This window comes from Gavia stellata, chromosome 5, assembly GCF_030936135.1.
Source record: "Gavia stellata isolate bGavSte3 chromosome 5, bGavSte3.hap2, whole genome shotgun sequence".
NCBI classification, from domain to species: Eukaryota; Metazoa; Chordata; class Aves; order Gaviiformes; family Gaviidae; genus Gavia; species Gavia stellata.
Window position 1 is genome coordinate 12,285,539 of NC_082598.1, and position 265,289 is coordinate 12,550,827.

General features: G+C 40.1%; 2 protein-coding genes across 2 annotated transcripts; one reads left to right on the plus strand and one right to left on the minus strand.

The window, feature by feature from the left end:
- Nucleotides 1-17,142: 17,142 nt before the first annotated feature.
- On the minus strand, nt 17,143-44,352 carry SH3TC1 (SH3 domain and tetratricopeptide repeats 1). The gene is made up of 17 exons (XM_009815381.2): nt 44,145-44,352; nt 41,993-42,067; nt 39,634-39,761; nt 36,650-36,755; nt 34,812-34,955; nt 33,983-34,160; nt 33,102-33,175; nt 32,039-32,234; nt 31,030-31,157; nt 28,798-28,839; nt 25,479-27,167; nt 24,593-24,773; nt 21,647-21,797; nt 19,400-19,522; nt 18,957-19,107; nt 17,898-18,094; nt 17,143-17,665 (listed from the first exon to the last, which is right to left on the minus strand). Exons 1-17 carry the CDS (start codon nt 44,350-44,352, stop codon nt 17,435-17,437), a joined length of 4,002 nt encoding a protein of 1,333 aa, XP_009813683.2. The 3' UTR covers nt 17,143-17,434.
- Nucleotides 44,353-94,625: 50,273 nt separating this feature from the next.
- ABLIM2 (actin binding LIM protein family member 2) lies at nt 94,626-212,276 on the plus strand. Its single transcript, XM_059817401.1, has 22 exons — nt 94,626-94,641; nt 103,289-103,432; nt 119,009-119,192; nt 129,203-129,318; nt 134,193-134,319; nt 136,765-136,858; nt 154,277-154,364; nt 157,649-157,707; nt 163,351-163,428; nt 168,083-168,229; nt 171,568-171,600; nt 174,284-174,404; nt 176,127-176,225; nt 181,729-181,830; nt 183,101-183,154; nt 188,267-188,319; nt 188,939-189,086; nt 194,797-194,855; nt 197,432-197,486; nt 198,848-198,912; nt 199,085-199,165; nt 211,883-212,276. The coding sequence occupies exons 1-22, from the start codon at nt 94,626-94,628 to the stop codon at nt 211,994-211,996; spliced, it is 2,037 nt and encodes a 678-aa protein (XP_059673384.1). The 3' UTR covers nt 211,997-212,276.
- Nucleotides 212,277-265,289: the final 53,013 nt, after the last annotated feature.

Genomic DNA, 265,289 nt, shown 5'->3' on the forward strand with positions numbered 1-265,289 from the left:
CCACTGTGAGCTTAAAGAAGCATTAGTCATTTTATTTGCATTCAAAGAGTTGTGTTTTTTTGAATGTAAGGAATATCTCTTCCCTTAAGAAAGGAACGTATTCTGCATAGCAAGGATTACCAGAGAGGCAGGAAAATCTGTGTTAGCTAAAAAATTGATTACATAGACTCATTTGGGTTGGGCAAGCATCCTCCTGTGTCATCAATTCCATTCCACTGCACCAGTACCAAACTGATGATACCAATCGTATTGTGGGATGGAAGAAAGTGTAATTTCAGATAGAAAGAACCTAAAATTATTTCAATGTGTGTGTATGAAATTAAGGACCTTGAACTGTTCTGATATCTCTCCTGTAGAAAACGCTAGCAAGATTTGAATTCTTTTTGCCAACTTTCTCATCAATATTCTAGTTAGTGTTCAAGTGATATATTTTAATTCTAAATATTTGTTGTCTGTCTTCTCACTTTTTCTTTCAAGAATGCTACTAAAAGCCATTCAGCAAGTAGTTGTGAGTAGATTACTTGAGATGTAGCAACCATACTTTAGCCACAGAGCAAAGAAGGTAATGTAGGACCTTCAGTTTGCTTCATTAAGGCCTACAGCAGCTAATGTACCTCGTTTATGAAAATAGTTTTAGCTGTGGAAATATGCACGCGTTCAAGCAAAGCCATATTGTAAGGAAGGAACTTTATTCACAACAGGCTTCCTCCTCCAAGGACTGTTTCAACTCTCACTCAAGTCTGTCCTAGTTTTTCCATTGCTTCCATTTGGCATTGGATCAGGCTTCTTCACTGATGAGTTTGAAATTGTGATAGATAGAAGAATATTTATTCTATGCAATAATAATTCCAAAAATTACCATGTTACGGTGGAGCATAATGAAGAATTTTGCTGTAGTAGGAATTCTGGTCTTTCATTTTGGTTTTGACCTAGAAATTATATGACATGCTATAGACAGATAAATTGTTACTATTTTTTTATTGTATACATAGTTTTAAATAAGCTCAGGCAGCTGTTTTTCAGTATGCTCTCTATTTTTTCATATTAGGCTCATTATCCTTTAGTCCAGTGCTATCATTATAGATTTCGTAGGAAGTCAGAGATTATCTTAAAAAAAATTTAAATGACACTGTCCTAAACTTACCACGAATGTGTTCTTCATTTAAAAAAATGTCTTCTCAGAGGCTGATAAAGCAGCACTTAGCTAGGCTTGGGAGTGTGTTACCTTTTATTCAATACATATCTAAGTCAAAATGTATCTTGTGTTCTTGTAGATAAAAAACCAATCAGATATGTATACATGGCAATACATCCTTTTGTTTCCCAGACCCTTACACTGTAAGACATTTCATTTCCCAAGGAACCATAGGAGGTAACAGCTTTGTTCACAGTAAGGATTTTTAGGACATCCTTGTGTAAGGTCTCAGGGAAAGAGACTGCATGTGTCTGCCTTCTCAAAGAGCTCATGAAAAAGCTGCCTTATCTATAAATTATGTCAAAGATGACCAGACAGTTGACTGGAAGGACAGGGCAAAGCTCTGAATTTCTGTAGCCATAAATTCTGTGAAATAGTGATTTCTCCAGTCCATGCTATGGTACTTATGATGGTCATTTGGGGTTTTTTGAAGTTTTTGGTTTTGTTTTGAGGGGTTTTTTTAATGGTATGTTCATTACTTATTCTGCATTCACTGGTGGTTCTGTCACTTGCTTAGAAGCTTCAGTATGGTGGCGACTTTTTCTGTGGCCCACATCTATCATTAGCTGTTGTTTCTAATTCTTAGTAGTTGTGTCACCTTTGCTATTACATTGTAGCTATTTAGGGAAGGGGGTTATGGTCTCCATTCTACAGAAATAATTTTGTGGGCATACCTGGAGTACATAGACATCTGTGTCAAGGAATTTCTTTTCAGAGCTCCTAGGGGCAATTTTTGGTTCTCTTTGCAGGCTTCAGTATCTCTGTTCTGTGTGCTGTCTACTCTGCTACAGTCTGGGTAATACTGGTAGGGATCCCAGAAGCTGTTTATATGAGGGGTTAGAAACTCATTTACATAAGCTGTTATTCTCACAGCCAGTTTCATAGTTCTCTCCTGCAGAAAATGGGTTTTGTTTTGCTTTCCTTTAGGCCTCATGACATAGGTCAAGATTTTCCATCGACAAATATAATCAGCACTGGTATCATTTCATAACTCAAAATGGCTCATAGGTCCACAGGTATTTTCCATTGGAGAGAGATCAAATTGTCCCCAGAAATCCATTTTTATGAAACCTACAGACAAAATATTCTTGAAGCCATCTACTTTTATATACATGGTAATAGACATTTTGCCTGAGGATGCATTTGGAATTGTTGGATTTTTGGGTTACAACTCAATGAAAAAGAGCAAATATTCAGTGAAAATAGAAGAGGGAAGAAAGGAATTTCTTGACTCCTCTGTCCTCACTAAGTCACCAGTTCGATAGAAAGGCAAAAAATTGTGCACATTTCTAAAATTGAAAATTATACTAAATACTGTATTTTCCCAATATTATATACACATTCCTTTTTCACCAAAAGGAATGTAATTTTTAATTCAAAAATTATTTCCAAGTCATTTCAGATCAAACATACTGCTTACAGTAATAGACCATCTATTCTTACTAACAGAACCAGGACCACATTCTCCCTTGTGCCACATAAGGGCAAACATAATGGTTGCAGACCATAGCCTCAGTGTTGTCTTTCCAGTCCACTAGTCTCAGGCACAAATACAGATATCCATTAAAATTTAAAGAGCTCAGTAAGAGTAATTAGAAGATAGTAATTAGGATCAAAGGCTTCTGACAGGCATATTCTAGAAATAACAGCAAACAGAAATAAAAACTGAATGCAGTAATTAAAAAAATTCTATTGCTAATTTATGTCTAGCACCTGTGGAAGACAGCAGTCAGCCACCCAGCCTGTAAATTTAATAATTTTTTGTTCACATAAGCAAGTCTCAGTTCTTGCAGACTTGCTTCTGAGCTTTGCCATTACCTCACTGAGGATTTGTGCTCACGGGTGTGTTTGTGTTTGTGTAGCAGTGGAAATTTTTTTTCAACAAGTATGAAAATAAAGCCTGCGTGTTTTTCAATTTTGAAAATATTTTCCTTGGCAATGAAAGTGATAAACTCAGTGGCTAAAAATGGTGTACTTTCTAGGGTATATTTCTTAGTTTAGACCTGAAATAGGACACCAAACTCAATGACAACAAATCTCTCAGCTGGCAAAATTAGTACAGTAGCGTGAACTCTGCCAATTAAACACAAGAACACTCTCATTAGTCTAGATTTTGGAGGTACATAGCTATATAGATAATTTATTGCACATATTATTGATTTGATATTATGGAATGGTTGATTATATCTTTGTAAACTTCACAGTGTTACTGGAGTGATACTGAAGTCACTGAAAAAGCAGTTGTCTTTTATTCTTTAGGGTGTTTGCCTGAGTTTTCATCAACTTCAAACCACAGTGCCCAAAGCTGAAAGGCCAATGTAGGTCAATCAACAAAACTAATTGGATGTGTAATGGAAGTTTACAACACTAGGATCATTGTACTTTTCATACAACTGTGACCCAGCAAAGGTAGGCATATGGTAATTGCCCCACTGTTTTACTGGTGTGACTTCCTCTTCCAAAAGAAAACTTTTCTTCCAGTAAGAACCTGCTTTTGGAACTGCAGAGCCCACATAGGATTATCTGGGACCTTAGGAAAAGTACTAAGATATTCAGTGATGGTGCCCATCAGTTTATGGTAAACCACAAAGCCAGAGAGACTCCATGTGATTTCACAGTCTTATTGGCCTATTAGGAACATAATGATAGAACTTCCTCCATTTTCTATTACCTCTTCCCCAAAATTAACAGTGCCTGATGGTTAGGGAGACCAGTTATTCTTTTTAAAAGACTGATTTATTAAACAAGTTTGAAACTGCTTTCTGGATTCAGGTGTCAACCAAAATAAGCAAAGGAATGTCTTGTTAGCAGACCCTGGTGGGACTTAGATAAGAGGTTTGAGATATTCATGATGTGGGAACTAGGGTTATACCACAGGAAGAACATCTAGTCAAGAGAATCCAGTGCCCAAAATTATAAGTGGCTACAGACTTGAGACTGCTTTAAGCAGCTGATAAGCATGAGTTTGGAGGACTGGAGCTTTGGTGTCAGGTGCCTAATATCTGACCTATTCATTCATCTGTCTAGCCCACACAATAGTACTTTGAAGTATTTTCATTGAGAATGATGGATGGAAAAGAGATGTAAGCCAGCAGAATCACATAACAAGAAAAATTACTGGAAAAGATTGTGTCATGCTTGACCCACTGTTGAATTTGATTCTTCCTGATAAATACTGTAAAATTTTGGAAGTAGCTGCATTTTTCAGTTAAAATTAGGGAGTCTTACGTTCAGCTGAAATAAAACTGTGTGTATAAAACAATTCTGCTTATAAAAAATCTTTTAGTAGTGGAAATGGATTGCTGAACAGACCAGTAACATGCAATGGATGTTACATTTCTATTCTAAATTATAGGTTTAAAGTCCAAGATGTTAGTGACAGCTGTTCACTAGCCTACACTCCTCTCTCAATCTCATTTCCTAGTGAATAGGCACCCATATCAGAATTGTCAGTCTTGGTAAGTAATTCTTTCTGCATCAGCCTGAAGACTAAACTATCCTCCCATAAACTGAGAAAGCCTTTTAGCATCAGCATTGCCACTGTATTTCATCCTGTGCCTGTGCAGATAAAGAAATTATGTCTGTCTCTTTTGCTGTCATATCTGCTTTCATTCACAAGCACTAAGCTTGTCTGAGCACAAGAATAATACAATGAAAAAGCTAAATCTTCCAAAAAGATTTTTTTATTGTTTAGCTTGGGTAGACCAAAGTCCATTCAGTCACTGTAGGATATGGGATTCCTTACTAAGCAGCTATCCAGTGTTTTGGTATAACCACCATTCAAAATCTCTTCTGAACTCTTCAGCCTGATTAAATCCCATGTACGCTTACAGCTTTGGCAGTGGTCACATACACATCAGCACTGACAGTGCCAAAGAAATGGCTATACCCTTACAAAATTGAAAGAAAACAGGTTTCCCCTATCTCTCACTCTAGTGATGTAAGCATGGTTTGTCCCTACAGAACACAACCAAATGAAATAATGCCTTTTTAGTTAGCGGTTGGACAGCTAGACATGAAAGAGTTTGAACACCATCTCCTTTGGCTTATATCCACTAGGCTGTGGGCATTTACAGATGGAGGTCTTTTGATCCCTCCATAGCTTAAGCTGTTCTATTTTGTCAAAATAAATCCTGAAAACATGCAAATGCAGGGGATCAGAAGGATCTCTAGGGATCCAGTGCAACCCTGGTGACCTGAGGCAGAAATAACTACAACCAGGATACCAAATAAAAAAAATATATTTATCTAACTTCTTTTTAAAAAGCTGCAATGAAGGAGACTCTCCTTACGTAACAGATCCCGGTACTTCATTACTCTACTATTATGAAAATACACAATGTAAATCTTGCTTTCCTTTCCCCTGCAGATGAGAAGAGCTATCTTCTTCATAAGAGGCTTTTACATTGTGAAGACTGTTGTATCTGCCCTCAGTCTGTTCTAGACTAAACAAACATTGTTCCTTCAACCCTTCCTCAAAGTTCATATTTTCTAAACTTATCAGTCTTACTGTTCCTCTTTGTACTCTAATTTGTCAACATATTTCTTGTGTTGTGTTGTGCCTAAACTGGATACAGTTCTTCATCCAAGGTCTCACTGGACAGAGAATAATTTTCTCTGTATGTTGTCCATGACACTTCTACTGATTTGAAGCTTGCCATTTTTGCACTACACCCAAAATGTTTATTCATGTCTGACTTGTCACCTATTACAGTCCTTCGTCCTCTTCTGTCACCCAGTCAGCTATTCCCCATTCCACATTTATTTTCCATAACACAGGTCTTTAACACAAGTTTCCTTTCTCAAAGAGATTTGAATTCTGATCCTACCTTCAGTAGTGCATTTAGCCCCTTTCAATTTGCCATCATCAGCAAATTATAGACATCCAGATTTCTTCAAAACGTGTAAACAGGCCCAAAAATATCTCTGTGAAGGTTGCTGTTTGAAATCCTTTCCATTTTGATAGTATGAAGTCCCAACAACTTATTTTCAAATATTTAGTAAATCACATGTTTACATCATGTATTCTTGTACAAGAGGATGTATGATGTGACACTATTTTGTATAGTTTGGCATTTATTACTTCACCTTCATCCACTGTCCCTTATCTTGCAAACTCTGACATATGAGCTCTAAGACAGTTTACCATCATCTTGATGTTATTTCCTACTGCCAGTCTCACGCCAGTGGCATATATTATGCCTTGGTTTTATTAAATCCCACTTCTGACGTCCTTGGCGTTCCAGAAGAAAGGTGGCTGCCTAAATGACCGCTACATGTTTCACAAAGTATAAGGACAATGGTAATCTAGGAATTGCAATGTTGTTGTCAAATCCAAACCACAGAGACTTTGCACTTTTTTAGTAGACTCTTTATAATAATAAAAAAGTCCATCCAAGAGTAGGCTCTTGGGACTGAACCAAATTTGTATGTTCTTTGGAAAAGTGTGTGTGAAATAAATCTGTAACAAGATCTTTTATTTTAATAAGTTCAATTATAAGTACATAAAACTATTTCTAAGTGATGATATAAGCCTCTATAATAATGAAACGGTTTGTTTGCATGGTGAGTTCTTCCACAGACTTTTACTAGTTTGGTTTTATCCATGAAAGTTAAAGAAAGAATGAACAAGATTTTAACATACAGTAGAGTATGAAAAGTGATATTTGACTCCACCCAGCAAAGAAGAGCCACCTCCCCTTAATGGATTGAGCATTTGAAAGGAAGAAAAATAGCTTCAGGTTATTTTCAGATGTTTTCTGAAGTTGGATGAACTTAATCCGTTCTGTTTCCCACCATTTATTCAGATGTATTGCCTCAGGATATGGATGATTTTAAACATTGATATTCCACCACACCCCATACTATGGGATACAGCAACTAGGCATGATAGTAAAAATTCAGACATTGGCCAAGATTGCGTGCCTATCTGAGACATACATACTTGGCTGACTGAACCTGTAGGCCCGGGGTACTCAAGCGTTGTAACTGTGGTACTTTATTCCATGAGGTGTAACAATTATCTTTGTTTTCACATATCTTCTATAGTGTCCCAATCCTCCTTCTACTGTATGAAAATAAGTTTTGCACTAGCTTTAAGCAAAATAAAAATAGGGCTAAAATCTTAACTTGAATTGTATGTTTGCAAAAATACAAACATGAAGAATATCTGAGCTGGAATAAAAGGAATAAAAGTACCTAAGATCTTGAAAATAGACATATTATCCCAAATCTTGGTTCTGCAATCTTCCATCTTTTTGTATTATTTTTGTACATTTTTGTACTTTTTATTATACATTTTGTACTTTTTTTGATACATGTAGTCATGTAGTTTTTACCAAGAACTTCATATGGGAATGTAGCTAATAAATGCTTGAATCTTATTGGCATACACATTCTTCAGTTACGAACTTGAGCCTCTTCACTTAAACTGTGTTACTGGTAGTACAGGAGTGGGTTTAAAGGCTTTATTCTTTAGTTGCTATGTCATAACTAATCAATGAGAAAAGAATTATACTACTTTTGAAGATGCAATGAATGTATTAAAGATTCATTGCTCTCCTGTACTTGTCCAATGCACAGTTTTAATTTTTTTCTGTAGTCTGTTTGCATAATATATTCTAGAGATTATGCTTGATTTTTTGTGGAGTAGAAATAGAGTCATTAAAAGCAGTATAGTAACACTGTATTCGATAAAAATGAAAAAAAAAGAGCATCTCCAAGTGTCATGAGACTGTTTTCATTATGTTTGAATTCTCCAAACTACTTTGACCACAATGGAAAAACATTGCTGAATATCCCACACGCATTTTTACTTTAATAAAACACCAGATGCATATTCTGTTAGATGCTCACAAGACTATTTTAAACTAGCTGAGTGACATCATTGAAAATATATGTGCTTGCTTAATCTGAACCTTTATATTAAGCTGCTTCAGCTTTAAGTTAAAATTTCTGAAATTACAAAAGAATATGTGAAAATATGCCTTGATACCACTTTTGAGAAATAAAAATCATTAACAATTTCCCTTATATTTTCCCTTAATTCAGGGGAACTGAGGGCTCAGTTTTACAATTTCCTGTCTTCCTAATATTCAAAACTAAATGCAGGATAAAATGATCCTCTCATTGATAGTCTCTCTTATAGTCTAACTGATAGACTAACTGTGCAAGGTTTCTGCATAAGATGACAAAAGAAGTAAGGAAGAAACCAAGCAGAAATTGTCAAAGTCACACTCCAGTAAAATCAGCCAAGTATTCACTTCATGAAAATGTGAACAAAGCAGACAGTGTCTTGGCTTATGAATTGTGGAATGGGAGAAGACTCTAATTACAGAAATATGAATCAACCAATGAAGGATTATAGATTTTTTTCAGAAGATAAAAAGTTCCGTAAGATCTTGAACTATAAGGGAAGTGAGAGACTGGTTTTAGAGCATGCACTTATGACCTTCTTTCAGAACCAGACCTCTTCTTTCAGAATCGGACCTCTCTAATGAGTCTTATAAACCAAATCCTGTAAAATGTGTTCTACTCTGCAGCCCTCTTTCCAGTAGAACCTCTAATATTTTGTAGAACAGTAAAGGGGAGGGGAAGGTCACTGAGAGGACAACCAAGAAGGATGTGTAGGAATATGCCAAAACTTCTACATCCTGTGGAGAAGTGCTCCTCACGGTTTAACACAAACACAATGCTGAGGAAGTCTCTCCAGTTTGTCCATGCCTGCATAACCCGTTCTTCCATACTCTCACACGGGAAAACACAGCCACACGCCAGAGCAGTTCTGCAGCTATCAGATGGGAGGAAGATTCAGTCTCTTAGCCCACATACACTCTCTGTTTCCAGGAGTCCATTCAACTTGGACCTTTATGAAGGACCTCAGCACTTAGCTTTAATCTCCTATGGCAAGGGAATGTCATGTTAGATACAGACCTTTAGCCAAATCTCAAATTCTTAATGTGACCCAGATCTGGGGGTTTATTTTAATGGAGCTTAGGTGATTTATGTGAGCCGAGAATGTGGCATATTGTCCAAATCAGAATTCCATGTCTCAGCAACTGAGTAAAATAAAACCTTAACTTGTGACCACGGAGGTCCAAAGGCAGCAATCTAAATATTTCTAAATGCTCAATCTAAGTTTATATTAGATTTAACTTGTTATAAACCATATCCAGCATATTTAATACAGGACTAGTTTATCAAGTGTCATTTGAAAATAGAAGAGAGTTCAGAAAAGATCAACAAATAAATACATTTGGGTAATCCAGGTATAGGTTTTAAAGTAAAGTTCAGAAGCAGTGAACAAGCAGTTTGCAAAATTGCAGGTATTTGCACATTACAAAGACCAAAACCATAGAGAAACATATTCAGTCCACTGCTTTTAAGTTTCACCTCTTGCCAATTAAAAAGGATGTGTTTTGGGCTGTTCAACAAAAAGCAACAAAGAATTCTGAAGCTTCTAATATATGATTGCTGTGAGTATGGGAGACTGGATGTGATGCAGCAGCATCTTCAAAAGTATCTCCCTTCCCATTCTTCCTCATTTTGAGCCGAGGATAAGCTTTGTTCATACTTCTTAAAGCAATTATCTTCTTTTCTGTTGGAAGTCTCATAGGTTTATTTGCTTCACCCTTGTAACAGCATGAAGCATACACATGACAGAGCCTACTCACTCCCACAAGACGCAAGTACCTCAAGCTTACTCAGTAGGCATACAATTTTGGTAGCATGTGTCAAAACACCTTTCCTACACAAGTTGCAATTTTTTAAAAGCTTGTGACAGGATTACTTTTTGATAGGAGAAAGTCAATTCCTAAAGCAACCCCACTTTGCTGGTAAATCAGTGCTCCTAGTCACTAAAGCTTTATAGAGAACAGGTAACCAGACTTCATTTGGTTTAAAATAAACATTGACCAATTAGTGCACTTTTCTCCAGACTCATTCTTAGAAATAGGATTGATTTTTTTCCAACATTAACTGGTATGTGGCAGACACCCAGGATTCAGCAAGGGTGATGAAAAGCCTGGCAGACCTAAACTCAAGTAAAAATGGTGTCTAAAAAAGGAAAGCAGTAGAGCAAATGTAATTGGCAAAAGGTGCAATAAGGACGATGTTTCTCTGGTTTAATAAGAAAGTGTCATCATCTGTTCAGTGACCCAGAAAATCACAGAAGCAAGTTTATACACATTGATCAGCTGGTAGGCAGAAAAAGGAAATAGATAACCTAAAAAAGTGATTCTACCCCAAAATTCCCATTACCTGTGAAAGAAAAAAAATGTGTCAGAAACATAGATATTACTTAAAATTTGTTAGTAAAGGACAGATTTTTAAGCTAAGATACTTGCTGACACACACCTCGATTTTCTTGAAACTTCATGTAGTTACAAGTTTTTCAAGATTTTGAGAAACCTATAGTTATCAATAAGTAGAATAAAGTGAGAAACTTGGAGAATGACTGCTATCTCGGATAATAAAGAAAGAATAATATTATAGTCATATAATTATCATTACTTCATAGTGAACAATATATTTACTCAGCTGTATGTTTGTATGTAAGAAAGACTATTGTTATCTCTGGTATGCAGGAAGAACAGAAAAAAGAACTTTTATACAGTGCATAATTGAAAGACCTACAGCAGAGCATAAAAGAAAAACACTTTCCGGATTACTTAGTAAGCAATTTGCAAGTGTTTTCTCTTGAGTTCAATTCATCAGTACTAGAGTGCATGAATTTTAACTGTCTTTATACCATGTAAGTCTTGACCAATACAAGACAAAATTTCAGGATTTAAAGAAAACTGCAGTGCATATCACTTTAATCTGCCAGAGAAATAAGTACAGAATTATGCCAAGAGTTGAAAAATTCAAAAAGTAATAGCTTCTAGGGAATAGTTTCATAGATAGAGTGGATGTATTTATTTTAGTATCTATCCTGTTTCTTTATAATTTGGATGCTTCTGCACAGTTAGTACTAACATCAACTTTGAAAATAGGAGACAAAACATCCTGACCACATTTTACAACGATGCTCAGTAATTCAATTCTGAATTGAGAATAAAATTACCTCAATAAACAATAGGTTGTTCAAGGCTGAAGATACTCTTTAAAAGGGAAGTAGACTAAAAATAAATACATTTGAATTTCAAGCAAATATGGATATTTTGCTGCATTGCCACTGAACAACAGTGTAGCTGTATTTGGAAATTTTTGTATGTTATTAAATGGATATGAATTGCTAAAGAGAAACTATGGAAAAATGCAGGAATTAACATGGGAGTTCAGTGTATCACTAGACCTAAGCCCCCAACCCTCCTAAAAACATACATACACACACACCATTTATTCATGACCAAAGATCAAAATGTATAAGAACTCCAGAAAAGGAGGCAGTATTTTGGTTCAAGGTTACTTTCGGTCACTTCTTAGGTGCTTCCTTGTATGTCCTAATACCCATATGCTGTTGCTTTCTGATATTACAAAAAATGCCCAGTTACACTGGTACTGTGTTAAATCTCCTTCTCAAGGGAGAGAAAGAAACAGGTGTGTTGCATCTCAAACATGTAACTATGGCATATATTAGAAAAGGCAGGCACACAGAAATGTGTCTTCACTTTAAGCAAAATATGAACAGGTGGATAATGGTCCATAATTCTTGATAAAGTATTTCCCCAGTTTGGGAATGGATTGGCTCCTGAGAAGTGTCTCTCTCCCCCAGTTTATAACCTGACTGATAGAACACAAGTATCTAACACCAGCCAGTGGTGTTAGATATACTTCAGGAAACATTCAGAAAGAATCCATGTTATTTTTAGAAAATCAGAAATGCTCCATTTATCATACTTATTCCAACTTCCAAAAAATTAAATATTTTCCATGCAATGGTGGAATTCCCTTCTGTTGACTTGGCAAAGAATGGGTACTTTGAGCACATTTTGTACATCTGCTACATCAGGAAAAACATCTGCTGAAAATTTTCAAGAGTTTCCCAGCACATAACTCTCTAAAGTAATTCACCATCTAAACGGCATATAAGTTTTACGATATTGTAAGTCAGAGTAATCTTGTTTAGTTTGCCTTTCATGCAAAGATACAATCCATTTAGTATGTCAGTGTACTGCAAAGGCAGCTTAACCTGCCACTCAGTGACTAAAGTGCCAGATAGAGATAAATATCCTGGGAAATTAAACATTATTTTTCTTCCCTTCATTATCTGAAATGGCAAAATGAAGGGAGAAAAACATTAGAGGAACATCTTCTTAGCACATCAGCAGACAATAGCACCAGGCAGGCAATTTATATTAAGTGGGAAAATGGCTACTAACTCTGCTAATATCTTTGGTACATTTCCAGGAAAAGTGGTTTGCTCTGTAGGTTAAGTATTTTGAATGTCACTGCCTAGAATACTATAGCACCAGGCTCATACAAAGCAATTCATACAGCATTTCTCTTGACAAAACAAGTAGCTGTCAAAAGTTGACCACTTTAAACTAACACCAACAGTTTTCATCATGCGTGTGCCCCTAACTTCATTTACTAGGTTTCTTCTCTACCACAGTATTCTGTATTTGCACTTTAGTTTTCCTGTTAGCAAATAAACCTGTGTACTACTTCAGAGCAGCCAGCTTTCTCTAGGTTGTCTGTGGACAAATCAGTTATCGGCACTTTAAGCATTTCAAAGTAGCTTAGAATTATCATTTTCAACTCTTTTTGCTCACTGCAAGTGCTCTGTTGCTTTCTTGGAGCATAGTTCCTTTGCGACAGAGCATACAAAATGCTTGTGTGGGGAAGATGGGTGTTTCTCTTGTCCTGGTAAAGGGGCTTGAAGCCCTAGTTAGCATCTAGGTCATCATCTTTGAAGGCATCATTTTTGAAGGTTTTTTTGAGTGGCTTTTTGTTTTGTTTTTTAAGAGGTATTATATTTTAGTTGGAAAGGAAGGGTAATGGAGGAACAGTGTGCTACTCTTTCAGGTTTCTGAATTCTTTTCTTAACCTTCTGGACTGGAGGGCACTGATGCAAAGCTAGAGAGTGCCACCGCGTGGCTAAAGCCTGTCTTGGCTGGCAAACTCTATAGCTTGGTGCTGCAAAAAATGAAGTGTTAAGATTGAATGGATTACACCCTGAAAAAAACAACAAAAAGCAGGTTTAAATTCTCTGAAGATGCCAAAGTTGACAAAATGGGGATATGAGAAAGCAGTGGAGCTCTTACTCTAGTAAAAAAAAAAAGAGAGACTGGCAGATACCCAACAACCAGGAACCCTGTGTGCCATTTTCCACTCCAGAGACTGTATTTTATGCAGGGGTGCTTAATGCAAGCCTTTCAGAGCATGGATGATGGAACCCAGCCTTCCTTTACTCCAGAGCAAATTCTTTAGCCATGAGGACAGGGCTGCATTCCCTTTTACACACACCCAGAGAGCATGCAGAGTTCGGCATGTCTTTTCATCTAACCAGGAGGGATGGAGAGAAGGACAGGCCCCTAGTCTACTGAGTAGGATACTCTGTATTTTCCTCTTTGGAAACGTGAGCTTCTAGAGGCTGAGGAAAGCACGGGGGTTGAGGTCACCGCTTTACAGTAATAAAGTATTCTCTACAATGATAGCATCACTACCATTCCCTTCTCCGTAATCCCATTTTAAAAAAGAAGGGGTGACACTTGGCAACATATGTCATTCCTGGGTGAGAAACCACCACAAGTATCTGGCTCTATATCTGACAGGGTTCTAGATATGTAGCTGCTCACAGGCACCAGTTCATGCCTTCGTGGAAGCAGAGCCTTGTTATTTCAAATCGAGCAGAAATACTTACCACGTGTCAGTGCCTGCAGATCTTTTAACAGCTCAGCAGGGCTTTTTTGGCTCATTAAGAGTGTCAAACTTTTGCTACTGACTAGCTATATAACTAGTTCTGGTTAGAAGCCCTCCGAATCTACAGCTGCTTCCTCTGTCATTTTTTCATTTATCATTCAAACATCCCATCCCTCACTGTCTTTTCTAACAAACAGACTCTGCAGAGGTACGGTTTTTATACCCTATCTAGGAGGCATTTAGACTCCATGCTGTTCTGCCTTTTTGCTTCATTAAACTAGAAGAATGTTCTACCAGTTATCTAGCCAAAATTGATCATTTCCATAACAGCTATGGGAAAACAGAGTTTTATAATATCTCAAATAATCAGACTTCCATTTATAAAGCCTTGCACCAGGAAGCACACCAGGTAAGATTCATCTTACTCATCTAGAGAATTCTACATTGTAGACAATTGACCATTCTCTAATGCTGAATAGAGTAGGAGCCATCTGACAGGTGTCTCCTGAAGGGAAGATGAATCCTACCACTCCTGATCAAGGGGAACAGAACTTAACAGTAAAATCCTTTAGCCCAGATTCAGTTCCTCCCAAAATTTGTGAATTCCAAATTTGCTGTCCAAGTGCATTGTCATTTTATGATTCTGTGGTAACAAATGCATTGTGCTTCCTGGAGAAAAAGATACATTTAAAGGGCTAATAGGTTTTGAAGCAGTTTTTAAAAACCTAAAATGCCATTTATCTATCTAATAGGAATGCAATTTTTTGAAATCCTATGCCTATGACTCACTTTAACCACACCAAGTAGGAAAACACGGAACTCCTGTGTCAGAGCAGGGAGAGAAGTCAGTTACTGCCTTTTCAAAAGGCAGATACATTTTTGTATGCTGTTGAACTGGCTTGAAGGGAATGCCCAAGAAGTTCAGTGTGCTGTGCACTGCCCAAGCACAATTTAACATTAAATGGTGAAATAATAATAAAGGACTAGATTGCTATGAAAGCAAAAATTCTGTGGAATCAGGGCAACAAGATGAAGTAGCAAAACAAAAAAGATAGGTCTTATCAGCAGAATTGAATTCTAGATTAGGAAGTGCATCTTCCTTTCTGAGGACACAGAGACTGCCTGTGATTACAGCAATCAGAATCAGAGAGAGATTATAAATTTATCTAGTCTGAAAGCCAAATGAAGTGGAAAATAGACTGCCAAGCACTGAAAAGCAAGTTAATGAACAGAGAGCAACAGCCACAATTTTCCCAGCTCTGCAGAGATCATGCAGGACTTCTGTTGAGTTTTCAGGTCAAGACGAGGAAGAGAATACGGGATAGTTAATTTCCCATGCTTAGTGGGACAGTATGACACCAGTCTGAATCTGAGTCTTCAAGGCAATGTCCTAAGACACCCAAACAGTAAAACTTTCAACTTTAATGCTTAGTTCAAGTCTGATTGTGAGTGTCCAAAAAAAATTGTGTGCAGAATTGCTTTGAGCAGTACACACATTTCTACAATCAAGACATTAGCGGTGTGATTCACTACCCAATGTAAAGCTTTTTTATTTTTTTAAAAGCAAACTGCTGAGATATATTTAATGATGCTGCATATTTACAAGCAAAGCAGTATTGTCTTCATTATTTTTAACCATCTAATCCTCAGTATGAAACTGAAAACACAGGAGCACTTAAGTTCTCTTTACAGTGTCAAAAGAGAAAACAACAAAAAAGGTAAATGTGCAAGGAGCCTTCTAGAAATAGCAAATACAAAGTGTTTAAGCTCAAAAGTATAGAGCTGAAGTCCAACTTCAATTTCCTGGACCTTTGAGCCAAGCGCAGGGTTGCAGAGTGTTAACTTGTCTACCTAAGAAGTCAAATCTTCTCTTCAAGGTAATTGACAGGTCACAATTACCATGATAGTAGCAACTATCTGTTTTATAGTCTAGTGCTTACAGTACTCACCAAGGAAGATGATGCACTTCTCCCTGGAGAGTATCCTAAGTGTCAGTCTATCTATCTAGATTATATATGTAAGTATCCTCTCCCCCTCTAGGAAGGAAGTCAAAAAACTAATGAAGAATTCATAAGGTCAAAAAGATTACAAAAATCAGATACCTGAATGTGTATATGGGAAGTGTTCAGAGTGCGCTGTGAATAACAGATTTTAGGAAAAGAAAGATTCTTAGGCAAAGAACCAAAGCAATGAGAGTACATAGCTACACAGACCAGAAAAAAAAAAAAGTTGGTTTTTTGCACCTTTCCCCAGGTTTGACAGTATAACTAAATAAAATATCATATGTAGCCAACAACCCCTAGGTTGTTTCTGAGACTGTGTGTACATCTTCCAAAGACACTTCCATACTTCCATTCTTTGTCATGTCTCTTAAAAATAAAATAGCAGTTTCTGTATAAAGTTGTTACAGAGAGTGAAAAGGCATCATTTCAAAATGTACCTGAATATTTAATTGCAAGATGATCAGATTTTAAGACGTTCCTTCTCAAAATATACAGCATGATCGAATATGTCATTTCTACCATAGCTTTGGCATGAAAATGTTTTGAGGCACAAGGATTTAGAACTATCAAAATTAACAATCTAGAATTTTTGCAACTAAAGTGAAGTAGCACATATTTCTGAACATAATGTACTCATATGTAAGATGGTAGAAAATATGCTGTAATAAATCATTGCAGACAATACTGACAGTTCTGAAAAGAGTCCGTTAAAAAAACTGATAATTTGTCTTTGAAAAGAGGGAAAGAGTGCCTTCACATGACCACTGAAATCCACAAAACTACAACTTATATATTACTAGAGACTTCAGTTCTGGAAACCAGTTAGTTATTACAACATGTATTTAAGTGTTTTCAGGAATTAGAAGATAAATCTTAACTAGTGCCTGTAAAGCACTGCTGTAGATGAATTTGATAGGAAATGAGGGGTGATGTCTGGGGAACTGGATCAAACCAGTTCTCAAATACCCCATCTAACATGCTTGTGCACATATTTTTATGACATCAAGTAAATACAATAGAGCTAGGTCATGCAAGAGCTAGGTCATGCAAAGAAAGCCACAATTTGTATGGAGTGGTTTTTCTCTATAACACTTTATTAAATATTCTTCATTGCATCTATACATTCATAATTCTCCAACATCCAGCTAGGCAGAAACAGATAGCAAAGAAAAATTTAGTTAAAAAAGATTGCTGGGTTTTGGTTTTAGTTCACAGGCTGATCCTTAAACAACAAGTACAAGACTGTATATCTTGGAGACAATGAGATGTAGTTCACTGTCATATAAACTGGTAATTTAGTCTAGGATGCTGAACTCCGGCTTACAGCACATGCATAATGAGACACTGAATGCATTCCGCATCCTCCTACAAAGCCAGTGCAATATTTCTCTAGGTACTTCTGTAGTTGTTAGACTGCATTTTCCAAAGGTGCTTATGAACTCTTATAACACTGATCAGGAGCTAGGTTTATCCTCCTAACATTCAGCTCTGTCGCAAAGGTTCTTGCCTTTTGGTAGAAGAAGAGAGACATTTCCCGATCCACAAGGAAGTTATGGTAGATGATTGCAAGTCTTGTGTAAATCTTTAGTTGAGCTTTTTTATTTCCCAGGTCCATGGCAGCAGCAAGTGCCAAATGATAATAGCCCGCTGCATCAAAGGGATCCTGAAATAACAGACACAAAGATAGTACCCTCTATAATACAATCTGTGGAAGACGACATCCAAGCTCAGTTATTAGGTATCAAATGAGAATAATACAGATTCTGAACTTCAGTAGGTTTTCCTACTTTATTATTTACATTCTAAATGCATAAAACCAGAATGTGGTAAAACCTGATGTTATGAAACATTACTCAGTGTAACGATTTTCTGCAGCAGTTTTTGGTATTTCTTACCTTAAGGTCATAGAATATAATGTCTCCTAAGATCAAGTACACTTTGACGTAATACAGCGTTTCCTCCTCAAACTCCAGAGGAGAGGAACAGAGGGACAAGGCCTTTAAATAAAAGTGTTCAGCTAGTTCACAATGACCCAGATGATGATGGATGGCGGCCAGCCGATGGTAAGCTATTCGTTCATTTAGCTGATTTCCTAATGAGATAATGTATGAGTCAAGATAAAACCAAAAGAGGCAAAGTAGTCAAATTGTCTCAAACCAGAATCTATGCTATTTTTTGTTTTACCTTTATATGGTATTTGCTGATCTCTTATTGAATAAAATTAATTATGCTCAAGAGATACATGGCCAAAACTGACCTTTAAGAAAGATCCCACAGAATTCCTCTATTTCCCAGTGTATGATTTGACAGTCTCTGGGATTTTCTTAAATAACTACATTCATATCTCTCATGTATAGATACACACACCCTGCGCATACTTACAAAGAATACAAATAGATTATTTTGAAAATATAGCAGCTAATGGGATTAAAGACTCCCTTGCCCCTCCCGGTACATACTTTACATCAAAAGTTATGACAAAAAGATGATTTTCAGACTGATCAAAACGACCTGTCTGTGTGTGTATGGCAGGGTGAGAGGGTTCTTAATCAGTTGAACAGCTCTCAGATTTGAAGAATAGCCCTATCGTTTCTGACTACTTTCTCCTAGGTCAGTTCACCAGCAAGGCTATGATCAAATCTGAAAGAAGTATATGACACTCAAAAGCCTCTTGGGGCAGTATTATTCATTAGTATTGGAGCTTAGCTGTGAGAAGAACACTCAGTTTGGACTTGGAATCCCAGATTTAATTCTGTGCTCTACCAAAGGTTTTCCCTATGAGCTTGGAGTTAGATGAGACAGCAATCAAGTTGTTCATTCTTGAATAGAAGCAAAAATAGCAATGATAGTATCATTATGAAATCTAACTGAATTCAAAGTAAGAAAGCTTTTTAGAATTCTGCCTTGTTTTGGAGATATCAGTAATATTCAGCTGTAATTGAAATTGGTCTTACCTAAACTTACACTGAGTGTAAGAGATGCTTTTGCATATTCCAGACTTTCCTCATAAGCCTTCAGATTCACCAGCAATTCCACCAGTTTATTGCATAATCTGAGTTCAGTGTTTTTGTTGCCGGTCTTAACAGCAAGTGGAAGAGCCCTGTCCTGAAATGCATAAAAACAGCTTAGGTACTGCTGAACCCCAAGATGTGCACTGACAGGCTTCCATTTATGTCATGTCAAGCAATTTCTGGTTTTATTTTGCTCTTTGCATAAGGCATATCTTACACCCAGGAGTTACAACAGGTGAAATCTATTAACACCACAACAAAGTACTCAGCTGCAATAGGCTATAAACTGTTTGCTGAGAGGATCAGCTTTTGCTACAGCATTTGTAAAACACCTGCTCTGATGGGTGGGTACATAACTATCAATGTAGTAGAAAAGCTGCACAAACCCTGTAGAAAGTCACTGCTTTCTCCTTTTCCCAAGTACCATTGAAAAATATGTCTCCAGCAGCTTCAAACAATTCCATTCCTAAATTTGGATCTCCTGTGTAAAGAGCAGCATCCTGAGCAACCTGAAAAGAAAACAAGGAATGGCGAAAGAAAGAAAATCTTGGTTACTCCTTGGTAAAAAAAAAAATCATAAATATTAGCAACTGAAGAAAGACCTTGCTAAGGCCTCTTATTATAAGATAGGAAAGGCTATATTTTATCAGACCATGCGACCATCTTTTTGGTACCCTGGTTTTGAGCAGGCCAGTGGCAGATGCTGAAGAAGGAACAGGAAGACCTAGGCACATAGTGTTATGGTCTCCCTTTTTCTGGCAACAGTACCCTGCTACCTTTGTCAGCACATGGCACTCTAAAAACCAGTAGTGCCTTTGATAGCTGCAACATATTAAATCTGAATTAAATTGCACTTATCATAGAAATAAATTCTAATTGCAAGTTAGATATTGCTAACAGTGCAGATTTAAAAGCCTGTGAAGTGAATTCTGTAAATAAATGCAGCTCCACTATCTTGTTGTTCTGAAATAAATATATGCCATGCCAGCAACAAGGACTTCATGAAAGGCAGCATGCATCCTCCCCAAAGCAAGGATACCAGGATACTCAATTACTGATAGGATAAGTAGTAATGAGAAAGGGGACTTGTATATGAAGTTGAAAAGTCTTGCTTTGGTTTTGGAATCTTTAGTTTTTAAGTTGCATTCAATTAATACAAGTCCAGCTCTTGTACTTAAGCACAAAGGCAGCAATCCTTTTCAGCCTATTTTGGCTTCAGGCACCACATGCATCATATTTTTGGAAGTTGTTTCACACGCAAGTTAAAATGTGATGACTTGCACAAAATTACTGGCCCAGTGGTCAACCTTTTAGTTGCCACATTTGTGCTTTGAGGCTTTCCTCATGGAGAGGCACCGACTCTGCTTAAGTACCAGGTTTCATACATGCACAGTATGGAATACACATGCATATCCCTGGCCCATTCCTCCTCTTAGAGGAAATAAAGCAGATGGAGAAAATCATCCCACATGCTGATTTGGCTTTTGTACCACCAGGTGACTAACTTGGGGGCTATCTACTAAAATCATATAGAAAAAGAAATAACAGGCCTATAACACAGTCCTCCTGTAAGCACATTTATTCAGTTTTCCAGTAAGTATTCAAAAATCTAACTTAATTGAGAGAAAAAAATCGTTAAAGTAGCCCCACATATTGTGTCTGAGTACATTTTAAACATAAATGCATTTCCTATGTTTTCCTGATGCTTTGTAGAATTTTCTCAAAACATCTTAACAACAGATGTGTGATTATTTTATTTAGAGATCATGTTTTGGTACCACTCACACACCAGCCAAGACTCAGATCTTACTATATCAGGTTCTGTATACATCCTGCACTACAAGGTGTCACTGTCCCTTAAAATGAGAGAGAAGTATTTTTAACCCCTTTACAGAAGCAAGAAGCTAATTCCCCAAATACTTCAGTGAGTGGCTAGAAGCCATATAGATGACAGAGTCAGATCTGGGCTGCAGTGCAGCTCTGAGAAAGACTCCAGATAATCCAGTTTCAGCAGCCAGAAGGGCTAGATCCCCATTTCTGGCCATCTTTCAGTCTGTGTTAGCACAGCAGTAGAAGCAGCAGGAGGTCCCAGTTGGTTGTGGGGGGGTCTGAGGTGTGCGAGCCGCATGCCTCCTGTCCCACTGTTGTAAAGGCAGCAGCAGTTCCAGCTGGCTCCGTGCCATGCTATGCACAGCTACAGAAGGAAAGCTTTAGGTGCTTTGGAAATGCTTCCTGAAAAAGCTACTCTCCATTTTCCTAGGCATTTGGCCCACAAGGCAGCATGCTAAGATGATTATTATCTGTTATCCACCAGCATATGTAGCATCCATGCATGCATACTTTGATTGCTGTGGTGCTGTAGAACTGGTAGACAATGAAGAAATACACAGAATTTACAACAGAGCAGGCACTAAGAAAGGTCACTGCCCAAAATCCTTCCAGAGTCAAGCAACAGTTTAAAATGGAGCACCACTGGAAAATGCTGTTAAGCATTACATAAATGGTGTTACTGTATGTTCAGAACATCAGTTAGCAAAATCTCTGGAATCATTATATTGAATTACTTACTCTCTTACTATGCCACATGCACCATGTTGACAACATGTGCATGCCTGTAAGTGTTGACAACATACCTGAATATAAAGATCCACGAGCTCATTCTGCTTCAGAATGTAATATATCTTTCCTGCCCGTAGCCAAGCATACGCCTCTTTCTCTTTTTTCTGGAGGTCTATAAATATTCCAAGACTTCTTTTGGTATATTCCAGAGCTGACCTGTAAGCCCTGAAACAGGGGGAAAAGGCTAATCACTGAGGGGTTCTTCAGAATTGGGAATGTTTTTTTATTCATAATGAAAAAAGCTTTATGTTAATGTAAAAACAACCTGTTTCCGCTGTTCAATGCGCAATTATAATTTCGCAGCTATATTCCATTAGTAACAAGCAAATTTGGTCTTTTTTACTCTTCCTTTTTTAATTCAATATATGTTTCCTTTTAGATTGTTATCCTGTTATATTATTTCATAGAATCCTAGAACGGTTTAGGTTGGAAGGGACCTTAGAGATCATCTAGTTCAAACTACCCTGCCACAGGCAGGGACACCTTCCACTAGACCAGGTTGCTCAAAGCCCCGTCCAACCTGGCCTTGAACACTTCCAGGGATGGGGCATCCACAACTTCTCTGGGCAACCTGTTCCAGTGCCTCACCACCCTCACAATGAAGCATTTCTTCCTAATATCTAATCTAAATCTACCCTCTTTCAGTTTAAAGCCATTATCCCTTGTCCTATCACTACATGCCCTTGTAAAAAGTTCAGAACAGTTTATTTTAGATGTGTCCTTCCCCTACACCTCAGGCTACTGACAGGTGGAAAAATCTTTCCTCATCTTTAGCTGTTTATCATTCTCTTTAATGATTATAATTTATGGCTTTTTCCAACAAACCTCAGAAAGAAATTGTGTCTGTAACTTTTTTTTTTTCTAAATATCACCTAGGCCTCAGATCTAAGCACAATTCAAACTAATCAGCATTTGTAGAAAATCTTGGAGGGGGACGGACAAGACATGATCAGTTCAAGAAGCACCTAAATTATCAGATCACTGGGCAGTGCAAGTTTCTTTAAGTGTAAGAGCACTGTGCTCTTAGAAGAGTGGTCATACTTTTCATTAGAAAGACTGGTCAGATTGATTGAGCTTACAGTGCTTTACACCAGACATAGAAGCTCCAGACTTCCTTATTAAATCCTTCTCTATTTGTCTTGTGATAGACTCCCATCACCTTCACCTGGTACATTTTCCTCCAAGCACAAGACATGAACATATTAAAATATAACATGAACTGTACAGTTACAGTGAATCTTTACACAGTGCATCTTTAGAACAGCCTACACAGACCTCCAGAAAGATCCCAAACAAGCCTGGAAGTAATATGCTCCCTAGCATTTCACAGTGTCAAGACTTCCGTTCTGTCTCAACAAGGTATCTCATCGGAGTTGGGGCGGGGGAAAATATGTTTTTACCACTTCCTGATTCTTACAGAAATTGAAGAGACCTGTCACTCCTTTTATATTCATGAGAGGAAGTAAGGATCCACTGAACAATCCTGACATGTCAGTCTTCTCTTCTTTGCTAATTGGCTGCTAACATGAGGAGAGGCAAGGCAGTTAAAGTAGTCCAACTCAGCCCAATTACTGAATACCACTTCTATCCCTTTTTCAGAGTTTTTGCTTTTACAGCAGATGGAAGCAGTAAGAATCCATAAGCCAGTACAGCATCTGGAATGGGTCAGGCTGTGTCCCCTGGTGTGGTCACAGTAATTTACAGTGGAGGTGGTGACACCAAGGACATCGCTGTTTTCGTTGCTTCATCATAGACATATCCTTGTTACTTGGGACTGTTAACTCAAAGAATACTGTGATACTATGGTCTAATACCATATTGAGTAGGTGCTATTATCCAGTAGTCTGCTAAGGTTACACAGCCAACATTATTTGTGAGCCAGGCTTCTAGGCAAGGAGCAGGGAGTTGGACTTTATGATCCTTACGGCTCCCTTCCAACTTGAGATATTCTATGATTCTATGATAAATTCTGTGCACTAATGCACAAAAGGCAGCAGCTTCTCCAGCTAGTGAAATCCTTCTGCAAATTCCAGGTAGTTTGAAATCTTAACCAACTCCTTTGTCTTCAGCCTCTCCAAGGGATTTTCACCAGCTATCTCATTAAACATCAGTGAACAAAGCAAAATAAATGAGGTGACATATTAGGAAAGTTAGATGCTTGGACTGCAGCCACTTAAAGCTAAAATAAGCATCTACTCTCTTTCCACAACTGAGGATATTTTTTCCATCCTTACTGAGGCATGCTTGAAAATACCTTTTTTTTTAAAAAAAAAAAGAAATCAGACAGAGCTGCCTTAAAAACATTTTTAAAATTGTCTAGAGAAACCTGTAAATTTCCCCAGCACCTCTTGGTTACTATAAATTGACTTGTGCAGTGGTTTTTTTTTTTTTCAATAAAGCAAAGCAAAAAAAATAGTGTTCTGAAAATAAAAGCAGTGCAGAAATTGCTGGAGATTGACACTATGCAGTTTTGCACATAGGCTTTCTGTTTAAATAAGTTTTGAAAAAAGCATTTCCTCAAAAAGAAACACTTACATAGAGACAATTTAATGTCTGACCTGTTTGGAATATGTCATTTGGTTTCTAATGGATTGTCTTGTAAAAATCTATCATCGCAAACAAGTCACCTGCCAGCAATAATCCTAGAGCTATAGCAGTCATCAAGAGTTGCATAACATATAATACTTTTTAAACATATTTACATAGATTCTAAAAATAATTTGGCTCTTGAAGTGGTGCTAATCCCTGCTGAACATCTTGTCTCCCTTGAGCGATTATAGTTACTTAAAAAAAAAACCAACAAGAGAAGTCTCCACTGGCACTGGACCCTTCAATAAAGTGTATTGGAAAAGCAAAGTAAAAAAAATACGTCATATTCAGCTGTTGCAAAAATTGAGATCCTTTAGCATGACGGAAAAGTTACAATCAAAATCAAAGCAAAGTCATTCAGCATGTCTTACCTTTCTGTTCCTAAAGACAAATAGAGCTGACTAATGGTTTCCAAAATTTGTCCCTCCAGAACTTTGTTGGACATCTTTCTAGCTAAAGATAGTTGGTATTCATTGTAGATGACACACTGAGCCTCATTGGGAACTACTGTACTATAGAACTGACACAGCAGTTTAATTGCTTGTAGTTGACCTAGGAGAATAGATTGGAAATACTAACATGAATCTCTATTTTAAAGTGAAAGTTAAATTAGTTTTAAAGTAATTCATTCTTACCGTTTCATAAACTCAGCACAGTCAATGAATAACAATATAAAAGTCATAACAAGAAGATTCCGCTGCCAGTTTCCTCACCCCCAAAGTTAACAAAGAGGTTACTTCAAACTTGATCTTCAAAATAATAAAACAGTCACCTTATATGTATAAGCTCTCTTAATCATGGTAGCAAGAATAAATGAAGCATGGGTCTTCTAAATACAACTATTTTATGCAAAAGTAATCCAGATTACTGATTCTTTTCATACCTTTAACTTGAGTCTGGTGCTGTTTGTACTACCAATGATATCATAACTATTTTAAATATTGTTGAACATAGAAATCTCTAGACTTTTTGCCAATTAAGTTATTTAGTTTTTTCTTAACATTTTATTTTCTCTATCATTTCCGACAAACCTAAGTACCACCAGAAGTGCAAGCCAATATATATTTATTTCTCCACCATTACGGGACAGAGCAAAGATTTCAATCACTTCGATAGCTATCACATAACTGGACATAAAATGTTGTTTAAGGAACAACTATAACATACCTAGGAACAACTATAACATACCTATATAACAAACATTCCTAAACAGGGTACCTTTCGTAACTTTGAGAGGAAAAAAAAAAATGTACTTACTTTCCAGATGACTTGTCTCTATTGCAACTAAAAAAGCCCATTCATAATAAAACCTTCCTTTTTCTCTTTGAGTTCCACCAACATAGTAACATCCCAACTGAAGGAGGACTTGGATAAAGTCTTGGCCACAGTCCATACTTGGAAGTTTGGAAAATAGCTTCACTGCCCTGATATAATAATGTTCTGCCAGCTTGCTGGCTGCTGCATGCAGGCAGAGTGCCCCAAAATTAGCCAGGGCTATAGCTTGGTTATGGGTCGTACTGGTTTCTTCTGAAAGACGCAGTGCTTTGTAGTAGCTCTCAGCAGCTTCTTTTGTATTGTTTGTTCTTTTCAAAGCAATAGCAAGCATATTATAAGCAATGCCTAGTTGTTGAGGATTGCTCCATGAAGAGTCTACAACAGCATTTAAAATGGATAAAGCCACATCATATTGCCTGTAAAGAATGTATAACCAAGCAAGTGAAACCAAATAGTTAATAGTTTCCTCTGGCTTAGCAGAAACATCAGAGTCCAGTGCTTTCATCATGTAAACAATGGCTTTCCCATACCGTTTGTGGTTGCTGTACAGTTTTGCTAAGCTAAGATAGAAAGTGCTGCATAGTCCTTGTTGCTTATTAGTAAATACAGAGGAGAGTGCTTGTATGAGGTAAGGTGCAATTTGGGATGGGAGTATTTGTTTAAGTTTTCTCAGGCCATAGAGCTTGGGAGCATTTCTGATGACTAAATCAATCCTTTTCAAGGAATCCATTAAAGTACTGGAGCTCTGGGAAGAGGCGACCTTTATGCAACTTAATACAATGTGCGGCAAACACTTTTCATTGTAGGACTCTGCTAGTTTGAAATAACAGTTTTTTGATAAGTTGTTTTGTAAACCCAAGTCATTAAGCAACAGTTGAAACCTTTCCAGGAATGGTAGTGCCTCTTCATGCTGTTTGCGTGCACTGTAATGTTTTGCCAGTAGAAAGCATGCCCTTGCCTCTGCATGTTTGTTCTGGCTCAAAATTGTCCTCTTCAGAGCATACTTTAGAATATCTGACTCCAGGTCAGCACTACAAATGTAGTTGGGAACTCCCATGAGAAGAGATGTAGCCTTGTCAAAAATATGAGCACATTTTTCTTTGTTCTTCTGTGTCAAGTAGATGACTGTCAGATTTGTATAAAGAGCAATTACAAAGTACAAATCACTAAACCCTCCAGCTACTGCTCCCAATGCTTCCTCAAAATACACCCGAGCTTGGGAAAACTTCAGCTTTTTAACACTGAGCCTGCCTAAGAGAAAGCATAGCCTTGCTAGTGCCCAGAACATACCTGCTTTCTTTGCTGCTTCCCTTGCTAATCTAAAAAAGCTAACCAGTTCTTCTTCTTCTGAAAACCCATAAAACATGCTACCGATAAATGGATAAGAGATATCATACAGGTTTTTGAAGTTTCTCTCATACTCTTTCCTATTTAAGAAGAGTAACAATGACTCAAAGGTGTCAGATGCTTGAACATCATCTTGACATATGTGGAAGCAAGGTCCTTCAGGTGGAGGAAAGATTTCCGTATTTGGCGAGCTAGCAGAATCCTTTCCTTCAGTAGTTGGCTCTTCTGCCTGAGTGGCCTCCAAATTCTTGAAGTTCTTCAGGAATTCTTCTATCTTGCCATTCTTACTAGTGGATCCTGTGCTGGAATGTGAGCATGGAATTTCTGAAATTCAAAAATAAATTACAGGTCACAACCTCATGTGTGCAGGCACACAAAGTTCTTTGACAGACCAACAAAAACATTTATCAGTAGAAGATGCTGTTAGGAAAATGTTATGTAAACATACTGCACTTTCTTAACAGTATGTCTAGGAGACAAGCCAAAGGTGGGGAAACAGAGAGATCAAGAAGGATCAGGGAGGAACAAGTGTGGGAGACTAGAGGAGTGGGGATAAATGGGACTTGCTACATGTAAGCAGGTTGCTGATCAGTACGCTTGCCTAGCCAGGCCCTATGCCTGATCCAATGCTAACCCAACTGAAGTCCAATGTTAATTCAAGCCAGTTTGTGTCTGAGTGTATACTCAAGAAGTATACTCTGAGTGTATATTCTCTGTTCTGTCTGGTGTATATGAACAAGAGAGATCTGCCAATGAACTACAATTCAGACTAGCTGGTAAGCAGGAGAGGACCAGAATCTGGAAAGACCCAAGGTCTGAACTGGAGGCTGGATAAAAGACCCAAGGTCAGGGCATGGACACTGGATGGACTTAAGTTCTAAGGGAACTGTGAATTTGAGCATGCATGTAAGTTGAGTAAGGGTATGCCTATGTCCTGATAGAAAGCTAAGGCAGGTTAGCCAGGGGGGGTAAGACTGAGCTATTTGAGTTGTTGAAGTCTCACATGGGTGCTGTGAGGGTGCCTGCAAAGGTCCTGTTTCTCCTGTCCACGTTATCTCTGTGTGGCCAGCCATGCCTGTGTAATGTGTAACAAGGTTTCTTTAAATCAAATACCAACCCTGATTCTCTGCTGGCACAGATTAACTTTCTCAAAACTACCAAGTTTGTGGTAATTGATGTGGTCATTGATCTAAACTCTTCTAGTACTGACATTGTTGAGTATCTTACAAATATAAAAGAGACAGACATGCCATCATTTCTTTAGTCCTCCCACTGTTATCCAGCCAAGGTAATGGGGCAGGGACTAGGGATGTAGTTTGCAGTCATAGTCAGTGTAAAGCTTACAGCTGCATATCAACAGGAGCTTATTGAAGTTGCAGATTTAGAGCTCAGTTTCCTTAAAATCTCATTTCTGAAACTGTTCAGCAGAATCATAAATACAAAAATTGGTATTTTGAAAAATGTAGTACAATACAAGTAATGATAGTGACAGCTTAGCAACTAAATGCCAAAGGGAAATAATTCTGCATCCTCATCAAAATACCTCCTTTAGGAAGTATAATTATGGGGTGAAGTTTTCTAGCAGATGGAAAATCTGCTGGAATTCAAAGTCAGCACTTGCCAGGTGCACTATAAACAGTATTTTGCCCTGTTAAACAAGGGCGGGGGTGCAGGGGTGGTGCATGTGTGTGTCATAGCAGTAAAAAGAAGTCATACAGTTCACAATTGGATAGCAAGATCCAAGAAAGACATCTGATATCAGCGAAAACCCACAATTTCTTACAGCAAAACCTAATGAGAACAGGGGCTACAGCAAAACCTTGGAAAGCAAACAATGAGAGAAGAAAGTTAGAATTTGAAGAGACATTAAGAAAGAGAAAAGCTGGCAAAGATACCAAAAATATCGGAAGTCACATTAATTTTTTGTAAAAATTGTATGCATATGAAGTATTACCACATTCATGAGCTTTCTGAAATTCTGGTTCTTCTAATTGGTCTGTAAGAAAGAAAAAAGTCATGTTAGTTATGGTATCTTAGCTCTTTTTCAGTTTTAAATATCCTAAAATGAGACTATTTTTTAGTTTGGAATTCTTTATGTCAGAAGAATTGGATGCATCCTGGAAATTTAGAATAGAAGAAATTTCTAAGTCTGACTCAAAGCTGACGGATACTAGGGACTTACCCTCCTGTTGATACAATTCACTGCTTTCTGCATGGTTATCATCATGCACCTACCACTGCTCAGTAAGGTGGGGAGACATCTGCATATCGCAGTTAGAATTAAAGCCAACCTGTTCTGCATGAGGGATGCATCACTAATGCATTAAAATACAAGTGGGCAGCATAGATACAACCATTCCACACAACCTGCCCCTAAAATGAGATAACAAAAAGCCCTTAGTATTACTGAAATAAGTTTTAACGTCACTCCCCCGGGGAGGGGATGATAATTATTTAGGGTAGTTTGTGTAGGTAAGAGATTTTTGTGGCTATTCCAATAGCATGCAGATGAAAAAAATCCCTGTATCTATCTTTTAAAAGGTGTATCTTTAAATTCTGTAGACATTACTACTATAGATCTAGTTTTAAATGTTTAACATAGCACATTCGTAAAACATTTAAGAATTACTATTTTGTGTAGAAGATATTTCTCAAGGTATTTCAGTTGTCATGCTGCATTTCAGGATTAGATTCACTGTCTTTCATACACAAGACGCAACATAAGTGGTACTGAGTGTATGAAGGTTATATCTAAAAGCAGAGGCTCACAGAACTACATCTATTTAAGCTGATGGAAAGCTAGTTTACTAGCCTTTAAGAATGACGTCTCACTGACTGTTTACTTCCGGATCTCCTTTCTTTAAATGCTTTCCTGACTTTGGCGGGCAAATGTCACAGACGTTTACGATAGTCATAACTTAATGTTCTGAATCTCTAATTGGGGAAGTGCTCATAAGTAAATACTTCTCATTAGATTGATGTAGATGGAAGGAATCAAAACCCCATTTACTCAGATCACACAACAAAACATCAAGTGAATATTGAAAATGCTTGCCCTGGGTTAGTCAAGATATGTTGATCAACTGTGCAGTTTGAGAGAAAAAAGTGGTAAAGATGGTACTATTAGCTGCGGAAGATGTGAAAAAAAGTTGACGCTTGTAAAGACTAGGGAGGAGATGAGATGTGAAAAATGTGCAACAGGCCAAAATAGCAGTATGTCCATTAAGCCCTTGAGATCGTTTTAGTAACTAATAGAGGTCTGAGCTTTTGTTCCCAGGCTGTTCACCTGAGCAAGGAAGGTGAGATGTGGAGTCATTTTGCACATTGACATGAGTTGCAGTTTGCAACTCAGGTCTGACATGCCTTAGTTATTGTTCACATGCACACTGACTTGCAGAATTAAACCAGTGTACATGAGTCAAACCTACACACTGGCTCCTTTCAAATTGGAGCCTACAGGCCTGTCTCTTAGGATGCCACTAATGGAGATAAAATTTTGTTAGATATTTGACAAGCATACACATCGCCACAGAACAATCTGTGGTGGGATAAGAAATTGCTGCTCCTGTTCGGTTCAGCGAGACAATTATATTACACTACATTACACTAAGTCTGTGAAGGTGAAACCCCCATTATCTCAATTAGTTTATGTGAAGCATGAGCACTTAGAGAAATAACAGCTGTATCAGATGATGTAGCTAAAAGTATATTTTTTTGTATGAATAGGTTTTGCTATTTTTCTGTACCATTGAAAGTTAAATCAAGCACGAAGACGTATATGTTTGTATTAGCTGTCAATAATTATTATGCCACCTTTCCTAAGATGAATGAAAAGCCAGCAGTATTTGGGTGAACATACTGCCTTTTATAATGCAGCACTCTGACATTTGAAAGCTTGAAGATCTGTTCAGCTCAATACGAGTTTTTAAAACCCTGCTGTTTAATTCACTCAGAAAAAGGACAAAAGAAGATTTGTAAATGCTCTGCTGGGAAAAGTCTTGCATCAGCAGGGAAGTAGCAAAGATGATATAAAGGATTTTTACATGCCATATCTATGATCAAACTGAATACCAAGATATTTCAAAGTAGGTACTCATTGAAATAGAAAAAAAAAATCAGTTATAATAAGGATATAGGAACTGCACATGTATCTTGTGCAGTGAAAAGGAGTAAAACTCATACTTACCTATTCGATACACAGAGCAAACATCTGTGATGGAGGTTTGTTTCAGCAAATGTATCACTTCTTCCAAATTTTTTTCTTTTGAAAAAAAAGATAGCTCTTCTGCTTCAAGAAAATCCAGGTCTTGTGGTCTAACAAAGAAAGGAGCAACTTTGAAGGTGTCTGAAAGCAGATTTGGCTTGAGGAGCTCACTGCATCAGTCAAATTGGAGCTTGTTAGAGAAACTAATACAATCTTTACATTATAGGTCCTGTTGTGGTGAAAATTAGTATCAGTCATGTTTATAAACATGCAAACTGATAGTAGCTATGATTGCAGCTAACAGTTTCTGCCATATCAGAGTAAGTTTTATCTCTGTGTCATGGTATAGCATTTTATGAGAGAATTTATTAAAAGCACAAATCTTTAAGGACATTATGGTATTGGTTTTCTAATATAAGCTTAAAGCTACACATCAACCAGACCTGCAAACAACATTTAAGAATGCCTTCTTTCAGCATGCAAACAGTCCAGACATCATAATAGGAGCAGCCTATTTACATGGTGCCAATGCATGCTGAAATACACACTTTTTACAGGCTTCTTTCTGCATTATGAGCAATTATTTTTAAGAGGAGACACATATGAAATAAGTTAATGCCTGTAATTGAGGGTACTAGTAAAAACAGAACTTGGATGCTTTAACATAGGTCTTGAAAGACCAGTAAAAATGGAATCTTCTGCAATAGTAAAACTTCTTGGATCTTGTGATCCAAAGAGAGACTGAACCAGGTATAACAACTACAGCAACTCCTTTTCCCAGTAAGAAACTTGGGTTGTACCCATGGCTGATAACATTTTCCAACATTTAAGCAGACTTCATATTCCAATTTCTTTGCATTTGTTTTGACTGATACACACTATGACAATTCTTATTAAAAAAAAAATCCCAAACCTGAGTTTAACATTAAGCATTTTAAAGTCCAAGAGACTAAGTCTCTTTTTGTTTATGAGTTAAATACATATCACTTACTTATTTTTAGATAAGTCCAGCTTAACATGACTTGTCCTTACAAAACCTATTTGGCCAGTAAACACATGTCTTCCAAGAAACCATTCCATGCATTCAATGAAGTAGCCAAGGATCTCAATTTTGTCCCCTTCCTGGAAACTCATCTCTTCCAACATAATACTTTCATAATTCATCACAGCTAGACAGGATCCCATTGCTGAGTAATAAGGAGATAAATAATATTTGCAGATAAAGTCATTTAATAATACAAACACACTTAATAGAATAGCAACTCAGCAGAAGAACATATTTAACAAAAGACATTCCCGGAACTCAAGAGTAGCACATCCAGTGTGGCAAGATTAAAAGCATCCAAACCTAATTGGTTTGGTTTGAGCAATTAGAATTGTAAATATAAGCATAAAAATCCTTATTTCCCAGCCATTAGAAAGCAAAGTCTAAAACGTTTGCAAAATTCTAGCAAATTCCATCATGAAGCAACAAGAAGAAATGTTTTAAGTCTCTACTTTCCCTCTTATAAAGAGCTCTGAACTTGGGCCACAGTAAAAACATTTGAGGCAACTAATAAAATCCCTATTGGATAAATATGCAGTTATATACCATTCAATACAGTATTGGAAAATGGACACATATTGTAGAAAATAAGCCATATTTACTCTCTAACCTCAGACCATCAGTGTAAGTTTTATTTCTCTGGCAGTATTAGATAAAGCAATACATATGTGAAAGATCTACAATAACTACATTGGTGCATTTCCTTATTTTAAAGTTTGTCATCAAATCTACAGAGGCATCCTCAACTTAATTACTCATTACTACTTTGTGCATCTACTTAATACAGTATTTAGGAGGAAAAAGGGGACAGAGAAGCCTTTAGAGTTTAACTCAACTTAGGCAGAGATTTATGCTCTCACTAATTTTACTGCAGTGCAATTTTGAAAGCTGTTTTCCCATCCTAATACAATGGAAAAAAGTTATTGAACCCTTTAGAGTCTGTCCTAACAAAAGCATAGAATAAGTTTGGGGGTTTTTTTAATGCTGATGTGTGAAAGGAGTTTCTTACCAACTTTCCTGATGGATTTACATTCAGTTTTGTATGTAAAATCAATAGAATTAGAATACTGTTTAAGAAACCATCTGAAAACAGAAAAGGAAATTGAAGTTAGTGTATAAAACACTTCACTAAATGTTGTGACAATAACAGTGATATTTTAAATCCATTTGAAAACAGATGCACCTCTCCCACAATTATCTTTCAATTTCAGCACTGTCCGTACACTTCAGACAGAGCTATGTTGTGAGTAATAGTAGTAGGAAAGAAAGTGTTACTTCAGTCAAACAAACCTAAGAAAGTCATGCTATTTCTCCCTGCCCAAGGTCAACAGAAAAATCCCAGCTTTTTAACTACTAAGAGCACCAAGAATGAATGATTTTCTGGTGATTCCTGAAGTGAGTCCATTGATAAGTGCATTCATGTAATTTTGGCTTTATAGCAATTATGAGCTTGGACATGAACTTGAAACAAACTGCATTAAGGAGGTGGATGACTCCTGTCAATAGTGTTGAGTAAAAACACTGCTAGCCTGTTATCATCCACATTTCCAAGCATCCCACCTGTTACTATCCGTATTTCCAAGCATCCTGAAAAATGAAAATTCTCACTTTATGTTATTCTAGAAACATAAATAGATTTTATTTCAGACTCAGGGAAAAAAAGCAATATCTAACTCACAAGATGGTAAACCATCTGTAAATGCTGCTCTGCAGGCTTCTGCGTTAGTTTCAGTTGTGTGGTATGGAAGGAAATAGAGCATTTGTTCTCAGTGTTAATGGAAGATGGATGTTCTATAAGAAGCTACCATTTAGAGACACCTATGTCTAAGGGGACGTGTATACATATGAAACAGATGCATATGAAATACATAGCTAGAGTCAGGTACCTACTGATGAAAAGGGATCAATGGCTCCGGAGAAGCATTAGACAGCACGATCATATCACCATCCACAGATCCACCTGTTACACCTTCAGTAAAAGCCCCAGTCTCAAAATAAGTATTTATTTCATTGTCTGTAGCCATTATCTTTCTTATCAGATTGTCAGGACATAAAACAAAAAATGTCCCTAGAAAGAAAGCATTTGAACAGATGTCATTCTATGTAATGTTTTAGTGTCATACAAGCTTTAAAACTGGCTTCAAGAGCATCAGTAATATTCAGTTAGAGATTGAAAATCTGAGATTTCACGAAAATTTTCTGATTGTCAGTTATTAATACTTTTCCATCTATTTTCTCTTTCAGTAAAAAAAAATATGCAAAGCTGAGGTGTTCAATGAAGTGTAGAACCTTCTGCTGCAACATTTTGCATGTTCCTATTGCAGTAATCAACAATCCATGTAGCCCATCATTCTCTCTGACCATGGCAGCAGGTGATGCTATTTAGGAGAAGCACATGAGCATGGCAACTATCTGTAATCTCTCTCCTATACATCTCCAGGATCTTCAATAATATTAAGCAAGTTGGAATGTACATCCCTCCCTAATCCTTTTGGTATCCATTTATTGACCAGTTGTCTATAAATTTCTCTAATCACCCTGTGATCCTACTGAACCCAGTCTGTGTTTGTTCCTTTCTTCTCTCTTTCTGGTGCATTTCAGTGAATAGATTTAAATTTCAACTTCATTAAGTGTCTGAATAGGTCTTAATATTTGACTTCAGGATTTTAAAGAAAGGTGCTTCTTTAAATTTAGCCTTAGCATATACAGTCTTCCTTACCTTCCTGTAATAGCAGGCTTCTGTACATCAAATTTAAAGATTTTTCATTTATACAGACTTCAATGCCTGTTTCTTCCTCCTCTTGAGAATAGAGCCAGAAAGATTGATCTAGGAATAAATTCTCCATGCAATGATTTATAAAACCTAGAAAAAAAAAATCCAATTTGTTTTCTTTGCGGTTTTACAGCATTATACAAGAAAATAACCTTTCAGAAAGTCAGAGACTGGGGTAGGCATTCAGAGAACTCCATTATTGCTTAACCCACAATGTGTAACTAATTTTACTATATAGTACTGGAAAAATTACATCCATTAAGTCACATGCATTACAGCTACTTTTAATGCTTAGCTCTCACAAACTACATCTAAAAGGCACACAACTTTTCTGCGCCTAATCCTGCTGAAAAAGCAGACCATGTCCTCCCCTTACGAGGGTTCCCTGTAGTTTAGCTGTATTTGAAAATTTTGGAGTCTGAAAGTGGTAATCACTAGCAAGCTTTGAGCAACAGGTGCTTAGCACGACTTAATAACAGATGACTGGAAATAATCTCAAAAAATAATCTCCTTATAAATTTCTGTTGCCTGATTCAGCTGTGCCAATTTATGCAGATACTGTGCCTGGGTATCAGATTCCTGGAATTTCTTTGGGACAGAGATGATGCTGCATACCAGAGTCATGTAAATCACAAGAAGGCAGTGCTTGATCTTGGAAACTGGGACTCCTTACATTAGGATTTACGGCTTTCATAGCTGTATGATAAATACAGGGAGATCTGGATTGGTGTATCATAATCAGCATGGTATAGACAGTAGATTATTACTTAAAGGGACAACAAGAAGAAACTTCATCTTCTTGTGCTTTCTCTGCAAGACTGGATTGAAACAGTGTTTTTTTCTAGTTCTCTAAGAAGCATTTTAAAATACAAAATAGCAAGTAAATAGCAAACATGAAATTAAAATTAAAATTCATCATTTTAAATTGGCCTGATGGAAACAGGCAAATTCAATAGTAATGCACACAAGCTCTCCATACACAGAAGAAAAAACCCAAGGTGAACAAAATGGAAACAAAGACCTGATTCAAATACTCTTCTTCAGAAAAGACCTGTGAAGTTATAGGATATTAAAAATGGAACTCAAATCAATGGCATCATATTGTTACAAAAGGCATACTCAGTTTTAGAAACAGAACTGAAGCATGCAAAGCATATGAAGCAATCTTTGTTTTACTTGGTATTTCCTCTGAAGCCTTACCAACTGTTCAGTTTGCTCACTACTATTCAGGAAAGATGTGGAACAACTAGAAGAGTCCAGTGGGAAGCATGATGAGAGGTCTAGAAAATACATTCTGTGAAGAAGGTTTATAGGAATTAGGGTTGATTTTCCTTCCTGAGTGGAAGTGTGGGTTAGAATTCTCCAAATAGGTATTAGCATAGTGCGAAGAAAGAGGAGTAACCTCAACATGTCTACAGTGAGCAGAAAAAGCTGTAAAAGCATTTAAGTTGCAGCACAGGTTAGACTTTAGGACAAAACACCTGAATTGGAATAAGCTGCTTAGACAGAAGATATGATCTGATTCTGGAGTGTCTAACTTAGACAAGACATCTGCCAGGAACGATAGCTGTTATCTGTTTTGGGACAAAGGCAGATTCTCCTGGAGGTTGGAGGGTCTCTCCAGCACTATCACTAGCACCCAGTTCAGGAACATTACTCAGTGCTATTAGGAGTTAATACAAAGAATCTCAAAATCCTGTTCAACAGGTTCCCAAGTCAATCAGAAACTGTGTGCAGAGGAATAAAAAAGCATATTGAACTATTGTATGGTGAAACAGCTTTACCCAGCGAGTGGTAGGTTAGAAACTTCCATATTTCTTCAAAAGTTTTAAACGTCACCACTATTAGATCTTGATCACTATGAATAGACAGCAGTCTGGCAGAGAGCTCCTAAAAAAATCAAAACCAATATTTTAATTACAATTATACTAGACTTGAGCATAATTTCTCACTAGGTAACATTTATGCTAAAATGCTATGTATGAAGAAGGATAAAAAAATCATCCACAGTTTTACCTATATAAGATATATGACCACACTGAGTGAGACTAAAGGCCTGTCTGGTTCAGACACATCTATGTATAGTGGCCAGTATTCTCTATTTAGAGTGTGAAAGCCAGGCAAGCATCTAGCAGTACTTTCCGAGAATACTCTCCTAGCACAGAGAAATTAACAGCTGGGGAACTGCCTTTGCCAGACATGTGGGCATTAATATTAAACAGCGGAAAGGGTTTCTTTTTGTTTGTTGGTTTGGTTTTTTTTACTTAAAATTTCTCTAGGTCACTTGAACCACTGTAAATTTTTAGGGTCCACAACATCCTGCTGTAGGTTAGCCTCAGAGCTTTGTACACATATGAAAACACACCTCCTTTGATGCATCTTTGAACCTGCTACCTGGTAGCTTCAGTCTTATTCCAGAGGAGACATTGAATAGTCATCCCCTAGTTCACTCTTTCCATGGTTAAGACAATGAAATATACTGGAGTATTATTTTTTTAAAAAATACGGAGTAAGATCCTTTTCTCATTTGTACTGGTTCGTGTTGCTACAGTAGCATTACATTGTGCATTTAACAAAGATGAGCAATGATCGTTGTAAATTATAACGATGGATTTTATAAGGAATTTTAGAAATGCTGAAAGGGAGAACTACATAAAACTTCAAATAAGTGAAGGAAATATAAATTTTGAGGGATTCTAGCCAAAGAGTGGTAATATACCGCTAGTTGCACTTCAGTTAGTAGCTTAAAAACAGGGCTCTCCAATGATGCTGGCTACTCTCTTTCAGGGAAACACAAAGAACTGTGGCAATTTATGAGACAAGTATCTGCACCAGTATCTCAGAAAATAAATCAGATGCAAAGCTAACAGGTATAATGCTACTGTATCATTTCTCAGTACTGTACCCTTGCTCCCATTACATCAAAATTGAAATGCATTGTAAAACAATTTAAGCACTGATCAAGAAACTGATACTAACTCGGGGGGGAGGGCAGGCAGGGAGGGGGGAATTGTCACAGAATCACAGGGGTTGGAACGAACCTCTGGAGATCATCTAATCCAACCCCCCCACCAGAGAAGGAGACTCCACAACCTCTCTGGGCAGCCTGTTCCAGTGCTCTGCCACCCTCAAAGTAAAGAAGTTCCTCCTCATGTTTAGATGGAACTTCCTATGACCAAGTTTGTGCCCATTACCTCTTGTCCTGTCACTGGGCACCACTGAACAAAGACTGGCCCCATCCTCCTGGCACCCACCCCTGAAGTATTTATAAGCATTAATAAGATTCCCCTCAGTCTTCTCTTCTCCAGACTAAAAAGACCCAAGTCCCTCAGCCTTTCCTCATAAGAGAGATGTTCCAGTCCCCTAATCCTCTTTGTAGCCCTTTACTGTACCCTCTCCAGCAGTTCCCTGTCCTTCTTGAACCGGCGAGCCCAGAACTGGACACAGTACTTCAGATGTCCCTCAAAAATTTTCTGTAATCTGAGCAAGATGGAGCTGATCCACTGTTTTTATGAGTGTTATGTCATGATTTTAAAAGGTCTCTGAATTAATTCTGTTAAACTTCCATATCTTCAATTCACACAAGATGAACAGATTAAAATAGTAATTCCTTTTTGAAAACAAATGTCCAACTTAAGCCTCTTCAACACGCATGCCTCATCACTGCTTTTATTTTCTGCATGCCCCTTTCTACACTAGATTAAATATTAATGAGAGCCTGAAGTCTATTAATAAATTGCCAACACATGCTAAAATATCTCAGCCTCAAGGGCTTTATGCACTGCTGAATATCAAAACAACATTCTAAGGAAACTTACTATAAATCTTGCTTCCTTCAAAGTCCTTTTCCCAGTCTGTTTCTAATAAGGCCACAAATCTAGTCTATTTGTATGCTGTTTTCCTTCTCCTTCTGATCCCTTTTCCCTTTCTCCATCTCCCCCTGAACAAAAGCCAGAGCAGAGCAGCAGGAGTACAGACTGTTTTCACAGCCACAAAATCAGCAGGCTGGTGAGGGAGAGTTCACAACACATGAAAGGAAAATCATGTAGAAACACATGCATCCGAGATGGTCATAAAGCCATAACTAATTAAGATTTCAGTGTTTGGCTTGCTAGTGAAGGAGGCTGGAATTCACGGCTCAAACAAAAAAAAAGGACACCAGAGGTCAAATGGCATCATCCTCCTTTTTCATCAAGAGGAAAGAGAAGACTTTAAATTGTATTTGTAGCAAACCTCATTGGTTGTAGAGGACAGGTTTCCTATATACAAACAAATTAAAGACAGTAATAAAAATATGCCGACCATCTTGTGTGCTATTTAAAGCTATGGCCATCTAGCCCTAGGAAGTCTAATAGTTACGCTGTTCTCCTTCAGACTTCCTCTTTGGCTTAGCAGTGGACTTCCTGCATGCCAAACAACTCCAAGTGACTGGAAACTGAAAGAGTCAATATTCGGCCAAATTAAAAAAATAAAAAATCAGAAAACCATGATTTCCTTTGATGTAAATGAAAGCAGAACGTATTTAAAATAAAACCTTGCAATGCCTTATTTAGCTGGGTTTATTTATTTTACACCAATTTGGTGTTCCAGTCTTTTTCAATGGTTCAATATTTATGTCTCTAGATGGTTTTGGGCCATGGGAAACTCTGGTCACTCAAATTCAAGCATACAGCTTGTAGATGGAAATGGGACCCAAATATCTCACAGATTATTTCAGTAGCACAGAGTGTGTTCTCTGAATAACTAAATTCCCAAGCAATTGACTTACACTGAAAACTGCCATCACCTCCCTGCTGTCATTTTCCAGAAGACGGAGCTGCCCTCTGAGCTGTCTTTGGAGTCTGGGATCAGGACATCCACTCTTTCGTCTTACCATCGTTAACTTCAAGGAGATATCTGGAGAAGGATATCCATTTACAGTGCTACAAGTTTTGTGAACCAGCTTTGGAGAAACGGAAAATCCCTCAAAATCATAGAATCCACATTAAGAACTATTTTTTCAGCTTCAGAGACAGACACACAAAAAATTGACAAACTGTGTGTTTCTTTTTCATTTTTATTATCCAGTAGAGATAGTAGCCTAGCATGAAACACAAGATTTTTTTCAGTTGCATAAAGGCTACAGCTATGCAAAGGAGAGTGATGTGAAAGTCTGTAGAAATTTTGGGAGGCAACTGACACGTTTGGGGATGAAGAAGAAAGAACAGGAAAAAAGCAAGCAGATTGGTAATTTGTCAAATTAGACAGCTCTACAGACATTGAGAACATGCCCAGATTTCCAAATATCCCATGCATATTTTAAAAATTGAGGCAAACAGATATTGGAATTGCAAAAAACCCATAGATAGTTCAGCATGTTACAACAACTCTTTAGGCTAATCTTAAATTCATGGTTATCTGACATGTCACCCTCACTACTTCAGAAGACTTCTATAAATTGAATATTGAAGAAGCTGTTTCTCAGCTAAGCTGGTTGAGCAGTACCAACCAAGATAAACAGTCCAACTAAAAGCTCATTTACATGATTTCCCCAGCACACCTGAAAGAAGCTAGATACCTGTTCTCAGAACTTGACATCTGTTTATGAGAAGGTTTTACTACAGCTAAGGATATAGTTTCAGCTAGCTTCTCTTAGATGAAAAGGACCTTCGATAAAGCTGCTTTCATTTTGCATGTCTGTTAATTTAACTCAGTAACAGTAAATCATATTAATAAGTTTTCAGATACTCAGATGGGCACATATAAGCTAATCATACCCACTCAGGAAGAATTCCAGTTGCAAGTGTGTAAATAGGTTGCACTTTCAGCAATAAATAGGATTGTTGTACATCCTAAAATATTCCAGCTCCTCCAAGTTTCACCTTTTAATCAGGTAAAATAGATATTTTTTACATTCTAGTCTAGCAGGTTACCTCTTAATCTGTTTTCAGAGGGCTTTCTATGTATGTCTCCAGGCATTTTATGATGACCTTAAAGTAATGAGTAATTCAGGTGCAAGTCAAGAAGGGTGGCTCAGAAATACAAAGCAGCGTTACTAAATTACAAGACCTCTCTGTTTAAGCCGTGGTCATATAGGCAATTGTTAGTACAAAACCCACAAACTAGAGTCTTTGAATGTTACTCAGATCACTGTTGGGTAACAGTATTGTTGACCTTTTCATTTTACCTGAAGCCATAAAAGATGCTGGCACAAGAGAAGACTATTACTTAAAAATTTAAATTTTTATTTTACATAATGAAATTGACTCCAAGTTAAACTGTGCTTCCACAGTTACATATTTAAATCTTATATAAAGTTAATATTACTGAAATAATATTAATTAAAACAACAAAAATACAGCTGCTTCTGCCAAGAGAACTATTAATAATGCCTAATGGAAATGAAACATGGTCCAAACACCCATTGCACCTATGGTAATCTTCCTGTCTGCCTCTGTGAGCTCTGATCCATGCCCCCAGTTAAGAACCACCCAAATCCTGTATGGAGTGAGACAAACATAAGCACAAATAATTTAACTAGAAATAACCATATGCCTAGGGGAGACTGTCTACCACTGATGTGATTTGTCACGTCAAGCCAGAAAGCAGAGTGCATCCCAGTGGGTTTTTTTGGTGGTTATTTCTCTTCCTCTACAAGCAAGAGAAGGGAAATGTGACTAGACCTCAACACAGAGCAGGCCACGAGCCCTCCAGAAGGGAAGCCTGCTGTGCCTACTTACTGAAGAACTTCACTCAATTGCAACTTCATTGAAAAAGCGGCATTAAAAAAAATTAAGACTTGGAAAGGCCACAAACTTAAAATAATAAGACATTTGAAGACTTGAAACCCATATATAAAATAAGCAACAAACTTTTTATTTGCTTTTCTTTTTTTATTAGCCATTACAATATAGTTCATAAATTGTTTCTGGCTTTTATAGCAGTTAGTAAGTTACTTCTCTCTTTTTATGAGAAATTCTCAACAAATCTTATACATAAGTTGGACACTTCACAGGTGCCATGAAGCATGTTATAAAGTTACAGGAGTGACTACTGCAAGTGTTGTTGATGTAGTTGTCTCAATCAAAAAAAGTAAGCAATGAGAAAAGCATTATATTTATAAGATATGGTGGAAGAAAATGTCTTACCAGTTGGAAAATTCTCTGCTTGACTGGGAAGGGTCCTTGAACTGACATTTGTGCATTTTTCACTTTGGGAATATTCTATTATGATAAATGAAAGGAATGGTTAAGTGCATTTTCTAAGTCCATATAAATCACACTGTACAAAACCAAACAACCCACACTTTCAAAGTACTTGATGCATTGGATAATTACCAAAAGAAAATAACTATATTTTTTCCCCTTCCTGCTATATAATTCCCACAACCCCACAAAAAGTATCTGAAGATCATTTCTCTCCTATTGGGGAGGAAGTTAAATGTTTATTTCATCATCATGCATTTTTATACTGAAGAAACACCCACTCCAACCAATTTCATTTTCTCAGGGTTCCCTTGGCAAAAATCAGTGAAGACAAGGCTTGATATTTCTAAGAATAAAAGTGGGAGAAATAGATCTTTCATTTTTAAAAGAGAACTTCTGAGGCAATTGTCATGCTTCCTGAGACATTTTCCTCTGCAACTCTGCTTTTAAGAAAAAACTTGTAATGTAGTAGGACATGGTAATTTCTAAGTCTTCTGCATCTTCCCTCGAGTACATCTGTTGTTATTACGTGAACAAAGTCATGCAAATAAATAAGGATACATAAACACAGAATTTTCCTACTTCAGAAAAGAGGCAGTAAGTAGTAAAAACATTATCAAAGCCAATTATTAGTGTATACTAGAATTAGATATTTCAGTTCCCAAGCATTTTGGGTTTTGTTGGGTTTTAGTTGGGTGTTTGACAGGTGTGTTGGGGTTTTTTGTTTGATTTTTTTTTAATCTGGATTCAACAATATTTGTTTTTAATAGAAATTTGACAGTAAGCTCACTGCAGTGTAGGCTAACTATATTTAAGGAACATTATAAATTTAAGTTCCCCACAACTTCTGGGACCATACTTAGTGGTAGTTCTGCCTTTTCTAGTTTTAGTCAGAAGTACAAAGAGAGCGATTGTCAAAACTGGGACAACATGTTATCAATCGCTTTGATCATCATTTAACAGTTGATAAGGACAAGTAATTAGCGTATGGTTTTGGTATGTGAACTTGCAGTTACTATTATTTCGATATTACCAGATATGGCCTTTCCTTGAAAGGTATTTATGGAGACATATCCAGCAGTTAATATTTTATTTAAAAACTAAACCTAATTTCTATGAGTTTTAGGAGAAATCAAGAACTATGAGCAAGCATTTTATTACTCATGGGAGTTTAATTACAAATAATAGTTTGCTATTAAATTTGAGCAAAAGCGTAAGAGTTACTATAAATACATTTTAAACATTGAGACTGTTTAAAGTTCTATAATTAGATTCAAAGACTTAACATGAACTCCATGCCCCATTCCTAATTAATGGGATGACTTGCATACTTCTTGACAAGCTAAAGAGAAACTTTATACTGCCCTGGGATGCTTGTAGCCGGTATTCTTTGATGTCATCAGAGTTGCAGTTGTGAACAGAAAGACATTGTCTAAGCCATAGGACATACAATTTAAAACGAAATAGTTTTTCCATGATTGCTTGAAGTGTTTTCACATTCAGAAAGCTCTCAGGCCTACTATAAAGAAAGAGTCTGGCCATTGGTTTTGAGAGACACCTACCTATACCACTCCACCCTTCCACCCAAAAAGTGTTTCTGACTTGCATGTTTTTACTGCATGAAGTATGCTTTCATTTGCAGAAAAATAAAGATAGCATTACATCTTTTGATGAGAAACAGAAGTCTAGGAATTTTACTAACACAGAAACATGCAGTATAACTCACCTTTGCTGCCGAGTCTTAGAGATTATAGCAAGAAGTGCTAGACAAGGAACTTACATTTCACTATTCTGGCTCCTGGATTCTGATAATTTTCATTTCAGCTTATATTAAATAATAGATAATCCATTTGTCTGCCCAAAGTGAATTTCAATATAGATAGTTTAATAGTCCAATCTATGCAGCATTGCCATGGAGGAAATATAGCTGTTTTGTTGCATTTAACAGTTGTAGATGTATTTCAAAAAAAGCTCAGCTGAAAAAGACGTGACAATTCTCTGCTTGTGCACAGCAAGCAATGTTTAAAGAACAGTCACTTAAATGCAAAGAAAAGTCAAGAGCAGAGTGACCAGAATATATTAATCAAGGTCTTACCCATTTGTTCTTGCAACGTGTCCATCGTGACTCCATCCCTGACAGTGCTGATGGCAGCATTGGCTTCCGCACGTTTCCAGCCAGACCTGCACCTTCCCTGCTCCATTTCCGTGCTCTCCAAGTTCCTGTCTTTCTTCCCCTCTAGACTAGGGATGGTGGCATTAGCGCTGAGCACGGATGTGCTTCCTGCCGCTGCCAAACTCTCCATAACTTCTAATTCCTCACAGTGATGCAATTAACGTTATCAACAATCTAAGGGGAAATAAAATCAATAATATATTTTTATTAAAATCTCAGAATACATGCACATATTCAAGCGCTGTCCTTCTCCTGCAGGAGTTTTTTTTAATGGTAATACACATTAAAGTATTTACTCTAAACTTCCTTCAGAGGAATTGTTGTGTAACACCCGAGTTTATCCCAGAAAAAGCTTCTGCTATCAGGTGGCATCACTTCTTTAGCAACAAAGCAACAATCTAAAAGCAACAATCCAAGGCCTGAAGTGAAATGTACTTGTGCCCACTGCTTATGATTATTCATTCTTGGCCAGCTTTAATGCAGAGCCTCCAGGGATAGACAGCATCATTCACATTAACAGAGGCAATGCAGGGGAAAAACATCATTTTCTAAAGGTGACGAGAATAGAATGGGCACTGCATGCTTACTTCAAACAAGCAGGAAGGTTTTTATAAATCTGGCTAAAGAATGAATCGTCTGCAGGAACCCACAGTGCAGAAAGACTGGCATGCAAGGATCCAAAGATTTCTTTGCAGTAAAGCAGAAGAGTGACCTACTGAAGCCAGAGGCTGAGTCTGGCAGCAAGACTGTTATTGGCATGAACATCAGGAAAAAGGAAAAGAAATGGAAGTAGAGCACAAGTAGCTGCAAGCTTCACTGCTCCTTCTACAGTCACTGACTTGAGACGTCCTGTGATCCCATTTCCTGGGCACAAACTACTTGAGCGTCAGAAAAGTGCAGTCAGACTATCAGCCAATGCATCTGCAAAGGACATGACTCATGTAGCCAGCACATGCCCCACTGATATTTAGACCCTTTTCCTCACTGGGGTCTCACATGCCTGTTTAATTGATTTCATAAAGCCACGGGATAGATTTTACTTTAGTCCTGTCACTTGGACTTAATCCAAATTCCTCTGTGCCTACTCCAGGCATGTTCATTAACAAGCTACATTCATTATGAGTATACAAACTTGTAATCTTTGTGAAATTTCCTCTCTCATTTGTTTTCCAGCAGAAATTGGTTAAAACTGAAGCTGTTGATGGAAGATTGCTTTCATTCTGCCAAAACCTCAGACCAGTGCCTGGTCATCTAGTATCTCCTTATGGTCTGCATTCAGACTGGTCTAGAAATTCTCCATTCTCGGTTCACCATGCAATGGGGTATCCCAAAGCACATTGTTCTGGCATGTTCCTTCACATACATGCCTTCCAACACTTCTCACCCTCCAAGCTTCATGTCATAGATCCCTAAACCTGAGAAAACTGAGCACCAACATGAACAGCAGCAACAGCTCCCAGCCATCTGCCATGGTAGACAGGTACACAGGACAAGGCAGTGATCTGTTTGCACAACTTTCACGCTCTGTTTTGCAGTCATTGAGACCTTTAACCCATGGAGCACTAGGATAAGCAGTAAACTATGTATAGACAGAAGCATATTATGCAATTATAAAAAATGAATGAGGTATACATACAGGTGGTATGACTAGCTCAGAGAATTAAACCATGACCATATCTACCACAAGCACATAAGTTAATTAAGTATGAAGAAATCTAGGCTGGATGTTGTTTTAATGTTTTCATTGTCCCATTTTGCCATTTATTCAAAAGTGCCTATCAGAGTGGTGAGGGTGATTTTCAAAAGATGCTTTGTGGTGTAGCATCACAGTTCTCCATATAAAGTTATGTGTATAAATTCATGTATACCTATGAAACACAGATAGTAACTCAAACACAAGTGATTTTGATGCCTTTTCTCAGAAAAGAGTATTTCCACTAATGTATTTAGTTAACATTGTAGTTCTGACTTCAGATCTCAGTTTCTCTTGCTAACTTCCCTGAAAAACTGCCTCTCAGACTTGATGACCTACTTATAAATGATAAAAATAGGCCTGCCAGAGACCAAACTCACTTTGCTGGGGATAAGCTTTTCCATTTATATAGCTGATCTTTTCCTTAAAGTAATGACAGTAGCTAACACCATTCTTTTCAGTACTGTACCAGGATTACATGTAACACATTGTAATTTTCACACTTAAGAATTAAACACTCTTCTGTTGTATATACTCTGTAAATACTGGTATCTCCTGTTGATGAAGATGTAAATATTGTGATATTAAGAATAATTAAACTCCAAAGGTGGTTGTTTAAATGACATTATTCTATGAATTCCAAAGCCAGTTGTTATTTTTAAATCAGTATTATCCTTAATCCCAGAAATGAAATTCTGTCTTCAGAATATTAATATTTTCCATCAGCTCCTATCTACAAGCAGAAATATAATTCTCAAAATTTAGGAAAACAAATAGACTGTGACTTGAATTCTTAGAATTCAGTAGAGTTGGAGAAGAGATACTAACTTTTCATGTCTCCTGCATCAGTGCATGTTGGTAAGGGTAACATATAAACAGGGTTGTGAATGAACCTGTAAATCATGATGCTGCAAGAGCAAGTAGGACAACTGAATGAATGAAAGTGGATATAATTTGTTTAAGAAGATTGAGCTGTAGTATCTCAGAGCCTAAGCCAAGGGAAAAAAATGAGTATGAGTGAAAGAAAAGCAAAAATGGTATGTTCTTATCAGTATTTTCTCTTGGCTTTCCCAAGATACACAGAATGAAAATTAAAATTTCAAAAACATTTTTAACAGTCATGCTCTTCTCTACAGATTCCTTTCCCATCTTTAATGTTTGCCGTAACTATCAAATGTCAACCCATGTGGCACTGTATAAGTACTGAGAACAAGATAGTAAATAACTTTCCTGTAGCTAGACACCTAGTCTACCTAGGCCCTTTTGAATGTTTATTTGGCATCTGAATGTATCCTAAGTGATACAAATTTGGTCCCAAGTGACAAAGATTTCATAGAACTTTGCATCACATCTCTGTCCTTTTACTATTCAACTTGACTATTGTGTAAGTACCCCAAGGAGCAAAACTGTAACACACAAGCAATGCTATAGTATAATCACCATATTTATTATGTTCATGCTTTCTCATCAATTATTAAACATTTCCAGTACAATTTAGAACAGATTCAGAGGCACCGAACCAGATAAAAATATTCATCCACTATAAAACTGAGTGAGAGAATGTTAAGCTTCAGTGCTTGAGTGAATCACTCTCATCATTGTAGATTTTGTATAAACATATAATGCTAACTTCTACCATTATCTTTACTAGCAACTAGCTATTTGTTGAAAGCAACAAATATAAGATGAAGAAATAGATTAAAGATTTGTTCTAACAACTTTTTTACCTTCTGTAACTAGTTCTTACAATTTACACTTATGGGCACTGACAAAGCATTTTATTCACAATTTAGACAGAATTATTTTCTCATGCTCTTTCAGGCCTGACCAAGAAATTCATATTTGATGCAGGATGTTGGCCAAAAAAACTTAATGATCTTCCCATTTTTCCAAACCAGGAGCCAGCCTCAAAAGCCATGCAGGCAAGATGTGTCACTCCCTGCTGATCTGGGGGACCCTCACTCTCTAAGGCAGGCACTGGCAGTGCAGATGAGCAGTGAGAGAGCAGGCAGATGCTGGACAGCTCAACTCCTACAGGACTGCTACAGGGTTCACTGGTGTCATCCCTCCCCATGCCCTGAGCTGCCTGGACACGCTGCCCCGCACAGAGCCATTGGTAGCACCTGTCCAGGCTTACGAGGCTCAGAAGGTCACTCCACCTTCTCCTTGCCTTCTCACAGGGCACAGCAGGCTGGAAAGGTCTGTATTCAACAGCTGTTGAACATGAGGTGGAAATAAGACATTTTTCCTACTGGAAGTTAAATAGAACAATTCCGTTATCATGCTTTTCCCTCTGTTGCTGTTTCCTTTTCATTGAGTGCTTGTATCTCTGTTTTCAAAACACAGCTAACCAGAATGAAAAACATATAGCTTGACATTTTCCACTTCCCTAACTATGCAGGTTGAGGTGGGTTTTTTTTCTCCCCCACCTTTTGTTGTTGTTTTAAGAGGAGTTGTGGATGACAGGAACACTTTCTTTCCCACCAACTCCTTCCCATTAAAGGCAGTTGAAGACAACTGATAACATCCACTGCACAGGTTCTGTCTGTCTTTAAAGGTGTATTTCTAAGTATGAGAATAAGACCCAGTATATAAAATGGATTATATTTGAACTAGGTGCCTAAAACCTGTGTGCAATACAGTACTTCTCTTTCATTCATCATCTTCCCTCTAGGAGGCTCAGGACAATTTATTAACCCCTAGCTTCAAGTTATCAGTGGCAACTATAATTGTTCTAGTTTTACAGAGATGGAAATAGAGATAAAGATTATTTGCAGTCATACAGGAATGCTATAGAAGTGCTAGAGAAATAGCCGAAGAGTCCAGAGGTGAATGTAAAGTTGAATTAATTTACCCAAGAGGATTATTTATACATATTGGAAACCTCCTGGATGGTACAGGTTACTGCCATTGCTCCTCTGTGCATCAATTCCTGTCTCATCCAAAGAAAATGAGCAGCAGCTACTGTTTGTGTCTCTCCTCATCACATCTCACCTAAGCCCCTGGTGAATCAGGGGCAACTTCTAAATTTAAAGTGTCCAGAGTCTTCCAACCACTGCTGCTGTACCTGAGACAACAGAACTCTGGTAGCCCCCAAATTTTTACTCACCTCATGTGGTGTGTTGTGTTCAGGGCTCCAAACCAGGCAAGACAGCTAGTGAAGCCTACATTGCCTTCATTTAAAGGACATTTGACTGTGCACACTCTTGATCTTCTGCTCTGCTTCATCTCCTGTACATTCCACATCATACATATCTCAGTCTTGCAACAGTACTGCCAGAAGTTAGTCTAGGTCATTTTCCCAAACTGATGCTAGAGTAGTTATTTTATTATTCCTTCTCCCCAGTTTCAACTCACGTTTGTTTCACATCATCTCTATTAGTCTACAAACATCTTACAGCCAAGATCATTACAAACTTTGTCCTCAGAGAGGGTAAATCACAGTCTTGATCTCTATGAAATTCAGTCACAGGCATGAATTAAAAAAATCCATACTATGTACTGTATAGGCAACATTTAACACTTTCTCCTCCACTGCTGCTATGTGTTACACAGAAAAGTAAAGCAAATCTTTGATGAGGGTAAACAGACTTAGGAATTTAAGTACTCTCCAAAAATGGAAGCTTGACTCCTTTATCACTGAAGTGACTTTAGGTTAGTTAGCAATTCTTAGTAAACCATGTTGCAAGCAGTATCATTGTTCACAGCTGGTCTACAAACAAAAAAGCCCCTAGCAAGCTTCAAAGATGCAATAGATTCCTGTATAAGTTTTAACCCTCTCTTATGATTAACTTTCTTCATACCTCAATAGCACTGAAATATACTTTCCACCCTAAATCCAGTTCTGAAAGCACCGTAAGTCCAAAAATTTCCAAGTTTAGATACTGAAAATTGTAGACTAAAATCCACAACTTCATAGCTGATTAAAAAGAAGCATACTCTTTAGGGGTGCTTTAAAAAAAAATCAGATCACTGTTACAAAACGGTAAAAGGTGTCTGTGAATCTCAATACTTCATTTTGAGTGCTAGATTTGACCGAGTTCGGCCTGTGGCAGCTAATGCAGAGGAATAAAGTAGGAGGAATGCTTTTGTTACTGAACAGCAGCTCAGCTCACACAACACTACCTAGAAGAGGGAACAAAGAGCAGCACAGGAACTCCCAGCATGTTCTCATAGCCACGACAGATCACATTTACGCATGTTTTTCAGTCATTTCATTATTGGCACACCACTACTGAAATTATGCCCCTTCGGCTGCAATTCTAACGCTCTGACAATAAACCTACAGTCAAATACCGCAAGTACCTAAAACACAGCAAAAGATGGACACGCAAATATAGAGCACAGGAGTTCTCCTACCTTTTCCAAGTCTCATTTGCTATAACATGCCAGTAAAGAGCAGACAAATCCGTGCCTTCCTCAGCTCTGCGCAAAAATGACTCCAGCACAGCTCTTCCTGTTTGACCTTCTTATCTTTCCTGTTGATTACACAGTCTGGCTTGGATGTGGCAAGTACAAAAAGTTGTCTATTAACCAATACTGTTAATTTAAAAACTTACTTTTTTAAAAAAAACACCACACATTCATGAGCATGGAGTTGAGCTAGTAAAGCTCATTAGGCAAAGCAGAAATGTATCAAGTGTGCTGGAAGGTTGATTCACACACTCCTGCTTTTCAAAGCAATAATTCATGTTGGCATTTTGCATTACTGCCTAAAAGACTCCATGGGACACATCCAGGCCATTGTGCTAAGCAAGCATTGTTTAGACAAAGTAACAAGTAGTCCTTCAGATGGAGTACCAGGCTTTGTTTCCCCTTTGCTTTTGATCACAGAATTAGATTTCTTGCTGTCATTCCAGCTACAAAAAGCCTGATGAAGAATTGTTTGACAGTGAATTAACTCTGATACACTTGGTTTTAGATTGCAGAAGTGTAGAGTTTTGCAAATCTATCCTACATTACACAGCCATGCAGCATTAAATATCAGTTTGGGAAGTTAAGCAAGTCTGTTGTAGAGTACATGCAGAGCATATCTTCTGTGTCACAAGACTTTATCACTGATCCAGATGCCATATCCTAAATTACTCACAAAGGCAAGGATGAGAGAAACTGAAAATAATCCATCCTATTTCAAATCTGCTTGCTTTTTGTCCTCCACACCTTGAGATGTTTTTATTTTCTCTTCCTCCCTAACATACTGAAAGTTTTACATACAGTTAGTCACAGTTACGCTACTCTTCTTATGGGTAAGCACTGAGTACCCCGCACGCCATTGGTGTGGGCTGCATTGCAGCAGGCACTGCAAGAGAACAGACAGTGTTCACCCCAAAGACTGTGCATCTGTTATCTCAGACATCTCTAGTTGGCAAAATCCCAACATTTGAGATATCAGGACATCAACCAGTTGCATCATCTACATCTTTTCATCACATTTATTTTATTTTTATATTTAAGGATAATCTTTGGTCACATTTTATAACCTCAGTTCTTCACTGGTATTCCTATCACCTCTTTTACGTGGACTTAAGGTAGTTTTGCAAAAAACCAGAAAATCATCTAACCCTATAATTTTCCCAGTGAATACCAATCTTCCATCCTCTATTTCTATGGCCCAATCATTGTAGAATCTACCACTAATAGTGTATCCCTAATATCTCAAAAAGTGAAATGAAATTAGGAGAGATGCAACTTGCTTTAAGGAAACAAGTAACAGAATAGAAACAACTAAACTCCAGGCTCCTCAGCTGCTTTTTCAATACCTGCTTCTTCAGCCATCCTCTATGATTTTACTCCAAAGTGTATTTCATCACACATGCATGGTACTTCGATTCTTGGGGGTGTCTATTGACATGTAGTTTAAGTGGAAACAAGGAAAAGGAAGTTTTCACCTTCAGGATAATGACATCAAAAGTTGGCCCTGGACTTCCTGTTGTCTTATTAAAAGAGTACCCATCTGCATTACAGAGATGTAAGTGAATAACCTTATTGAAAATGTGAACAGCTGCTCTCATGAAATAACTCCAGAGACCAATATATTGTAGCAAACAGGAAAAACACAAAAGCAGCACAGAGTGGCTTCCGTATTAGTAACTGTATCCCTTATACTACATTTTAATCACCAGAAATTGTGCTACCTGTTCAGATTTCCTTATGCAAAAAAATAGGCTTGGGAATACCTCTTCTTTAACTATTAAAATTACCTGAAGACTTGATGGCCCTGTTTATACTGGGTTGTCCCTGATCTTTTCAGGATTATTAAAAGAAGCTGCCAGGAGGCCGAAGAGGACATTGTGTGTTGAAACAAGACACTTCCTCTAATTGTCTCTCTCTGGCATTGCTTTTCATCATCCTGTTTATCTGCCCTTCTGCAGCTGCATGTTTGCCTGACCACTTTTCACTACAGCAGCTTGTTTTAGGAAAACCAACACATTTTAATATTAAGGCCAAGTTATTCCTTCCAATATAACTATTATTCCATCACAGTTGGGGCCATACCTATGCAGGAACAGTCCACTGCCAAAGGGGCTAACTTTAACATGTAATCACATTGAAGTGTAACTCATTTGACTAATTATTGATAACTGTTAGCAAACACCAGATTTACACAAGAAGGGGTCTTCCTACCCACTTTACTAAATTCCTGTCTGATCTCTTCCATCTCAAGTAGACTAAATGTTACAAAGCTTATTTCCCCTTACTGAACCCTATCAGAAAAAGATCCCTCTTCTGCTTAATGTTTTGCTCAAATTAGCATTCTTCGCTATTTACAGCTGGCATGACAAGCTTGAAATCACACAAGATACTGCTTTCTTGGCTAAATTAGTCTCTATCAGTTCCTATTTCATCCAGTGATTGAGGTATACTCATTTTAAAAAAGGTAATGTAATACAATCTGAACATCAAAGTTCAGAGAAATACAGTTGAGCCCCTAGATTTGAAATCTATTCAGTTTGAATTGTGAAGTTACAGTAGCAACCTTTTACTCAGCAAACTTACCCAAATAATTATATTAATCTTAGCAGAATTAGCAGCATGGATGGATATTAGTTGTATTATGACATTCACGCTAGGGTTGCACAAAACTTAAGACAGAAATAGGTTTAGCCATATGTTTCCTTTTGATTAGCGTGTTATCTCTCCACAGTAAATGCATATAGAGTTATCTAAAGAGTTAAAGTGTTTTCTCAAGGAGTCCTGTCATCTTTTCGTCTGCCCGGTTGGAACCCAGATAGCTTTACTTCCCCCAGGTCTTGAAAAAACATCACCCCAGCTCCACAGCCCGGTTCAGAAAGGAAAAACAGAAAACATGAAAAGAAAAATATACTGCCATCCATCTGTACGGAAACGCTGTCGCCTTGTAGTCTGCAGGAAAATGCTGAGTCAAAACATCCAGCTGTTACACCACTTAAACAGTTCCTAAGCTATTTACCCAGCTCACTAAATAATAGCTAAGTTTACTTACAATTACCAAATGTTAAGAATAGATGTTACTGAGCTTGTTATTCCTCAGCACAAGCTGTAACATGGTGCACACCTGACAAAGCTTCCTCTTAAGTTTAGCAGCTCCCAAGAGGCACTGTTACTCACTTGAAGACATTTTTGGCCACGGACCAAAAACCCAACACGCTGCTACCAAGGAAATGGTTTGGGCTCATATCCAAATCCCAGCAGGCAAGAAGGCTGTGACAGGATTCCCTGTTCTGTCTCAGCCATGACATGGACGATAGGCCTCCATGTATTAGAGAAAGAGAAACCTTCTAAAACAGTTTCATCAGCTCAGAAAAAAAATTGATAATTAGCACTTACCACTTAGAAGATTAATTATCTCCTTCCTTTACCCCCTGGGTCACCAGGATTTATTTTCTGCCCTACAAGGATAACAACCTCCCCTAATTAGGTGCAAACTTCTGAGTCGCGCATAGATCAGAAAGCTTTTACTTCTCCATGACCCCAAACCAAAAACATTCAGAGAGCTTCTATTCACAAACTCCAGTATAGAGAATGAGCTTTCTCTAATTTTTTAATTGTTTTTTTTTTAAATTTTGACAGTGAAATTTATTTCCTTATATCTTGTCTCACCTACTAGGATTAACAAACCACCTGGTAAACAAGGCCTCTAAAACAGCTGACAAAGCCTTAAAAATTTAGCTAACACATGTTGATATAGAAGCAACGATACTGTTCTTCTACAGTATCTTCCTCCAGCTATTAAAAGGGGAAAAAAAAGTCTACATGCAATTCAATTTATACTTAAACTCACTTAAAAAAACCAACAAAACAACTTTTTACCCTCCTCAGGCTTTTATAGCATTGCAGGTGATTTAAAGGAAAATGGGTACTTCCTTTTATAATCAGGTGAATTGATTTTTCATTAAAAGTTAACTTTTTCCAGCTGCTTGAAGTCTGCAGGTAGAAATAAGGGTTTATTCTTAAGGAAAGGTTTGTACCTTCTTACAGCTAGCCAGGAAATACTTACGTAATGATATATTGATTTGAGATTATTTATTTTGTTGTTTGAATGAATTTGGTATCTTTTTTCCTTCTGAGAAATCTTTTGTTTTCCTTCTTAGGCATTGACAAAAGGGCACTAATCAAGGTTTTTTTTCCTGAGTGAGATTTCTGTCACAGTTTTCCTGCTAGTTTTTAAAACAGGGGAACTATGTTGGTATCTCTGAAACTGTTTATTGTGAGGACTAGAGTAGAAAGCCATGGCTCCATGATTTTAAAAAACAAGGGCGAGGAGCTGCAGCAATGAATATTTAGCTCTGCTTCAATTCTTTCTCCCTTCTAAGGATTTGCATAAATGTATACTATTTGAAATATATTTTGGTATTTCTGTATACATATTCATGCTTTTTTTTTTTTTTTTACTAGGGTGTTGAAGCACTTCTGGGATGGATAAAAAAACTTTCAACAGAAAAGAACTTATAATCCTTAGCTGTACACTGCAACACTTAATTTGCAGTACTGAAATTTTACCCATCTGCTTGGTGATTCTGCTTAGTGCTAGAAAATGCAGGGTGAGGGAAACTTATTTATGGGAGCTTGAATATACATGGAATACAGATATCTCCTGAGCTAGTTTCAGTACTGAGAAAGTAGATTTTGACTTACTTAGGCATCCGAAGTGGAAGAAAGATATTTCAATATGGATTCAGTGGAAATGAAGGCTCACTTTTGCCTTTGCTGATGCTCTGTGGAAGAACATGCCTGAAGGAATACCTGGAGGACCCAAAATGATAGACAGCCATCAGGCCAGAAATGATCGTAGAATTGTGATTTATCATCCTGTAATCTCTGTGCCATTCATGAGGTGCAACACAGTTAAGTGTCAATAGCTTCTGTGTACAATGGAATGAATAGTGGTGGTAGGCATGCCATGTGAGGGTTTTCACTTTGATCAAGGTAGCCCAAAATACTATCTTCTTATAGTTTGGGATTAACATCTCCAGCCACCAAAATGTCTACAGTATAGAAAATCCTGTATTGGTAATTTTGACTTCAACAAGTAACTGTAAAAGTCTGCATCCGTGTAGAACTAGCAAAGTAAATGGGGTTTTTCCAAATTACTGCTGCCCTCTAGTTGAGACCTGAAGAAGTACGCAAAATGGTGTCCATTTTTTGCAGCTTTATCTGTAGATCAAAGTTACAACTCCTGTAACATCTCTCCTTTCATATGTATCTTTTTAGACCGCTTGGCCACAGACACCACAACTAAGTATATGAAAAGACGGTAATAAACATAACAAGCACAAGACTTTCTGCTTCTTAAGTATCCAGCCTTGGCAAGCCTGATACAGTATTTCTTAAAAGAATAATAAAGTCTTTAAAAGGTATAGTGCCATCAACAGTCTTGAGAAATACAAGGAAAGATTTTCTATTTAATAGAGAAGATCTGAAGCACAGTGGAGCTTTTGTCAATATGGATCTGAAGACTGTCAAAACTCTAGATACTTCCAGTTTAAATTTTGGACTTTGAGCTGTCTTACAATTCCATTTATGGACTTTTGATTAAGTGAAATATACTTTCACTTGCCATCACAGGCAATAATGATGTTAAGGTGTGAATGTGTAGGGGCATGCTATAAAAAGATTCTTAATACGTTTAAGAGTATGCAACTAAAAAGAAAAATTATAATAAGCATTAATACATTCTGGGCTCACTCCATTAAAGGCACAGTATGTGTCATATCCGTTCATTATATCAGTAATATTTTTTCCATTTTTTCCCATGTTTGGAAAAAAATATTACGTTTCCATGCCTCCTTGTTTTCTAGTTGACATCTGTGCATATGTTATCCACAAACCTCACATAAAACCTTTAAGTTATCTTTTAGGTAGGCTTGGCCCAGGCCATTACATACAGACTGGGACCTTCAGCTTGTATCATTAAGCCTGGAAAGCAATACTGATAGAACAAGCCAGCTTTAATGCAGCTGGGGACACAGACAGGAGCATTCGGTCACCGCTGCATTTTTCTAGGGACTGATGTCTTCAAGCTGAGGTATGTTCCCTGGTAGAACATGCCAAAAGCTTCTGTAAACTATTGTGCATCTTACCAGGCAAAGCCTCGCTTACAGATGGTGCTATGTGAGAATTTTATCACCCAGGAAGAGTCTAAATTCTGCTAGCATGATACTGTGGTTTTTTTTTTACATAAGAACAGTGTTAGAAGTGCAATGTAGGACAAACGACAGGAAATCAGCATACATCAGCCTGTACTGCAAAACAGAGTTAAATTGACTCAGGGCCAATGGATTGTAATATCATCTACTTGAAGTGAGAAGATGCAGCTTCTCGTAAAGAGCAACTTTACAAGGAGTCACATTTGCAAGAGGTTACAATATGCTTAATAAGCGTTAACCTCCCTGCAACAGGCACAAAAAGGACAGTATCACAGTTCTCGCTTGTTTACTACAGAAAGCACAACATTATTTACGTTTACAGTCAGGAGCACAGATATCACTGGTTACACAGACTGTGTAACATTGCACTGAAATTCTTGCAAGCTTCATCTGCTGTTCTCAGAATTAAATTTTTGCCAATGTTTTTGCAAGTGTAGTGACTTTTATATTATTCATGCTTTGTCTTGGCTCTTCCCCAAACCGTCCTTTGCATTTCTATTTCTGCACATTTCATTGCTGTAACCTGGGTGCTTGTCATTCTTGTGTACAAATTATATATCTATACTAATCATTACCTGCTAGCCTTCCTGTTGTACGCAGCAGTCTGCAATATTAAATTTTATTTGTTCTGACCAACTTTCCAAAAGCTGACTGCTGACATGAGAGAACAGCCCTTGATTGTCTCACTGTAACAAAGACTTCTTTCATCCTCAGCCATTGTTCCCTTTGATGTTATTTCATTCTTTCTGTTTTCAAAGTTTGCCTGGGAGTTCTACTTGACCTACTGATCATAATGCATTTAGGTTTGTAATGGGTAAGTGATGTCTAAGTTATAACTGCTGATGCAGTATTTATATTCTGCCTACGGTGCGAGAGAAGCCTTGCATAGAAGTTGTTACAGACATCTTGATATTGCAATGCAGTCAACTCAATATAGTGCTACGTTATTATTTCATTACAGCTGCTTCACGCTGATTCATTATTTATAAACATGTGTACTTCTGGCTCAGTGAATAGTTGGCAATTCTTTTCCATACTCAGAATCTCATTTTAAGATCCCAGACTGTTATTCTTCTGAAACTTCAGATTTGACTTATATTTTATTTACTATCAATGTCATATCAATACAACAAACACTAAGGTGGTAGGGAGGTAACTACCATTACAGGCACAAACAGGGTACAAACACAAGCGTGGCTTATTTAGGCAACTGTCCTAGAACCAGTAATTCCGTGATATAGTAGCTTTAATGCTAAAAACATCATAATTTAGATTTGGGATTAGACATAAAATTAGACTAGTCCAGGTCTAGTTACAGGACTGTAAGCCAGGCAAAGTAGTCCAGCCCTGAATTCCTGAGAGACATATGATTCATAAAAAAAAAAAGTAGAAATGTTTTTAACATACAGCTTTTTAGGGTGGTTTCTTCACACAGAGGAGAATCAGTAAAAAGCAAAAGAGGGGTCCTGACAGCCATGTCATGCCAGGTTCTTAGTCTTCTGTGATACAAAAGAATTACTATTTTTGAAGTAATGGGAAAATGACACATTTCTGGAAATTTATGGAACACATTTGAGGGATAATTTGTCATTTAAAACATAACCACTTCAAAATAAATTACTGTAAGTTGTAAGATTACTTTTTGTCTTCCAGAAGATGTAGTAGTTGTCAATAGACAGCAGCTTGGAGTGAATATGAGCCTAATAATTAGATTTCAGGTTAAAAAGTAAAGAAATATCCCAGTTTCTTAGGAGCTTAAGCTCAGTTTTCAGGACTACCTAATAGAATTTAAAGGCATGAAATACAGATATGCTCAGTAGGATTTATAAGAGGAAATCTAATTTATGTGGGGTTTTTCTGATTTTTTTTTTTTTACATGAGATATCCATTTAGGACATTTTTAGAAGGATTTGAACAAGTAATAGTACAGCTGGCACAAACTGACTAATTGTTCTTTTAAGTTTCACTCCAAGTTGCTGTTTGACCTAAATATCTTGTGATACTATGTCAGCTTTGAACATGAAGCCAAGGGCCAACTTCTTTTCCTTCATCAGGTTAAACAGCTACTTGAATTTGTGGTCTTCTATATTCTGGATTAGCATGTAAATCACTTCTGGCAACTGGCTAGATGATGGTTTTTTCACAAGTATTTTTTTTTCTGAAGAGACAAAAGTTCTGCTTCATTTCCAGTGCAGAAGTTCTAGTTCCTCTCCCTCTTGCTGGACCCTCTATCATTGAGATACTTTTAAAATATGACCCCTTTCATACTCAGTTGACAGTGACCTAAAAAGCTTTGCAGACAAACAGTCAAATAAAAGTAATAATTTTATTGTGCTGGAAGCTTATGGCCTCCCCATTGTTGAAAAGTTCAGAAATATTAGAAACAATCCTTTTTGCTTGCTTTAGCTGGACTTTTTCATGAAAACACTAAATAAAAATATTGTATGACAACTTTGCTGTGAAACTGAATTATAAAATACCAGTATTAATAAATGAATATAGCCCAACTGAATTATTTGAATTTTAAAGGTAATAAATAAATAAAAAAGTTAAGAAAGAGAAATACTTTTTAATGTGATTAACTTCACTTAGATAAACAGGGGGAAAAAACCCCAAACTTTCTGGCTGCTTGAGCTACACCAGCTTCTGCAAGAATACATATTTTGTCAGTTCGCAAATCTGCAGTATACTTAACATCTAGAAGCACACTGTCAAGTGTAATTCTAATATCTATTCATAAATATATGCTATATTCATTGTTCCATTTTACATTTAAAGTACTCACTCCTTTTACCTTTACATGAAGCTGTACATAATTCCAAGTTCATCATACCAGGAAACCACAGAATCTAGGCACAACTTGCCTCAAAGCAAGAACCTGTCTATACCCATCTGTTTCCTGGATGTAGAGAAAAGGAAATATGAGATATATTCCCTTACTTGTGAAGGATGCATTTCTGATAACTGGGATGGTTAGCAATTCAACAGATGATAGTGAAGATTTTTTTCCCAATAGAGGTCATGTGATAGAGCGAGATGCATGAGCATACTTTAGAAACACCTAGAGTTTAATTACACAAGGACAGTAAAATGCAATGTAAGTTCTTCCATAGCAGTGTCCAAATAACATTAGTGAAGAAATGTTAGAAAACATTTCTATACTAAAAAGTAAACTATTTTGCCTTGCATAGAGTTTTCCAAGCTCTTCCAGAAAATAATGATGGTCTTAAAAGAATTCAGGACAACACTGAGGATGCGGAGGAAGAAGCAGGATCATCAGGATTGCCAAGGGCCGATTCAATTTCCAGTAATGACAGAAGTGGCACAAAGTGCTGACGGTTTTGAGGCTGACTTCTCAGCCTTCTTTGCAGTGGTTGGACAAGCTGATTGCTTCTAAAAATGAAAATCAAGAGATGACTGCCTACTAGCCTGAGATCTGGATTGGTAACATGAGACTGAATCTTACAGTGCCCCGATGAGTGTGTCTGCCCATTCTCAGGATGGATCATTGTCCTGAAAGGTCTCAGCTCTTCCGTCTGTGAGACTGGATGCTCAGTGTAAACCATTTAGTGTAAACCATTTAGTGTAAACCTTCTTGCCGGCTCTTTCTGGATGGTTTCATTTTGACTGTGAAGCCAACAACTCCACCACGTTTTTCCCATCAATGTCATCAAAGCCAACTTCCTTAGCAAAAGAGATGATGTCTTTCTGGAGAGCAAGGATAACGTCAAACCCAACAGAGTTCAGAATAAACTCTGGCAACTATTTTTACGATAGACCATTTATACACTGAATTGTGACCTCTTCCCAAGTAATGCTAATGTTATCTATGCCATCCATGACATTCAACTACCTCCAAAACTCATTCAGGCAGGGCTTTTTCTTACCTGTTGTGTCCTGGATAAGTTTGGAGAAGGTCTCTTCTACACAGTAGGCCTCAAAAGTGGTGATTACTCCCTCGTTCATTGGTTGGAGTAATGGGGTCTTACCAGTGGCAGAATATGACTTTTCCATTGGGTCACGGAGTCTCCTAATTAAGCTTCTGGCAGGTGGCATTGTCCTAAATAAAGAGAATATTGAAGTCCATGACCTGTTTCTTACAGTGTTCCCTAAAGTCTGGCATCATGTAGGCACTTTGAGGATGTGTGTAGTAACTTGGGCCTTTCAGTTGTTTCCATGACTGGTAGAGGGAACTTCCAAAATCCTCTTGTAGCTCTGGGGTTCTCAATACAATGAAAAGGCAAAGGCTTTAGTGTGCAGTCTCCTTCTGCACTGCTGCCCAGCAGAAGGGTCAAACTATCTTTTAGCGTCTTTAAAGCCCCCAGCAGTTTTCTCTTCAATACATCCAATATGGATTGCATGCCCATGACCTTCAATACAAAAAGTTACATCTAATTTAGCTTTTAAAGGAAGACTTCTGCATAGCCACAGGCTTACTAGCATCACTCAAAGATTGCCTTGAACTCATGATGGTTACTATATGCAAAGATAGTTCATGATTAAAAACACAAATTGCAGTGATGCTGGAAGCCAGATGTCATTGGCACGAATGCAGAACAGACAAGATGGATGCTGCTGCATAGCCACAACTGAGACGCTCTACACATTTCTACTAGTGTGATACATAACATACGTACATACATGGATATTCATGCATCATTCTGTGATCTGCATCTTAATGAAGTTCTTCAAGGCCAAGTGCAACTCAGCTGGCATGCTTCCGTACAGCTGGGCAGCTCAGGAGAGCTTTCAATGGAAAATGGGTGGTAGAAGATTGCAGGATGGAAAACAGGTAATAAAAGCGCTTAGCGAAAGATGGTGTTAAACAATCAATGATGCAACTTCAAAACAAATGACAGAAGGCGACAGATAGCAGCGTGGTACTGAAGTTACAAGTCGCCAGTTTTAAGGAATGACTAAGTAGAGTAGGAGTGAAGGATGGAATCTGATAGAGCAGTATAAATTCATGAGTGACACAAAGAAAGTGAATAGCGAATGGTATGTTTGCTACCTCTTCTACTACAAGAATGAGCGGGCATCAAATAAAGATAGCAAATAGCATGTTCAAAACAAAAGCAGGTGGTTCTTCACACCACACATGATGCTGTAGTTACTTGAAGAGTGCATGGGTTCAAACAACCGGACAAGATAATAGAAGAAACTCCACGGAAGGTTCTTCAATACAAAGAACCACATCTTGCTCAGGAAGTCCCTTCACCAGGTATCCGCTGCTGGTGACTGTCAGAAACGGGAAACTGGGTTGGATTGTCTGATCCTGTATGGCTGCTCTGACTGCGGGTCCGCATTCTTCCCAATGGCAGCGATTATCTCCAGGGGCTCTCAGTTCGCATCAGCCGAATGCCATGAGAGCCATACTGTACTGCTATACTTACACGGAGCTGAGGATCATGATTGCCTATCAAATCATGACACATAAGCACTGCCCCAGAGCTCATCTCACTTCAGTTACTGGTGTAGGATGGGAAAGTTGTGTAGTTTAATTAAGTTTTAACTTTCAGGTAACTGTTGGTGGAAAAGAGCACAATAAGCATGCTGCTATAAATGCAAAGCAAGTCTTCACACCCCTATTTCCTCATGCTGTTACTGCAACTCCAAGCTGCCCAGAACCCAGTCTGAACGCGGCATCAGAGGAGCTGTGCAATACAACACGCTTATGTAACCACAGCTGGCTCCTTCTGGTTTTGTTAAAACGGATGTTTTGGGTTTTTTTAAACATTCTTTCTTCCAGAACTATAGTAGATTTTCAGATTGATGAAATACTGAATAAGCTGGCTTTAATAAAACATTGTGTCCTTGTGCTTTCAAATATGACGGATCAGTGAGAGTTCACCCGCTCCAGAAAGCACTACCTTCCTTCCCCTCCTGAACAACCAGACGTGCTGCCAAACATCTGCGCGGCGCAGCGCTGCCTGGAGCATAGGCTGAGCCGAGGAACAGCGCGAACACCCCCGTCGTCATTCCCTGGGCGTTGTGGGGACATGCTGAAGCACCTGTGCACCAGTTTGCTTTGCTCGGGCATCACAAAACCGAGCAGAAGCAGGGCAGGAAAATGCAGACCTCACCCCCAGAGCACAGCGGGGCTGGATGGAGAGCTGACGGGCCGGCAGGTGAGAGCAGGCGGCGGGGAAGTTGCCGCTGGTGGAGGGGGGTTGCAGCAGCTCTGCCCGCACAAGCGGCGGGGCCGGAGCCTCCCCCGCGGCCGCAGCAAGGCACGGAGGGGGATGTAGTCCGCGGGCGGCGGCGCGGGGCGGCGCGGAGCTGCCTACACTTCCCAAGGTGCCCGCCGCGCCGCGCCGGGGCTGTGGGTGCGCGGCACCTGCCGGCGGGGGCGGAGCGCGGCGCCGCCTGCCCCACTGCGGGCTGCGCGGCGGCGGGGATGGTGCCGCCCGCGGGGGCGCGGTGACGGGCGGCGGCGGCGGGCGCGGCGGGGAGCGGCGGCGGGCGCGGCCCCTCCTGCGCGCCATGAGCACCGGCACAGGTAGGCGGGCGCGGGGGCAGCCGAGCCCCCCCTCTCTTGTATTTTGGCAGGGGACGTTGCCGCTGCCCCGCTGGGGTCCGTCACGGTGCGGTGCGGCCGCTCTCCGGGGTGCGGGCAGGGGGAGCCGGCTGAAAACTGCTCATCTCAGAAGAACCCCAGAAGATACGTGTGTATGAACGTGCGCGTATCTCGGAGGGGAGCTGCCGCAGCTGCGGGCGCTGCCGGGCGGGAGGAGCTGCGGCTGCCGTCGCGGTGCCGGGGCGACGGGACCCCGCGCGGGGGCTCCGGCGGTGCCGGCCCCGCCCCGGGCGTCGCCCGCACCCCCGGCGGGGAGCCCCGCGGGACGGGCTCCGCCGGCGCCCCGCGTCTGTGTGCCCCCAGCACCGTACCGGGGGCTCGGGGGGGTGTCTCGCCTCGGCCTCGCCGCCGGTATGCGGGTGAGGGCGGCTGGCGGGCTGCTGCCCCCTCCCCGCCCGGCATCCCGGGAGTGGGGGCACGGGGCTCCTCGGGCGGGGATATTTGGGTTAAAAGCTCGGCCTTTTCTGCTGGCCGAGGTACCGTGGTGACAGAGAAGGTGAAAATCACGGAGGTTTCATGGAGCCCTAGCTCGGATTGGCACCCGGAGGGATCCAGTTGCCCAGGGCAATACAAAAGTAATTTATCCTGCGATACATGCAGGATTTGAGAACTGACTTGGAATTGTGTTTTCCAGCGGTTCAGCATTCATCTGCGTAGTGCGGCAGCGGGGGGTGGTTACTTCAGAGCGCAGCTGATCGCAAATTACTACAGTCTTTAAGGCAAATACAGGGTTGTGCATAGGAGAAAGGGGGAGGCTTTGAGAGTTGATTGTGTATATCACTTCTGAGGGTAACTGTAGCTGCTAAATATACCCTCTGCCACAACAACAGGGAGACGTTGAATAGCTACAATTACGTGGTGACTCTGTATGTCAACATGCTTAATCATATCACATCCTCACAGCGAGCCAAATGAGAGCCTAGCGCAAACAGAGAGGAAAACGAGCTCCCTGTTAGAACAGCACGAGACCTGGGGTCAGGCACCTGCCAGAGACTTCAGCTAAAACGTAGTTTGGCATTTCCTCATGGCTGTTGAAAATGTAGGTATTTCCATGTGTGCTGACCGTCCATGTTCCCACATGGTCTGTGGATGAAACGTGCACTGCCAGCGTGCCGGTCCTCTCCGGGGAAGTGCCCAAGCCAAGGCAGGTGTCCAGCAGTGCAGGTGAGAGCAGACTTTCAGGGTGGATTGAATCACGTGCTAGAAATCCTGAGTCTGTCTTTAAAGGGCATCGAGATGGTTAACGCAGATGGTGACATCTGCATCAGAGATTATTAAACTCCAGCACAGAATCCTATCCTCAGTTACCTGTCTGTGAATTCGAACAGAAGAGTATGAAATACTGTGAAACATTTAAATTCTTTAGCAGTAGAATTGAGGCTGGTAGAGGGAATATTAAAGTCCAAAGTTGTATCTTTGTAATATTTAAAACACCAATTAAATAGATTGTAAAGTTATAAACGCAGTAGAAAAGTTAGTGTAAAACAGTCTAGTGCAGAGGAGACTTGACACAATTCTACCTCAGTAATTGCACCAAATGTGGTGTAAATGAAATAGCAAAAATGAACGGTGCCGAGATAAAAATAACATCCTGGGAAAAAAGAGAGTGGAAAAAACCCCTGAGAGTTCTTAGCTCTCATTTGAAAGTCTAACTGGCAGTTTTAGGAGTATTGGTTTTAAGTATAGGTTTAGCTTTGATGTTTCCAAATTTTGATTTTGCACGTCTGTGTGGACTATGTAAACAATTTACAATCAATTTTTATGATAAATTAAATGTGAGGAGCCCACACCTACTCTGCAAAATCAATGGAAATTTTCCAGTAACATCAATGGGACAAGTATTGTACAGCAAATTTAATGCCACAGATTGACTAAAATTACTGTTTCCAAAAGATTTCCACCAAAATTACTGCGGAAAAGCTGTAATTCAAAGTTTGGTGTTTATTGTAACAGAACGATGTTTCCGGTTCTGCAAAGAAAATAAGGGTGCAATGTGGTATTAAAATTAGCCTCGCATAAGGTTTGAGGAGTTGCTGCGCTGTTTGGTAATCCAGGAGAAATCCCCAGTCTTCCTGTTACTTTTGAGATGGAGTAAACTGTTGTGGATTTGTGCTTGTTACTCCAGAAACCTTCGCTCAGTCTGTTTCCCCTCTTGCCAATGCAGCACATCATCAGCTATCTGTATCAAGAGGGATTCATGCAACCCCCCTCCCCTGCCTTGCCATTTAGACATAAGATTTGGCTTTAGATACAGAAATGCGTTGTGTATTTGGTAAACATCATTTAGTTTGTAATATATATACACACACAGATAATATCATTTAAAGTGGCCCGATAGTATATACTTTGAAACATTATTCTATATTAATGGACTGCCGACTCAAGTTGTAATTTTAAATCTAGAAAGCATACAATCATGTGGCATAGTAAAACACAGCTGAAATGCATCATTGCATGTGTTGTAAGTAGATATTTCTACATGTGATTTTCCTCAGCTGACTTCCATATACTTACCATTGAGTTTGGCTGAAACTATTGCTGAGAAAGAGCTCAGTCACTGCCCTTTACGCCTGTATGTACATGGCATGGATGTCTAATATTGTCAGACTAATATTTCAGTTCTTTGCCATCTTGAAATCATAGAAAGAAGAAGAGAGTAGGTTAAAAATTTGAGATTGAGAAAATTAGTTTCCCATCAATTCCCAGAAATGGCGTAACATGGTCTCTATTATTTAAGTGCAAAAAGGGAATTGCAGGGCTAATTACATACTAGGTGAATTATTTTAGATTAGATTAAATTAAATGTCATGACACAAATTCACATGGCTATTTAGTCTTTAAACTATTATATTAGAGGGAAAATTTGATTGCCTGGATCAGAGAACAGCTAATGGAGTGTCACAGCCCAAATGGAGGACGAACAGAGTGATTCTGGTTACAAAAGAGGTTACGCAGGTCAGTCACACAGGGTCCTGCTCTGCTTGGGAGATTCTTAGTTCCTTTTCAAAGTTCACGTGCGAATATGCTGATAGGAATCCTCTCTGGAGACAATAGTACAACTGATTCAGACTGTAGTATATCTTATAGTTAGACACAGTGTTTTACTTTCAGCCCTTCATTTTGAGCAGTAGTAGAAGAGAGTATTAAATTACTGGATAAGACCAGCAAGAGGTCGACTTGCTTTGGAGTTCTCCAACTAATGAATGTGTGCAGATTGTAACATGCAATCCTCCAAGTTTTGTAATTAAACAGAAGTGCTTTATTTCATTGCCATTTTAGCCATGTTTCCCTGAAAAAATAAGTAATGACATGTATTTCCTGATGGTATTTTCTTCCTCTGAAGAGGAACTGCATAGAATGTATATAATTTCTCAGACTGTAAAAAATAGGAAGCCATATCTTAGGATTCTTTAGGTTTTTGTTGAAGATACTTCTTTCCAGCTCTTTAGAAAAGGATTTCAGCTCAGTGTATGACATCTGTTAAATGGCATCATGTTCTTGGATTGTAAGAACAAACAGTGCAGTTATGAGAGGTTGAAATAGGTCAGAAGAGATTATCAGGTGATGGTACATCAGGTGGTAACTCCTGGCTGCAGGACATTCTGGCTGCCACGGGCCTTCACGTGCTGCCCCAGCGCTGCAGCAGATCTTTGGAAATGTGGCTAGTTCTGCTTTAAAAAATCCAGATGCTTGGCTTTGGGCGAGGTCTGTTTCTTGCCAACTTGCCTGTTTGCAGCGCCGCATCTGTACAGTGACGAGCATCCTTCGTGGCTGGTATCGGTACACATCTTACTGCCATTTCAGTACGATGTTAAAGTCAGTATACTTTCAGTTTTGCTTCTCAGGACATTAATGGCTTATGTACTTAATGCCCAATAATCAGCTTTGTCATAAAAACATAGAGGGCTAAGAAATGTAAAGAAAATTGAAAAATTAATTGAAGCATGGCTCTTGAGGTAACCTATTCCCTCTCTTACCTTCTTCTATGCGATGGGCTGGCCAACATTCAAGGAGAAGTGAGGAAACCCTGATTTTAGTTTTGCCTAATTTGACAAATCATTCCCCCTCTACACTACACAAATTCAGGCTTTTAGCAGTGGAAACGCAGCTCTCTTGGCTAACTTTAAGCTCACCGCCGCGTTTTCCAGCCCTGCTAGGGGATTGCTGGTGCCGTTAACGCACCCTCGGACCTTGAGCTCTCAAACCAAGCGTCCAGCACTCACAGTAATGAATTGGACATATTTGTGTGGAAATGGGTTGTGCTCCTTGGGGCTTTTTGAAGCAGGGCTCCGTAAGTGCCGGGTGAGAGGGGGCACAGGCGGCAGAGCTGTGTCTCTGCACAAGCCCAGCGTCAGGCGCAGGGCAGCGGATGGGCCTCTGAGATTATTGGACAACTTGCTGGCTGGCTGCATCCTTAAATGTAACCTTAAGGCAAATATTTCTGAATTTAGATTATTTCCCATGTCAAGATCCATTAGCAGTGTGTCAAGGTCCTTAACTGTTATCGTCTGAAATGTTGGAATGTTTTTTTCACAGCTTATTAGTCAATGTTCGTGCTCCGAAATCTGGATGGAGTATTGTTTTGCACGCAGCACGGTTATTTGTTTTTCCATTTCAGAAAAGGAATGTGAGAGGAATATAAACTCCATTCAGTGATTATTTCTGTCTGCTTTAGGAGCCGTTTTTCTCCCTTTCTCTGTAAAAGCAAATCATTCTGCTGGCATTAGTCAGCTTGATCAATAACTATTTTGGAGATTCTCCTGATCCTATAGGACAAGTTGCTTGATCTGTAGTTGAAGGAAAACAAAGTCTAAATGCAGTTGGCCATGAAAAATAAACATTCCTGAATTAGAAGGTATCGCTAGTGATATTTTAAAGACTTTAATGTTCTTGTAATATAGTATATTTTTTTGCTCTTTAGAAACTCCTATTTTTAGATTTAAGTAATACTGTCATTGTAAAACTAACAGACTGCAGTTGCTCCTCATGGTGGATATGAGGAACAAGTGTGGTATCTCAGTTGTTACTGTAGAGTAGCTGCTCAGAAATACAGCATCCAGTTCCTTGGAAGTTTTCAAGTACGTCTTCTGTCGTTTCATTTCTAGCATGGGGCACTCCCTGATACTTCAGAAGAGGATGAAATGTGATTATCCCATGTTCTTCCTCTTTCCTCTTGCCAAGTTCATCTGAGCTTCAGGGGGGAAAAAAAATAAAATTCCTCACCCGTACTGGTTTATGAAGTGAAATGGCTGGATGTAGTATAAATGTGGAGCACTAAGCATACAGCAGTTGTGTTCCTTCAGGTCTGTTTCAGAGGATGACGAAGTAAAATCAGATTCCTGTGACATTGGTCGTATGGTGAAATCCTTGGTGAACTAGGAGTTAAAGTTTGATGCATATCATACGAAGAAGCAGCCACAGAACCTGTTCTGCTCGAGAGTGTCATGCAAGAGCTTTTGTCACTTTAGAAAATAGGTCATATACTTCTTTCCCCTCGCAGGTATGTCACCTGAGGATTCATGGATAACAGGGAATTTCAGAAGTAACACATAAGGCAGTTTGTGAGTTGCTGTCTCAATGTACACTGTGATCTGCTCTGCTGAGCAGCGCTAAGTAGGACTAAATGAATAGGCAGCCTTATATGCAGTGATTAATTTGGAGAGTTCTTGATCACAGACCACTTCAGTTTTTTCTTGACTCATTTTTACTTCTGTCAAGAGAGTTTATTGAGGTACATTTATAAATCCCGGATTGCTACAAATATTGCAGTTTAAAATGATGTGAATGCTCTAGAAGGCATGAAAAACATTGTTACAGTTTCCTCTTTATTTTCATCTCACTTACTTTCATTTACTTTGCTCTGTTTACAAATTCTTTACCTCTCTCTTCCTGTTGATGTTCTCAGTATTGCAAACTTAGCTGGGACCTGCAAGTCAAACAGATATTTCTGTTCTTTACCTTTTAACAGACCGCTGAGGAGTTTTGATAGAGTTCAGCTGGCAAGCTTGGCTGTACGGAGTCTTGTAGGGTTTGCCTTGCTCTGATGTTTCTTTTGGCTTTGCAATACCAGCAGCATTAAAGCAATCACTCGGTTGCAATTTTAGATGCAACACAGATACAGAGGATCTAATTTTAAGGTTGCATATATAATTGTGTAGGGCACAGAGACCAAAGGAAACCATAGGAATGGGCCGTGTTGCCACTATTACCCTTGATGTCAGGAAGATGGGAATGGAAAAGGGTTTGCAGCCAAATCCTGTAACTGGGATACCAGGCAATTGGGAACAGCTGGGGCTGCGTATGTCTGCACCGCGAGTTGTAGCGAGTGTCTGGCAGTGACTCCAACACCTCACCCCTGTGACTCGCACATATGCTCTCCGTTCTGCTGTCTGTTAACCTGGCTATAAGTCAGGCTCCGAAAGTGCCAATTGCAGGGTTTCTGCTTGTGGTCTGAGCCTCGGTGTGCTCGGTGGTTCCTGCCCTGCTCAGGCTAAATAAAACCCTGTGCTCTGCCCTTGGCTTTGGAGCAGTGACAGAAGTGTGCCTGAGCGCAGGCGGTAGGTAAATACTGGTGATAAGAGAGCAGCGTTGGTTTGCGTGCCGTCTTCAACCTCTCCATGACTAATAGTGTACGCTTTGGTACAGCGTTCCCACCCGCTTGGTCAACAGGATCCAGCCCCTAATCCTGCCGGGGTTCGTGCAGCGAGCGCGATGAGGGGAGCTGCTGTGAGCATCCCTCGAGTGTGTGGCCTCTAAGGAGGGGTCCACTTTTGTTCACCTGGAGAAGAGAAGGCCATGGGGCATTGAATCACGGTCTTCAACCCCCTGATGGGTGGGTAGAGGGAAGACAGAGCCAAGCTCCCCTCACAGGTGCAGGGAAAAAGGGCAAGAGGCAAGTCAGGAGGTGTAGCAAGGGAAATTCCCACTGGTTGTAAGGAAAAGAAAAATCGCAGTGAGAGTGCCTGCACCCTGGAGGAGGGTGCCCAGAGAGGCTGTGAAATCTCCAGCCTCAGAGGGTTTAAAAATTTAATTGGCAAAGGCCTGAGCAACCTGACTTAATTTTGAAGATTGCCCTGAAGAGGTCCTGAGTTGGACCTCTGGGCACGTGGTCCAAAATTCTCTGTGGGTATCTGAAACCATCATAAAGCGTGGCTGCAGAGCTCCTGTTGAGATCTACGGACAGTTTCATCTCAAATGTTTTGCATGGCCATTTACCAGCCAGTCGTCTTGGCCATGTTTTGATGGCTCATTCCTGCCTCAGAAAATAGGAGAAAAACTAGTGTCAGCTTCATTTATGAACATTTGTAAGCTCTCCTGCACCAGGCCCTGTGGAGAAACAGAGTTTATGTACCACAGATCTGTTCAACAGTTGTCTAAAAGATGCAGACCTCTCCCGTGGGTTATGTAGGTGCAGCTGCAGAGCCCGTCCTCAACTGGGATGGAGAGTTTGGTGTGAACGTCTGGCTTCTCCATCACTGCTGGGACTTTCAGAAATGCTAAACATCCATCACCCATGCGTGAAATCACTGTGAACTGCAGAGTGTTTTGTCACTCTGAAACCAGGGCATTTATTTATGTGCCTTAGTACAGAATTACATGTAAACATTTTAACATCTTTATTCTAATAGCCATGGCTTTTCATGGCACAAAACTAGCAACATCTCAGAGACTGTCTTAATGTGTCGTCGACTGTGAGAACAACAAACCTTACAAACCTTACAAACCATAAGACCTTTAGTAATAAGCATTTGTGTTTCAATTTGCTGTACAAGCTCAGATTAAACATCTGTGTGGCCCAGTAGCCTGTGTCCAGCTGTGCCCATTGTCCTGACTTGGGAACCACCGATAACAGTGGCTAGTTGTGTCCATCTTGGTCTTAAATGTTTTTCAGGATGGTACTAAGTGATGCGTCACCTCAGATGATGAATTTTAGCTCATTTTTGGTAGCGTGGCCTAAATTTCATTGTCTGCAGAAAACCAGCATAACAATAAACTTCTATTTCTATCTTAATAGAGCTATCCAGTTACATTGATGTAGATTTGATTGTGTCTATATTACTAATTGGGTTTGACCTAAGACTGAAACTTAGGTTGTGCTGAGGACCCTTAACTCCCATTATTTCTAAACTTTGGGGTTAAATAATCTTTCTGGACTGAAGTGATATGCTACATTTTCAGAAAAACTGCTGAAGCGATAGGCACCCATTTCACATTTCTTTCCATGAATCTGTAATTTGAACTTGTGATATGCCTGAGCTTTTTTCCAAGGTCAAGGTTCCGTGGGAACAACACAGCCTGTGTCCTGTAAAGAGTATGAGACTGATGTTAGGGTGGTGCCGCCAGCTCTGAAGAAATGCTCGGCTGGGCTTTCTGCATCTTGTCTCTGAAGCATATGAGGTCTATGTAGATCTAGAAGTGTGCCATAATCATGCCTATTTTAGAAAGCAGCAAACAGCACGAGCTGCAAATTTAAGTTGGCAGAAGAAGCCTGCCTGTTCAGCTAAAGTTGTCAGAAACTGCTATAACGTTGGTTGGATACTTGCTTGATTTACCTGTCCTCTTATGAATTAGAAAAAGGCAGCTTCTCAGAGCCTTTATAAATACAAAGAAACTTAATATTTTTGGAAATATATAGGAATGCTATATATTGGAGGCGGTCCCAGCTTTAGTCCTGGTAATATTGATCTCATACATGTGTTTCCTAAGGTCTGTAATGATGTGTTTAATAGAGTGATAGATGCTTTCAGTATAGCTGTTTGCACTGTGGACAGCAAGAAGCTCACCAATTTCAGTTCGGAAATTAATCTTTAATTCCAGTTATTTGATTAAACTTTTTTTATGACATTGTCTAGGTCATAGGTCAAATTCAATTGCTAAACCATCTAATCTTCTCTGTATAACGACTTGTTTTCACTCACATGTCCCAATACTGAGTTGTTTGCAAAAGCAGAGCTGTCTTCCCTCAAGACAATAAAAGATAATGAACCTATTGCTTCTCCTGGTAGTCCGTTTCTGTAGTAATCACTCTGCTTGCTTAGAAAATGCTGTACTGGTTTATTTTTTTTTATAAAAAAAAAAAAAAAAAAATTCTGTTTTCTCTAATAGAACCTATTTTCCATAGGTGAACCTGTGAATGTATTTTAAGGAGTTGTGCATCTGGTGTTGCTAACAGACACCTTAGCAGAGGGTAGATAGCAAACCTGGACGTGTTAAAGCAAGCTCTTAGCCTGCCCTGTGGCTCTGTGCTGTGGATCCAGGAGGCAGGTGGTAACTCTTGTGCTGGAAGGCAAAGGGCTGTAGTTTAACAGGTAGCCTCTATGAATTTTCTAGGGAAATTATGGTAAATATGCTATGGGAAAAAAATTATGATATGGAAAGTATTTCCACTGCATTGGTATTATTGGACTAGGAATAATTAACGGTTACCAAAGAACCTATATTGGTCACAGGCTATTTGGCCTTTCAACTTGACAGCTATGTATAGCCCTTGAGCAGTAGGGAGGGAGGACTTCGGATGGACGGTAAGAGCTACGCACCCAGGAGAGCTGTTGTACTGACCCGTAAACAAGACACCCTACATGTTTCACTCCTTTTTGTCTCTTCTGCTGCTTCTGAGATGACCATTGCATCTCGCTGTCATTGTTAAAGTCTCTTTTCATCAATTTATTTAGACTTTTTGTTGCATACTTCTGTGTAAGCATCCTAAAATGTTATGCCTTAAAGAAATTTATTAATGCGATAAAAAATTGGAAAACTCTTAAATACAAGTAGTGTAATTTAATAAGGTAATTGCTGTTATATTAATATTCCCTGTATTTCGTCTGACTGCAGTTTATGTTGTTTGTAAACTTTTGGGAGGAGATGCTGTCTCTGGCTTTGTGTACTAGATAAACAGCCGTACTATTTTTAGTCTCAAGCTGAAAGATAACATCATCTCTTCAGGAAAATTCTGCCATATTTTGCAGAAACTCCTTCCTTTTTTGGTAGGATGTATCACTCTTTACATTTATGTTCTCTGATGTCAGGGTTTCCTTTTAGTAGAATTTCATTATGGTACTGTTGGTGCTGCGTATTTTTAGAAATAAATTTAGCTGTTTAATAGTACTTTTCATCAATTGACTGCAGAGCTCTCAGAAGAGAAGTCAATTCATTGTGCACATATGGGAACTGAGAACAGATTTGTGACTTGTGTTTGGTAGGATTAGTCAAGAGGAAAAGAATTTGAAAAACCAAAGTCTGAATTAACTGTTGCATCCATTAGGTCACTCTGACTTCACATGTATAAGGCTTAATACATTTTGGGTTGGTTTTGGCATTGGCATGAGCGGCTGGCATTTGTCTGCAAAGTAAGAAAGGGAAACGAATGCTTAATTTGTTTGCCATCTTCCACTAAGTTTTGAAAAATAAAATCTGGTCATTACCTTGTCCAGCAGCTCAAGGAGGGAAAGAGGGAGGGAAGAGTTGGCGTTGTAAAACCCAACTGCAACAAAGCCAGTTTCCTGATGTTAACTCCATGCCCCAGGCAGCCTAAATATTCCGCCCCTTGCTTTTTGTTTCTCTCTGGATCATATCCATGAGGAGATTTCATTCCAAAAAGAAATCAAGATTGCAATTGATGTCAGCCATCAGATAAGACTGCGTGTGTAAAATACTTAAAAAAAAAAAAAAAAAAAAAAAAAAAAAATCCCATAAGAACCTAATGCTGAAAAATGTGTCTTTTTACTTTTACGTGGTAGGAAAAGGCTGCATGTACTGGCACCCGAGCTGCAAGCGTGCGGCCCCACCAAGGAATCTGTGCAGCCCACAGTGGCGCCTGTCCCTGCAGACCCCTGCCAGCAGCTGCCACTGTCACTTGCCGGTTGTTTAAAGCTCTTTAAAGGTGGCGTAACACGGCAAAGAGGTAACGTGCAGCTCCTTTCTCTAGAGGCAGGCTTAAGTTAATATTTTCCCAAAGGCCAGTGTTATAGATACGTGCAGAAAAGTGGAAAAGCCCCTGCTCTTCTCTCTGCTCGCCCATCTCCCTTCCCCAGCCGGGTAGGGAAGCTGGGGATGGAGGCACCTTTCCAATTCTTCAATTTCTGCAACTTTCATCAGTCACGATCACATGAATACAACAGGTAATTTGGAAAATATTTGTGATCTATCCCAGATCAGACCAATAACACCTCTCAGCTTTTGTATCCCCCAGTGACCTGAAGCCTTCGTTACTAGGGTGAAGATTATTTCAGTCCTGAGGGCTTGTACTGGCTCAAGATTGTTTACTGGGTCAATTTGTCTAGGTAAAGTGGACCAACTCCAAGCCACACATAGCACTTCTGTCTGAAATACATCGAAACAACCGAGTTCATGTTAAGAAAAATCTGACGGAAGTGCACTGCGCTGATTGTCCGCTAGCGCTCTCTAAATAACTATGGCAGCATCAAGTTCCTGCATTCATGTGTTTGTCATCAGGTTTTGATCATTGCATTGTTCCAGAAAAGTGTAACCACTGCTATAATTCAATACTGGGGGAAGGAGCATCTGCGTAATGAGAGCCGTTCAAGTGAGACATGGAGCAGACAGGTCCCACCAGGGAGTGGCCACTGGGGACCTGCGCGGCACCAGCACCGGCTGGTTATGAAGAACTGCATTGCTGAGCAAACTCATTCCAGCTTTTGTGTTGTTTGAAGCATTTTCTGATGTTTGGCCTTTGTAGGAAATCCTCAATATCGTACAATAATGGGCTTTAACTGGGCTTCAAACTGCAGAGGCGTATGTTTCAGAAGCTGTCTTTTGAAAAGTGTACTCAAGAATTTGCTCAAATTTATAATTTATTTTAAGAAATTCATGAGGTTTATTTTCCAAGCTGTTCGCATGAAGCCACCGATGAAACAGCAGCCAGCCCCGAAGCCTACAGCCCCCATAGGGAATGGCTGTCAAAATGCGCCGTGGCAGAGCATCAGGGTAAGGAGCTGCCAAGTTAAATTTCTTACGTGTGCCCAGAGAGTCTCAACGAACCAGAAGTGCTAATGCTGGGGATGCTGACTTATCAAAGGAGTACAGCCACATGCAAGAGGATTAATTTTACTAATACGTGTGTAGTTCGTCAAGCTGATAAGGCTCTGCAACATCTGATGCAAATCCACAGAAGAGTTAAATTTAGTAGGCATTATATTGTGTCTGTATTTTGAAATGGACGTTATTCATGTTTACAGCTTGGCATTTCTCATTTGTAGTGCTCATCATAACGTTTTAAAAGTTATTCTGAAATTGATTCCTTAAATGTTTTTGAGATGAATAATTCTGAAATTCAAGACTAGGTACCCTCTTTGTCATGTATAGTCCCATTGAAGCACAAGGAACAACGTACTAACACAAGAAATAAAACTGTCATGTTGCAGTTATTAAAAGCTGCCCCTTACCTTAGACTGGAAAATTTGAAGAACCGTTTTTTGAAAAAGTTTGATTCAAATAAGAATGTTTTAGACTTCAGAGATTTTTATTGATAATATTGCTCACAGACCAATTCTGAATATAGCTTTGGTCAGCTTTCTTGTGTAGATACAGATACTGAAATGTTAGTCCTTAAAGTTGAACCCCCAGAACCCTCTCATCTATGAACTACTGTGCTGCAAATTATTAACTGAATACTCTATTTTGCAAGTTTGCAGCTGTTTTATGTCATTTAATGCAAATGAATTGTAGATAAAATATGCAAGGACATTAAGTGTTTATTTGAGATAATAGTTCTATTTGTTCAGCTTGAGGAAACTAAAGGTGAAGTTAAGAGTACGTTTAAAAAAACATAGGTAGGAAGCAAGAAAACAGGTTTTAATTATTATTGAGAATAAATTCAATAAGCAAGTAGCTCTAGAATAAAATTATAAAAGATTGCTGTAGGTTGCTGCAGTGGTACATTAACATACTAAACTGTTTGGAGTGTGACACATTTTCCACATCAGAATTAAACAAATAGCAGCTTAATGCAGTAAGTGATTTCAGTGACATCTGCTCTGTCAGTTGCCTACGGGCTGGAAAATGAAGTAGTATGGCAAAAGATACACGGGTGGATCCAGCAGCTCACTTGCTGTGGGAGGATTTTTTTTCTCTTTTCCCCTAATATTTTTCCCTATTATTGGGGCTGTATGAGTGAGTGGAACTGCCCGCTATCTTTGTCTGCTCTGGGAAGGCAACTTCACAACAAAACTCGTGTGATTGCAGTTCTTACACTAGAATACCTTGTTTTGGAGCATCTCTAGGACTTTGAATGACCTTATACTAATTTTTTTTTAATTACAATAGTTTCATCAGTTTACCAGCTAGTATACAAGCAGAAGCAAATACCTTATGCTTACCCTTGAGGTCTAACTATCAATTAGGTCACGTATACATGCAAGAAAATTAAGGGAGAAATCACAAGCAATAGCATCTTCAGTTGTAAAACAGAATACAAGTTGGAGCCTCTTCTTTACCATTTGGAATTTGTTTATGTTGTTCATACAGGAAAGGGATGAGGGGACTTAAAAGCCTTTAACCTTTTTCTGCAACTATGACAACTAGAACTAAATTAAAATAATAATAATAAAAAAGAGAACAGATTGCTGCATAATCACTTATCTCCCAGCGGTGGTACTTAATTTAAAACGTCAAGTATTTCAAGGCTGTGATAGAATTGTGAGACTTAACAATGCTTCTTATATTGCAGTCAAAACTCCCAGAGCTCCCATGTCAGAGTCAGCCAAAATTCAAATTGCAGCCAGATTAGCAGTGTTAATCACATTGCCTGTTATTTAAATTGCAGGGGGGCTGTGCAGGGTGTAGAGGCTGGAAACTGGATACCTGTGCAGTAATGCCTGTGCCTAAGGATGTGACCCATAGGATATGTGGTTAAGTGGGATTGGTATTGACTGCCACAGAAAAATCACTACTTCTAACACAAATTGCAATGTTAAATGTGTAAGTCTGTAAACCAGGTTGGCTTCTTTGTCTGTTTGGTGTGTGCATAGGTTTAAAAAGACAGCTTTGCTTCTCCGCTTCACTGTGACTTCTTGGCGGTGGGATCACCAAGGTCATTGTATGTCTAATATTGGGGTTGTAGGATTGTAATGAAATTCCTTCTGAATCCTCAGGGTCAGTCCTGGGGCCAGACTGCTGCAAAGCTGAAGGCAGGCACTGTAAATGGAAATAGGCATATTTGTTGTGATTGATACTCTATGGGACAAGAAATTTATTCTGACATTTATATCTGGGGAAAAAAAAAGTCATTCATTTAGCCATTTATATGCAAGCATGCCTAAAATTAGCTTCTATACTGTTAGAATCCAGTGGTCGAAAGCTATAAGTTCAGATCAGAAATGTTGACCCCCTGGGACATCCCAAGTTCCTGATGGCAGATCCAGGGAGAAAAGTTTTGCTTTATTACTTACGGTATATAGTACAATATTATGATGCAAGGTGGCCTTATAAAAAACAAACAAACAAAAAAAAACAAAAAAAACCCCACCTGCATGGGCAGAGACGCTGCGAGTTAGAGGTGTTCAGCAGCACCGAACGCCAGGTCACTTTTCATAGATGCTAAATAAGAGTTTGGAAGGCTAATTTTAATCACCCCGCTTTAAAGTGTGTGTACTTGCTCACTTGTGACGATGTTCATGTTGGAGAGGGATTTTGGACAGACGGTCTGTTTTGCTGTCATGCCAGGGTCCTGCCCCGGGGATGAAGCGGAGCAGGTCTGTGGATGGGCTGCCTGGACGTAGGCACCCAGAGGCTGGGTGTATGAGGGGGGGCTGCGGGAGCCAGGCTTCTTCGGGAGGTTGAGGGAGAAAATTGATCACTGTCTTCGTGTCCCTACTGGTGGGCTGTGGAGAAGATGGAGCCAGACTCTCCTCAGATGTGCATGGCAAAAGGACAAGGGTCAGCACCATGATGGCTTGCGACACGGCAAGTTCTGACTAGGTATAAGGGGAAAAAAAATTCTGAAGGAAGGTGGTGAAGCACTGGAGCAGATTGTCCAGGGAAGTCCATCCTTCACAGAATGACAGAATGATAGGGATTGGAAGGGACCTCTGGAGATCATCTAATCCAACCCCCCCAGCAGAGCAGGTTCACCCGGAGCAGGGTGCACAGGAATGTGTCCAGGCGAGTTTTGAATATCTCCAGAGAAGGAGACTCCACAACCTCTCTGGGCAGCCTGTTCCAGTGCTCTGCCACCCTCAAGGTAAAGAATTTCCTCCTCATGTTTAGATGGAGCTTCCTATGACCAGGTTTGTGCCCGTTACCTCTTGTCCTGTCACTGGGCACCATTGAAAAAAGACTGGCCCCATCCTCCTGGCACCCACCCCTGAAGTATTTGTAAGCATTAATAAGATCCCCCCTCAGTCTTCTTTTCTCCAGACTAAAAAGGCCCAAGTCCCTCAGCCTTTCCTCATAAGAGAGATGTTCCAGTCCCCTAATCCTCTTCGTAGCCCTTTGCTGTACCCCCTCCAGCAGTTCCCTGTCCTTCTTGAACCGGGGAGCCCAGAACTGGACGCAGTACTCCACGTGGGGCCTCACCAGGGCAGAGTAGAGGGGGAGGATAACCTCCCTCGACCCACTTGCCACACTCGTCTCGGTGCACCCCAGGATGCCACTGGCCCTCTTGGCCCCAAGGGCACATTGCTGGTTGGTTTGGAGGTTTTCAGATCTGGATGGGACAAGGCCCTGAGCAACCTTATCTAGTGGGATCCGTGCTAAGCGGGAGGCTGGACTAGATGACCTCCAGAGGTGCCTTCCAACCTAAATTATTCTGTAGTTCTAAATATAGCGTGTGGGAGTGCTAAACTTGACTTCGGAATGATTAAAATTATATTTAAAGCTGGAGCAGGACAGCAAGGCAGCGCTTCTGGGACTCTCATGCAGCACTCACAAAAAATAGAGACACACGTACATTTTCAATGGAAATTCAGTTATTCTGTAGGATAATGATATCCCAGCTGAGAGTTACATGACAGTTTTAAAACCATAGCTATGTCTCAGGGTGTGCGTGATGCTTAGATGTACTTTGTAAGGGGTGAGATTTGATTCTCCAGGTCATAAACTGAACAGCTGAATGGATTCAAGGCTTCTATTTCCCATTCTGTGACAGATCATTAAAAGATCTAATCTCTTATACAGCTGACCTGAGAATAAAGACAATACATTTCCAATATTATGTAGATTTTCTATATAGTAGAGTACCCAGCTTCTAATTTTTAATTTAGTATGTCATTACTACAGCTAGGCCAATTTTAAGATAGTGTCTTGATTTAAAGTTGAATCTTGGGACCGTTATTTTCTGTGGAGTGAAGGCAAAATATATAGTGAATTCCTAGATGGGAGAGGTAGAATCTCATTAGTATAAGACTATCTGTAAAATGATTGTAAAAGATATTGAAGAAAAGGAGCTTTTTTAAAGATTAGAGCAATTTCAAGTTTAAAAAAGCAAAATTTATTTTATTACCTTTTCTAATTATGTCCATAATAAATGGATTGATACATACCAGAGTTTAGGATTAGCATATAAGCATTACAGCCTTTGAGTAGTTTTTGGAAGATTTTGGATCAGTGCTTTAAGTAAAATAATTGCATCTTACTGTGTGAGTAGAAGAATACACTTTAAAGTGATTGTTATAATTCTACCTTTGTACAAATGTAATCTCACTGGTTGAAAAGGGAATATACAGAATGAATGAAAAACTGTCTCAGTAGCTTTCAGATTTATTATAATTAGTTTATTTTCCATCTTTTCTCAGTTTCTAATAATTATTAACAGACCAAATATGGAAGTGGGAAATCTGTCAGTCTGCTGGAGGATCCTTGGGGACTGCTGTTACAGTGCTATAGCATCAGGCACATAGGCTGCCTATCTGGAGGATGAAGAGATGATTTACAGCAATTTTCCTTTGCCCTTCCCTGCTCCTAAGTGAAACTCACCACTGGAACTGGCCTAATCAATTTGTAAATAAGTGTTGATTACATCTATATAAATATAACAGTGCTAGCAGTCTGTCAGTAATTGGACTGATGGTGTGAATTAGGTGACGGATTTGACCTGCAATTGGAAAGAAAGTCAGACAGAGGCTTAAAAGCAGCAAATTGTAAAGCAAAGTAGAAAATGCTCTTGAACTAGAGGTGCAGGGATTCTACTCCTTTCTCAGGTGCCATACTGAATGGCACTGCATTAGTAGTGTATTTATTAATAAAGATAATATTATTACTATGTGTATCGAAAACTTCCATGACACCATCTTGACCAAAGAATATTTTCTCAAAAAATCTTAGATTTTTAGATAATAGATAGTAATCATGACACGGTATTGCTCCTTTTTTCACAAATGGTTAGCTAGCATTTTGGGCACTTTTTATTATTTTCATTAGAAGGAAGTATTGACAACAAATGCAGGTATTCATTGCAAAATTAGATTTTTCTTAAGAAAGAACGTGAAGAAAGGCCGTTTTTGTTGTGACTAGCCGGGCCAAAGAACAGGAGGCAATCTCCTGACTCAGAAACACCCGTTTCAGCTGTTTCTCCAGAGAACCTGTTGCTTTTCTTTTCCCATTGGGATTAGTAATTGGTTGATTGTGCCTTTCCCCTGGTCCTTCTTCTCTGTCCTCAGGGCAATACCTGTGTTTGCCAGTGGTTCCCAGGTGTTTATATGCAGAAGTTTTCTATTGTTTCACAGACCTTCCTCTAAAAGAGGTGTCTTTCTTTTTCTTTCTTTCTTTCTCACTAAATCTGAGTCTTTTTCACTTGATACGAGTCTCTATTAAAGACACGGTTTGCATGTGTATTTAGTATTTGGTTATATCCTGAATTTGTGTAATCAGAATCTGGAAATCAGACTTTGTAACATTGTAGGAATACTTATTCAGAAAGAGACTTTCTTCTTCCATTGCCTAATTTTAAAGCTTAGAGATTAAAGATGCTTCGTTTGTGTTATACAGTGCCGCAGGTTGTTAGTTCCTGCTTGAGTGCAGTGCTTAAACTCTTATAAATACCTTTGCTTTGAATAAAATATATTTGCGTGTAGTTTCATACACAATGTTCTGGCTAAGAGATTTTGTTTGGGAATTACTGACTTTCTTTTGATTAAACTTGCACAGCTATTGGCAGTAGCATTTTAGCAAACAAAAGCTGGCATCGTAGAGACATACAAAGTAATTACGATCCTTCCTCCAAAGAGCTAGCAATGTGACCTGCCAAGCCCATCAAGATAAATATCAATGAAGGTCTTTGACTTTATATGTAGGAATATTTCAGTTGACCTCAATACAGCTGAAATACTGTGCTAATATTTTTCATTCTTTGTTGATGTTCATATTAGTATACGCTCTACTAGTATGAACATCCAAAAATGTGAAAGACTGTTAATGAATTCACGTCTGCAGAGGAAAATCAAAGAAAGAGGCTAGAAAAAGACTAAACAGCCATTAATTGGGATAATTCACAATTAAAAGTTCATAATTATGTAGAGGGGGGAAAATAGCACAAAAAGGAAGAAAATGGTACAGTGCATTGCTGAAGTAATTGATTGAAAACTCGATACTGAAATGTTATCAGCCTCACCAAATTGTTGAAAAATCTAACTTCAAAAAAAACATTATATTTGTTTAAAATTATTATACACAATTTTCAAATAATTGGGGGGGCGTTAGAAACCTATATTTTTCTTTTCCTAAAGAAGTAGAAAGATTTTCACATGTTTACAGGGCTCCCATGCTGGAATCACAAGAAGCATTGATGAGGAGGATCAGGAGAGCTGGCAGCTGAGTGACAAGTGAGATCTAGGAAATTCAGACATGGTTTGCCTAGGAAATAAAGAAACTCCCAATCCCAACAAAAATTTTAAATGAGCACAGCAAACAGAGTCGGCAGTTATGTGCTCAGGTTTGGATTTATCTCATCTGACTTTAGATATGTCCACGTTAGGTGTCTAGCCTAAGCAAGTCCAATGTTGAGTGGAAAGGAGGCACTTCCAGAGGATGTTTTGTGCCAGCCTACAGTGGCGGTGGACTTCATGGTGGGAAGTTTCTGTCTCTTTTATGATAGTGGGAACCTACTTCAACTACTTTCCTAATTTTTGGATGCCTGGAGTTAGGTGAGGTGACTCCCGCCCTAGCAAACAAGGGAAGACTGCAGTTTTACCCAATCTTTGTATTTGATGAAGCTCATGTTTTCATAGAGTGAAGAACTGAAAACAATTGCCATTGGAAAAGATGCCATGTTAGTCTTCCTCATAGTGCTTTGGAAATATAAAGCTGTCTAAAAGCATTGTCATTACAAAATCAGTGATACAATGCATAGTGTTAAAACCTGTCTGCCTTGAGTTGTCAGCATGGTGTATGACGGTGAAACTGTGACATGATGGGGGTCATCAAGCTGTATGGCTTGGGGCAGAAGTGCATGTCATTCCCATCTTCCAGGCTGAAATTCATACCAGACTTTTCCACTCTATTTCAGCTCAGGGTTAGAAGAGGCACTAAAATTGAGATAGCGCTGGAATTTCCAATGCTTAGTGATACAGCAAAGTATTACTAGTGGAGTAGCTTAAAGAGATGGGATTGATTTATGATTGACGGTGTGAAAAATGTTGTTAGAATGACTGAGTCTGGAAGCTGGGTCAAATAAAGGGTTTCTGCAAGTCATGGTGGCTAATTTAGAGATTTATGCTTTTGGCACCTAACTTCTCACTGGCTTGTGTAAGCAAGTTGGTTAATCAGCAGAGAGAAGCACTTCCAGAAGATGTCTCATTTTGCACAGCCCCAATGACAGTTGTAGCTAAAATTATTACAAATGTAAGGATTGGATTGCATTAAGGAACTGCTCCTAGTTCTCTCCTTATTAAATGTGTTAGCCCTTACTGTGTCCTTTTTCTAGCTCTTATGTAAGAAACTGTATTGCTGAGATAATTCAATTGCATCCTATCATTTTTCATACCCTGAGGACCTCATTGGTCTTTTCACGGAGTTGGATATCATGCTTTGAATATGAAATTGATATTCACTTCTTCCAGCTTGATCAGATTAACTTTATTAGACTATGTTTTTCTTCGGTAGCTTAGTGCTGCATTCACGTCCATGTTTTAGGAGAGTACTCAGAAAAGCAAAATAATTTTTTGAAATTCAGGCCTGTTACTAGAGAAACACTATTTAAAAAAAAAAGGTTTTGAAGTACTGATAGTAAAAGTGATTAGCAGTGCAGAAAGAACAGTCGTACTAGAGTGAATGCTGATTTCATTCGTTACAATGCAGAATTGTCCTTTTTTAATTCAGTGAGAGCAGGGCTGTCACTCTAAATGATAGAGAGAAATGGGATGCTGTAGAAAGGATATTTGCCATCTGAGTCATCATTTACTTTATGAGTATTTGGAATGGGAGGAGAATTATCTTTGCTTATATTCTGTTCTAGAAATAAATACTGGAAATGTGCTGTGGTAGCATGGATCACTTGCTCTTTCTGTGTGTCACATTAAACTAAAGTTGGGCTCTTCTCTCATTAAAGCCAGTATTTTTTTGTGTTATACTTTTGGAGTAGAGTAGAGCGGATTGTGCCCTGATGCTTCTTTGATACATGGTCTGCAGTGGGGAGGAGTAAAAAGAGCTCCCATGTTTTGCAGTCCTGCAGAACAGTAAGGGCGACTCACCTCCTCCAGCTCCACGGGGAGCCCCAGGGCTGGTGGAAGGACAGTGGGATGAAACTGCTCACAGGAGAAGGGTGTTGTCTGGGAGAAGGATCAAAGGTGGGGAAAGGAGGCATCAAGGTGAGTCAGGGAGGAGCATTTGTGGGAAAATGGAAAGAAATTAGGGATAAACGGGGCTGGTTGCAACTAACTCGGCTGCTGGGCAGTGCCCTTGCCTGGCTGAGCCCAGCACCTGATGGCCACAGTCTTTCCTGTCATCTTAAACTATGTGTGGGTTTGGTGGGGGTGTGTGTGCTTATTGGGGACTGGCACCCAGCATCCCTGCTGGCTGCGTGCAGGAGGCATCCCTGCATGCCATGGTCCACCTGATTCGGCTATGCATACTTTATCCTGCTGCTGCATAATGCCAACTGGCTGAACAGCAGTCATCAACGCGTAGATCAAAACCATATATAAGCAGTCATCCCTTGTGGGGAGGTGGAAGAGAGCTTGAAGTGGTTAAGGAGAATGACTGAATACGAACAGCCTCAGAGCCATGCGTACAGCAAGAAAGGGGTGCAGTAGAACATGTAGGTGGTGTCACCAGCTGAGTCCATGAACCAGGACGGCTGTGTCAGTGATGGCCCGACAGACTGAGCCTCGCTTCCGTGGGATATAGGTCAAGGAATAGCATCCTACGTAATTGTCGTCTTAGTAGGTTGTTATTAAAGACTTGAATCGGTAGGATTATTGGCAGTTGGAGCAGCTTGCAGCCAGATGAAAATCCCTGTTTCCTTCCCTCGCGTGGAGGAGGAGTGACCCATATCTGCCCGGTGGGGTGTGCGGTGGGGCTGCCAACCTCTGCGTCACAGCGACTCGCTAGGCTTTTCTGTGTTAGGGACAGAGATAAAGGCTTCTCTTGGGACAGAGGAAAATAAAGGTTTTTCTAAAGCTTTTGGAAAGGTGGCTGGTGTTCACCAGGCCTTGGCTACAATTTTAGATTAATTGTATTTTTGGCATGGAATGTGAGGACTTACCAGGTTCAGTCCCAGTGAAACTGAAAGCCAATTTAGGTTAAGAAGGTGCCTCAAAATGGTTTCTTTTGCTTTCTTTTGTTTTGACGTGACAAGCATTCTTTGGTGCTTTCTTCCAACTATATGTTACAGTTTCCCTCCTTGGTGAACAGAAACGAATTTCTGAATGACAGTTTTCATCATGCAGGGCTGCATTTATTCACAGAATCATAGAATAACTGAGGTTGGAAGGGACCTTGAAAGATCACCTGGTCCAACCTTTTGTGGGACTGGGAGCCTGGATGAGATTATCTAGCACCCTTTCCAATTGCATCTTGAAAAACTCCAGTGATGGGGACTCCACCACGTCCACAGGGAGGTTATTCCAGGGAATGGTTGTTTTCACCATGAGAAATGTCTTTCTTATATCAAGATGAAACCTCTCCTGGTGCAACCTGTACCCATTGTCCTTTGTCTTCTCCATGTGCCTCCTTGTGAAGAGAAGCCTCCATCCTCTTTGTAGCCGCTCTTTAAATACTGGAATACTGTGATGAGGTCCCCCCTGAGCCTGCTCTTCTTCCTTCTTTTCCAATGAGTTGGACTAAGTAAATCCAGGCAATGTGAAGACTGTGGCAGCTCCTGTTTGTGCTCACGGCAGCCTCACCCTGACGTAGCACTGGGACCAGACCTTGGCCACCAGTTTACCTCACCTCCTCTAAACTAAGGTCTCCATGCAAAAGCAGCCTGGGTACAGAGGCTGGATGGGGACTAGCAGGCTCCAGCATCTCCTGCCACCACAGCACCCATACTCCATTATTGTTCCCTTGGCACAATGAACGCAGCTCATCTGTGTTTCAATCCTGTTGAAATCGGGGAGTGAGGCTAATGTGGGATTTGGCATTGCGTTTTCAAGCGTCCTTCACTGCATGGCATTTCTGTATCTTACCTGGGAAAAAAGGTGTGCGATATCTTTCTTTTATAAATAAGACACAGTTTTATCAGATGATACTGCTTCTTCCCCTTCTATCTGCAAAAGGCGAATGTAAAGCTTCAAACCAAAATATTCAGTTTGACATAAAACTCATTCGCTGTCTGAATAAGGAGTCAGGTTGCAAATTAAGCAACCCAAAACTCAATCAAAAAGCGTGTTGTATAGATAGCTCAAAAACGTATCTGTTGACAGTAGAACTGTTAGTTGCAGAACTGTGCAAGAAGTAGCACCGTGGCTCGAGGCTCCAGGGTTGTGTTTGTGTGAATATAACACATTTCTCCTATGAATGCAGCGTTGAAAGATAATCGCAGAAATTGTGTAGCCTGCATGTGAAAAGGGAGGCGACGTGCTGGTGTATGTGATGGGGATGAAGCACAATTAGATTTGTACCTAAGAAGAAATTCTTATGCTGTGACAACTGCACAGAAGTTAAATAATTTGCACCTGTCTCAAGTACCGTGACTTTAGCACCAGCACTTCAATAATGTCAATACCTATATATATTTGAAGTAACTGTATTATTGCTATAAAACAGCAGCTTATCCCTTCTTAATGCCAAATTAAGCAGAGCAAATAATAACAGGAGTTCAGTTTTATATTTCATAGAAATTAAGACATTTTTATATGCTGTAGAATACAACATAAAAAAGAAAGAGCCTTTGCAAAGGTCCTTAAATTATTGTTTGTAATCCTTTTAAAACAGAATTTCATATAGCATTAGGGGAAAGTTAGTAAATTAGAATTTAATTAATGATTGGGGGTGATTCATTGTGGCTTGGCTAGCAAAATGAACTATTGTTTTCTACATTATTTTATCTTGCTTTTGCTTTTTGGTGTTGCTATAACAAGCAGGCATTGTTATTATTATTCTGTTTGTACCAGGGAATGGAAAGAGAAATGAGCCATGGAAATTCCTTCTAAACTGTTTTTCCCCAGTTCCAAACATTTGCTCATTTCCGAGCCAGGGAATGTGCTTGTTCCCCTCCTCCGTTCGATGTCACGGACGGAGCAAATATCAGCGTGAAGAGTGGTGCTGAGCAGGGGTGCCGCCCGGCTGGTGCTATAGACCTGCGGGGCGAACTAGCACTGACATGCTGGTTTCTGATCTAGGGTCATGGCTCTCTATAGCTTAATGCCCTAAAGATGAGGGGACTGGCAGGTATATGGCTTGAGTAACTGGTGGAGGTGCTAGAAGTGATTATTGGGTAGCCAGGGAGATGGAGAGCAATAATAGACATAGGGTCCAGTGGTTTTTTTAATTGATTCTTAAAATTTCAGAGCTACTTATGCTGGAACTGAGCAATTAAGAGTATCAATTAATTTAGACATACTCAAAGAAAAAGATCTTTCTGCTTTGTTTCTTGGTATTAAAGTGAGCTCAGAGACATAATTTCGTTTCAGATGTTACTGATCAGAAATTGTAACCTTAGGCAGACAGGGGAAAGGCTGAACTTTCTGGTAGTGATGAGTAAATTGCTAAGATCAAACCTTGGCTGAACTGAGAACAGAAATTAATGCCGTTTAAGGTCTTCTACTCAGATCAGTAATAGTTTTACTGGTGGGCTTCACTGGGAACAGGGTGAAGTCCAACAGCATCAAATTTCCAGTGATGACTTCTTTTTTATCTTTTTCTACTTTCAAAACACCACACGACGTTATTGACAAATTCCTCAGGGATCATCAACCAAAATGAATGTGTTTAAGGAGGCTTTGGATCTGACCTGCTGCTTTGCAGCTATATCCCTTTGTAGAGAATGGGATTTGGTAAGCAGGCAGAAGAATGTTTTCTGGCATGGTCACTGTGGGCTAAATGCAAGGATTAAAGCGCTGGGAGCCGGGTGCGTGCTCACGGGACGTGGAGAGCTGAAGATGAGGATGTGTCTGAAATCCCGTCTGCCCTCTGGGGCCAGTTTCTTGTTCAGGGCTTTACGCCCGAGATTCACAGTCTGGATCCTGACCCTGATTTCAGTGTCTCACCTTTGAAGGCTGGGGTTAGACTCACAGCCGCTCGAGCCCCTGAGTAAGTGGAATTTTGCAGCTGTGGTTCCCTCTTGGACCTATTGGGGTTAAAGTCACCTTGCCAGTTTTTCAGATTGCCCTCATCAGGAGACTATAGCCAATTTTTTGCGAAGAGTGGTTTCTGCATGTGTGTTTGGCCATGCATGTGCTGGTAGTGCCACACATCAGAGATGGGCTGAGCTGCATGGCCTTGAAGCAGGGCAGCCCAGGCTCAGGGGGGGAAGTGTCTCTCCGTGTTTCCTCCAACAAGTATGCCGAAGACCCAAAAAGGTCTCTATAGTCATGTTTTCTTGGAAAGCAAGAAAGGTAGCTCTGCAAATGGAAGATCTTCAGATCTTCTGGGTGACACCACGTAAAAGCACTCAGTACCCCACATTTGCACAAAGGATTTAAGCTCCAAACAAGCACATACAGCTGCTTTACCGTCCACTACATATGGAAAAGGGGGGGAAGCCGAAGGCACTTTCTTGCAGTTCTCCGTGGACAGCTGGGAAATGAGAAGCGAAAAATGAGCTCGCTTTGCCTTTGGATGTGCCAAGGAGCAGGCGTGAGAAGGCTGCTAAGAAGGGGGTTTTCAGCCTTACAGCTTTGGACTTGTATGACATTTCAGGCACATGAGTCTTTCCTTAGACCTGGTCCCAGGCCTCTTAACTCTCAAGATCTCCCATTTTTTCAGGGTTTTTGTGTGCATTCATTCTCATGCACACACGAGAATGCTTTTTCTTTCTCTTTGTAAGATGTCTCTGAAGTTAAACTTCTAGATTCTAATTAAAACGCATGAGAGAGCAGGTTGAATCTTTTTTTTCTACATAGCACCCAACCCACATTATCACTTGATAATCTTGAACAATAGGTAGCTTGTGATTGCAGAATTATGGCAGTGTCTGCATAACTTTCCAGAAGAGCAAAGCAATGAAGATCCTTTAAGTCTATCTAATTACTTAGTTAATATTTCAGTTTATTCTCCATTTAAGCACTCTACATTTCCATTATTAAAAATCCAGACAATTTAAATGGTAATTTTGTATGTAAAACAATGATAAATTAACATTTAGTGATCCCTTTCTCTCTTTGTGTGCATGTAGCGTCAGCCCACACAGAAAAATCCATCTTTAAAAACATGCTCCATGCATTAATTTACTCCCGGAAGAAATACCCAAAATGATCTTGGCGTCTTTGCAATGACTGTCATCTCTCTTGCACCATTCACGATCCCCTAAATGTCAAATTCATATTGTAGTTTAATTCCTCCTGTATTAAAGCATATAAATTAGTTTTTCTAAGTTGCATGCCTACTACGTGCAATTTTTGGCCACACCAACTGACATTTATTGCCTCATTCTGCTTCTTCGATTTCCCTCCCATAAAATGGGAGGCTCAGATTCTGAGTTTTATCTCGGCGGTTCTTGTTACAGTACCATTTCTATTGTAGCTGGGATGCCTTCCCTGTATATTATCCATCCCATTATCCTGCTTGCTTTCCCAGCTTACTGCCAGGTATTCAGCAGATGGTTTAAGTTTCCCTCTTGCACTCGCAAGTCCTTTCTCTGATTAGTCCTTTGTAGTGCCTGTTAGTTTTGGAAACTAACACCTTTTGTTAATTGCTTGCCTTATCCTTATTACATGGCAGTTTTCCTGCGCTAAATGGCACATGTCAGCCTATAACCTCTACTTGAGCAGGTCTTTTCTTATCTGACGTTTACTCCATTAGTTGCTGGCCATCCGTATCAGTTTTGTAGGGTCAGCAAATTCCCTGTGCGGCAGGTCCGTTTCTGAAGGTGTGTGACCTGTGGTACCTGTGGTACCATCGCTGTGGCTCTCTCCCTTCGCTGCTAACCAGACCATACCCCTTTACCCTCTGACCTGTGTCACTTTGCGAACCGCTTTCTGGACGTGATGGTACTCTGTCACCTCATTATGAGACAGGGGTGGGATTTTTTTCAGTCCTCTAAGGATTTTCTTGCACCCTATCTATGGGTTTCATATACCACTTTTTCCCATTATAAAACCTCTGCTAAAGGCTTTGCAGGCTTTGTGTTTGATTTCTGCTCACTTTCATGTGTACATTTTTCTGAAGAAAACTAGACGGTGCTTTTATTCTAGTTGGGGGAGTAAAGGGGGATAACGCATCTTCCACTCTGGATCTAGGTCTGCTGTAGAGAGGTCCTCCCTGGGAGAAAGGAGCTAGGAGTGGGACGAGTTCTGGTTTCATTCACCCGACTTGGTGGCCAGCAGGCAAGGGCCATCATCACAAATTTCAGGGCTGAAGGAAGCTCTTTATTCCCAAGAGATAGCAGGGAGCAGAGAAGGACTCATGACTCAGTTACTTCTGAGCAAGCCCAGCTGCCTGCTCTCCATTGTGCAGAGCTTGGAGCGGACACTCAGCCTGACCTCACACTTTAAGTTTTCCTGCTTCGTAAATATGCAGTGTTGTCGGTGTCTTATACTTCAGTGCCTTGTACTAGAAGAGCCCACAAATGGTTATTGTTCTCTGACATGCGCGTGTGTGTATTTCAGTTAAAGATGCCCACGTATATGGTTCATTGCTGTGCAGGTGATGAGAAGTGTTTTCTCATGCGTGGACTTGAGGATGGAGGTGTTTGAGAGCCAGAAGCTTAAATTCAGGCTGTTTCTAAGTGGGACAGATTTTGGTAGGGTGCGACTGGTCAATGAAGGCATGATTAGGGGACTCTGCAAGTCCATTCCCAGCAGGGATGGGATTGACACAAGAGAGGCTGGGCAGAAAGTTGGAAGACATGTGTTTAGTTGTAGAGACACCATTTATTCAACTCTACCTCATTTACCCTTTTACTGTTCGTTTTCACTTTTACCATGGGTTCGTCCTCTTTATTTGGATCACAAGTGCTTCAGGGCAAGGACTGTTCAGCAGTAGTGCCAACTTTGAACCCAACCGCTAAGGAATACATCAGTTCAATTAGTAAATGATGATAGTTAAAAAGAAACATCTATTTCTTAATTTTATTTTTGTCCTAGTGATCAATCATTGCCAAAATCTGTATCGTTGCATACAGAGAGAGATATGCTTAATTTTATTGCGTTTTGTTTGTTTGTTTGTTTGGGATCATATTATCCTCAATAGAAAATCCAAATAAACACTAACCTGGATCAAAACCACTGTAAGGCAAAAAGAATATGAAGCAGCCCTACAGCCACTTTTTGCGACTTAGAAGGAGAGATACCTTAAAGCATACTGAGAAAAATCTGTGAAATATGATGATTTCTTGTGTTTTCCAGCATTTTCAAAGTAAAATTCCTTGATTACAGATTGTTTATGAAAAGCAAATTTCTTAATCTGTGTTGAGACTGGACTCTGTAGTCTCCATTTGCTATTAAACAGTCATATATATGGTTGGTTAGAAATTTAGCAAGTTGAAGTCCAAGGACATAGATTCGTAGAGTCTGTGAAGATTCTAGAATCTTAGAAGATCCTGAACTGGAAGGGACCCACAAGGGTCAGAGAGTCCAACTCCTGACTCCACACAGGGCAACCTGAAAGTCAAACCAACATGCAGTCCCCAAGCAGCATGAGAACTGCTGTATGCAAGCAGGTACATACATGTATTGCAAAGTCCCTGAATCTCAGGTGGTGTTTTAGCTCTGATTTTTAAAGAATTCTTGATTAGAAAGTACTTCGTATTTTATAGGGAAGAAAAACATCTACATTATTCCATATTTAATAGAATAAATAATTGTTTCTAAACATTTTCAAAGACAGGCTATGGAAAAAGCTCAAAATGGGTCTAGTGAGGTGCCGTGAGCATGGGAGAAGAGGAGCAGGGTTAGGCTGTATACCATGGCCTTCAGTTACTATTGACATTCACTTTTACTGGGAAGAGGGAAGCGAGTATGGGAAAAAAAAAGAGTTAATTAGGAACGCATCTGAAATCTTTTAAAAATGCCATTTACAACCAATGGTACCATAGGTTAGAAAGAATTTGCAAACAACTCATCTCATCCATTTCAGCGTGGCCTAAATTTGTTGCTAAGCTGTCTGGCTGCTGTTTGCAAAGACATCAGTGAAGGCGTTGACCTCTGTAATACCACCTTGGTGAAAGGGAACATGACACAGAGGATGGGTGAGGGCATTCTGTGGCTACCAGAACTTCACTTGAAGTTGTAAGAGGAGCCAAATGCCTCACCCTTTTCTGTAGCAAGGGCAGTGTACTGTTATTGCTTATAAAACAGGGGAGTTATGGGTGTTTGGCTTGTGTTGATTTGAGAAATCAGGTTAAAGCTATTCTGCTTTCTGGATCATTTGCAGCAGGAGTGTCAGCAGGCGATGTCTGAGCTGTCTCGCCTGTGCTGCTGTCACTGCTGTCTCTTGTCACGCTTCCCGAGTTAGTCCATCACACTAATGAAGTGCAATAGTCTTGTACTTTGTGCCCATGAAGGCCATGGCTGGTGCTGGAGTTTCACAGCAACACCATCAAAACCCTCTGAGCTCTTTGAGTGTGATTTTTCCTTTGCTGTAGCCAAGTGGTGAGACCGCAGGGGAGACTCAGGAATTACGCCTAGAATTGTAAATACAAATGAGTACATTATGTGACTGCATTATGATCATATAACGTCAAAATGTGGGTTATATAGCATTTAGCCTTGAAAAGGAGAAAGCCTGGCGAGTGGAGGGAAAGGCTGTGTTAGAGTGAAATCGCTTTCACTTTTCCTGCCTATTAATTTATATTCCTTTGGAGTGTTGCTATTTAGCAAAGTGCCTTCTGCATTTCTGCCAAGCTGAAGTAGCTGCTGGGAAAAACGTAAGTAGGCCAAATCCTGCAGATATCTGGAGAGCTCAGCCAGGGTGGCTGATGATGGTCCAAAAGAGTGCGGGGATGGATTTGACCTCACGCAGACAGCACAACAGTATTGCTGTAAGGTTGGAATGCCCAAAGTCAGTTGCCGCAAGATAGCGGATATGTAAGAATTTTTAAAAATGGAATAATTCATCATTTTGATTCAATGTGCAGAACCTGGGATCTTCAGATCCGCTCTCTGGGTCTCAGGCCATGTCAGCCGGGGGCTATTTAAAGTTACGGACCACATCTGGCATGGCCCAGGACAGTGGTGTACTCGCCAAATGGATTTCTGCAGTCAGAGCTCTTCAGCTGTCCTTACAGAAATGCTTGTTCTGTTCTCTATAGTCAATACTGGACAAACAAAGCAATGTTTTGTTTCGTATCCATTACAAAATGTAATGATATTTTCTGTAAGTAAGAAACCAAAGGGAAACATTCTGAAAGTCGGGGGAATTCTTGATTTCTGCTTTAGCTGGTGGGCATTTCTGCAAGGTCTACGAACTATCAGCTGTTTCTGGCTTCTCATCATGAAATATTTTCAAGCTTGATCATAGATGCATATAGATGCTTTTGAAGCATTGATGCTTTTTGTTTTCAAAAAAAAGAATAAAGAGCCTCCACCCCCTTTTTATACATTCTTTAGAAGAATTCATCCATAGTCAGCTGGTAAGAGCTTAAAAAAATTCGTAAGAGTTTCACTAAGCCATAAAATTTGCACTTTACACAAATAAGCCCTTTTTTTCTTTTTCAAACAAAGAAAAAAAGCAGTATTTCAAGTTTTAAAAAATTGGTTTTTGACGGAGATTGGAAGGTATTGAACTTTTTGTGAAATGATTCAGCATCAACTGTTGAAGTCAGTGGAGACTCAGCTTTCAACACGTATGCAGATTGGATCAGTTCAATAGATTTTAGTATGATTCAGTGCAAAATAGTCTTCAGCCCGCGTAGCAGAGTGAACTTACTGTGCTTTTTGTACATGGGTGCTACACAAGCTGTGTGGCTTTCACAGCCCTCCCCAGCAGCGTCAGAAGCTGCGGAGACCTGTTTTCACATTTACCCCCCTGACTAGTTTCTGTTTGCTGAACGAGAGAAAAAGCTGTTTCTTTGCTGCTTTGTAACCAAGTAGGCAATGACTGGATAAAAGATGGTGAGCAACGGAGGGGGAGAGTGTTCTGGCTTCTGTGAAACCTGCAGGGAAAAAAAATGATCTGCATTGTGAAAAAGGGAGGTGCAAACCTGTTCCTATCCCAGCACTTTACTCTGGGTTTAGCCAGTTTGTTCTCCAAGCCATCAGTCCCCTTGCCAATGCACAAGCCACGTTACTAACTTCATACAAATTTAGTCCAAAGCAAGTAAGAGCTACAGATTTTAATCCTCGTGGAGTATTCACATGATAACTGGGCAAGCAAGTATTGCTTTAAATAGCTCAACACATCGCTGTTATTCCAGTGATACGCAGTCTAACTCCATATGAGCAATCAGGGGAGAGATTTTTGGCTGCTAGGTACCTCACTGACTGCCTTTGGGAGAGAGATGTGCTTACAGCATCTCGTTCCGAAATCAGTGCTGTGCCCTCCTGCCCCAGGGGGACAGGGACCGCCTAGACTGGGGGGAGGGCTAGAGGGGTTTCCCAGCTACCTCAGCCCGTATTTTTAATTTTGCGGCCAGGCAGCTTGCAGGTTTTCCTTCTTTAAGCCTTTTTCCCCAGGTGCCCAGCACCACCCTGCAGTGCCTGATGCAAAGACAGCCATCGCTGGCACGTCCTACGCCCAGTCCCTCCGGGACCCTGCCCCATGGACGTGACAATATTTAGGCTTGTGCAGGACGCTATTTTTACACGGTGGCGGCGGCGAGGTGTTGGCTCGCCTCCCGCCTGTGCGTGGGTGCTGCAGGAGTCATCTGACCCCTGGGCACGTTGGTGTCGGAGCGCTCCGTGACGGCACGCTGCCGCAGCTCCCGCGCTCCCACCCTCCGGCTGAGCCCCTCGCCACCGGCCGGCCACGCAGCAGCGGCGCTTCTGGTGGCGTTTGCCCTCTCGAAGGCGATTCATGCGGGAATGCCGGAAGATACAGGTACAGTGGGATGACTCCACATTTTGGAAAGCCTAGACATGAAATGACTTGTTTTTCATCCAGAGCTGCAGTAACGAAATCACTGATACTGTCATGAGAATAATTATTCTGTGTTTGTGTGGAAACGCAGCAGAGTGGAGGAAGGTGGTTAAACATTTATTTTAAATTATGCTTCATATTCTTTTAATTATATGAATGATGATTTGAAAATTGTAATGATACTGACACTTAGCTGACAGCTCAGTTTGAAAACTTCCCTCATTTTATTTAATTTAAATTGACTTTAGAGTTTATATTAGCTTGTAATGAAAAAAATAAACCTATTGCTTTATGCAGCTATATTGGAGTGCTGTTCCTGTATACTTTCTCATTGTAATCTTGCTAAACACATGCAAAAATAGCCTTTAATTGCTGCAATAACGGTTCCTAAAACTCAGCAGAGATTTTTACTAACTGCCTTTGGATTTGGTAACTATTTTATTATAATAACGAGGGCAGGAGGTTAGCTCGTGCTAGGCTTGTTTATGTGATGTGAATTTTGCACTGAGCAGATGGTGAGATCTGGCGCGCTTGTGTGCTGGGTACTTGTGCTGTGTTGCATCTCTTATGCATGGTTGTATTCACATTCTGCTGGATGACACCTCTCCTTTGTCTCTGATCCCACAAACTCTGTAATTAGCAGTAAAAGCACAGGTTGCTTCAGTTGTGCTGTCTGCCTGCTGTCCTGTATCAGCCGTAGGTTTCTGGTTTAATTATGATCCATAGGAAGTGCTGGGAAAGGCATGCAATCCTTTTCTCAGTGCCAATTAAAAGCTGTTGTTTCTAAGTAGTAGAAGCAGGTATATATTTCAAAAAGGAACGTGCGTCTTGAACCGTGTTATTTTGTATTTTGGACTACATGAAGGAATTCAATTAAATAGACACCTGTTGACATAAAGATTTACTGAATTTGCTGAATTACCTGTCTTATGGTATAGGAACTAAAGAGAGAAGCAGTAATAGCACTTTGCTTGCAGGAGCTACGGCAGAGGTCTTGGAAAGAGCCGTGAGCGATTCGGGGGGGTGCGGCTGGACCTGCTTGGTGCAGAAAAGCCCTGTTGGGGAAGTGAGTGAGCTCCTGTGCGCCAGCGTGGGGACAGTTCAGCCCTCTGTATGGCCAGCCGGAGGGCTCGAGGGACTGTGGAATGTGCACATTCAAGGCAAAACTTCCTTAGCTTTCCATTTATCCTTGAGATCTTCTGCTTTGTTGAGAGATGTGTGGAAGAAAAAGGTGTTGCGTTGTAATGACAAGGCACTGTCTGAAACGCGTTTGAAACAGCTTTTAACACAAGCTGCTAATTGAGAAATAGGGTAAAACAGGTTACCGCTAGATATTTAACGAGCATTTGCAGAGCATCCGTTTCTAACATAACTGCTCCTCAGGCAGGTTTGGTGCCTGTCCATTTGGTCACACTGTTCTCCCTCCTGCCCCGGTGCCTGGACCACCGGGGTGTAGAGCTGGGCAGGGCTGGGGCTGGGGAATTGCTCTTCCCTGCTGCCAAGTGCAGTTGGAAGGATGGATGAGGAAAGCTTGTGGAGTCTCCATTTCACAATCGCCCTTTCTCTCATCTTTTCTGTGGAAAGGACCACTGGGGAGGTCTCAGGCCCCCACAAGGCTCCATAATGAATCACCAGTTCTTAGGAAAAAAAACCCAACAAACCCCTTATCTAAAGTAGATTTACAGCTCACACCGATGTAGTTCTCTGAAGACTGCATGTATTACCTATTACTGTGTTATATTAGGCTTACCCCCACGCCAGCACTCAAGTACTCCTCGTTGCTGTATTTTACACACAGACACAAGGCAGGGAGGGAGCAGGGGCCAGCTTTAGGCACTTAAAAAGCAGGAATAATGCTTTACGGGATATTTAGGGGCACTTAAATGCTTGTTTCCTTTGCTTTCATCTGGGCGTTCTTAAATCCAACCCCGAGTGTTTTGACTGAGGTGACACAAGAAGGGTTTGGCAAAAAAACAACTTGAACTCCAATCTCTAATTCCGGTCGGGTGCTGCTGCACTCATCTGCTTCTCCTTTAATCCTGCTCAGAGAAGATTGCAAATTTAATTCCCCTCGGCTGCTGTGAACCACACCCTCCCCAAATCAGTTGATACAGCATTTCAGCAATCAGTACTTTGTCCTGTTTCTCAAATACTTAGTGAGTAAATGGCCTTTGGGTCTCATATTTGTTTATTTTGATTTTCAGTCACCACCTCTAGCTATAGAAATGAAAGGTTTCAGTGTCAACACAGAGATAATTTTCTGCTAATTCCTTCATGCAGAATAATATCCGTTAGCAGAGCTGTGCATTTTTGGTTTGGAGTTGGAATGTGGCCTTTGTTGAAAAAACTGAACAGTTTTATGAACTAAACAGCTGATATTGGTTATTTTAGATACTAATGTCTTTTTGCTCAAACAAAATATTTCCATTTCATGGAGTGAATGTAATGTGTAAAGAAGGGATGTTCCTGGTGAATTTATAGAGGAGCCAGTAGTGCTGATAGTTGCTAAAGAAAATTGATGTAGCTTTTCTGCTGATGGAGGGTTGCTGTTGAAGGTGAGTGATACGATATTTGTATGAGCCTGAACTGAAAGGCTTGCCACTTTTTTAACCCAACCTCAAGAATAGGATTAAAAACACCAAAACAAAACACAAAAAGAGCAGGGGAGGGGACACCCTCCAACCCCTTTGGTTTTCCTTTTATCTTTAGGCTCTGGTTCTGCACTATCCCTCCAGGAACCTTGGTGAGGAATTAACACTTTCCCTGGATTGACAGGTAATTTTGGAGATTACAAAAGCTTGTTATTTAGGAATAAAATATTTATTCACATAAATGTTGTTTATCCATTCAAATTACAACTTAGGTTAGTTCCCAGTACTCTTTAAAATGGCCCCATGAAATATCACAGAACAGAAAGCACCTGTCAGACCTAGTGTTCAGCTCTGGGGCCCCCAGCATAAGACAGACATGGACCTGCTTGAGTGGGTCCAGAGAGGGCCACAAAGATGATCAGAGGGCTGGAGCACCTCCCGTACGAGGACAGGCTGAGAGAGTTGGGGTTGTTCATCCTAGAGAAGAGAAGGCTCTGGGGACACCTTATAGCAGCCTTCCAGTGCTTAAGGGGGACCTACAGGAAAGATGGGGAGGGACTCTTGGTCAGGGAGTGTAGTGATAGGACGAGGGGCAATGGTTTTCAACTGAAAGAGGGTAGGTTTAGATTAGACATTAGGAAGAAATGCTTCACCGTGAGGGTGGTGAGGCACTGGAACAGGTTGCCCAGAGAAGTTTTGGGTGCCCCATCCCTGGAAGTGTTCAAGGCCAGGTTGGACGGGGCTTTGAGCAACCTGGTCTAGTGGAAGGTGTACCTGCCCATGGCAGTGGGGTTGGAACTAGATGGTCTGGAAGGTCCCTTCCAACCCAAACCTAGGTTTCTAGGATTCTATGATTCTAATATTAAATTGTGTCATTTGGCCCTTTGTCATTTCAGGCTTCTGTAATCACCAAGAGCAGTATGTCTAACAAACTGTTTTTTCAGAATAGGGTTAAATAATGTGAAATAAATGGGATATGTGGCCTTTTTTGTGTCCATATATTGAACAAAGCAGGTGAAAATCTTTAAGCTTCATTTTTGAGGTTTGATCAAAGATTGAATGTATATTCTTAAGCATGAGACTTCTTAAATTTTCAGTACTTGATTTCTAAGCTCAGTAACTGCTTCTATGGGTCTTTATACTAAGTTAAACCAAAAGGCACCAAACTGGAAAAAGCATAAGGACTGTGTTGAATTCTGCAGTTCCTGGACATATGTTTCTTTATCAGGTCTGTAATCTACCATAAAGATTTTTCTCATTTGTCTACTCAAAGCCTGATGGCAAAGGGGTTCGTCATCCTCTGCGTGGACTGGTCCTAGACAAGGTCATTTGCCAAGGGTTTGATTTCCCTCAGCAGTTTGCTCACAGCAGAGAGATGATGATGGGAGAGCGGTGACATTTTCCATCCCAGGCTCCAGAGTGAAGCATGACCAGGGACTCACGCATCTTCTCCCTTCTGCCACCATCATCAGCTTGTCTTGCACTGTTTCCAAAACACTCTTGTCTCAGCCAAATCTCATCCTCAACCCTGGCACCTCATCCTGGTCCCCACTGCTATTAAATCCTACTTAGTCTAGCAATGCCGAAGGAGCTGTGTTTATTCAGAGGGGGATTCTTTTGACCACGTATTGTGGATTTTTGTGGATCCAGTGTACCTGTCACAAAGTCCACCTCTGTCAGGCTTCAGCCTTTGCTCCAAAGTACTTCCAAAAACAAGGTGCTGTGCTTTCTTTTTAACATTTATACCCAATGTATTTTATCCTGTCCTTTTTTCCACCTTTATAAAAAGCTTAAACAGTTTGTCTGAAATTTTTCTAAAGAAATGAGCTCAAGAACACCAAACATGAAGAATGTCTGTATAAATGGTTGAAGTCTGGTAATGTTATAAGCACACTGAAAACATCATTTTACAGTTGCCATAAGGTTAATAATGAGTGATACCGCTGTTGTCTCTTCCCCGTGATACTTACAGCAAGTGCGTATGTCTTGAGCAAGCAGTATAGAAGTGAATCTGAGGAATGTATCTTATTTGGCAATTTGTTTAACAAACCATTGCTAATTCAATAAGCCCTACTTTATCCAGAACTACAGAATTATGTACTGCGTAGCCTGTTGGAGAGAGCTTGAGTCTTGACATCAGAAATACGTGAGCACTGGACATTTGGCAAGATTATTGGCAGTGATGTCCCCGGCAGACAGGTCTTGTACACTAGTGAAGTGCTGGGGAAAGCGTTTGCTGGTTCCTTTCTTGCCAGTTTTTGTCCTTGTCAAAAAGTATGTGCAGTCAGATCTTTTTAGGGTTTAAGGATTGGTAGAGGTACCTCTGGTAGAGCAAAATGCAGTCTGGGAGAAAGGGAAGTTGGCGAATCAGGCATTCCTTGGTATTTTTGTTCAGACAAAGTCATTTAAAGTTAAGAAGGAAATCTCTCATTTCATTAAATTCTGCAGATCAGAGTATAATGTAAGCATTTAATTTTTAATGAGCTCTTTAGTCAGTTATGATCCCATGAGTAGTCTCAGATCATTACATTCTATCAGTAATTCACTATTTCACTCATTAAATATGTTGATTGTATCTTCTGCTGCTTCAAAGACTGATTTTGATACATAAAGACATAAAAGTAGACTGCTGAAAATTGCCATGTAAACCTATTTCCTTAAAAATTATTTGAAACAGAAGTTAAAATTTTAAGTTGACTAATATTTGCCAAAGTTGTCTCAGTAGTTGAAATTGCAACATAAAGCACAATATATTTTAAAATATTCAAACTTAAACTAATATATCATTAATAACATCATTATGTTGGGCTAGATGAATGAATAAGTATTTAAAAATGTCTTCAGAAGCACAGTTTTAAAATGAACCCAAAGGCACCGTATTCCCACTGGGGCTTTGTATGAAATATTGATTAGCTTAGTTCTGAACTGAGAGGAAAGCAAAATAATTGTTCGTCTGTCTACCATGCATGTTTTAAATATGATTCGTGTTACTTCAAGTTTAATGGAAGAATTCCAACAGAAATAATATCTTTTTTAATTTATTTTATAGCTGAGGTGTTGGTTTTTTTAAAGTTCTAAATCTTGATCCAGAGACCTGAAGAGAAGCAAATGCGGTAAATAGTCCTGCCCTGTAGCTCTGGACGCTGAGCACCACATGCAATGTGGAAAGCATAACTTTCTGTTTTCTGTCACTTTGCAACAACTTTCAGTTTGCAACGATTTTCACAATTGTTTCACAATTCACAAAACAAATTTGCAACAATTTTCAATTTTCTACTGCTTTGCAACAAGTGCGGCATTGAACTCCCAGGTGCAAGAAAACAAACAGAAAAATGACAGTTTCTCTGGAAATGTGACAATAATTTCACTTTAGGGAAAGGGGGTATGTTTGGCATGGAGGGCTGCCCTCGGGGCTCTCCGGCCGTGCGTCTGGGTGCCTTCAGCACATGCTCTGCACTACAGCTGGGACTCCTTGGCCAGATTACTGCCCTGCCCATGGGACACACCATGGCACGAGATCGCAGCCGTCTCTGTGCCTCCGCACCGGCCAGGTGCTGATGCCTCTAGAGAGACGCTACTCAGAATGGGAAGAGTCAAGCATGTTTTCAAGGTCAAATGTTTAATCATTCCAATCAGAATTTTATATTTCAAACGTAACTTTTTAGGCCAAAATGTTCTGGGTGCGGTCAGCTCTTTTTAAGTCAAGTCTTCCATGAATTAAATGCTACAAATTTGATGTTTGTCAGTAATTCTGGAGGGAGCAAACCTTCTTTATCCATAGCTATAAACTTTTAGCAGCTACTCTACTAAGTAACTCAGGAAAATATTCTGTTTCGGTTTCTTACAGGATTGATTCTTTTTCAGGGTGGGAAGTTTGTTTTGGGCAGGTTACAGTAAAGAGAAATTCTTATGTCAAAAGTTAAGTATTGCAGAATTCAGAGTTTTCTCTGTTTTCTTTTGAGGAATAAGGCAGATGTTCATATTAGCTTGAACCATGTGCGCCATTTGCCCTGTGTAAATTTGAGCATCTGCCTTTCTATAAGCTTCTAATTGCCTGTCATGCTGTGTTGTTTTTATTGGAGATGTACTTAATTATAGCCAGGGCTTCAGTAATAGCTCCAGAGTTCACATTGCCTTGAGCAGGACTTTTTTGAAAATCCCAGAATGCATAATTTCAGCAGACGAGGCAGAATACTAATGGGTGGTGAATAATGCTATGAACAGCTCAATCCCATATATCTCCTTGGGAAAAAAAACCCAAACCACTTTACTTACAGGAGTAGAAAGTGCCGGTTTGGGCAAAACTTGCAGAAAATCCCCTGGAAGACTGGGTGGGAGGCTCAGCATCTCATTGAAATACTGACTCCTTAAAGTTGGTGGATGTGGAACGAGCTTTTAGGTATCACCACTGTGTTCTGGTGGTACAGATGAGGGTGAGGATAGAGGAGGAAGAGCAGCAAGGTCAGATATTAGAGAACAAGAGCTGGATGACGCTCATTTACTGATTTTGGTATCATCTGCTATCATATCTGTTCATAGTGACAGTACCATCACTGCCTCTCTATATCATCCCTGCCTATGGTGAAGCTATAGACATTACTGTTGTTCTGTTGTTGTTGGGTGGGTTTTTTTAAATTAAAATCAATTTTGTGGGGTTTTTTCCCTTTTTTCTTTTTTTTGTCTCAGAAGTCTTTTTTTCTGAAATAGCAACTCTGATATTGCAATAGGAATAGAAACTAAAGATTTTGGCCAATTGAGTTTAACCTAGACTCTTATAAATTTATTCATTGTGTCGCAGCAGTCTCATACAAAAAGTTACTTCCCAATTATTTTTTTTTTTAATGTTGATGAAAGACAAGGGTTACACAGCCATGGCATTATCCCTCAACTAAACTCTGAAGGGAAACACGTCTGATTCCCATCCATACTTAGTGTATTGGCCTATGAGAGGTTGCTCCATCTTGACTGGTTGGTTGCTAAGTTTGTTTTGAAGCTAAAATTTAAAAAAATTCAATCACTTTGAAATAAACAATCCAACCTTAGAATAAGCATGCCGCATTACAGAAGAAGAATGTCATTAAGTGTGTAATTTACTTAAAATGCTTGATATATTTTTCTGTTATTAGGTCTTCTTCACAAATGAAAAAAGCTAAGGCTATTGAGTTATAGTACAGCCCCTTTATAATTAGCTGCCTTAATGTTTGCTCTCTAGACCCCTAAGTACACTGCGATAAAAAAATTGATGCAAGTACTGCAGCAGAATTGCAAGAATAAGGTCATATCTCACCTGTTCCACTTAACACATTGGGGTGCCAGTTTATATTGTTATTATCAACAGCCCAATAAATGCAATTTCTAATTTACATCACAAGATGGCAGCAAATTTTTAATTCACTTAATATTTTACTAACCTAGGTAAACCTAATCTGTTGAAATCATGGTTTACTTACAAAATGACAGCAACCTTTGTTTAATGATAGGGTGTATGTGGTATTTACAGAGATGTCAATGTTTCAGAAGTATGAAGTCAAAACATCTACAGAAGTGTATTTCTATCTTAAAATCAATTAAGAAGGCAATTACCTTGAACTTTAAGGGTCAGTAGCTCACAGTGTAATAGTTACTGAATACCATTAAAGGTATTTTGGATAAAAACACTAGCTTTTATTTGTAGTCTTTGATTTATTGAAGAGGAAGTGCAACAAAGCATTTTTTGAAATTCAGGCAGAGGCTCTCAAGACTTGATCATGTGGATTCTTTACTCTATAAGCAGTTCTGATTTATGTTTGCAGGCGTGAGCTTTGACAGTTATGAAATGAGAAGTTTGGCTCAGCTCCTTTAGCAGATCTTTTGTCCTGTGTTGGCCAATACCAGAAGTTAAAACTGTTTCATCCTCTTGACCTGTTTTTGTCCCAGGTGTTAATTGTCATTATTTGTAGGTCATACAGAAGATGGTTTTATTGCAGTGATGTATCTGATGGCCTTTAAAATGCTCTACCTTTTGTTTTCCCTTGCAGTTTCACAACCACAGGCTGTACATAGCCAACTGGAGAAGCCATCAAGTACTGCAATTCTCTGCAATAACTGTGGAAACCCATGCAAGGGAGAAGTTTTGAGAGTTCAGAACAAGTATTTCCATATTAAGTGCTTTGTTTGCAAAGGTAAGTGTTTGTGACAGCTATTCCTGAGTTAGGGCATTAGCATTTCATGGTCCCGGAAACTTCACAAACATATTTTACAATGCAATCCATGCCCGAAATGATTTACTGTAAACTCTGTGACTGCTTACTGTAAGACTGTAAACATCCTAAATCCTAAACATGGAGTATGTTTTGAATGGATATAAACCTGTGGAGTTTACTATAGAGCTGGGACCTGACAAAGAACAGGTTGGGAGAACTGGTAGCGAAACATGGTGCGGGGTTAGGAGAGAACTAACATTTACGAAGAAATTTGGAGGGTATCCCTCTCCCAGCTTTCTAATGCATGCCATGGGGTGGGCCATAGCCATGTCTGTTCAGACTCTCTTGTGTTGGACTGTGATGTTTGAATCCCAGTGTGACCCTATGTGCTTTTCCATTTTTTGGGGGGGAGCTACTTGGTTTGCTCCAGGTTGGTGCCGGGCTGTGATCTAATACTGACACATTGTGAATGGCAGAAGGATGATCAAGGAAACAGGGAATTAACTGATACAACACCCCTTCTGTAGATACTTGGTTGTTTGAAAGGTTGTCTGGAAGTTGCAAAGATCTAATTTGTTTTGAGTGTACAAATGCGTAAATGTTAACTGAAGTTTACTGGACAACCTCCTTTCTTCATTATTAAGGAGTACTTCAAATGACACTTATTAATTCTTGTAGCACAGCCTAGAAACATGATCATGGCTCTGGTCCAGGCTGTGTTAATGTGACTATTTCTATTTAGAGGAAACTATCAGAAAGAAAACTGTCATTATGTCAGCTACACTGATATTTTTATAAATCCCATAGGATTAAGTATATAGTATTCAATACCTGAGTCTATCTTTAATGAGTTCAGCTCAATAACTGTGTTCTTTGCAAAATTACACAGCAAAAAACATAAGCATAGTGCACTATCCTAAATAGCAAAAATATTTTGGTCACCTATTCAGAACCAGAATGGTACTTAAAGCAGAACACAGCCTTCTGTAAACTCTTGTAAAGCCACCTGTTCTCATGGCAAATTTTATTATCAAATTAGTTTTTCAGACCTAACTCAGGAACAGAGCAGCTAATTTGTTATTCAGGAGTCTCGTCTCCTGCATGAAGTATCAGTAACACCCTGGGATGAGCTCCATATAATTATCTTGGTGAAATTCAAGCCCCCTTTTATACAGATCTGCTATGACAAAACATTGACAAGTCCTGTGGAAGAAATGAGACACAATTATACATCCACAGTTTCATTTCATAGGGCATCTCCTTTTAGAGGTTGCCAGGTCACCCGCAAATGCAGCAAATGGATTCGGAAGCTATTCACTGATCCCAAATTTAGGCAGTGTGGAGGCTTTTTTTCCCACCCCCATGCAGAAGATGATGATGAATGTACTGCAGAAGCTGTATTACCCCTACCTGTCTGTAAGAGATAAGGAGTTCGTTCGCTTCAGGCAAATCTTGGATATAATGAGGAAAAAACCCCACTATGTTAACAAGGAAGAAGCAGAGTAGCGTCTGTCAGCCTCCCATCAGACTCAGCTGGCACAGAAGGTAGTGTCAGAGACACGTGGTTAAACTGCTTCTTGGTGTCAGGGCTCTTGGAGTACTTATATTCCTCCTTACTAATCATTTTGCTAAGTTTGCACACATGGTTGGGGTTTTTTCCCCCCTCATTATTTAAATGCCATAATTCCTTTTATCACTTTTCAAGGGTTTCCATCAATTTGCTGGCATCCTTCTGGTATCTGTTTTTGTTTTGATTCTGGGTTTTATTTGTTACTTAAGAACCATAAGTTGCTTTCTGGTGTGGATTTACCACATTGTTATGTGAGAAGAGCTTAGGAACAGAACAGAGCACTGAACGTACATTTCAGTAGCTAACATGAAGGGGAAAAAAATCAGGTTAGGCAAATGTGATTTGGGTTTGTAATTATGTGCTCAAATCAATGGATGAAAAATTATAGTTAATGTGTTAGGATTTAGCAAAGGAAAAAAAAGTACTCCGTCCTCCTGGTCAGCTGACCACTTACCTCCTTTCAGCCTCGGAGGAGAGGTTCGTGCCGCATCCCTTTTCCTGAACACCTTTTCTTGTCACACTGCTGGACTGTTGTGCATGGGCAGGGTGATGATCCTGGGAATATATTTACCTTACAGTTGACTCCTCCCTGTGGTGCATTTATTTTGATGGTACTCAGTGGTGCAGTTTGCCCCCTCTCACCTCATCCGCCAAAGATAGCACTTTGAAAGAGGCTGCGCGTCCAGCACAGGTGCAGGACAGTCCCGGGACAGATAATCCCACGTGTGGGCTTGCCGCGTTGCCCTGCTAAGCTGCCTGCCTGCAACTGTAGGCCTCTGTATTAAACCATCTCACAGCCTTCACCAGGAAACTTAGATATTTGTAAAACTGCAGAAAATTATGTTCCTTCTCACAGTATTTACAGATGTACAATGATGGAGACCACAAACTAATAAAGAGCCCATGAAGAAGAATCACAAATGACCATGTCTTGAGAGGATGTCTAGAGGTATTTGAGGTCTGTTTGAATGACTTGATCAGTGACAGATATTACACTGGAAGAAGTCACACTTACCTTTTTAAATATGTGCAAAATGTGAAACCATTTCTTTGATAGTGTTGGATAAATTATGATGTTTCGGGGGGCAGAGGCATTTAATTTGGGGGTTTTTGGGGTAGAAAGGTAGTTTTGTATATTGCCATACTGCCATCTGATTATTCCTATGGGGACTGTGAGTTTCAGAGTGGTGACAGCAAGTATGTAGGTGCCTTTTGTATTTAAATTAAATTATATAACTAAGGAAGGTGAGTAGAAAGTTACTTATTCCCATCCAGTTCTTCTTACATTCCCCAGATAACGATTCTAAAGAATTTTAAGTTTTAAAAATCAGATGATTCTTCTTGTTATGCAAGATTGAGATACACGTCCAGATTAAAAATTTTAATAGCAATACTGTGAATATCTGCTAGTTTTGCTCAGTATCAAAGTTTAATATGACTTATGGAGGTAAATAGGCATTATAAATAAGGTTTATACTCGTATCTATTAGTATATATTGTTTCTTGTTAAAGTGCACGTCTAATCTGCTAGTAAAAGGCTGTAGGGAACATGCCATCTAGTTTCACTTCAAATTTTTACTCAGTCTTTACTTTAAATATCTCCCATTTTAGTCGGGTTTAATAAAAATGCAGTTTTAATAGAAGTAGATGCCTTTGAAATAGAACATTTTATTGGTTAGACTTCAAGGGCTTTGGTTCCCATGTTTGTGAATTCTCTTATTATTTCATACTGGTGTAATGAAAGCACCAAGGAGAATAATAAAAGGTGATTAAATACTGATAACTCAGACTATCAAATTAAAACAAATTGTGTTGTCTAATTCATTCTGAGGGTGTCTGTCAGGTCAGGACTGCTTCTCATATGGGGTATAGTATTAGGCAAATAACTCACTTGGAGCTTGATTACAACAGCATAATTTAGTGAGCCAGTAGAGACACAGACTAATGTAGATTTGTAGATAGGAGTCATGTAGGTGCTGCAATTATATTATCCTGGATAGCCTCTTTGATCTTTCATAAAGGTAGAAATTACCTTGTTTTAGGAGTGTTTGTCAAGTGTTTCTTTTTCTGTGATGTGATTGCATCTGGGCATTTCCAAAATAGCAGTAACCTATGTCAAATACAGTAGTTAGGAAATATTGGAAGTGTGAATCAAAGCCCAATGTTTCTAGGGGGTCTGGAAAACGCGATTACTATAGCTTTATATAAAAGCAGAGAGTACACTTTACAGTATTTTATATAGTCACTCTAGCAGACCAAATAATGGACAATCCATAGTATGTTTGCAAATCTATTTGCGTGCAAAAACTCCTGCAGCCTCCACCCTGGTTAAATGGGAAAAATCCGTGCAATCCTGCAAAAAGCTGTTCTTTGTACAAGATTACTCATGTGTGAGAAAAAACATGACTCGTAATTTTTGTCCTTTACTCGTTTGGTCTTGATCACAGAATCATTAAGGTTGGAAAAGACCTGTAAGATCATCCATCAACCAACACCACCATGCCCACTAAACCATGTCCCACAATGCCACGTCCACGCGTTCCTTGAACACCTCCAGTGATGGTGACTCCACCACCACCCTGGGCAGTCTATTCCAGTGTGTTACCACTCTCTCAGTGAAGAAATTTTTCCTAATATCCAGTCTGAATCTCCCCTGGCGCAACTTGAGGCCATTTCCTCTTGTCCTGTCACTTGTCACTTGGGAGAAGAGACCAACACCCACCTCTCTACAACCCCCTTTCAGGTAGTTGTAGAGAGCGATGAGGTCTCCCCTCAGCCTCCTCTTCTCCAGGCTGAACAACCCCAGTTCCCTCAGCCGCTCCTCATAAGACTTGTGCTCCAGACCCCTCACCAGCTTCGTCGCCCTTCTCTGGACACGCTCCAGCACCTCAATGTCCTTCTTGGAGTGAGGGGCCCAAAACTGAACACAGTATTCGAGGTGCGGCCTCACCAGTGCTGAGTACAGGGGCACGATCACCTCCCTGCTCCTGCTGGCCACACTGTTTCTGATACAGGCCAGGATGCCGTTGGCCTTCTTGGCCACCTGGGCACACTGCTGGCTCATATCTAGCCAGCTGTCAACGTCATGAAATGAAGTAAGCTTGCAATCCAAGCCACAGATGTAAAAACACAGCCATTGTGCTGTAGCAGCTTCGCTGTGTACGTGACTGTCTTGTTTTACCCCTAATCAAAATTCCTTGGATTGCTGTCTTGCTATGAATGCAGCATGTGCAGTCTTCCATGCTGGCACAGCTAGCAGTTTCAAGTATACTTTTTATCCCATGAATTTTCATCTATTTGTTTAATTAACCTGTTAGAACATACCACATTTTCAGCTGGAGTTGGGTATGTGTTTCTGTCGGTCAACATTTCTGATTCTTGTGGCACTACAGTTTCCTGGGAATTGTGAAAATGCCCTGGGCTGGATATATCACTTTTATACCATTTTTTCGGTAGAACATACAACACAACCCAGAGTTGTATCATTTATTGTGAAGCCATGTTAAGAGGAAGAGCTAACACTAAAAGCTATTTAGTGAAAAGGTTAAAAACATTAAGTAACTTGGTAATAGGAGTGATTTGTTTGTTAGATCAAATGCATCTGCTAGGTTATAAATATGTTAAAAGCTATGCTGTGTAATCTGAGGGACTCACATTTGAACATAGCTACGGGGTTTCACATTTCGGAATGGGAGTCATTTACGGGAAGCTCGCTAGTAAGATTTCTGAGTCCCAACTTTTGGCCATGCAGTAGCAGTCGATGGCATGTGTGGTATCTTAGGAACTGGGGATGCAGCGTAGGGGCTCTTGTTCATCAGGCACTCTCAGCAACATGCTCATTGCTCCCGAAGTCCTTTAGGAGTTTGCAGTCCCAGATCACACTAACTCAGTATAGTAGGAAAAACTATGCTTTCAATGCAATACTCTCAAGAGTCTGGCTGGACACTGTGGTGGGTTTGGGACTGACTTACCAATGTCATGTCAACGTAATATTTTATTTCACTGAAATAACGGTAATAATAATGACAATTATAATCAGTTTTGCCTGTGCAAAAGGGATTTAATGCAGTGGCCAATGGTTCTGTGTTGTGATTTTGAGATTTTTAAACTTAAACTTTAAAAATCATTAATAACAAACTTTCTAAAAGGAACTCAATAATTGAAGGTGAAAAAATTTTCATCAGTGAACTCTCACAATCATGAAGTAATTGTTAATTTTTCTGTTGTTTTGATCACATCCTTGTTAGCTGCAACCTTCCTTTGGGTTCGTGAAGAACTTTCTGCAACCCCTCATGTCTTGGTTGTATACCAGTCACATCAGCATTTTAGCGAAAGCCTTATTTCATGGCATATAGTTCATACAGAGTCTGATGAATTTTAAGAGTATCTTTCATGAATTTACATAATATAAGTGAAGTGTGGAAAGGGACAGGGGAGGAATCACGGTTAAGAGCATTGGTAAAGGAATATCTTCCTAACATTTCAATAAAGGTTATCTCTCTATCCACCACAGGAAGCCAAGTTTCTGTTATTTCTGGTTTCCAACTTGATTTATCTCATTGAAAGACACAAAGTTTCTGGGGTTTTAGGTTTTCAGGGCATAATAAAGCTATACAGGCTTACTCTAGTCTTTATGCCCAGGCTATTACATAATACACCTGCTTTACTTTCTTACTAATAGAAATATATTCATTGTCTTGCTTTTCTCTTTATTTATATCCTTCTAGTCCAAAGATAGAAGTTATGTTAGAAAGTTAAGTGTTCGTTAAACATATGGATAGGATTTTCAAAGAAGTAATTGCTGAAATTTCGGGGAGATGATCAAACTACAGATACAGCCATGTGCAGAAGATGTTTCCATTGCGGAGGGCTGGTTCCTCACTGGGAAGAGCTACCTGGAAGAGGTGCTTAACTGTGCTGGGAATGCTGAGGTAGATTTAGACGAAGACACCAAATAAATGGAGAGTAGTAAAACTCACTCTGGTTGAAGTCAAGGTAGAACCGGGACAAAACTGAATGCATTTAAAAATTACGCCTGATGTTCGTTAGATAAAGTTTTGGATGGAAATATAAGCTTTGCAGACAGTAAAGTTGTTATTCAGATAAGGCAGTTTTGAGCATACATAATTTCTGCCCACATTAGATAGTGTCACCCCTTGAAGAGCCAGCATGCTGGAGTAGTTACTGGGCATTTTGATGCACTAAGGTGATGTGAAGCCTGCATGGAGACCTGGAGAGAGTTGTTGAATAAAATTCATCACTGCCATGGTGGTGTTATTCCACCTCCCGCTTTCTGCGACTCATTAACACGAAACCATCTGCCATATCTCATAGTCAGAGCAAGCACTTAATTTGCAAACCTGTAACTGGCACCCAAAGCATCATTATGAAAAATCAGAAAATATTTAATGTTGTTGCTTTACGTGTGTGTTTTTTTTTTTTTTTTAAAAAAGCAAACTGTTTTAATTAGTCTGGCAAATGACAGCAGTATTTTATCATGAACACTTAAGATGTTATTAGGTTGAAAATGGATTAAAGCGCATTACTCTGCTTCTTAAATTTCTATAGAATGCTTGTAAATTTTGAATGACCACATAGGTTCCTTAAAATAATAAATCAATATAAACCAGACAACTTTTCCAGTTTTCCTGGGGGTTGTTTCAGTAGCTTGGAGCAGCCACGTACATAGTGCTGTGAGGATCTCTCTCACCCTTAACACTACAGGAGAGCTTTTATAGGGCAGTAACACTGTCTTTAAGCTACTGGGAAATTCTGCTTTCCAGAAGGGAAACGGAAAATGGAAATGCACTTTCTAATGCAAAAATTACTAGATGTGTAGTTCCCACAAATTACAGGAGTCAAGTTACATAGTGCACAGGAATCTCCCCAAACCCGCCTTCATCTTAATTAGTACACCTGAGTCGTTAATGTTTTGTTAGTCTCATAAGAGCATTCTGAATCTCTAAGGGTTTTCCTGCACTGAAATGTGTACTCCACAAATTGATTTATGGGTATCATGGCCAGTCTAGCTTGTGCAGATATGCTGTACACTGTATCCTTTATAGCTTTATCAGTGCTACACATGCGTGGTGAAGAGTTGTAAGATGAATAAGATGTAGCCCACAGTTCTCTGTATCTTACCTGCTCCAGAAAGTTGGTCTGGTTTTCGTCTGGCAGAACTGCCTGCCTTCCTGTGGTTCCTGGCTGGGAGCTGGGGAAGGGGCCAGCAGGTCTGCCCCAGACTTTCCTGGTGCTGCATACTCCTATTTTTGTTTACGCTGGACTGTAACAAAATAAGGTGAGAGTCCAGTCCTTGATATTATAGCTGGTATTTCAGATATTATAGCTAAAATGCTGCCAGTGACTGACAGGCTTGAGTATTCTTGATTTCATGGACATCTGCTTGGAAAGACATAGATATAATCACTCCTGCCTCAGAAGAGTGATTGGATTATATGGATTATATACCATCGCAATGTTCTTCTGTCTTGCTGCTGCCTCACCTATAGACTGAAGTTTCAGGTGTGAATTGTCCAAGAGGGCGAGTGAGATGATATTCCCATATGGACTTTGCATGCTCAGCAAACTTCCATCTGGGGAAGACTAACCCAAACCTTTGTGAAAAGCTTACCTGGACTCATACGCACCAGACCACGCAACGGAAGGAGTATCACAGAGGCAGTTATCTTCAGGAAACGGGCTTAGACTGCTTCAAATTAATTGCAGGTCAGTTTGAAGTTAAGTCAGAGCTGTAGCGGTGGAAGTTTGCCAGGTGATTGCTATTGCTTCTGACGGGCATAGTGTCCGAGAGAAATGTTCCAGATAAAATCATGGGCTTTTGGAGAATGGGCTCCCAGACTGCATCAACGGTGTATGAAGACATGCCGTTTAGATGCCAAAGGAGAATTATGTCAACAACATGCTACGTGTGATTCTTGGGAGCTTAGTCAGCCACCAGTGTCCATCTCAGAGATGGAGAAAAATACTAGAAACGGACATAAAGCCACAGTGCTGAGGAAGATGACTTTTATTTAGCTCTGAGCAAGCAGAGACCTTTTTCTTGTTTTCTCCGTAACAATGTTATGAATGGGTCTTTGTTCCTTCTTTTATTTTCAGGGTCTCTGCCTCTCTCTCCTGTGTTGGATTCATGCCTGGTTGCTTACGTCAGGCAATGAATGGGAGAAAAAAAAATAGCCTTCATACATGCAGTTGCAGGTTGGTAAGCAAAACGCCTGATTGTCTGGCAGACTGAAAGCAAAATGGCACTGTTTGGATGACGAGAAGACCAGTGCATTTTACTGTTACAACCTGCTGTAGTGTACAGCAGCACAGCGAGCGTAGCATCCTCTGAGCCTTTCAGTACACAGCCGATTTTCAGGCCCAGCACACAGCCAAAACATTAATCTACTTTCAGTAGGCTCATTTGCCAGCAAGGAAAACAGAGATGCATTTTGTATTCGTACAGTGCAAATGGAATACTGATGACATACAATAGCAGGCTAGCAACGCGCTTAAAGTGCATTAATTAATTGCTATTGCTGCTATTTATTTTTGTGGGCTGTAGGCAATAAAGAATTATAGAGTTTGATTGATTGTAAAATCACACAGCATAAATGACCATGCTCCAGGTGCTGTTACAGACACCAGGCTGGGGAAAAAAGTAGCCTGTTTCTAAGCAAGTAGAGGAACCCCTCAGATCTGTATGAGGTATTTTGGTGTCAGCTAACTGCAAGCCATCTTAATGAGTGGAGTTACTGAGTTGTCAGAGAAGCCATCCTGAGGTACCCTCCTCAGAAATGGTGTGGATATCTTCCATCTCAAGTCCCACAGCATGTCCCGATACTGGCTTGCTGCCAAATACTGTAAGAGGAGACAAACCATTATTTATTCACTACTTAAAAGTTACTCCTACAGCTCGTAACTGGTCAGGATAGGGCATTGCCTTGGTATGCAGGGTAACACCAAGACAAGCAGCCGAGTTACTCAGTATTAGGCTCTTCATTATCATAAGTGCTATGTTTGCAGTGCTTGTCTTGTTTCGCTAAGATGAATGTCAGTAATGGTTGGAAACTGTTTCTAGGTTTTAAATAACCCTACCTCCACATACTCATTTTGGATGACAAGTGTTGGGTAGGAGTGGATCTGTGACATAACACTGATTTCCTATCCTAGGAGAGTAAGATCTGGTAGTTGCCATCAGACATGCTCCCTAGACTTCCTCCAGCCTTCCTTTCCCTGATTTCTTGTCTCTGCAGGTGTGCAGGATCATCTCAGCTGGGCAGTGTCTCTGCCCACGTAAGGAGCAAGCAAGGGACACAGCATCTCACCCAAGGGGTGGCTCATGGGTCTGTTTTCAGAGCTACTCTTCTCAGCTTTAAATTGGGACTATTTTAATATCCAAGCCAGTATTTAACTGGAATCCCTGTGTTCTCCTCTGGTCAGCTGGGTGTTGAGTTAAATCGTGTCAGATAGTTCAAAGAGTGCAGCAGCACACGAGGGTTCGTGACTCGAGTTGTAGCTGGTGGTGGAGTGATGTGTGAAGAGCAGGGGAGGAGTATTTGGCTTGTGGAAAAGCTGTGACTTCCCCCATCCTGCAGAGTCAGTGGGTAAGAGGGAGAGTATAACCATGAAGACTCCCTCCTGTGCTCCAGAATCATTTATCCGCTAGATTTTTCTTCATTCATGAATAGATATAAAGACTTTGCAGAGGGTGGCACCTCTGTCAACTGTCATGCATGTGATCTCTGTTATGGGCATGTGCCAAAACAAGATGGAAAGAAAGGGCCAAAAGCCCACCCTGCTCGGTTTTCTGTGCCAAAAAATACATTAATGGACTCTCTTTCTTAGGAGTTTTGCTTATAGCTAATCGTTTTGGAGGGAACTCTAGAAGAACTAATGACCATTGACAAGAATTGAGATTAAGGGGCCAAATGTGGCATCAAGGTTTGATACAAGGTTTCGGAACCTCTTAGACTGCTAAAACACTGAGAACCTGTATGGAAAGTGGCATCGCTGATACAGATAAAAACTTGCATAATGGCTATGCCTGTTTGAAATCTTTTCATCCCAGTTTTTTTTCTGAAGAATTGTTTTACAATGTACCTAACGTTTTTGCATGAAGTGCCTGTTTTTATTTAAAAGCTGTAATGGAAAAAATACTTTTCTTTAATATGGCATGTGTGAGATCACTTCAGCTAAAGTCTTCACAACTTACATTTTTAGTGACATAAAAGTGGCTGTCTTTATAAAAGAAATATTCAAGAAAATGATAAACCTCTGCTATAAACATGTTCTTGCACTAAACTGAATCAGTAGTCATGCTGACGTACATCAGGAGATTTAATAGCCTTGCTGAGCGGAAGAGGGTATCAGATCTCTGAAAAAGAATAAGCATGTCGACCACTAGTCTCAATTCAATTTGTTACCAATCTAATTGGTTCCAAATGAATTTATACTATAACCTGTTTATATGTCAGTTTATTTCTACTACTGTATTACACAGAAAGTAGTACTGTCAGTGAAAAAGAAAGAGCTTCTTTCCTTATTTCCCATGCATTTTGTGCTGTAACCAGAGAATTCAAGGACTTGAAATTTCATGCAGTATCAGTGAACAGCTGAATAAAACTGTTCAGGTATTAGTTATATTGTAATGTTTGCTAAGTACTGATGTTATGGAGGATGACAGATGCATCTGCTTAATTAAGCAGAAGCATTAAACAGAAGAACTGTGTTTCTGAATGTTGATATTGATATTTTATGGATTGTATTGGGTTTAAGGTACCCAAATCCTAAGAAATTTAAAAAGAAAAACTTTTTTTTCCTAATTTCGTCCAAGCTTGTCTCACATTTGATGCTTTTTATGGTTCTGTTAATCTATGATCCTTTAAAGGATAGTCTTTTTAAGGCTACTATTTTAACCGTATCTCATAATCCCTTTTTAATATTGCTCAGACTTCATTCCAAAGCTATAGAGATCTGAGGCCTTTTTTTCCATCTTTTTTCATTCTTACTGGGATGCTTTTCCACAACATCTTTCCCGTGATTATTAGAAACATTTCTATTAATTTGCAGCCTCCATTTATTCATGGCCAGGGTTTCCTCACTTGTGACAGCATTCTCATTGTATTTAAATAGCTCTTCATCTTTTCTTTAACTCGCTCTGTTTAAACCTCAGATGTATGTTGAGATATTAGTTGTTTCCTAAGGTTGGGGTTTTGTCTTAGGCTAAACAAGCCAAGTTCTACTTGTCTCTTAAAAGAGGCTTTCATTCCGTAGGTCATCCTGATAGCCCTGCTCTCCTGTGAATCAGTCTTTTGTGGAAATAACTGAGCAAGTTATACCCTGTGCGCTAGATGAGGGCTCTCAGGTTTTACCATCTTTAGTACTATCTAGCTCTGTGACACCTGCTTGGCCCGGTGCACCCTTTCTTATTACTTCAAAACATTAATGACTTGTAGTTGTCCTGTGATTGCCAACATTTGCAAGGCTTTCTTTCCTTCTGCCACTCAGAAGGGAATTTTTTTGTTGCTCCTGTTTGAATGGAAGGCATTTCACCTTGTGCGTTTAAAGGTAATCCCTTCACGTCTCAAGGTATCCAGCTCCCCTTCTATCCAGCTCCCCCTCTGCACCGGTAGTGCCTATGGGCTTTGGGTCATTGGCGCACTTCATTGCCATGGGTCTGCTTTCCTGTAGCAAGAGCATTATTCCTATTGGCATTTCCTTTAGTCATTAATCAGTTGTACTAATAACCTTCCTTGGGGCTGTGCTTCCCCATTCTTCACAAACTACTGTCATCTCCTCCTTGGCCAATTACCTAATTACAGTCTTATCTTGTTAATTTTTTTCTATCCTGTCTGTTGCTCTAGAGCTACAGGTAGAGATTTACAGCACTTTGTTTATCTGGAAAGTCGTGTATCTTGAAATAGCTCTTTGCAGGAATGGAATCATTGACTGTATTGTGAAGCAAGTATGTTGGTAAGTTTTTTTCTTCCTTCTCATGGTCCACTTCATTTCTTGCATTTCTTGTATGAATGTCACCATCGTGTGGTATGTAGAGAAAGCCACTAGAAGAATCCATTATTTTGGCATGCAGTTCACTTGCAGTGTACCTGTTATGACTGTCAGGCTGTTAATATTTATTGGAAAGTACAGTAACAGGTATTAGAACAAGTTAGGTAGAAAACAATTCTTAATCTTCATTGTGCCGTTCAAATGAACACGGAGCAATTTGTGTTCCTCACTGAATTCAGCCGCTCTTTGCATACAGGGAGGCTGAAGTGATGGCCACGCAGAAAGGGGCCTGATTAGAGGATGCCAAGCTGAGCTTTTATTTTGAAGTCCAAATATCTTGGTTTTCTGTCTCTCTTTGGGTGAACAGTTTCCCTGCAGGGTTTCCTGAGAAGCCAGGATTAAGTGCATTAGTGCAAACTGCTTTGGAGTAACACACACCAAGCCATAGTAAGTGTAGCCTCGGTGACAGCAGAGAGAAAGGCAGATGCCTTCAGGGTGAGACAGAGTGTTGCCAAACGCCAGCGGCAGGGCTGTCGCCCTCCCCGCCTGCCCTGAACCTCACACCGGGGCCCTGTTAGCAGCAGTGAGACAGGGCCTGCCTGGCCTCCCTTAAGGAACCACGTCAGCATTAAAAACATACAGATTTGCTTGTGCTTGCTGCTCGGTTTAGCAGGTGAGTAGTGGCAAGAGTGCACGACAGCGCAGTGGAAGATAATTTGTGGGTACGCTGTCAAGTCCTCATCTTCCTCTCGTTATGGAAGCCCAGCTCCAGGTTCCTCTTGGATGGCACAGACCAAAATGTGTGGGTCAGTGCCTGCCCTGTAGCTCAAAGCAGTTCTTGGTGGCTTTGTTCAGGTGCACTGCAGTAAGATGTGCCACTACTGGCGTAAAGAAATATTCTATAAGGACATAACCCCTCCCTGCTCACTTCAGAAACCCAATGATGTCCTTTAACTTTTTTCTCCTATGAGCCACTCCGCAAGTTTAAACTTGCATCATTAGTATCAGCTCAGCATGCTGTTCAGCATCATCTTAAATCCATAGTTGATTTGTGCTTCTGTCACACCAGTACGTACCTCGGTGAAATATATAGACTGAAAGAAACTCCTAAGATTCAGCAAGTCATGCCATATTTTTGAAAAGTCTGTTCAAAAAGCATGTCCTTAGTAAAAATTAGAGCAAGGGTGAGAAAGAAAAATGTTGAAGTGAATGTGTTAAGCCTGTGAGATAAAGGACATGAACAATGTATTGCAAGATAAATCATCTAATCCGTAGTTGTTGTCCATGACATGCAATATAATTGGAACTATTTTGACTAATAAGAAAGATTAATTTAACCCATGGTTCTTCAGTTCTTGGTCATATACTAATATAGTTTCAGCATGATTGTCATCTTCTGTCATTTAGTGGTTGGGGCCAGCTCCAGGGAGAAGATCAGGATTTAAATGCCCACTCAGGTTTTAAAGAGGGCCTTGAGCCCAGGCTTCTTGTGCTGTGGTCTGTAGCTACTAAGAGAGATCTTAAAAAATTGCAGGTGATTGGATGTGGTTTTGAGTGAACGTGACAGGATCTTATGCATTCTAAGGGTTTCTGTGCTGTGAGTGTGTTTTATTTTGTGCCTTGAGCATGCCTACTGGAGCCTCGTTTCTCCTAGTTTAGATGCAAGATGACTGATTCTGGCATTGCAAGCAGGCTTTGGTGTGAATTGGGAGGCTTTACATTTAAAAACCAAAGTGCTTGTGGACTCTCAGGTACCTAAGCAGAAGTCTCAGTCTTGAACTTTAAACGTTTAGGTACCTCTGCTCTTTTGGGACCAAGGCACTGAGCAGCTCTGCAGTGTTTTGTACATGCAACCCAAATCTGATACACAACATTCCCACTCCTTCTGTGTGCTGCATGCGAGTAGTGACACTGCGACAGTCGTCTGTTCAGCCTCATTTGACTGTAAGCACTGTTTGCTGCTGGAAGCGCTTCCCTACATGCGCATCCCCAGGAGCAGAAGTATGTAGTAACAAGTGTGATGCTGTGCCTTAGAGTAAAGTAGTAGTCAGCACAGCAGCAGAATCACCATTTTGAATTCCAGTTCTCCTTATAAATCAATTCAAGTCTGTTTTCAAAGATCCTGGTCAATATGGATGAGGATGATCTTCTCCATTTCTGTCTACTTCTGTATGACTTCAGCCAGACTGTTGTATCTCTCCTTTCCCATCTTACATGTTCTCAAAATGCCAGCCTAGCTCCATCCCTGGTGCAGTGGAGAAAGTCCCTGAAAAGTCTCACAAGCCTTTGGTTAATCAACTTTAACCCTTTCCTACAGATTTAGCTTAAAAAATATAAATTGACAGATAGGATTAAAAACTCTGCTTTTGCCAGGAGCAGATAGTTCTGGAGATCCCTCCAATTCATGCTTGGTGAGTGATGTTTATCAGGTAAATGTAAGATCTGATCTAAAAGAAAGGATCTTGTAAACTTGTGGAAGTTTAAGACAGTTGCCATGTGCATCAGACCCCGTGTTTAGAGGGAGCAGTGTTTTAACCACTTTTGTGTCCAGGAGGAATATCAGACAGTTGTAATCTGTCAGAGACGTTTTTTCATAACATTGGTGCTTTAGATTTTGAAGGTTTGTATCCTTTATGCATTTCCTTTAACCTATTAAATATGACTGGTGTTGTGTACACTAGCCCTGAACTCAACTCCTAAAGGCTTAATTCTGTAGTAGCAGCCTCTGACTGAGGTTAATATTTTTACATGGAATAAATGCAAACTAGTAGTGTACAAAATACATCACTGATGTAATTTACTATGAAAGTAGTGTTGTTCAGATGCACAACTGTTCTCTTATCATAAGCCTATATATTGAAGTGCTTAAATACACCACTAGGAACCATACTGATCATAGGTGAAAAATCAGCATCGTCTTAGAGAACGAGTTTTCCTTTTCCAGCCTTCTGAGTCTGCCTTTTCTCTTCCTGCAGCTTGTGGATGTGACCTGGCTCAAGGAGGATTTTTTGTGAGACAGGGAGACTACATCTGTACTTTGGACTACCAGAGACTCTATGGCACACGGTGCTTCAGTTGTGATGAATTCATTGAGGGAGAAGTGGTCTCAGCACTGGGCAAAACCTATCACCCAGACTGTTTTGTGTGTGCTGTCTGCAGGTATGTTTTCTACATGAAGTTGTGTTTCATTTAAAAACGAGATTTTTGAAAGATGAATGCCAGACATTCAAACTTACAGCCTATAGATGGAAAAAAAAAAATAGTTCTGGTTTCTATTATCCACTCCTTAAAAAGTAACAGAATTAAAAAAAAATTATGCAAATTCTGAGTGCCTCTTTTTATTTCAAATGCTTTTTCTGTTTTATGGTATCTTATGTGTGAGGTTTTCAAAGTACTTGAGAAACTGCCACTGCCTCTACTGACAGACCTGTAGCCCCAAATGTTGCTTTATTTCTCTGGTGTCTGCTATTTTGTCTTTTGGTGACTGAAGTTACAGAGGATTCCAATGCCAGTGGCTGAGTCTTCGGCAAGCTGAGTGGATACCGTATTAGTAGATTTAAACCAAAGTTTCACAGTGCTGCTTCCCAGAAACTCCAATAGTCATTTAAAGTAGGACAGAAAGGTCCTGGACTCGCAAACACTTACGTATATGTTGGATTTCACCGAGGGTCTCCAGCAGCCGTGGATGTGACAAGTGACACAGCACACAAGGTTTCCTCCCACCCCCAGCAACCCGCTGGAGTTCAGTGGGATCATTTCCCACGTGGGTATGTGCAATGGTGCGACCCAGTGTTGGTGGGGATGGTTGCAGACTCCGCAGTACGAGCGATTGACATCCCTTTGACCTGCATCTTAATCTTCTGTGGAAATAGCACAAACAAATCTGTTGAAGACTTCGGGAAGAAGTGGACTTTTAAGTCCACCAAACCCTCAGGAAATGCACTGTTACAGCAGTTTAGAGTAAATGGAAATGCTGTAATCATTTCTCTGGCTAAACTTGGGCCTTTAGCAGTACAAGAAAAGTAACCCCACGTCCAAAGGGAAAGCACAACGGGGCACTGATGCACCATGTTGTAGATGCTATATGTGCTGGTGCCACATTCAGGTGACTGTGCAGTCCAAAACCAGCGTGTCCGTGTCTCTGTGGCCATCTGCCAGCCAAATCTGCCCAGCTCGTAGGGCTGCCAAGCTCACATGTCCTTCTGCGCTGATGCAGAAGCAGGACTTCAAATTCCAGAACAGCCGTGGCTCATGGCAGGATCTTGATTTAATATATCAATTGCAGCAATAATTAAATAGCCATGTTAAGGGGAAGACTCTGAGACTGACAAGCCTTTATCATATTAAATTCCGTCTGCGATGTTGTTTTTTTAAATAGGAAGAAAAAATCGTTAATTGGCTAGTTGTGGATCTCATGAGTTAACTGCTGGCTGCAGTGCTCTTGGCCTGCAGCCTGTCAGTATTACAGCTCTTCTGCAGATGAGCACAGCTAATTCTTGATACCTTTCTTCTTAGCACTAGTACCTTCTGTAAAGTGAGATACATCTTCAGTTAAGAGAAGAAATAAAAGCTGGCTGATTCTGTTTTCCTGCTAAATGTGCTTACATCCTCAGCCACACCATTAGGGTTTAGCATTGAGACATAAATTATTTACCTGTGTGTTTCTATACTTAGCAGCTTGGTACCTAACTTAGGTTTCAGTCAGGCTGTTGGATATACTAACCTCCTGCTGTATTTAGTCAGTCCTTCAGACTAGATATGAGGAAGAAATTTTTTACAATGAGGGTGGTGAAACACTGGACCAGGTTGCCCACAGAGGTGGTAGATGCCCCATCCCTTGAAACATTCCAGGTCAGGTTGGACGGGGCTCTGAGCAACCTGATCTAGTTGAAGATGTCCCTGCTCAATGCAGGAGGGTTGGACTAGATGACCTCTAAAGGTCCCTTCCAACCCAAACTATTCTATGATTCTACAATAGTTTGGAGCTTGGTGGTACAATTTGTCTTGTCGCCCTGGAAATTTGGAATATTTTTCTGTATCACTAAACTATTTATTCTTAAGTGCTTAACAGTTCAGGTGAGCTGAATTGCAATACAATGAAAATACTCACTAGAACATGCTACAAATACCATGTGTACTGAAGACATGCTAAAGCTTTTAAAAGTGAAGTTCCTGATACAACAGTATTTCATATTAAAAAAAATAAATTCAGAGATGTTCCCTCACCTTCTGTATAACTCAATAGTTGGATTAAAAGCTGTTTCGCTGATACGAAGTTTCTAATTGCTGCTATCTAAAACTTCAGTAGAAAGACCCAGATTTGCTTCCGTTGCTTTTCTTAGAAGGACACACAAATTCATTTTGTCTTCATCAGAGCCAACTAATGCCCCGCTGACTAGCAGGATTCAATTAGTGTCTCCCAGGGGGGTTGTAACACTGACTTGTGGTGCAGAGCAACAGAAGAATTCTGTCATCTGTTTATAGTAAAAACACTGGAGCAGGTCCTCAACTGCTTTAAATCAGCATTGCTTCAATTACCCCAGTCTTTGCAAGCCAGACATAATTTATGTTTTTTATGGGAAAGAGTGTCCTATCTAAACATCATCAGCATTTATTTTATTGAGTGATATCCTCAGTAAAAATAAGGTGGGTAGACTGTAAATACATGTGGCTTAAGCAGAAAAAAGAACTTTTTTTTTGGTTGTTTGAAAAAAGTAAATATTAAAAGGCAAAAAATTAGAGTCATTTGATTTGAGATACAGGATTGTAAAGCAGTCTACCTTGGTATTTTCTTTGGTGGGAAGAGTCAGGAGTGTCATTTGTGTCCCCATTTCTTACAGATGGGCAGAAACCTTAAACAATGGGCCAAAAGCATGTGGTCTGAGGCAGTTGGCTGATCATGCAAACGGCATCTGACGTTGCCTTTTACAGCCGGACTTTAATGTGGGTGCTCTGTTAGAAATCTGACTTCCAGAACGGTGTGAACTTGAGAGGTGATGACTGCCTGACAGTGGGGCTGATCCTGCTCTAATGGAAAGCAAGCAAGGCTCTTACCAGCTTCAGCAGGAAAACATTGGCAGCAGAAGGCACTTTGCGCTTGTGACAAGGGTCTGCAGAGCGGTGCAGAATCGTTCAGTGCTTTAAATAAGCGCTTTTATAACCTGTATTTCTGTAGTTCTGAAGTAACGCTTTTAAACTGTTCCTGCGTTGCGTAGTAAACCAGTCACAGTAGCAACTCCTTTTTGTCTTATTTTTAGAGAAGATAAGATTTGAATAGAAACTGGTGGGAAGTGTATATTGCTTCAGATGGTAAAATCAGTGAGAAATTCTAATGTGCATGCAGCTAGCTGGAGCAGTGAGAAAAAGCCTGTAACACAAGGCCATTCGTTTTCTGGAGCTCCTGGTATTACTACTTTTCAACGCCACGTGGCCCAGTGTCAGAGAAAAAAGCTGTATTCCCTGGTGCCCCCTGCACTGCCGTGATAAGCTGCTGCCCTTCTCTGCGAAAAACCTTGCGTGTCAGAAACCCAACTCATCCCTGGGCATCCCTTGGGACTTAGATGCTGTTGTCCAGGGCTGCCACAGGTCAAAGTGTGAAAAAAGGAATTCGTATTCAGGGAAAAACTATTAAAAGTATAGTATAACGTGTCGTCCTGTGTGATTGTTTCTCTCTATCTTGCATTGACCAGGTGGCTTTTAAACAAATTCAGGTTTTAATTGCATGTTTGCTCTGCTGGTATAAAGATTGAGGGCTTAGTCCCTTCTTCTTCCAGTGCTGTTCGTAGTCCAGTGAAACTTGTTTTCTGCTGTTGTGTTTTTGTATTGATAATGCCTAAAACTAGGAATGAGCAGAATAACAATAACGTAGATTGAAAAATGTTGCATATTAACTGCTTACTCTGAATTCCCGGCAACTGGGTGAGCAATCATTCTTACAGTTTCATTAACTGGAAGGGACTGTGCCCTGCAGAGGGCTGCCAAAGACATTTCCTCTAAAAGGTTCATGTGTTTGTAAAAGTTAAATAGAAAGAGGGAGAAGATTAAGGCTATCTGTAGTAACAGAAGCTGAGTTTTATTTAAACCGTGCACGTAGTTCTTAGTTGGCTGTCAGAGACAGGACTGTGTGGCTCCCAGGACTGCCTTATGCAGGATGAGAAAGGACAGGAAATGGAGTCTTTCAAAAAGCAGTGGGTAATCATCATACCTGTGATAATACTTTTGAAAATGGAATTTTCAGGAGAAGTCTTAGTGTGGTAAGTTGTATAGATGTATTAATACATCTATGCAGATCTTACATACGTAAGATGTATGGTCTGCATAAGGTTGTACTATACATATACTCTATATTTTATTTCAATGTTATTGAAACATAGTGTACATAGGGTATCAAAAATCTGGGGTTTAGTTTTATGGGTTAATATAATTGGTAAATTTGGGAGGGGGGGATGTTATTCACCCAGTTGGAGGAATGTATATAATCTTTACCCCTTTAATTTCAGTTTTCTTTTAATTACAAGTTGGAAAAATACAGCTTTTTGTGACATGTAAATGATGAAGAAAGAAGGACAATTTGACTCTTAGCTGGGGGATAAATTAGTACGTATGTTCCGGGTTAGTAACCAAACAAGTTCATGTTTGCTTTACAAAATTTGGATATCCAAGTTCTATGTTTTGTCTGAATTTAGGAAGTTTTCTCTTGAAACAGCATATTGACAGAAGTTGAATATGTGCCATGTAGAGGTGAATAATGTGTGGAGGGGCAAAAGGCAGTTACATACTCTTCAAGGGGTTTTGTGCCAAACGCAGATCTAAAATTCTCTCAATCCTTTTGTATTTCTATTATCTTCAAGAAAGTAATTCACTGTGACCAGGCAGTTGAATATAAAAATTCAGAAAACTGAAAACTTTTTTTTTTTCCCAACAAAGTTTTTCATAGTCCTACGTATAACACTGCTATTTCTAGAAAGAAGCTGAGGGCTTTTGTGTATGTATGTCTTAAGAAATTAAGACAATACTGAAAAGTAGAAGTTAAAATTCAGTTTGTTCTGAAACATAGCAATCACGTCAGACTTTTGAATATGCTAGATCTTTTTAATTGCTCACTTTTTTTAGTGCTGCTGAAGTTTGAAAGGGTTCGGTTCCCACTTAAGCAGTACTGGGTACTTCTTAAAGCATCTCATGAAGCAGTCTTCTTCATCTGGATGTTGAGGCCGAAGTTTTGAAATCAGACTGAGTGTTCTTCTTGGCATTTTGATTCTAAACCAAAAATATTTATTAATATATGGTGCTTCCTGAACAAAGGAGTCTTGCTGCCCTGCTCTTCAGGTTTATGTGTGGAGCATACCTATAGCCCTAGAGTCATGTAAGGTGGAAGGGACCTGTGGGGGTCCTGTGGTCCAGCACCTGGCTCAAAGCAAGTCCAGTTCGAGCAGGCTGCTGACAGCATTCATTTAAAATGTTTCCTAGGATGGAGATCCCACAGGCTCTTTGGACAGCCTGTTCCAGCATTTGAGCATGCTCATGGTAATTTTTTTTTCCTTATATTGAGTTGACGTTTCCCATGTTCCAGCTTATGTCTGCTGCCTCTTGTCTTTTCATTCTGTAGCTTTGAGAAGAGCGTGGCTCTGATTTCATATACACATCATCAGGTAGTTTTAGACAGCAGTAAGATCTCCCCTGAGCATTTTAATGCTGAACAGGTCCACCTCCTTCAGCCCCTGCCCATGTGTCCTGTGCTCCAGCTCTGGACCTAGCCACCTCCACTGGTCTCCTTCCAGTAAATCTTGTCCTGAGGAGCCCAAAATGGTACACACTGCTCCAGATGCAGTCTCTCAAATGACGAGCAGAGGGGAAGATCACATCCCTGGACCTGCTGACTACACTAATGCAGCCCAGGATGTGGTTGGCTGCCTTTGCTGCAGGGACGCTGTCCTGACTCATGCTCAACATGACGTCCAGCAGGACCTCTACATCTTGTTATGCTTTCCAGCTGATTGACCCCCAAGGTGTACTGGTGCATGGGGTTATTCCTCCCTGGGTGCAGGACCTAGCATTTGCCCTCATTGAAATTCATGTAGACAGTAGATAGCAAGTAATGTCCACTTTTATCATCAGGTTTAACACCCTGGGTCAAATTTGTCCCTATGGAGCAACCTTGAGGGATGGGATTATACCAGGTGCAAGTTAGAACAGAATTTGATCCTGTAGGTCCTTAGGTTGCGGTTTGACATTACACCTGACCCAGTGTAACAGCAGTTTGCTACTGAAATGAATAGCTTTGCTCTCCCCAGAACCCTGACCATATGCTTCTGTTAATTTTCTTCTATCAAATTTAGTTGATTGTTCAGCCACAGAGTCAGATCAGCAACTTAAAGAACAGAAGGCCATCCGTCTGCTCTGAAAAAAATTGAATATTTTCTTTTGGCCCAGGAAGCTTGAGTGACTTGCTCACAGCTGCATTGGTTGAGGCATGGTGCAGAGAAGGACAAGACCAGGACTAGACCTTTCAGTGTCAGCATGCAGTTACCCTGGATTAGGCTGATGGTTTACAATCAATGGTTTTGTTGGTCAGCTCCAGTCATTTCTGGCTTTACAAATATTGTAGGCATGTGGATAAAACAAAATTAATTGGGAAATGAATCATACAAGATGTATTAAAATCCTACAAGTAATTTTGGAGAGCTGCTTTAAAGATGCTCTTAATTCTCATTTTAAAAATAGATTATCCAACTGTGAAAATCACACTGAATATTTTTAAAAGAGTAAGTAGCTAATTAAAACACATACCTAGCAATGTTCAGTGGGTGACTGGTGGTGAGATGTCATTGTATTCGAAAGCAGATACGCTGCTCTTAACCTACAATGCTATATATATTCCTGCTCACAAGTTAAAGAGCTCGGAAACAGAAACCTTGTTAATTGACTGTTACCACCTTCTGTTGTGCTTTCACTCATACAGGCATCAAAATCCTCGAGCAGGGCTGCTTGTGAAAGGGAGAGGTCAGATGTTACAGAAATACTGCCAAACATGTTGTGTACAAATTCTGGATACCCGATGAACAAGATAGTGAAGCAAACTCCAAGACTTAATTACGCGTTTAGAAGATCAGCGAGGGAAGGAAATGTCTGCCTATACCTTTGGGTGGACAACCTCCAAGGAGGATTTCCCTTGTTTTTTAGAGCAAGGTGTCTTGCAGATGTGGAAAACTTAATAGAGAATTGAACTTATTGCCCTCTCCCATCTGAATGGAAGGGCACTGTGATTAGTTACTAAACTCTGAGAAAATAAACCAAGTAAGATATGTTTAAGGGCTAGGAAAGCCCCCGCATGCTCTCCACTCTAAGGAGGCTCTGTGGCATACTGTGGTGCCTGTGAGCTTTGGCTTGTTTTGTGGGTGTCATCTACTTGGCTCTGTCTTTGTGCCATAGGAGGTCAATTGTCCTCCTCTTCTCTTCTACTTTTAACTTACTTTCGTTCAGATTGTCTAATTGCCTAATGTAGATGAGCCAACTCAAAGTGATTGGTCCCTGCTTCTACTTTACTTGCTGCTTGGTCCAGCTGTTCGAGATGGGCTTCTGTATTCAGCTGGAAGTTCAGCTAGATTTTTGTTAGGTAAATCATCGAGTCAAAAAAATACATTAACCTTCCCTCTGGCTACTGCTCATAATATACTAGATTAAAGAATGCTCAGTAGTCATGGTACTTCTTCAGAGCAGTGAATCGTTCATGGCTTCCAGTATATCACCATCTCCAGGATTATTAACGGTGCAAAGCCTGCCGTTTTTCTGAGACATCTCATGAGAGTCCAGTTGGATCGTTAGCTGAGTCCCAGTCTTGGTCCCCATAAAGACTATGGCAAAACATACTTGATGGTAATATCCTGCCCAGGGAATGTAACTGTGCGTAAGAATGAAAGATATCGTGGTAGTTGTATGGTAGTGTAGTTGTGTGATTGTATTTGTGGAGCAGGTTACCATTTTTGTGGGGGTTTAATTTGGAACAGGTTACCAGTGTTCATAGTAAGTCTATGGGTATCTGTAAATCAAGATGAGATGTCTTCCTAAAAACACGTAGGAAGTCTATTACTAGTTCTTGTCTCTGTTCTGGAACAGTTGTATTTCCTTGACTTGTGCCTTTCCAGGTCAATCAATAGTACTTTCTAGACTTCATTTTGTAATATTTTGTTAAAATGAAAACATGATTAAATGGTTTCTTTCACATTGGCAGTAGAAAACTAGGACAGCATTTGAATTATATCACTCCATTTTTGAGGCAGTTTTTGGTAATTAGTCATTAATTTTTATTATCTATATAGAAGCGTATCACATTTCCTAATTTTTATTCAAATATACATATGTTCATTTGAATTAACTTTTGGGTTGGACCAGACAACCTCCAGAGGTCCTTTCCAGCCTCAACTGTTTGGGATGTTCATGAAACCCTTGTATTATTCCATATATTAGAGGACTCTGTGACTTGAAGCAGTATAAAAATCCACTGCAAATAACAGTTATGACCTAAAAAGAACATTTGGGGTTTTTTAATACATAACACAGAGCTTGCTGCTGCCAGATTGCTGCAGGACGGGACAGACTTGCTGCTCACTGGAGCAGTGCAGCTCCATCACGTCGTGTCTGTTATACTAGAGGCAGTGTTGTCGTCTTCTGATCAGGTTATTGAGTAAAATTCACAGTAGAAAATCCTCTCTTTAACAGCTGGAAATTTAGGACTTCTGGATCTGTACTAACACGGCATTGGACCCGTTTGTACCAGAATCACACATGGAGCATTTAGTTGTGTCAAAAAGCAAGACAATTTTAAAGGCTATTTCCATAAAATATTTTTCCTTGTCTTAATGTCAGGTAAGTAAGAAGGTAGCAAGTATTTGGAGTATAAAGTTATTAGTGAAGGGGAAAAAAACAGGTGAAAAGCAGAATTCATCATCAGATATCCAAAGATGTAACAATATTTAAACTCCATGTGTCCTCATGATTTTTAAAGTAGTGCCTGTGGTCCAAAATGGGTGACAGTGTTGAACCCTTATTTGTCTAGTTTAAGATAGATTTTAGTAACATTCTTTAGAAACAAAGGACAGCATAGCTTTTGTTCTCTTTTTAAGTAATAAACATTTTCTTTTAAATACAACACAAATGTAGAATAAGCCACTCTTGGGCTGTTTAGGGAGCAAAATAATGTTTATGCTTAGGAAGAAGTATCTGTGCAGCTTTTGTAGTGACGACAACCTCTCGGTATGAATTTGATAGCATTTGTGGGGGCATGTCATGCAGAGTTTTAATGAAATGTTAATGAAATAAACTGATCAGATGGACTTCACCATGAGGCAGAAGGCCTGTGCCCCACTTAAGCCATATTTTGATAGCTCGCTTGGGATTTAGTTGGACATGAGCTTTGGGTGGAGTGAAATGTGTTTCTAAACCCCGACCATCCTTTGCTGCATTATGAAGTGATTTGTCCATCTGGTCCTCTTAGAGAAAAAAACCTTAGTGGTTTCTGTGCCCAGACAGAGATCTCGGCAGAAAGCTTTTTGTTTTAAGGACATCGATAAAAAGGAAGGATTTAATTAAGTGTAAGGGGAGCTGTTGTTGAGGAGAGCAAACAAGTAATGTAGACACTTTGGGTTTATAACTGGGATATATTTCTCCTGTGAGAATTCACCAACATTTACCTTCTGAGCATATACATTAAGAGGACTTTAATATGATCAAAGTTGGGAGGACAAGTGCTGGGTTTTTTAATGTATAAAAGTCATCACTGTCATTTTAACAACATAAAAGCAGCTGCATTTGCCTGTACTTAACTCCCTGTAATGCCAATTTTAATTTTATTCTGTAACTGATCCTGTTCGTGATCAACCCTTGTTGATACTACATTTCTTAGATACACAAGGATTTGGACTTGAGTGCTCAGTGTGTTTTTGTATCTTTAGATATTATTTTTTTCCTAAGTAGCTGTAACATCTGCATTTGCAATTGTCTGTTTGATATGTCCCTTCAATACTTCAGCCTCCAAGTGGCTGAAAAATCATGAATGAGAACTGGGCAAGCAGGGAAAAAGAAACCAGAGTAAGAATCAGTTCCTTTATGGAAAGATTTCATTTCAATAAAGGTGTGAGACTGTAACCTGTTTTCTTTTGTTTCTTGTGTTGTAGGCTGCCTTTTCCCGCAGGCGACAGGGTAACTTTCAATGGGAAGGAGTGCATCTGCCAGAAATGTTCCCTGCCCCCTTCCAGTAGCACTGGCTCTTTCCCCGTACAGAACCTGCGAAGTAAGTAGGGGGTTCTGCTCCTTTCTGTTGGTACTTCTTAGTCTGCACAGGTTTAAAGAACACAATTTTACACCAGTATGTGTAACTGGAACTTCTACCACTATGCTGCATAAAAGCTGTCAAGAAATGTAACGTAGTCATGTGAAAAAGTATACGGTAGTTTTCCGAGAAGTTCTGATATTAAAAAGAAACACAAAGAGTGCCATTATAGGGTTAACAATACACAGAACCTCCCAGAACATTTGATTAAAACTGGAGTAAATAAAATTATCTGGAGAAAGGCATAATATAGATGTTAATATTTTTGAGGATTTAGTCCAACTCCAGCTAAAATAAAATCCAGCATGATATTTAATCATTTGTAAGTGTTCCAGGATTGCTTCAGAAAATATCAGTGACATGGCTGCATGGCTAAATACTCTACAGGAAGGGTTAATGTATGCAATGTGACCAGAGGGACATTTGCCTTGACCTCTGTACTGTTGTGTACTATCAGAAGATACAAACACTGCAGAGAAGAAATGTGGTCTTTTCATAACGTGTTTTTTGCAGCAGATCATAGAGTGGCATTGTTGCTCTGAACAACGTTCCTCTGCTGATTTGTTCATGAGGAGCTGCCATGCTTTAAAATTCATCCACCGCCTATACCTATTTAAACATCATCATCAACAGCAATTCAATTAAACAGCAAAGACATATTTTTAATGACTATCATATCTCATGGAGCTGGATTCAGCATGGCTGAGAAAGGACCCCACAGATTGCTCTTCTTTGTATACAAGGAATCCAGCTCACTTCAGGGAGAAATTTCTCCTTTTTTTCTTTTTCTTTGTTTTTCCCCACATCTCTCTTTTTACAAAAGTTTTCACCATCTCCTTTCTCCAGTTTGTCAGCAAAAGCTGCTGTGAGAGACGCGCTGCTGATTCCTGTCTTGCTAATGCTGTTCTCTTTTGGGGAGGGGATGGCCCTCTCTCTTAGGTGCTTTCTCTTGTCACTTATTGCAGAGACGGATCATCTTCAGCTGTCTTGTCTGGCTGCATTTTGCAGATCCATACTTTAATGGCCTATCATCTGCTTGTCTCTGTGTCATATCGGAAAAGTGGCTTTGACTTTAACGAAAATTACTTGCCTGGTTGAGTACTGACAGAACAACTTCATTTGATTATCTGTGATACAGAATCCTTTAATGTACTTACATTCCCTTTCTCTGTACACCCCCCCCCCACACACACACACAGAGTTTTTCTTGTGTTGTATTTCCCCAGCTCTCTCAGGTCGCTGCACCAAGCCTGCCCAGTGCACGGGTACCTGCAAACCTTGGCAAACCACTTGCCTCAAAGAGAAGGAGCACTGAAAGTGCATCTTTGTGGCAAAACTTGACCTTGGAAAACAAAAGTTTAGCTTTTCCCTGAATAAAATCACTAACAGATGCAATATTTAAACCTCAAATACAGGTCTGCTTTAAAACTCATTAGAAATGGAGGAGATCTTGCTTGTTACAGGTTTTAGTGGATTCAGATAAGAGTCTTGGTTCAAACTTGGATATCTGCCACACTGTAGACTGGACCTCTAAAATAATTTGATTTGGTCTTCACCTGAGATTTATCAGCTCTCCTTCTCAACAGTGTAGTGATGTCGGTGAGCTGATAGATACCATGGCTTCTTAAAGGGCAAGCTGAGGTCCATATCTGGTCTGCAGGTAAATTGTGCCATGATGTTGCCAGGATCCCAGATAAATATCTTCCTTACCTGTGTAGACTACGTCCGTTCTTATCTCTTCCTTGCTGCATTTCCCCAGTCTCTTGCAGTGCTGCTCCAGGGCAGCATCTTCTGATTTCGTGGTGACATGCAGCACCCAGCTGGCCCAGGAGCTCCAGAGCTCATGGGCTTCAGGAAATTGGGTAGCAATGGTAGAATCCCTCCTTGGTGTGGGGAGTAGAGCTTTGATGGGTCAATGGGAAGCACTGCAGCCACAAATACATGGAGATGTGTGCATGTATATGTAGCAGGATATGTTAGAGCCTGACCAATGACAATATACAGAAAATTAACCAAATATCTAAAAAGGCAGTAAAGAATTTGGGGAATATTCAGATTAATACGTAATATGTGAAAGAGCAATGTGTAGTAACAGCTGTTTTCCAAGCTCTTACTAATCCTTAGGCTAGAACCAGTGTTTCAGGAATAAACAAGCACTGTCAGAGACATCTTGGTTGAACTGGAAAATTGAAAGTCCAGAATGGCTGCCTGTACTTATGCTACGTGTTACACAAAGCAATAAATGGCATTAGCGTCTCCTTGTTTTAACAACAGTCTTCTTGGAAAAGACCTTAATGTTTTAAACGAACAATTCTTTTTATAAAAGAACAGTAGTGCACAAAAACGCATGGCTTCAAGCAAGCTGAGTCAAGGATCAAGTAATATGTTGACCCACTGTTATGTTGGTTTTGCTCTTGGCTCAGAACTGCCTGATACGTACTATGTATGTTATTTGTCAGCCTATTTATCTCTGACTTGAGCTCAAGAATGCTTTCAGGAGATCTCCTGGGACTCATTGAGCTCCCAACATCGCTGCTCCTTCTGACCAGTCCTTCTATTTTCATCCTCCCAGTTTGGTTTTGACCTCCTTTATGCATTACATTTGAAAGAAATGAAGAATGTCAAATGTTTGCTTTTTTCCTGAGTCCTTGAATTTTTTATTATTATATAAATACCTAGCTGCCTGTTTTGTTTCTTTTATAAAATGCTAGCTGTGAAAACCTCTTGCGGCAGTGTTGATGTTGAAAGAGTACTCGGGGAAGAATATCAACATGTAGCAGCAAAATGATGTGTTCTGCACAGTTATTGGCTGAAATTAGGTGAGTCACCAAAGGATGCTGCATCCAAGACAGGAAGACAAGGACATTGCATCAATAGGCACTGTTGGCATAGCAACCACAATATTTGTTTTTAATTATCTGGAACTTAACAGAGAAAACAGCAGTTAGGAATAAAAAAGTAGCTCACAAAATGCTGCATTTCTGCTCACCCAAGCTTAAACCAGATGAAAGGTGAGTGACATCTGAACACAAAGTGTTGTATTAAGTTTGTAAAACAAACCCTTAAGCAGTGAGATTAAATTAGATTACCAGATGAACCCCTGGTGCAGGGGAGATCAAAAAAATACTCTGATTGCAGTTAAAGAATAGATACCGCAGTATTTATTGTCTTGGGGGACTAAATCCAGGCACACACCCAGATGTTCTCTTTTGTTAGCAAAACTCAAATTTTCAGATCTGTGGTGCACACGCTTTTGTGCTGGGCTTGTTTCCACATACTGGTGTTCTACAGGGTGATGTTAGAGAGACATATTATTACTCCCTTAATCCATTCCAAATCCACTAAAGGAAAATAAGAACTATCCTTTATTGTTGTGCATTCAGAAATTAAACATTTACAATTGCACTAACAGAGCATCTATTAGGGTCACGTAACCAACTAAATAGAATCTTACATCAGATAGTTTTTAAGAGGACTGTTTAAATCTTTTAAGGAGATCCTGTGTTTGAAGTTCTTTCTTAATAACTAGATAAATCTTTTTTTTAATGCTTTTGTGTATCTTTCTCTTCCATGCGAGACATTGGTGTGCTTTTTTTCTCTTTTGGCGTCTCTAAATGACTCTTCAAATGTCTTTCAGCATTTGTCTTTTCTCTGGCAAATTGTTGGTATACATGAAGAATTCCTTAAAAAAACCCCCATGTTTTCACATAAGATGGAAGATATAATCATACAGAGGATTAGAAGGGTTACTGAGATACTGGTACTAGAAAAAGTTTATTACTGATGTTTATCCGTATTTTTCTGCATATTATTACTATTTTAACATCTTGTAAGAAAATTATACGTAGGTCGGAATCTGTAGAGAGTGAAGAGTGAATGAGAGCTGGACCCCGTAGGATAATAGAGGATTCATTAAGGATACAGAGAATCAGGTTCAAATCCCATGACAGTGTAGCTTCCCTAAACAGAGCCCTCGTTGGTGGACTGTTGACATGGAAGCTAAGAGTGGATTTGGCTTTTACTACCATAATCAAAAGCATCCATCATTAAAAAAAAAAAAAAAAAAAAAAAAAAAGGCAAACAACCCCCCAAAAAAGTCTTGTCCTCAATTACTTTTTCTGAGGAGTATAGCTACTTCACATATAGCCTGTTTAACCAACATAGCCTAGCTTATGTTACCAGTTATGACATGTTTTGCATTCAGTTTCCCTTACAAGTTTTTGGAGCTTCATATAAATGGATTTCTATAAATAACAAATGAGTAGCTAGCCATCACTTTCACATGTTGCAGTGTCACTACTACTCAGGAATTTGTAATGCCTCTCAAGTATTGGTGTATTTCTCCTGGTTGCAGAAGTTCACATCAGAATTTCAGCTGAGTTTTTTCCACAGCTGCAAAAAGAATTTTGAACTATGAGTAAAGCTTTCAGACCCAGAAGCAAAGTCTAATATGAGGTTCAATTTTTTGTTTTAATCGCATGACTTTTAGGTCTTTTTTTATTAATTTTATTGGGCTGAGTTATGATGCTTGAAAACTTAATCAGCAAAACTTTGTATCTTTTAAACACAGTATAAATGAATTAAAGTAAAACCTAAGTCACTAGGAAACCTAAGTAATTTTTTTTTTTCTTTGAATGATTCATGTCTTGTAGCAATAGTAGGACAATATTAGGGCAGCACCACTTGTCATCTCTTGGTGAGCAGCCAGCAGCAAGCTTTAGAACCTGCACGAGCTGTTACTAGGACACCGATGGATCCTCATGCTGCAGTAACCAGTGTTGTTGCATGACCATCTAAAGCCTGTGATTCACTCACGTTGGATTTTTCTCTTGCAGATTGTGGGGGCTGTGGTTCAGAAATAAAAAACGGGCAGTCATTGGTTGCCTTGGACAAACACTGGCATCTGGGCTGTTTTAAGTGCAATACATGTGGCAAGCTGCTGAATGCAGAGTACATCAGCAAGTAAGTTGAGTGGAGGAGCTTTTTCACTCATTTTCAGCATTCTTGTAGTACCAAGTTGCATATCCTTCAGTTTGTGTTTATCAGTGTTTGGAGATACATAAAAGATTAGAGATTATTACCTAAATTATTATCTAAATTGTATTAAATGCAAAAAATTCAAATTAAGAAAAGTAGAATTTGTCCATTTGCCTGGAATGGGACTTGCCAAAGCTATAGAAAGGCAATGGGTGGAATATGCCCTTAGTTATCTCTGTTTGACTTTGCTCTATGCGAGGCTGTAATGTGAACAAGCAGATGATATCCTTTCCATGTGTTTAACATAAGCAAAAATGTTCTCAAAAAGTTCATTAAGGAGGTACATATCATGCTTTTGCACTGCTCCAGACCCTCGTTCTGTCAGATTTAGAGTGAATGTGATGACAGCAATGAGAGGCAGCACAAAGCACACACGCAAACCAAGTCCCATGTCAACACTCATATCAGTCTGGTGAGATACAGGGCTTTCACTGGCCAAGGCACCTGGGATTAATTTCTGCTTCAGAGAAGTGTGTTGATACGATGAAATTTTCCTAAACAGCTAAGTAACTCAATCACCAGTGCCCAGAGATGATGGAGTTTCAGAACCGATGTCCCACTGACTTTCAACAGTTCTGTGGATTTAGATAAATACAAGTATAACATCTAATTTCACAGCTTGCACTGGAGGCTGAGAAAACAATATCTAATAAAAGGGTGTTCTTAAATAAGGTTTTGCATTATCTCAGATGTTACGCTACTCTGCTATATTTTGGTACAGTGCTTTTTTTGCTTGTTATTTAATAATAAAAACCCCATAAATTGTAAAGATATAGTTATTGTGAAATCCTCTTTTAAAAAAAGCTAAATGCCAAACAAAATAACTCAAGAGAAGAAACACCCTTGCTTCAATTAATTCAATTAATTATTGTGATAACTTAAAGGTTAGTCTCTAAGCAATACAACTTGTATGCTATAAAATTAATTTTTATGTTTCTTCAGGGAAACGTCCAATAAAATTATGTCTCTACTAATAAATCTGTCTGATCATAGGCTGTTTTAACATAGCACACTAAACATATTTAACTGTGTTAAATATGGACCACAAAAATGATCAGAGGGATGGAACACCTCTCCTAGGAGAACAGGCTGAAAGAGTTGGGGTTGTTCAGCCTGGAGAAGAGAAGGCTCCAGGGAGACCTTATTGCGGCCTTGCAGTACTTAAAAGGGGCTTATAAGAAAGATGAGGACACACTTTTCAGCAGGGCCTGTTGCAATAGGACAAGGGGTAATGGTTTTAAACTAAAGGAGGACAGATTTAGATTAGATATGAGGAAGAAATTTGTTACAATGAGGATTGTGAAACACTGGACCATGTTGCCCGGAGGGGTGGTAGATGCCCCATCCCTGGAAACATTCCAGGTCAGGTTGGATGGGGCTCTGAGCAACGTGATCTAGTTGAAGATGTCCCTGCTCATTGCAGGAGGGTTGGACTAGATGACCTTTAAAAGCTCCCTTCCAACCCAAACTACTTTATGATTCTGTGAGTCTATGTTTAACTTGTACTTTGAAACAGGAGAAGAGTCTCCAGTTTCTTCTTGAGTAATTTATTTTCATTCATTGGTTTAGTGGTCTAAACGTAAAATTTTCTAAAATTGTGATCTAAATATAAAATTAACAAATAGGTTCATTTCAGAGCAATAGCACCAGAGTTCTGGTTCTGACTTTTTAGAATACAAGCTACGTCTCCTGTTTTTATTCTGCATAGTTTTAAATTGTCCATTATCTTAAATCACTTGTGGTGGTGAAATACCTGTTCACATCATGCATGAACATACTTCAAGATCTCTTCTGCTGCTCAGGTTCAAGTCTCTTACTCATTACTGGCTTCCACAGAGCAGGTTCCTGAGTTGGCTAATCCATGACTGCTTTTAAGCAAGTCCAGTCAAGAATGTCAGTAGACTTAAGTGTTAATCAAAACTTCGTTTACAGTCAAGATAGTCAGTTGAGAAATTATTCTGTAGTCTAAGCTAAGTACAATTAGATGATAAATAAAAAGGGAAAGAATGATATGTAGAAATAAGTATTTTTTCCCGAATGCAAAACACATGGAAGAATTTAATGGGTAACACTATCAAAATAAAGGGTGTGAGAGTCTCAGAGACCGAGTGTTGTGACTGAGGGAGAGGCAATGGCTGAATTCAGTGACAAAGTAGGAAAGTGGGATTGTGGTAGACTCTGAAGGGCCAGAATAGCTCATTAACTATTCAATTCTTTACAAAATTAATAAGTACAAGTTTTTGGGAGGGGGAAAAGTCCATAAACACCCTGTGAAGTGTTGAAGCATTGACAATTTTAGCTGTATAATCTCCCAGTAAACCTGTAAGCCTACCTAAAGCAATCTCTGTATGGCCTGTTGTTCTTCCGTAGGGATGGTGTTCCATACTGCGAAACGGACTATCATGCAAAGTTTGGTATCAGATGTGACAATTGTGAAAAGTATATCACAGGAAGAGTGCTTGAGGTAAGGAGAACCTGTTCTTCAAACACATCTCAAAGTGTACAAAGAGACTTGCTCTTTTGGGTCTAGTCATATGCTCGCAAATGAGTGTTAATGCAGCAGTTTAATGTTACTTTTGTGAAATACTAGGAACTTTTTCTAGAATTATTTCTGTTTCTTCTCTTAATGTTTTGATAATACACATACGCGCTAAATGGATATTCGTGGTACTGGAGAACGTTAAGGTAGCAGAAGTAATAAGTGAATGGGTTATCAGGCATATTTTAATACTTACACTAAATTCCTTTGTAAATTCTGCTCTTTGATTCTGTTTTACATTCCTCAGAGTTAGGATGAAGCTGCTGAAAAACTAAAATGCATCATTTGAAATGTATTTTTGCACCCAGAAATGAGCTATGTTGCAGGGTTTTTTTGAGTTTGGTTTTTTAAAAAGCAAGGTGGTTGTTTAGTGTAGGTGAATGTTTATACTTTATGCAAGAGAGATTTACACGTAACTGACCCAGGGTCAGAAATGCATGTATTCCTTTGATCTAAATAGAATCTATCCTTCTATCTAAGCGTATGCTTAGCCAATCAGTGTTACCATTTATCCACTTTTTCTTTCTGCCCTTTCCCTGTATCTTGTGAAGCCTTAGCAGTACTGGAGTTAGGAAGAGGTTCCCCAGGTCGCTCAGTTCACTCCTTTCTCTTCATCAGTTAAGAAGGCCTGGAGAAGTCCCAAAGGACTTCCACCAGAGAAGGATCTGCTAGGAGTCGTACAAAGACTTAACTATCCAAATGGTGGACACTTGTAGTTATGGAAGGGACTGAGAAGCAAGTGGAAGGAAAGAGTGAGTCCATACTAGATGGCATGGTATGGTGTCTAGATGTCCATACTAAATGGCATGGTAGGGTTAGGCATGGGAGGCTTTTCCATTATCAAATGTTTTTACAGGCATTTCAGAAAACAGACTTCTAATAAGGGATTTCAAAGAGTATAAAGACAACTTTCTCACTATTTACAGACGTCTCTCTCAAGTGGGAGAGGCAAAACAGAAGAAAACATTAAAAAACCTTCAAAAAATGTAGGGGGCAACCAGTGGAAGCTGCTATATGTTTTCAGAGATGTCAGCCTTTGACACTGAATGAAAGGTAGTAAGAGGAGGAGGACTTTGGAGATGAAGCTAATTAACTTACATTCGATCTGATAAAGAAGGGAGAGGTGAATGCAGAGAGAAGAGTGTCATGGTAAGAGCTATAGCAAATTTGGGGCGCACTTACCCATAGCAGGTTACAGGGAGTGATTAATACTAAGATGGGAGAAGAACAGAAGCTCCAATTTCTCTATTGACTCTTGGTTTCACAGTAGTGTGGTTTTCTGTCATGGTTCTTTCCTGGAAATGTCTGTACAAATGTCTGTACTCCTTTTATTTTGTAATATTTTACCTGCAATGTGGTTAAACAGTAACATGTGGTGTGATGTGATTAAGAACTGGGTCCTTACTGTCTCTGTGGATGATGAAAAGAAAAAAAAGTTAAAAAGAAGGTTTGCATAGTAACAGTGCTGAGTTGGATTTGTGGAATCTGGGGGCACATGTGGCTGTATCTGTTTCTTCTAACTGCTTGGTGAGAGCGTACTGAACAGGAGGAGAACTCCCTGTTTTTATTATAGATGGACCAATAACAAACTTGAGAACAGTTAATTCTTTAAAGCTGTTGTGGGAATTTTACCATGACTGATTACGTCTGTCATTGTAGTTCTGGGTGATGTTTTTGGTTAGTGCATGTGTGCCCCCCTCCTCTCCCCTTCCCCAGTGTTGCTCTGATGGCAGTGCTGTAGCACTGATTCTCTTCTTTCTTTGGTACTGCTGCAGGCTGGGAGCGACTTTGATTGAAGTCTGTGGCATTTAACTGTGAAAAATATTGATGCATGATTCTGAAACCTTTTTAAAAAAAAAGATGAGGAGAAAGGACTTTCGCAATCTGTAAAAGCACAGACATGTCAGTGTTGCTGTCAAATAGGAAGGCTAGGATGCAGTTAGTGTGAAGCAGGCAATGGATTTGAACAGATACGGTGATATTTAATTTCTGGAGGCTTGTTACAATAACCTGGGAACTTTATGGCCTATAACCTTTTTTCCATAAGATTGTATAAAACAATTTGTTGTTTTGTGTGCAACAAAATTAATGAAGCTTGAATATGGGTAAATGTCCTATGTCCTAGCATTCTGCTGTCATGATAGGTCCTCTTCCTCATGACGTCTCCCAAAATACCTGCTCCCATCCCATCTGTTTTCCTGTGAAATATCGCGAAAGCTTTCTTTACATTTCCACTGCCTGTTTACATGGTCAAGAGGTGACACACAACATGAGCCTCCTTCCATGGTGATCAGCCTCTGATATCCATGAGCCTTTGGACCTCTGTAAGGGATCACTTTAAATGGCCATTGAGTTTCAGTGTTGACAGTGGAGAGCAGTTAGATGAAGAGGTAGCATGCACACCTCGTTTCATTAGGAAGCTAGACTAAAAATCATGACCTAAACAAACAGATTTGAAAGAACGCAGAGACCATATCCGTCCGGTTAAGTCATTTGTTGTTCATCTGCAGCAGACAGGCTTGTCCGAAAGGCTTGGAATTGGGGCTGATTCTTCCATCTGTCTGGTAGCAAACTCGCTGTGTGTTTGTCACCAGCTAGCTTGCTGGTATGCTTGTGTATCTCTGGTCAGGAGGACAGAAAAAAGAAAAAGCAGCCATGGCTGCTTTTTGTTGTGAGATGTATTTTTTGTGGAATTGTCTGGAATCCTGAAACATTTTTCAAAACTTCAGTATTTCTTTTTACCATCTTGAATATAATCTGGAGATACACAGGAATAATAGGGCAAATTGCTGTTAAAGTGGGGGAAAATCTTGACAGCGATACTTATTAGGCAGAGGAATAGTCTCCCAAGGGAGCTGCTGGAAGCTATCACTTAGATCATATTAAAACAAGATTGGACAAGGCACTGGAAAATCTACGTTAGGAAACAGTCCTGCGATGACAAAGGGAGGGACTGTATGACCTAATAGGATTTTTTCCATCTCTGATTTCTGTGATAATGTCAGGAGGACAGCTGCTTCCACAATTATTCTGTGCCCAGATTTTATAATATTGTCTCCCTTTCCAACCCTTGTTCATTTTAAGTGTATATTCAGCAGAGGAGGAAGGGAGAGTCAACTAGTGTGAGTTACTGATAACTTATAAAAATATGTCTGTTTTTGTAGGTTGCCAGCCAAATACAATGATGATTTAGTTACTTAAATTCTTCCTTCAGCCCGTTTTCTGAGGGCCAGATTCATTCCATGTAGTAAATGGGCTTAAACACAGGATAGCTTTGTTTATAATTCCTTTCTTGTTTCTTTCTTCCCCTCCAGTCCACCCTGGCTTGCCCGCAGTCTCCCAGAGAACTTGTACTGGAAAAGCTACAAAAGGGGCTGAGCAGCTAATTTACGGAGACCATAAATTCTTCCGTTGCTTTTAAAGGCAACAGTTTTGCTGTTCTTTTCACAAAAACCCTGCCCACTAGTGCTTTTATGGGCAAGGTTTGCTTTGCTTGTGAAGCATATAGAGCACTGTTCAGTGCAACATCAGTCCTCTCCTAGAATTTGCTGTGTTTTATCCCTGGCCATATATATTGATAAACCTACCATCGTAAATGGGGAGCAAGAGGCGGCTGGAGTTTGCTTTATAGTTTGACTTAAAATGCAGTGCGACTGAAAACCTTTAGGGAGAAAAAGGGTTTATTTTAGTGCTTATGCTATAGCTCTGTTCCCAATCCAGCAATAGCTAAAATCATGCAATAACACAGAAAATAAACACATTTTAAAATAACAAGCTGTTGATGTTTATAACCAGCCTTTTCCCTTTTGTTGTGTTGCAATCTATTTCCCTGCATTTGGCACTAAAAATATTTTTCTCTCTTTTTCTATCACAAGCAGTTATTTATTAATTAAAATCACAACTTGTGCTAATGAGCATATCATAAAAATAGACAAAATAAGTGTAATTTCCATTTTTCTAAAAATATACTATATTTTGCATGATAATTCAGAGCCTGATACAAACCCCTTTCAATCAAGGAAACACTTTCCATTCATTTCATGAACTTTAATCAGTCTTCTAGCTGTGTTTTGCTCGGAGGCAGCGGAGAAGGGTTGCCTGCCTCCCGGTCCTTCCCACATGACAAGCCATGCAGGGGCATGGAAGGCTGTTGAGGTGCGTGGAGGAGCTGTGTGACAGCCAGTGAGTCTTCCTGGTGGTCCCCTCCTGGGGAACATGCCTGGGTTTCCTTAACATCTGATATTTAGAAACTTAATTCCAGCAAACACTCTATTTGTAAGTGGTCTCTGTATAGTTATTAATTCTTCAGATACAGATTGATTTTTAGCTTTTTCAATCTTCTCCCCTTTAATTGATGAACTCTTAAGGAGAATTTTTCGAGAACGGTCTTAGTTCCTCCTAACTGTTGTTTTGCAAAACTGAATGAGCCAAATTTTCCTCTGCTTATAAAGTCAGCTCCAGGCTTTTCTGGTGATGCTGGTGGACCTTCTCACCGGCTCATCCCACTGGAACCACCTTCTCAGCGTGGATGGACATTGTACTCCAGAAGATGCCTCACGACTACCTTGTGCAGTGATAGTAACCCTTTCCTCTGTTTCTAAAGAAAGTACTTTCCCTGGTATAACTCACACTGAGTGTGGTTTATTTTCTGTGGCTTCATTAACATTGACAGCCTGTAGCGAGATACGACTTGGGGGGGAGTTTCTTTTCATCTGCTGTTTCAGCTACTGATGTTGTTGGAGGACGCCTAGGTTGTTAGAGGAAGCCTTCCTATCCAAAGATAACCTCCTGGGGATGTTTTGATGGCAAATGCGGTATAGGTGGTGAGGGGATCAGGTGTGATTGCTTGGATAGGCAACTGCAGCCCAGGGATGGACAGGCTTAGTTGCCTCTTAGCAGGCCTCCACGACCAACACTACTGGTAGCTGAAGAACAAACTGCATCTCTGCCACTACTAGCTGGTGTTTTGAATTTATGTGAATAGAAGTTGACAGTGTGGCATGCTGGGAGTTATGCTTTTGGAAAGGTCTCTTGGGGCGTATATACATGCAACCCAACTGCTTCTGTAAGCACTGAGGGGTATTTTCAGCACTTGACTAGACTTCTGTTTACAACTGTCCCGTGATTTACAGCTACATGGCTGTGGTGTAAATGTGTCCTACAAGTTCTGGTGAAAACAGCTGTATCACTTACTAAACATGAAGATGGGTCCAACTGCTGTATCTGACATACTAACATGACAGCATGGCACTCGATATGTGTGGGGAAAGAAAGGGTTAACATTTTTCTGGTTTACATGTATGTGTAAATGTCTAGAAAAGCATAATCAATATTTTTTTAAAATCTATTAATCATAACTGTATGTTACTTTAAAATAAGGGAACAAATGCAGTAGGCACTAGACAGGAATGAGACTAGAAATGTCAATTATTTATATGTCAATTAAATGCCACTTATACCTCAGTGACTTATTAATTAGAACATGAATCTTATTATATTTTTTAGCTTGTTTTTTGCTTTGCTCTAGGGTTGATCTGCTTTTGTTTGCAGCCACGTCTACTTTGTAAATCAATTGCTTTTCCCTTTGCAAAAGTCCTGGTATAGCAGAGAGACGAGACTAACTCTTTACAGCGGGGTGTACAAATTTCTGCCTGCAGTGTGGAAGAATGGTTCATTCTGAAATGTCTGTTACCCTGCTGTTTCGCTAACAACAAAACCTAGTGATGTGTGAAAGGTACTTGAGCAGCATATAATACAGGCATTAATACTGAAACGTGCAATAAAAGCGGCTCCGTCTATATGAAGGAAGGGTTTCCAGTAGCATGGGCAGCCTTGCGAAGGCTGTCAGAGCAGCAAAAGGATCCAAATGTCAGTACTAATCTTCAGTTAGAAACTGCTCTCTACGCCAGTTTTCTCCTATCACAAGAGAAGAAGGAAAACTGTTGGAAAAGATTCTTCTAAATAAATCAGCATTAGCTCTTGCAAAAGGAAACCACCTAAGGTAGGAAATACTAACTAGCACTTTCAATGCATAGTGTTTGCAGAGATGCAAGGCATTTTGCAGCTTGAGAACGGTCTCTGTTTTGGTGCCACTTGCATTTGTTTGGGGCTGCTGATTTGCAAAGGCAGGTTAATCATCAGGGCATAGTATCTGAACTTGGCTGGGTAAGTGTTAATTGACAGTTGACTTAGACTTTCTGCTTTAAAACAGGCATCGTTAAAAATACTATCAACAAGCATGTAAATAGCAATGCAAATGTTTTTGACCACAGCTTTTAGCCCTTTCTGTAGCCCAATTGTATTGTTTTAGATGCATTGACCTTATCTTTCTCCCACCCTCATCCTTTCCCTTTTTCAACCACTTCTCTCCAGAGTTACAGAGCTATGCCTATCCATATTTACTATCTGAACTGTTAAAAACTCACAATTGTTGACATGTCAGGAAAAACCAGTACATGTTAAAAGGAACTGTTCGCATAGTTTTTACTCTGTAAATCAGTTTTTAGGTTTACTGAGGAAGAGCACTGAGTAGCATTTGGTGATAGCTTAAGCCTGTTATATTTTTACCAAAGTAAAAATTCTGCAAACTATTTCTGAATAACACAAAAGAAAAGTTCAGAATTTGAGGGAAACTGGTTGATAGAGAAGAAAGAATGACTATTGCAGGTTTTGTGGGGGTTTTTTTGAGTTGCTTGCTTGCTTTTCTGTTGAGGATTTCTCTCGTCTGTATGGAAAAGGTCCCCGGTAGTGCTGCTGTGCATCTGTGCCTGTGTGGGTTTGTATGTGTTAGAGTTCTAGTGCATAATTCGATTCTTGAGCCTGGCAGAGAGGTGAATGGTGTCCATTGCCTTTTCCCATTATGCAAAAATGTAGTACCAGTTAACTATCTTAAACTAACTCGATTGATTGATTAAAGCATCAAAGCAGTGTTTCCAGTAGTCACTTTGATACCTTCTGAGCCTCAGACACAAACAGCGTACAGTACGCCAGTTACTATGCCTTTCTGAGCGATGTGTTGCTGTGGTGATGCATTATTATCTAGTACTATTTGCTGGCATTTGAGTATTTTGACAATGTGAAACGTTGCACTGTTGGGATGTCTTCAGTTCCTCATCCTATTACTTTGCATAACTTTTTTTAATTTCTGGTGGTCTTCTGACCCATGCCTCGGGCATGCAGCGGTCGGCCAGACGACTGCTCTGCAGTGCCCTGTACGTACCCATGATCCAGCCAACAGCACAAGCGCCTCCCTCCAGCTCTCTCCCGTAACCATGACAGTGGTACAGCAGTAAGTGCACTTAGTGACAATTGGCTTTGTTCATAAAGTATCTCCAGGATGCTCTGGCCCATGTGACAATGGTTCGGTGTGTCTGCTGATAGCAGGAAAGCAGCCTATGTGACTCATTTCTTGTATCTTTAAGATTTTTCATCCTGCCAACCTTCAGCATTTTTTGTGCTTCCTCAAATTTATTTTTCCCCCCAAAGTAAAAACTTCTGAATGGTACCTTGAACTGGAAATGTGTGCACAAGTCTGACAGTTCCAGCTTCCTACTTCCAGGAGGGGCTATTAATGTCAGTTCTGCATGTGACAGCAGCATTTCCAGTCCCAGCTAAATTTGGGGATCTAAAATATCAGTCCTTATTCAAGCAGAGAATGAGAGACAGCTTCTGTCCTCAGATGTTTGCAGCGTGGATCACCACGACCAGTGTGAAAAGGGCTGTGCTGGCTTCATCTGATAAATCATGCTGCCTCTCCAGGGCTGTTTGGTGTTGGTTGCAGCTTCGTTCTTCCCATCTGAAATGGGTGGGCTAAATCCACGGCTGCAGTGTTGAAAAGGAAGGGGAGTATGTCTGCAAGTCATCTTTCTCCTTCTTCACTCCCTCTCCCTTACCAAGGGACGGCAGAAGTGAGAGCCAGCTGCAGCTTGTCTTGGACCATAAGTGGGTTTTAAGGAGTGGGAGAGGAAAGTGGAAAAAAAATGAAGGAGGTTGTTGAGCAAACAGAAAACAGAAGCCTCTTCCAGTCTCAGTGGGTGGCAAGAAAAATTTGCAAAGCTGAGAAGAAAAAGACAAAAGGGGCAGATCACTGATTGCATAACAAAAGCAACTGAGTGCAAAATCAGTGATTTTAGACATGACAGACCATTTTGGTTTACAAGATCATGTACCAAATTCTGTAGAAAAAATGTACTATTGGCCTTTTCCAGCTTTTGCCTGACTGTGGCAGGGCTGAATTTGCTCCTGAGTCAGAACTTGTTTGCAGATGTCACAGAATGAGATTACAGTTATAATGGTGCTGATCTTTCTTTCTAGTCTTTCTTTTTCTTAATTATTGCCTTTAGGGTTTTTTAATTATTTTATGATTTCTCCCACAAGCATTGGAAATTTCTCCGAGAGTCCAGTATATAGAAAGTTACTATCTTTCTGAAATAAATGTCCCCATTGGTACGTTCGATCTGCACTTCATACCTGGAAGAACAAAGAGTGTGTGGGAGGCAGTAAAAATGACTCAAATGTGGGTGGGAAGTCTCAAGGCTCTGCAAAGTACAGCAGGATGAGCCAGAACCAAGGCAATACGAAATAACCGTACATGTGAGACAGCTAAAGCTGTAATGCTGCAGGTGCATATATTGAACATTTCACATGACTGTTTCTTGGCTTCTACTGGGATGATAAATGAATCCAGTAAGGAGAAGATGAGGAGAAGGATTGATTCAAAACATTACACTACATTTATGCTGGTGTAAACCCCGTTGAAAACGGTTCATTTGCCCTGGCACATTGCTGAAGTGACTCAGTGGTGAGTCAGGTCCACTGTGACTAAGAGAATTAGTAAGTTTTCCTCCACATAATTCTCTCTTTGTCTCCTGGCTCTCACACTTTTCTCTCCTCAGCACTGTTGTACATAAGCAATAGATATTTTGCCAAATAACTCTGCCTTGATAATGTTGCCTGTCCCTTCATACCCAGTAGATGACATGACAGCTGTTTACTAACTTAACCAGCATTGTATACAACTATTACTGAGTAATCCTTCAAGTTCTTCTGTAGCATATGCAAAACTCTGGCTTTGCTATGAATGTGAATGGAGGTTTTATGCAGTTACACTTAAAGCTGGTAACTGAGCACAGTCTCTTAATCCAAGCAGCAAAGGTTATGTGATTTTCTGAATATCATCACTCGATTTGGAAAATACCCCATAGTATCCAGTTTATGGAGCAAGTGTAGTCCACATAACAAATATGCCACTATGTGGATGCAATGGCAGAGTTATGAGTGATGGTGCCGTGCTGTGCACCTTCGCCGGGGTATTCTTGAGATAAAGACAGAAAGACAAACACCTGCGCCCTAGATTTTACACAGCCTTTAGGATTAAACCCACATCGCGCAACCTCATGTTGAAGCACTGGCCAAGAATAAGAGGGTTATAAAACCAGGTGGGAATAAGCAGGAACAACCTCTGATTTCAGCCTAGCAGGTGGAATAACTTGATAGGAAGATTTTCTGGGCCAGTTCTGTGCTGTTAGGTCAGAGAGTTTTTAAATAATAATAACTTTTAAATTTAAAGGAACTAGAATCTTAGCTCAGCCAAAGTCAGGGAACTGCATTTACTTACAGAAATTGTGAATTTACCTCCATAAATCAGTGCAGTGACTGGTTGGGCCATTCAAAGTTCAAATGCTGTATCTCGTTCAAAAACTTTATTAAATTTCATAAAGATAAATATCTGGAGTTCCTTTTTATAACTGTATTTCATTATCAGTTTCCTGTACATTTCTGCCATCTAAGAAAAAGAACAGTTCATTCATGTAATAGTTTAATACCCCAGTAAAAATAGTGATTTGGGGAATGAATAAGGAAGTGTAAACAGGATGAATTAAATATCGACTAGAGGAGTTCAGTGGTTTTCCACCTTTTTTGATTTGCATACTCTGAAAAAATTTCCCTCAATGTACGAACTCCTCAATGTTGAATTTAAAATGATAGATAATGAACTTCCCTTACCCAGTGTCAAGATGTTTTTCTCCTCAGATCTACTCATATGAATCCATGGACATAAGCTGAAAGTGGTAGGGGATTCATGTCTCAAGGAGTTATGTCTTGATTTTATGTTCTGTTTCAGTGTAATGTACATCAATCACATCTTTATTTATTTTGATGTCTTATATTCAATTATAAGAGCTTGGAGATGCATATGGGATATCTGGGATCCTGGTGGGCAGTCGGCTAAACATGACAGCGGTGTGCCCTGGCAGAGATGAAGGCCACCAGCATAGAGGGCAGTTTCAACAGGAACACAACCAGTAGATTGAAGGAAACCCCTTTTATTGAGCAATTGCAAGACCACATATAGGATACTGCATCCAGCTTTGTGCCCTCCCATATCAAAAGATGCTGGTTAACTGAAGCTTGTTCAGTGGAGGGCCACCATGATAGTTGAGGGGCTGGAGCACATCTCCTGTGAGGAGATGCTCAGGGAGCTTGACTTGTCCAGCTTGGAGAAGTGATAGCTTCAGGATTACCTAATAGCAGCATTGCCATACCTACAAGGAGGCTTTCAAGGGTGTGGAGACATGCTCCTTACCAAGGTGCATGGTGGAAGAGCAGGAGACAACTATCATACATTAAAAAAGGGTAAGTTCTGACTGGATAAAAAGAAAAAAAAAAAAATCACTGTAAGGATAACTAAGCACTGGAACAGTCTGCCCAGAGGTTGTGCAGTCTCCATCATTTGATGTTTTCAATATCTGACCGGACAAATACCTGAGCAGACTGGTCTGAACTGAGTGTCAACCCTACTTTGAGCAGGAGGTTTGATTAGATGGCTTCCTGAGGTCCTCTCCAACCTGAATTATTCTGTCATTCTGTGGTGCACTTGCACACTTCCTGACTTTAAACTGAATTATATTTCTACTATCAGCTGTATTACAAAGTGCACCCGAAGAAATCTCAATGCCCTTTAATGAATGAATGTGAATGTCCATGTGAATGAGAATTATTCAGGAAATGGAGACAAAGTATAGAGAAGAGAATTATTTATTATCTAATTGAAGTTTTAAACTTATCACTACAATACCTAAGTATTTTTCCCCTTCCCAGCCCAAACAAATAGTAACTCCCTTCCACTTAAACAGATAGCAGCAGTGAAGTCATATGTCTTTCATAAGAGCTTTAGTCCTTCATTTCAGGGTGAGAAGCTTCCTGATGGAAAGCCTTATTGATTGTTGTTGGTTTTGTGCTTTATTCTGTTTCCATTTGCTTGAACAGGTGGTTGTCTGGTGATGACCCAACTCTCCAGCAAATTTGTTCCATCTGAAAAACTTTTAACTAAGAATGCTTTATACCAGTCTTCTGTTGGCTTTGTTTCTGGGTCATGCAACTGCACCATGCCTTGGCATACCAGCAGGCTCAGTGTTTTGTCAGCTGACTTCCATTATGTTTGTTCAGGATAGAATACAGTTAGGAGATTTTTAGAGTATAAGGATGGCAGGATTTGGACCTACCTCAACAAATAACACTCAGTGGTAATAATGCACTATTACAGCAAACTGTTATACCCTTAAAATGGAAAATATTCTTTGATATGATAGAATCATTGCAGCAGTCTAACCTTTTCTCACTTCCACAAATTCTTTACTCCCAGCAGTAAAAGATGTCTGTTACCACTGTGCATTTTGATAACGAGATGGATTTTTAAATTATTTTTTTTAAGGAAAAAATTTACTGAAAGCTATTCATTCTCAGGAAAGGAATCAAATAGTTACGAGTTTATGAGTTACGAGTTTATTTTGTCTACTTTCTTTCTTCACTCTAAATTGGAGAGATATGGATTTGATAGGTGGACTGTTCAGTGGATGAGAAATTGGTTGGATGGTCACATCCAGAGGGTAGTGGTCAACGGCTCAATGTCCAGAAGGAGATCTGTGACAAGTGGTGTCCCTCTGGGGTTTGTACTGGGACCAGTACTGTTTTATTTCTTCATCAATGACATAGAAAGTGGGATTGAACGCACCCTCAGCAAGTTTGCAGATGACACCAAGCTGAGTGGTGTGGTTGACACGCCTGAGGGACAGGATGCCATCCAGTGGGACCTGGACAACCTTGAGAAGTGGGCCCATCTGAACCTCATGAGGTTCAACAGGCTGGGGGATGATTGAGAGCAGCCATGCGGAGGAGGACTTGGGTGTACTGGTGGATGGAAAGTTGGACATGAGCCAGCAATGTGCACTCATAAACCAGAAAGCCAACCATATCCTGGACCGCATCAAAAGAAGCGTGGCCAGCAGGTTGAGGGAGCTGATTCTGACCCTCTACTCTGCTCTGGTGAGACCCCACCTGGAGTACTGCGTCCAGCTCTGGAGTCCTCAGTACAGGAAAGACATGGACCTGTTGGAGTGGGTCCAGAGGAGGGCCACAAAAATGATTAGAGGGATGGAACACCTCTCCTAGGAGAACAGGCTGAAAGAGCTGGGGTTGTTTAGCCTGGAGAAGAGAAGGCTCCAGGGAGACCTTATTGTGGCCTTGCAGTACTTAAAAGGAGCTTATAAGAAAGATGAGGACAGACTTTTCAGCAGGGCCTGTTGCAATAGGACAAGGGGTAATGGTTTTAAACTAAAGGAGGACAGTTTTAGATTAGATATGAGGAAGAAATTTGTTACAATGAGGATTGTGAAACACTGGACCATGTTGCCCGGAGGGGTGGTAGATGCCCCATCCCTGGAAACATTCCAGGTCAGGTTGGACGGGGCTCTGAGCAACGTGATCTAGTTGAAGATGTCCCTGCTCATTGCAGGGGGAGTTGGACTAGATGACCTTTAAAGGTCCCTTCCAACCCAAACTATTCTGTGATTTACTAGCTACTTCAAGTGAGTAATGCGGTGAGATAGGATGTACTTAGACCTCACTGGTGAGAGAATCGTCAGAAATCTTGTGTCTTCTTTCCAGGACTCAGCTTGTGCTTTGAGCTCTAGGCTGTTCTGGTTCAATCCCTCATATGTCAATCCATAAGCAGTTGTCGCTCATCAACTGCAGCAAAAAATAACATCAATCACACTCCTAGCAATGGCATGAGAGACCAGACAAGCAATGTCATTGTGATAGAGTTACAATTATTATACATATCATCTTTTATATATTCTACCACTTCATCAGTTATTGCAGCCATAGCCAGAGAATGAGTGGAGGTTTTCGCTGAGCTGTCTGCAATAATGTAGTATCTTTTTCCTGAGTGATGACAGCTAATTTAAAACTCAACCTTAACAAGTTAAGGTTATTCTTTCTGGTATGAATTACTCAGGTTTTGCTAGCATTGCATGTTTCCCAGGCCTGGTGTTCATACTGCTCTGCAGACTTTAGTATAACACCGCTTTCTGTCTTCAAATTGTGCTTTAAATGATGTGATTCACGTTTGTTGCATCAGGTTTATTCTTCTTTTATCTAGTTCAAGCCCTGAAGTTATGAGAAATGAGAAAAGCTATGTACTTTGTTGCAGAGCTTTCTGGTCCTGTTTTAAGTGAAACACGAGTTTACTTCTCGATTTGCTGTGGGGGGACAGGTAGCAGCACTGCGGTACCCCCGATGCTTAGGGCAGGGAGTGTGGGGAGGTGCTCGGCTCCACTGGGAGAATGTTCCTCACGTTGATCCAGCCCAGAAGGTTCTGCCTGCTGCACAGAGGAGATTTACCATTCAAAGAGGTCCCTCATACCGAGATTTACCATTCAGAGCAGTCCCTCATACCTAAAGGGAGTGAAGTAATTCATAATACTTTGTCTCAGTGTTAAGGACTGTTTTGACTCTACCTTTAAATTACACACCAAAACTTGACTCGGTGATTGTGGAAAGCTGGTGTAGTCACTTGGAGAGAAATTAAACTGTTGGCAATGTACTGTGTTGCTAAGGACACGCTTTGCTATTCAGGTTTGAGGAAATCTCAGCTGAGAATTAATCTTTAAATTGATCTTCATAATAATACTGTCTTCACATCTGGATGCCTGGGCACAAATACCTGGTGCAGTCTTGAAGCAAATGTAGGATATTGAGAAGATTTCTTACAATCTACCACTTGTACCATAAGAGCTCTCTCAGAGATGAATGCTGCTTCTTCTGTGCTATGAGTGTGTTGATATTTTATTAAACACTGAGACAACAATCTGTCAAACTAAGCTTTCAAACTGTGCAAAGAAGTATCCATATGGTTAGGAATTTGTTTGCTGCACTAAACTCCCTCACGTCAATAGAAAAGAAAAGAAAAGAAAAACCAAGAAAAGAAAAACATAATGAGGCCATCATTACAACTAAACTGAAAACATAAAACAATTGCTGCCCTAAGCTTATAAAATTTTTGGGTTCTGCTGGAACTGATTGTTCATCTATGAGATGAAGCATCTGAAATAGTCTGAAGAGAGAGGAGAAAGGGGCACTGATGAAAGCCTCCTTGGCATGTACCCAAGTGGGGTTATCGTTCGTATTCAGACCCAACAGACTGAGGTCTGAATGTAATTTATGGTATCTAATCAGGCTAACTGTATAAACATATTGGGGAATATTATTAATTAATTCCTGCATCAAGTCCCTAGCCTCATGTTCAGCTATTACCTCTCCTTTGGTGATGTGTGTGATGTGATCTGTTTTAAATACTTAGTGATGAAGAGTCCACCATGTCTTGTCTTCTGTGCTTTCCTTAGAAGAGGGACATCATAAAAAAATTTTAAAACAGGGGAACAAAGACGACTGTCAGCACTTAGAGTTATATGAAGAGTTTGAGTATGTCCCATTTTAATTCAGAGGTAATTATGCAAAATCCATTGGAGTTATGCTGGTGTGAGCACCAACAAAAGGATCACTACACCTCTTCCCCCTGATTTTTCTGTTATAATTGTATCTAAGTTATAAAAAGAGGTCTCTCTGTGCCATTCTACAGCTAGTTGATATTACTTACTCTACAGAGTGAATTAAAATGATGTATTTGTTGTGCTGTTAAATTTAGGGAAATAGATTTTATTCTGTGATGCATCCAGGTTATCTGAGAATGTGTTCTGACAGTTTATTTTAGCAAAGGAGTAATTGAATTCCCCTAGAGAGTGTTAGCCTGGGAATTGTATCAGCTGTGCTAAATCAATTGAATTATTGAGGCTATGCATTGCATTAGCAATGCTTGTGCAGTACAAATCTTCCAAGGGAAATTATATTTCTTTTCAGCTTGATATTCCAAATTTAAGGTTATCTCATGATAGTTAAAAAACCTTCTGTGCTTAAACACCCACACTCAGTCAAGCAATTTTAAACCTGAGGTTTAAACCCAGTACTGATACTTCACAGTCTGATACTTTAAGGTGTCGACATAGGTAGTAGTGACCATCTTCCATGTCTAAAGTTGCAGAAATCACCCAGCAGTCTGCACAAATGACACCATAAAGAGAAGAGTGAACTGGAACAAAGCTGTTTTCAAAATGGTAATTCTGATGTGATGCATTGCTCTTCCTTATTGCTGATTTAAAATACAACAACAGGTTCTCAGGGGTGAACTAAGTTAACAGTGATGAAGTAAACCCAGAGATTCTTTAACCTAAATTTATCGCACTCCTGTATTTGATATTGTGAATGGCAAAATAGCCCCCAGACACAAATTACGTTCTTTAGTATAAATACTTCCTAAGGCTTCAACATTCAGTCAATGAAAAAGAGTAAGACAAGTCATCCCTCTAGTAACAGTCTTAAATTTCTAGATTAATAGAAGGGGGATTTACAGTGCAATGCTGTGAGAGCATATTTACACGCTGAAGACAGTGGGGCAATACTTGATAATAGTTTCTTAAAGGTACACACAATGTCCTTTCAACCTTTTTCCACATAAACAGGTTATGAGACATTCTACATGGACCAAAAACTACATATTTTTAACTCCAAGAGCACTTGTACTGGTCAGACTTAGCTTAACCTTAAGTTAAACTTAGTTTAACTTAGCTCTAAGCTTTAGAGTTAATTTGTCTCCTGGTTTTTGTTCATAATGGAAGTGGCATTGACCTTAAGCCACTTAAACCATGGGCCATTCTGTCTATCACAGAAGAGCGTGGGGTCAAAGAGGAGGAAGGGGATGCCAAGATTTGGCTTTCAGTTCTGCAGGGGTTTTGAAGAGTGAGGAGAACTAGGAGCATGTGCAAGAGCCGGCTTTGGGCTGTTGAACTCTGTTTTGTGAGTGTCATGTGAAAGATGGGGTAGGGGTGCAGTTTGGAGGGGCTGGCCTGCGTCATTCACTCACAAGAGCACAACTCCCTGAATGCTATTTTTGTCACTGGCTCAAGCCAGCATTGCTTTGTGGCACTGCTGTCCTTGCCTGTGGGAACCAGAGCTAACAAGTTTGCCCACAGTCGGCCATAGAACTGAATTTTGGCCAAGCTACCAAAATTGAGTCCTGGATCTTGCCATGATCCAAGAATCTTGGCTTTCTTTTCTCATAGTCATTTGAGGTTAACTTCACCCTTGTCTGTGTTACACATTGATGTTCTGACATAGACAGGTCCTTTCTCCTTTTAGCAGGTAGATGTCTCCTGAAAAACACACTGAGGTCAGTGCTGAAACAGTTTAAATTAATAGGGTTATAAGGTAATTGGAAATTTGAATTTATAAAAATTCATGAGCTACTAAGCTGTTCTGAGCAAATTTAGGGCTCAATCCTATTCTCATTCCAGTCAATGAAAATGGTGGTATTAAATTATGAGGATTAATCTCAGAACAATTCGCAAAGTTCCTGGCTTGTCTACATGAGGGATTTAGTGCACAGTACCCAAAAGTGGCAGCTCTGAACTTACAGTACTATAGGCATGCCACAGACACTCCTCATGGAAGCCCTTTAGTACCTGCAAGCCACTTTCAAAGCAGATAAAAACATTCTTTGAACCAGATGGTTCTTGCTGTGCATTAAGAGTATATGTTCAGTGGGATCATGAAGAACAACATACAGTGAATTGAAAATGCATGCTCAAGGTTATGACCTCCCAACTTCCTTCCGCAGGTGAGTCCTAAGCTGCTTTGCACTTGGTGCACGGTATGGTTGTTTACAGGGAAAATGTGTTTCTATATAGAATTGTTTCCATTCTGTAAATTCAGAGACTTAACTATTGCACGTTAACTTTTTTGTGTAGGCAAGACCATAATTACATTTTAAATCATGCGTTGTCTATATTAAAAAACAAGCATTGTGGTTGTAGGAGATTGTTGAACTAATTGACATTAACTGATTTATTCTAATTAGTCATATTCTAGAGGATGAAAGAAAAACTCCTCATAGTGAAGCTGCTAAGTTGATCAGTGTACTTAATCATCTGTACCTTTTTTCCCAAACAGGCAGGAGAAAAACATTATCACCCAACGTGCGCACGATGTGTCAGGTGCAGTCAGATGTTTGCAGAAGGAGAAGAAATGTATCTTCAAGGTAAAAACAAGCAAACGAAGAAAGAAACCCTAAAACCGAACCAGTTACACTTGGCAGCATGGCCCCCTTGCCCATACCTGCTAGCATGGCTGAGCTGTTTTGCACATATTCTCACTTCATAACTACCAAAGAAAGTGAAGAATCCAACGTGTAGGCTAAAGAAAAGCAAAAACAAACCCTTGTTGCTTCTTACTCACTATTACTTCCCTCTCGGTTCAAATCCAATAGCAAGTGTGAATCACAGAAAGGATGAGTGGTAGAAGTTATTTCCTGCAGATGGAAGTACTTGACAGTGAAGATTATAAAATTTTCCATTTACTAAAAAGATGTGGATTTTTCTGCAGTGATAAATGGCCCAGATGAAAGTTAACACACATATGGGACAGCAGCTTCCCTAAAGGAGTCTGAAGTCCAGTTCTGTACCCCTTGTCCGTTTGGGTACGAGGGGAAAATCTGAAAGTCCTTACCTGAACTCCCCTCAGTCAGACCTAACTGCGTCTCAGAGGGTGGAGAAGAGGATGCCATGGAGCTGAAGCCCTTACCAGACAATATGCCTATGTTTTATGCAGCCATAAGCTTGCATCGCTTAGGAGAAAGCTATGCAGGGAGAAATTCAGTCTTTCTTGTCAGGGAATTTCAGTGGTAATAGAGAAAAACTTGAACTATAATTTATTCAATGGACAAAAAAGTTATTTAACATAGATATGAGCTAAAATCTGTATTTCATATGCAGCAACTTTTAGCTGTGCTAAACTGATTGAGGAAAACAATGCCTACACAGTTAAATACAGGGTCAGACACCAGAGAAGATGAAGGCTTTGCCTATGTCTTTGACTGGCAGTATCTTTTCAAAGGAAGACAGGAAAGAGAAACTCAGTAGGATGTGGAAACTGCAAGGCTGATGTTTTATCCCAAAATCACATGCTTGCCCAGCTTTGTATTACAGATTTGCAGTTGTCCAGTTTTCTAGAAGCATACTTTGAAATCATTCATTAAGCTGGAAAAGTTAGTCTTTATTTAAAACACAACAGTGGTCTCAGTAAGATCTAATTATAATTTAGTACGTTATTTAAAATGACAATTTTATTGTCACTTTGGTTTGCAACAAGAACTAGCTCATTAAAGGACATAATGATCCTTGTCAGTGCTCATGGATTCTCCCTCAGGAGCCAGAAAATGCTGTGGTTCTTCCAATTGCAAAGAAGCTTAGCAGTACTAAAATCCCCTGGGAAATCAATGCTTTAAAATGATACCAAACTACAAATTTGTTTCTAGATTTTAAACCCTCTGAAACAGGGTTGCAAGTGAATCTTCTTTTTAAGTTCAGTTTGTTATAAGGGTGGATATTTGTTAGGTTTTGTGCTGATTTTTAGTTCAAATAATTGCAAAGTATGCTCAGGTCCTGCTAATTTGGACCCATCTTACTCACTTTATTTTCTGATGCATGAAACATTCATACCAGCTTACAATCATACACTTTCTGTGTTCACATGAAGAGCAGTTTCCATTAGAAACTAGTGTTAACTTCATGAAAGATCTGTGATTAGGTGTTTGGACTGCCTGACCTGATGCGTTACATAATAAAAAATGTCAGAGCCCAGGGTTTTAGAACTCGTTCTTCATCCTCTTAATAAACTACTGTAAAGTTCCTTTAGGTGTTGCATGTTCCTTAGCAGAAATTGAGTCGTCAGCAGTCATCCAGCAGGTGACTTTTGGGTGAAAGGAGTCTTTTCCTTCTGTGTGAAGAAGTTTCCCAGCCAGTTTTGCTTGACCACAGATAGGAGTAATCCAAAAAAAGTTGATCTAAATACTTCTTAAAACCATTGGGAAGATTTACATCAACTTATGCAGCAGTTGGGTCAAACGTTTTCAGTGGGCAAGCTCAGACCCATTCCTAATTGGAAGATAAATTAGCATTGAAATTGGAGGTGCTATAAAGGTATTTCTTAATTGTTCGCTCCCAAAAAACTTCAGTAACTTAGTAAACGTAATTTATCCGGTCTGTACTTACAGATATTATTTTACTGCTTGAGTCTGTGTTTATCTGGGTTGTTTTTGTGAAATAAATTCTAATGATCTCCATCTGTCTTCTGGGAAATAGCCTTTCTGTTTCTATCTTGTTTCCAAAATCCACTGGTTAGAAAACTATCAAACTGCAGTGAAAACAAAGCATTTCCAATAAATCTTCTTGGTGCTCTCCACCCAGTATAAACATTAAATATTTATAACACAAAAGTTCTCAACTTCCCATTTAGTCAGGCAGAAGTTGCAGTGCACTCACACTGCGTGGAGCTTTAGCTTGTGACTTGTCCGAGCTCAGACTGGCATGAACGTAAAGGTTCCTTTTTACTATTAAAATTTACAAATAATTATTTTATTTTATATAGTTACACACATTCCACTTCCATTGAACACTAAATATTGAACATTATGTTCAACTTTTTAAAAGGGATTTTTTTTCTTTGTGACTGATGCAAAACTATTAAGCTTCTTTCTCACACTTGTGATTACTTATATCTCTGGAGTTCATAATCCTGTCTTCAGTACCTATATGCAGTAGAGAATTGGTTCATTCTGTATTTCCTGCTGCCACTAGAATGGGTATTCCCCTGAATTTATGCAGGTCTTTAGTATTTGACTTATGAGAGATAAACCTATAGGAAGTGCAAGATCAGTGCAGTGAGTAATTCAGAAAGAAAGACTGGATTTTCAGCTAGTGTTAAATGCCACAATGCTATTCCGTCCCATCACAGTGTGCTACTTACTATGACCTGGGCCAGACTATTACTAGAATACATATAGTAAGAGTGCAGGAAATTCTGACTGCATATAAGGAAAAAAAAAATTACAATGAGAGTGGAACAGGTTGCCCAGAGATGCTGTGGGATCTCCATCCTTGGAGATATGCAGAACCCAACTGGGCACAGCCCTGAGCTGCCTGCAGTAACGGGACCTGCTCTGAGCCGGAGGTTGGGCTGGAGGAGCTCCAGGGATCCTGTATCACACTTCTTAGGACTCAGGTTTTGATGTTGATCTCACATATTGAAGTCCATGTAGCTTTCTGAAGTGCGCCTAGTCTTTAATATGCATGTGATCAGGCTCACTGATATTGAGTTGTCAGTTTTAGATTTGAAAATATCCATGAAATAGTGACTGCAGTGGAATCAGTCAGTGTGCTGTGTCTTATCAAACCTTATAGGAAGGTTTAATAAGGTTCTTGTTTTAAACCTTTTAAGGTTCTTTTGGGAAACTGAATTAAGCAGAACTTTAAATTTACTTTCCAGGTACATCGATTTGGCATCCAGTTTGTAGACAGGCTGCAAAGGCTGAAGAAAAAAACAAGGTAAAAAACCCTCACTTTTTACCTAGTGTTATTCCATTGTCACATTATTCTCTATCCCTTTTTTTGCAGCGGTCATAGAGGGCAGGATTTGGAATTTTTTTCACTACTGTAATTCTGAATTTTAAACGACAGAAATCTAGTAGGTTAATGTAATGCAGTAATGCACTTTAAATATTCTGCTTTTACTTAGTGATTAAAGCTACAACTTCAGGAGAATGCTGACCTAAGATTTATATATATAAGCTGAATAAGGAAAAATGTGAAAATATGAATAAGAAAAAAAGTTAAAAATTAACTTCTGCCTGATTATGATGTGATCAGTGCATGACCTCTTCTCTTTTTATGTGGTTCTGCACTTAAAAGATCAGAGGACTTTCACTTTATTTGTTTTTACAAAAAAATCTCTCCTTGGAATTTCTTTTTTATTATTTGTTTGTAAAATGTTGGCCAGGCAGCCCCAACTTAATTTAATCTCTGGCTTGAAGTACCTCCTTAAGTTGGATGATTTGTGCATCTGTCTGTGTGCAAGGGGAAAAGGGGGGAGTTCTGGCAACTTGAATAATTACAAGGTTAGCAGATGAATAAGCTGCCCCTAGGAAACGAAGAATTAATCTGTAGCTGGGGAAATGATTTCTCTGAAGTGGTGGGACTGAGATGCAACTATCTCATTTAATGCGGAGGCCAAATACGGGGTTTTTCAGTTCTGCTGTTCTCTGATGCTCCAAGTGGTATCCTTGTATCCTTGTACCCTGCTATCCTTGTTTGTAAAAGCTCTGCTTGGACACAAGGCACATGGGACAAGTCAGAACACCAGGCAGCAGCTATAAAAAGAGTGTTTACAAATCTGGTGTGTTAGCAAATACAACTTTGACTAAATTACAGTTTAGAAAAAAATGTGGTTTGAGCTTTACCCTGAGGGATCTTGGCTGTATTTTTTCTACCGATGTGTTTGGGAAGTGATTGCTCTGGTGTTCTTCATGGCACGTTCTAAATATTAAATAAGTAGTGTTTCAGTATAAAATGTATTGTTTACTACACGTGTATTTAAAATTGTCAAAATACTTTACTTTAGTAATTGCTGCTGATTCAGCCTAATACTATTAAGCAGTGTTTCAGGCTTCCTCATGATTTTATTCTGGCTGAGTAACTGAAATTGCAAGGCTAAAACCCCCTGTAATTTACCAAGAATGTAGTAGGGTTTTGGGGTTTTTTTCCTCTCCTTCAAAGAAAGACAGCAGACGAGGTTGCACTGGGTTCCTACTGGCTGCCTTTTCCTCACAAAGGCAAGGGAAGTGTACCTGTAAGATACTGACTCATTTATAACACATCTCTCCGAGCGCTGGGAGTCTGCCCCTTCCCCAGCAGAGAGGAAGACATCTGTATCTGAAAGTCAGTGGGAGTTTTGCTGGGTAGGGAAAAAATCAGAATGGAGCTCAAAGAATTTTTCCAAGTCTAGTAATTTTTCCTTTTCTTTGGGTTTTCCCTCTTCTTTTGGTCTTTATGCTCGTTATTGAAAAAATAAACCAAGAAGAAAGGATGCTGTTTTAAAGGGGGTAGCAACAGACTTTTCAACATAACTTGTAAAGTTGGGAATGGGATATACTGGTTGAGAAATTTTCTGGTCAACCTTTGCAGTTTGTTGTTTTTAAAAGTTATCTTTCTATATATTTATATAGATACATGCACAGCATGTAACTAAAGTAGGTGACAAAGGCAGAAGGAGTAAGTGGCAGCACACTCCAAAACTTTGGAGATGGAGTGGAAAGGAAAAAGAAGTTGTGAAAGAGAGTGACAGCAAAAAGAAAAATGATGGGAGAGTGAGATTGTAAGCAGGAGGAATGAAGCTGGAAAAGACAGAAGAAATCAAAGTAGCAAGACAAAGAATAAGGATTATCAAAAGGCATAAAGGAAAAAGAGGTAGGTGGAGGGAGAGTAAAAATGCATAGTGTGGAGAAAAGAACTGAACAGAAGCAATGGAATCAACTGAGATGTGAGGTTTTATTGCAAAAGCTAGGAGATTACGTGCAGCACCCGCGGACAGGGGATGCTAAAAGGGGTAATGGATCATGCAGAGAATAAACAGCATCAGGTGTGAGATGTGGAATTGGCAGGTTTTAATCACCAGGAGGAGAAATGGGACAATTTGTGGGAGTAGCTGAATAGCATAGGGAAGCACGGAAGCAATCTGCAGAAGTACCTTAGAACGATGAGACTCTACACTTTGATTGCAAAAGTTTGACATTTTAATGAACTGTAGTTCCTCTTAAAAACAAGATGGCACCTCGAAGTTGAAGAAAGTCCCTGAAAAAACTCCAGGAATTTATTAAGAGTTGTTAAATATATTCAGCCAGGTATGTTAGGCGTTTTAAGGTCATGCTACGCTGTGTGATCTTAAAACATACTCCACTGATGCACATCACACAGAAAGAAGCTCTGAAACTTTATGTAGGGAATCCTGAGGTTAATCCAAACCTGTCATTTGACTTTAACAGGGTTTAAAACATTGAAATGGTGTAGTTTTATTCAGGTTTTTTTCTCTACTGCATTGGACCTCCTGTAGGGACATAATGAAAGAGAAGTATGGTTTGCCTGTGACATCAGTGCATTGATGACACTTTCATGTCATTTACACAAGTTCTAGAAAATTCGATATGCTTTAACTGTGCAGAAGATCAATGCAACTACACTGTCTGTTTGAGTGATCATCTCAATGGCAGCCACAAGTATTTCTCAGAGAATACTCTGCCATTGAATGGTCCCTTTGGACCTTCTGAGTTCATCCAGAGCCTCAGTGAGACAACTGGAAACAAGAGAGAGAAAATTCCCAAATCCTGGTCAGACATGTCAAAACAATTAAATTCAATCTTTTTATATGGACAAGTATCTCCACATACTGTCTCGGAGAAGTTCATAGGACTATTTGGGCTAAAGAAGGTCTGTGGGAGGATAGTTGTGATCATTGAGTTTGTTTGCTCTGCTAACACAGTGCAGTACAGATATATTCACATATTGCTTCTAAAAGCTAGTAAAGCTCCAGCAAAGACTGGAGTAGTAGGAAGGATGCTTCCTTCCAGTCCTGGTCAACGGGGGAGGTCCCGGATGACTGGAGGCTTGCCAACGTGACGCCCATCTACAAGAAGGGTCGGAAGGAGGATCCGGGGAACTACAGGCCTGTCAGCCTGACCTCGGTGCCGGGGAAGGTTATGGAGAGGCTCATCTTGAGGGCGCTCACGGGACACGTGCAGGATAACCAAGGGATCAGGCCCAGCCAGCACGGGTTCATGAAAGGCAGGTCCTGCTTGACCAACCTGATCTCCTTCTATGACCAGGTGACCCGCCTAGTGGATGAGGGGAAGGCTGTTGATGTTGTCTACCTGGACTTCAGCAAAGCCTTTGACACTGTTCCCCACAGTATTCTCCTAGAGAAGCTGGCGGCCCATGGTTTAGACAGGTACACTCTTCGCTGGGTAAAAAACTGGCTGGATGGCCGAGCCCAGAGAGTTGTAGTGAATGGGGTGAAATCCAGCTGGCGGCCGGTCACAAGCGGAGTCCCCCAGGGCTCAGTTTTGGGACCGGTCTTGTTTAATGTCTTTATTGATGATCTGGATGAGGGGATAGAGTGCACCCTCAGCAAGTTTGCAGACGACACCAAGTTGGGAGGGAGTGTTGATCTGCTTGAGGGTAGGAAGGCTCTGCAGAGGGATCTGGACAGGCTGGATCGATGGGCTGAGGCCAACCGGATGAAGTTCAATAAGGCCAAGTGCCGGGTTCTACACTTTGGCCACAACAACCCCAGGCAACGCTACAGGCTTGGGGACGAGTGGCTGGAAAGCTGCCCTGCAGAAAAGGACCTGGGGGTGTTGATCGACACCTGGCTGAAGATGAGCCAGCAGTTTGCCCAGGTGGCCAAGAAAGCCAACGGCATCCTGGCCTGTATCAGAAATGGTGTGGCCAGCAGGACCAGGGAGGTGATCATGCCCCTGTACTCGGCACTGGTGAGGCCGCACCTCGAATACTGTGTTCAGTTTTGGGCCCCTCACTATAAGAAAGACATTGAGGTGCTGGAGCATGTCCAGAGAAGGGCGACGAAGCTCGTGAGGGGTCTGGAGCACAAGTCTGATGAGGAGCGGCTGAGGGAGCTGGGGTTGTTTAGCCTGGAGAAGAGGAGGCTGAGGGGAGACCTTACCGCTCTCTACAACTACCTGAAAGGAGGTTGCAGAGAGGTGGATGTTGGTCTCTTCTCCCAAGTGACTAGTGACAGGACTAGAGGAAATGGCCTCAAGTTGCGCCAGGGGTGGTTCAGGCTAGATATTAGGAAAAAGCTCTTTACTGAAAGAGTAGTGAAACATTGGAATAGGCTGCCCAGGGAGGTGGTAGAGTCACCCTCCCTGGAGGTATTCAAGGAGCGTGTGGATGTGGCATTGTGGGATGTGGCTTGATGGGCATGGTGCTGTGTGGTGTTGGGTGGGTTGGTTTTTGGTGTGGTGTGGTTTGTTTTTTGTGGTGGTGTGTTTTTGGGGTTTTTTTGGGTTTTTTGGGGTTTTTTTGGGTTTTTTTTGTTTGGTTTTGTTTTTGTTTTTTTTTTGGTTTGTGTTTTTTTTTTTTAAGGTTGGACTTGATGATCTTACAGGTCTTTTCGAACCTTAGTGATTCTGTGATTCTGTGATTCCTTGACCTGACAGCTTAATAATGCTAAAATCCTTTTAAGGGTCTGAACAGTTGTAATCTCCAGTCGAGAAGTGCTAGCCTTTGGTGAGACAGTAAATGGCCGTCATTGAAAGCGCATGGAAAAAATATGTACCTTTTGCAATCAGGGACAGATTTTTCCATAGATGGGAAAGAGTGTTTTATAATGAATTAACATATCTGGGTAAAAGAGGGTATAAAACCATTGATTTCATAGTAAGATTTGTTTAAACTCCAGTTATGAATGTCAGGTCTGTTCGCTCCTGGTTAATATCATTGGTCTCACAACCTTTTGTTATTTAAAAGTAATTATCTATTTCATCATAAAGGAATCTACCAAAAAGAAAACAATAAAGGTCTGTCACTCTGAATGCCAGAATGACTGAAAACAGAGCAAAACCAGTTGAGTATTAAAATTAATTTGGTAGTGTTATGATCAGAGAGGGGAAAGCTAACCTGTTGGGTATCTGATTCAGGATGCTCTGAGGATGTCATGGGAGTGAATGGCATGGTAGCTTGACATGTTCCAGAAGCAACCTAGATTGTTTTGATGACATAAACTTAGAGTAAAAATGCCGCCAACATATCATCTTGTGACCCTAGACTCAGGGCTGCTGTAACTTGACCTGTTCCTGATAGTGCCCAAAGGCTGTTCTGTAATCCCAGAAGCTCTTCAGAAGTGCTCCAAGCCATTTCATTCTGAACAGAGGGGAAATGGAAGTTATATGTAAAATCATTTTTGCATTTCCAAAGGTCAATTTGATTGACCAGAGATGTTCTTTTATTTTTAACTCTTTGGTATGCCTGTATGTTTTGAGCTCACTCTAATATGCCATTTTTGAGTGGTAAAGGTTAAATTAAATTAAATGTCTGACACACTCCTTTTGAAGTAACAGTTACGTTTTCTCTCGCTCGCCTCTATTTCTTATCTGCTTCACTTCTCTTCTCCTGCTATAGGAAACGAGGACTTCATCTGAGAGTATTATTTCTGTACCTGCTTCAAGTACATCAGGTTCCCCAAGCCGTGTCATCTATGTGAGTATTTCATGGTGAAATTCGTACCGGGGGATGGGGAAAACCCCATGCTTCCTCCTACAGTTTAGCACGTTGTGTGGAAAGCTAGTGTCTCCAAACCATTGCAGCTGGCGATTCCTCTAAAACGGAATTTACTTTCTTACGTTTAAAATGTTTGAATATTGTATTTACCATCACAGAATTCTGGCAGTTTCCTATTATTTTTTGTGGTGCATTTATAGCACTTACTTTACCACTAGAGCTGGCTTATGCCAAAGCATGCAAAATACCACAGTGCTTTCTAAAAAGAAAAGTTTAAGCAAACAGTACAGCCCACAGGTAGATTACAAGCCTAGATTTGGATACAACTTGTCTAAATCGAGCTCTTGAGCCTGCATCTGATTGCTTATGAAAACACTTGTGTGTGTGATTGCAGGACTCGGACCTTGGCAAGTGCCAGTCCCTAACCTCAGAGGACCTTTGATGTGCTTATGGTCTAAGAAGTGCTAGCTCTGGAAAGCTCATAGAGAGAATTTAAAATAACAAGTACGATAAAAGCTTATGCTGAGTATTTTTTTTCAATACCAGGTGTACCTTGCTTGTCATAATTGCTGTAGCTAATGTTCATGGCCAAATTCTCGAGGCTACCACCAATAGGTAAAAAATATCCACAAGTGTGGCATGTTCCATGCAAACATCTCTTGGAGAGCTTCAGTATTGCCAGGGCTATTCTTCGTCCTGTCCAAGTATCCCTTGGGTCATTCTCAGGTCATTCTCATCAGATAGGACCATATGCAGAGGAAATTGCTGGAGGTGCGATTGACTGCCGGAGAGGTTATTATACAAAGATTAAGGGCTTTTATCTACTACACTGAGACAAGAAAGAGTGTCTTGGAGCCACACTTGTCTTTTTTCTTCAAGTAAAAATTATTTTGAACACAGTACACTCTTTATCTGAGTAAGATTGAACTAGAAGTGGAGGAACTGCCCCTTATCTAAATCCTCATCAGTGTTTCTGAGTTCTCCTTTCAGTAGAGCTCCATGCTGGTAGATGCCAGTGGTATATTCCTAACAAAAAAAAGTCATTGCCACAACTGCTATGAAGACAATTCATTGTGCTAGGAGCCTCTTATCATGTAAGCACTTTCTTTGGCCCAATGGTCTCTATCTCTCCAGCCATGCACCACTTCATTGTTTTTATAAGCGTGAGCATTCTTCTAAGATTTATATCTTTTTAGGGACATTTATCTAACAGTTGGATGGTACTGTTTTTCTTGATGGTTGTGATTACAGCTTTAAATATGCTTCACAGGCTGTTAAAAGTCAAGGACAAACCTCCAATCTCTTCTTCTGTTTTTTTTTTCCAAGGATATCATTAAATCAGCACACAACTCTAATGTTTGTTACTGTAATATACTTCAGAGGCAGCTGGGACTGTGAACGAATAAAGTTCTCTAGCAAATATGAGCCAGTTAGGAAAAAAGATTCCCCAGAGACGTGCAAGTTCTTGCTATGTCTGTCTCGTCTCTGACTGCTGAATTGTCCAAGCTGTGAGATTGATTAAATCCTATTTTGGCTTTCACGAAGAGGAAAATAAAGAGAATTAAAAACATGTTATTGGACTTCTATATTATCAAAATTATTCTTTGGCTATCTTTTGCATCTGTTTTCTATTACAGGAGTGTTATAACATACAGAGATGCTCAAGATTTGTCTTAGGTGTTTTCGCGTTTGGTTTTACCAAACCTAAATTCATGCTGCTAGTGAAAGGAAGGTCCCACTCGCATGTGGCCCTGTCCCTCTCCAGCCATGTCTTCCCATCTCCTCTTTGGTGCTAGTACTAGCAGGTACACAGAGGTTTGATCAGTCACATTTGAGACCAGATTCAGCTAAAAAATAACCCAGGAAAAACCTGTAGCCAACCAGAGAGGCAAAAAAAGACCCAGCCATCTACATGTCTCTAATGCTAATGTAGAAGCCAGAGCAGAGTGGGAAGGTGCACACAGGACAGCCACTTTCAGCAGTAGCATTGATTAGGATCATTAAAACCAATAATGAAACTGTACCTTAACAACTGGTGAGCTCTGTGAAGTATCATGTTGGACAAAAGAGAATTTAGAGGAAACAGTTAAAGCTTAGGAACTGTTAATTCATGGTGCTTATACTTTCAAACAGGGCAACGCAGCCATTCTGAACAACGTTCCATCTCATGGGAGATGTGTTCCTGGGTCATGGTTGAGTGGTCAGCTAGGGAAAGATGAAGAAAGCGTGTTTTGACTAAACCTGAATTGGTTCATGCAGACAGTTTAACTAAAGCCATACCATGTTTTCTTCATCTGTTGATATGAGACTTTGGTGTCTTCTCGCACCGAGGGCTGGCATAGGCCAATGCCCTTTGAAGTTAATGGGCATTTCTCCATGATTTTGAGTGATGGCTTCATTATATCCAGACTGAAATTTACCCCAGTGCTGACACCCCCTGAGAATTGCTAAATACCACTTAAAAATCAGTTCATTTCTAAATTATGCCTTTAAATAGGGCTTAAATAAAAGTCCTTCTTATACTTAGCTAAATTTTATGAAGGGAGAATTAGGTGCTCCCTGCAAATATATATCCAACTGGAAGGTTTAGGTTAGGTTACACAGCTGTGTTGTGTGTTCTCATACTAGGAATAGAAATCACATTGTATTTTTATAGAGAACATATTTGAAATTATACAATTGTAAAATTACATATTCCAAATGAAATAGATACTCTAAACTTAGAGCACGGTTTTAACAGAATCCAAAATACCAGATTATTGAAGAAATGGCTTAAAGCCTCTTAGCTGTAATTTAAGCCTTCCCTAGCATATTTGAATTCCACTCACATATTTGAAAGTAGGTGAAACAAACAAAATACAAGTCAATGTAGGCTGAATGTTTGTAGAATTAAGAGTTTAGAAAGCACTGTATCTTTAAGGTGTTTTTTCATCCAAATTTGCCTACATTTTGATACTTAAGCTGAAAGGAATTACGTAACTAGATAAGTTTTACTCCTGACAGTTCTGAAGTCTAGTGGGAGGATCTCAAGTTGCCCTTCTACGTGGAGAGATAGGGGCTAAAATTACCATAATTCACATTTAAATATTCCCGGTTCTGAACTTTGGGTTCACTAGAGTAATCTCCACAATCCTGGATACCTTAACAAAGAAATTATCACAGCCTCCTTGGCCTTCCTTGTAGGTACAATGCTGCCTAAAGTCTTCCTGGAACAGACCTGATGGACAGACTCCTTATCTTTACATCACCTGTCCCTGCATCAGAGCTTGCCACTGGCTTCTCAGTAGGGAGAGATTTATTTTCATTAAGAGGCTATTTCATTGCTCTTTAGCTTCTTAAAGTTGCTGCAAGGAAGGTGAGATCTGTAGATCACTGAAGAATCACATATTTGATTAAAACACATTTTTTCATTGGTTTTGAGGATGAGAATAAGTGATGGTTATGGCAGCTTTGTTCCGCTTTCTTAGTTAAGAGGAATTTTCCTCCTTTCCGTGTTGCTTACATTTGCACAAATTCATACATTGTTTTAGGAAAAGGAATAAATGAAAGTTGTCACACTAGCTTGTTCCTGTATAACCTAACAGAAAATCTGTTGAACTTTTCTTAGCTCCTACTAAGAAAAAATATAATCACTGCACACATAAATCCTGGATACTTTCATATTTTTGCATGTGGAAAACATTATTACAGTTTTACAGCTGATCATACTGAGATTTTCAGAGAACAGTGAGATTAACTCATCATTTTGTTGCCAACAAAGACCTTATCATTCTGCAAAGCCTCAACTGGGAATGAGACGATTATGCTGCCCATTTCTCCACTCTCCATGTGGCCGACTTGTCGTCGTATCTACAAGACAGTACATGCTGGATACAGTTTTGGTGCAAGTTACCATTATCCTAAGGATAATCTGTGCAAATGTGGCATTTTGATAACTATGCTTTTGGAATAAGCGTAGTAAGAGGAGAATGGGGAGTGATACAGCCCTTTCCCTCTGTTGGCTGTCTGAGTCTCATGAAAGGATTTGAACTTGACTTAAGTGGCATCTGGGATCTTCCAACTCATCCACCATGGTGCAAATCCATCATTTGCTGGGTTTTGACCCATAATTAAGGGGTACTTAGACATAGTCAGGAAAGGAGGTGAAGCTGTGGGACACAGCTGAATGGGAAAAATTAAAGACCTGACTAATGTTTTTCAGCATCTGGAGAGTATATGTTGGAAATACGTATTTGACTAATCAGTACTGCTTATGGTAGGGGAACCCTGCACACCAAAACCACTTTAAAATGAAGGGCGATTTGACTGAAAAAGACTACAATATCTGTCCCACATGTCTCTCTGAGCTAGCAGTAAGCAGGATATAACCAAGGGAACTGAAGTGATGCCATGGTACTCCTATTAGCCCAATGTGAATGACAAAGAAAAGTAGAAGGCACCAGTATATAAAAAGAAAACAGCGGTAATATTTAGCATTGTGTAGCAAATATAAGAGATTTAAATGCACACGAACAGAAAAAGTGGTTTGTTACTATGATGATGACTTTTCTACCTATGTGAATCTGTCCTTTTCTGATTGCATCCTGATCATGCTCTTTCTTATTCTCACTGCTTTCTTTCCTCCCTTTCTTAGGCAAAGCTTGGAGATGAAATTCTTGACTACAGGGATTTGGCTGCTCTTCCTAAAAATAAAGCCATCTATAACATTGACCGCCCAGATATGATCTCCTATTCTCCATATATCAGTTACTCTTCAGATGACAGGCATAGTTACGGGGAGGTACTGAAACATGGGTATTTTTTTTTACTATGAATTTGAGATTTTATGTGCATTGTTAAACATGCTGCTGAACACTCTTAAACATGTGCATAATTTAAAAAAAAATGTTTATAACTTCAGTTGAGTCATGTCATCCATTCATTCATAAGGCATTTTAGCCTTCCAAAAACAAGTGAGATGTTCATTTCACTTTTTAGTTAGTGGAAATTAAAGAATTGCTTTCTGTGATCGTTTTTTAAACAGATGACATGTAATTAAAATATATTTTTCTGTGAGAGTTCTACATGCATGTGGTAGGAAACAGGAGCCATTGCTAATTATAATGCAAAAATCAGAAGCAAAGCCAAATGTCTTTCATGGGTTTTTTTATTTTTTTTTAAAGTGTACCATGTTATTTTGGTAACACAACAATGGTATCACTTTCCTATGTACAAAATTCTTTCAACTGTCCCTTACTAAAGTTCATCCTCATGTCATGCATGCATTTCAACCTATTCATATGCAGAGCTAATATTATGCAGTTTGTGCTAATGAAATCTAATTTAACATAATCTTACTAATAATAATTCTCTTTTTTGTGAAGCATATTTGTATATAACTCCTGTCATGCAAGTTAGCTTTTCTTTCCTAACCATATCTACCTTTTGTTTGAATTTCTGATTTCTTTTATAATTTTAGATACTTTTTTACAAATCAAACCTCTTATATATACTAGGTATATTATCAAGACATATATGGTGTAGGATGGAAGTCTGCATTGTTCTCTATAGGTGTAAGTGAATGGGTAGAAATAAATACTATAAATAATAGCCACACTGTTTATAATAGCCCCAGTCCTGCTATCACTTACACCTTTTACACTTAATCTACTACTAAAGTCTCAGTACTAGTCTCAGGTAAAGTGCAGCACATATGTTAGATCTTGCAGACTCTCTTCCAAACCCTCTCTGTACAATGCTGAACCACAGTAGCTCTATTATAATGCATGCTAAAGGAATTAAGATTGTATCTGGTAAAGGGTTTAAATGGTATTTAGGTTTCTGAATTCACAAAACTGAAAGCTGCTTGCTAGCCCTGAACTTATGGAGTATAAACATTTCCTTTCTACGTCAAAATTTGCAGGTGCTGATAATGTTTGTGGCCCTCCTCAACTGCCCATTTACATCTAGACTTGGCAGAGGTGCATAGACTAAACAACCTTCTGCCCAGCTCATGGGAAGACCAGTATGAAACCATCACACACAGCATAAGTCTGTGCTGCTGCTGGAGGGAGTTTCCACCTGTCTGCCCTCAGCATCTCCTTGGCCACTTGCTTCTGCTCCTCTCCTTTGCCAGAGCAAGCATCCATGTGGCTGTGGTAGGGCTTAAGTTTCTTCTGAACGCCTGGTGTGATCTGACTCCATGCCATCACTCGAAGGCTGGAGGTCCTGCGGACAGGACAACCTCCTGGTGGTGCAGTGAAACTGCCTGTCTTGGTGGCAGCCCGGCCTTTGCTGGGACCCAGCAGCTGTGAACTGTGGGAACCTCAGCATCGCACTTTCAGGAGTGGGATAGAAGGTAGTTGCAGTTGAGCTCTGAAAAAAACAGCCAAGCAAAGAAATAAAATCACAGCAAAGAGGGTATAGCTGTTGTCACCTGCTTTTAGTGGGTAGCTCAGTGATGAGACCACGACAGGAGGGTTTTATTGGGACAACTGGAGTCATTGCCTTTTTCAGTACACATGTAACTTAACAGAAGATAAAAGGGACCACATCGTGAATGAGGTCCTTTTCCCTTGGGGCTGTAGGAGACGCCTGCAGTGTTTGCACCACCAGCTTAACGCTGTCTCAGGTAGGTCTGTGCTGATGTAGGCATTTGTGTCAGCAAGACCTCAGCGGTATCTTAAAAAATAAAAAAGTGCGGTGGAGTCATCTGTTTCTAGGTGCCTAAGCCAGGAGGGGATTTTGGGCTGTGCTTGCAATCCAACATGCACATTTTCATGATGCTCCAGATATTTACATCCTTGATATTGCCGGGGAAAAAAATGGCGTAGAATCATAGAATATCTCAAGTTGGAAGGGACCCGCAAGGATCATCGAGTCCAACTCCCTGCTCCTTGCAGAACTACCTAAAACTAGACCATATGACTAAAATCATCGTCCAGACGCTTCTTGAACTCTGACAGGCTTGGGGCTGTGCCCACTTCCCTGGGGAGCCTGTTCCAGTGACCGACCACTCTCTCCGCGAAGAACCTTTTGCGAATGTCCAATCTGAACTTCCCCTGACGCAGCTTCATTCCATTTCCTCGTGTCCTATCGCTGGTCACCAGAGAGAGGAGATCAGCACCCCCCTCTCCGCTGCCCCCCTTGAGGAAGTTGTAGACTGTGATGAAGTCACCCCTCGGCCTTCTCTTCTCCATGCTGAACAAACCAAGTGATCTCAGCCACTCCTTGTAAGTCTTGCCCTCGAGACCTTTCACCATCTTGGTCACCCTCCTCTGGGCACACTCTAATAGTTTAATGTACTACTTATATTGAGGCACCCAAAACTGCTCACAGTACTCAAGGTGGGGCCGCACCAGTGCAGCGTAGAGCAGGATGATCATCTCCCTCGACAGCAAGCTATGCTGTGCTTAATGCAGCCCAGGACATGGTTGGCCGTTTTGGCTGCCAGGGTACACTGTTGACTCATACTCAATTTACCATCAACTCAAACCCCCAGATCTTTTTCTGCTGGGCTGCTCTCCAGCCTCTTGTCCCACAATTTGTACATATGTGTATCCTGCCTTCCAGATTTCAGCATCCTGGCTACACCTGCAGCCGCAGTAGTTTCAGTAGATTTCTGCTCAGCTGAGTTTAGCCTTTGATTTTGAAAGGAAAGTGAATGAACAGCAAATTTTCAATTTACATGATGTTTAATTAAAAATTAAATAGTACAGATATTTTTCTTTCCCTTAAAACAGCCAACTCTGAGCAACAAAGTTCTAGTCTAGATTTTGGAGCTGCTTCAATGCAGATTTAACTAGGGCTTGTATCTAGTTTCAGGCAGTTGCTTTAAATGTGAGTTTCCCTACTGGCAGCACTCTCTGTGGTACAGTACTGGCCTCACCAGACCCTAGGATTTTGTAGGAAAGAAATCAACAAAAGCTTTATATGAAATTATTTAGAAATTATAATTAGTAAGTTATTTACTTTTTAAAAAAAAAATAAAAAGAAAAATTGCCCTAACTTAATTGACAGGTGTTTTCTGTAACTATCATGTGTTATACACAGATATTGGTATTTTAAGAGTAGTTCTTCTCACAAGTAACATCATGCATGAATTTGTATCACTAATTTGTTGTGTGTTGCTGTTTGCAGTCACCTCAGTTGCTCTCTCCAACACCTACTGAGGTAATCCCCAATTCCTGTGTTCTCCTGTTCTGACCCATTTTGTGATGCATAAACCTGGTCATATTGATAACCAGCAGCGTCTGAAATGTGGGGTTTGCCTCCTGCCTCTACAGTGCATGGGGTTTTATAATTTATGTTTTTCACAGTGTTACTTGTGTTGAATACATGCTCTGCTTCTGGATTGTCATCTGTATGCATTTATCTCCACTGTCATCCATGTTTCTGCTTTCCAAAATAAAGGTTGAATTGTGGTCACTTCTTCAAACTATACTAAATAAATTACATTTGGAAAGAAACTATGTTCGAAATAGGATTTGTGCTTACGTTTAAAGCTGCCAGCATGAGTTGACTTGAATTAATGCTTGGGATAGGTTTCCCTTCTTTCTTTTCTTTTTATTTTTTTATTCCACAAATAGTTAAACTATTTACACTATTTGTGCACACATACTGTTAAATCATTTGCACATACCTGAACATCTAGGTCTGTGGTTTTTGATGAGCATTAATGATCAAAGCCAGTCATTGTTTCAAGAAACATCACATTGGAAGCTGCAAAAGCTTTTCACATATCTTCCCAGATAGTAACTCAATTACATATCACAGGCCTAGCTAATTTCTCCATTATCCCAATTTTATGTTACGAGAACTGTATTGCAAAATTTTGGTAACAGTGGAGAATTGTGAATTTTCATTAAGGATTGTAAATCACCAACTGTTACTGTGAGCATTGGTTAAACAGAAAAGTTAGCCAATAGAAATGTAATTTAATTGATAGTTTAAAAACAAAAACGTGCTTTAATTTAATATTGGATTTCATGAACTTGATTGACTGTTCCTTACAGGACACAAAGTGCGCAAAAGATAAGGTCTGAAATAATCTTGGTGTTTTGGAAGATTATAATAATTTCCTTTAAAGTAGGTATCAGTTCGCAAGCAGTCATTAAATTCCAGAAGTCACGCTGGTGTGGAGGTTGGTGCTGCCATGATTCGTGTTAGGTGAATTCTCCAGGTTATCCAGCTTTGCCATGCTGTCTTTCTCTAAAGATTCTATGGTCAGGTGCTCAGGCATCATCATCTGCAAACTTGTCACCAGTTTTGTTGCAGGGATTTTTATTAGAGGAGAATTCAACTATGTCATACAATTGGACGCATCATAGACCATTAGCTAACACTCCTATGATATTTAAATACCATCACAAGACTTTCTAGAGACACTGCTATACTGCTTGTAAATCTCTTCACAAGGGTTAGAGTGGATATTAAGTAATGTAGCTACTTTGGGAGGGAAACATCTCAAACTGGGCATAGAAGAGTAGGTAGCAGAATGCCTACAGAACGCTGCATGCTTGGGAAGGCATCAGTTGTTCTCACTTTCTTGTGTAATTTCTTCTGAAATGGATATTAAAGCAATAATGCTACTTACCACTATGTAAAATTGATTTTCCATTTTTGAACATGCAGTCAGTGAGTCTGGGGTGAGTTGGAAGGGATGGAGAACACCTGAACCAGAGGAGAAAAACTGATGATGGGAGAACATTCTACATCTCTATGGAGTCAAGGATAATCCTAGAGAAGCCAAATAGGAAATTACATTCATCTAAAGATGAATGAACGGATGTAATTAAGTTGTCCTGATAGGAATCTGGGAGATGATGATGGGGCTAAGTAGGATCGCCTGTGCATTTAAATGATGAATGATCCAGTGGGAGTCACACAGATGCCTAAAGATGTCCCAGTATTCACGACAAGTGAATGACACCTGCTATGGTATAGCCTGTCTTCACTCACTCCTACTGGAATAGGAGAGCGGCATGGAGTATGGAGTATGACTTTCCATAAGGGTGCATCTGCAAGTTACATTAATTTGTTCTAATTTGAAGTTAACTCAAGCCAATTCTCACTTGTCTTAAAAGAAACAAATTTGAATTTGCTTTCATTACAAAAAGGAATTTCCACATCTATCACTCAGTAATGTTTTTACTGTTAAGAAGACACTACATGCAAATTGCAATTGTAATTTAACCAGCTGTAGAGAGTGAGGGGTTTGGAATGGGGGTACATGGTTTTAAGTGGTTGAAGCTAAGGGTTTAGTGGGAAATGGGTTGTATGACTTGCTTTGCACAATGCTGCAGTATTAATACTAATGCTAGATATGAGTGTTTGTATCAGTTACCTAGCTGGTAATGACCATGTTGTAATATGGTACACTGGGCAATTAATACAGCAGACGCTGTCATTTCTGTGATGTAATGAAGCCAACAAATGCTGATTTTTGTGTTGCCTGTAACCATTATGCATCCATTCGTATGGGTACAAAGTGACCATAGTACTATCATGCTAACCTGATCTCATCTTCCACACACCTGTGAATGTTCAGGGAATTACACTGTCCTGAAACAACACATCTAGAGTCTTACGTTCTTTTCAAATTATATTGTCTTTTTAAATTCATGTATGTGCTGACTTTCCTGGGAACATGACCGTTTTCTGATACTTGGCAAAGCTCCTTCAGTCACACTGCGGTGGAGGTGCTTATGGCTGAAAGCCACCTCATTTCATTGGGATTGCATGGAGTGTTACAACAGCATCAACACGACACAGAAACATGCAAAATGGCATATTCTGCCTGTTTTGGGAGTTATTTCTCTTCCCTAATGACATGTATTTCCTCTCTTCCTCTCAGGGTGACCAAGATGACAGATCTTTCAAGCAGTACAGGACATCAAGTCCTAGTTCTGCTGGCTCGCTGGGCTATGGTCGCTACACTCCAACCTCCCATTCTCCTCAGCATTACAGCAGACCAGGTAATTGAAAAACAGCCTTATTTATTCTCTAGATTTTCCCACTACTTTGTCTTATATTGTAAGTAAGGTAGACTCCAGTAGGCAGGGGTTTAAGGTAGAGTAGCAGTTCACTGCAGTGATTTATTTACTATGAACAGAGTCCCATGGGGAGAAAGGAAACAAGTGCTTCGGGAAACGAAGGCAGCTAGAAAGATTGATTTTATGCATCCATAAACAGAAGACAGAACAGTTAAAGGACTTAATCCTGGTCCCATCCTGCCTGAAGCTGCACATTCAGTCCACAGCTCTTTCACAGCGCGGCATGGTAGCAGTGAATGCACAGAAAGCCAAGAGGGTGATCAAGTGACTTTGTATCCCTTCCTGTACTGCAGGGTTATGGTCCGTGTCTCTTCTCCCCAGTGCAAGAGCTGGAGGAGTGACTAGTGGTTCTAATGGCTGGATTTTGAAGGCCTAGTTGCTTTAGTTGAGAAGCTTACAGCAATGTTTACTGCAGCTTTGGGCTGTAGTAGCAGCTGTGTTAGTGCTCTTGTCACACAGAGAGGAGGGATCGCTTCCTTTTGATCTTTGCATGGGGGTCCCTTACAAAAGCCCATTTATATTTGGGCACTGTACAGGGTTTTATCCTCGGAAAGAATCAACTAAATGACTCAAAATTCATTCTAATTTTTCTCCACTCTATCATTTGGGTTGTGAACACAGAGCATTTACATTATTTTCTTGGTGTTTTCTAATTTCATTAGGGGTACATGATAATGATAAACTAGTTTGCAAAATTGGGAGTTCTTAATCTTTCCAGTGGAAATTGACATTTTATGGGTAACAGAAACAGTTGTTACAGGAATTGAGTATTTGTACTACATAAAGTCTTTGACAAAGTGGAAATGAGATTGAGTATCAAAGATCTATTAAAGAGAGGAAAGATTAGTCTCCGCTGAAGGTCTGGCAGCTGTGTCATGCTTAAGCTTAGCTGCACACTGTTAAAGCAAGGAGGAGAGATGAATGAAACTTCAAATTAATTTTAATGTTTTACAGCTTCATCTGAAATTTAGAAGATAGTCATGATAATTTCCACTTTTAATAATTGCCTTTATTCCTCAAAAATATGTTTTCAGGACATTATTATAACAAAGCAAACAAAGATGACTTTCAGAACGTTTTTCAAAGTACTTAATAACATGTCTAACTTTCAGAGCTCAGATAACTTCAGGATGTTTCTTCAGATGCTTAAATTAGCCATGCACTTGAGTGCCCTGGTGCGTTGTGAACTAAATCCTACCAGTGTGCACTGATGGCAGGGAGAACTGGACCCACTTGTAGCACAGTTCTCAGCAGAGACAAGGCTCTCCCCATTTCATTTCATTAGATCCATTATGAGCATATATCATTCCCTCTTGCAGCTTTTGAATATGCAGATTTTCCCCTGAGTGCAGCTATGCTTTTTGTGGTGCCTTTTCTGGAATATTTTCTGATGCGTTACCTTATTGGCATTTTATGATACTCTTTTCTATCTGTGGAAAGCCTATGTCCCTTGGCCAACCGCATAGTATGGCCACTGTGATGTTTTTAGCAATAACCAGAGAAAGATGAAATCTTAACTATAAACTATATGTTTTCTAAGCATAAGGAGGAAAATGTTCCTGAAAAAAAGGATGGCATTGTAATTTGTGGCTTTCAGTAAGTGAACTAAATAGTTTATTTTCACTTACTCTCTGTTGCCCCCAGCTGGTACTCAGAGTCTTGGTACCAGTAGCTGCATCTCCCTGCCCCAACACCCAAGCCCTACATCTACATTCAGACATCATTACATCCCTTTCTTCAAAGGTAAGGTCCAGGAATGCAAAACCGTGCTGTGGTACTGTAGACTTATTCAGATGTGTTTCACTTCTATGTCTGTGCAAGCATGGCTTCCACTTGGATAAAATTTGTCTTAATTTTGTGCAAGTGCTTTCTTGATGTACTGTGTAAGTTTTAAGAACTGAGTGGGTATGGGTTGTTTTATTTTTGCTTTTTTTCAGTGAGTGTTAAGTGTTTTTCAAAGGGGTGGAGGAAAGGAATTAGATTTTCTAATGAAAATGAGGGAGGGAAATAATTTAAAAATCTGTTTGTTCTAAAATACAGTGTTTACCCTATTTTGGTGACGCTAAATATATATTATAACAAGCCTATACGTTGGATCCAACCTTCTAACCTACAGTTAGGGATTCTTCATATTATTTGTAACATTACCAAAAATTTTGCCAGATAAGCTGGTTAAATCAATATACCTGCACTAATGAGCAAATAATGTTATAAAACAGAGTAACTGAGTCTAGTTTCCTTGCCATTAAATTTTTTTGCAGCGGATATTAACTTTTAATGACCTCCATGTCGCGGATGTGAGACAGTAATAAGAAATGCCAAGAACTTTTGAGCAAAGGCCATTTTTTTTTAGCTAGTTAGTTAAATGTCAGAAAGAGAAGACATTCAGCTACCACATGTGTCTTCCCCTGAGTCTGTTCTCGCTAGTAACAATATGAGTGAGGAGGAGACATGAATGATGAATGCCAAACATTTTCAGTGCCTGTTCCTTGACTCTCATGTTCTGTTTGATTTAATAAAGCAAAACTGTTCTTCTTGCCGTCGTAACCATTACAGAAAAGGAAGTGACCCTCTGCAAGAACCAGACTTATGAACAGGTCTGACATGCAAACTCAAATGAATAGCAGGCGCTCATTGCCTTTGGAAAAATAACTAATGCATCTTCATTGGGACCTAATGCATCCAGAAACAGTTCTGCCCAAAGTCAGCTGAATTTCACCGGTATAAACAGGAACAGAATCAGGCTTGAGTCTTCCAAATGTGATCCCCAAGAGAAAATTTTGGAGGAGAAAGCTGATGAGATTAAACTGATTGTTGCCATTTTGAAGTCTACCTGGAAAGTTCTTTCCCACACCCACAATCACTCACTCCCTCTGGCATTTCTTGGAAGGTATTCCCCGGTATTCCCTGAGGCACTGCATGAACATTTTTTTGATCTGTCCCCTAAATTTGGATGATATCATCCAACCTGATGTACTGAGTAAGAAAAACCTCTTTAGTGTGCTGCAGTGCACAATTTCACTGTATGGAAAGCTCTTATTCGAAAGCCCGCCTGCAGTTGCTTAGCAGCACTCCTGTTAAAATGAGTTTCTGTTCAGTGCTACCTGCTGTTGCTCAGAGCGGCAGCAATTACTTCGTACTGCTGTTTGGAGGAAGAAATCCTCAAGTGGCAGCTCCTTGTGCCCAAATAATTATTAGTAGTGTGATCAAAATTATAATATTTTGCAATTCTGCAGCACTTGTTATCAAGGAGCTAAAATATTTTGCAAGCAGTAGCTTACAGCGCCTCACAGCGCTCCTGTGAGGCAGGTGAGCCTGTTTATAATTTTCCTATATAGGTAATCCTGAGCCCTGCAGAGGTCATATAGATTACCCACTTTTTTACATTGAGTTAATGTCTCAGTCCAAAAGGAGTAAGATTTGCCCCCATCCTCTTCAGTTCTCTGAATTCTTTTCTTGAGTTGCAGACTGTATTTTTTCCTTGTCTTGAGAAGCCTTTTGAGGGCGTCGATGTGCTATTTTTTTCTCTTCAAAGTGATTAGTGTGGGAAGAGTAGGATTGTAGAAATAGTTCCTCTGTATCCAGACCAAGGTTAATGTTGCCACTTCAGTTTTAAAAAAGTGAAATCACGCTCATTTAATTTTTTTTAATTAAATCAAAAAATAATACACCGGTTAATAATATGAGCAGTAATCTTTGTAAAACCAGAACTCCCCAATCATCATAAAAAATATTTCTTTAAGCTTCCAGGACACAGAAATGTTACTACCCTAGGGAAATTAGAACAGGCAGAATCTTCCTTTTGACTTCACTAAGTTTGCATCATATTCATCCTGAGAATTACATGGTTCATCATTTTTCCAGCACAAAATATGATTACTGAATTCCTGTTCTTTCTTCAGTTTACTGTAGTCTAGCTCCCATGAAGTGTAATAGGATGAGCTATTCTTTATCATGCAGACAAATTATTTGGTCATGCTCTTTTAAGGACTTCTGTCTTCAAAACGTCTTCAAAATAAATCTTGTGACAGCCTCGCTTCGAGAAAGCTTCAAAGCTCATGCCCTTGCAAATCATGGGGCGTGATGTTCCAAATATCTGCACTTGATGTAACTCTTCCTTTTGAGGTGATGGAGTCAGTGAGTGTACAGGCTGTGCTGAGCCCTACTAAAAAATGCTTCCTTAAAATGTGGTGGAAAGTATCTTCCCTTTCTAGTGCAGGAGCACAGCTTCCAAAGCCCATTTATTTGGCTTTGAAAGCCTGAAAAGAATTAGTCATCAAACTTCAAAAAATTAATGCACCAGGTGCAGAAATATTGAAGGATCTAGTTTCGGGACTAGGCTCTGACATCTCCCTCATTAGGCCAGTGGTATCTGTTTGTTGTTCAATCCCAAACTTAGACAGCTCTTACTGTAACTTGTTATCAAATTTCCCATCCTCCCAGATAAGAAAAAAGCTGACTAGGAAGGAGGTATAAACAATGGGGTACTTTTTCTGACAACCCCTTGAAAAGGGAGCATGGTCTGAGCTCTGGTTAGTTGGCTCTGCACACACAAGGTTAAAAGAGCAGCCTAACCTGGCAGCAGCCAAAAGACACAAGGAAGTTTTTGTGGTTGACACTCAAGTTCAAAGTAAACCTTTCCAGATGCTTTCCAAGTTAAACAAAATCCAGGGAAGAGTTCAAGATTCTGGTTTTTCGCTCTGCACTGACCAGCAGAGCAGATCACAGCCTGCAGCTGCTTGTGGCAGAAGTCAAAACCAAAAGTTTGAAAAATACCTCTCTCTCGTAGTTTTATTTTCTCTGTGACCGTATTTGAAGTTCTTCTTCAGTGTATACCAGGCAGACCTTGAAAGAGACAAATTCTTGGCAAAGTCTCATTTTAGAGCTTTTTATTATAGGCTAGATTAAATGACTGTCTGGAGTTCCTACACATGAACTTTCTACGTGGGTCTTCAGTTTGCATTACTATTAAATACTTATTTTTATAAGCAAAATGTGAAACACAACTGCTCTTTTGTGTTTGTCCAAATTGGTGGCAGAGTGATAATTTAAATGTGCATCAGCTTGTACAAGTGGGCTGAAAGAAGAACCTTTTCCTTCATTTCATCCTTAATTCTTCCCTTTCGAGCAAGTTAGAGATGATGGCTTTGCAAACTGCTCCACCCAGGTGATCCTTGCATTGAGCAGTTCACAGATTTGCTGTCCCCTGATACTTGTGCTTGCATCCTGTTTTCTTACAATTTTATTCCTCTTAATCAGTGCTTCCTCCTGATTCCCCACTGACACCCTACCTTATCCCTGAAGAATGACTCTCTATGCGTGTACGATGCCAGCACCTTGGGGTCACTGCTCAATGATGCAATTATTCATGCAAGACATATATGAATATGTGTTTAATAATATACTAATTTTAAGTAAATGAGGAATTAATACACTGTGAAAATCACTTGAAAACTTTCCTTTTCTTTTTAAATTAAAAAATTCCAATCGTAACATCACTTTGGGATGAAGATTTTAAGGTTATTCTAGTTGTAAAGGGTCTTACTTAAGTAAGTGTCTACCACTGCTGTTTGCATTCAAACTTGGATTGACATTGAGGCTTCTTCCATTTGGTAGAGATGGCCAAGCATCTGTGCAGCAAGCAGCAAAGAAAGAGGGAATTAATAAACGGGCAGTTAAAACCTGTCACCACTTCTTTCCTTCCAAGAGCAAAGCAGGAATCAAGAAACTGGATAACCATCTGGTTCCTTGTCTGAGGACAACTTGACTGTAAGCTGGTGGTGACACTCAAGATTTTTACTAATGCCACAATTCACCCCTTACTTTTTGGAAGGACCAAAGGCTATGATCACGTGCAGTTGTGATTTCAATTTCTCAGCTGTTCTGATTACATTTTTTTCAATGCAAAATCACTGTTATTGAGTACACAGTGGTAATGGGTGAATAGTTTTTGAGTTTTAATTTTTCACCAACTGTGAAAATAACAGACACAAAATTTAGAATGTATTAGTTAGTGTATCGTCATGAGATACACAGCACACTCTTCTGACCTTGTCTGGCCTGTTTCTGCTCCCGTTGAACTCAGTAGCACTACCCAGTTGACTTCAGTGGTGCATGTCAAGGCTGGTTTTGGTGACAGACCGATGACCATGCATCCACTGCTTGTCAACAGAGATCACCTCCGTGGGCTTGGCCTGGACAGTTATGGTAATCCAGTAGTTTTATGGTTATAAAACTTCCCCTACCTGAAGGCAGTTACAGATCTAGTGCTCTGAGCTGCTGCACTTTCTTTACCCCAAGAAAACTTACTATAATTCCATTGTTACTAGCCACTAAATTTGTGCTCCATCCGCACTAAAACAATAACAGCGAATTAACAACGATTTTATGTTAGAATAAATGTCATGTTTGGCTTCCAGTTGCTTAACAGTGCTGTAAATTAATTGGATTTTACAAGTCCCAAAAAAGTAGAGCTTTACTTTTTTGTTTGCTGAGCAGCACTATAATGCCATAGAGTGTGCTTTGGGGAAATAAGCTGAGAGGAAATGAATGGCATCTAATGAGCGTTTGACAAAACAAGTGGAAAAATGAATACGGATCAATCCTATGTATATCTTGAAATTTGGTAAAGTGACTATGGCATTATAGATCCATGACTTGATAATCCAACCTTGTTTGCATAAATATAAAATGCTGTGGCATGTTACCTGTGGGAAAAGTTTGCAATTAAGAACCAAATTTCAACATCCGTTTTTGTCACTGATATATGCAGGAGTATTTGACTTCACCGTAACATCTGTTTTTTGGTCTAGTCCTGCTTTGAGATAATTTAAACACTGCTGAATTATTTCATTACTGGTTTCAGGGGCAGGCCATGAGCCGCAGCATTAAAATTTTCAAAAACTTGATTGATAGATTACTAAGTTAAGGCTGTGCAAAACAAGTTACAAGATTGTGGATGTCCTTTTCCTTTTATTTTCTTCATTAAAGTGTTGTTAAAAGAGAAGCTTTAGTTTCAAAGTGGGGCAGTTTAATCTGATATTATCTATCAGATATTAATTATTGATGAGATGTTTGGAGACTGAGCCAATACACTGTGCTGAAAAATAATGGCTTTTACAAAAAACTTGTATTTAAAACTGTTGGATTAACAAGTCATTCTGAACAAGCTTTTATGCTTGAAATACTCTACTTCGCTTTCCATTTTTTTTTCTTCTATCTGCTTTCTTTGCTCTTCCCCTTGGAGGCAGTGAAAGTGGTCGGAGCACTCCAAGCTTATCCATGTACTCAGACAGCAAATCTTCACCTTCTGTCTATCAGCAGGCTCCTAGGCATTTCCATATTCCAGGTAGGCATTCACTGCTTAGCTTTTGATCTTCAATTGCTGGCACCTGTTTATTCTCTTCTGAATGTAATTTTTTTTTTTTTTCCCATTGATTTGTGAATTTCAAACTGCAGGAGAAGAAAATGTCTGATAAGTGAAGATCTCTTAGGTGTTAAACTTTGTCTCAGAAACAAAGGAGTCAGAGAGCTGTGTGCTTATGTATATAAACCAAAAATGAGTTAGAGGAGGCACACAGCGACAAATGTTATTAAGCCTACAAAGATACAATTCTTTGTAGTGCCATGGCCACATAGGTATGTTGAATTCGTGTGCAGGAGGGAAGGCTCTGAAGGGGTTTTTGCTTTTGTTTTTTTCCTTATCCATCTACTCTCTGAATTATAAAGTCATATTAATACAGACTTTAAAAATAGCTGGAAGACTTTACAACTCCAGGAAGCTCACTGTGGCTGTGTCTTTGCATATGTACTGTACTGTTTTCAAGTTCACATTCAGTCAGCAAGCACATTAAATTTATGTCCACACTGTTTAGCTTTTTGACTGCTAAGCACATCTACCCGCTCAGTGGAATAGTTTTTTTATTTATGTTTTGCTGCTGGGGTTAACATTTCTGTAAACACATCGTAATTAGGAATAGTATTAGCTCAGGTCTGTAGTACTAAGTAAATCTGACGTCTGTACAACATGATGTGGGAACCCTGGCCTATGGCTCTGGCGGCTTTCAAAAAATTCATGGAAGGCCAAGTTAGCTATACAACTCAAAATATAGACAAACGATAGGACTTCCTGTAAGAATATTGGGCATTTCCAGTATAAGCATGCATATCTGAACATGTACGCTTTCTTCATAATTAATGGAGAAAGTCCCTTTTCAAGCGTGACTATTACAGTAGTCTGTTGAACCGGTATATGAATTTTAAGTAGTGACAAGTGTAGCCAGTTTCTTTTTGTTGTCTGTGAAGCATACATTCGTAGCGCAGATGTAACCACCTACATTTCAGCAAACGGATGCCACTTGATGTGTCTTAAAGCATTTTGAGGGACTTAGGGGGGATTATGCTGCATAGGTAGGCGTAGCCAATGTTTTAAATACATAAAGATGTAAAGGTAAGGCTCTGTTCTCTGGTAATAGCCAGTGAATGACAAAACACTGAATGAATCGGTAGTCTTTGTTCAAGTGTTTGCATTTTAGTGTTGTTGAGAGGAGACAAGAGCAGCATGGTCTGAACTGCTTGCTTACTCTTTTATTCTTTGCTTTCTCTTTCCTCTTCCTCAGACACTGGCGTAAAAGATAACATCTATAGGAAACCTCCTATCTACAAACAGCATGGTACAGTCTGCTTTTCTCTGTTGCAGTTTTCTCTACATGTCTTTGTAAAGAAATGCATATTGACTTCCAAATTAGTTTGCTGTAGTCTTTGCATTTCATTATGTCCCTATAATCTCAAATAGATAAGGAAAAAAAGTAACATGAAGATTAAATAGCATTTTGTATAACATGCTGTCCAAGGATTCAGTAAGTTCTCTAAAACTGGGATAATGATATTTTGATTTGTCTTGGTAACTCAGAGTTGATACTAACTTCAAAGCAGTTTTCTTATTTACGGAATGATATAAAACATGTAAGTGTAGAAGGTTGCTCTCCTGTTTTCAGACCATGCCTTGGGACATCTAGTTTTTGTAAATAATTCTTACTTCTACATTGCCGGGGAAGAAAAATGTTCATTGATAAGTGGTAGGTATGAAATATCTACTTTTCATCTGCAAGTTCTTCAAGCTGTAAAATATCAGGAACAAACGTACTCACACCGTGGCAGTTAGGAACAAATTCAGTAGCTGATACCATCAGCAAGATATGATTGGAAAACCTTTGGTAGACCCAGCAACTAGACTGCTGTCTGAGTTTCTAAACAACAGAAAGAAATACATGATGTTTTATGCCACTGAGGATCTGACTTAAGATAAAAAATAGAAATATAAAGTCTGCATTCTGTTATTACTATTTTTGCTGTATATTTAACTAATTAACATCAATGCAATTTCCATGTTGATGTCAGTGCCTGTGTGTTCTCAATGATGCTTGACAATGGTCTTGGTTCATGATACAGGCTTAGGAATACGGAATTCATTTTTCTAAACTGAATTCCATTAGTAATCTTGAGAAACAAATATGTATGCATTCTGCTGCATTACGGTGCCTAGAAAGTGCCGAAGTACATTTCTGATTAAAAGTCATGACTGGGGTACTCCTGTACTCAGAAGCAAAGGACAAAAATAAAAATAAAATGCGTAATATAAATCTGCCCCAAACCAAAAATTGTATTTTAATCATAATTGTGCCCCTGCTTGGAAGGAAACGAACAAGAGAATAAAGTAGATATGAGAGATGTTCATCACACTGTGAGCAATAGCTAAGGCACTTTGGGCATGAAAGCGTGTATCTTTGGGGGTACAGATGGGAGAACGACGCTATGCCACTCCTCATGGCAAGGGAAGGTCCAGTCTGTGCCTGTGAGCAGTGTCTCTGTTGGAGCCACTCTTCCCATCCTGTTACCTGCTGCAGCACTGTCCGCACAGAGGCCACTGCCCATGTTGTGTATAAGAGTGGGAAAGCTCCATGTGTCTGTTCTTACATACTTTGGCTTTGGCTGATAGCTGATAACTTTCCGTGAGTCAAAGGTTAGGGAACTGCAGATACATCACTGGCTTCATGGACAGAACAAGGAAAATACATTTTACATGTTTTTCTGTTGTGGTGATAGGGGGCTTTAACTCATTTTAAAATACTCAATTAACATTTAGTCCAAAAAATTATGCTGTTATGTAGTTATCATTTTTATACTATCTTTCACGGAAAACGACATTTCTGTTTTGGATGAAGTTCTAATTTGGATCTGATACAGTAATAGGAGAAAGAAAATTGTCAACTGATGTCTCCCAACTGAGCGAGTCAGCCTGTGCACATTCACGGTAACTGGTGTTTCATGCTAAAGTAACTGCACGTTCAAATCATCCAGATTTAGATAACCTCTGTGGTTTTTCTGGGTATGGTTTTGAACCAAGTCAGACTTGCTGATGTTTAAGTGTGCTTCAGGTATCGGTCTTTGATAGACGTTTTCTGCTCACAACGTCCTAATCTTGGACAAATTAATGTTACCTCTAAGGCAAAAAGATAGTATCTGTTTGGTTTAGTGCTTGATTTAATGTAACCTGCCAACCTTATAGTCTGCCCAAGCTCTCTAATTCCTTCTTGTCTTTAGACATGCAAATCATTTGAGGCAACTGCTCAGGCTGAGCAAAAAAAGCTACTGACAAAGGAAGAAATTGAATATTACGGTAGTGTTTGGAAAGACCACGAGCAAATGCAAAGTTACAGTCATCTGGTGTAAATCAGCATGGCTTCACTGATTTACACAAGCTGATGATATGGCTTCGATGTCCTGTATCCTGGCTGTGTCATTTCATTTTATAGATATTTTTGGTTTGTAAATAGGATTCTAAGCAGCAGCTTTTTTGTTCTAGGCCAGGCATTTTCATATCAATTTTCTGTCCATCAGATATGCAGTCAAAGTCTGGATTATGTCAATTTTGCACTGCTTTACGGAGTTGTTCCTCATATTCACTGGAGTGAGCACAAAATTAAATTATTGAGTCAGCATTCTCTATAGGTTAACACAGATATATGTTTTGAACTTTCTTTTATAGATTATAGATGTTCTGAAAGGTTGTGTTGAAAATACATGCTCGTTGTTTTTCTACTGAAGAGCAAAACATAACTTACGGTAACTCAAAAAAACAAAAAAAAGTCAATGAGCTTTCCTTCCAATAAAAAAAATTGAAAAATAAGAAAATAAATAAAATTTACCTTTTATTCTGGAAGAACTCCCAGCTAAAGCGTGAACACATGAGCAACTGATGATTCAGCTCCTCAAGCTAACAGGACACTGAACTGATACATGCTGAAAAGGAGCCAGAGAACATTCCTTCGTTGAAGAGACCAAGTTTGAACAAACAAGCACAAAAATGTTCTTTAAAACAAAAACTGCAAGAAGCTCTTCCAAAACATTTGGCTTTAAAAGGTTTCAGTTACAGCAGCGCCCAACAGATTTGCTGTAGCTACAGCTTCTGTGTTTCTGTTATAAACACTCAACTTCAGAATGAAAAAAAGGTGGGGGAAAAATGGGACATATGAGAGATCAGGCTGAGAGCTGGGGTTGGAAAGTGAAGAGTGTGGGACTCTGCGTGGTCGTTCTTTTGTGCATGTTCATGTTTCAGAAATATTTGAACATCGTTCAAAGTTTTAAAAAAATTGAAGACGTTTGCTCTTCAGCAGTATTAGCAGTGATCCGTGTGAAACGTGCGATTCACATTGGGGTTCACAGCAGAACTGAGCATCCCTTGTAGCAGTGAAGCTAATGCCCAGTACTGATGAAATTCAGGCTACTTGGATTTATCTGCCAACGATGGGTTGTATAAAGGACTCTCAGGAACTTGGGAGGGGCAGGCCTTCATGGCCCCCCTTGGTTCTGGTTGTACTCCTCTGGATCTCTATAAAACCTTGGTGTTTAAGTAGTTTGAAGTCAGATGCTCTTGAGATCCCGTGGAACATCTGAAATCTCTGAATAATGCTTTGGATTAAACTTGTTTTTTTCCTTTGAAAACATCAGCATCTTGAGACAAAAACAATTTCCAGATATGCGTCATATTCTCTTTATGGGTTTCTGATTTAGTGAGAGCAAGATCCATGCATATAACCTGGAGCAGCTCCTTGACTGGTGATTTAGGGTATGCTCCCAAAATATCAGTGAACCAGGTTTAAGCCCTTCTTGCAGTGTAGGGACTTTATTTTTCATCTTTCATATATGGATATTTCTTTCCATTTCTTTCTCAGAGAAGCAGCTTGCCATCTCGGGAAAATGCCCTGGTCAGGATGCTATTAGTTAACTGAAAATTTTGAGTTTTTTCATAATGCAGTTTTTGTTTTATGACCCGGCTTTGCTTTGCCACATTAAATTGAGAAAAAAAACCTCTACAGTTACACATTTTCACCTCTAACCCATAGATTTTTTTCCTTACTGCAATTTGTCATTTTTTAAATATCACCTCCTCAACAACACCAGTTAAGGTCTGGATGTGAGCTGTGTAATGACACGAGACAATGAAACAGAGTAACACTGAAATGTTAATGGTGGTGGCCTTTTGCCCATGTTGTTTAGATGCAGGGCAGATCCTCTGCAAACATGCTGGCTGGGGAAACGGAGAGGGCAGCGTTGTTCCCAACTTGCTGGGAGTGTTGCAGCACTTCTAACGGTGCAACTCGATCTCGTCCTCACCTCTGTCTCTGAGAGTCTAATCTGAGCCTTAACTTTTGTATTATCGTACTATTTTTATTATTAGTAAATATGTTTTCTGGCTACATTGCATTGCTTGGGGCTCTTGTGTTGCCCTTTTATTCAGACATTGCAGACAACCCCCTTGTTGCAGACTTCTCATGGGCTTAAAATTATGCTAGATCATTGCGTTACTCCAGTTTTGTACCATTAAACTCTCCCCAAAACCACATAGAGTGATACAAAGGCAAGCAGGACTCGAATTTTGGGAATTTATCTGAAATTATGTGAAATTTGGCACAAAACCTTTCTGTAAGATTCTGAGGTGTAACTCAGTGCCTGGAACAATACTCTGGGACGTAGAAGACAAGGGAAAAACACATTTGATGATTGGGAACTATCTAATGAATAGCTTTTAGGTTTTCAGTTTTGAGTTTTTCTTCTCAGCAAGTTGGAAAGCTACAAGAAAATAAACGAACAGTAAAATATCAGCAATTATTTAGTTGAAAGACTCTTTAAGAGGGCAATATAGTCAGAAAAGTGGTTGGTCACAGAATTGTGAATTTTAGAGTCTGACGCAGCCTCTTTTGCAGATTTCATGAAGAGGTAATACCAAATTTGTTCCTATCTTCTTTACCATCATTGCCATCCTTTTTGGGAATGTAGGAGGCCCAGGTGTGCAAACTACAAAATATCTATGTAACCATATGTACTTCCATGGTCATGGTAACACAGAAGAATGGAGAAATGACTTGCTTCTGTGTGCAGTGACCATGTAAATCTGTCCCTAAGTTATGATGTAGGTTTTTTCCCACCAATCATTCCCCAAAAGTAGTTTCTTCCTAAAAAGATAGGTTCAAAATCCAGCAGGAATAGATTGTCTAAATTCACTGTATGCCTGAAGGATGAGTATTACTGTAATAATTTCAAAATTATTTCCAGTAATTCTGTGAAACCATAGCTCTACACATCAAATTTTCTGCCCAGCTTTGGGTTTTTTTTAAATTGTTTTTTTTCCCCCCTTAAAAATATTTGGAACATAATCACAGTCAAAACAGAAGACAAAAAAGATGTAATCTGTTCTAATTTTTAAAATTAACTTAATCTTCCAGCAGCAAGAAGATCAGAAGGGGAGGATGGAAGCTTGGATCAGGACAGTAAGAAGGTAATGATGAGAAAGAACAAAAGGGTGTAGTTTACTGATCTTTCTTGAAGCAACTGTTTTTTAAAACATGTTCATACATAAAGGTATTCTTTCATATAACTGAAATAATCATTACTACTTTTAGGTCTTTCCAATAAGATACAGAAAAGCTTAATCTCTCATCCAGAGGGTTCAGAATCTACATTCTACAGTAGAGAAAGAAATAGGCATATTGAGATTAAGAGCAATAAACTCATGGATTTTCACTCAGTCTCAATACATACATTGGTGATGTTGCTAAGCCTGCGGACTTTTACTTAGGGTGCATATTAACATACAAGAAAAATGTTAACAGCAGATTAATTATAAGAAAATTACATAGTGCATCCTTTGAAGTGGGGTGCAGTGGGAAGCTTAATTAACAGAGAAACTATCGTTAGCCCAGCTGAAAGTTGAAAGTTTTTGGTAGCTGTGATGTCTAAGTCATGATGTAGTCAACTTTTATAATTTGATAAAGGATGGTACAGGTTGCAGTGAGCGTAAACATACCATCAGTTCACAGGACTTCCTAGAAAGGTGAAGTAGAACTGCATTCAAATGTTAAATCCGGAATCTTGTAACAGGCTTTTACTCTCTCCAGCTAAAGACTAGTTGGCTTTTTCTGAAAGGGGATATGGACACCAGAACTAATTCCCCAGATTCAGACACGCGTTCCCTGTCTCTTACTGCTGGAACCGACAGAGAAAACTTCCCGAGGGCACAGGAGGGCACAACGGCCGGCTATTCCCGTGAGTACTGCATCCCCTGGCCCACCGGTGCTGTCGAGTAGGCAGGCAAGGGAAGCTGCAGCCTCGTGCACGTAGCTCTCTAGTTGGCTTTATGCTTCATTTCTCTATCATAATTGCACCTATTTGTCAGTTTGTTTTGCTGTGGCGTGTAAGCGTTCAGTGCCTTCAGACTTTGATAGTGAAACTATTTATAGTTTCATATTAGAGAAAGAAGAGTCATTGCTTGTGTAAAGAAACTGTATTGTCTCTTTGGAGACCAGAGGTTCCTTACCACAAAAACCTGTGCCTCATTAATACATGTAAGTGCCTATTTATTATATGCTGTTTTCAATAGATAGGATTGTAATATCAGGCAGATTGTTGACCTGCGCTAATTACTCCTTGATATAAACTGTGTATTTTTAATATTGGTAGAGCCATTTCTTCTGTATCGTGATAAACATAAAGAACACTTTGCTCCAAAGATTAACTTAGAATAGGCATTTTTTGTTATCGCTCACAGTTATAAGTTCACAGAAATCTTCCAGGTGCAATAATGGGGTAATTTTGTTACTAAATACGGGTCTGAAGACCATATGCCCATGCTAGCTGTCATTACCAAAAGCACGTTTTACACATTTCTTACTCAACATTTCAGCAAGTCAGGAGGTGAAGGAAATAGTCATCAGAATCAGGTCTGAATTTTACATTTAGATTACATAAATGGCAAAAAGAAGTTCAATGAATTTTAACAGATAACTGGGCCATTCCTCTCCCTGCCTCCTCCACTGCACACCATTCAGCAGCAGCAGGTCATCTGGGGTAAACAAGTTGGGAAAGCAGTTTTCCAAAAGAATGCATCCAATGCAAGGCATGTCTGGCAGTGGGGCTAGGATGTCAGTCTTGTGGGCATTTTGGTAATGTGATAGCTGGCTCCATCAACTTATATTAAGGAAATTATGGCTTAGCTATGCAAGGAAGAAGAAAACCAGATGCTACAAAGTCTGTCACAAGGCTGTAACAAGATAAAGAAGAAAGGTTATTTTGGATCCTCAGTCTCACTGATCTAACTTGAAGGAATGTGATTCCTTCGTCCTCACCAGACATTGCATACATGTGCACAAGGTGTATTGTAGGATTCCCTGTGCAGGGGAAACCAAGTCTGACCACCTCACACACGTAACATCTATAAGTCATTGCCCAGAAATGAACACCTAAACCTTTCATTGTAATGTGCACGTCGGGTATGTTTGGAAGCTTTCTGGAGTTGATCTGATGCTTTTCTACATATGTACTGAGAGAATAGTTCTTGTGTGCAAATTTTAAGTAGGGAGAAGTAAGTAGCACACCAAGAACTGTGTTACACAGGAACAACATACAATGTCAATTTTTTCATGAGAATATTGTTAAACCTGTCACTCTTCTATACCAGCATTTCTTTTATGTTTTTTTATTATCTTGGGAATGTGGAGCTATCAAAACTAGAAATGCAAAAGATAGTTCACACCTCTGTTAGGGTCAATATCACCTCTGTGCCAATACAATGTCAGTTGTGTAGTTCATTTTCCATTGTTTTTTCTCAGCATGTCTCTGTCCCTTGTGAAAGTTGGGCCTGTTACCCAATTAGCAGCTACACAGAAATGACACTGAGGAAGTTTTCCTGACATTCATGCTTCTTTTTTTTCCTTTCTTTCTGATTTTATTCAGCTACCTGATTGTTTTATTACCCGTGGACGTCCTACGTAATTCCTTGTCTACTCAATGTTTCCCTGTTTAGTTCTGAGTACTTGTAGTCTGTCACATGCCCCGTTGGCCATGGAAGAGTAGCTTCTCTGCCTCTTGCACTTATGGTTGAGAACTCAGACATTCAGCCCCATCTCTGTGGCATAGTCAGTGAGTATCAGAGAAGATAAACTTTTCAGGTATAGGTTTGGTGCCAAGTAGTTACATGCAGAGCGGAGGGGTTAGCAGGCATCAGACTGCAAATCTCTGGTGCTATGTCCAAACATACTGTGCAAATGGCCCTGCATTCATCTGTCCAGCCTCTGAGCAAACCACAGAAGGGTTATTCTGCTCTAGAGGATATTTAGCCACATTATATTAGCTATATGCCCAGAGGAATACATCTAACAGCAAAGCACATCAGTATGAGGCTTGTGTAACTAGCAGGCATCTAGAGTGGAGCTTGCATCTCCTTATATCCGCCTGTGTAAATGTGTCTTGTTTCTGTATGTGTAGATGTTTAATAGTTAATCATTTACCATAATTCATTATTTTAAGTGTAACATATTTAGGAAAGCAGACATCTAGTGAGCTGTGTAACCCTTGCTGTTCATGTGTCCCTGATGTGCTGAAAACCAACCTCAGAGTATCCAGGTTAGAGTGAATGTTGTACTGGAAAAAGCAGGAGCCGTATCCATGCAGAGAGTAGCTGATGTTCAGATACTGCCTAATTAGAGAGGAAGATTGCTTTATCTTGGCCAGTTACTCCAGCAAATTTACTGTAACGGTACAACTGCAGTTGGATGTGATAATGAGCAGTATGTGGTTGTTGGCTTTTGGTGTTGTATTTTTTCTTTATATTAAAAAAAAAAGCAGCAGCAAAATAAAACATGTTTAACTTTGCAACTACATTCACGGGAAACAGAAGCTGAGCGAAATACGGCTCCCACTGGAGTCGGTGGGTCTTACTAGCTTGTTTTGGGCCATTTCGGCTCTGTTCACCCTTGGGTTTTTTCCAGGCGGCCACGCGATGTCGCCTGTGCCCGCGGCCGTGGCTCCGTCCCGGCAGCCGGGAGGCAGCTCCGCAGCTGCTGCCTGCGGAATCAGTCCTGTGTCTTTTCAAACCGTGGTCTTTACCTTAGTGCATTTTTCCCCGGTAGCTGAGTAATGCTATTTGGCAATAGAACAAAACCATCCCACCCATCTTCTCTGTAGCCAAGAGACCAAGAAATTGAACTCCGCACTGATGTCCAACACCAGCATCTTTTTCCAGGCAGGATTAGAGATGACAATTTTATTGCAGATCCGTTTGCTCTGTCTCGAAAGTTCTATATACACTGTGCCCTCTGGTGTCATTACCATTCAGATAACAAGCAATGATAAGTTTCCAGTTTCTAAATGGGAATAGGTTAAGTGATCCATCTAATTCAGTATCCATCACTATGTCCCTGTATCAGACGTGGAAACCTCCTGCAAGGCCAACAGAAATTCTGCTCGTAGTTTATACCACCCCTCTGATGGTGGTTGTTTATTTTTCTAAAACATCTCTTGCTTTTATAGATCATCTTCATTTTACTAGCTTGAATAAGTCAAGCTTATCAAGCCTTCTTTCCTGTGATGATCTTCCATTGCCCCAGTTTTCCTGTAGGCCACTGATATGGTGGAGTTAATTTAACCCACTTGAACACTGATGAACAAGAACAGCACAAAGGATTCCTCCAGGATCTCCTGTCACTGCCCAAAAATACTACATGTATCAAGCCAGACATTTCCAACTTTTGCCTTTTTTTATACTTATATTAGCAACTCAAGGTCATCTTCTGATTAAGCTGTTTATCTAAGTCTGTCGCCTTCCATATCATTTCCAAATAATGAGGTCTCAGATTAAATAGTAGAAGTTTGGGGTATTTCTTAGTCCCTGAATGCATGACTTTTGCCATGAATTATTAAATTTTATCCCATTTCTATTACTCTAACATTCAAGGTTATCCCAGTTCTTTATGATATCCCAATCCTCTATATTGGCAGTGCTTTATAACTTTGTTTCAACAGCAAAGTTTATTAGCCCATTGCTATTTTTGGTGTCCAGATGATTAGTGAAAACATTAGGCAATTTCAACTCAGCACCAGTCCATGCTGACACTTTTCTCTATCAGCACTGCTCAGTTCTCACTACCCATTTCTTACATTTCATTATTTCCTTACTGACCCTATAATTCCTCTGATAAACTCCATCTTCTCCAGATTTGCATTTAATTCCATGTGCGGCAACATACCAGACACTTTAATGATATGACATTAATGAGATCAAATAAAATTTATGTTGTGCAGAAGTCATTTCTCTTAACAAAGAAAGCTACCAAGCAAGTCTGGCACTGTGTCTTTAACTTATGTCAAACCAATTAAAATCTGTGTGACTATAATTGATTTTCTGTTTGCTTCGATGTTTTTGTTCAGTCTTTCCTTAAGTTTTCTGTTGGAAGCAAACTGATAGTTCTTTTTCCCCTCTTAAATACAAAAACTGTAGTTGCTGTTCTCCAATGGTAAGAGGTATTGGACTTGCAATTCAGTGTGAGCTTATTGCTCCCTGTTTAAGTACATTAAGTGCTTTGAATTATGTTTCTGTCACGACTGTGATTCATTGGTGTACCCTTATTCCGTTAGCTTTCCCTCCTTGCTCAGTACTCTACCTTTTGTTCCTAAAAACGGAGGTGAAATACTCCTTCAGTGTTGGAGCCCTACCTAGGTTACCTTTCACCTCTACTGTGTACTGACATAGCATAACTCCCAGTGATCCCATTTCTTCTTCCCTTGTTCTCTTTTTATTTGGATAGCTGGAGAACCTTTTGCTATTTGTTTTAATATCATTTCCAGTGTTTAACTCAGCTTGACTTCTGGCAGTTCTCACTTTATCTCAGCACATCGTGAGCTCTTTGCTGATCCATCTTTTGTTTTTTCTTTCTGTGTGCTTATTCCTAATAATCTCCTTAGGGTATTTATCAATCCAGTGGGGTCTGGATTCCCTTCCTGCATTCCCCTTTGGACACAGATTGCTAACATTTTTGACAGAAAGAAGCATGTACTGAATTCTGTAACTCTCTGCATCAGTTTATCAAAGTTTCCCATACTGGAATCAAGAATGTTTATTACACACGTGTTTGTTCATCTTCTGTTTAATTTAAACTGATTCAGCTTGTCACTTCTATACAGCATTATTTTTGTTAACCAAAACCTAATCTGAAACAGTTTTTGTCCTTTCACTGAGAAAAGAAACTTCCAAACTTTCTTATTAGACTCTCAATATTAAAAGTAAGGCTCTTCAGTTGTTTCATAGTGACCGCACAGTTTCATCACCATATTACATCCAGTTTGTTCATGGTAACACCACTTTGCCAATTTTGTCTATCTTAAAATGTTCTTTCTCTGGAGTGTTTATACTCTCACTGATTTACTTTACCCGTTGCCATATCTTCATTTACGCTTTTTTCCACTTGAAGCAGTAGAAGTTTTAAAGAAAGCAAAAATTTTTAGTGTTTTTTTTTAAGTCGTAGTATATCAACCCTTCTTTTTTAAGAAATAAAACCAAAACCAGACCACATACATCACAATCAGAAGTGAGGTAACTCTAAAATGATGGTACCTTTAATCCCATTTTCAAGTCATGGTTTAACACCAAGTTGGAGGGCAGAGATTTCACAAGCTCTCAAATCTGCTTTGTATCACGTACCTGCATACGGCTTCTATAACATGAGTCCCACAACTCCCTTCATGTCATGCCCAGTAAGGTGATTGCATCCTGGCGTGCTGTTATTTATAGACATTGTTACAAGTGTTCATGTACATTAAATATGGAGAAAAGATGAGCATTATTCAGTTATATTTCATCCCATTAATAGAATGTACATATTGATCTTGTAATTGCTGTTTCTGGATGTTTTCTTGAATTCTGTGTTTTAGTAGGCTGTAAAGGATTTACAAAAAATATAGCTGTGTGTTATGTCTTTTACAGGATTTCCATATTCTAAATCTGCTTCTCTACCTGGCTATGGAAAGAATGGCTTACATCAGGTAGGTATACATTTAAACGTGTTCTCCAGGCAATAGCGTATCATAAATAGGCAGCTTAGTAGCTAGCTGAAAATCTACACAGTAATAACACTTCAAAGGTGTTTTGGCTGCCAGCCCTGTCTGACAGATTCATACCCTATGTGGGTTACAGTTTGTCTGTCTGCAAGAGTAGGATAGACTGAGGCTTCTCCTTTTAACTGTGTGCATCATGAGCATTTGGAATCTTGATTCTCCTCCCAAAACAAATAAGGCTGCACATATTAATAGATCACAGTATAGCTTGAATTGAGAGGGTTAGACCTATAATTAGGCAAGTAATGATCTTAGAGCAAAGGTGGAGCAGCCCACATCCATTGCATTTCTTGAACCATCTGTTCTGTTTTTTTCCAGTATGCATGTGTGTGTGTATATATATATCACAGAATCACTAAGGTTGGAAAAGACCTGTAAGATCAAGTCCAGCCGTCAACCCAACACCACCATGCCCATTAAACCATATCCCACAATGCCTCATTCACACGTTCCTTGAATACCTCCAGTGATGGTGACTCCACCACCTCCCTGGGCAGCTTATTCCAGTGTTTCACCACTCTCTCAGTAAAGAAATTTTTCCTAATATCCAGCCTGAACTTTCCCTGGCACAACTTGAGGCCATTTCCTCTTGTCCTGTATACATATATACACACACAGTCATCGTACTTTTAAGGCAGGGAGGGAGCAATGCAGCGAGAATGGCAGGCAGCAATCTAGAAAGCAAAATGCATAAAAAAATTATGATCAGATCAGACTAGGCGTTCTTTTCCTAATCCTTTTTTATAATTTTTGTAAGTCTTCAGGAAAAGGGCATCTTTGACACTGTTGTCTCTCTTTCTCTCTGGCATCTAGCATTATGGGTTCTCAGTTCATGGCTTATATTTTTAGGTACAGACCCATTATGGTTAATAGCCGTGAGTTGGCAATACCTAGATGCATGGGCACTGACATTTTGAAGATTGATTTGTGTCTAAATTACGTGGACAGGACCTCATTCAAATTCCCTCCTTTCTCCAAAGGAAGATGTGGAAGCTGCAAAAGTACGTGAGCAGGATTAAACTTCCCCAGTGATAAGAGTCAAAGTGCAGGTCATTGGAAGGAGCTGCAGGAAGGCAGCTGTCAGAGAGTAGCTAAATGAATTTTTCAGTAGCTACTGACATGTCCATCCCTTTGAGTTAGTGTGACAAGACTAACTGTGCCTGCGTTGCTTCAATACCTGACTGCATGAATTCCGCTCTGAAGGAACCAGTGGCACTGCAACTTGCTCAGATGAGATTTAGGAATTAGAAGGGGTCTAGATAAACCTGTCCCCACCTATGAGTCAGCAGCTTTTTTCTGGCTTTTCACAATAACTGCTACCAGTAACCCGAAGCGAGCGAGGGACCGACTTGCGCCCAGCCACTGCGCTGCTGAGGCACCAAAGCCATCAGAAGGCTTCAGGCAGATGAGGCCAAAGCAAACTCCATCAGCAGTGGAGTGGGCTGCAGCCGGGCGATGTGATAGGAGAGCAGCAGATGGCAGCAGCTGTCCCGCCTGCGGGCTCCAACCTCACCGCCGAAAGCTGTAGGAAAGTTGAAAAGGTTGCTCATGGGCAAATCCTCGAGGCCAAAATTCTTCTCAGAATGGATGTCTTCTATTTGGGTTGCAGGTTCATACCAGCTTTTGTGGTTTGCTATTTTTCATCAGCCGTCCCAGTGTTGCGTAACAAAATAAACCAAATCTGAACAATAAGGAGCCTTGCAGGTTATTCTGAGCATAGCTGTGCACACCGTTGATAGCCTAAGAGGCAAAAATGAGACTCGGGAAGAAAAATCCTATAATAGTGCTTCTCTGATCTCCTGTAATGTTTTTCATCATAGCAGTTGCCAGCAAAGGAAAAAGGCAGTGCGCCAAACAAAGCTGTGGCACGTACGCACAGTTCTCCCTGGTCTTAGTGGCATCAGCAGTGTGAAGCAGAAAGCAGAATGACACAAGTTTCAGTGCAGCATAAGTGATTTGTGACAATGGCAGTAAGACGTCTGCGTCCCAGGGAAAGGCATGTGACAATTTCAGTCTTACCTTACTGCCAGGTCTTCAGATGGGGGTGGCTGGTGGCACCTTCTGCCTCACTGAAAGCTGCGAGGAATCGGAGCTTGAAAACATACAAAGGGCTTCAGGGTGAGGTGGGTTGATATGACACTGCAATTGCCTCTCTGAGTGACATCCAAGCTCCAGCTTTCGCTGGTCTGTGGGAGTTCATGGCGTAGGCAGCGAACTGCACCTGCAGTGCCTCCGAGGACCCAGGCACTCACTTGACACTCCATCCTTCTCTACAGGCAGAGCTCCATCTCTGCAATCGCAGATCGATGGGTGTTGTGAGTGCTTTGGGTGCCTGCTCTGAGCAATTAGGTCAAGTTCAAATGAGACTTTATTCTCTTTCTCTTTCGCGAGGATCTGTATTTTGATTGTGTGGTACCAGCTGGTTTTCTTTTTTCTCTTGACAATGTACAGAGTGGTTTTGTGGTGTATTTTGCTGCTACATTGCTTCTTTCTTTCTCTTTCAGCCTGAAAATATGGGCCAATATGAAACGGACCAGGAGGCGAGCTGGGGGATGAAAGGTATGTCGCAGTATCATTTCCACTCCACTTCATGTTTTCTTCCTTTGAGGATGCTTGTTAACGTATTGCCATAAAGGTTACTATTCCGAGATCTTCCCATAGTTCATGTAATAATGACTAGACAGAGACCCAGCTCAGTATCATGTTTATCACAGAGAATCTTCTTTTTATCTAGTGAAGCATAAAGGCCTGACTGAAGTCCTGCATCATAAAATGGGACAACCAGGCTGATTCAGTCCCAATATCATCAATATGTGGCAACAGCCTCCGTGGTGGTGGTTTCATATTAAAGAGAGGAAGAAATTTAAGATAATCACTCCTTCAAGACATATCTTATTAAAAAAAAAGAAGTCCATTGTGCTTCTTGTTTGTGCTACAGTGTGGTTAAGTTGTACAGAATTTAAAAAGCAGAATTTATTTGCATTCATTTTTTTCATTACAGTTTAAGTGGACTGTCAACTTAATATTGAACTTAGGTTGGAATTTTCAAAAGAGCTGAGCAATTTAGGAACATGCATTTACTCATGGGGAAGAGTAGGATTTTGTTTCCCAGGCACTTAATCTGATTTTTAAAATCTTACTCTAATGCTTCACTTCATGCCTCTGTGTTGATACAAATCTTTGTCTCTATGTTTGAATAGTTTAAAGTACAGACTTTGAAAAGTAGACCTATCTCTGATTTCATTTCAGACCATAAAAAGGTCTATGAAAACATACTGGCTATCATGCTTGCATTTAATCATCGTTGTGAATAGATCACCTTGTGGTAGTCATATCATATATAGTCATATACTGACCTAACTAGAATACTCTTCTGCTAGTTTAGATCCAGGAGTCATTGTCCCCACACCCCCAAATAATCTTTTCTTCACTATCATTATTCCCACTGCAGTCAGCCCAAGTGCAGGATGTTGGCATCTTGGAGTATAGTATTAATTCAGTGTATGTTCCCAAACTGACATTCCTGTAATAATCCATATATTTTAACTATTTTCAGTGAAGTACAATAAGGGCAGGACTTTTGGATGACAGACTGACTTAGCTCAGCCCAAAAGCCTCCTGTAAAAAGAAATTCCAAGTTTTGCCAGACATACTCACTGTGTAGCCCAGTAGCATCAGGAGATGGATTTTCTGTAATAAGCCTTTGATTTTGAGGACTATTGCTTTGGTAATAGACAGTGTTATAGGCATTCAGAGCATGGGGGTCAAATGCTTACTATGCATGCAGTTACCCAACAACTGTTGAGAAGAGAGAAATGTTGTAGCGTAACAAATTGCTGATGTACCTAAATGTTCATTGCGGTGAATCAAAAAGAAGCCTATAAATTCTAAACTGTGAACCTGTTCTCATTCTCTTGCAGAATACAAGGTAAGAAGGGCTTTTCCACCACTGGAAGAACAATCAGATTCAGCACTTCCTAGCAAGGTTACATGTGTTCCTTTTTTTATTTTGTTTTTTAATTTTTGTCCCAGTGAAATATTTGTCAAATCAGGATGCAAGTATGTACCATTTAAATTAGTAAGTTCCCCACACTGTCATTTCCACACATCAGAATCAGATTTGCCTATAGTTCATATGCTCTTGTCTTTTTTAACAGATTTATCCTTACGAAACACTTATTGTAACAAACCGAGTTCGTGTGAAATTGCCTAAGGATGTGGACAGGACCAGGCTGGAGGTAGGAATGATATTTGCTTGATGGTTTTGCAAGTCTTTGTCCTGTTTGTTGACCATCTTAGATTTTCCTGTGCCTAGTAATAGCAATGAAAGAAGAGAGGAATAACATTATACATTACATTTTATTTCAAAACACTAGTATGTAGGCAATTTAACTAAAAAAGAATAGCCGAAACCCTGGCAAATGTCTGACCAAACTGTGTATCTGTGAAGATACTGATGAAACGCATTAGTTTTGGATGATTATACAGAATACTGAAAGTTGGAATGGTGCAGGTAGAAACTTGTTTTTTTAATTCCTATTAAAAATGCCCTCCTAGAATAACCTGAGTATTATAAAAAGCTCCATCTATCCTGCAAATGTATGGACCTATGTTTCTGGTCCATTGTCTTATTCAGCTTCTCCTTTGGCTGTGTGATCCATGATCACCGTGCTGCAAATTTGCTGTATCATCCACCTCTCTCAAAGAGTAGTAGTATAAGCTGGAGAAATGCAGATACAATTTATCATAAAGGAAAGCTTAGTTTGTAATGGCAGAATCCTGAAGTTGATGTTCAGGCAGAATTCATGAGGTTGATTTTTTTGACTGAGTAATGACAGGACTTAATAAAGACTTACCTAAATTATTAAACTAACATACCTTTGTATTAAGAAGAAGAGATAGTTCAATAAAAATGATGTGATTAACAATATTGGACCTTTGGGAAGACTTATATTGAAATAAATTTACTGTATTTTTAACTTGATAGTGTTACAAGAAAAGAAAAAAGAAACTTTAATCTTAGAGCAAAAAAAGAAGAAAAACTATGAAGTAGCAGAAAGTTCCTCATTAAAGATCAAGTTTCTTTTAAGAAATTCACTTACCAAATTCTTATACATGTTGCGTATTTTGGAAATGGTGTATCTTCTTAAATACTTCAATGTGCTTGTCACTTGATTACCCAGCAAGTGGTATTGATTTGATTGTAAGGAAAAAAGAGTCTCAAACGTGTGCTGTTTTAAGCATGGGGTATAGCAAGGTATGATAGCAATAATAAAAAGCATAATGAGTCCAGAAAAAGGAGCAGAGCGTTGGAGGGATACTCATCTGGACACATCCTATAAAGGATTCTTTTATATATATACATATATCTATGTGTGTGTATATTAAAGAATAGAGTCTTTGTTTAAACACATCAGACTGGTCTGAATAGCAAATGCAGCTCCAAATTGCTTTTTTAAGGCAACATATAGTTTGCTTTGGATGGATCATGCCTGTCCCAGCTGCCATTATCCATAACCCATTCACTGTCCTCAGCTGGGATCGCTGTTTGTTTAACACTGGAGTTGCTCAGTCTGCCTCGCCCCAGGTGCAGCCCAGTGCCTGACGGCTCACGGAGCCCGACCACTTCAAAGATCTCACAGAGGTTGCAAAAAGAACAATAAACAAGACCTGCTTCAAACCTGCACCAGGAAAGCGATAAGGGGACCAGGCTGATCCTGCTGATCGCTGCACTATGTTAAACATGTGTGACTGCAGGAAGGACTCCTTTGTAGACCATCTTACATTTATTAGGGATCAGTAGTTTTTTAAACAATTAAATTAGCAGCGTTTTAATAGGATTATAACTACTGGAAAACCGGAGGCAGCAGCTCATCTACACATTCAAACCATATGCAGAGTTGAGTGACAGGCACAAACTGTTGCCTTCCCTGCCGGCCTCTTCCCCTTCTCCCCGTCCCTTCCTTCTGCATTACAGAATTGCTGGAAATAAGTAACTTTGCGTAGAAAAGCAGTTTATCATTATTTCCTCTTCTGGCAGAAGAAGTGGAAGGTTGTAACCGTTGCTGACTTGTGCATTCAGTAGATTTCAGGCTTGGGCAAGACCTGGGACTCAGGGAGCCCAAGACTACATGGGTTTATAGGTTTGCACAGGAACAGACCAGGATTAGACGCACAGACACACACACAGGCACACCATCTGTTAGTAGAGGACCCTCTTAGCATACATTGGTATCTTCAAGCTTTTGGGGGCAACCCTGGGAATACTGGAAGCAGGTGCTAAGCTTAGATTTCACCTTTTCTTGAGCTCCATTTCACATTTGCTAGAGTGTATGATGCGATGCTCATGGATCTGTAGGAGGCAAGTGCTCTCTCCGAGCAGAATGGGTTGCCAGCTGATGCTCTGTTTTCATCCTGCACAGCCAGTGTCACTCGTGAAAGGGCTGGATTGTGCCTACCCTGGTGAAGGTGACAGCACTGCTAAGCCTCACATTGCTCTCGCTGCTGCAAATCAGAACAAGCTCCTGGGTGTGATCGCTGTGGACAGGGTACAGGTGGTGTCAGTGAAAGGAGACCTAGAACCGTTGTCTTTTATATCAACCATCAGTTGACCTGAAAGTGGTCTTACCCTGTCCAGTGTGATTGGAATATCTCACATGTGATGTTTCTGATTTCCTGGTCTACTTAGGAGCAATAAGGTGACTAAATCTGCATGAACTAGATTTATTTAACAGCTTTCTTGCAATTTGACTTGAAGTGGGTTCCTGTTTGTGCAAGTTTGTTGTGAACTTTGAACGATCCGGCAGAGATGTCATGGAAGAGGCACTGATGTTTGTCTCTGATTCCCTCTTCCAAGGGAAGTCTCCTATACTGAGTGTTCCTGTCATGAAAAATGAACTCAAGTAAATGGTATTATCTCCCTGGGTCAAGTTAAGGGAGGCTTCAACGAAGGCCTCAGCTAATGGTCAAGGACTGCAGGAGGGTGGGGTTTTAATGGGTGGTAGTGTTTTCCTAACTTTGCTCCCATTGTGAGTATTTTTTAGATTACGCTGTTGTGTAAGAAATTTATTTTAAGGATTTTTTAAAATATTTTCTTGTAAAAATGCCTATTTTTCTAAGCCCAAGAGGTATCTAGAGATTAGGAAGGCTCAGCTGGTAATAAATGCATTCAAATAATACGAATTCTTTCTTCCAAAGCACATGTATCTAAGCATAGAAACACCCGGCATGTTTTTGTTTGCTTGTTCTAACTCAGCAGTGAGGCAGAAGTAGCTCAGTTCTTTGTGCTCTTCGAGGATATGTTTATGCCAACAGTGAACTAATTCATGCAGTATTGAGAACTAGTTATAATAAACGACCTGCAAATTTTTAAATATGTTACTGGCACTCTGGCTTTTGAATGAGTAGCCTGGATCTTCGTTTAGTATGAGCTGATAAGAAATGCAAGGAATTTACACTAGATAAGGATTTGGCTCAGGAATTTTTTTAGAAGTTTCTCTCTACGACAGGGCTGTTTATTCTAACGTCTGAGGAACAGAACAGCATTCCCGTGAGCTATTCTAAGGGGAAATGGTGAAGAACAAGTTAATTCAGATAATGTTGCAGAACAACAAGGCAGTGCGACAGGATTGGATTATACAATCTGGGTGAAGACGGGGAATTGCACCCTCACCACGTCTGCAGATGACACAGACTGGGGGGGACAGCAGTTGATGCTCTGGTGAGCAGAGCCTCCGTTCAGGGCGACCTGGCCAGGCTAGAGGAATAGGTTGACAGGGACCTCATGACGTGCAACAAAGGTAAATCCAGATTCCTGCACTTGTGACAGAATAATGCCATTCAACAGCACAAGATGGGGGGAACAGCTCTGCAGAAAAGGACCTGGGGGTCCGGATGGAAAACAAGCTGAACACGTGTCGGCAGCGCACCTTTGCAGTAAAGGGGTGATGAAGGAAAACATACCCTTCTCGGAAGTAGGCACTGGAAGGCCAAGAGGCGACAGTCACAAGTTGCAGGAAGGGAAATTACAATTAGATGTAAGGGACAAGTTCCTCACTGGGAGGATGGTGCACTGGAACAGGTTGCCCAAGAGGCTGTGGAGTCTTCATCCCTGGAGGCATGCAAAACTCAGCTGGACATGGCCTTGGAGGATGTGGTCTAATTTTAAAGTTGGCCCTGCTTTGAAGACCTCCGTAAATCCCTAATTTGCTTAGGTTGGTGTATTCTGTGAAGACAAAGCCTTTACATAATATAATTCCAAGATAGGATTATTTGGTGCTCTTGCTGCAATAGCATTTGAAAAATAATTTGGTCTATCTTGGAACATTTTATCAAAAGGATCATTTTATTATGCAGGGGCTTAAATATAAGTGTCCTGGAGCAAACTTCCCTATTTTGGACAACTTAAGTCCTGAGTTTCCAGGGACTAAGACATCACCTTTGAGTGGTACACAGTAGCACATTCCTTGCCTGCTGGTTTCCCAGTGGTGTTCCACATGGCCTGGGTTTTTTTCCAAAGGAAGTTGGGCTTATGGACCCTTTTGAAAATCTTCATCCTTCTTTTATGTACTTGAATACCTTTTACGATTTAGGCCCTGGGCTCCTGAAAGCAAGCACTTGATACTTTTATCTTAGATTGGGTATTGTTTGCCTGTTACTCAGTCATAGCAATGTGATTCAGTGCTTGCACATCCAAATTGATGGTTCGTGCCCAGCTGCATAGATATTTTTTTTTTTGTCCTGAGGTTGCTTTTATCACAGAGTATAAGATTTCTTTTGTGGTCACAGGCTGGTAGTTTTGAAAGCCAACATAGTTAGAGTCTTCCATTTGGAAACCATCTTTTAGTGTTTTCATTTGATTTTCTTATCTTAATGTATCTTAGTTTCTTTAGCCTTTTCTTTTGAATGTCAGAGAGTTAAAAGCATTATTCATTCATGCCTGTCAAATACAGTAGAAAGTAAACTATTCCACTTTTGTTTGAGCCTGTTCATTCTTTGTTTAACAAGGATACACTGAAACAATTGCTAAGGAAAAAAATATTCTGGAATGTCAAGTAGCAAACCTTCATCTGCCACCTTGTTCTCTTGTAAACAGAAGTGAGAGATTTAAACATGGGTGCGGTCTTGTTTGAACAGAGCACTCTCACTAATTCAAACACACTTTTCCTCCTGAGACTGCTTGTCTGGATTTGTTTTAGGGATGACATTTTTTCCACTATTTTTTCTTCAGCAGTCACCCTGGGTTCTAGCCATTTGGGCTGCAACCATTTTAGGACTGGTTTCCAGTAATTGAGCCTGAATTTATAACAGCCCCAGGTCCTCGATGTCATTCATACAAGTAATGTTGCGTGTCCCACCTCCTCTGGAGCTCAGATGGGGAAAATCAGAGCACAACTGGAATGCTCTGTGGTTTAACATGGGGAAGTGCAGTTTGTAGTTTGGGGCTGGATTTGAGGTTATGGGCTCACTTCACGATGAAGCTCGTAACCTGGAGTGAAGAAGTGCAGGGCACTGGCTTCAGTGGAACTTCACACAGTTTAACTTGAAAAATGTTTGTGTGATGTTTCTTACTCTAGGCATATGCTTGTGTTGTGATCAGTGCTAGATGTCTATATCAGTTTTCAAAGCCCTTATGAAAAGAGCCATTATAAAATGAAAATATGCATTAGAAATGATGGAATATGTATGAAAGCTAATTCCTATCAGAGTGGAAATGCTGTGAGAGTGAACAGAGATTAGATGTGGAGCATTCATATTGCAGGGGCACTAAAGCCCAAACCAAGGGAAACTGGAAAATCTGCTTTAAGAATAAGGTGTTTTGTACCTAAATCAAATGAAATTTTTGAAACTCAAAATCTTCTGCATATTTTCATAACTCATTATGAATTCATAGTTTTATTTATGATTTCTTTTCTTAATTATATAATATTTTTATCAGCAGTCTGCCAAAGACAATTATTTATGTCAGCCTCAGTAGGAAAAAGCTCATTTGGTTGAATGGCAGAATGATGGCACAGGTTATCCTCAGAGATGTTCTATGTGTACCGCTCTGTAGGTAATATATCGCTATCCCTGAGAGAAAGACTTTTCTCTTTTCAGCTTCTTGCATATTTATGGATGACTCAGCTGGGGAAAATATTGAATGTACAATGCTACTACAGAATATTTTGTGTGTGTCTTGTGATATTTCACAAGAGGTTGGATTGTAAGTACCCCACAGTAGTAGTGCTGAGTGGAATGCAGCTTCTCTGTGAAGTTTCATGATACCCTGAGATACTAAACAAGATATATCCACAGATCCAGGAGCCTTGTGTAGATGCTTGGGGTGACATCGTCACGGGGAGGGGTTTCAGACTCCTTTCCTCGCTGCTTCTGTTGCACTGCTTTTCCTGGGAGCCTTTTTGGGGACCCACATTGCTATGTAGAAGCAGAGGAGAGAGGGGGCTCTACACCTCCTGCCACGGCTCGGTTGCACAAGTGCTGTTCGGTGTTGTGACTAAGTGCCCTCATCTAGCGTAACCACAATTGCAGCACCTACTGCCTCATCCCCTGATCAGCGAAGTTGCTCTAGTTATCTTTTGATACCTTTTGAAGTTCATTAGGTGGCAACTCATGCTGTTTCTTAACTTTCCCTCCCCATCAAGTAATTACTTAATAGTTTGAAATATTTATTGAGCGTGAAACTTAATTACTTTGTAGATGAGCATAGCATTCAGTACTCCCTTGGGAACGTGGCACATGGCTAATTACAGCTTTGTAATTAGCCATGCACTAGGCTTAGAAGAAACCTCTGAAAAGCCTGCTGAGCCCCAGCAGTACAACAGAAAGAAGGGGAAGAGTGCAAACCTTGTGAAAGCAAAATGAGGATTCAAAATTCAGTAGACAAAAGAGAAAATTTCCCTGAAAATTATGATTGGGCTTCCGAAAGTAATATTTGGGCTAACTTCGAGAGGCACAGGAGAAGGGAACTGGGGGGGGGGGGGGGGGGGGGGAACGGAGACAAGAAAAACTGGAAAAGGGAGGAGGTTATTATTGTTCCAAAAGTATGCAGTTGAGATACTTCTAACATCCTAATGAATAGAGGAAAAGACAATGTCCCACCAGCAAAGCCTCTGCACTAACTACCCTCAAGAGCTAAGTTCTGGTTATTTGCATGAATGCTCGTTTACCTGTGGATAAACCTTTCCCAGTAAATCCCGGTTTAGTTTTGACTTTTTTGCATTTTGAAGACTCTGGAAAAGATCCTGTACCTTTTACATCCGGATTTTATGGATCAGAGGTTGGAAGTGTGACAGGGACTCTGAACAAAAATGAACTGAAGTGGACAACTACTTAAAATTACACTCTATAAAATAGAGTGCACAGTAGTGCTTCAGGGAGAGACTAGCTGAAAGATACACTATGGATTCAAGCAAAGGCAATGTAATGCTCAGCTGTCATTTCCTATGAACATAACGTAACAAAAAGCAAAAGATAAACAAACCTGAGGTTTTAAATGACCTCTAGGAATTAGGACTTTGATTTTTCTAGTCTTCAACTCATCACCTCCTGCCATTCACTGTGTTGGTTCATTGGTTCAATATTGACTCATGAGGAAGCATGATATCCTCTGAATTTCCTATATCAGCAGGTTTTCACATGAGGACACTCTCCTAATTACTGACACAGAATAAACATGCTTGTGCAGCATGACCTGGTCACAGCTTACTGCTGTACAGCTGTAGGTTAATTGCAATTTTCCCTTCCTGTGACTTACTCACACTAATGCCATGTTCCTAAGTATTAGTTTTGAAGATCTCTGAATGTCATTAAAAGCACAAGTATTCTCAGAGAAAAGAAAACTCATTGAATTAAATAAACATGATAACTCTATTTAGAATGATTAGTGGCTTTTTAGCAGGCCACAGAAAAATAGAGACAAGCCTCATTAATTTACAGCAAAAAACATCACTTCTTTCTGAGATAACACTGTGGGGCAAGTATTTGAATGTGCAATTAATTAATTTTGTACTGAGAGACTCAAAAATGAGCGCATATCTGTACCGCTCATGTTAATGATCATGTTTTGTAGAGCATGAGGATTTCCATTACAGTAGAGAGGTTTAGCTCAGCCCTTGCTTAGTTCCATATATCTTAATAAGAAACATTTACATTTTAATTCTTCTGTTGTACATTTGTATGTTTTAGGAGAGCTAGCTACAGAATTACAGCAAGAGGTGGTGACCCTTCTTTACACAGTGTTGTGCCCTATAGGTAACATCCAGCTGAGGTATTACAGCAACAGCATTCGGTTCCCAAGCTGCAGGCCACCTTCAGGCTTCCCAAAGTGGGATCCCAAGGTTGTGATCCTGTATCTCTAATCCAAAATGCTGTGAGTGCAGGTGAGAGATTGTGCTTCTGGAGACACAACTCTCCTCTTCCATCCAAAGCCACTGCTGTGACCCATGGACACATCTGGTGGATCCTCAGCACTTTACTGAACTTGAGTCTCACTGTCTTTTTCTGATTTCCCATGCAAGCTGACACAAAATGCTATCCAGAAAAAAAGACTGAGCACTATTGACTTTACAAGCCTCAGAGTAATACATTTTTATCGAAACAATATGATGCGGTAGTCCTTTCTAGTGTGGCAATTTCACACTTAAATATATCCAAAATGCTGATGTTCTGATGCTGTGAGCTCCAGTATAGCAGTCTTTTTAGTGAAGAACCATCTTTAAACTGTTTGCCTTTTAGCAAGGTTTTCAGGTAGCATCACGTTAACGTCACTATACAGCTTCCAAACTGAGCTCGCTTAAATACGGTCAGTTCAGAGTGTGGGCAGAAGGGGATCTTAATCTGGTCCTCTGTACTCTCCTCAGCATCTGCAACGTGCCCAGCTCTGCCATTGATGCGGAGCAGAAAAGTAGATTGAGTTAAGCTGCCTGAATGTGGCCAAACTGTCACAAGGGGAATTAAGAATCGGTTACTAGCACACTGTAAAACACCCAGACTTCCTATGTAAACAAGGCCAACACTAGTAAAAAAAAGGAATGAATGTTACTTTTGCTAATAAGCTTGGCTATTCCTTTAATGGCCCAATGATGCACTATTAACATAGCTGGATATTTTAAGCTGATTCAATCCTAAAAAAAAAAAAAAAGAAATCATGTTCTTGGCCTTGTAAAGCATAGCTGTACACATACATCTTCTCTTGTACCTCAAGATGAATATCCTCCCTATTCCCTACATATAATTTTCAATTTCCCTTCTTTTGTTTGACTAATGAGACAAGGTAATGCTTCAGTTAAGACAAATTAATATTCAAATTGCTGAGAAGAAAGATAAATCAGTCTAAGATTTCTTAGTGGTGCATTTTCCCTGCCTTTGTTTGGGAAGAGCTCTAGGTCTTAAAGCTATAAGGTTTAGGAAACAATAGTGCAGACAAAATTTAATATCACACATACAAAGAAAAGTATGAACATAAACTTCCCACATTGGCCTATTCCCATGCTGTTTAGACCCTTCAAATACTTGTAGACATTTACCATATTTTCCCTTAGTCATCATTTGGCTAAGCTTATACATACTTAGGCCTTTTAGTCTTTCCTCATAAATCAAACTCTGCAACCCATGATTACTTTTGTTGCTTTTATCTGAAGCTTTGCCAGTTTGATGACATCTTTCTGGGATCAAGGTTTATTCCAAAATTTGCAGACAGAACTGTAATCATTGCTGCTTCTAGGGTCGGTCCCAAAGCTAGAGCCCATGATGCTTAAGAAAGGGATGGTGAAAGTTTCTGAGATGCAGGGAAAATGGTGGGAATTATGCTACACTGGGCACATACTGGTGTCCTCAGGGAGGGTTCAGACCGAAGGGAACATGTTCCCTTCTACTAGAATTAATTTTGCATGTGGGTAATGCATTGATGGAGTAAGAATCTTTGCTAATATTGCAGTCTGGTTGTTAGTCCTTGAGATGAGGGACAGTATGTGGAGGAGAATTAATAGCAAAGAAACTGCCTAGGGGAATTGAAGTGGAAATAAGTGAGCTCGTGCTTTCCCCATCTCAATCTCTGCTACTGCATCCCTGGGCTGGAAACTCTCAACTGCTTTTGGACCAGGCAGCACCAACTGAGAACTGCTGTGAGGAAAAAAAAATGGTGCTGGTGGAAACCAAAACTTCGGTGTAATTAGAAAATGAGTACATGCAAGGAACGAAGGTGATGTCATCTGGATACAAGCAGAGCAGAGCGCACATCTAATTCATACTGGCTTGGATAGATGCATGCGGACTGAAAGCTCGCTAAGCCTGAGGGCAAAGCAAAATGGCAAATGGCAGAGTACGGCCTTGGAGAGGAGGGGTGGAATTGCAGAGCTTGTACTGGGATTGGTGGCAGGCTTCCTCGGGAGGTGAAGTGCAGCGAGTGTTCGACACCCTGCAGAAGAGGCCTGAGGCCTGACGTAGGGCTTGCTGTCTCTCCCTCCATTGACCTTCTGTAGTGAAACAGATCTGATGAGACCACAGCAGTTTCTAGGAAGAAATAGTGTCGTTTACCTCAAGAAAAAAAATGGTGAAAACAATCCTTTTAAAGTTTTGCATTTCCTATGGTTTTGGATGATTGGCAAAGTGGGTTTACCTGCAGGGTATCGGCTTTCTGATTTTCTCTTTGAGTATGAACTACAGTTTGTCACTGCTTTCTCCTGAGTGAGGGGACATCTCAAGTCTTATCCACAATCTAGAAAGCAAGATAAAACAAAGTACAGTACACTTTGCTCATCCAGACTTCTTTTCCAATCCCACAACTTACAGACATGTTCCTTGCTGTGAGAAATTGCTGAAGTTAAGCTTGCTCACATTTGTCCACTGCATTACCAGGAAGGAATGGAGAAAAAAAGTCAATGCAGGGAGAAGTTACTTTTTCTTTCCAAACCCAGTAGAATTAAATTCTGTCAGTGAGAGATTGTTTCTAAAATACATTGTCAGATGTTGCTCATTTCCATGCGAAAAAAGGATCTCCTCTGCCAAATATGCATGGCGTGTTTGTTCCGTGCTATGCATAGTGCTTATGGTGGGTTGCTATCATTGGTCAAATGAAAAATGAAGGCTCAGTTCCAAACTCTTAGTCACTCTTGTTCTGAATATGTGGAATCTCAAGGGAAGAAAACCAAGGCTGTCCTTTTTTAAGAAACCACAAGGGCCCATAATGACCATTCAGGGTAATTAAATGTAGTGATTTCTTATAAACAATTTCATTAATTTTCCTTCAGTAATTTCCTTTACAAAGATAAACGCATTGTTAATAAGAGGAAAGTAAAATTTTGCTTTCAATTTCTCCAAAAAATAGCTTTGTAAGGTAGGCCAGTGGGGCTGTGTCCATCCTGGTCAGGTAAACCATCATGGGATTACCAGGGCATGTTAGCATGCTCTGTGCCACAATTTTGGCTAATAGCAGCAAGCGCTCTTCCAGACAATGCTGGGACCCAGTTCAAATGGTAGACAACCTTGGCCTATTTGAACTACCAGTAAAAACCATAGTCGAAAGGACCCAGTGGTTCCCCTTCCCCTCTACTGTCAGCATCTTGCACTCAGCATTTGGAGGCAGCCTTATTCACATTCATGAGGACTGTATCTCCTTTAAAACTGCCCTCCTGGCTGGCTTACTGGCGTGCGTCTCGGGAATGAGTGACGTGGACTAAATGGCAGTTTTGAACCTCCTCCAAGTGACGAGGACATTGAACCCAGGTTTCTCACCTTCTGGGAAGTCCTACAACCAGGAGGCAGTGAGATGAAAGGAAAAGGCCAATACCCTTCCCTTGAAATAATGCAGTCGTCTAATGTGTGATGAGCCTGATTCTGCTGTGTGAGGCATGTCCAAGCACTTCCTCTACTTAGCAGCTTTGGGGGACCTCGTTTCTGGATGCAGGTGGTGCTCCAGCAGGCACCAAGGTGCTCAGGACAGGGCTGCTGGGGTGTGCTGGGAAGGAGAGCTGCACCTTGGGAACTTCAAGTCAAAAGCTTGGTTGGGGACAAGAGAGTTAGATTGAAGGGCTGGTCCCGGGTTTCAAGGAAATCTTTGTGGAAGAGGAGAGTCCACGTTTAAAAATTGCAATTTGTACTTCTTATTGCACTGAATCTGTCCCTTTTAGACGGTGTGTGCTTAACACATCAGAAACAGAGAACCATAACTGATAGTACTGAAATGCTTGAGCAAGAGTTAGTCCACAATTATCAGAAGAATTTTACATGATATTAATTTCTAATTCACACATTTCTCTCTTCTGCCTTTTCTGTGTGTATACTAATAATTGTTAGGCAATTGTTATCTTACCTCCTTCTAATTCTTTATGTTGGTATTCTCCCCGTTTTCTCTGTCTCTTTTTTTTAATATTGAATCATGAAAACATCAAATAGAAGCCTAGTTCTTGGCATTTAAAAAAAAAACCACTTTATCCAACTTGGACTTCTGATATGAGCTTGTCCCCATGGATAAGCATATTTTGGATTTAAGACTTTAGCAGTGTGCTCTCTCCTTTGTTACAAGGCTGCTATTAGTGGACCAGTGTGGCGTCCACCACTCTCATTAAAGATCAAGGCAAAACAAATCCAATGCTGAAATTACATTGTTATCAATCTCTTTAAAGTCCTGGAACAGCTTAAATTTGTCTCAGCGTGCTCTGTCATCAAGCACCATGTATAAACACATCTTCTTCCCGAAGACCACAGCTTCTACTCAGTTGGAACTATAGTGAAAAGATTTCTTTTTTTTTCAGAAGTCACTACTGCCATCAGTAATTTCATTTCCCAGCTACTCTGAGCTCTTTTGGTTTTGATGCAGTCTTTTCCAGAACCAATTTGGGCATTTAAATGCAAATCCTAATGCATTATTTTGTGGTGTGTTTTAAAACTTAGGAAGGGCAGAAACATTTCTGTGCACAGAAGAACTTAATGATACCTTTTGTATTTTCATTTTCAAGAGGCATTTGTCCCCTGAAGAGTTCCAGGAAGTCTTCAAAATGAGCATTGAGGAATTTGATCGTCTGGCACTTTGGAAGCGGAATGACCTGAAGAAAAAGGCCCTGCTTTTCTAGCCCCTCCCGGATAAAATATGTGCTTAATCAAAACAAATATAGTCTTGCCAGAAGTATCACATGCACTTGCTGTTGAACCATTGTCCAGCTTCATTGTGTTAGTATGTGTCGGGGGAAACAGGACAGATTAGATGGCAACGTGTTGGAACACAGAGAATTTGCTAATCTTGCATGACCAGATGGTTTTGTCAGTAACTCCTGGTCCTACCCAGTTTACAATGTGCAAAAAATCTAGCTTTAAATTTATTGTTGCTTGCAGTTATTGCTTGATGCAAATGGAAATTATGAAAGGAAGAGAAAAAGTGTAGCTGTGACAAAGGAAATGCATCCAACATTTTGTTCCATTAAGTTTTACAACACAATTTTTACAAAATCAAGTAAGTAATGAATATAAAATTCTCCAGTGGGGGATCACATGCTATTAAAGATATGGTAAAAGCCAAAGAAAAGCATGTCCGCAAGCAGTTATTGCAATTGTTTATGTGTGGTACTTTTTAAGAATGAAAGCAAAAATATGGAAGCACCTTAATTCTACTTCTTATACTTTAGACACAGCCTACTCTCTAAAAGGTCGTATTTGTCTAGAAGGTAACTAGCTATCTTTAATTACAACACAAGAGTTTTTATTTTATTAAGAATATATTGCAACATAAAACAGTTATAATGACTAAAATGTATACAGACCTACGTAAAAATTTAGTCCCATTCATCAGGAAAACTGTAGCCTTATACAAAACTGGTTTAAGAGTGTATTGTGCCAGTTAACTGTGTTTTCCTACTAGTTTGGGGTGTTTGGAGAACTTTTTTTTTACATTTCATGCTGATAAAAATACCATGTAATCTTAATTATATGTAGATAGATATATCTATCTATAAAAGAATTATTTTCATTAATACATGTCCTAAGTAAAGACATTCTTACTTTATCCACTCTCTGGCTTTACACAGTAAGCCATGAGAACTGTGATGGCAGTTGGTAGGTGTAGAAATGGAACAGTTCAGCATAAAATGTAACAAAAAAAGCTTGGTGTGCTCTATCAATAATACATCCAATTATAATCAAATATATAAAACCCTCATGCATTACTATTTGCATGTTTCTATACAAATCAATTTGAAAAAAAACCCTATGTGATACTGGTGCAGTACCTTGAAACTATCTTAAATAACAAGCAAAGCTAACAAAACCTAAGCATTTGATATGAGCGTTAGACCTTAATATCTCTTCCAGCTGAAAGACTGTATTAAATTTAATAATTTCATATGGTCAGAAGTATGGTTGCTGACAAAGAATGTTTTAAAGTGAGTTGCTAGTTTTGTGTGATACTAAAAGAGCATTACAAAAAGTACATTTTTCAGCCATGTGTCAGTATTCTGCATTTTTACTGCCTTGAATGTTTGTACTCACTTCCTACTTCACTATGTCTTTTTGCATTTCCTTAAAGTAACTGGTTAATACATGCACTACAACACACTGTTTCAACTGACCCAGCATTGGGAAAACCATAGCATTGAACATGCCTTCTTCCAACTAACTTTCAAAATCCATGCTGTTGGAAATAAATATTTTCTCATGACCTAAATGTTTTGTCTGATGATACAAATGTTTAAAAAAGTCATTAAAACAAAGACATAACTGAATGACTTTGCTAACGTGTGTATAATTTTTAGATTGCACTGCTGCTCTGGATAGGGTCTTCCCATGATATTAATGTAAATAATATGTAATTTGCATTAGTTTTGCTCACTGAAGAGAGCATTAAGTGTACCTCTGAATGTCAAGTTACTGTAAAGTTCATCATGATTTAAACAATCTATCTAGCAACTGGCACATCTCACCAAGCAAAAGCTGCTTCGCTGGTGATCCTCAGTGTACAGAACCGTTAGCCAGTCTTAACTGAGAGCTCCTGATCACCTGTAGGCTGGATCCATAATGCTCTTCAACCTCAGAATAGCTTGTTACATTTTGCCTACATATGCAGCGCACTGAAATGGGCCAATCTAAAATGTGATCAGCAAGGTCCATTGGTACTATGAAGATCTAAATCCAGGAGAGCAGTTGCTTGGAGAACGATGATGAGTAAGTTTGACATTGGTGAAGATCGCTTTTCTCATCTGCACCTTCCTGGGACATCAGATTGATTACAGGCATCTTCTCCATGAGTAAAAAAAATGCAGGTTGATCAAAGCAATCCATTTACCGGTGCAGATCAGGTTCAATGTGGATCTTCACAAATAATTTGAAAATTGCTTACCCACAGCAGCTATTGTACCGGTGTAGGATTCAATCTATGCTGCAAGGAAAATGTGCATTACTAAGCAACACATGATCAACAGCTCCATGCTGCTGTACTGTATTATGCAGCTATATAGCTGATGACAAGTGAGGACAGTGAGAGTGCGTGAGCTCTGTTTGACCCATTTATGCTGTTTTGAGCCAGTTAGTCTGTTATAATATCAACTGCCTTAAAAGTGTCTCCTGAAGATCCTTGTCCTACCTGAGCTCAATCAGATACAACTCTTGTTTTACATAGCCCCATGTAGATGTTTTAGCTCATGAGCATCAGTTCTTATCACAACACACAACTATACCTAGGAGTGGTACCCCATCATCTATTTATATTTCCTTACAAGTCAGCGTGTCATTCTGTGCTCCCTTTTATGGACAGTGAAGAGAAAAAAAGCACTTCAATCACATCTTAATGTTCAAAACTAGTTACATGATTTGCACCTATCATATTTCTGTCCACGAATATAAAGAAAGCTAATCCAACTGCAGAATTATACATTGCAAGCTATCTAATCTTAGATGAAGTTAATTCTATGCCTACAGTCTGCAAATGAAAATAATAAGCCAGATTTTACCAAGTTGGTGGAATACCAGTCTTGCAACCATTGGCAGTTCCTAGACCATGTTGCCAAATCACTTTCAAGCCATCAGGACAGTACTTTGAATTGCACAGTTCTCACAAAATGCCTTAACACAGTAATTCTTTGTGTTCATTATACTATTCACCAAACAGGCGTGTATTCGATGCCAAACACGCAAAAATGTTTTAGAAGACAGTCAGTTTATCAACTTACGTTCCTACTACCAGCCAAAACCAAAAAGGAATTTTGGCTTCCATACACAAAACCTTTGCTGACGTTAGATGAACAAGAACTCTTGTGTGTCCTTCTTGTTCCGTTTTCCTGAAAGTTTGCAATGGTCTGTAGATGTCTGTTCTGTGCAAAGATGGCATAATTCAATAAGCAGTTCTGTTTTTCAGATGATACATGTCAGTGTATCACTCTATATTTAAAGCATCTACTGTCATATGATGTAGGGACCTATTTAGTTATGCTTTCTAGCCTAACTAAAGTCTCATTTACAATATGATATTGTATGCTGGATTTGGCACCAGCCAAATGCGCCAGTGTAAAAGGGCCATAAAGTGAGCAGTGTTGTAATTCACTTCACTGCTAAGTTTTCTGTGCATCACCTAAACTCTGTAAATCAGAACATGGCATACCAAGGAATACAACATTTCTGTTCCTAAAATTCATCGTATTTTCTCCATTCAAAAACTGCAAATTGGAATTTTAGTCATGTAGTCTTCTTTCAGGAACTTAAGAGTGTCTTATTAAATGTGAATAGACTAACATGTGCATAATCAATGTTCTGGTTTATTTCTAGAGTTCCATATGCTAATCTTAAATAGCATTATGAAATGGAAAATGCATTTCAGAGTAATTGGATAGATCTTTGCCAGAATATTCCATCTGATAGTGTGGTCCAGCATTGGCAGTAACAAACTGAGAGTCTCGACAAATCATCAGCTGTTTTTTAGATAATGCTCCTTCGAGTTATTAAGATACTGTTCCATAGTCCTGTTTTCAATGAAATACTATCTTTCACCATTTTGGTAAGTATGGATATGGCTATGCAGCTCAAAAGGATCAATATAGCTCGTGAAGGAACCTGTTTTGATATGTATACAAGAAGCAAGGGAATTCTGTCAGAGATTTCATTTTCATACTTGGACCTGAAGTGTATGTCTCAGCTGTTCATGACAACCCTGATGTATAACCTCATGTATTTTAAAGAAGGCATGTCTCAAACACAGCAATGAAAGAGCCAACTTGTTTCATCATCATAGTCTTTGAGACAAAGGAACACATGAATTTTTGTGGTTGCTGAGGAATATCTGACCAACAATTCCAGATAGGAAACCAGGCATGCCAGATTACCATTATAGCTGTCTGGGAAGGCTGGACATTTTTGTCTTGACCTTCTGCTGTTTCTTTTCCTTGTGGTTCAGGGGAGAATTCTGAAAACTGGAATTGCAGAAACAAGAAAAGACATAGTCGTGAGAAGCTACCTGGAATCTAATAACCCTCTGAGACAAGGATAGTTATACATGAACAAAAAAGATACCGTTCAGACCAAGAGAGTTGCCTTGTCTTACATTCCCCATTTTCATGAGGAGCCATCTATTTAACATTTCTCAAGCGTGACCAAGCCAGACCATTAATTTTATTAGCCCTTTCACAGATCTGCAGGAAAATGCTGTTCTCTTACTTGCAGATGAGCTAGGTGAGGTCCCAGACACTCCCATCTCTGTGGTGTGCGGGCTCCAGGCTGTCCTCATATTCTCCTGTCCCTTTGACTCCTGTGTGAGGAAGAGTCAAGTTCTTCTAAGCTTCCTAAGATCTAGACTGACCCTTGACCAATGTGGTTAGTTGATAGCTCACAGGCGTGGCTACCATTGTTCAGATATCTTGAATATCTGAAGAGAAAAGACGAATGTTTTTAATATCACAATGACAGACTGCAACCCTCTTGTACATGTAACATTACACTGGGGGCTTGCATTTCTTCTTTATATCCAGGCCACCTCTGAGGTATGGCCAAATCCTCACAGGCTCACAGGAGGTGCTGGCTGAGGCTTTTGGAGTCTTCGCATCCCTTCTCACTTTTTCTATTCTGTGAAAAGCCATGTTAGAAAAGGTAGTACTCAGTAAAAATGCATGGCTTTGAAACATTAGATCGTAATAGTTTAATTCTGTGCTAATGAAGCACACACAGCAAATTGAAGTTTGGTGGGTTATTGCAGCTGGTTGTTATTCCCTCCTCACAACCACCATCTCTGTGAGTTACAGCTAAGAGAAGTAAGTAGTTTTGTGTTTTTCTAAGTGCTCTTACTTTCATGATTTAGCACGTTTCCTTCCTACCACTCAGTGTTTCACACCTTGGCTACTATGCACGCAGGTATTTGTAAGTAGGTAGGTACCATATTTGTTTTAAATGGTTGAACAAATCTATGCAGCATTCAAGCACTTTGGACCAGCCAGTAGTCCTTCTGTGCCAGACTGCCCAACAGCAGCAGCTCCAGAGTCATCGGCAGGAAACCAAAAACAGACAAAAGCAACGTGTCCCACATATCTAAATGTATTCAAGGCTTTAGGGAAGAGGTTTACTGTCTCAGCTATGATGTATTTACCATTTGTTAGAAGTCTGGATAGCCTCGATTTCTTTTTCTGAATCTTGTTCCATTTGTGTGCTGAATGATTTGCTGTTGACCTATTTTCTCCACTTGCTATGATGCACTCCTTTATTACATCCTCTAACTCTTTCTCCACTAAAAATTGCAATGTTTCCAATTTCTTTTGAGATTAAAACCTTTCTTTGCCCTTGATAATTCTTCTTCAAGCTCCTCTCAGCCCATTGTATCTTGTACGCAGGAGGTGGTCTGACAAAATAAAGGCATTACAGTATTTGCTTTATATTCACCACGTTATGTCTAACATTACAACATCTTCTTTTACAGGGGAAAAAGAAAGGTGCGAATGACTGACTTTTTTAACACAAATATACATTATGCTGAAGCCCTGCTAGAGCTCTTCTCACTACTGCAAGCTGTTGGGTTTTTTTTCCCCTGAGTGGACATGCTCCTGAACTCTGACCTAAGAGTCATTTTAATTTTTCACACTAGTAGCTATACTTTTTTCTATTAACTGCTAATTAAATAGGTATATGATTGACAGCAAATTAAGCAATTGAAGTTGCTAATGGTCGTCCGAATTTTCCCAGTTCTCTGGCCTGGAATAATTCAGCTGTGGAGCCTGGTTAATACCCTTCATGCCGCTTGACAATTTTGCTAGGCAGACTTTAAAAAAAACCCACAAATCTCTCTCAAGTTAGGGATCTGGAATACAGACACTTTGGGCTCCCCAGTTTTTGCCAATTTTATACTAGATATTTTTCACCTCCCAGCTAGTTTTTGATAGATGGCAGTGCCTGCAGGACTTCATGAGTCACTGTATAGGCATCAAATTGTTCAAATTGCATTTTTTTCGTTAATCCTTTTTTTCAGTGCAATAACTGGTTATTTTTACAGTGCAATAAAAATAACATAATAATCAAAGGCTACTGAAATAATTTATTCCATTTTAAATGGCACAGAAGAGAATATAAATACCTACTAGAAGCTGAAAAGTATCTCTTTTTTGAGGTGGGGCTAAAATTAAAGGGTTCTACAGAAGAATGTACTCCTGTTGTCATTAGTGGGAGGGCTCTGCTGCTGTAGCTTCTTATGAGGTGCTAAATTTCAAGGCAGACACTTTCCTCCAGGGTCTATAAATGTTTTTGAAAATATTCTATAAAAATATAAATATCAGATTATGTGCTTTCACATTTACTTTACCTTTGTACCTCTGAAATAGGCTCACATATATCTTAGCACATTTTGGGCCTTCTATACTCATGAGATGACTAAAATTGGTATTTCTATACTAGTATCAGTTTGGCAACACTGCTATTATTCTGAAATTAAAAGTATTTATGAAAATCTTCTTGAACCCTATCTTGCTTACTAGAAAATGGTGAAACATCTACTGTAAGAAATTCAGTGAGAAATAAAGAGGCCTAACACTTGCAAAACAAACCTTGTAAATATACTTACTCTGCATCATCAGACCTTGATTTCCAAACACTGTACAGAAGACAACCATTAAAGTAGCACATGCCCAACCATAAATAAGGTCGTTTTCTTTCAAAATCCTTCTAGTTCATTGGCTTAAATGGAAATATTGGAAAGGGGTCTTGGAGCAGAAAAAGTATGGCTTTGTTACTTGTGAAAATATCATTAAAAGCAAACGTGGCTGAGCTTTCTTGAAGGAATAAGAAAATTACTCATGTGAAAAAGTGACGTTGTATCACAGTGAGTCAACTCAAGAGTAAATAAGGTGTAAATAAGGAGTAACTTGAAGTAGCTTTTCCAGTGCTTACGTAAGTGTGTTTCTGTAGGAAAAAGTGCAAAGTAATGCACAAGTAAAACAACACAGTGGCTTTATCAGAATAGTTGAGATTTTCAACAGAATTACAGAGGCATTACTTTGACAGATGGTACGTTTAAGAACGGGCTGTTCCCTGATCTTGATGACAAAGGAGAAGGAAGGTATTGAGTTTCATACATTGTTGAACAATGTGAGGGGAAAAAGAGGCAGGGAAGGGCTCAGCTTCCATTTTTGGCCTAATCTTGCTTGAATTCAGAGAAAGCAGGGGCAAGGAGGCGAGATTTATGGGAAATCTTCTCCCAGTGTGTTCAACCTTAATACAAAAATAAAAATAATGAGACTAGGATTTTTTTTCTTTGAAGTTTGTACTACCCAAAGGCAGAGCTACTTTTCAGTCATGCTGGGGGTTTAATGTGCAACTAATAAAAGGATGTTAGCATAGCATTTCGAAAATGTCAGGTGCTAAATGCTAACTAAGCCCACTGAAATCACTGGCAATCTTACCTACACAAGACCGCAGAGCTCAGATTATATAGAAATTCTTCTAAAACTGAAATCAGAAGGAGGGATTGTATATCTTAGCTCAAACAGAAGAATGTGAATGGGAAGTAACCATTTCTAGCTACACATTAAGATTCTATAAAGGATATATTATCCTTTTGTATGTATTCCCTCCTTCACCCTGATTCAAAATCAATTAGCAGTGGAATGAAGAACCTAATTTAAGATATTTTACATATCTGTGAAGAGAAGATAGTTGCAAATAGTTCTGTTACACAGGAGAAGACCTATCTGTGTAGAGAGTAAGAAGAGGGCCGTGCATGTTGTAAAAGCTGCATAATCCCTCTTCTTGAAGTTTCTGTAATGCACACTTTTTCAAATCTGCTTTCTGCAGAAAGGTGAATGGCATTTCTATAAAAGCAAGTGTTACCTGTATAAGAAGTCCTTTTGGGAGACATATATAATCAGCACTGTGAGATTCCTGAAACAAATTTTAGAAGTATATCTAAAGTATGATTTTTTTTTTCCCTCCAGTGAACCTGGAAAGTATGTGGGACCCAAGCAAATACAACTCGTTAAAGAGATACTTCAAAAAGATACTCTTAAAAAAAAAATCAGAAAGATGCTGAGTATTAGAGTATTAATAGCAATAGATCCTGCAGTAACAGGATCATAGTATATGATAAGAAAGGAAGAAAAACACCCTTTATCAAGAGCTTTCTGCTGTAGGTAAAAGACTTTTATTCTTAGTCTGTAAATGCCTCAAGCGTCTGAGACAGCTGTAGAAACACTGATGTTTTCCTTACAGAAAAATCACAGTTTCAAAGTAACAGAAGATTTTTGTTCTAAAAAGCCGTAAGTTGCCTTCTGTTTTTGAAATCCTGCCATCATTATGTTTTACTGAAGAGAGTGGCAATTACTGTAATGTCACTCCACCTCTTGACAGCCCAGGTCACGCTGTATTTTTGCCTACTTTTCAATACTCCCTGAGACCATCCGTTCCCCCCATGCCAACACAATGCGAGGGTGGGAGGCCGGGCACGGCGGGAGGTGGTCGCAGCAAGGCTCGCCCCAGGGAGCCCTCATCTCCCCTGCCCATCACACCAGTGTCTTCTGCACGGGGCAGTACCTGGTCTCTACAGGAAGTCAACATTTTGAGAATTGTAGGCTTTTGTGTCTACTCAAACAACAAAAATCCCTCAACCCCCCAAAAAAAAACCCCGAAGAAGCAGATTGTGTTGACAGCCTTTCTGGTACCAAATGACAAGAACATACTGACTCTTTCTTACAGCTATGAATTCACTTTAAGATACTGAAAAAAAAACCCCATATTCTTGTAGAAACATCTTGAAAAGTCTTACTGAAAAGTATTGAGCAGACTTTCAGGTGATACCAATCGTCACTTACATCATCCAATAGCTTTTCTTGTACTTGTTTTCCCACCAGGATGTTGCTGAGGTTTTGGGGCCTCTTAAACTAGCGAGTTGTCTGCTTATGGACTCAGTCCAAGGCAGATTTGAAATGGAACTGAGTGTATCTTTAAAAACTGACCCATACTTTTAATTGCTTAAAGTACTGTTTTCCTGCCTTTTTACATTATTTAAGTGAGCCAAATCCAAATTGCTTGGAGTTCCTTGCAAGACATAAATCACAACAAATAGTTGGAGATTTTTTTTCTCATGCCTGTGTTTCTCAGATTTCATCCAATGTTGATTTTCCAAGGGAAAAAAAAATCTTAAAACATGCATAATAACTCCTCTAAGCACATCCTAAAGATAATAAATATGGCCTGTCATTGTCATGACTTCTCTCCTTCAACACGCTGGAGATTATCTGATGGTTAAAGTCCCAATCTTGTAAACAACTACATTTGGATACCTTACTGCTGGGACTACTCAACTATTTTCTTTTTTTTTGCTCTGATTATTTTCTTTTTTTGTGATAACCAGTACTAAGAAGATTACATGAAGATAAGGGCATCCCTATGGCTAAGCTTCATCAAGTCATGCCTAAAGCTTGTGAAGACTGTTTCTGCAGTAGTGAAGTTACCCTTGATAGAGTGGGAATTTATTGTGAATTATTGAGAACAAAGACAATATTTGGAACCTTGCGTGGATGTTTGGTCTTAAAGCTAGAAGGTGCTTTGTCAAACATGGAGGACGTGTGTTTCAAATAGGGAGATTTATATAAAATTGCTTTCTACTACTTTGTTAGAAGATGATTAGTTTAAGAAGTTTATTGGGTGCAAAGTATGACGTACAGTTACTGTGAACCACAGGTTTCCTATTAATGACGTGACTTCAGTTTCCATGCAAGAAACTCCTTAGTTATCAATTGATTTATTTTGATCATACTGTGTTTGAGGTGAGTTATATGCTGTTCCTTTTAATTCTATAAAATAGAATTTGTATTTAAATAGTGTCATTAAGACTTATGGGAAATAAATTCACTGAATCACCAAGTTCTATTTTGCAGCTGAAGTAGCTTGCAGAATGCATATGGCCAAACTCAGAATTGGGGGGGGGGAATGCCACTTTAAAATGCAGCATTGTAGAATCTAAGAATTTGAATAAGAAAAAAGTTCTTTTGAGCCCTTCAGCTTTGGAGAGAGTTTGTCTTCAAGAGGAACTGTTTGTGCTATCTGATGTTTGTCTCTGTGATAGATGGCTCATTCTTCAGTCCCTGTGGAGTTACCGCCAGAAGACAAGAAGTCCTTACCAATCTCTCCAACAGCCTAAGGACAAACCCCTTGTTATCTCACTTTCTCATCTGGCATAGGGCATAAAGTGCTTATTTTCTTGCTTGTCTTGTGATGACTATTTCTCATCTGTGTTTCTTTGCTGATCAGCTTCTTAACATCTTCAGGACATTTCTGTGGAAGAAATACTCTGCAGTGTTGCTAGAACCAAGCACCCTGATTACAGACTGCAGAGGGGCCACACAATGTCTTAAGGCAGGCAGAGGCTATACACTGAAGTGTTATTTAATGTAATGCAGGCATTAAAACTTATCAAACCGGAGGCAGTAAAGCCACCAAATCCTTGAATTGCTCACTGCAAGCATAGAAATCAGTGGTGCTACGCACAGATTACACTGCATGCGTCAGAGCAGCCAAGAGCTGCTTTTACAGCAAACTTTTGGATTGTTCTCTCTAGCGATCATGTTTTACAGGTCATGATACAAATCAAGTAGCTCTAAGACAGCAACAGCTGAAAGCAACTGAACTGTGGAGAAGAGGAGCTACGGTTTGATTTTTCAAGGCCAACTAAGCCCTTTAATATTGCCAGAAAAATCACTACTTCTAACTACTCCGAACCCCAGTCCTGCCAGCTCCCAACAAGCGGAATGAAAAAAGGCAGGTAGGAGCAAGCTGCTGCTGTCAGAAGAGCTCATCCAGTAGGCAAGTCCTTCCCTGCCCATACCCAAAGGCATACAAGAAAGAGAACGTCTGGAAGTGAGATTTGAGGCTAAGTAATTTGTCCTGACAACGTTGGGCTGTGAATTCGGCACTCCTGGTTTAGGCTACAGAGATCTCATGCGTATCCTACCGGGTCATGCAGTGTAAATGCTGAATAAATAGAAATTTTCCTGGTTGAATCTGTTACTTTGGGCATCACTGTATTGGAATGTCTGAGGATGATAAAACAGGACAGAAGACCACATTAAACCTGGCCAGATCAAACCAAATTGTATGCACCAAAATTAAAGATGAGTTGTATACTCTAAGATGCACAACAATATAAGCTATGAGCTTGTACAGCATGCTGAACGTGCATGTAGAAAGCTCCACAAATACTCCTTACACGAGAACATTTGTGCATCCAACTGTTATAGTGGAGGTAAAAGAAAAGATGCTTCAACACCTAACTGGACTAAAGAGGAAGAAATATTGTTGCCTTAACAGATGTTCTTCCTTTAGTAACATTCCTCTGTGACCTCAGTTTTCCAATTTCTTTATGGACAGAGAAGAAAATAACTACGTGAACTTGTCAAAGTTGGAACACGTTTACCCACCTTGCCCACATGCAAGTTTGCATTGGTTCAGACTGCAATTTTGTTGAAAACTGGCGCCTACTTTAAGCTCTCAGAGGGCACTTTTAATCAGTATAAGCTTTAATCAACATGAAGTGTCTCACCTTGCATTCTTGACTTAAAGCTGGCTTGTATAAACTAAGGCGACGGAACCCTGTTTTAAATCCATGTTGGGTCTGTGCATGATTTTACACCATTTAACAAAAGGGCTTACATTGTGACTTTAGATGAATGGCAACATGCTCCGTGTGCTCCAATTCCACGCTTGGGGTTATTCCCCCACCGCTGAATGCCAGAGTGACAGCATCTCCCGGGCACGAATGGGAAGGGGATGGACAGCACTGAAGGCCCAGTTGTGATACCGCAGTATTTCAGCATTTACTCGTGGAAGAAGCCTCCATCCACCGAGGCTGCTTTATTCAGGGGCAGGAAGCCCATGTGTGAACTGCCAGCAACTGCCTCGCAGGGAGTCACTTCGGCTCACCTGCCCCTGCCCGGGGGGAAGCTGCGGCCCCCGGAGCCCCCCTGCCCGGGGGATGCCGCACACACCTGCGCCCCTCCTGCCCTATACCCGGGGGCTGCCGCACCCCCGACCCCTCCCGGGGGATGCTGCGGGGCCGCCCCGCCTCCCCCCCCCCGCCGCCTTTGTTCCGCTCACTCCGCCTCGCCCCTGTCCCCTCCCCGCGGGGCGGGGGCTGCGCGGCCCGGGGGCGGTGGGACCGGGCGGGCCGGCACCTCCTCCCCGCCCCGTCCCCGCCTCTCCCCGCCCCCGGCGCGGCGCGGCGCGGTGCTGGCTGCGCTCCGCGGCGCTGCGCTGCGCGGCCGGAGCTGCGCCCGCCCCCGCTGCTGCGCGGAGCCCGCTTTGTGCCGGCAGCCGCGGCAGGACGGCCGGAAAGGTAGGACGGCTCCCGCGGCCCCCGCTCGCTCCCGGCAGCATCTCTCTCTCGAGCTCCGCGGGCGGGGAGGGAGTAGCGGAGGGAAAAAGAGGGAGGGGAAGGGCTGGATTCAGAAAAGGGCTTTTTCTGCCGAGGCTCCACTGCTGCTCCAGGCAGCCCCGTGCTAGCAAAGCTGTGGGCTTACTGGAGAAAAGCCTGAAAAAACCAAAGTCTCGCTCGTGTTCTTGGCCGGGAGAAGCACATGGAAAAAGCCGCGAGGGAGCCCGAGCATCAGGCGGCGGCAGCTCCGGCGGCTGCCGTCCCCCTCGGCTCCCCGCCGGGCCCCGGCACCGCTGCACCGTGCGGCCCGTGCCCGGACTTTGAAAGAGCAGAAATCCGGCTGAGGTCCTCCGGAGTGAAACCCTCTGGTTGCGACCCCGAAGCTCGCATCGCTTCCCGGGAATGCCAGCGGCCTGGCAGCCGGGAGAGCCCGGGTTGCTGCTTTGTACCGCTGAGAATTTAATTATTCTCTGCCTTTTAGGGTGGGAAGAGGTGGTCTCTCTCCAGACTTTGCCATTTGAAGCCGTTTCATCGTAGCGGAGAGATTGCATCATGTTACAGTCCTGGATTCAGTGAGGGCAAAGGCGCAAAGAACCATCCTTCCAGCTCTGTCCCATTGGCTTCCCCGTCCGACCCCCTCCTTTTTATTTCCTGTCTAACAGCGAGGTTCACACCAAAAAGCAGCCTGCGATTGGTAGGCGGCGGTTCGGTTCACTGCGACGTATTTTGATTTCTTCCACTGAGGGTTTTTTTGGAAACTCAGTTTTAACTTTGTTGGTTCTATGCGCGTTCTGTGCCTGGGGCGGGGAGGGGATAGAGGAAGCTTGCCGAAGATTTAGCCGGTAGGAAAATAATAGGTGGCAAAAGAGCCAGATAAACAGCCAGAAGCAGACGTCGCTTTATAAACGACAAGCTCTGGGGTTGGAGCAGTGGATGGATTCAGGCAGGCATTCCTCAGGAACCCAGGCGTTCACCTGCCCCGAAAGGCAGCGTAGATGAATGAACACACACTTCTGAAAGGCAAGACAAGACAGATGTCAGGAACAGAGAAGTATTCGGCTAATCTCTTCTCTGGATCCTATATGATCAGTTTGACGCAAACACCTGGTGTGTCTGTGCCTGTTTTATTTATCATACCTTTGCAATGACTGATCTTTTCAGCTGAGATCTGACTATAAAATAATACATCTCAAAACCAGAGAGATCTAATTAAGTATTGTACTGCACTCTGGGGCGTCCTAAGCCCACGGATTCTGCTGTTCTTTGTGCAGTTCTTTGTTTTGTTCCGTGGGGAAAAAAATGTCACAGCATGACTTGGTTTGGCTCTCAGAGGTATTTTCCATAACTAGTATCTCGCCCTCGCAGGTGCTCTGTCGCTGTTTGCTCCAAGTGTTACAGTGCCACTTTTCTCTTTCATGGAAATAGCGTTATTAGGAAGTTCTTTTTCTCTGCTTCTCCGGGAAGGGTCGGTGCAGGGGGACGAGGGAACAGCTTGGCAGCCAGATGGATCCATCCATCAGCGCTCTCCTATATGGGCACTTGGTGCCCTTCAGTCATCCCTTATGCCTCCTGGTGGTTTCCATAGGAAGAGCTGCACAATTACTTTCTCCTTTTGAACAATTCCCTTTTCCTTTTGGAACTGGGGTGGAACAGGAGCGAATCCTGCGTTAGAGCCGGAGAGAGAGCAGTCTGCGGCTGTCTTTCTGCGGCTATAGGGCACCAGATGGGTTTAAGAAGAATTTGACATAGATTCTGAAAAGAAGCACCTACAGTTTTCTTTGTGTGTCTGGATACCCAGCGATGGCAGTGACAAGCCTGTGCACAGAACAATGAGCAGGTATTCACTGCCTTTGCTAATACGCAGCACTGGTTGGTGTCTCCCAGGAAATATGTCAGCAAAATTCACAGTTATGTGGTGTTCCTGGGTCTCAGGTATTAGATAAAAGGATTTGGAAGATCTTTGGCATTGAAATGGCAGTGTTTCTTGAAGCAAGGAGGGGTAAAATGCAAAGACGCTTCAGTAGGTTAGTCATTCACAGTATTTAAAATTTTACAACTGAGTGGAGAGGTTTTTAATCTCCTGAAGCTCTCAAAATTGAAGTGATACTGTCAGAAACATTAAAAGAAATATAAATATTGAAATCTCAGTGGGGACAGGCTGTATTGGTACACATATGACTAATTGTGCTGTTCCTTTCAGTGGTGCAGAGAGAACCTGCTGTAAGGGCAGATCAGGAATTGTCTTGCCCTGCTGCGTACTGCAGACTTCCTTGAGACATTGCCCCAGGACAAAGAGCCAGCAGTTCAGGGCTGGTTTATGCAATCCGGAGTCGACCGATTTAATTTCCGGCCATTTTCAAAAGTTTTGTATCTGATCCGTCAGTCAATGGGAGTATGGTATCCAGGAGGCTGCCTGGTTAACTGCATTGTTCAAAGCTGCGCTCTTTGTTTTGCGAGGAGGGGGCGAGGGGGAGGGATGGATGTGCTTTATATTCACTCGCAAGACATCTCTTGCAGAAGTGGGAGGGTGGGATGCAAGGACTTAGGCTTCCGAACTCCCGTACAGTGTAGTTCGCTCTATATTATTGTCAGTCGCACAAAAGCCTACTGTGTCAACTTTTCAAAAAATTCATGCATCCCTTCTGATTACGCAATTCACCTTGTTTTACATGTGAATGACACCTAGCTACTGGTAGGACTGTGAATTTCCTCTGATTCATCAGTTTGTTGACAAATACAGTGTTTCATCTGGCACAGGAACTGTCTGGGCTGGGCAGGTGAGTGTTTTACACACTCAGTCAATATTATTCCAGGTTAATATACTCTAATATGAAGTGTTCTTAGGCTTACAGTTGAACTTTAAGACTCAACCCCCCAAAAATAATAGAAGAATGGATGTCAACCAAAGGACTATGGAGATACTGTGAGCTCTGAAGCAGGATTGAAAAAGCTAAGTCTGGAATGTACTCCTATTCTCCGTCTATTAAGGTTATTGAAATTTAGGAGGAATTAGCTTTCCTACTATGAGGCATCCTAAGCTGGCCTTAGAGCAAATGTAAGTTTTTAATATCATACCAGATGTCTTTTGGGGAAGTGCCTGTACAAAGCAATACCGAGAATAGCCTGTCAACACCATGAGCAGGTAGGAAAACATGCAGCTGCCATCAGGCGGGGGCAACCAGCGCGACTGTCAGACTACACCTACCCATCTACCTATACGTGAAGGTCTTGTATTTGTATTGCATATGCAACAGCACTGTAAAATACTATGTATAGATGAAATTGCTCTTACTCTCTGATTGAAGTTAACTCTCGACTCGCCAGGTCATGAAACACCTGTTGATGCTAGTAATGCTAATGAATAGTATTGCAGGAACGTAATCAGGGTTTGTGGGAAGGGGGCATATCTCATAGTAGATAACAAATGGGACACAAGCCCTGTTTTCCAAAGATACGATAAGAAATGAAATCCTGAATGGCAGAAAAATAGAGTTCTTTGCCATCCATTACCCCTCTGCCACCTTGACAGGAAGTCGTTCATGACATACAGTGCGTAGTAAGATTTGACGGCTCAAGGTGCTGAGCACCCTTAACGCCCAGCAATGTCCAAATGAGCTGATGGTGATCACCTCTCTCAGAGTAGCCCTGGGATAATACACTAGGCTGTGAAAAGGATCAGTCAATATCTGTTGTATATTTTATCACTGTCCATCAAGAAATCTGGGAAAGAAATTCCTAAGAAGAGGACTTTTTTAATAGGTTTGGTTTTGTATAGGTACTGCTCTTTACACGTAGTGGTATCTTAAAAGTTGATGGTGTATGTCTGGCAGTAAAATAAGCGGAACTGCATAGGACTGTCTTCTTTAAATCTCTTTCTTAAGCTGAAAAAGAAATAAACATTTAAAAAAGCATCGGTGCATTATTCCTTTCATGGTGACATAGTGGTGGGATTTTTTAACTATCTGTCTGGGGGATTTCTGCTGCCAGCATCTCTCTGCCATCATGTATTTTTGAGTTGAGTGATAAAGGCTGTCTTTCTCTAGGATAAATGTTGGTAATGTTCTTACTGTGCCAAAATCTTTATGAGTACAAAATGCTGAATCAAAATATTCCCATCCATTAATAATAAGTGCCAGAAAAGAGTACACAAGTGGTTTCAAATTTAATCTGTAATGTAGCTGATGTCTCGAAGATAACAGCATTTTACCCCCAAGAAATACAGCACTTTGTGTATGTGAGGTAATTGCTATGAGTTGCACTAACTATATATTATTCATTAGGGGACTGTCATTATATCATGTTTGTGAATTCCCCAGTGTCTTATCACTGTCCTAATCACATCTAAACATTTTTGGAAAACAAGATTTGGTGTCCTACTTGATTGACTGATGTCCTGGCTCACTGAATTTATCCTGAGCTGGTAGCCGGTTTTAATGAGCGTGCTTGCTTGGTTCATCTAAAATGAACGAGTTTTGGGAAGGAGCTTAATTCATGTACTCACATGATCAGAGATGGCACTCCTTCACAGAGAATGCGTCGTCGTTGGTTGTCTCAGTTTTGAAGAGAAGCAAATAGGAAAAGCTCTTTAATGGGCCTCTTTCATGCTAAACTACTGTGCGCTGTCTTCAAATGTATAAAGGCTCAATATTTGGCCGGTTGCTGTGGGTGGATGTTTTTGTCCATTAAAGTATGTTTAAGTATCTCTTTGAAACTTATCTGGTCTCTCATCAGTTACACATGCTTGTGGCATTCCTGTTGTTCAGAACTGGAAGAGAAGAGAAGGCAAGGTAAGGAGGGAATTGCCCTCTTGCTAGCAATTAGTGGATCCAGATTTTATTTTGCTGTAGCATTTCTTACCAGGAGCAGCTGCAGACAGAGAATTACAGTGTGACCTTCACAGCATTTCCTAGTGCAGTCATCAATCAGATCTGGCAGGAGCTTTATCGCATCTATCAGTGTGGCTCATAAGCCACATGCTGTCTAGTCTGGGGGGAAAAACAAACAAACAATGGGAGCTACTGTAGGGGTTTTTTAAAATAAAACAACCAGGAGTGAGCTTTTCCCATATGTGCCAGCTTTGTAGGCAGATTTCGATTTTTCCTGTGTGCTGTTGGGCTGGTTAATAAAATACGATGATTGTAAAGCAGTGGAAGAGGCTTCCACTAGGTCGCAATGGCATTGGCAAATCGTTCGCAAGCCCTTGCAGCTTCAGCCTTTCGCACTCGATGCTCTCCAGTCTCATTCTAATCCCAAGCGTTATTTTTACTAAGCAGTTCGTGCAGTTAGATTATTTTAGGTGTTTTCTGCACGCATAAATGTTAGGTAATAAAGAAGTGTTTTTGGACTTACCTGATTCTTACATGAAGTAACGTAGCTTTCTCAGATTAAGCGCTTTGCTATTTTTGGTGGGAACATGTGGGCCTTCGCAGGCTACCCTAGGGCTCTTTTGGAGGCAAGTTTATAACGTAGTGGCCAAGGGCAGCCGATCAGCCGCAGCATCCCACTTTTAAGCATTCAAAACATTAACACCCTGTAAGTGTTTTGTTTGCTTGTTTTGTGTTTGGTTGGTTGGTTTTCCCTGCTGACCTTGGTCTGGTTTTGGAGTTTTACTGAAATTTAAAACATTTTGTGCTCTTAGATTTTTTTTCACTGTTGCACCGAGTTCACTGCCTTTTTCAAATTCCTTTGCTCTCCTTTTCTTGCCAGCTGCAGTAAGTACAACTTTCTTGCCTTCCTTTCCAGGGCTCAGTCTAGTGGCAGGTTGTCACTTCACCTGCCTGCCTTCCTTGCAGGTGGAGCCCTAGCTAACAGGTCAACGGGAGAGCAAGAAGCAACGGGGACAAGCAGAATTGCAAGTGCGGAATTCTAACTTCCTTCATGGGCATATGTCCATGTGTATATAGGCTACATACAGATATGTATGTAGCTGTATATATATATATATATATATAAAAAAAAAGAGAGAGAGAGAGTGTATATGTAAATGGCTGATTGCTAATAAATATATATTTGCTGTTATACTATCAAGTAAAAGGTTAAGGCCCCGAGCTTCAAACTGGTAATGTTGGTGGCTAAGAGCGTGGTATGATCTATAATTTTTGTGGTTTTTTTAACCAGCCAGTTCTTGGTAGAAGCTGCCTTGGTACCAGATTTGGGCAAGGAAGCTTGAAATGCCCTAAGATATGTGCAACAGCAGGTGCAGGGAAAATGCTCGTAAAATGTAAAATACGTTTAGCAAAATGGTTATCTACTCTGTCAGGAAGAAACTCATACGAATGGGCTAGCTGGCTATGGAAAGAATGACTCTTGTGGTTTTCCTCTCTGTGTGCCGTGTCAGTTTGACAGGTTTTAGGGCCCCAGCTGCTGAACTGGCACTAGGCAGCGCAGCGGCCGCTGCTCTCAGCCCCTGCCCCAGAGACCAGCAAACCTGAGGGGAAAGGAGCCTGCCCAAAACAATGCTGCTCCTCATCTGTCTTCAAACACTGGGGCTGTCCCTGAGGATTTTGGCAGCTGAGGGGAAGGGTTTGACGGACAGACATCCTTGCGTGGTTCCAGGTGGTGCTGTCAGCCGCTGCGTGCCAGCGGTGCCCATCCTCGCTGTGGAGCCAGCATCAGCCCCTGGGTCCCAGCCCAGCATCTCTGCCCCAGCAGGAGACGGGGCCAGGAGGGGCTGAAACTCTGGACCGCGAGCTCCAGCAGCCAGGCACCGCGGCTGCACAACTGCTTAGTAGAGGGGTTTTAAGAGGCCAAAGGCATAAGCGGTCCCGTTCCGGCAGGAGGATGAGGAGGAGAGGGGAAGCTGCCAGCAGGAATTGGCCTTGGGAGCTAATTCCTGCGTTGTCGTTTGGGGACTCCTGCTTCAGGAGCACACAGCAGACCAGCTGGCTGCCTGCTGCTGGCGTAGACTGAACGAAAAGACGTTTCAGCCCTGCAAGCAGGGTGGGCCGCAATGAGGAAATGAAAAAATGGCAGGAGTTGAAAATGAGATAGATAACGTAAAAGGCAAAGGCGTTAGATAAGGCGAAGTGGGGCTGCTGAGTGTCACCGGGGTGGGGGTGGCCGGGAGCTGAGCTGCAGAGGGGCCACTCTTGGGTGCAGTTCGGCTGCTGGGGCTTAGCGTAGGTCAAACCGAAAGAAATTGCCGTTGTGGAGAGTGAGATTTATTCTTGTAAGCCAAGTTCGTGCTGGGGCATAGAGTGAAACGCTTACTGGATGTTGTCGCTGGCTGCATTCAGAACTACCTGAAAATGTTAGGAGCTAATTGATTTTCAATTCTGTAAACACACAACATTATCAAAGAATACCCTTTGGAAAATGAAAAGATCTGCTTCGTGGAGGGGACAAAAAATATTCAGGCTGAGGAGCTTCTGTGAGTACAGCGAGCTCTTCTCCTTGCCTGATCCCTCTATCTGCACCATGTGTTTGCCGTTAGGACCATGAAAAGCTGCGAGTCTCTTTGGATAGGGGATGATGGGTGCATGGTGGGTCCTGCAGGAAGAACCAGGAGAGCTGAAAGGAGATAGAGGCTAGGTCAGGCCACAGAATTTTGTTTTGAGCTTAACAGGAATGAAATGCACCCTGAAGAGTCTTGGGGAAAATTCTGGACGAGGGCCAGCGTGAATAATGCTGAGTGCAGATGGGTGGGACCCCACCTGGTTACAAAAACAATCCGATTTCCAAGGTTAGTTAGTTCTGCTGAAAAAAGGGCTATTTAACTAGTAAAGTCTCATTTAAAAGGAAAAAAAAACAGTTGGAGACCTTAAAAAAAAAACCCTAAAAAAACCTAAAAGTCTCTCACTTCAGAAATTAATGAAAACAAGCCCCCAAACATGCAGACAGCTGAAAGCACACACCAAAAACCTCAGATAAACAAAACAAGTGTCCTCTGGGGAAAGGAAGAGCTGTTCCCTCTCTGGGAAAGTTTGTCTGTTCCTGTGGCTTCTGACCTTTTCATCTTCTCTGGGACTTTCTGCTGTCCTTGATTCACTTTTTGCAGCTTCTTGGTCTCTCCTGCACTTCTTTCCCTGCAGCTCAGGGAAGTGTTTAGGCAAGCGCTCAGCTGTAAATAAATGAATCATCTTATTTGATGTCGGTGAGATTAGCGCTTTGGGTTGTGCGCGTGTTCACGCTGCTCTGCTGAACGGGAGACCCCGTGGACAGGAGTCAGGTCAGGAGGTGTGTGAGAGCCCACCCCACATCAACCCTTCTGCCCCCAAGGAGCCCTCCCACCGACCTCCACTGCTGCGGCTTGGAGCCACCAAGACACCTTCCACCTTGTGACAGCCACATCCTGAGCCTGGTCCTGGAGCTGATCTGATCAAACCGTATCCAACAAGCCAAAAAGAGGCAACAGTTAATTTTAACCTGACTCAAGTCCCAATTAGGCTCTTGGTGACTGCTGTTGCCGTCTGTCTGTCTGCAATGACTGAGCCTCCCAGCCTCTCAATGCTGCAATTTCCTTCACATCCCTTTGGATCTTCTCCTTTATTATTGTTTACAAAATGCTGAGTCTAGATTTTGCACATGTGGAAAATCTTGCTGAGAGCTGTCACCCCTTTGACCCCATCTTCTCCAGATCTCTCATTTTTCTGTCCTCTTGCTTATAGTCCAACTATGTAACTTTTAAAAGTAATTTGAGGGTTAAAATTAAGCTATACTGAAGGCTTGCCTGTAAACAGTAGCTCTCCGTACAACCTAAGGGCAGTTACAGGTACGTGTAGGAGGCCCACGTGACTGTCTCCCCCAAAGAAACAACTAAAATATTGATTAAATTACAAGGAAAGCAAAAGCTGTCTTGAAGAGGTATGATGTTTGGGAATTTTTAGACTTCTTCAACCCTTTTCAACTCCTTCAACTTCTTTTTCCTACCACAGTAACATATTTTTAAGTATTATGGGACTAGCTCTGCTGTATTTGCACTTGGGGATTCCTTTTTGGTTTATGGTCAGCACATCTACGGGCTCCAAGATCTAAGTGCAAACTCAGATTGCCCTGAAGTTTATTGTACTTTATGAGAGCAAAGGGTGAAATCAGTCTTTCAGACTTGGGGTCTTTTGGGCTAGGTTTCCTGACATACCAGTCCTTACAAAAAACCAGCTGTTCTGGGGTTGTCATTCTGCCAGCTTTAAAGAAAAACAACCAAATAAAGAAAAAATACTCTGCCAAATAGGGATCAAACCTTAGCTTGGTTTGAGTGCGCTTTAAGTAGTCTCAGTCTCTGCATTTACACTTGTTAAGGTCTTCTTTCCCTTCGGGGGTGACTTGGAAGCAGTATTTATGAAAGAGTCCAGCCCTTTCCCTGTACATCACTGTAGGGAAGGGCTGCTTCCTACTGAGGTCTAAGTGCTTTCCTCTGTGAGTCAGGATCTGGGCAACCCAGAGCAAGATCTAAATGTAAATATTTGAAAGTAAAGATACATGAAATGAAGGTACGCAGCTTTCCTAGGTGTGACTGCGGAGCTGTTCTTGGCCAGGAGGCATCGCCTGGATGGTCCAGGCACCGGGCTGAGCCAGGACCAAAGCTGCCCAGAGACAACATAGCAGGAATGTGCCCTTGCTCCAGCTATAGCTTGAGCTATACGTATAGCCAAAGAAGTGCGTGCCCTTCTTGTAAGTTGTCATCAGTGACTTAGAGAGCACTTGGTACCCTAGAGCAGCTGTTTACATGTTAATAACTCATAAAAAATTAATGACTTCATGAGATGGGATGGGGAGTAGGAACTGGAAAAGGCAGCTGCTCGGGGTGCAGAGGGAAGGAGAGAACTGACTTCATCTCCCTGAATGTTTGAAACAAATGCATAACAAAGTTGTAAGGATTTTGGTACACTGGTCATCTGTTTCATCAGCCCTGCTAGTGCCTCAACACTCCTGAGATTTCAGTACAAAACCGTAATCCAATTCACTTCAATGAAGTACATAGAAGGGAGAGAAGCGTCTAAGAATCCTATAGTATCTTCTCCCTTTTTGTGCTATATTCACCCCTGTTTTATAAGCTTTCATCTTAACTCCTGCAACTCAGATGAGTTTAGGAACACTCCTAAACTCTGGGATAAACAAGCATTTATCTGCTTTACCCGGGAAACTTAGTTTTTGGAATAATGGTAGGTGTTATATCCATCAGACCATTTGTCACACCACTTTCGAATCGCACTTTACAGGGGTTTGCTCACCTGCCCCTTCTGTCAAGCAGTATATGGAGCAAAGATCTCACCTGCTGTTCTGCAGCCCCGGCCTCCGTACGTGGGCAGTGTCATGTAATGCTATACTATTTGCTATTAAAATTACAGGCTGCACTCTTCTCCCAGTGAGCCAGTGGAGAAGAACCGTGCAAGTTCAAGGAACGTGTGGACGAGGCATTGTGGGACATGGTTTAGTGGGCATGGTGGTGTTGGTTGATGGTTGGACTTGATGATCTTACAGGTCTTTTCCAACCATAGTGATTCTGTGATTCTGTGATAAATTACATGGAGCATATTACATGCAGCCTAGGACTGAAAAAAGGAAATTGTTTTGCAGCTTTAACAGTTTCTAAATATCTGTTGGAAGCAGACTTGCTTAGAGAATGTAGAAAACCAGCCTGCTAAATACTGTACTGAATTGCTTATATGTCTGTATCAATATTTCCTGTACATATAGTCAAAGAAAATGGAAATGATGTGTCCTGTTAAGATTAGTAATTAAATATTAAAATTTTCAGCAAATATAGCAAAGAGTTCACAGTGCTTGTGAAGGATTTAGTTAATTGACTCATAAGCACAATGCTAATTACTTCTGATGTCTGTTGATTTTCTTTTATATTTTAATGCAAAACCAATTCTATAAGTTTTACATCTCAAAGTAGCCCAGCAGATCACTAACTACATAAACTTCTAAAACTTTTGAAAGAAAATCCTTAAAGGAAAAAGAGCCTGAAGCTCCAGGACAGGCATCCTGGCCTGTATCAGAAAGAGTGTGGCCAGCAGGAGCAGGGAGGTGATCGTGCCCCTGTACTCGGCTCTGGTAAGGCCGCACCTCGAATCCTGTGTTCAGTTTTGGGCCCCTCACTACAAGAAGGACATTGAGGTGCTGGAGCGTGTCCAGAGAAGGGCAACGAAGCTGGTGAGGGGTCTGGAGCACAAGTCTGATGAGGAGCGGCTGAGGGAACTGGGGTTGTTTAGCCTGGAGAAGAGGAGGCTGAGGGGAGACCTCATCGCTCTCTACAATTACCTGAAAGGGGGTTGCAGAGAGGTGGGTGTTGGTCTCTTCTCCCAAGTGACGAGTGACAGGACAAGAGGAAATGGCCTCAAGTTGTGCCAGGGGAGATTACGACTGGATATTAGGAATAATTTCTTTACTGAGAGAGTGGTGACACACTGGAATAGACTGCCCAGGGAGGTGGTGGAGTCACCATCCCTGGAGGTGTTCAAGGAACGTGTAGATGTGGCATTGTGGGACATGGTTTAGTGGGCATGGTGGTGTTGGGTTGATGGATGGACTTGATGATCTTACAGGTCTTTTCCAACCTAGTGATTCTGTGAAGTTACCTCACTGATGTGAGACGTGCTGGTACTCTCCACGCATACGTGCACTTTTCTTTCATTGCGTTCACTAGGGTCAGCTACAGGGGGTCATGACCATCCTGGATCAGTTCACTTCATTACAGTAGTCTGCCAAAATAACCTTTCCCCTATTCAGTTCAGCTGCACCCAGTGCAATGAAGAAACTAAAAGTATGTGTATAATTCTTGAAGGCTTTTGTCAGCTCTGGGAGGGGTGGAACGAAGCTTGGCTCTGTGTGTACCTTAGCACTTCACAGGGTGGTTTTGCTACAGTCAATGATAAAGAGCATTTTTGCATAGTTCAGAAAGGCACAGAATAATATTGAGCAACCGTACCTGTGTGATAATAGTGTCTGTCAGGGTATAAGTACATGGAAGCAGAGAAAGGGCATGACAAGAAGGTTTTTCCTTGGAATGGAGAAATCGTTATTAATGGCATAATTCTCCAAAACTGTATTTATTGGACATTTTCTCAGGTAAGCTTACCTAGGAAAATGTTAGATTTCTTTTCTCATTGTTTCTTTAATAAAGTGAGAATTTCTTCCCAATGAGCTTTTTGTAAGGAGGAAACAGATATTCCACATTCACCAGTGGAAGTTGTCCAAAGCAGAAGGGGAAAATGCCATTTCAAACAGTTAAGAACAGAATGATAAAAGCCACCTGGAAAAATAAATGTTCAGTGGTTGCTGATTTCACATGTAAAATGCATTTTCCTATGGAATTATTATTTATACTGTAGTAAACCTAATACAGCATTTAATAAGTTTATTCATTTTTTAATTTGGCATTATAATCAGTGATGCCTCTTTCTTCCTCTGCTTAAGAAATAACATCCATGCCTACGACTCGTCCTCTGCCTGTAGGCAAGTGAATTTTTGTCATTGACTAATAAGAGGAAGATCAGGGACTTGGGACCCTAATAATAGGACTGCTGGGGAATCACTGAAGGCCAGCAGCGAGCCCTTTGAGTGAGAATTTTCATTGTCTGCTGCCATTATCTTGTTTTACATTCAGCTTGTCTGCCGGCTGGTGGCTAGTAGTGAAGATTACTAGAATGTGGGCTTTTGAGGACACCATTATTTTCCTTTCTTTATCTGATGGCACCATGGAATTATGTCACTGAATTAAAATTCTGGCGGTGGTAGACTGTGTCCTGGATGATTAAAAGCTTCGTCAGCATAAAGTTGCATGTTCTTTAATTTAAGGATCAGAGGGCTGCATCCCATCTGTTCCAAGTGTGAGGGCTAAGAAATGGCATTATTAAGCTAGCTAAATAACTGCAAAATGTATATTAAGACTTGCAAAGGGATTGATTTGGATGGGTTTGTGTTGCACTACCTTGTTTATCTTCACAGAATTATGTTTCTGCCTTCTTCATATGTGCACCCACTTTCAGAATCTTTCAAGGGAAGAACTGTGTATTCTGTAAGATAAGTAATAAATAATGTGTCACCACTCTTTTACTGTATCATATTGTAGGATTTTTACTAAGATACTTGTTAGGTCAGATTGCTATCAGTTTCCAGATTAAAAATATTAACTTCTGAAGGGAAAATTTAAAGTGGTGTATTGATTGTGACTGATAGCTGCTTTTCCAAACACATTTCCAAACAACCATCTGTCAGCATCTACTTATACAGGGCATTTTACAATGTAGGGTGAGCTCAATCTAACTGCATCGTCTAAAGATGACAATATTTCTACTGGACTTGGAGAACGTTAAACGGGTTTGTCTCCACACTGAAATCACTGCATTTGTAAATATTCTACCCCAAAATAATCATATTAATTATTATTTATGTTTATGCTTGTTCTTAAGCAAAAGCCTGCCCCATACTGGAGATTTCGTGGACTTGGCATACATTCATGACTGAATGGTACCCTATCCTCTACATGATTGTCTGCCATCCTTTTTTTTTGCCTTGCCTTACTCTGTATTTGATCGGGTACCCGCATCTGTTGTGAACTTCCATGTGAGAGGAGATTATGATAGAGTCTGTATCCTGACAAATTGCTTTTGTCAAACGGTAAGAAAGTCCCTCTTTATAAGAAATGAGACCAAGGTGCTCCTGCGTGGTGATTTTCAGTCCCGAATACAGGGTCTTGCCAATGGGAATTTGTTTGGGTCTGCTTTCTTACCAAAAGACCACGGGTAGAAATTATGTAGGGGGTTTCATTTCAGATTATTTTCAATCACTGTACTTCAAGGACTGAATGCAACCCGACGTGCAGCCAAAGGCAAAGTGAAGCAGAGGGCAACCAACTTGGACATTGATTGAAGAGGAGAATGATGTCCAATAGTAAGAAGATTTGTGAAATAAATGCATTGATGCTTATCTACATTAGGTGTAGAAGAGTAGTAATGGGATATAGAAAAGTAGTGATGGGATATATAACTGCGTTATTCAGTGTACTGCGGGAGCTGGAGCTACATCGACACAGCTGAACTTGTGTTGATAGGTTAGGAAAAGCAAAGGTAGGGAGTGCAGTGCAAACCCCTACCCTGCTTATCCGTGGGACTTGAGGGAATAGGTACCCCGTTTGTTAAAATGATTTTCGTTATGTTCGTGGTGGCCTGTCGCATTGGGTGTTCTTGATACTTAGGAGCCTGCTACGAGCCAGAAGTGCATTCTTTCCCTCCTCCCTTCTCTTGGGACAGTGGGATGAAGACTTTAATTCGTATGTCAAATCTATAATGTTTTTCACACCAGAGTTTTGAGGCTGGGAGAAGAAGACCCGTGATGACGCTGTGACAGGAGGATGGCATGGAAGCCAAAGTTAGAGTGGAATGAGAATACATTTTTATGAAGTAATGTTACATTTGCTAATCTTGAAGATTAGCATTTGGAAATGTGCTTTCTAACTGAGGAGAAACAGTTTGTTTTAATCTATTCACTTCTAAATTAGGACTCAACTATTGGTACTTGCAAGGCACTAAGAAAAGCACTCACTTGGACCATCTGTAGTGAAAAAATAGGAATATGAAGCTAAGTGTCATCATATGTTCACAAGTCCTGCCTGTCCCTGGTGCTTCTAACAGCAGCCTCATGTGCATGCTGAGTGAGTCAGAGACTGAGGAGACTCTGTGTGAGCTCTGCTGTGGCTCCCAATGGTGCCAGTTAATGTGTGCTTCAGAAAATGTAAGTCTAGATATTTCTCTTACTTCTGTTCTCAGTAAAACTGGTTGAGCACAGGTAAAAGATGGCATAAAAATGTGAAGTAATAATAGCACTATTAAATATGCATGTGAAAATAACACGTCTATATTTAAACAACCTTTTTATTATATTTAAATACCTTTACTGTAACAAGAAGGCTCTTTTTCACTTCCATTTTAGTAAACATGGGATCATATTTTCAAATTAAATGCATGTGAAAGCTGATAGGCACTTAGAGTGGGATACATCCTGCCAGGTTCGAGCCACACACGGGAGAACAGATCTACAGCTGAGCTCATTCTCTGAGGACTTCCTTCACAATCAGGGGACAGAAATCTGCTTCTCTAGGATGTAATTAATGTGATCTGTTCTAGCTGTCTATTTTAGGAAGCCTAAATTTCTCTATTGACTGCGCATCGAGCCTAGGGCAACTAGCTGAAATACAGATGACTACATTGTAAACGTCTGCATTTGGTCAGAGGAATGTCACCTCTAAAGCTCAAATGGTCTGCCTCCCTACTTTCAACCATATGAAATGAGTAATTCTTCTGAAGTAATTTATTCAGGAGGTTTAAACCAAGATGATTGTTCTTTGGATTTGCATAGATAGGTGGATTACTTGTACTCTTAATTTAGGTTTACTCAGTGCTTACAATAAAGGCTGTCACAACATCTTTGTGTGGCTACTTCAGTGCTTTGAAGGCTCAAGGGATTCAGTGAAAACATCCATGAAAAGAGACTGGAAATGCAGGAGTGATGACCGAGACAGATTCTTAGAAAATTAGTTTTATGATATAAAATTTTTAGCTGCGTATTTCTGAGAATTGCTGCATAATACTAGGTCTCTCTTTTATGAGAAATATGCCATATTGGTCTCATATAAGATCATTCACATACCAAATGTTGGTTCATTCAGCTGTGAGATTTTTATTTAGTCTGCTGTGCTCAGTGCCTCACTAATTAAGATGTCTTGCCTTTGGTTGACTGAGGTTCTTAATCTTAAATAGAACAAAAAGAATTAGTTTTATTACCACCATTTAAAATTAAAACAGAAAAAAATGTGCCGTCAAATCACAGAAAGAGTGGAAAAGAAACTGGTTGTGTAGTGGCTTGGGAGTCATCGCTTGGAGGTACATGGGAAACTACAGCTAGAATTTGGGAAAATTTCGTTGCTTTTGTCCTTAGAAAAGGTGCACATCAGAGGCCGTAATTTCTGGGAGGGGGAAGCATCTGGGTTTAATTGATAATTTACCAGTCCATTTAGACAGGAGTTCTACATCTGAGTAATGTCAGGGACTTGGGATTTTGAAAGGAAGTCCAGGGAGAACCAGTGGCTTGAATTTATAACCGAAACATGATTTTTTTGTAAGTATACTTCAGATTTAGACAGGAAGTGTAGATATAGATAATTGAGAAATATGGATTTCTTTAGCAGAAATCCATGTATAAAGTATTGTATTGCAAGCTGATCTCCTTAAAGGCTGTTTTTTAACCAAACTTTTATTTGTTTTGGTTTTTATTATATACTATATACTGTTAGATATTAAATACATTCTATATATTATATATATGTATCATTCTCAGGTAGTTTAGTAGAGCAATCATTTCCATAGAATTTAGTGAGGAGATTTACACAGAGATGGCTGGAAAGTGTAAACATGCAACACTACTCAAATGACTCCAGTAGGAAATGAACACCTATAGAAGTAGGGGTTTGCCTGTGAGACCCAATCAAGCAAAGTTCTTTACACATGTGTGTGTTTGCATCAAAGCCAATGGGAAAATTCAGAGACTTAAATACATCTATCAACGCGCCAGAATGTCAGATAAAACTGCAGACCTAGAAGATGCAGAGCGCCTTGTGAAGCTCCTTTGTCCTGGGGTTAACTTCACCCATCAGGCAGACAGTGTACATAACCCATGTTCTGTATGTCTTTTCCTGTTGACATGTGTTTACTGGTATCAGCCTTTGTCTGACTTTTTGTTGCTGTTTAAGTCTTAAAAATAGTTCAAAGACTTAAAAATAGTTGGAGCTGTTTTTATAAAGAATGTAGTTCTTCATCACTGCTTCAGGCTGAATAATTGCTATATCTGGCTACATCTTGCTTATATTACCTATTGTAGGTGACCTCCCAGAAAGATTCATTATTGTTTGAAATGTGATGATTATTGCTGTATCCTTTTAACTAAATAATTTCTGTTGAAAGAAAGAGATAAGTTAAATATTATTAAGAGCTAGAGAGGTAGAGCATTTATTAGAAAGGGCTATTCATAAACACATCACATTCACTCAAGCGTAGACCACCACATGGTTGCTGTTTAGTTTAGGCAAGCATGCATTTACATGTTCTTTACAAGGGCTTATGATATGCTGAGCAGCTGGAGTTTATGTTAACATTCTGTATTAACCACAAAGGCAAGATAGAGCTAAATGAGGGCATCAAACCTTGGTAGATGTTTCAATGCTTTCCCCGAAACTGTATCCAGATCCCTAGCAAAATACAACCAGTTGCAGCAGACGCTGGTAGAAGATATCTGTAGTACATATTCGCACAACCCTCCTTACCTTACTCTCCAGAGAACTGGTGATATGTTTTACAGACAAAGACCTTAGATGCAACAAAATTTAAAGGGCTGGGCAGGGATTAAGAATTTAAGTGCAAGGCACAACCTTCTGGAGATGCCTCCCTTTCACTGTTGACCTTGATTTGGAAGAAACTGGTTTGTACCTGCAACCATATAGTATATAGGTGCTTATACCTCTTCACCTCATGAGGATATTAATAAATACAATTTCTTTACTTAAAACTAATTTGAAAATAGTCTTCTCCCCTGGGGAGTAGTGAGGTCTGACCTAGTAATCTAGTAAAGTGTATTGCAAGTGTGATTCTGGAATAAAACCATATACTGTTCAATAAGCCTACATCAAGAGAGTACAAGTTTCAAGAGGGTGAATGCATCTAAATGGTTTTTCTTCAAGCAGCCTCATTTGCTGACCACAAAAATATTTGGGGAGAATTTGCCCTGGCTTCTTATTAGATGACTAGCTGGTGCCCATCACTTGTCCTCCTTCTGTTGCTATTCCACTGTCAATGTCCTACAGAATATGTATGTGTATATATATAAAAATATATACTCCAGGGCCTCCTCTTGGGTCAGTGAAGGATGGCTGAGAGAAGCCATGCTGTGAAATGACTCTTGAATCTCGTGTCTACCCTTGCGCTGCACTGTCTCATCCCTGGCACTGAGATTCCTGAGTAACATATATCCTCTGGGTCTTTGCAGTGGCTCTGATTCTTTTCCTCTTAATTTAGGCAAGCTTCCTCACTTCCCGTGAGTCCATGATGGAGCTGTGGGATTTTGCTGGACAAACGCAAAGTAAAGTTAGATAGTGCCTCTAACTGATGAACTGTTTTAGCTTGAGCTGTGGGATAGGAAAGACACAGTTAAGAACAGCTGGTCTTATATACGAATGCATGTGCTTGTAGTCTCTTGTATTAACACTATGGCATGCATCTATACTGCATGAGCAGTATAGATTGCTGATGAGCAACTAGAAATACAATATTGTACGTAACCTGTTGCAGTGGAATTCAGAATGCCTTCAGGAGAGATTTCTTCCTGTCATTTCAGATGCATTTCCATTTTCTCACATATTGGAAGCACCAAAGCTTTCCACCTTTCCATACTCCATCCTTAAAGGGTATGGGTTCTTTTTGTGTGATTGATTTTTTTCTTTTTTTTTTTTAATTGATTATTTATTTACTGCATTCATTTTCCATGCTACTTGTGGATTCCGAAACCTTGCCAGGAGGTACTTTAGAAATGCTGACTTCTTTTGATTGTTACGTGTCAGCACAAATCAAAATAAGTGTCAGCTTTTCTTCCAATAAATAGTTTTATTAAATTCATCTTACAGTGTAAGAATATGTTATGTATTGTCTATTATTATTACTGCTTCTGTAAGGGTTGAGTAATATGTTTGCACCATACTTCTAGGGAAAAAAAATGTATAAGGAACTATACTGTACTCAATTTCATCTGGAGAACAATGTCCTGAGAGTTAAAATACATCAAAAAATGAATTAGGTCCCCTTGAAATGAAGGATGTGAATAACTGTGTGCATTCCTCCATATAACATTTGCTTATCCAGTTTCAGTCTCTTCTGTTTAATTATCAGGTAGGAGCACAAAGTAAAAAGGATAAAAAGTAAAGGGTAAGTGTGGTGCCCACTGGTTCATTATTTTTGTAAAAAAAAAAAAAAAGGTCTCTACTGATGTCGTATTTATTGACCTTAAGACAAATTTCAGAAGGGAAAATAAACCATCTCCCTAATGTAAAACATGAAATACTACTGGGCTGTTTAATTCTCACAGAAATATTCAGAATGAACTTTACTACTCTTTTCATAGTTGCTTTGTAGTCTTTAAAAGCACAGAGCTGCATTGTTATCAGAGCAGCTAATGCTTTCCACAGAGATGCAGGATAACACCCCTGCCAGGAATGCACTGCCCCAGGGAGGAGAAAGCTAAAGGTGAGCCTCCTCGCAGCTAGTGCTTTCATTGGAAAATAATTACAACATTTAGGCTATTGGTGACATAGCCTCCAGTAATTTCAGCAGTTTAGAGTGCCTGAGTCTATTTCACATATAATTCACACAAGTATTTTGCATATGTGTTTAATAAATACCGGTTTTTACCTTCAAGTGTTTTCTTACAATATGGTCTATGGAGCCCAAAATTTCTACGTCCGAGTCGTGTGTGCTCCAAGAAGCTGAGTATACTGCATAACAAAAACATCCTTATTCTTGCTTCCACATAGCTACTGAGTCCTACAGATAAACAAATGAGACCCCACAGGAATAGGGACTCTTCTCTGAGAAGCTCGAGGTGAATTGCAGCCCTCCTGCCATACCCCGAGTGCCCGACCTGTGAGACGGAGATGTTTTCTCCCACCGCTCGCCTCCTGATAGTTGTCGTGCTTCCACCCACAGCAACATGCTGTAGGTCACATATGTCCGTATATATTTGTGTGTGTGCATATATATATATACACACACATATATATGCGCATATATATACATATATATAGGACTAGACCATCTGCAGATGTCCCTTCCAACATTAACTGTTGTGTGACATCTGCACCAGAGACTCGTTTCGCAATAGCTTTAGATCTAAATACAGGCTGCTGCTAAAAAAGACAATCCAACTCATCCTCCCTTCCTTGCTCTTGCCCTGCCTGGGCACTGGCAGAAGCTCCTGCAGGCATGCGGTGAGCTGGCTCCGTGCCCTCCTCTGGCTCACCCCATTGCCCAGAAATGCGCGTGTTGGCCCAAAGGAAGGCATGAAAATGAGGGATCAGAGACGAGATCAGCCCCTCTCAGCAGCAGCCCAGACATAGGTTAACTTAAAAGTTTTTGTAAAACCACAGCTTGCAGGAAAGGCAGAGAGGAAAAAAAGCAGAAATAAGCATCTAATTTGAAACACAAACATATTTGCACATTTGTACATGCGTCTTTTTCACTTGTACAGACTGCGCTGAAAGAATTCCTAGTATCTCAGAAAGTGACTCTCCAGTTACTGTTTTCTCAGAGCATTGGTAACTCGTTTTAAGGAGAACATCCAGCTTGACCTAAGGATTGCAAGTTCTCTAATGAGGAAATAGATAAGCTGAAAGCACCCCGTGAGCATCTTGGAAGGGAAGGAGGGAGGTGGAGAGAGCATCAACAGGAATTTTTTATGTTCAGTTGTGCATGTCATCCTCTCACAGAGTATATTATTTATCTGATGCCAATCTAAAGAGAAGTAGATGAATACCTTTTGAATTTAAACTCTTAGCAATATCAAAATTACCTTTTTCTGACTTTTCTGGGTTTATTATTTGGATATGTTATAGCTAATGTCTAAATAACTGCTACTCCTTGAAAAGCATCAGACAGATTCCCTAAGAACTTGATTTCTTCCTAGATAAACTGCACTCGGCTTGATTAGATCGAAATCATTAATGAGAAACACTTATTTCCTGTGAGAATTGTATCATGTGATAAACTAACAAGAAAGAAGAGGAGGGCCTTAGGAAAAGATCAGTTACTTGAAGCTCTGTGCAGGCTTCTTTACTGGTGAGCCTTTCAAACCCTGCTTGGTTAAGAGCTGTGGCATACCCTTCATGGCCAGCTGAAGCTAGTACTACCTGTGCGGGGCTGGGCTACTTGTGATTCAGCTGCTGATCTGTTGTGGCATTTAAATACTAACCAGAAATAGGGATCTTTTGCATTAACACGACTCTTTCAGCCACAGTGGCTCATCAGCTGAAATAAGACCGGTGCAGCTTCCGTGCCTGGGGAGGAGGGAGAGCGATACCTTTGGCAACTGTGCCAAGGTATGTCCAAGCCCTAAGAGACCCACGTCATTCTTTTGAGATGAGCTGATTTTGAAGGGCCTGTATAGTGTCTCATCCTGTAAGTACTCTGCCTCTTTTTCCTCCTTCCTGAACTTCTGTAACAATTCGGGTCAGACAGAAAGGAGCCTACAACCTACTATCTCCACTCTGTAATTAGGCCTTGTCCTGTGTCCACTTCTTTACAACCTACTCATTTGTTACATTAGCAAAGCAATGTTTCCTCATCATAACCTTTTTTATCATGAAAGGATAAGGTCAGCTGGGCTATGTATATATTGTCACTGTTAATACTTCAGACAGACACTGTTTCTCTGATTAAAATGATGTGAAGTAATAGCAGGAGGTGATGGATTATGTCATGTTCTTTCCCCCAGTGCTGACACTGTTACTCAAACATTGCTTAAGCAGAAAAGTAGCAAGTCCAGGCTGAAGGCTGTTCCTGGATTTCTAAGCACCTCATTTGTATCATCCGTTTGCAATCCTTCCTCTTTCCATCATTCTGCTTCTCATAAAACCGACTTTTATAACAGGGAGGAGGACTTAGCAGGTCTTCTCCAAAGCATGTGGGAAGAGGTCTTTCAACCTGGAGCAAAGCAGGGTCTTCAGACAGCTACCAGCTGGGACGTTTACAGCTCTTTTGTCATCTTGTCTCATGCCCAGATGACAAAAGGATTTATTATTATAGGCAATTAGGGTGAGTTTTCCCCCCTCACTTTTCATCTTTGGTACGATGAATTTGGTGATGAAACCCTGCAGACTTTTTTTCGCGTTGCTTATGCAGATGCTGAAGGCCAGTATCACTGTAAAATGTCATCCCTGCCCCTCCCTCCATTTCGCTCCATTTTGCTCCTCTTCCAACAAAACAGCTGTATGCACTGCAAGATGCATAGATGTGACAGCTGCCTCTTGGCCAAGTCTGAAGGACTGATGTCATGCCTTTGCCAGAAAAACAGGCAAACATTTTACTGGGAGTGTTGTTTGGAAGAGATGTGAAATAATCGCCCAGGCCCAAATAACCTAGGGAAGGCCTCAGCTGGAGCAGTGTGTAACGTGGGGCACTGTACGTGAGGGATAATATGGACCACTGGAGAGATTGCAGAGGAAAGCAGCAGGAGCAGTCAGAGGCTGGAAGATGCAACCTGTGAGAGATTGGTGATGGGATTTCAGTTGTTTAGCAGAAAGAAAACTGAGGAGAGGCATGATAATAGTCTTCAAATATGTTAAGGCTGCTACAGAGAGAAAGGGACTATGTTCCTCATGTCTTCTGTGGACAGAACCAGAAAAAATAGGCTTAAAACTCAGTAAAAGAAGATAGACAGTGTATGTAAGAAACACGCTTTCTTATGTTAACAATGGTTGAACATTGGACTTGATTGCCAGTGAAGGTCAAAGCTTGGACTGACTTCCATCAGGAATGAGATAGGTATAGCTGATCTCACCTTGGATGAGAATGATGAACAGCATGACTCCCTCAATATTCTTTGATTGAACAAGAACTATTTATGTTGTGTGCATTCTCATATTTTTCTAACCCCCTTCCACCCAAAAGATCAATTTTTCCTCTGTTTTTTAGTAATGACTTTCCTCAGGCTAATGCTTAATGATATAAAACAAAGTAAACTTAAACATAGTAAAGAACATTTTTCATGCTGGTAGCTTGGATTTTCTAGCTGCTCCTTTCAGATGATGACCTGACAGCTTCTATTTCTCCATCTTAAATAGAGCATGATGGTCATACAGTAACTAACTACTGCAAAATGGTTTTGACATCTTGGAGGAAGCTAAATACCATTGCTTCACTTTCATATCCTTAGTTCTGTCTTGCCATATTTCATATTCACCCAAAGCTTTTCCGTCTAACTTTATATTTGCAATTATTCTGTTCTTTTTTTCTTTTCTTCTTTTATTGTGTTGAAATTGAGTTCTGCAATTCTTAGTAAATCTGACACAGACTTTTCACCTTTGATAACAGTTGCAGGGTTAGTTGCTTTGTCACCTCTTCTCTGCAGCAATAGCTTCCCTTTCTTTCCCTCCCATTTGCCTCTGAAATGGGCAGAAATTGGAGAAAACTGTGTGATGAAGCTGCTGTCAGGCTGGGACATGCTTACTGTCCCCTCCTTTCAGTTTTAGTGGCTGGCACTTTGCACTCCCTGATGAGAGTACGTCATTGTCCTGAGTCAACCTGCCACTCAACCGTAGGAGAAGCAGCCTCTGAGGCATACGACTTGCAAAAGACAGTCCATTCAAAGTAACATAGAAATCTATGATTATGAAAGCCTAACTTCTTAGGAGGCAAATATCCAACAGCATTTCATGGAATGAACATCAGAGAGGCTCTGACTGAGGGGATGTCTCATTCTGGTGTTGAGGTCTGCCCTTCCTTCCCCCGCCTCTGTTGTCTCATCCTGCTTCCTCTGATTGCTGCCGCTTTACAAGTGGCTTTAGTACAAAAAAGGTTTTCTTTGAAGTATTGTGGAACCACCATTTCTAAGAAAATGTGACCAGCAAATGTCCAACTTTCTTTTTCAGCTATCTTGTTAGTATACAGCACTGATACCTGTGGTTTTGCCCCTCTGGTGTAACATGAAAACTTCCAGTGACTTTTATGGTTCAATTACTTTTGGCAGACCTTGGTTCTCCATGTTAGACCCTCACACTTGTATAAACATAACCGGCTTCAAGCTGTGTTAAATATAATCACTTAGCTACAAAAACAAAAAACAGAGATAATGACTAAGATGAAGATTCCACATTTTATAAACAATTTTGGGTTGAAAAGTATTTGGAGTGGGAATCACACCCTGCTCACAAGTATTTTCCCGTTTTGCTTCTTTAGCTCTTGCACCTTGCCCTATTGTCATCCTCTTTGGCTTTGCTAAAAGTGCATTTTTCCTACTCTGAACCCCACAGAAACAGATTCTGCCTAAATTGTGTCATAAAAAACACACGGAGATGCATGACAACGTGAAAGACAAAGCAAACGCTGAAATAGGACCCCTTCACTTCTTAGGGAGAGGAATACTGACTATTAAGTGAAATCCTGAAGTTCCTTGTGCTGCTGCCTAAAACCAGCTCGATACGAGCGGTGAGCATGAGAAACAAAAAATGTTGTGGAAGGGACACAATCAGCAAAACAATTCATGTTGCTTTATGTTGATGTTTGACAGTAAAGTCAAAAAAAGAAACTAAAAAAAAATTTAAAAAAAAATCAGCATGCAGGCAGAAAACCCCATAAGTGATGGGACAGAAAAGATTGCAGGTTTTAGTTTTAAAGAGGATCTTGGGATGTTAAAACACCTCCCTCCCACACCATCCTCCGAAGTAATGGATCACTTCAGTCTTTGTTTGAAAGTTAGAGAAATTACCCAAAAGAAAAAAACCCCACTCTCTGCTTTTTTGAAAACTGACACTAAAAGCATGGAAGTGTTTTTTCTTACAAGTGAGGTCCAAACAGTCTCATCACTCCCCCGGCACTGCCCAGACTTGAACTCCCTAAAAGACGCATCCTGAAATGCAGTTGCACATTACATGAACATCACAAGCTGTAGTAAGAATTCAGCTTGCTTTATAGCTGTCTTTGTAATTCCAGCCTTTAGTTTTGACAAAAAGTAACCGTGCCAACCAGTAATATTAAGCCTTGTGTTACCTCTGATGAAGCTGCAGCTCTGGGACTGCTCGGACTCTGGGAAGGACCGATGGACATGAATTAGCTGCTGCTGCTTCTGCTGACTTCGCTCCTACTCTTACCCAGGTGTGAAGTTGTCTAGTTCACTTCCCAAACAGGCTTTAAAACCTCTGAATAGAGCTTGGTGCTGCTTTCAGTATAGGCAAGCAGGTCGACATGAGCAGATAAGCTAATAGCTGAGTGGGTCGTTGATGCGGGCTGCTATTCTTGCCTCTTCCCAGTGGGGATAGGGGCCAAGCTACAGACAAGTTGTTACTCTTCTTGTGCATTCCCAAAATTTCCTATATGTGCCTGAAAGGACATGGTGAACCTATGGAGATAGGCTCCCAGAAGCTCTTGCAAAACCCTTCTGGAAAGGCAAGAGGTAACCTGACCAGGTTAGTCCGTTGAGCAGTACGGCAGATTTTCTTGTAGCAAAAGACATGTTTTAGCACATACCTAAGTATGGGTTTCATGATGATTGGTTGGTTGATTATATGGAATTGATTAACTACTGAACAGCCTCTAAAGATTTGCTTAAACTTAAAAAGAGAACTTCACTGAAACATTGAGTGAGAGTTTAAAAAAATACTTCAGGATCCTTTCTAGCTCTTTGTTCAACCTGAGTATAAATTAAATTTTAAGTTACATTATTATCCTCTTAAAGGATAAAAATACTCCAGATTTCATAGTAATATAGCTGAATATCTGAGAAGTCCAAAGGATCATTTTCTCTGTGATCTAATTTGCTCTGTTGACGAAGAGGAAAGCGTGTATTACCAGAGAAAGTACACACTTTTATTGATGGCACTGCTTTAGTTTACTTGGTTTTGGAGGACATGGATTTGCTTAGGGAAAATCCAGATGCAGATGGTTAGATGAAAGGGAAAACTACCAAAAACAATAGGATGAGACTAAATCTGTGGAGCCACCATAATATATCTGCGTATCTGGATCGCTATTTTCTCATAATGAGTAACAGGACCCGGAAACCCCTTAACATATGTTACATTCACAGTGAATCAACCCACGGTTTTACTCATATCCTTTTTATACTTTTATAAAACAAAATTTGGATCTGGTTCCAGCGATTTAGAAACGTTTTATGGCAACTGAGTCAAAGAATTTGGCAGGTTTTGCAGTTTGGAAGGCCACTGGAATGTTTCACAAAAGCTGTGCTAATGTCTTAGTAATAATGAGGTAAGAGTAATAAATTCTTCTGCATTGCAAAAAGTAGGATTCTTTCTAATTTTTATTTGAATATTTAGAGGCTATTCACTCTCTAGGAGATTCCTGTAGTTTTTCTTTCTCTTTCAAATGATAGATGCTTTCTAAGGGTAATGCTGGGGATTCCATGGGGAGACTTCTTAATTTTTCTTATATTTACGTGGAGATGGATGATTTGATTTGATTTGATTTGATTTGATTTGATTTGATTTGGCAGAACTGGACTGAACTGTTTTGTTAATATCTTTGTTTAGAAAAATTTAGTTGGAAATGATTGCAAAAATTTGTGGTCTCTTTACTTATAAAATTAGAAAAAATAATGATAAGTATGTACCAGTTTTCTAATCCCAAACTTAGTTTTTCAGGGAAGTAACTGAGAGACAGTTTAGGATAGAGTTTGTATGCTTAATATAAGGTTCAAGAAGGTATGTAGTACTCCCAGGAAATTGTGGGTGTGTAATAACATCAAAAAAATCTCACCACTCTTTCTTAAATATTTAAAAGTCAGTGTGAACCACCATGTCCAAACGTTTAATGTGGCCTACATGATTTTGGCATAAATAACATGATGTTTTTTCTATTAAATTTGTTCCCTAACTTTTTTCGGCATGTGTGTTTTTTAGTAGTAAGTATTAACAATTCCCGACAAGCAGAATCTGTCACTGGTGCTGCGCTTTTCCAGCAGTGCTGAGATGAGGAACCAAAGAACACACAGATGCAACGGGACAAGGAACTGGTTTCTTGCTGCCACTGCACTGTGCTAAGGATTTTAGGCATATAGCTGGATCTTCTCATAGATGGGAGTAAAGCAAGGAGTAAATGCATCAATGTTAACAAAATATTATGTGTTTAAAATCAGTGTGTTAAAAGCGTTGGTTTATTTACTCCATGATACCAGTTAATGTGGCACGTGAGGGTCTGTTTGTACAGGAGCTGTTGGATAATATTCTATTTGTAGAACTTAGTGTTCAGTAGGTTGGCTCTGGTGTCCTTTCTGAAAAGCAGACTGTGTTAAACGTTTAACATGATGGTTCGAAGGGGCATATTGGCAGTCTGACCACTTTTTGCTTTAATCACAGGATTTCAACAGAGTGCAACACTTGCGGAAAGAAGGTGGCAATGTGTTAGTGTTTTCAGAGCCCTTAAATAATGTCAACATAGGCTGTACTGGAAGACCGTGAAGAACCTGAGACTAAAATGTTGCAATCTAAATTTCCAGCCTCCCCTACCTGGTCACTGAAACCACTGGTTCCTGATTTATAGAGGAATAAATCTTGAAAACCACCATGAATGCAGCAGCGTTATTCCACCTTTACATTAGCTTAAGCAGAGTTGGAGTTACACTGAATTCTTGTTTCGTACCCACCCCGAGCAGTAGAGAAAGGATCCTTTTTTGTCTCTGTTAGACCTTGAGACTCAACAAAAACCTTGAGATTTTGTTTTCATTATTATCTGGTATCTGGCTGATATGTATGCCACCGGGACACGTACAAGATGTCTTCAGGGTTTAATATACCTTCCCGCATACTACCATGATTAAAATACACTTGCGGCATTCTGGTGTGCAGAGCAGGCATCCCATCTGCCGGGGACAGCGAAGGCAGGCAGCAGGGACGTGTTTCATGAACAATGAATGTGCACGAACACAACTATGCAATAAGGAGGAGTGGTTTCTCCTCTTAGAATTAACAGAACTCTAGGGAAAGTCAATGTTTGTTCAGTCGTATTGTGTCATAAATTGTTAACTCCTTTAGGCCAGTTGTGATGATAAGTGATTATTTTATCACTTGTTTGTACTCTTCTGTGTCTTCGCAGAGTGTGTTTATTTGCAGGATAGGAAGCACGTTATCACTGGAGCATTAAGAAGGGAATAGGTCTGGTAACAGCAACAGACTCATAAATTTGAAACAAAGAAGTTGGGGAAAACAGAAGAGCAAGCAGTCTTAGACTAACCTTTAGTATTTAAAGAAAGCTGTATTTACTTCAAAACCTATCATTTAAAATATGTAATAGTAGATCATCATCTCTTTGTTTTTGTTGTATTTTTAGTTTTGATTACTCTCTTTTTGGTGCCATATAATCTGCAGTTATTTTAACTAGCACTCACATCATAAACAATCTCTACAGGTTTTTCATTCTTGCAATTCATATTTACCAAATACCGCTTTCTCTGTTAAAGCAGTTTACTCATAAATTATTTACTTGTATCAAAACAGAATGTGAAATAGTCTGTGCACTTTTTCAGTAGATGCTCAAGAACAAGAAAGGAAAGTTGGACCACACAGCCACCACTGGGAACTGTTACGATTATTATCCTGTGTAACAACTTGCTTTTACTGAATATCTTTTTGATTGGCCACCAAGCCTTTCCTGGACTTTTAAGGTTTGAAAATTGAGTCAGGCATGTAATTTGAAAGATTATAGTCAAAATTCAGAATAAGATTACAATTTCATGCGTGTTTGACTTCATGGCAATTCTAATACTTAGACTACTCTTTAAACCAAGAAATCTACTATTTAGTTCAGACAGTTGCCAAATAAATAATTTCTGCCAGCCTGGCTAAGAAGTTTTTCCTTTTTTCTCTTCGAATACAAAGGTGAATATCCAGTTAGTGTCCATTTGAAGGGGCTCAGTTAGTAATTGGGTACATAGGATTGTTCATCTTTAGGTTATTAGTTGAAATCCAGCCAACCTCAAAGTCATTAACATGGCTGAGGCCGTTTCCAGCTAGTGTGAAACGAGCTGGAAATCTCATCCAGTTATTGATAGGCATCTATAGTAAAATGCTTTTGCTGCAGCTGGTGCAGAAAATATTTTTCTAGTGGGTGTAATTAAATACATAAATAACAAAATAATGCAACTTCCTAGGATGTGAAAAGTTCTTCACCTAGAAAAATTTTCCTCCATATCATGTTTGAGGTCTGTTAGTGGAGCATCCTCTGGAGTGTTCCATTATGTTATCATGCTATACCTGCTGGGCTTTTGAAAAGAAGACTGCAGTTCTCACAACTGAGGTACATTTCAGACACACTAGAATAACCCTCTCTATAATTACTGTGTCTGAATGTAACCTTGATCCAGAATGGAAAGGATGTAAGAACTGACTCTCTCCCAACACTAAAATAAATACTAGAGGCAGATGAGATTACATGTGGAAGAACTAAACTGAGCATCCAGTCCTGCAAGTAGTGCTACTGTCTTCTTAGCTATAACAAAACCTCAGTTAATTTCACCCGATTTTGCAATTTTTTTGGGTATTAGCATAATGAAAATAATGAAAGTATTGTCAATATGCTATAGCTGTCAGCAAACGTTACTGAGGCCTGTGGCTCTTCATCAGAAGGCTTGTTCTGAGGACATGAGCCTTCTGCAGAAAGATCTCCGTCTGTAATTAACAGCCCATCACTGGTATTCAGTTAAGTGAACTTAAACAGATTAAACTGAAAAAAACCTCATGCATTTGCCATTGTAGTTGCAAAAATGTAGAATTAAATGTCTTTACTGAGAGAGTGGTGAGACACTGGAATAAACTTCCCAGGGAAGTGGTGGAGTCACCATCCCTGGAGGTGTTCAAGGAACATGTGGACGAGGCGTTGCGGGACATGATTTAGTGGGCATGGTGGTGTTGGTTGATGGATGGACTTGATGATCTTACACGTCTTTTCCAGCCTTAGTGATTCTGTGATTCTGTGAACAGGATGGGATCTTTTACAGCCATAGATGGTAGAGGGAAAATGGATTTACAAATTGGATGTGTATTTCATTCAACTTACAGAGAAATTTTTGCATACAGATATAGTCTAATAGCAGTGATGTAGAGAGAGTGTATTAAGCCTGAGGACATTCTGTGGCATGGGATGGGAGGACTGAACCACGTGGAAGAGTCTTGCAGCAGTTCTCAACCACCAAGCCTCGAGGAGATGGGGAAAACCTATAGCATCAGGCACTGCCTCCTTCCTTGACTGAGCAGGAGCAGTGCTGGGACAGCAGAGAAAGGCTGCAGCTCCCCAGCTTCACCCTTTTCCAGGAATGTGAGTGAGGGGGAATCCATGCCGCCCAGTGCAGTTCAGTCCTGGGCTGGGGAGGGGAGGATGGGGAGTTTTGGCCGTCTCCAACTCCGGGCAGCATCTGATTGCCTCAGGCTCTCCGGGCCAGCGCTTCCTGCTCCTGGGGGGAGAAGTGTAGATGTGATGGATTTGTTTAAGATGTGAGTACCATGCGAATATATTTGGTGCATTAGCTGTCTGGGGGCGGGTATTTTCTGTCGGTATGTGTCCTGCTGCGCTTGGATGAAAGGATGCCTTCCTGCCAGATCATGTACCAGCCCTCTTAGGACCCAGGAGAAGGGGTTAACCTCTGAGTAACTGAGTCCAGAAGGAGCATGTGCTGAAAAAAGTGACTAGTCCCATGAATTTAGATAATTACGCATGCGTCTGGTGTATTTTGCTTAGTATCTTGTAGGAGCAAACCTTAACAGAGAGTAAAGATGAAGGTTCCCCAGCTGCCATCCACCCCCCAGCAGTTCTTCCCCAAAACATCTCAAGTCTAGTTCTATTTCTAATTTGAAACTATGTTTTTCACTTTTAGAAGCCCTTTTTTTTTTTCGTTTTCCTTAACTACTTCCGCACTAGAAACAAAGCAAGCAGTGGCCCTGCAGCACCAAGGGTGGTTTCCAGGCATGGCTTGGTCTATGGATGGATGTGCACAGAGCGCTCAGAGGAATCTGTAGGAGAGAGGCTCAGACCCTGGCAAAGTTGTTTTGTGCCTCAGGAGATGCAACCTGTACCCGATCAGGCCTGTAGTTTCCAACAGACAGTGGCCTAATATAAAACTGCTAGCAGGAAATATTTAATAAAAAATCAGAAATCAGTTCCATGAAGACAGCTCCTAATTTTCTGTATATCCGTGTTAGCAAAACATTCTTTTAAATTAAGAATGACCTGCTGAACTGCTTCTGGCACAAAATTTAACTGCCCTCTGTCGTAAATTATCTAACGAAAATCAGGACAGTACAATTGAACAAATATTGGAGGAATGCCCTTTTTAAGTATAAATGGGTTTTGTGATTAAACCCAACCATCGAAAGCTTGCATTCTTGACTTCAGAGTAAGACATTAGCAAGCAGAACAAAAAGCAGTTGGAAATTGAGTAGCAGCAGAGCTGTTGTAAAATTAAAGTCAGCGGCCCTGAAGATTACGGCACTTGACTGGATTGCTTTACCAGTGGCTTGGTTGGGTTTGCGATGGATGCACCAGATCTGACAGTTGTGCAGCTGTGGGGTGAGATGGCTCTTACTCAAGCGAAAGGAATCCTTCCTTTTGCACTGAATCGAGGGATTCTGCAACTGCTCAGCCTAGTCCGTGATGCAGGGAAAAGCCAGTAACTCACAGCAGAAAGTGGGGGGCAGAGCAGCTCCATCCTCTCCCAGCAGCCCCCCCATCACACTGGAGTAGGAGCAACAAGGAACTGTGTTTCTAGGGAGATGTGCCATAGGAAGATGATTCAAGTTAACTTTTGGGTTTGCTATAGGTTCTGCAGATCTGTTCAGAGCAACATTTCCCACATGCCTGAAAGAAAGAGAAGGCTTTTTAAGACTACATCTTTTATTATAATCGTCTCTTTGATGTCATGGGGATTTTTTTTTTTTGCATTAAACCATATAAAAGTAGTACATTATGGTATTGGCACTAATACTATGTCCAAATTAATGTTTTTATTTTATTTAGAAAATGTTCCAAGCCAAAGGCAAAATGCCCCAAATTAGCTTAAAAAAAATACAACCCAAAGAAAAAATTGTCCCCTGGATAAAGCCCAGCTCTGGGAACAGAGAGAATTAGATTATCTTCCTAACTGGCACCAGCTCCTGCACAGCATTTGGCAGATTACTTAGGTCGGACTTTAGCTGTAGTGTTTATGATTAAGTGGAGAGGCTCTGGTTTCCAAACAGGTTAATATGTAATGATATTTTAACTGATATTAGGGGCCAGTTCTTAAAAGTGCTGAAGACTTTGAACTTTTGGGGAATTTCAAAATGAATCAATGAGATTAATTTTTAAAAATACATATAAAGTAGTGATGTAAAGACACAGACTTCAGTATCTTTCTATTTACAAAATTACCTAAAGCTATTGTAATGCCAAAAATTAGTAGGCATTTGAAAAGAATGAAATGCATTGCCATTAAAAAGGCACAAAACAGCCAAAAATAATACCAGAATGTTCATTTTTTACTGTCCAAAAATAAATAACTTCTGTTCGTTATAAACGCTACAATTAGGGAGGTAGTGCAAGTTACAAAATCTTTTATTTACTTTATTTTGAAGTACAATTGAAATTGATTTCTGCTTCAGAACAAAGGTTTAGAGGAGAAAAAAAGATGTTTCTTATGACAGACGATTTTAATTTACTTCTAATGAATCTGACTCGTAGCATACTCATTCTTCTGGGCTCTTATTGGAAACTGCCTGAGCAGAAAGTTCGTTTTTCCTGAAAAGTCACACTTCCTTCTGGATGTCAGTAATAAAGTGTGTATGTTTATTTAGTAAAAAATTGTTGGGTTTTTTTTTTTAACTAAATAAAAGACCTCTCCAAATACACAAGGCTGCCAAGAAGTGGGTATTTGCTGGTAACCTACATGGTAAGTTTCCAGAGCATCTTTTTCTAACATTTAATACTGTATTATTCTGAGGTGAAATAAAATGGTCTTGTGCCTTGAAGGCATGAAGAAATGGCTCTGGAGCACCGGCTATGAATGAGGGGACCTTCTGACTCTATCTCAGTACGTCAGGTTGGTGGGGCCTTCTATTTTGTCCTGATAAAAGAATTCTGAACAGATCTTTGGTTCTTGGAGGGGGCCTCTCGCCACCTCGCTGGGCATGTTGCAAATCTCTCCTCCTGGTGTGGCAATTCCTCATACTCTTGAGGAGAAGAGAAGGTCGGTCGAGGAGGTGCAGAAGATCACCTGCTCCTTGTCACAGCATGCATTTCCCGCTGACAAAATGGTCATGTAACCCTTCACAACCTCCTTCTTCTAGTACACCAAGAAATACCTCCATCAGAGTGGGATGTGAGGCTGAATTCAAATGATTCTGAAGCTCCTGAAGACCCTTGGCGGTGATCTAATGTGTATGTGCTTATATACAACTGTTGTTCACTGGAGGGTCTCACAACTGCTCAATTAACAGGAATGTGATGTTACAAACTGGGAAACTTCGTATTTGTGGGATGGGGCTCCTTTTCTTCCATCCCTCTTGCTGCCATGGTGAAGCTGGTGGCTATCACATGCAGTTCATCTCTTTTTTGTGAAGAGCATAGCTGAAGAGCTGCACTCCCACCAGGCTTACATAAATGTTTGTCAAAATTACACTTTACCTGCTTTAATGTACCTAAATCCCACTATAGAAGAGACTTCTGTTTTCAAGAAGACAGCATATTCTATTACAATGCCAAAATAAACAGGGAGTAGGAGACAGGGATGAAAACAGAGCTAACGAGGATTTTCTGCTGAGTGAATGTTTGGATTGTAAACTCTACGGGGGTTTGGACGGTATCCACACTTATGTTCTGAGGAGACTGATCTCACTACCAGTGTCCAACAATAAATAAGGTTTTGCAACGAGAATAAATAAAATTTTGCAAAGAGAGGTAAGGCTACAGCCTGTCCAAAACCAAAAGGCAGCAAAGAAGCTCGTTAAGAGGTGCAGAATCTATAAGAAAACACAGAGGCAATGCCCTTGCAAAACATGTGCAAATTAGAAAAGAATTTCATAGAATTAAGTGAAACACAAAATAATAAACAAATAAACTATGGCCCAGACTATTCCTTGCACTCAGCCTCCCCCTTGTCTTCTCCGCTGGTTCACTGGCGCCAGGGCGTGCTCCAAGTGTAGGGGCAGAAACAGGGACATTTAGTGGTGATGGAATCAAATATTGCTAAAATGGTCCCAAAGCAAATGCAACACTTTCCTCCTACCTGTCCTTGTCTGAGCGCACTGCTGCCAGAGATCCATCTCATCTAACAAATGCACAACAAGAGGATGCCTCACCCCATCTGTTTGGTGATCTCGGTATAACCTGCCCTTCGGGAAGTTTCCTCTTAACCCCTGAGAAACAGATAACCCTGTTTGGTCTTTGTCCTACCCAGTCATCCAGAATTATTAGCAGAAAATACATTCTGTGCATCCTTGCTGATCGTTTATATTCATACTTTTCACGTGACAATTTTGTATAATTTCCTTTTATCTGTGGTCTTTCAGTTTAGCTATCTTCTTGCTGTTTAATTATTAAGAGGAGTAAATAGAATCCCCATGTCCTGGTTTACATCATTATCTTTACACTTTTTCCTTTCCTAAGACAAATGGATTACGGTTTTGGTTTTTCTCTGAAGCGAGTCTGCTTGATCTTTTAAGCATTTTAATCATCATGGGTTCTGTAAGCAGCGTGTAGCATTATAAAAATTAGTGTTGTTTCTGTCCCGCTGTTTATACATTCCCTGTTCTGTTGCTGGTCATGGTACATGAAGTAGATGTGTTCACTCAATTTGCCTTTTTGTCACACGGGATGGAGTGTGGAATCACGACGGCAGGGACAGAAAGGGACTGGGGAGGGGCCGCAGGGCACATCGGGAGTTGCAGGCGTGTCACGAAGAAGTGACATGGCGCTCTCTCCTCCACGTGGGCCATGCTGAGGACGAGCAGGAGGGAGCGACGGGGCAGCCCGCAGCCCTCAGAGCTGGTGGGAATGGGCACTTCTTGGTTTCTGTGTCAGCTCGTGGGTGAATGATGGCAGCGACCTTTCCCAGCAACATCAGGCAAGGCCACGGTTAAGGCACCCTGTCTGAAAATGCAGTGTAGAGAGCAGCTTTTCAGAGCTCCTTCCTAAACTTTCTTCCCAATTTTCCCCTTCCCAGTCTTCACATTTTTCAGGTTTCTACCATCTGTATTGCCTCAGTCTTTTTCTTTGATTTGTTTTTACTCTCCTTAAAGTTCTTATGTTACTTAGAGTCATACTGTTTACTTTTAAGTGGGAAAGGCTTGAAGATATAGATTTATTTGTTCATTTGGAAAAACTTTGCCATTACTTAGACCACCTAGAAGATTAAACCTTGCCAGGGTACCAGTGACCCTTCCTGTGTCCTTTACTCAAAGGAATGTACTGTAAATGTGGATAAATAGCAACTTATTTTCTTCTAATGCAGGGAAAGTTAGAAATGACTGAACAAATAAGACAGATATGTTTGGCTGCTTGCTGGCAGACCTTTGGTATCATACTCTGGTTAGCCACACTTGCAGCACTTTTTCTTCTTGTCATGCTTTCAGATTTGTGTGGTTGCAAAACCATTAAACTGTTAGATGGCATATGCAAGAATTCATATGTTACTTTCACATGTGTATTTAAAAAAATGTGATATAATGATATCTAACACTTTTTAGCGGATGTCAAGGCTCAAAACAAAAGGGATTAACATTACTATCGTTATCTCCAATGATGGGGAACCTGGAGGATAGAGAGGAGATATCAGTTGCTTCAGTGCATCTCACAGGTCCATGAAGGACCAGAAGTGGGTCTACTGAATCCTCTAGTATTTTCCTTTTAGTCCTCTATTTTTTGGGGAGCAAAGGTGTTGGGGCACAGCATATCATTTGGCTACCTCCTAGGCTTTCCACACAGACTTTGCAGCGCCAGGATTGTTTCTCCTCTAAACAGGTTTTTGAGATGTTACTGAAACTTCTTGAAGCAAAACTGCCCCAGTGTTTGGCTGAAGGATGTGGATTCTCTAACTTACACTTACATAGGTGCCCATCTCTAACTTACGGTTGGGGAGGTGTTTGCTGTGGTAGTCCCCAACTGCAAATCAGAATATATGGGGCTTGCTAACAAAATGTTATTTTCCAAACTTGAGATATTTTCTGAAAAATGCCATCTGGCTGTGATACTAGCTGAAGAGCAGTGTTTTTGAGGCACTCTTGCTCAACCTAAAATTTATGTTAAGAGCTCAGTGAACCCTTTTCTTTTCGCTTTTAATTTGAAGCTCTGCTGACAGCGCTGCTCCATTGATCAGCTGCAGGGATCATTGAACTGTGGCCTCACAGAGCACGCTTCGGGAAACTGCTACCAGAGCTCGAAAGAGTGATATTAGCTCATGATTTGCTACACTTCCCAAAGGTTCCCAAAGGACCGGGGTACTGGACTGAGTTTTCAGAGCTGTGAATTCATCTCTGGCTTTGTCATTTATTTTCGTAGTGGTCTTAGGCACTTGCTTTTCTTCGCAGTCACTTAGTTGTTGCTCTTTTTACCTTAAAGAAAGATAATTGGTAAAAGACTTGATGAGGCTATGGAGAAACTACAGTCCTCAAGGTCCACTTAGCTGTCTGAAGCTGGGCTTTTATTCCTTGTTCTTTCTTCCATAAAGGGAAGATACCAACACTCCAGTCTGAAACCTCCTAAGCTTGAAGGCTTAATGAATATTCATGCAGTGCTCTGAAGAAAAAGTGCATAAGAATTTTCCAAATAATAATCACACCTGCTGACTTGTACTCCAAGCCCCCTTCCACTCTTGCTCTTTTATTATTTCAAAATATAGTCTCTCTGTGCCGCAGAATTGAGGCCATTGCTTGGAATTTTATAATGAATGTTTCGGAGTTGTGCATGTGGTTTGCTTGAATATCATGACAATTTCCACCTCTTGTTTTACTTCTCCATGTTCTTCTTGTTTCAGACTTGTAGGCTAAGCTGATACAGTGGGATACAGTTTCACCAGCCTGTGAAATAATTGTTGTCAGTGTCATCGTGTCGGAATTACACCAGCTGCCTCGGGCCAGGCTGCGCCCTGGCACGGGCAGCAGTCGGTTGGTGGCATTGGTGGGGCAGATGTATTGGCGTGGCTGAGCATTTTTATTCTGAAGCATTTATTCTTTCTCAGTATGGGGGGGATAAAAAGTGAAATCCGAGTAGTTTTCATTAATCCATGCTGCAAATAATCTCTGGCTTGGCTTGAAATCCAATCCTCTTCCTCACTACTCCTGGACTGAGGTAAGCCATTTGCCTGCAGGCTAGTGCAAGCCAGGAATGCAGATCTGGGGGCCCAAGTGGCCTGTGATTGTCCTCCCAGGCCAGACTCCTTGGGATCGGTGCGGAGCATCGTATGCTGAAATTGGGTGTCCCTCTGAGCCCGCGCCTCCCCGTTTGGCAGAGGCACAGCATCCTTCTGCTCCATGTCAGGCTAATTAGGTGAGGGGCCCGGGGGCTGAGAGCGCTGCCAGGATGGCTGTCAGCGTCTGACTTCTCGCCAGCCATCTGAGGCAGTTTGGCATTACAGATCGAGGAGAGGCTGGAAACTAGAAAATCATGAATGCTTACATGGGTCTGCCATCATCATCATCGTTATTATTGCTTATTAGCATCTGCGCATCTGGTCAAGCCATGCTGCAGCATGCGCAGGGGGGGCTCCTGCCAGCGGGGTCTGCCCCCATCCGCAGGGCTGGGGTGCTGGGACAGCCCTGCAATGTCCCGGAAACCTGCAAAGTGGTGTAGAAGTTTATTGATAAAATCAAATACTATTGAAGTTATTAATAGCATTTTAGTAAATTCTATATGCGTTGAACAATTTTTTCTAATTCTCTAATACAAATACCTAATAATTTGCTATATAGGGGGTTGGGCTTTTTTAAGATGTAAGGAAAACTTATGTCTTCTTCAGAAAGTCCTTAAGGACTTTCCACTGCATCCAGGTCACATGATTTAGATCCACACTTTAATTACAAAAGCCAAAGACAAAAATAGACAACACTGTCAAAAAAGGACAAAATTAGTCAGATTATCTTGAGAGGGCCACAGCTGGATTTGGATTTTCAGATGTGCTAAGGGTTAGATTATCTCAGCAACCGTTGATGTTGGGAGACCTTTGCCATTAATGGGAATCATTAGATAAATGCTGTTTGGATCTGAGGTTTTCTCTCAAACTTTCAGTGTTACACATTCAGCATGGATATATTTGGTCTATAGAGCTAATTTGCTGTTATAGCATGGAAATGATGTTGACACCAAATTTGTAGATTTAGAGAACTGCAGAATGTGCAATTTTCCCCACCTCTTGCTGGTGTCCACAGGAGGGAAATATCAGGTATTCCTGCTGCAGGATGTGCACGGAACTGCTCCAGCATGCAGTGTGGATGGGACACCAGCCCTCCATGTGTCCTATCTCTCCTTGTGATATGTCAGGAGATCGGTCACAGAAGACCGCCTGATTCTTTCATGCTGAGATCCCCCACTATTGCTTGATCCTACGGAAAAAGGGATTTCTAAACAGCCTGAGTTTGGGACTACAGCCCCATGGAGCTCCACGGAGCATTGATTTAGGTACAAGTACATCTAGGGTGGTGTTCCACCACAAAGTTACTCTAGCATAACTAAGTATTGCACCTAATAACTGTATCAGTCCCCTGCTCCAGTCCGTCCCGTGGCTGCACAAGCACACATGCCAGCCCAGAGAAGAGGCAGGAATGACAGCCTGGCTTTGGGAAGGGTACGTGCGGCTGCTCCTTTTGGTGGCAACATTGAGTTATGCTCCGTGAAGGTCTTTGTGGTACTAAGCCTGCCTTGGTTTCCCATCTGTAAAGCAGAGAGAGTGCTATTTCTAACCCAAAAGGGTGGTAGGAAAATTAAATAGTTAATGGGCCTACAGTGCCTTGAGAATGTAAATTACTTTCTAAAAGTTACGTGATGATATTTGCTCTCCTGCTTCTTTCACTTGAAAAATTGCAAAGGTTTTTTTTAGAATCCATGCCTTCATCATAACTCATTTCTTGATTTGGCTATTAGGCAGTTTTCAGTAGTTTGCCATCTGGAATGAAAAGAAAGTGTAAGATGATTTTGCCTTTCTTTGTATGTCTCTTCAGAAAAATTGGGGGCAAAAAAGTGTAATCCTGGGAAAATGGATTAAAGCAGCATAGAAGAAAACTCTTTACCGCAAGTGCACGTTTGCATCTTTCCTGTGAACCAGCTATTTAACTGAGATAAACCTTTTTGTTCTTCTTCAAGGAATATTGTTAAGGTTCATGGACTCCGAATGACCATCTCTCTCTCTTTTTTCTTCTCATGCTCCTTCCTATCCACGGGACAGCCTGGCCTTTTCGAAGCACCTTTCTGCCATTCTCAAATGCCCCAAAACAAAGGCTCATTTAAATAGTTTCCATTTTTCCACTGGACTTTTCTGCCTTTTGCCAATTGTCTGTCATTGTCTTGCTGCTAGGAGGTGAAGGAGGTCATCTTGCATTTTTTTATTGCTGATGTGTATATATATTGTGAGCCTCTGCAAATAGGGGGACAGAACTGGAAAGGACTAGGATACGATGCATTTTATCCTTTCTTTTTTTTTTTTTTTTAGTTTTAGCAGCTTATTTGCTATAACCACAGTGCTCAAAGTGTAGCTTACGAAAAAAAATGGTTACACACTTTCTTCTTCGAAGTTTCTTCGCTGCATTTTCAAACTGCTTTGAACAGGAGGGAAGGGGTTTTTTGTTTTTTTTTAGATGTATAAGTTTCTCTAGAGCCCCCTAAAAAATACCAAAGTGGATTTGATCACTTGCCTTCTTATTGTAGATAATTTCTAACTCGCATGATGAAAAGTACATGTAGGGTAAAATCATTTTTACTAGGAGGCTTTTAAAAACATCCAGTTTGATAAATGTTCCTATAAGCAGTTTCCAGCATGTCTTACATGGGAAAGAAGAGAACAGATTTCTATCTATCTCAGAGTTTTTCCACTGAAGCCTGTGAAATTAGTCCTTCTCTAAAACCAGTATGTTGCAGTTTATATATAGGGAATACCTCTTTGAGACTTTGTGTGGATTAAAGGCCACAGAATTAAGATTTGTATGAATATGCTAATGTCAAGGACTTTTTTGGCAGTATATACTTGATACTTCTCGCATTTCTGCTTTTCTTCTGCTTTTCTTCATGCAGTGCAAATCAGATGCAAATAGGAAACTATTAGGAATAAATGATCGAGATGATAAAATGCAATTTTAGTTGTTTCCTTAATGTCCATGATTGGCAAACAGCCCCTAGAAATTGGGCTAGGAGATGTAATTTATACAAGCAATACCAGCCCAGGGTTTTCTGTACATTTGCTTGTGAAAGACCTTTTTATGTTCTTTGAAAGATATTTACACTTTATTAATTTACTTTTTAGCTCTGATGAAAGTGTATGGGGGAAGAAGAAGAAGGAAGAGTAAGGGAGCACAGACTAGGAGGAGGAAGCTTCAGTCCGATTTGTTGCACTGAAATGAAGCATGTTGATCTCTCTTCACAAAGGAAGGATCCTGTCAGATTAGAGGCTACTGTCACCCCATTTTGAGTTGCAAGAAGGGTTGCATGCGTATCCTAATAATTATCTGTAATGCTAAGGAAGACAGATGTAGCATTAGCTTCTGATTCAAGCAACCGCCGTATTAATTTTCAAGTGAGCAGCAGCAGAAGCAGATGGTGAGATGAGGCAAGGATGCAAATGTTTGCCATCGATAGCTTTCACCTTTGTGTAATGGCAGTGGCCGATGGCGG

Excerpts from the sequence above, each read along its gene's own strand:
- SH3TC1 (XM_009815381.2), bottom strand. The coding sequence starts at position 44,352 with ATGGAGAGTTTGGCAGCGGCAGGAAGCACATCCGTGCTCAGCGCTAAT. Across the intron at positions 33,176-33,982 it reads CCATTGATCCCTTTTCATCA|ATGGTTTCTTAAACAGTATT; the intron begins GTAGGTACCTGA and ends TTCTGTTTTCAG. Across the intron at positions 31,158-32,038 it reads CTGGACTTATCTAAAAATAA|ACCACAAGACCTGGATTTTC; the intron begins GTAAGTGATATG and ends TTTCTTTGTTAG.
- ABLIM2 (XM_059817401.1), top strand. Across the intron at positions 136,859-154,276 it reads TCACAGGAAGAGTGCTTGAG|GCAGGAGAAAAACATTATCA; the intron begins GTAAGGAGAACC and ends TTTCCCAAACAG. Across the intron at positions 199,166-211,882 it reads TGGACAGGACCAGGCTGGAG|AGGCATTTGTCCCCTGAAGA; the intron begins GTAGGAATGATA and ends TTCATTTTCAAG.